General features: G+C 36.9%; 16 protein-coding genes and 1 pseudogene across 27 annotated transcripts; 14 read left to right on the forward strand and 3 right to left on the reverse strand.

Moving 5' to 3' along the window:
- Positions 1 to 7,155: 7,155 nt before the first annotated feature.
- Positions 7,156 to 88,589, forward strand: ece2b (endothelin converting enzyme 2b). 5 transcript variants are annotated; one of them, XM_049467322.1, is made up of 20 exons: positions 7,156 to 7,264; positions 7,347 to 7,517; positions 47,197 to 47,283; positions 51,198 to 51,342; positions 52,598 to 52,813; positions 61,522 to 61,646; positions 64,061 to 64,207; positions 65,411 to 65,473; positions 69,097 to 69,285; positions 76,252 to 76,394; positions 78,419 to 78,533; positions 78,709 to 78,819; positions 80,446 to 80,544; positions 80,644 to 80,721; positions 80,827 to 80,930; positions 81,958 to 82,068; positions 82,213 to 82,280; positions 82,940 to 83,130; positions 83,692 to 83,787; positions 84,457 to 88,589. In XM_049467322.1, the coding sequence occupies exons 2-20, from the start codon at positions 7,485 to 7,487 to the stop codon at positions 84,631 to 84,633; spliced, it is 2,298 nt and encodes a 765-aa protein (XP_049323279.1). In that variant the 5' UTR covers positions 7,156 to 7,264; positions 7,347 to 7,484; the 3' UTR covers positions 84,634 to 88,589. The 5 variants fall into 5 exon arrangements, with proteins under 5 accessions (XP_049323279.1, XP_007236815.2, XP_007236816.2 ...); XM_007236753.4 differs by having other exon boundaries at positions 7,350 to 7,517; XM_007236754.4 differs by lacking the exons at positions 7,156 to 7,264; positions 7,347 to 7,517 and adding an exon at positions 21,758 to 22,827.
- On the forward strand, positions 25,845 to 28,961 carry LOC125782637 (E3 SUMO-protein ligase ZBED1-like). The gene is made up of 2 exons (XM_049467331.1): positions 25,845 to 27,643; positions 27,766 to 28,961. The coding sequence occupies exons 1-2, from the start codon at positions 26,402 to 26,404 to the stop codon at positions 28,300 to 28,302; spliced, it is 1,779 nt and encodes a 592-aa protein (XP_049323288.1). The 5' UTR covers positions 25,845 to 26,401; the 3' UTR covers positions 28,303 to 28,961.
- A 524-nt stretch (positions 88,590 to 89,113) lies between the features above and the next one.
- Positions 89,114 to 106,684, reverse strand: si:ch1073-280e3.1 (complement factor B). The gene is made up of 19 exons (XM_007236756.4): positions 106,578 to 106,684; positions 105,176 to 105,397; positions 104,620 to 104,856; positions 103,853 to 104,038; positions 102,999 to 103,172; positions 101,635 to 101,733; positions 99,435 to 99,568; positions 98,402 to 98,540; positions 98,171 to 98,302; positions 97,547 to 97,651; positions 95,967 to 96,104; positions 95,168 to 95,277; positions 94,935 to 95,055; positions 93,806 to 93,953; positions 92,664 to 92,740; positions 92,032 to 92,123; positions 91,792 to 91,924; positions 91,649 to 91,698; positions 89,114 to 89,442 (listed from the first exon to the last, which is right to left on the reverse strand). The coding sequence occupies exons 1-19, from the start codon at positions 106,633 to 106,635 to the stop codon at positions 89,281 to 89,283; spliced, it is 2,517 nt and encodes an 838-aa protein (XP_007236818.3). The 5' UTR covers positions 106,636 to 106,684; the 3' UTR covers positions 89,114 to 89,280.
- A 414-nt stretch (positions 106,685 to 107,098) lies between these two features.
- On the forward strand, positions 107,099 to 119,567 carry LOC103032406 (membrane frizzled-related protein). 5 transcript variants are annotated; one of them, XM_049467328.1, is made up of 13 exons: positions 107,099 to 107,577; positions 107,683 to 107,788; positions 108,541 to 108,681; positions 109,207 to 109,365; positions 110,015 to 110,234; positions 110,484 to 110,614; positions 111,257 to 111,382; positions 111,471 to 111,547; positions 112,016 to 112,164; positions 112,373 to 112,503; positions 117,110 to 117,220; positions 117,919 to 118,046; positions 119,158 to 119,567. In XM_049467328.1, the coding sequence occupies exons 1-13, from the start codon at positions 107,533 to 107,535 to the stop codon at positions 119,380 to 119,382; spliced, it is 1,749 nt and encodes a 582-aa protein (XP_049323285.1). In that variant the 5' UTR covers positions 107,099 to 107,532; the 3' UTR covers positions 119,383 to 119,567. The 5 variants fall into 5 exon arrangements, with proteins under 5 accessions (XP_049323285.1, XP_049323283.1, XP_049323282.1 ...); XM_049467326.1 differs by having other exon boundaries at positions 107,100 to 107,577; positions 108,547 to 108,681; positions 117,074 to 117,220; XM_049467325.1 differs by having other exon boundaries at positions 107,101 to 107,577; positions 117,074 to 117,220.
- LOC111194254 (26S proteasome non-ATPase regulatory subunit 11B-like) lies at positions 113,191 to 116,497 on the forward strand (annotated as a pseudogene).
- Positions 119,568 to 120,268: 701 nt separating the features above from the next.
- nudt8 (nudix (nucleoside diphosphate linked moiety X)-type motif 8) lies at positions 120,269 to 126,531 on the reverse strand. Of its 2 annotated transcripts, none has more exons than XM_022675523.2 (5): positions 126,503 to 126,531; positions 122,200 to 123,051; positions 121,339 to 121,471; positions 120,864 to 120,941; positions 120,269 to 120,774 (listed from the first exon to the last, which is right to left on the reverse strand). In XM_022675523.2, the coding sequence occupies exons 1-5, from the start codon at positions 126,514 to 126,516 to the stop codon at positions 120,589 to 120,591; spliced, it is 1,263 nt and encodes a 420-aa protein (XP_022531244.2). In that variant the 5' UTR covers positions 126,517 to 126,531; the 3' UTR covers positions 120,269 to 120,588. The 2 variants fall into 2 exon arrangements, with proteins under 2 accessions (XP_022531244.2, XP_015457795.3); XM_015602309.3 differs by lacking the exon at positions 126,503 to 126,531 and adding an exon at positions 124,668 to 124,744.
- On the forward strand, positions 126,180 to 132,822 carry ftr86 (finTRIM family, member 86). Of its 2 annotated transcripts, none has more exons than XM_007236760.4 (10): positions 126,180 to 126,961; positions 127,103 to 127,198; positions 127,677 to 127,910; positions 128,024 to 128,183; positions 128,399 to 128,482; positions 129,669 to 129,764; positions 130,469 to 130,585; positions 130,675 to 130,743; positions 131,500 to 131,702; positions 132,345 to 132,822. In XM_007236760.4, exons 1-10 carry the CDS (start codon positions 126,407 to 126,409, stop codon positions 132,678 to 132,680), a joined length of 1,950 nt encoding a protein of 649 aa, XP_007236822.3. In that variant the 5' UTR covers positions 126,180 to 126,406; the 3' UTR covers positions 132,681 to 132,822. The 2 variants fall into 2 exon arrangements, with proteins under 2 accessions (XP_007236822.3, XP_007236823.3); XM_007236761.4 differs by having other exon boundaries at positions 130,678 to 130,743.
- Positions 132,823 to 135,198: 2,376 nt separating this feature from the next.
- cbln20 (cerebellin 20) lies at positions 135,199 to 137,298 on the forward strand. Its single transcript, XM_007236762.4, has 4 exons — positions 135,199 to 135,293; positions 135,492 to 135,596; positions 136,200 to 136,340; positions 136,572 to 137,298. The coding sequence occupies exons 1-4, from the start codon at positions 135,287 to 135,289 to the stop codon at positions 136,997 to 136,999; spliced, it is 681 nt and encodes a 226-aa protein (XP_007236824.2). The 5' UTR covers positions 135,199 to 135,286; the 3' UTR covers positions 137,000 to 137,298.
- Positions 137,299 to 139,835: 2,537 nt separating this feature from the next.
- cbln18 (cerebellin 18) lies at positions 139,836 to 144,791 on the forward strand. The gene is made up of 5 exons (XM_007236764.4): positions 139,836 to 139,943; positions 140,519 to 140,652; positions 142,275 to 142,454; positions 143,108 to 143,239; positions 144,096 to 144,791. The coding sequence occupies exons 2-5, from the start codon at positions 140,550 to 140,552 to the stop codon at positions 144,398 to 144,400; spliced, it is 720 nt and encodes a 239-aa protein (XP_007236826.2). The 5' UTR covers positions 139,836 to 139,943; positions 140,519 to 140,549; the 3' UTR covers positions 144,401 to 144,791.
- An 849-nt stretch (positions 144,792 to 145,640) lies between these two features.
- LOC125782640 (uncharacterized) lies at positions 145,641 to 149,712 on the reverse strand. Its single transcript, XM_049467338.1, has 5 exons — positions 149,608 to 149,712; positions 147,933 to 148,090; positions 147,733 to 147,834; positions 147,118 to 147,243; positions 145,641 to 145,878 (listed from the first exon to the last, which is right to left on the reverse strand). Exons 2-5 carry the CDS (start codon positions 148,086 to 148,088, stop codon positions 145,732 to 145,734), a joined length of 531 nt encoding a protein of 176 aa, XP_049323295.1. The 5' UTR covers positions 148,089 to 148,090; positions 149,608 to 149,712; the 3' UTR covers positions 145,641 to 145,731.
- Positions 149,713 to 151,117: 1,405 nt separating this feature from the next.
- On the forward strand, positions 151,118 to 168,419 carry ano7 (anoctamin 7). The gene is made up of 24 exons (XM_007236766.4): positions 151,118 to 151,602; positions 153,343 to 153,493; positions 153,692 to 153,740; positions 155,021 to 155,163; positions 155,643 to 155,750; positions 155,901 to 156,037; positions 157,358 to 157,415; positions 157,894 to 158,004; positions 158,502 to 158,667; positions 159,181 to 159,271; positions 159,359 to 159,455; positions 159,735 to 159,878; positions 160,807 to 160,944; positions 161,053 to 161,151; positions 161,810 to 161,912; positions 162,004 to 162,115; positions 162,405 to 162,459; positions 162,971 to 163,068; positions 163,293 to 163,438; positions 164,444 to 164,649; positions 165,636 to 165,775; positions 165,963 to 166,053; positions 166,809 to 166,928; positions 167,875 to 168,419. Exons 2-24 carry the CDS (start codon positions 153,398 to 153,400, stop codon positions 168,019 to 168,021), a joined length of 2,655 nt encoding a protein of 884 aa, XP_007236828.2. The 5' UTR covers positions 151,118 to 151,602; positions 153,343 to 153,397; the 3' UTR covers positions 168,022 to 168,419.
- A 1,005-nt stretch (positions 168,420 to 169,424) lies between these two features.
- rnf168 (ring finger protein 168) lies at positions 169,425 to 177,003 on the forward strand. The gene is made up of 7 exons (XM_049467332.1): positions 169,425 to 169,526; positions 171,639 to 172,060; positions 172,550 to 172,620; positions 172,734 to 172,904; positions 173,669 to 173,763; positions 174,676 to 174,748; positions 175,452 to 177,003. Exons 2-7 carry the CDS (start codon positions 171,712 to 171,714, stop codon positions 176,106 to 176,108), a joined length of 1,416 nt encoding a protein of 471 aa, XP_049323289.1. The 5' UTR covers positions 169,425 to 169,526; positions 171,639 to 171,711; the 3' UTR covers positions 176,109 to 177,003.
- Positions 177,004 to 182,846: 5,843 nt separating this feature from the next.
- On the forward strand, positions 182,847 to 189,748 carry LOC103031763 (transmembrane 4 L6 family member 1). The gene is made up of 5 exons (XM_049467337.1): positions 182,847 to 183,056; positions 184,100 to 184,168; positions 185,555 to 185,709; positions 187,135 to 187,327; positions 188,743 to 189,748. The coding sequence occupies exons 1-5, from the start codon at positions 182,880 to 182,882 to the stop codon at positions 188,755 to 188,757; spliced, it is 609 nt and encodes a 202-aa protein (XP_049323294.1). The 5' UTR covers positions 182,847 to 182,879; the 3' UTR covers positions 188,758 to 189,748.
- Positions 189,749 to 195,000: 5,252 nt separating this feature from the next.
- On the forward strand, positions 195,001 to 209,714 carry LOC103022923 (P2Y purinoceptor 14). The gene is made up of 2 exons (XM_007236768.4): positions 195,001 to 195,631; positions 207,572 to 209,714. The coding sequence occupies exon 2, from the start codon at positions 207,574 to 207,576 to the stop codon at positions 208,624 to 208,626; it is 1,053 nt and encodes a 350-aa protein (XP_007236830.2). The 5' UTR covers positions 195,001 to 195,631; positions 207,572 to 207,573; the 3' UTR covers positions 208,627 to 209,714.
- Positions 209,715 to 218,798: 9,084 nt separating this feature from the next.
- Positions 218,799 to 226,860, forward strand: LOC103023233 (P2Y purinoceptor 14). The gene is made up of 3 exons (XM_022675591.2): positions 218,799 to 219,026; positions 222,080 to 222,480; positions 226,127 to 226,860. Exons 1-3 carry the CDS (start codon positions 218,946 to 218,948, stop codon positions 226,812 to 226,814), a joined length of 1,170 nt encoding a protein of 389 aa, XP_022531312.2. The 5' UTR covers positions 218,799 to 218,945; the 3' UTR covers positions 226,815 to 226,860.
- A 5,294-nt stretch (positions 226,861 to 232,154) lies between these two features.
- On the forward strand, positions 232,155 to 237,054 carry gpr171 (G protein-coupled receptor 171). Its single transcript, XM_007236770.4, has 2 exons — positions 232,155 to 232,558; positions 235,504 to 237,054. The coding sequence occupies exon 2, from the start codon at positions 235,759 to 235,761 to the stop codon at positions 236,755 to 236,757; it is 999 nt and encodes a 332-aa protein (XP_007236832.2). The 5' UTR covers positions 232,155 to 232,558; positions 235,504 to 235,758; the 3' UTR covers positions 236,758 to 237,054.
- Positions 237,055 to 245,185: 8,131 nt separating this feature from the next.
- On the forward strand, positions 245,186 to 253,422 carry clrn1 (clarin 1). 2 transcript variants are annotated; one of them, XM_007236771.4, is made up of 3 exons: positions 245,186 to 245,722; positions 248,058 to 248,237; positions 251,404 to 253,422. In XM_007236771.4, the coding sequence occupies exons 1-3, from the start codon at positions 245,470 to 245,472 to the stop codon at positions 251,667 to 251,669; spliced, it is 699 nt and encodes a 232-aa protein (XP_007236833.1). In that variant the 5' UTR covers positions 245,186 to 245,469; the 3' UTR covers positions 251,670 to 253,422. The 2 variants fall into 2 exon arrangements, with proteins under 2 accessions (XP_007236833.1, XP_007236834.1); XM_007236772.4 differs by having other exon boundaries at positions 248,124 to 248,237.
- Positions 253,423 to 260,287: the final 6,865 nt, after the last annotated feature.

Here is a 260,287-nt window from a genome sequence, read left to right on the forward strand (position 1 = left end):
CATTGCTTTACACAATGTTGTGCCAAGCTGGCTGAGGTTCAGTCTTTGTCTATGCCCATTTTGAAAAAGATGGTGTACACTTTTGGTTCCCCTGTGTGTCCTTTGCGTTAAATAACTTGTTTTCCATTTGACAGATTGATTAATTGGACCATACACTATTTTTTCAAATGGCCTTAAACTGAATCTCAGCCAGCTTGGCACAACATTCAGTAACAGCATCAGCATCTTAAAGAAACTTTCAGTTAATATATATTTTTTTGTAAATCAATGCTGGGTTTAGCCTTCTAAATCTTAAACATCAAAAGCAAGAAACATTAAATAGCCTTTTATTTTATCCGTTAACACAGATACATGTACAGCATGCATAATGAATCAACTTACACAAGTAAAGGGAAAAGGAGAGGAAAAGAAGTGATAACAAACAGAAGTTCCCTAACTGGAGTTCAAACAAACTGGAGTACCGTTTTTTTGCACTATAAGGCGCACTTAAAATCGATAAATTTTTCTAAAAAATTGTCAGTGCACCTTTTAATCCAGGGCATTTTATGTATGAATTTACCAGTCAGGTTGTAAGGAGCAGTAAAAGCACGCTGCTGAAGTGCATCATTATACAGGAGTTTCAGTTTAGTTCTCCAGCACAGGAGCTGGAGTAGCATTAACCGCTTAACGCTATTTCCCATTCAGAGGTGAGCCTTAGTGCTGGAGATATTTGTAAATCTAAACATACTGTACATAAACAACAGCACTTTACTTACCCAAATAAACAGTTTTCAGAAGAGAAATCTGTGTAGATTAACACCCTGCGCTCGTTTGGCTTTTAAAAAAAAAAACTAATGAAGAGAAGTGAGAAGAGTGACTGAAGGATGTATTGTGGAAGTGTAGTATCTAGCTTAATGCACCTTATGCAACTCATACTTACGCACCTTATACAACTTACTCCTAACAGCCATTCGTAATATTTTCATTATTCATTCCCCCATATTATGATTATATCCTAGCATAACAAAAGTCTAATGTGATGGAACATTTCCTTTTTTTTCAGTCATTTATAACTGGTAACTGACCACAAGATAATGGGACCCACATGTGAGTCTGGGTTCCTCCTCAGGCTTCTTTCTCCAGCTTTTACTACGTCTTTCCCTTCCACTGTCACAGTCCAGACCATAAAATCACTGAATTAATTCAGGATTAGTTGGATCATGAGAATTTTAATTTTAATTTTAAATGCTTTAACTTTGCAAAAATGTGGAGGTGTGGAAAAAAAAACTCAAGGCAAGCTATGGAAATATTATTAGACTATTATACAGATGCAAAAATGCATTTGCCATTTTGACTAAAAAAATAAAACACATGAATGTCCTGTCCTCCAACAACAACAGCAGCAGCAGCACAGCTCACGGCAGTGGACTCATCAGTGCAAGTGATTCACACACTTGGTGACATTCTGCTAAATTCTAAGACATACCATAGCCATCTTCTTTGGTTTTGACTCATTTGTGGATTCTGGATTCTTGTTAATTCTCATTAACCACAATCCCAGCTTAAGGATGGATGTTTTTAAAGGCTTGACTGTGCTCTTGGCTTCACTTGTAAAACATACTGTGAGCATTGTATGCCACTATGCTTCCTAAATCTTTTCATATAGAAAAAATAAGGACTATACACATGCTTGTTTTGACCTTAGCGTTGTGAATGAAGCTGTAAGTCTCGCTGCCATGTGTTACGAATCTCAGTGTGACATTCAACGACTCTCCTAGATTTTCCAAACTGACGCTCTTACAGAAGGGTTGTAATCAGGCCTCACAATCTGGTAAGCAGAAGTATCAATGCTACATGTACCACAAGGCAAGTTTACAGAAAAAGGAAAACACCTTCTGAACACAATGTAAAGACTGCCAGATTTACATTATATAAACTGAAAAATGGCAAAATAACTGTTGACTGTGTCTGATAGCAATAGTATGTTACTACAGATTTGAGGTTGGGACTATAGTAATATAAGGCCCTTTCTACATCTAAAAGAACATCTGGAAAAATGTTTAAACCAGATTTCTGTTCCATTGTTTTGGTACATTCACTTGATATACCTATGTATCCTGTCATCATTATCTACATGGGCCACATCTCCCTGTACTTTTACAACGATTGATTTGTAGACCATGGTGCATCTGATGGTACTGTGTTGTCAATTCAGAAGGTTGCCTCCCCCATCCCCCCTAACAATAACTGTACAGATTTATTTGGTTGCCACTTTACAAGATTTAGTTTTTTTTGGTCCATACAAAACACTCAAAAAGGATCCTTAAATGTGTTTCCATAAATACAGTTTTAGTCCAGGTTAAACCAGACTGTTCTTTACACACAGTGCTATTAATAATTGCATTTGCATGCAGACCAAAACAAATCCACTGAGTTCCTTGAGAGTAGGTGGTGTGGGTATGGTCCCACACAAACTCCCAAAGCATTTAATTTTTTAATTTTATAAGAACATGATCTGGCCATGGTTAAATCCAAACTCTCTGATGTTCTCTGCAAGTTTGAGCTAAATGGCTGCCATAGCCGGGTTGCTGGTACTGAACACAGGTCGTCTCCATTGTTTCTTCATGTTTTACTGTACATAATTATGACCTTCTTCCTGTGTTTACTATCTTGCTTCAGCCAGGTCTGACCAATAAGCAAAGAGAATGTTTGTTTTTCTTCTGTATAAAAAGAAAATAAACCAAGTGGATATTGCTCTGATTCAACTGATTAACTGATTCAAACGAGACCAAATAAAAAGTGTGAGAAATGTTTAGAATGTTTCTAAATCCTGGATCTGGAGTACCTCTGCACTGACTGATTGATTAGAGTGTTGGCTTTGTGCTAATTGATGAAATGTTGAGTTGAATCAAATGTCTTGGACTTGGAAACACTGATCTTCTTTAATGACAAATTGGTCATGATCCATAACCCAGACATCTTGATTTACAGCATGTTACAACCTGGTCTAGGGTCAGGTTGTAAATGTGACACTAAATGAAATTGGGCTCAGTTCCCAAACTCTCTCCCAGCCCAAACACTAGATCCTAAAATTTGAATAAACCAAGATGAGGGAGAAGGGAGAAGCCCTGAAAATATATCTTGGGTCAGGCAATTATGGTACTGTACACTGCAAAAAACAAGAAACAAAATACAGCAGCAGCAAATAAAAGCAAAGAAACATTATGGCTAAGGCTCATAACAAGCATTAGAGTGTCATTTCAAATTCTTACTCTAAAACAGTCAAGAAATACATTTTCTATAAACCTTTATTTCAGGTATAATCTGTTATTTTTGTGCCTCACACTAAACACGGAAGCAATGCTTTCTTTGATTGATACTCCTGCTCCTGTCCACTATCTGTGAGTCATTAAAGGATGTCCTAGAACTCTACCACCAAGTGTTCAAGCTCAATCACACTTCCCTTCAACCTGACCATTACAGCATGTGACGTGTCTGTGGTTAAAGCTATTCTTGTGGTGCTGAAACCAGCAGCGTTCACTAATGGTCTCTGCTGGGGATCAAAAAAGCAATGAAAAGTATTGACTGCATGGGAATGGTAAAAACAGACCAACAGGCTTTTAGAGCATTTAGTTTCATGCTGGGTTCCTTAAAATCAACAGTATAAGTGCTGTTCTTAACCTTAGCAGGCCCCTGTCTGTGCATGCCAGGTACATCGAGCCCCAACAGCTGCTCATCAATCATTTAAGACAATTTAGAACTTCATATTATATGATTTAAGTAAGTTCAAGGGGAATCACTTGCCGGATTGCCAGGATTTGAGTTCAGATCAGGTTGTAAATGACAGTGGAACTGGGTGAACTCTCTCTTTTTAGTTGGGAGGAGGGCTTATTTCTATATAGCCCTATACAGCCTTGATATTTGCCAACAATTTATTTTGTGGGTTGATCAGCAAATACAAATTCTACACGCCAAGCCTGAGTGTCACGACTCCAGTTTGAACCTAGGCCAACACCGTTTGTCGAATGTAATACAGCAGTTGGCCCATGCTGCATGTGCCAACACCCCGGTTGCTGAGTATAATATGGGAATCAGCCCAAGCTGCTTTTGCCATCTCTCTAATTGTCAACTATAAACCGCATTCGGCCCAATTCCAGCCGGCTGATGCTGAGTCTTAGTCGATGCTTCCATACAACAGCCTTCTGACTTTTCAGTTTGGTCCAAACCAAAATAGCAGGTGTGAAAATTGCAACCACAGCCCAGATCAAATTAAACATGGTCTGGGTCTTTTGCAGAAATAAAATTATTCTGAGGTTAATATGTTACACTTATTCTTTTGTGTGACATTGGCAAACACCTGGAAAGGCAATTCTGTACTGACACCATAACAGATCCAGATAATTAGCCAATTAACTAGCTCTATCTATGATGAAAGTAAAGTGTTCAATCATGAAACCACTAAAATGTACAGGGAGATTCTTGATGACCTACTCGTCTAGCATATCTGAAAAAGCTGATTCAAATTCCACCCTCCTGACATGCTCACATATAGCACAAACATTTTCTGAATGATAGATATTCGCCTTTGGATAAACAATAACCATAAATCCATTCTATGAATAAATTATTGAGTAATTTCCTTGGTAATGAATTTAGTACCATGCAGGAGGGTTCTCAGAGAAATTCTGACATCATTTCTGAATGAGGGCCCAGAACTTTTACACAACACGTCATCTGGTGTAACTACTTGAGCGATTCCAAGTCCAGTCAGTATGTCCTTCTCTTGGATGAAAGCCAACTGATGGAGACTAATCTCGCTTCTGGTGCAGGGCCAGCTCTCCAGCCTGCTGCAGACGCTTGTAGTGGATGCAGAAGCTGGGTGGGGACCTATGCTGCGGAGATAGGTGGTGTCAGTATTTACGTAGAGATATGGAGAGCAAGAGAGAGAACAGAGAGAAGAGAGAGAGAGAGAGCCTTGACTAAGTGTTACATAACAGAACATGGAAGATATAGAAATGAACAGTTCTCCAGTTAATAAATATCTAATTCACAGCTATATTATACTAAGACTAATTATGTGTCAGAAGAAAATTAAAATAGTTGCACAGCATTGCTGTTGCTATTGTATTTCATTAGGTTGATATAATCAGTTGGCTGCTAGGGGGGTTGCTAAGATATAGCTCAGTTGTTACAGCTGGTTGTGGTGCCCATGCTGGTTGTTATCAAGTTACTAAGTTGTTTCTTGGTGGTTGCTAAGTTGTTGCAGATGACAATTATAATATTTCAGATGGTTAAGGTGGTTTCTATGGTGTTACATAAATGTTTATTAATGGTTGGTATGATCTTTTAAGTGGTTGTTATGGTATTGCTAAGAAGGTGTGATGGTGTTTCTTGATTGTTGCTATGGTATACCAGGTGGTTGCTAAGGTGTTGCAGGTAATTATAATATTTCAGATGGTTAATAAGGTGCCTCAGGTGGTTGCTATGGTGTTACATACATGTTTATTAATGGTTGATATGGTCTTTCAAGTGGTTGTTACCGTATTGCAAGGAAGGTGTGATGGTGTTTGTAGGTGGTTGCTATGGTATATCTGGTGGTTGCTAAGGAGTTTCTAGGTGGTTGCTATAGTGGTTGTTTATTTAGGTGGTTGCTCTTAGGTGGTTACTGGGTACACTTGGTATGCTAAGGTAGGTAGACTAATATGATATGACATGCACTTGCTAAGGTGTTACAGGAGGTTGCTGGGATAGTATTTATGGTGGTTCATGTGATTGCTAAGCTGTTCTAGGTGACTGGTTTAGTATGTCAGTTGGTTGCTCTGATATTGCAGGTGGTTGCTGTGGTGGTTGCAATGGTATTATTATAAGTGTTTGCTGTGGTACCAAATGTGGTAGGATGCTGTTGCTAGTGTATTTATACTGTGATGACAGATGACATTAGAAGGGAGCCAAAATCTTTTATTATTGGTCAACTGCACATTTGATCATAAAGTTGTGTATATAAGCCTGAATCAAACAATCTACATGTAACTATGTTAAAGGGAACATATTATGCAAAACTCACTTTTTGCATGTTCTTGTATTTCCACTTCTACTGAAAGGGGGCCTTAACTGCACTTGTAAAATGATGATTTTTTAAATCACCTTCAAATAATGAGTTTTGTGCTTCTACGGCAGTAAAGCACGAACTAGCTTGTTGGTGTTTTGCCATTAGGCACACTAAGGTGTGGTAAGTGCTCAGTGTAAACATGTACTGGCCAGCAACAGCTTATTTGCATAAAAGTGACAAAGCTCTTAAACGGTATATTCGGGAAGTGGTTGAAATTGGCAAGACTTGAGCTGGTAAGAGCTCTTTAAGTGAGAGTGATTTTGTGCAAAGAACGTCATGAACATGTTTTGTATACCCTATAGACCTATTCTAACTTGTGTGAAAAAAAATAAAAGACCACTTTAGTTTCTGAGTCAGTTTTTTCTGATTTTGCAATTAATAAATATATGTTTGAAAAAAATAAACATAGTTGTTTTATTCTATGAACTACGGACAACAATTCTCCCAAATTCCAAATAAAAATATTGTCATTTAGTGCATTTATTTGCTGAAAATGGGAAATGGCTTAATTAACAAAAAAGATTCAGAGCTTTCAGACCTCAAATGATGCAAAGAAAACTAATATCATATTCTGAAATCAGTATTTGGTGGAATAACCCTGGTTTTTAATTACAGTTTTTAAATACACCTTGGCATGTCCTCCTCCACCAGTCTTACACACTACTTTGGATAACATTATGCCACTCCTGGTGCAAAAAATCAAGCAGTTCAGCTTTGTTTTATGGCTTGTAATCGTTCAGAGGTTTTCAATTTGGTAAAATTCAAGAAGCTCTTTATTGTTTTTGCAGAGCTGTATGTCCTCTTTAACTTTTTAAAAACTATATGATCTACAGCTGATCTACCTGATGCATGCAACCTTTGATACTTTTACAGTTACTGCATTGTGAAGGGGAGGGGTACAAACAAAAGAGAGAGAGAGAGAGAGATAGACCAAGCCAGGGGAAGGCAAAGGGAGAGTGCTGTGTGTGTGTGAGAGAAGAGAGAGAGAGAGAGAGAGAGAGAGAGAGAGAGAGAGAGAGAGAGAAAGAGAGAGAGAGAGATGGGCGGGGGGAGGAGGAGAGGGTGATCTCCCACAGTCATCGGCGCATGTTGCTAAACAGCGCTCGCGGTCGGAGTGGGAGAACTGCGTGTTTGACCATCATGCCCGTCGCCTTCTAAACAGCGTCTGGAGATCAGGTAAACATCACTCCTCCTTCCGTCTGTCCCTCTGTCTGTCTGTCGTCCAGCAGGCTTTAACTGCCGGTCTTGTGTGGTTCAGCAGCAGTGGTGGTGGTGCTGGTGGTGGAGTTGTGGTGAAGGCATGGCTTAGCCCCCCGACCCCTGAAGTCCCCACGCAGAGGTGGAGTGAGTGAGCAGCTCGCCGCCCTGCCTCTTCCCCCGGCTCGCGCTCTGCACGATGAGCCTGGCGCTGCAGGATCTGCGGAACAACGTGAGTGCTCGTTGCTGCTTCTCCTCCTGCAGCTCTCTCTCTCTTTCGCTCTCTCTCTCTCTCCCTCTCTCTCTGTCAGCTATCTGTCGCCCATCTTGGCGTGTCTGAGTCTGAGCTCGAGCGGGGAAAGGGCAGCAGGCGGCGTGACATCAGGGCTGGATGATGGCAGTGACCTTCTCCGCTCGAGCTCTCGAGGCGGATTCCCGGCGTTTCTGGCAGATCTGGCTACTGCTAAAGCTAGGTTAAGTGCGCGGCGCGAGCCTGCGTGTTGCTCGCAGAGCTCGCGCGACCGGCTGTGCACGGTTTCGACACGCGCTGTACGGGGAGCATCAAAACGCTCACTTTAGAGAATGCACGCGCGCTGTAATATGCTGTTACGATTTACGATTTTACGATCATAAAGAGATGCATGCTGCACACATACATACATCATACAAAGTATGAAGATCTTTAGTAAACATACATATAAAGGTTTTCCAAAGAATCCTGTGAGCAAAGGACAACATTGAATACACCTAAATTAGTTTTGGTTGCATTAACTTACATCTTTTATGATTGATGACGGAAAAAAAATATAAAAAAAACAAGTATTTAACATTTCCTCTATGCACTGGTTAATGTTGACATTCTGACATTGAATCAACAACGTTAATTTTCAAGCTTTAAGGTTTTGAATAGTTATAATAGAGGCTCTGAATCTACTCACTATAATGCTTATAGGTGAAAGGTGCTTCCCACAAATAATAATATTAATAATTATTATTTAAATATCCCTTCCTGCACTGCAAGAAAAATATCATGGCTGTTCAATAAAAAACAAATATCTCCAGAATAGCAACTTTACATGAGAGAGGAAAAAAACCTTCTAAACTTTAAATGGAAGTCAATGAAAAAGTAGTTTATATTACGTCATTTTAAAGTATTTCTATTGGTTCGTTCATCAAGAAATTTTGGCACAGTGTAAGGGACAGTTTGTCTGATCAAATTATGGAGTAAACAAAAAATCAACAAAATGGAGATACTTGTTTTTCATTGGACAGCGACTGGTCTTGAGCTGGATTATTTTTAACAGGAGCATAAACAAAACACACACACAATGTTCCATGCATTTCAGAAAAGATTCCAGAACATACAAAATGTAAAAAAGGGGTTCAAAATAATAAACAGTAAAAGTATTTTAGTAATACACAAACACTATTCCTAACATTTCAGAAAAGAATGTCTTTTTTATTTATCATAAGAAAACATGTTGGAAACCTACCTGCAAGAAAAAAGGGGTTCCAAGTAAAACATCTTTTTAATACATACATATACTGTCCATAACATTTCTTTAGTAAATGCCTGTTGTCATAAGGCAATAATGTCTTACCTACTGGATACAACGTATAAAGAAATAAAGTGGATGTTCAAAATAATAAATATTTAAGTAATGCATACATAGTTTTTTTTATAGCTTCTTATAATAAGAAATAAAAAATACACTTTGCACTCTATATAAATACTCTGTATAAATACATTTGAACAAAAAAATGGGATAATATATTTTCCATTGAAACATACCCACATGCTGTTCATATTATACAGGTTTCAATATATACGTATGTGTCTATAGTGTGTATGCACAGAACATAAATAAAATTAGAAGTCCTACTCCATGCTTGGCAAGCTTTTTCCATTCGTCCTCCTTCACTGTCAGCTTTACTCTGCTGTTGTCAAGCCGCTTAGGAAAGACAAGCCCACTGTGTCTCCCCTGAGGACCACGTTTTAGCAGGATTGTAACTCAGTGAAGACCCACACAGACTTGTTGCTCACTGGGAACAGTCCGAGACACACTGTTCCTCCCCCCTCTCACGCTCTGAGGGGCAGCAGAGGAACACGGGCTCTCACTCAGCCTCGGAGCCTCGCTGCAGTGCGTGCGTGTATCTCGTTATTCATGCAGAGAAAAGCGTGACTCCTATTGGCGGGTTCCTGCACACACGTAGCGTCTCGACGTGGAAAGTAATTGGCCGTGCACGGTTTCCACGGCGACCAGGAGGGTCACAGAGATGTCTGAGCCACTGTTAACATGATATGCCGATGGCCAAAAGTATTGGGACACTGGATTATTCACAGTTTTTTTTCCAAAATTAATGGTATTAGGAAGAATTAATTCTACTTTAATTGGAGTAACTGTTACTGTTACTACTCAAGGGTAGGCTTTCTACTAGATTTTGGAGCATTGCTGTGAGGAGCATTTGATTGCATTCAGCCTCATCCCCAACTCCCCAACTCAGGTTTGGATTGAGCACCATCCTTCCAGAGAATAAAGTTCCACTGATCCACAGCTCAATGTCAATTGTCTCAACTAGACTGAGCATTTGCACATCCACAACTTAAAGCCATTAAAAGACATTCATTAGAAGCAGCGACACAAAGTTGGACTGCCTCCTTAACCATGCTCCTGTCAAAAAGCTACTTGGTTCTTTTCAGGTTTGGTTCATGTTATCATTTATACAAAGGAAAGCTTTAGCCAGACAACATTCACTAACATTGCATTGAGTGTTGTTTTATTTGAATGGTTTGTATAGAAGTCAGTTAAAGATAGTACATATATAGAAGAATATTCTGTGTCTAGTTGAACACATTGTTGTTCATAATGGGGCAAAAAATAATTCCCTTTTTATTGCACTCCTATATTAATATTTTACTTTATAAATGATCTGAAGGCACTGGACTTGGGATCTGCTTACATTATTACGTACGCACGGTTGTTCATTAAGCATCAGTGGTCTGATGTAAATAAGCACACGAAAGACAGTTTTATTGGTCTATTTGTTTTTAGTTTGTCCTAAATTGTATAGATTTGCCCTAAATAAACATCCTTATCTTAATCAAAGTTAATCTTGTCAGGGCCAACATTGATTTGTGCCTACAATCGAGGTCCATGTTTGTCCATGTCTTGAGCTGATGTGATGTGGCTTGAAATTTACATGTAAATTTAGGGACATTTAAGGTAATTAATTTTTCTTTTAGAATATACCAGAATGCATAATTATATTCACAACAAAAGTAATGTTAGGGCATTTTTAGCATATATGTCTTTTAACTCCTTTATTTTCTATACTTCCTTACACTTATGGAGTGCCTGTTTCTCATAAAAAGCTTGACTGTAAAAATAAGGATGTCACAGAACTGTGTGCTGTGCCGAAACAGCCAGGCAGGCTTAAAGGAACAGTTTTTATTTCTTCTCTCAATTTCTTGGAATTATAATGGATTTTATGCCGGCTTGTCTAACCCTCAAACTTAATAATGTCCTCCATAATTTCTAGTCAGTCCTTGGATAAAGGTTCATATTTGTAAGAGGGCTCTAATGTACGTGTCTCATCCATGTGAGTTTGTGGGCCGCATAACCAGACGAGCAAATTCAATTTGTTGGAATTAGCCAAGGTATGCCATGTTATGCAATGACTCGGAACGTGTGGAATTTATAGGATCAGTTGAAAAACAGTGTAGTCTGTACTTTTTATTGTTAGATGGGTGAACCTGTCTTAAAGCTCACTCTTTCAGTTATGTTTAGAAGTGTAAGGATTTTTGAACAGGGTCAGATTTTGGTGCGGCATCTGAGTGAAGCTTCACATCAGTGAATCTATGTGGGCTTGTTAATTTAGCATTTGTTTACCAGGTATGACAGATAATGAAGGTCATAAACTTCACATTATCTTAAGGCCCAATGCACCAAATGTGTTGCTGCTTCTATGTGGACATTAGAGTTGGCCGGTATCCCCTTTTTCGCACTATTATCACTATTATCTCAAAATATAATGGAGGTAGGGCTGCAACTAATGATTATTTTGTTAGTCGACTAATCTGATGATTATTTTTTGAGATTAGTCAATTATTCAACGATTATTTCTAAATAATATTATCTCTAAAACAATAGAAACAACTGAACATGAGATTAAAAGGCCTTTAAATGTCTAGATGATGCTTAAACGTGGAAAGCACTAACATTTAATGAGAAAATATGTAATCTGTTGTGTTTAGATACTTATAGAGACACAGACTAAGTTGGATGTAAACTGTGTGACTGAGCCTTTTACGCATATCCCACTTCGCTTCTGTCCCCATCACTTTGTGTAATGCGATACTGTTACTAATTAATGATTGGTTGACAATGAAATTTGTAGTTGACAAGTTTACATAATAGACATTGTTGATTATGTCGAATAATCATTGCGATACTAAATGGAGGTATATGTTGTTATTGTGGGCAAGAAGTAGCGTAAGTTGCGCAGATAGTACATATGGTCCTTTGTTGTCACGTGGCTTCTCTTCAACCTCATCCTGTGTTATTTTAAAAACTAAAAAACATCAATCAAATATAAAGTTAGGTTTTCTCACAAGGTGACAAACTAAAACAAACTGGACACTGTCAATAATTAACAATAAATAAATAAGTTGGTAACGAATGCAGATAAACTGCTTCAAATCAGGAGAGATGCTGGTTAGCATTAGCTTTGTTAGCAGGATAACAATCTGTTCCTCACAGAGCAGTCAAACAGGCTAACTAAAAGTCCAATAAAGTGTCACAAACTTTTAGATGAGTATGTTTTAGCTCAAATAACTAGTGTTAGGCAGGCAGAATGCTGAATTTAGAAGTTTTTTTAATATGTAGCCCACTCCCTACGTTTGTTTTCCTAGCTAGCTCAGCTACAGATGCTCTGATTATCAAACAGCCCAATGCAGCTGCAGCTGTTGACTAACTGCTGAGCTAACAACACAAGTTTAGATAAGAAATGAGAGTGAAGATGAGTGGCTGGTTTTGGGAATAACAGAAAGACTAAATGTGGTATGTTGTTCTGCCATGCTTGTGCTTGGCTTAGATAAAATAGCTAGCAGGCTAAACACCACAGTGCAGACCATCCAGGGGACCAGTTTGTGTTTGCTGATAAGGTGTTTAGCAGTGATTAGCATTAGCTTTGTTAGCAGGATAACAATCTGCTCTCCACAGAGCAGTCAAATGGGCTAACTGAAAGTCCCTTAAAGTCGTATAAACTTTTAGATGTGGTATGTTGTTCTGCCATGCTTGTACTTGTAGCCAGTTACCTATTAAATTTTGTTAATTGTCACTCCAGGTATGATTCTACTGTTTTAACCCACTGTGGCATGGTGTTGCCCTCAGGCTGCAAACCACTTTTATTTTTTATATGCGAAAATATGATATGAAAGCCTAAACTTCTAAAACAGGTATTTTTGATTTGGGGTAATAAAATCACAAGGCAGTTATGCAGTGGTTCTTATTTTTTTTTATTGATATAACAGGGACCCATTAACCTTCAAAAATGGGCTGCTTTTAATTCTCAACAAATAAAAATATAATTCTATAGACTCCTGTTATGTTACGGGTCAAATTGATCCGTTTTAAAGTCTAGAGATCTAGGAAAACTAGTTAAAAGTATTTTTCAGTATATAACTTCTTCTGCTTGCCTTAATTAGTGTAATCAACATATCATATAAAAATCTCACATATTTGCAACCACCCCCTGCAAAAATAAAAACTAAAAAAAACTAAAACAAAATTGCAATGTTATGTTTGAATGTTATGTAAAACTATAGTGTTGGTCTTTTAAAAGTTTATTTTATGAAAAACAAATGAATTATCCTAATCAAACCATTATCTGTTAGAGGTAAGGAACACCATTGCACTAAATATTGATAGAATAATTAGCAGTGGAGTTAGTAATTAAATATTCACACTGTTTTTTAGGATTTTTCTTTTTTTTTTAGACATCTTTAGGATAATTAAACATGTGCCTGGTCAAACAGACTCAGGGACACCACTGCTGTTCCTGACAAATGAACATAACAAGAGGATTAACAGTTCAATCCATTTTTTTGTAGTATTTTTAAACTATAGAACTAAACACATCTTGGCTCATCAGCTGCTGTGAGAATGTTTTTGAAAGTTGTGTTAATTCAGTTTGAACCCTCATGTTTACTTTGAGATCCCAGGTATTGTCCTGTAAAGACTGATCGATTTGAATCCATAGAATGTTCTTCCATTATTTTCTGCATCAACACCCTGAATTGGCTCTTTTAACCACAGTGACAGAGAGAGTGTGTGACTGGCCTCAGACCTGCAGCGCTGCTTGGGTGTGGTGGTGTGGGAAAGAGTGCTGTTGGAGCTCTCTGGAGGTGGAGTGCTCTCTCTCTCCTCGACCCCTGCTTGACCCTGGAGGGCTGCTCAGGGCTTGGGAGGGCTGGTGCATCCTGCCTAAGGGTGTGTGAGTGCAGGGAGATGGCCACGCTTTCCTGTGTGTGTGTATGCGTGTGTGTTTGCGTGCATATGTGCATGCATGCGTAAATGTGTGCAGGGGCCAGTCTAGGTCAGCGAGCTCACAGGCTACCTTCACACTTGAGTTCTTCAGTGAGTCACCAAGGACGTTATGGTAGAACGTGGAGACGGACAATCGAGTATTTCGCTGTGCAGAAGCGCTGCAGATTTTCATTCTTTGGTTTATGTGTTACCATACACTCCTGTTTATGCAAGAGTGAAACATACTTACAGCTAATTTGGGTTTCATCACTTTGGATGTGAGACATAACGTGTTAATGATGGCATCACTGATGGATGATGTGTTTTGCGTCACTTGAAAGGTGCTGTTGGCATCCAGTTTCATGGTGTCTGCGGATCTTTAAAAGTCATGCATTCTTAAATCTCTCAAATATCTTAAAAAATGCCACAGATACCACAATTTTGGTTTTATTTATGTGCAATTTCCATATTTTTGTGCAAGCTAAATTACTGTTTTAACATCAGAATAAGTTAAACAGAACCTACAGAATTATTCCTTAAAATGAGGGATGGTAAGTCTATGTGTGTTTCAGGGTTTTCCCCACACAATATTGGTTAGTCAAGCTGCTTGTTGACGTTGTGTGCGCGGGCTGGTGGTTGGTGGGGGGTTGCGTGGTGTTGCAGACAACTCACAATTTCTTGTTTATTAAAGGGCCAGGGGGCAGTTTTGGTCAAGGCAGCAGCCTTGCCTAGTTAGCGCTGTGGGAAACTCAGCGTTAATTAGCTAGCTGTTTGCTCTCAGGCAGCAGCCACAGTGCTGTGGGTTTTGGGAAGTTCTATGAAAAATCTTCTATCGCAACTACTTAGAAAAAAAAGCTTTGCCACTACCAATTTTAAAGGTGTTCTGGTGTATGAACACTGTTGCAAAACCCCAGTTTAGTAATACTAACCAATGAGTAGAAGAAATGTTCCTCACAATGTTTTCTGAATTTGTGTTTGTTCATCCGCTCACGTACGGTGAAGACAAAGCAACATACACTGCCAGGTTCCTTATATCATTGAACTCCTTATTGAGTACATCAAAATGGAGGCATTTAAGACAAATATACTTTAAGACAAATCTACGAAATTATAAAAACCACACAACTGGATCTACATGTTCCTTATGAACATTGAAATGTGAGTTTTAGTTTAGTAGGCTTAGATTCTTACTATGAAATATTAATAATTTGATTCTTCTATTTTAAATAATATCCTTCTACCTTCGTCATTCATAATCCCTTTGACAAAATTGATGGTGAGGTAAAAAAACAAATGCACGAAGTCCCAACAATTCTTACATTTAAATCCCCAATACCTGCAGATACCCTGCAGTTAGCCACTACACAGTCTATAAATTCTGCACCATTAGGGACTACATTTAAACAATGTCTCTGTTTCCATGGGAACAATTTACAGTGAGACTACTATCATGTACTCTATTAAAGACAGCCTTGTTGTTCTATTAGGATTTTGTACTTAGATCTAAAACTTGATTTGTGGCATTACAAATAGATAATCTGATCTGATAATTCATAATTATGTACATTTTATTCACTTTAGCCTGGTAATGTAAGTGTAGCCTTTGTGTCCAAGATAGATTTGATCCCAATCTCAACTGGCCCTTTGTTAGACAAATGCACTGTTAGGGTACAGAATTTGTAACATTTAGTGTACTATGTACAGTGTATAAAGACATTGACCATTCATATAGGATCCAAACTCAACTTAGCTTTCCATTGTGAGAGCAAGATGGACACTCAACAGTGGTAGCTGTGTAGTGAACAAAATAAATAAAATTCCAGAATTTCAATCTAAATATTCTCAATAACCTTTCTGGGTTAGTATACATTTTGTGTGCCACTGTATTTTCTGAATTGTGAGGGTGTTCGGGAAGATTAGAGTTGAAAAAAGGTATATTGCTATAAGTGTCCTCCTGAAAAGGAACACGGAGAACCTCCAGGGCTTATATTTTCCAGCTAAAATCCAGCTATACCTGCCATTATCTATTCACAATGGCACTGCTTCAACATGTCATCTAGTCACTCCTTAATATAACATTTTTAAAGCCTGAATGCTAATCTGCTACGACTTTAGTCTTTTTCAAACCTAATGTCTATCACCATCATCTGTAGTGTACAGCTGTTTACCACTGAAAATAATGACATGTTTACCTGAACTCCATAAAAGAACACTAATCCCTTTGACTCAAAGCACACATATAATAGAAGCTATTGTGCAGATCTTTCTGTTATTCTCTTTACGTAATACACTACATCTGGGTCGTAAGTTGTAGTCCTGAAGGGTTAATATCTAGCTTGGTTTGTTTGTTTCTGACCTCAAATTCCCCATATGTACCTGGTAAATATTTTATAAGTTGAAGCAGGCATGTTGAAGCAGGGAAATCACTAGGGTAGGGCAGCAAGTAACGATTATTTTGATAATCAGTTAATCTGTCAATTATTTTTAGATTAATTGGATAAAAAGGGAAAAGGGCTAAACCTGATTTCTAGCATTTTATTTATCGTATCTTTCGCACTATAGGGCGCAGTTAAAATCCTTTACTTTCCCCAAAAAACGTCAGTGCGCCTTTATGTATGAAATTTATCAGTCAGGTTGTAAGGAGCAGTAAAGCTACACCACTAAGTACAGAGTTATACAGGCAATTAATATCGCCCGGGCTAACCGGAGCACTCAGGGTTTCTCAGTGTAGCCAGTCGAGCGTCATTAGCCGCTAGCAGTTAGCCCCTAATGCTAATGCTCCAGCCTTAGTGCTAAAGAAATTTGGTAATCTAAGCTTAGTGTAAATAAACAGAATTGCTTTACTCACTCAAATAAACAGTTTTCAGAAGAGAAATCTGAGTAGATTTGCATCCAGTCCTCTTTCGGCTTTTTATTACAGTTTTGATTACTTAGCTTAGCTTTACTTAACTTAGTTATCTACCATTTTAATATTTTAACAGTTACAAAATTTGTTAGAAAAAAATAACAGTATGTTGCTTTATTTACAGTCTCAAACTATTTCACAATATATTAAATCACACCCCCTGTATCATGCTATGTATCTCGCCAAAACTCTGCCCAAGAAATCACTAAATTATGCTGGACAGCAGTCCTCCAGAGCCAGGACTGAGGAAGCCCTGAACACAGAGTCCAACTCCAACAACACTTCAACACTCTTGCCACCCAACCCTGCCCAGGCCTTCAATAATGCACCAACCAGAGAGACTGAATGATTTATGTATGCACAGAACAGAAGTCAAGGAACAGGGTATGTTAAACATGTATGCACACACACACACACTGTTACACAATCTTTGTTTCCAGTGCTTGTTTGGCTTACAGAGTGAGAAAAATCTGGGTAAAAGTTATAATAGTGAATTATTTTCTAAATGGAGTTGTGCTTAAACAAACTGTCAATGTCTTAAAAAATATTATCTTTCATCAGAAAATAGTGTTAAACTATTTATACCATAATTGTATTGCATTTTATTGGTCCATTCATCATGAAATGTCAATACAATGTAAAAGGGAAAATTTCGTCTGAAATCAAGGGTAATATAAAAAGGTTATCGTTATTTTGTTGGAGTAACTGTCTCTACTGTCCAAGAAATACTTTCTACTAGATTTTGGAGCCTTGCTTTAAGGATTTGATTGCATTCAAGCAATGAATAGAGCACCATCATTCCAGAGAACACAGTTAGTTCCACTGCTCCACAGCTTAGAGCTCAGGGATTTATACCCCTGTACCCACAGCTTGCATTAGGAAGCATAATAATTCCAGGTAATTTATGTTTATCTGCTCCGGTGTATCAAATTCTACTGGCAGTGTTACTTTACAGGGACTAAACAAGCTAAAGTCCAAAATGCTTTAATTAAAAGTCTTTCATTAAATGTCTACAAACATTTGAACACATAGTGAGCAGTGTTTTTGCATGACAGCGACTAGGAGCTTTGTTACTGCCATTTGTTTTGCTTTTTCCCCTCTCATCTAGTAGACAGGACCATTTTTCACCTCTCCTTCCCTCCGCAGCACTCCATCTCTCACTTTTCCCCAGTCAATTCTTTCTTCAATATGTTTGGACACCTTGCTACATTAGGGTCTGGTGTTCCTTTTAGCATCTTTTGGATGTTTAGCATTCTGCCAACTCTGCACTGCAGCAGAGAGAGAGCAAGAGAGTGACTGAGACTGACCGAGGGTAAGAGAGGGAGGGAGAGAAAGTAAGAGAGAGAGAGAGAGTATACCCTCTGCTCCCTTTCCTTTCTGTTCTGGTAGGGAAACAGGCAAGCAGAGAACACGTGCCACACACACACACACGCATACTCAGTGTGGATCAAGGATACATGCAATGATTGTGAAAATACACATACACACACACACATGCACATACATATGCTCTTAAAGGGCCCATTTCCTTAAATAAATTAGTTATTGTTAGTTTTGGTTACTGCTCCTTTAGGATAAAATAATACTACAGTTTTTTTGTGCACTATAAGGTGCACTGGATTATAAGGCGCATTATAAGAGACACTTTAAGGAACTTCTAATTCAGCAGGTCTCGTTGCTGGGTAGTTGTGTGTGTGTGTGTGTGGGGGGGGGGGGTTGCTAACTAAGTTAAGTAAAGCTAAGTAAACAGAACTTTAATTAAAAAAATAGTTTATTTTAAAGTTAAACGAGCGCTGGATGTTTATCTACACAGATTTCTCCTGAAAACTGTTCATTTGGGTGAGTAAAGTGCTTCCATTTATTTACAGTAAGCTTAGATTACCAAATCTTCAGCACTAAGGCTGGAGCATTAGCATTAGCGGCTAACCGCACTAGGAGTGATAGCTGGGGTTAGGAGCTACAGGCCAATGATACTCCCCTCTGAAAGGGGAAATAGCAAGCACGGTTAGCAGGTAATGCTAATGCTAATTCAGCAGTGCTGGCCGGGGCTAGGAGCAGGCTACAGGCTGATAATACTCCCCTCTAAATGAGGAAATAATGGTTAGCGGCTATTGCTAATGCTACTCCAGCCCTGGTCTTGGAGAACTAAACTGAAACTCCTGAATAACACTGCAATTTGGTGGAGTGGATTTACTGCTCCTTACAACCTGACTGAAAATTCATACATGCATTGGATTAAAAGACGCACTGATGATTTTTTTGGAAATTAGAAGAAAACTTTACAAACAAAGGATGCTCTTCTCATAAGTATACAAAGGATTCTTCATTTTAAAAACAACCTTCTATGGCGTAGCATCCGAGAAATGCAATCTACCTTGGCTGGAGACTACAATTTGAAATGCAGCTTGTAGAGGGGATTTTTAGCACTGGCTTTAATGGATTTCCACAACTATGAGTGGACCCTAGTTTGACATCCAGCAATTAAACCAGGAATGCAGGGAAAATAATATATGGATCATATGCTTTGCCCTTAGGTCATTATCCAGTATCGATACATAAACAATAATCTTTTCCATCTCTAACTAATATGACACCTAAGTGTAAGTCTATAAGTTATTTAATAAGAACCCCTAGGTTTAAATGTGTGTAGAAGTTGTTTAAAACGTCTTCAGCAGTTTCCCTGAGAATAATCAGGTGTTAACATGTAAACACTATACTCCCTCATCTGAGGCAGTTCCTAGAACAGTACATCTACGAAAAAACCCATTTAGGAGCCTTTAAACAAACATAACTGCTCTCAGAATGAGGGAGTGTTTGCTCTTCTAAAAGCGTGTTCAGTATTAATGGCCCTGTCTCTATTCAGTCTCTGATCAATGCATTGTCGACGGTTCCCTTGTTGTGCACGTGTGTGTGTGTGTGTGTGTGTGAGAGAGAATAAAAGAGAGAGGGAGGTAGCAGAAGGTGAAACAAGGACTCATTTCTGCTGTTTTTAGGATATTCACGAGAGACGTGTGTATGTGTTTGTATAATTCATACGCACAGAATCCTCCATGGCATCGTTCATATTTTTTATGAGAAGAGCAAAAAAGAGAGCGAGTGAGAGAGAGAGAGATGTAAAAGAGAATAAATTGGTAAAACTAATCACACCCTGATGATCATTCCCTAATGATCTCATCATCAGTGCAGAAAAACAGCTGAACCTGTACACACCCGCAGTGCTTTAATCTGCTTTTATTTTGCCTTTAAAGACACTCTCACTCATCTGTCCTGCGCTCAGCTATATTTTTTTCCTCCTCTTTCTTCCTTCCTTCCCTCTCTCTTCCATCAGTTCCTCCCTCCTTCCTTTCTCTAGCCATGTGAGCAGAGCCTGGTAACCTTGGTGCTCAAAGAGTGACATCATTCTGCCTGTCTCTGTTCTATGTCTCTCTCTCTGTCTCTCTCTCTGTCTATCTCTCTGTTTCTCTCATTCTCGCACTCCCTGTTTTCTCTCTCCCTCTTTCTCTTGGGTCTGTGCACCCTTCTCTGATCTTCTCCCTCTCTCTTTCTGAATTAAATATATTTTAATGTCAGAATTTTCTCTCTATCTAAATTTGCTCTTCTTCCAGAGTCCAAAGTACTTTGTCAGGGTGGTCTCTATAGCTAGGCTGCGCCAACTGAGACTAAGGTCTATAGGCAGGCAATGCTGGCTGAGTCTGTACCTCATCAGGGTGGTCTTTATTGCCAGGCAGCGCTGACTGAGTCTGTACATCATTAAGGTGGTCTCTAAATATAGACAACACCTGAGTACTTCGTCAGGGTGATCTTTATAGCCAGGCTGTGCCAACTGAGACTGAGATCTCTATAGCCAGGCTGTGCCAGTCTGAGTCTGTACATCATAAGGGTGATCTCCATAGCCAGTCTGTACATACGGGAAACAAATGCCATTGCAATGTTTTTTTTTTCAACTATATATCATGATATTAAACAGTGTAGCCTCACCCCCACCCATGCGCTGTCCTCCGTCAGACACCCTGACCAACCAAGAGCTGAGTTAGCATTTTAGAGTCAGCCGAGCACTTAAAACCCGAGGAAAACAGCAAAACAACAATCAATAATCTGCCCTTTAATCAAGCATTTAAATGGCCATTTAAAAGGTAAATAAGAGTGTTTTTTCTGGGGTTAAAAGTGGGATTTTAGCTGTAACTGGAAATATCTGCGCAAAATTGTGCCAAACAGAGGTGCACAACTTTCGACAGGCTGTCAGCGGCTGTGTTAACAAGCACCTGCCCAGCCATGTGTAGGCCATGCGGTTACCTCGCGTTTATGCCCGCTCCCTGAATTTGTTCCTTGTCAGGGTGGTCTCTATGATTAAGCTGGATCAAATTAATAACAATGGTCTTTCTCAGGGTGGTCTGCTTATTCAGGCTGAGTCTGTATTCCATTAGGTTTGTATATAATGCCAGACTGTGCTCAGAAAATCTGTGCCTTTTGTCAGGGTGGTCTTTAGACTGTTTAGGCTATTTCTATAACCGGGCTATGCAGACTGAGTTTGTGCTGCATCAGTGGTCTCCACAGCTAGCCTGTGCTGAGTGAGTTTGTACCATGTCAGGGTCGTCTCTATTGTCAGACTGTGCTGACTAAGTCTCTGCCTTGTCAGGGTGGTCTCTATAACAATTTTCTCCCTTTCGTTCAGTTCTCGCACTGTTTTGTCCCCTTCTCTCTCTCTCTCTCTCTTTCTCTCTCTTGCACTCCCCTCTCAGAGTGAAGCAGAAACATTATCAGGAGAAAAAAAGGAGCAGTGTACTGACACATGAGATGAGTGTTAACACAGAGCTGTAAACACAGAGCTGTTGTGCTCGTCTGAGTACAACAGTGCGCGTGTGTGTGTTTATGCATGTGTATGTGTGGGGGTATGGATATAGTGAGTGTAGATGTAAAGCTGACCCCACTGCATTGGGCCAGTGTTACTTATGTAATGTTTACATAACAAAAGAGGCGCGCTTGGGCGGGCTTTTATTTGGTGGGCCTGTTGGTTTACAGGCACAGAGTGCTCGTGTGAAGTGCATCCGAGTGGCTAACTGCATCAGGACACATTGGCCTGTCAGCGGTGAGCAGAATGGCCCTTTGTACCACAACAGTGCGGCGGTCTGTTTGCCACGGCCCCCTGCTGGCGACAGGGCGCTACTGCTCTCGGCGCGGGCCGGCTGAATGGAGTCTTTATGAATGGTTGAGGCCGAGGGTGATTGTGAAAGACGCTTACTGTCCGGGAAGCATGTATTTATGTGCTGTGGAATACGCAACGATTTCTCTGAGATCATTTTAAAAGAGACTGGTGGTATATGGACACACGCACAGACGCACACACAGGCTCATACACCACGCTTGTTCTCTATACCTCTTGGCAGCTAAGGAGAGATGGGCGGCTCCTTCTTTTGGAACTTTCTGTTCTTTATTATCATAATGCTCTCTGAGTGGAGCTTGCCAGCAATAGTCAACCTCTCTCGTCCCCTATCCCCCCTCTCTTTCTCTCTCTCTTTCCCTCCTCTTCTTGGATCGAGATGTCCTGCTTGTACTTTTCCTCTGTCAAATTTCACAGCAGTTTCTCCACTCTCCCTCTGTCTCCCTTCCACTTCTTATCTCTCGCTCCCTTCCATTCTCATTAGTTTGTTCTACTCTATGATCAATGTGATCCCCCTGATCCTCACAGTCTTGTAACCTCTCTCTGTCTTTATCTGTCTGTCTGTCTGTCTCTCTCTCTCTCCCCTCCCTTCTCTCTAACTTGTTCTTACCCATGATCCCCCTTTCCTCACTGCCCCTGTTCAGCCACATTCTCGCTCTCTGATTTTCTCTGTCCGTCTCTCTCTCTTCTTTATACTTCTCATACTATTTGTTTGTTCTCACCCTCTCTTACATTCTTCCTCTTCCCCCTGCCTTCCCTCCCTCTCTCTCTCTCTCTCTCTCTCTCTCTCTCTCTCCCTCTCCCTCCCTTGCTGCTCGCTCGCTCGCTCACTCCCTCCTCTCCGTGGCTGGATGTTTACCATCTCTCTCTGACCACCAGCAGAAATACTCAGCGGCAGTGAGCAGTGTAGACTCGCGGCTCTATAATGCGCAGGGATCTCTCACTGGGTAAGGTAGGTTCCCGCTGCCGCTCTCTCTCTCTCTCTCTCTCTCTCTCTCTCTCTCTCTGTCTCTCTTTCTTTCTCTGCATGTTGTCGTTCAGGAGAGGAAGCGTTGCGTTTGCATGTTTGGCGTTCGTGGCACTACAGTTGACAGCTGCAGTGATCCCCCCTCCCCTTTTCTTACAGAACCAGGCATTTGCAGAGTGTCTGGGGTCCGTGGTGGGTTGCCCAGGCTCTAGGACTCTAGCAGGAGCATCAAGAACACTGTGTTTCAATGCACTGAAAAAAGAACATGGGTGGGATTGCAGCAGGGAGGTCTTCCTAAAAGTTTAAAAAAAGCTGGGTAATTCAAGGCCAACACAAGACCGGACCAATAGCATTGCGCCTTGCCTCTCTCCAAAGGCTTTGCTTTTGGCTGCATTTTATAGCAAACTGAGAAAGGAACTCTTTGCGGATACCCCCATGTTCTCTGCATGTTTTCTGCAGCAGTTAAAACCTCCAGATATGTGCGGCCCAGTTTTAAACAACAGCAAGGTTGTTGAGTGTGTGTGTGTGTACAGTAGTGTGTGTGTGTGTGTGTGAGAGTTATGTAGTGGGTCTGATTGTAGGGGCGAGGAGAGAGGTCATGAATTGAAGAAAAGAGGAAAAGGAGATTGCTGAACCCCGACTTCCTTTTTGTGTCACCACTGAGCGCTCAGGCCAGCACTTTTCTCTCTGCCTTTACACTCTGTTATACTCCCTGGCTGTCCTCCTGCTTTCTTTTCCTTCTTTCTGTTTTCTTTTAATATTAGGAGAAAAAGTGCAGCTCCCACTTAATTAAACTTTTTATTTACTTTAAAAGGCTATATTGTAAATTTTTCTAGGAGAAAGGGTATTCGGTTTTTTATAGGGCTGCTCAATATACAGCTCTGAAAAAAATAAGAGACCACTTCAGTTTCTGAATCAGTTTCTCTGACTCTATTTATAGGTATATGTTTAAGTAAAATGAACATTATTGTTTTATTCTATAAACTACGGACAACATTTCTCACAAATTCCAAATAAAATGCAGAGCTTTCAGACCCCAAATAATGCAAAGAAAACAAGTTCAAATTCATACAGTTTTAAGAGTTTAAAAATCAATATTTAGTGGAATAACCCTGGTTTTTAATCACATTTCTTAAGCATCTTGCCATGTTCTCCTCCACCAGTCTTACACGCTGCTTTTAAACAACTATGCCACTACTGCTGCAAATAATCAAGCAGTTCAGCTTGGTTTGATGGCTTTTAAATTTGGTAAAACCAAAGAAACTTATTATTTTAAGTGGTCTCTTATTTTTTTCCAGAGCTGTATAGTTGAGTGCAGTGAATCAAACTAATAATTGTAAATATATAATTGGCACTGTTTTCATGTTTTATAATGTAACTACTGGAGGCAGCTTATATGCTCACAATATATTAGGGGTGTCACGATTCTCTAAATCCTCGATTCGATTTCATTTTCGATTTGAGGGTCACGATTCGATTCGATTCGATTCTCGATTTTCTTGTTTTTTTTCTTGTTATTATTTTATGCCTCATAAAATTTAAATAATATATTTATTATTATTATTATTATTATAAATATTATTATTATTATTTATTAAGATATATATGGTAATGCCATCTAGTGACTTTTTTTGGTAGCAACAGTGTGCACTATTAAAACAAGCAGTTTATCAGAGCTGTGTGTGGATGGCTGGTGAAACTGCTCATTACATGAAGCTGCAGTTCTTCATCCAACCACTAGCAGCAGCAGCACAAGCCCCGCTCTCTTCACTCAGTCACTACTTCAGTACAGCCCAGCCACGGGCTACAGAGCTCAGCCAGTCCGTTTTAACTGTTTCTGTAAACAAATAAAGGTTTTAACCCCACTAATCGGATAATACAGCTCACTACAGTTCATCTTTCAGCCCAAGCAGCTAACAGCAGCACGTTAGAACAGCCGACACGGAGTCACTGCTCGGATTACATTATAAACAGGTCAGTTAGCGCGCTGCTAACCTCAGGATGTTTATAACTACGGAGTTTAGTGGACACACCACGGCCGCCAGGTAAGTCTTTTAAAGGCTACTGAAGACTATTAAAGGCTATTAGAGGTTATTGAAAGCATTATTGGGGGGCAGAAATCAGTACAGGCTGGTTAGATAAGTGATGTGGTGAAACCAAGGGCGTAGGAGCGGGCTTGATATTGGGGGGGACACATTTGCCAATATGAACCCAAGCCCACGCAATAGTTTCCTAGAACAACATTTGTGGAAATTACTTTTAATTAAAAGTAAATTATTATTATTATAAGGTGATTTTACAACCTAAACATGTTACTCCACATTACAGTTACTGTTGTTAGAAAAATTATGCATGCAATGTCTGAATTATATACATATGACAAAAATGATCAGTTATCACCTAATATTTAAAATAATATTGTCAATTCTGTCGTATATTTACATTTTCTCCTGCACTCTTATTTTTTTTCTACTGAGAGCTCTTCTTAAGATGGTGTCCTTTTATGTAAAAGAATGTAACTTTACGTTTCATAGAGAGTTTTATAAACGTCAGGATAAGTGGTCTTACTGTGAACTACAAATGAACAGAAGTCACGTTACAGCAGTGTTTCTCAACCCAGTTCTTACATATTCTACTGCATATTAACACTGTTCTGCATATTCTAGCTCTCTCTCTGGTGGATATACATGATTAATTTAGGCTCCATAGGGGGCTAAAGGATTCTAACAGGTAAACTCTGTGACTGTTTATTAGCTGATCAGCTGGATCAGGTGGAAAACACTAGTTTAGGGCAGTGATCGGGGTTAAGTAACTGCTTTAAACTACCAACTTAAAGTACTGTACTAAGTTCTGGCTATCCTCTACATCCAGCTTCTAGATAACTAGTTAGCTAAATTAATTTTCGTTCATTATAGCTAAGTCCTGTAATCCTAAATGAATAAACAGTTTGAAAATGAAAGTGATTAGCTGATCAGGTACAGGGAAACATTACATATATAGTTTATTTTTTTTCTTTATGCCTGACTCCCAATCTAGCTCATTCCAAAGATAAACTAACTCACTCTCACAGCTGCAGTTTATTAATCACAGTGGGTTTAAACTGTGTGCTGATGTGTATTTTAACTAGCTATCATAAACATATCATCACAGTTTACGTGGTTAGCCTATCGTTACCTTTTTTTATTTTAGTAAAATCTCCGTATATCCATCTCTGTTTTAAAATCAGCTGAAGCTGCTGCATCCCGATCCCGCTGCTAAATCTCACAGCGAGGGGACGGGGCTTCCCCAACAGGAAACTGCCTCTGCTCCGCGCGCCGCAGCAAGCAGATTGGCTGTTTGTACTGAGAGGCGGGACTTAATACCTGAACCAGCTCCGTGATTGGTCCGGTCTAGGGATGCAAATGATTAATCGACTTTAGATTAATTGTCGATCAAGAGTTTGCTCGAACAAAATGTATTAATCACGATTAACCGCTAGAGGGCGCTGCTGTAGTAACTTGAACAGAGCGTGAGAACGAGAGGTGAACACGTCTCGCGAGAGACTGGGGTTGAAAACAAAATGAAGCGGGCGAAAAGAAGTGCGGTGTGGGACCATTTCAACATTGTTAATTTAGGCAAAGAAGTCAAATGTTCTCTGTGTAATGCGGTATTAAAATACAACAGTTCTACTAGCTCACTCAGTTATCATTTGAACACCGTGCATGCAGCTCTCTTGCATGGCACCAGTGCACCTGGTCAACCTAAAATCACAGCTACACTGGGAAGGCGAGCGTGTGATGAGAGAAGGGCAGAGGGCATAACAGAGAGGATATGCAGCATGATCGAGAGAGATTTGATGCCAATCAACACAGTTGACGGTGCAGGATTTCAGGATCTCATTGCGTTCCTAGAGCCAGGCTACAATACCCCTTCGAGGCCATCAATAACCTCCCGCCTCGAAGCTCGCTACGAAAAAAAGAAGGGTGAGCTAAAAACAAAGCTAGCTACTACTACTGCTGTAGCCCTGACAACAGATTGTTGGACGGCTCTAACAACAGAAAGTTACATTACCGTGACGTGCCACTACACTGACGAGAACTGGCAGCTAAAATCTGCAGTCCTGGTTACGACGAACATGTCGGATAGACACACCGCTGACAATTTAGCTGACAAGCTCAATGATGTTGTGGAGACTTGGGGACTCTCCAGTCGCGTTACAGCGTGTGTTCACGACAACGCTAGAAACATTGTCCAAGCAAACAACCCCACACGAGTCAGCTGGAAATCAGTTGCATGTTTTGCACACACGCTAAATCTCGCAGTCAATGATGGCTTTGCTGCTGCTGGGATAAGCAGAGCAATAGTGGCAGCGGGAAGGTTGGTGAAACATTTCCACCACAGCACAATCGCAGCCAAAGCCCTGGAAGAAAAGCAACAGCAAATGTCGCTTCCACCGCATCGCCTCATTCAATCCTGTAAAACCAGGTGGAACTCTGTCTTTGACATGTTTCAGCGCCTAGTCGAACAGCGGTGGGCCGTGTCAGCCGTGTTATCAGACCGGTCCGTGACAAAACTGGCAGATGCGAGGACGCTGGAGTTGAGAGACGACTACTGGCAGCTAATGGAAGATATGGCACCCGTGTTGGGAACCCTGAAGTGTGCAACTACGGTGATGTCTGCCGAGTCGGAGGTGTCAATCTCAAACACTTACCCCATCACCTTCAGTCTAATAAACAATCACCTCGGCGCTGCAGACGGAGACAGCCAAAAAGTCGCAGAGTTCAAGGAAAGAGTGCGAGATTCGCTGGGCGAGCGCATGAAGGTATGCATCCATTAATTATTAAAACTATCTATATTCAATAATAATAATAATAATAATAATAACAATAATAATAATGATAAAAAATATATAATGACGCAAACACCTGAATCTATTTTCAACAGATTAAGTCAGATAACCTCGACTCATCCACCCCTATGGTCGCAACTATGCTTGACCCTCGCCACAAACACCTGGGATTTCTACCTCCAGCTACCAGGAGGTCAGCTCATTCCAAACTGCTTGAACTGGCTACAGCTGAACGCGACAGCGTCACAGCAACAGGTGCCGCCGCCGCTGGAGACGACGTGAACACTGTCCAGACAGCAGCGCCTCAGCTACATGGGTCTACATCTGCTATGAGTTTACTCCTGGGTGAAACCTATTCCAATGCCCACAAAGGTGGCGTGGAGAGCGAAGTGGACATGTACTTAAAGGACCCTCCTGCACTTCTTGAGCAGAACCCCACATGCTGGTGGAAAGTGAATGAAGGGAGGTTTCCGACGCTGGCAAAACTAGCAAAACAGTATTTGTGTACGCCAGGCACATCAGTCCCATCTGAGCGTGTATTTTCAGCAGCTGGCCTAACTGTAAATAGACTGCGCACACGCCTTACCCCTGACCACGTTAACATGCTCATTTTCTTGAACAAAAATATATAGGTCCAGTTGTGATATGAGCTGTATAGCCATTTGTCACATTTCAGACACGAAAGGGTAACATGATTTGATCATTACTTTATTTGCTTGTTCTGGTTTGAGGCCCTGTAATGTTTTATGTTGTGTCCAGGGACCCTGTGAACATTTCATTCTATTTTGCTGTAACCCTATACAAATTAAGGCAGAAAATGTTGTGAATGATTCAGTTGAGGATTGTTGAGGATTTCCTAATTAATAGCCTAGATGCAGTTTCTTCATAATCTATAGGCTCAATAATATTCTGTTTGGCTGTCTATTTAATTTCTTCTATTCTTTTTTTTTTAATATGTCTAATGTTTCAAATGCAAGAACTGAGCCAGTCCTTAATTTATTTCTTTTTTTTTTTAATTAAAGAATGTATTTTGTTATACCATAAAAAAAACGTCTGCTTTCTTTTCCTAATGCATAATTACTTGAGGAATATATAATATAATATAATACAATATAATTATCATAATATAATATGCACTTTTTGAACTCAGTGTTTTAACTATTTAGCTGATATTTTTAAAGCCCCTATTGAAACACTGAAATTCAGGTGAAAAACGCCGCTTATCAATTAATCGAAAGTCGATCGATAAGATCAATCAACTAATGATTAATGAATTAATCGATAATTTGCATCCCTAGTCCGGTCTGTCTCCTCATTAATAATACAGCTGATCTGAGCGAACTGATGTCATTTTTGGGGGGGACAAATCCAACTGTTTCTAATATTGGGTGGGACATGTCCCACCCATCCCCCCCGGTTCCTACGCCTATGGGTGAAACTGTGACTAGCGCTGTCACAGTGATGTTTATTAACGTCATTAAAACAGATTTTGTCAGGTATTGTCTTATAAATATTTACACATAACTTATATCTCTCCTGAAAAGCTTTTATTTTAGTCAGAAACACGCTTGTGTTTACTTTATCTGAGAGAAAGATGTTTTTTAATTCAATGGAAAGCAACAGGTGTAGTCAATTATAAGTTTAAGATTTTTAATCCACCTCACTGTGATCTATAGTCAGTGTTCTCAAGTCACACTGACACACGCATTTCAGCGAGTTCACACGCTCTCACCTGCGCGCACCCACCCCTCCGTTAGATACAGATACAAAACCTGCGCGCCCAACCCCCGTCCCCCCTCCCCCGTTGGACAGATAAAAACAGTGATCACACTCCCGCCGACTGCGCTCATGCAGTGCCTATCTCTATTTAAATGAATAGGATGCGCTGTGTTGGTGCCGCGCCATTTGCGTAGCGCGCTGCGCTATTTGCCTAGCGCGCGCGGGAGGGATCGTCGATCCTCTTTTTGACTTCGATACTCGAGACCGTGACCTCATTTCGATTCGATTTCGATAAAATATCGAGATCGTGACACCCCTACAATATATTATTAATGACCTGCTGGATTATTAACTTCTGGTGAAATCTAGTTTAATATAAAACCTATGCGATGTACATATAGGTTGTTGGGCCGATACATAGTGAGGTAGGTAGATATGATAGTGAGGTTTGTATGTAGCGAGTGAGGTAGGTAGTAGGGATGTGACGAGATCTCGCAAGATTAAAACGTGACAATATTTCTCGTCAAGCTTAAACCTGTCTCGCAGTGTGGACTTTTTAAGTGGGATCTGGCAACACAGTAGCGATAGCAGCGAGTGTGGTGGCTGAGCAGTAGGAGCAGCTCTCAGCAGAAGAGGAAAATTCAGGCATTTGCATAGAAGATGCTTCTGCTACTTTTCCAGTGGAAACAATAAACGGTAACAGAGTGACCAACAAGACACAAACCATATGTAAATACTGTAAGTAAATCGCACACGTGACTGTTTCATAGGCAGTTGTACTAATCCCTTAGCTCTGTACTGTATTTAAAAAAAATGTTCTGTCTCTGTTTGCACTTCAAGCATAGTCTAAATATGACTGGTTATGGTTATGGATAGTTAAATTACAAGAGATTTAGGAGAAAAAACACAAACCATAGGTTTAATATGACTGGTTGTGGTTTGCCTAGAAAGTTTTATTTTTATTTCTATTTCTTATAGAATCAATGTGTGAGAGAAAACAGTCTGTTACGTTTGCGTAATATGATTTTGTCAAATAAAACTCTAGTTTTCAAGCCATTTTATATTTAAAATTTTCTTTAAAATTTTCTTTTTAAATCTCGTCTCGTTCTCTTGAACCCAGTATCGTGTCTCGTCTCGTCTCGTCTCGTGATATTAGTGTCTCGTCACAGATGGTAAGGGATAATAAGGTGGGTTGGTATTTAGATTGTTAGGTAGATAGGTGAGTCGATGGTGAGGTAGATTGTATGGTAGGTAAGTATGTAAGGCTGTTTGGTAGGTAGTGAGGTAGGTAGGAGATGATGAGTTAGATAGTGAGGTGGGAACGTATGTAGGTTCCTGGGGAGGTAGGTAGATGAAAAGGTAGATAGAAAGGAAGGTAGGTAATTAGGTATGTAATGTAGTTTGTTAGGTAGGTCAGTGATAGTGAGGTAGATAATTAGGGAAGTAAGTAGTGTAGGGTAAAGTTCACAACGTTCGTAGACATTGTGGGTGGAGTACATGTACATAAGTGCTTCTGATATCATGCTGCATAAGCTTAAGTTAAGCATACTTGCGAGCTTAACTCGCAAGTAGACAAAGTGAGAGTGCTCATCTCAGCTCTCACAATCAGGCAGTGATGTAGGTCTGTTCAGAAGCTTTGGCCTAATTAAGCACCCATGTTGTCAGCCAATTTCGGAGATATTTCCCAGCCTGCTGTTGGCCCACTAGAGCAGATGGATGAACGTAAGAGAAAGGGAGGGAGGGAAAGAGGCAGGGAGAGAGAGGTCGCCTGTACAATAGAGGAACTTCCACTCCCATTATCTAAAGATGAGGGAAGGTCATAACTTCTGGTACATCCTTTCAAGATGGCACTATGTGTGTGTGTGTGTGTGTGTGTGTGTGGGAAAAGTTGGAGCTCTGTAAAACCAAGGCTGTTTAGCAGGCAGTGATGAGAAGCTGGCTGTAAAGAGCTGCTCATTTCCTCTCTGGAGTGTGTGCAGGGCTTATGTGTTTGGAAGTGTACTTAGGAAGTAAAGGAGAATTATGCGAGCCCTTTGAGGGAACTTTTAGTGAATGTCCACTTGAGAAGGTGCAGAGATGTATGTGTGTGCGTGTGTGTGTGATTATTTTGTACTTGGACTTCGCCCATGACTCCTGGCGTCGCAGCGTCTAAGCACCTTCACTGGAGGGACTGAGGCTATGGGCAGTTCAGCAGCATTTTATTGAGATGGACAAATTATATTTATGCCAGAAGGGATTTAAATAAATTAAGGAAATAGTAACCATATTTGCAAAGTTTATAGTAGCTTTAGTTTTGAAAAACTCAAAAACTTTAAGAAATTGCTCACAGAATTACTTAATTTGCTCCTAGGTTATTAAATTGACTAAACTCTGACAGGATTGGCATATATGTTAACAAGCTATACTTCATTAAAACGTTTTTAAAAAGTTCACATTACCTGGCTATTCTTGAAAAATACCAAGTAAGGATATGTTTTAGCTGAAAAACAGGTTTAAAGGTTTAAAAGTTAGCTTTGTGCTCCTACGCTGCTCCTAGCCTAGTTAAGCATAGTATTTCCCTGAAACAACTGAAAAAATTTAACTCCCATTCATATTTTAGCCTAGTATATCTAGAAACATGACTTGTTTTTGTTGGTTTTAGTACTAGTAATGCTTGAATAATATAGTATAGTATAAAATATAGGATTAATAGAGATTATTAAGTTTTTAATAAGTTGCTTCAGCTCTTCTCTGCTGATTACCTAGACAAAACAAAGTGCTCTAATGCTGTATTCCATTTTCACTCTGATTCCAAGTAGAAATTCCAAGTTGAACACCCCACAAGTTGCATTTCTCACTTTAAAAGGTGGGAGAGCTTTAACCAGTGGTAACATTATGCATCAACAGTACTAAATGCAGCAGTATTCTACAGTTTACTAGCACTTTTATCTATTTATGTCCTACTATATAATTTTTACTGGCAATACTTTCAAGTTTCTATCTGTCTGGATGTGCAAAATACTGTGAAATGCAGGTATCTGCTAACACTAACCATGCTTACCTGGAACAATGCTATTAATAATACCCAGGAACATGAAAAGTGGAATGTTACTTGTTTGGATTTGGCATAAAACACCAGCAATAATTATCAAACCAGTTGTGGTTAACCTTAAAGTTTTTAGTAACCTTTAGCTAACTGCCTTTTATTAACTTTTTAGTATGTTATGTTTAATTGTTTATTCGGAACATCATTCTCAGAACTTAAGTTTAGTTCCCAATGTAATTTTACTCAGTATAGAAAATTCATTCATTCATTGTTACATTTTGAAACGACAAATATGTTTACATTAGGTAAACTATTGATTAATTGAATGTTTTACAGCTTGTGGAAGCATTTCATGAATTATTAATTGACATGTTCGTCTCACAGGTTGTCCCTTATGTCGTAACAAGATGCTACAAATCTTATTACCCTGTATGGCGGCTTTCTTTGATACTGTGATACAAATTTGCTAGTAGAATATATTTCAAATCAAAGCACACTTTTTCAGGTTCTTTCTCATTCTCTGTCATCCTCACTGTCTCCTAATTGTCTCCTTATATTGTTCAGTATTCTAGTGATCCTGTGCCTGCAGTCTAAAAGCCAACTTTGGGGCAGCATTTTTTGCACTGGTTGCTTTTTTTTTTCTTTAATCCTATGAAGGCTTATCTGTGTGTGCGGAGGCTGTAGGGCTGCATAGGTGTTTTTGGGGGGAGCTGGAGTTCAGGGTATTTATTTACTCGGGGGCAGAGGTTGGGCTATGCCAGTCTGCCCCTACCATACGGCTTCCTTTTAAAAACACTTCTCAGGAAACCACTTCAAACAATTGCACTCTGCGCAGAGAAAGTTCCGTACCACTCCTGGAACTTGGGAAAACCTCTCCCTTCCCCTTGAAAGGCAAGGCTGTTCCACTCTCTTTCAATATCCTTCTTCAATCTGTCTCTTTAGAAACCACTTTATACACTATACACACTCTACATAAAGTAGCACTAAAAATATAAATAATATAAATATTGTCTGTATTTTTAAATCAAATAGGTCATACTAAAATGCATTATTGTATATTACTAGAAATGCAGACATTGTGTAATTTTAATTGTATTAAATTGTGTACTCATACCACAAACACTGCATGTACAAAAGTAATGGAACACTTGATCATTGTGAAACCACTATTTTAAAGAGAGTTTATCTTGCTTTTGTTGGAGTATCCTTCTCTACTTTACATGAAAGTAGCATTGCTGCAAGGATTTGATTGCATTTAATTTAGCGACAAGAGCATTAATGAGGTCAGGATGTTGAGTAATCACCCACCCACCTCATTCCCTACTCCCCAGCTTATCCCAAACATACTGGATGGAACATCATAATTCCAGAGAATACAGTTCTACTGGTCCACAGCTTAATTTTCAAAGGCCTTAAACCCCTGTATGAAATACAGTGTCAATAGAGATTTGTGTTCATCTGCTTCAGAGAGTCCTATACTATTACAGGTACTTCTCTGCAGTGATTAGACAAGCTGTGTGTGCATTTGCACATTGGTTTCAGCAATAGGTGCAACTTAAAGTAGCTGAATTCATTCATTAGAAGTGGTGTCTTGCCTCAAAAGGTCTAGCAATAATTGCAGGTTTTGTTTGGGATCAAATCAGATGATGTCTGGTTGGGTTTGAGTATGAAGGGCTTTTGGTAGGCGTTTCAATCTTTCTTAAGTTGTGAAGAGACACACTGCCTTAACTGCTGCCGTGATGATCTGGGGAGCCATCATATACTACACTTAGTCATCCCTAGTAGTGATATGTACATTTAAGAGACACTTACAGCACTAACAGCAATATATGCAGAACATCTTGTGGCCACATTTGTTGCCTCTAACAGCCAGGTCTTCCCACGAGTGTTCATTGGCCTGCCTGTTTGCCAGCATTTATTGCCAATCAAGCATTTGTGGAATGAGCTAGGACACCAGCTTTGGCGTGTGCAGGATCCACAGGCCCAGCTGCAACATCTGTGGGTAAATGTTCTGCAGAATGCCCTATTAAAGCTGCCAGTAGGGCACTAGAGCCTTAAAGTTTTCCTCAGTAAAATATCCCATATCCCTTAGTTGTAACATTGTTTTCTCTTACTTGTGGACTGGTGAGACAAAAGTGGAACATTTTGGGTGGCATACATAACATGGTGGTGGTAGCATAATGGTCTGTGGCTGCTTGGCTGCTTCAGGACCTGGACAGCTTGCTGTCATTGATGGAACCCTGAATTTTGCTCTCTACCAGAAAAAGTCTACCAAAAAAAGAGAATGTCAGGCTATTAGTTTGTGACCTGAAGCTGAAACGACTTGGGTTTTGCAGCAGGACAATGATCTAAAGCACGCCAGGTAGTCCACTTGTTAATGGCTAAAAAAAATGTATTATGTGTTTGGCATGGCCATGTCAAACTCTGAGATGCTGGGGCATGACCTTAAACAGGCCGATCATGCTTGAAAACCCTTAAACAATTCTGCAAAGAGGAAGGACAAAATTCCTCCACAGAGATGTGAAAGACTCATTGCCAGTTATCACAAACGCTTGATTGCAGTTATTAGGTTTAGGGGCAAATACTTTTCACATTGTTCCAGGTTGGTTTGAATAGATTTTTCTCCTTTTCTTGCAGGGCTTATACATATCCTTCCTCAGCAAATAAATGGTGCTGTTACCTGGACTTGCAGCAGAAACACACTTTAAAAATTCCTGTGAGTGTATTGGGTGGGGGGTGGGCTTTGCGCTTGAAGTAATTCCTCTCTTTGATCCGCAAGCAGCGAATTTCGAAATGATCCATCCATGGCTCTAAATGTGCTTCGGCGGATCTTGAAGGGCCTTTGCTGTTCCTTCTCGTTTCTCCCAGCCCCTGCTGACGTGTGCTCATTGACGTCAAAGCCTCAAATGGGCCTTTATGAATTATAATTGCGGCTCATTACAGACCCACATGTGCTGGGAAGTGTTCACTCTCCGTCTCCGTCTCTCTCTCTCTCACTCTCTCACTGTTATTAACTCAGGATCGCTCGCAGTCCTCCAGTTCTCTCCGTCTGTTTATTGTTTATGCTTCTCTGACGCAGTTGTAAGTCTTGCGGTTGCCCCTTTCCCGTAATGGGGGTGCATGCTTTCTCCCAATTGTTGCCGCACTGGTGACCCCGTGGAACCTTCCCGCAGTCATCACCCCCCCACCCCCAACCCCACCCCCCCACCCTCCCACCCTCATAGGTCTGTCAACAGCTGTTAGTCCAGCCTCTCGTCCATCAGGCAGCCTGTGAAAAGACGCAAAACACATTGCTTTAATTTGCGACAGCCCGGCTCACGTGACTGGGATGGCGAGGAGGGGGGGGTGTTAGGGGTGCTCTTTTGTTGCTGTGGCAACCACTGGGAGCCCGCTCAGTGAAAGCAGACGAGAGAAGAGAGTGAGCAAGAGTGCGCTACAGGACACCTCTGCTCTTTTCAGCAGCAGCTTGCAGATCTCACTGTGTGTGTGTAGTCTGTAAAGGGGGCACAGTATACTGTGTGTTTGCAGTCTGTTGTTTTATTCCGATATGAAATCAGTTCTGGTCAAGCCAGTTAAGCTGGATGACCACAATATTGATTGAGTTTGATGGTTTAGCTGGTCTAACAAACATGATTAACCCGACCAATTTAGACCGCTAATTTGACAAAGCTTGACCAAGCTAGTTGGCCACTATGACCATCATCACCAAGCAGATTGACCGGCATCACCAAGCTGGTTGACCAGCATCAATAAACTGGTCAACCACTATAACCAGCATCAATCACCAAGTTGGTTATCTAGAATGACAATTCTGAGCAACAAGACCTAGTTGGTTGACCTACATGACTAGCAAGACATGCACTGTATGGTCAAGAGCTATTTAACCAGCTAGCTTAACAGGGATAGCTTTCTCCTAGATGATCAGATTTTCAACCACCTTGACCTTGACAGTCAAAGAACAGCTAAGACCATCTGAGAAGCTGCTCATGAGCTGGATTCTCCAGCAGGGACAAATAGACAAGAAGTAAAGCTTAAAATTACTTTTCCTGATGTTGGCATTTGGAAGATAAAGGTTATTTCTTTCCAGCATCAGTATCATACATATACAAATACAGATGAGCCACAACATTATGGTGCACATAAGATGTGAAGGCCTTGTTTGATTTCGTTTGATTTAGCAGAACAGAAATGTCAGTTTTCATAGGATGTGGGAGAAATGGTCAGATGTGAAGACCAGAGCAATATTGGCAAGAGTGAAGATGACCTGGTTAGAGCTTCTCTGAAAAGGAAGGCTTGTGGACGACCCCTGGTCAGCAGTGATAGATACTTATTGACCGTAGTCAATACAGAAAGACAAACCACAATCAGCAACAAGATATTGAGCGTCCAAAGCTGATCAGTGCTCCTGAACAGAAGGGCTACTGTATTGCAAACCACATCAGTGTTTTGGGATGGTTATGGGAGGAATATGTCACAACACATTGTGGTTCTATGAAATCCCAGACCAGACAGAGTGTCCATGTCATTGTCTTTACCTCTGTTCAGCGCTTAGGGACCTAAAACAGCCTTGGAGCAGTGTGTGGAGGTGTTAACCTGTGGGAACTTTCTGGAACAAGACGTCTGATCCATGGCGGCTCCTCAGGGCTTTATAGGACTTAAGGGATCTGCTGCTAACATCTTGGTGCCAAATACCACAAAACACCTTCAGAGGTCTTGCAGAGTGATCTGTTTTACACTCTGATTAACACATGGATGACCAACAGCAGCATATCATGCATAATGTTTTGGCTAATCAATGTGCATGTGTGTGTACGTGTACATTATTGCTTTGAATTTACACTGACAATGCCACAAATATCATGGATGGGACAGGAACTAGTATTGTATCATGTCCTTGTACTTGAAAACCATGAAGATGGTCAAGATCCTCGCCATGTGGAAATAGAGACGTTTAAAAATTCTATAACCCTTCTGGACCATCCTGTCTTTAGAATCTAACATTGCAATAATAAATAAATGTTACTTATCTATTCTTAATTCTCCAGTTCCGTCTCTATTCTTGAGCAATGAAACAAAAATAAATCTTTTATAATCTAAAAATTAGCTTCAGTTCTTTAAAAAAACCTATCATGCATTAGAGATGCCATGAGCCAAAACATTATGATGCACAAAAGATGTCAAGGTCTTTGATTTAGTTTAAGTGGAACAGAACAGACAATTTTTATAATCATGTTGTGTATTTAAATTGTCTTCTTTTTTAATCCACAAAAATTAAAATTTGCTCTTTTAATTGAATCACTTCACATAAGAAGAGTTCATTTATTTCATTCATTTACTAATATTTAATCCAGTACATCCGACCCGTTTCTACAGTGCATGTACTGTTTTCGCTGTTAGTGGTAGTAGTGATGGTGTGTGTATGTGTGTATCTTAGTTTGTGTATGTGTGAGTGCAACAGAGAGCAATGGGTGGAGCTAATGCCTGGCTCCACCTATCTAAAACACACTCCACAGTGTGTCCATAGTTTAAAGAGATACAGGGATGGAAGGAGGTCAGTGAGTGGCTGAGGAAACTGAGCTGAGATCAGATGAACCATGTCTGAATTGAATCTTACCACAAATTCTGAGAAAAAGTCTGAAGATGCAGCAGATGCAACCCTGGAGTTTCACCAGAGATACAGCCCAGTTCAGGTACCTGCTGCTTTTTTTCCTGACTTCTAATGAGTTTCCAGAGATAGCTTGATGTCCTGAGTGGGAAAGGTTGGCAGCAGTCGTGCTGATGTGCATCTTTTTCATGGGTTGGTACACAGCTTCTGAGAGGAGGAGGAGGAGGAGGAGGTTTCAGCTGTTGATTTTCTGTGCATACTTGACAACGTGCTGTAGTCCGCCCTTCAAGCAAGCAGTTATGGAGCCAAATATATCTCTGCTCGTCTTAGCCTTCGTCTCTCTCTCTCTCTCTCTCTCTCTCCCTCTCTCCCTCTCGGTTAACAAACAGGCATAGAAACACGCACACTTACTAATACATGAACTCGTAAAAATAGAGAGAGTGCTGGGAGGGCACTCAGTCCCAGAGTCTGGCTGTGACTGTAAATCAACTCTGCAGCTACTTATGCTAGCATTAGGTCACTTCTGCATGAGCTCTGCTCTTTTCATTCTGAGACCATGAGGTCAGGCACTGTGAGAGAGTCGTGTCTGTGTGTGTGTGTGTGAGTGTGTGTGTGTGTCTAGGACAGAATAATCATGTCTTCTCATCTCTATTCACACTTACTAAAGCCTATCATAAGTCTGCTCCAAAAGGCTATTGGCCCGGCCGCCAGAAACAGCAGCTTTTAAAGATCTCCTGAGTCCATATTCGGAAGTATAACTGGGAGAGCATGTTCTCTGGAATTGTGGTACCTCATCCAATAGTTTTGGATGATTCAAGGAGTTTAGAATGAGGTGGGAGAATGCACAATAAAATAAGTATTATTAAATCAACTGCAGAAGACATTGTGCCATTGCTGCAAAGAGAAGTAACGAGACCAATGGAACTAGCCAGGTACTAAGCTGAAATCGACATCAAGTGGACATCAAGAAGACCCAGAACAGACAGCTGTGAGGCTACAGTGAGCTGAAGAAAATACATAAATAAAAAAGAAAGAAAAAAAATGTGTTTTATTCTAAGGTAAAATAACAAAGTTGTAAATAGGCTTGTAAAACTGCATCTGCTACAGTTTACTACAACGACAATTGCAGGCTGTACTCACATGACATAACTGGAGACTGGAGGTAGAGCGAGGTAGAGATTAACAGTGAACCCTCACACACACCAAAATACTTCTTAGCCTGGGTAAAATATTACATTTTTGGGCTCCACACCAATATCAGAATATCAGAGAGCATTATCGCACCTCTCACTTTTTGTTGCCCATATCGTGCAACCTTACCTTTAATGTAGAAAATAATACAAATAAAATACAAATAATAAAATGTGTGTCAAGTAGGGGTGTGCCACATCGTATTATACACAATAATAATGATAATATATTGAAATATCGTGATATTATTTTAGACCACCTTCAAGACCAACTTTTTTGCAGAAAGAACATTCAAACTTTTCTTATTTCCCAATAAATATCTTCTAGACAGATTGCATCATTTATTTTACTTTAATCCTGGACATATGGAGTGCATTATTAGTATCATGACATGTTGAATCATTTACTTCTTTTACAATCTGCTGAAATTAGGGGTGAGCTATATCATATTATATCATACATTATGCAATAATATTGGCAAATAAAATGTAATATTATACATTTTATTGCAGAAACGTATTTTTGAAATAACTTTTTTTGTCGTATCTCCAATAATACGGTTACTATACAGCACAAAATTACCTTATCGCCATTCCCCGGCTGTCCAGACTTGATCATGAAGATTCACTTCATTTAATATCATAAAATAAATGTTGTTTTTTTTGGTTACCCCTTAGTTTGGTGAATAATCGTATTAACTATATAGCTATATAGATGTAGATAGTGCCAAAATAACTTATAGCTTGACTTAGAATCATAACTCTAGTGCAAAACAAAAAAAAAGCCTAATTAAATACTTTATTCGTGTTCTGATGGATGGACTAACATTTGGGGTGAAATTGGGTGTAATTTTGCATAAATATTTTTTTGGAAATTGGTTATTTTCTCAAACAGCAACGTTGTGATGATAATGCAGAATGCAGTAGCTGAAGGGTGGTCTGTAAGTGAGAGAATGAGTGAGTGAGAAGGTCAGAGAGAGGAGTAGATGGGAGACACAAGAGGGCTGCTAATGCGAAGGCTTTGGTCTGCTGCTTTTTTGACCTTTGACGAGGTAATTCAGCGAATGTGAGTGGGAGTTTCAGAGAATATCTTTCGGCTGAAATATTTACAAAACAGGAACTGATTATTGAGTCGCGCAAGCTTTCTCTTGAGAGAGCGAGAGAGCAGGCGGGAGGGATCAGAACAGAAACAGAATGAATGAGGAAAGAGGGAAAGAAATAAACAAAGATAAAGAGGTGCAGAGGGAGAGTCAAAATGCAAGGAAATGCGTCAGAGAGAGAGAGAGAGACGGAGAGCGAGAGTAAATTGCTTTTGCCTTTTTTTTACAGAGTATGGTCTAGCAGTTGTTAGTGAATTCTGCAGCTTCTCTTCTCTGAAAAGTAGTCAATACTCAATATGTGCCAGGCCTGGGGCCTACTACCATTGTGTTGTGTGGTGTTGGCTGTCCGGGTAGACTGGGATCTGTCTACAGCTTGCACAATTAACTCTCTGTTGCTATCTCTCTCTCTCTCTCTCTCTCTCTCTCTCTCTCTCTCTCTCTCTCTCTCTCTCTCACACACACACTCTATCTCTTTCTCTCTCTCTCTTACTCTGTTTTGTAGTTTACAATGTCCCTGTGTTCAAGAGCCTCCATAGAGACTGGCCAGGAGGAGTGTCATTGTCTTTTGAGGAAGTTTGCTTTATCTCTTCTGCTTTAGAGCCACCGCCACTCCTCTTTTCACCCCTTCAGCCCACTTCAGTATATATTTTCTGGGTCATGCTACTGAAAGGTGCCAGCCCCCCCTCTGTTTTCAGTACTACTTTGTTTGATCCATCCACACAGCATGCAAAAGGGTGTCAAAAGGGTATAAGTGGCCATTTCCTCACTCCACACTTTTTTAATCTCTAGGTGTTTTTCATTTACTTCGTACACTACGTACTGGTGTGTGTGAAGGGTGAGTATGATGTGATTCTGGCATTATGTTCGGTTTGTGTTGTAGGTTGAGTTTGTTTAGCCTTTGTTTTTCAGATCATGGTGATCATCTGTATGCTTCCTGTTCCTGCGATGCATCATATTTAGCCAAATGATCTAGCTAGAAACTAGCTTTAGTTTGACCTCCAAAGACAAAATTCAAGCTTTTAAATATTTGCAGCACAAGAGAGGCCATCATCTGTAAATACTCTTGGACTGGAGTGTGTATTAGATCATGTTGGCCATCAAGAGGCATCCTATTGAAGTTTTGAAACTGCTATTTTTAAAGCAGAAAAAGCTGAATCTTCTTAATTTTTCTAGCTGGAAAATCTTGACTACCAATGGCTGCAGTTTGTTTACTAATCATTGATCATGGTGGCCATCTGTAGGTGTTCTGTTAAAGATTTAAAGCTAAAAATGCTGAATTATCTTAAGAATACTAGCTTTGGCTTGACTAGCTCTACTGCCTACTACAAAACATTACGTTTAAAACCTCCAGAATGTAGGAGACTGTAAACACTCTTGGACTGGAGTGTGTATTATATTTTGGTCATCCATAGGCATTGTATTTAGGATGTGAAGATTTTAAATGCAGAATTATTTTAAAGATACTAGCTTTAACTTGAGTAGCTTAACATTCAATGACAAATTTACAGCATAAAAGAGGCGACCATATTTTCTAGCCATCATAGTAAACACTCTTGGACTGGCGTGTGTAGTAGATCATGGTGGCCATCCTTTTGGCATTGTTTTGAAGCTGAAAATACAGAATTATCTTAAAGATTATTAAATTGAGCTTCAGTACCATGACTGTCTAAGATGAATTCCAAGCTTTTAAAGATTAACAGCTTAGGAGAGGACATTTGTAAACTCTCTTGGACTGGAGTGTGTATTTGATTATGGTGACCATCCATAGGCATTTTAATGAAGCTAAAATGGCAAAATTATATAAAAATACTTGCTTTAGTTAGACTAGCTTGACTGCCATAGGCAAAACCCATGCATGTTTTTTTTTTATTATGGTAGCCATTCATAGGCAACTGTTGAAGATTAATGCATTGTGTTAAAGCTAGAAAAGTTGAATTCTCAGAAAGATACAAGCTTTAACTTGATTAGTTTCGACTGCCTAAAATGAGACCCAAGCTTTTAAACGTTTACTGTATACAAGAGGCCATCATCTTTGCTATGCCTCAAATGTAAACACTCTTGAACTGGAGTATGCATTAGATCAGTGATAAGTGATTCGAGTGCTCCTCCTTTGCTGTGGTGAAACTGTGACTAGCGCTGTCACAGTGATGTTTATTAACGTCATTAAAACAGATTTAGTCAGCTATTGTCGTATAAATATTTACACAGAACTTATATCTCTTCTAAAAAGCGTTTATTTTGGTCAGTAACACTCTTCGTAACACAAAAGGCATACCGGTCTTTCGCCTTGAAGCACAGCCGTCCATCTGCATCAGCTTCTCTTTTTCTGGACATTATGGGATAAACATTTGTATGTCTCAGTTACACCCGCGAAGTTACGCCTTCCCTCCGGCAGGGTTTCCACATCAATGACTACACTGCCGTGTAGTGGCAGTAAGCCGTAACTTCGCGGGTAATACAATCGACAAGCATTGTGGGAAATGTAGTTTTTGATCAAAGAACGCTTTTTACGTATTTATTATAGACACTAAGATCTTACAAGCTCTCGCGGGCCACATAAAAGGACGTGGCGGGCCACATTTGGCCCGCGGGCCTTGTGTTTGACACATGTGCATTAGATCATGGTGGCCATCCATAGGCATCCTAATGAGGCTAAAAGAGCTGAATTATCCCATAGATACTAGCTTCAGCTTTTGCAGCTTGACTGCCTAAGATGAGACTCAAGCATTTAAACATCCACGGTGAAGGAGTCAACAATCATTTTTGCTAGCCATCATCTGTAAACACTCTTGAACTCTTGGTGACCATCTCTCAGCATTCTATTGAAGCTAAAAAAAGCTGAATTATCAGAAAGATACTAGCTTTAGTTTGATTATCTTGACCGCGTTAGACAAACCCCAGGCTTTTAAACATCCACAGTGGAGCACAGGCCATCATCTTTGCTAGGCATCATCTGTAAACACTCTTGGACTGAAGGAACACACACCCTCACATACAGAGTTATACAAAGTCCCTAATGGAAGAACTTTTCTGTAAGTAAGGAATGCTTTTAACAGCGGATGCTATGTGAAGGCATTGTGCTAGAGAGAGAGAGAGAGACAGAGAGAGAGAGAGAGAGAACAGTCTTAAAGAAAGAACAGTGGAGGTATGTGTGGGAGAGCGTGTGTGTGTGTGTGCTTTAACTGTAATAAACTGTAATGGCTTTCTGGTTTCTTCTCTGCTCTGGTCTATGTTTAGTCTGCCAAGCCTTGGCTGGGCTGAGGAGAATAGAGGCATTGGTGATTTCTGCATTCTCTAGACTCTGATAAAAGACGCTATGACACTGAGTCTGCACAATTTCTGCCCTCAGGAGCAGATTAGACACTTCAGCTATGTGTGTGGGGGTGTATGTTTGTGTGAGAAATGATGAAGGAGTAATATCAAATGTTTCCATTCTCAGTCCAAACCCTCTGTCTCTGCATTGAACTAGGCTGAGAATAGGACTCATTGTCTTTCATTTTACTTGCTCATTTAACATTCATGAATATTTTTATATTCTCCATTTCTGCCTGTTTAAATGTACAGTATGATAATATATAAACAAGGCAATTATCAGCAGATACTTTCAGACCAGTTACTGTTGACAGTGCTGGACTGCTGCTGTTAACAGCAGCGAGACCTGCTGAATTAGAAGTTGCTTATAGTGTCTCTTAAAATAAAATAACCCTTATGTGTGAAAAAAGACCAAAAAAATAATATGTTCACTCATAGTGCACCTTATAATACGGCACGCCTCTTAGTGTGAAAAATACGATACAAGAGTAAATGCCAATATTTAACAGCAACAGTCTAGCACTATGAGTGAATATATTATTTTTTTGGTCTTTTTTCACACATAAGGGTTATTTTATTTTAAGAGACACTATAAGCAACTACTAATTCAGCAGGTCTTGCTGCCGGGTGGTGGTGGGGGGAGGTAGCTAACTAAGTTGAGTAAAGCTAAGCTAAGTAAATAAAACTGTAATAAAAAAAGACTTTCTTTTAAGTCAAACGAGTGCTGGATGTTAATCTACACAGATTTCTCTCCTGAAAACTGTTTATTTGGGTGAGTAAATAAAACCGCTTCCGTTTATTTACAGCAGGGGTGTCAAACTAATTTTGGCCGAGGGCCACATTGGCATATTGGCTGTCCTCTGAGGGCCAGATGTAACTTATAAATGTAATAAAATGTAATCAAATGTAATATAAAATGAATGTAATTACTCCTTAATGTTAAATAACTCTCAATATATTATTTATTCAATCAAATATTACAGTTGCATGGGGAAAAAAAATTTTGCTTGTTGCTCTATTAACATAAATCCTTTTAATTTGTCATGTTATGAAATCCAAAAACTCCATCAATCAAGAACCAAACTAGTCAAGTGAATAGAAATGACATAAAATACAAGTTATATTAACTTTGATCAAAACGTTTGATACTGAAATAAGGCTTAATAAATATAAAATAAAAAATTGTGAGCTGTTAAGAACACAGCTTAAGATGACAGATTTAGCAGTTCCTCATCCAACCACTAGTCGGAGCTGCAGTAGCAGCACAAGCCCGCAGTCTTTACTGAGTCAGAGCTACAGCCCAGCCACGGGCTACAGAGCTCAGCTGAGCCAGTCTGGAGCGTTTTTACAGTTTTTAAAGTTCTTGTGTATAGGAAATAAAAATGCTAACCCCACTAACCGGATAATACAGCTCTCTACAGTTCATCTTTCAGCCCAAGCAGCTAACAGCAGCAGTTCAGAGCCACGGAGTTACTGCTCGGATTACATTATAAACAGGTCAGTTAGCACGCTGCTAACCTCATGATGTTTATAACTACGGAGTTTAGTGGACACACCGCGGCTGCAAGGTTAGACTGTTGAAGGCTCCTGAAGACTATTAAAGTCTATTGGAGGTTATTGAAAGGGTTATTGGGGCAGAAATCAGTAAAGGCTGGTTAGATAAGTGATTCGAGTGCTCCTCCTTTGCTGTGGTGAAACTGTGACTAGCGCTGTCACAGTGATGTTTATTAACGACATTAAAACAGATTTAGTCAGCTATTGTCGTATAAATATTTACACAGAACTTATATCTCTTCTAAAAAGCGTTTATTTTGGTCAGTAACACTCTTCGTAACACAAAAGGCATACCGGTCTTTCGCCTTGAAGCACAGCCGTCCATCTGCATCAGCTTCTCTTTTTCTGGACATTATGGGATAAACATTTGTATGTCTCAGTTACACCCGCGAAGTTACGCCTTCCCTCCGGCAGGGTTTCCACATCAATGACTACACTGCCGTGTAGTGGCAGTAAGCCGTAACTTCGCGGGTAATACAATCGACAAGCATTGTGGGAAATGTAGTTTTTGATCAAAGAACGCTTTTTACGTATTTATTATAGACACTAAGATCTTACAAGCTCTCGCGGGCCACATAAAAGGACGTGGCGGGCCACATTTGGCCCGCGGGCCTTGTGTTTGACACATGTGATTTACAGTAAGCTCAGATTCCCAATTTTTTTAGGCAGTAAGGCTGGGGCATTAGCATTAGCGGCCAACCATTAGCGGCCAACCATAATGCTAATGCTAATCCAGCACTTCTAGCCAGGGTTAACAGCAGGCTACAGGTTGATAATACTCACCTCTGAACGGGAAAAAGCTCCTTACAACCTGACTGGTAGAATTCATACGTAAGGCACACCAGATATAATGCGCACTGATGTTTTTTTTTTTTTTTATTCCCCAGAAATGTTTTTTTTTTAAATACCAATCCAGGTGGTTTTAGTCTCAATTTCTGCATTTTATTACTGCTCATGTATTGATATAGTTAGTAGAAAGTAGTTTGGCCCTTTTCTATTGAAGTTACCTTGGTGTTGGTTATCTAAGAAAAAAAGGCTAACAATCCTCTACAGCCCAAAACTTTGTTAAATTCAGCAAATAAACATTGCACTCTTCATAATATGATCAGATGTAGTCAGATTTCAGCAGTCTGATTTTTCAGTTGTACATGTAAACAGCAAACTCCTGTTTCTTAGATTTCTTCTTAGGGTCCAGAAATTAAATTTCAAATCTTAAGAACCTGAGCTGGATTTTTATCTCCATAATCAGATTTTTAAGCACATGTACATGTATATTAACTACTGATAAACTTGCTTTACGTCTGCAGGTCTTAGATTGCATCTTTTGAACAGTTCATACTTGCTGTGAATGAACTGGTTAATATAACATGATGGACAACGGGCAACTGCTTTATGATTTGTAAATGAAATGTGCCATAAAATATGCAGACTTTCTCTTTATAGCGTACAAAATACACCCAGAATACGCACAAAATATTCAGTGGATTCATTACTCAAAGATCTAAAGCTAAATCAGCAAAAAAGCAAAATCCTCACAGACATTTCTCTTTGCTAGATTTAGATGTCACTGTATTTAGATGTCATGTATCACTTGCAAGCACAATTTGTTCTGCTGGAAAAAAACAAGTATACTGCCTACTGTGTTTATTTTGGTATTGTGTCTTGCAGGTGTATTGCATTCATTTCTGAAGATGTGAACAGCTTATATTTACATTACTCCTACAGCATTTAGCAGACGCTCCTTTGCAGATTGGCTTATGTTTGATGGAATCATGTTACCCAGGCAGAGAGTGTAGTGTAGTGTAGTGTTCTTGCCCAGCTAGATAATAAAAGTATGGTTCAGTCTGTTCTAATACCGACTATGCAGCCCCAAGAGCTTTTAGAAGGATGTCTTTTCTGAATTTGGAGTTTTAAATAATTTAAAATCCACCTATATATCTTGCACAAAAAGTTCAGTATAGTGCTGAAAAACAAATTTTTGTATGTTATAATAATTGCTCTTCTCTTCCTTCTGTCTTCAGATGTCCAACTACAAGCGTGCAACTTTTGAGGAGGAGGAGGGGACAGATGTTCCAGCCGATGGAGCCATTTCTCCCGACAGTGTGGAGGTCAGTGGGTGGTTATGAGTTGGAGTTCATCTATCTAGATGAAATCCTCTTGATTTCCCATTCACTGGTGAAGGCTTGTATTGTATTGCTATTAAAAATTTAACACAGCCAGAACCAAGGCAGGGACTTCATTGGGGACTTCAGTAATGACTCACTGGACTGATACATTGCCTCGCCAGTACTGTACGTTCTTGCCTGTGTGGGTGTATAAATCACCGCTACTATGTATGGTACCATCATGTGTTCACTATGTCACAAGGTTACTGTTGACTCAGGATTAATTTCCACTTCTGCAAATGATTAGATTCAGCGTCATAAATAACGCTGTGTAAAAGGCAACACGTTATTCATCAGGAAAGCAGAAACAGTTGTGAGCAGAAACCACATACTACACAACGTGTTCCTGAATTGTTTCTCAGAAATCCATGTGAATTATTGTTACTGTTGTCTGGAGCTGTTCTTCCTGTTTATCAGCTCATTAAAGCCTTTACTGCATGAGCTAATGATCACCCTTCTATTTTACACCCCAATTAAACAAAGAGAGTTAAACCATTTAAGTACTTCTGCAAAATGAACTGATTAAGGATGTAAACAAAATTATTCAACATGCTTTAACTGTAGTGCTGATCTAGAGAGATAGATATATAAATCAGTGGACAGTGGAACTGTATTCTCCATTCAGTTCTTCTGGGATGAGTTGGAAAGTTTGGAGAGATTAGGTGTGTTGGTGATTTTCCAACATCCTGATCTCTTACAGTACAGTATACAGTACTAGTGATTTGATTGCATTCAGCTATGCCCCTATCACTAGCATTGTAAGCCTGTTGAGAGCATCGGCTAAAAGCAATGTATTTCGGGATGCTGGGGGTGAGTGGAGGTGGGTTATCAGACAAAAGTTCGTACTCTCGTAACATGTTTCACTACACCACAAGTCCATTTGACAAAGGTTTTTTTTTTGTTCATTCAGTGAAACAAAACATGGTGTCAGATTGACTAAATTATTAAATATGCCGCTTTATTACTGCACATGGTTGCGCTAATTAAATAAATAGAAAACCTGCAGTGAAGAATATTGATTGTCAAATTCTGTGAAACCGACACAGATAAATGCTTAATTCCTGGTATTTGCCTATTTAGGTGATTTTTATTTAATTTTATCCTTCTCAGTAACACACATGCTGTTAAACATATCGTAAAGAATTGTCTTGTGATGTACAGCTCTAGAAAAAAATAAGAGACCACTTAAAAATGATTTTCTTTGATTTTATCAAAAAATTGAAAACCTCTGGAATATAATCAGGAGAAATATTGATGATCACAAGCCATCAAACCAATTTTAACTGCTTGAATTTTGGCACCAGGAGTGGCATAAAGTTATCCAAAAGCAGTGTGTAAGACTGGTGGAGGAGAACATGCCAAAATGCATGAAAACTGTAACTTCCACCAAATATTGATTTCTGAACTCTTAAAACGTTATGAATTTGAACTTGTTTTCTTTGCATTATTTGAGGTCTGAAAGCTCTGCATCTTTTTTTGTGATTTCAGCCATTTCTCATTTTCTGCAAATAAATGTTGCCTCTTAATTTTTTTCCAGAGCTGTAGGTATTATTGCAGAATCAGTATCTTAATATCGTTGTTCTCATAAGAAGCTTTGTCCTTTCCACCCCTAGTGTCCACACACATTTAGACATGCAGTGTATAGTGTATTACAGCCCGACAAAGTTCAACTGCCTAATGATCATCTGGATGTAAGTAACCAGCACCAACAGCGCAGAAAAGCGAACTCAGCAGCACTTAAAACTAACTTTCATTAAAAGATGGGTTTGCGTGAGCCCTCTTACGGTGATGTAGTTCTACAGAGCGCTTTACTTGCATGTGTGCTGCTGACGCTTCCTGACTCAGCGCCAACTGCTAATGAAACCCTGTGGGCAAAGCTGGAGCTACAGTAAGTGTGAGTGAGACAGGAGGAGAGAATAGTGGAGGGGGGCGGGAAAAGCATTTAAGTATTAAGCATTTAAGCGTGGCGTATATTTTACAGCTAACTACAGTTTATTGAGGTAGCTGTCATAGGGGATTGAATTAGGTGGTATTGGAGGACTGACAGCCCCCCTGGAGTTTGCAGCTAAATTGGGGTGTGGAGAGGCTTAGTGAGAGCTAGGTTTGCATTGCAGGGTGCAGGAAAAGAGGTGTGACAGTCTAGAATTAATATTTATCTCATAGTTGCTTATGGAAAGGATTTGCCAGTCTGATTTGCTTTGGATTTGCATATCCATATCAGTGGTGCATAAAGCATTATAGTCCAAAACGAAACAAAGCTAAGCAAAAATGATGGCTCTGTGCCAATGTAAGTGAGGTAATCAAACCAAACATCCAATAATTAGGTCTGGGGGAAAAAAAACTCACCCTCTACTGAACTTAATTATAGCGATAATTAGGCACATGATGGCTTCTCAGCTGTGCTTTTATATCACCACTCTGTGTTACTGCCATGTATATTGTGTAGCGACCACCCGCCGCTATAAAGTTTTGCAACCGCTGCTTCAGAATTTTATGAAACATCATGAAAAATCAATTGCAACTATTCATAAAGCTTTTAATTTAAACCAGTGGATGAAGGAGAGTAGGAATGAGAGAAATATGGAATAAACTTTTTTTTATCTGATATTAAGTTCGTATTTAGCTAGGTTTACAGTTTAAAACAACATTCATAATGTAACCTAAAGCCTGTCACATACTGCCCCCAGAACCATGCATCAAAACACACACTCCAGGCAGAGTTTAAGCCAGACTTTTGCAAGACTTTTAAAGTGGGAGCATGTTATGAACAGAATGAACATATTACACTACACAACTGTTTTTTTTTTGTTTTTTTGTTTTTTGTTTTTTTGCAGAACTTTATAGAATAATATAGAAAATCATAGAGTAACCATACACAACTGGGCATGATGCACTATACCACCAGATTCCGGAGTTTAATGCAGTAATTGTTTTGTGCTGAAGCAAACAAAAAAGATATTTAAAAAAGTTGTGGAAGTTGTGGGTTGGAAGATGTGGTCAGCATGGTCTCTACACATTACATAAAGAGCTGGAGGGAAGCAAAATACTTAGCAGCCATAAATGGTGCGCCAGTAGCGGCTCCACAACGTTATATGACAGAACACAAAAGTAGAATACTGTTTAAAAAAAAACAAAACAAAAGTAAAAACTTTTTAGGGTCCATTTTCATTGGCTGCTGATGGAGTCGGTTTAGACTTGAGATAGTGAAGAGTTTACCCTACCAAATTTCACCTAAAATCAAGTTGAAAAAATCTAACATGTTTGATTTTCTGAGCCTGAAGTTGGATGAGATTTTGAGGCTAAAAATCTGATGAGCATCTGGGGACAAAGAAATTTGAATAATTTATATCTGACACCACCAGTAAAGACAAATGGGGCCATCTTTTAACAACATTCCAGCCTCATCCACTTGCTTAACAATAAATAAACAATGTACCCAGCTTGGAAAGGACAGCACGGACCCTGCTTAAGAACAGCTCTGAAGCTGAGGCCTATGGGTTTATCTGCACATAGGTGCAAAATTTCACATCTTCATTTTATATTTGCACTTTGTCAGGGTTTGCGTCATGACTTCATGCGCTGAATGTACATTAGGCAAATGACACACTTAACAATTATACACTATGAGGAAGGAACAGAACACTCCAAAGCTTATGTCCAGAGTCTACTCTGTAGAAACTTTATAACATACATCAGGAGTGTCCTGTTTCAGCAGTAAAGGACTGGTGAAAAGGGCTGATTCTTTTTTTTTGCTGGTTGTATTAAATGTCTTTACAGCTTTCTCAAATTAAACACTTTGAGTGTAATTAGCTTTGTTTACTGAAACCGTTGTCTTAATGTACATGTTTGTATTTCAGGTGGGGTTCCGGAAAGGTGGTATCCAGTTTTTTGGTCCGTTGGGCCGGAGGACTCAGTTGGAGGTGGTTCTAGCTGGTCTGCTCTTGGCCTCTCTGCTGGCACTGTTTGGCTGTGCAGTCACGCTAGGTGTCCGTTATAACAGAGGCAAGTATTCTAAATGCACACCTTCTCACCTGAAGGATACAGTCCTTCAAAGTACACTAGATAAAATGTGCATGAATATGTTTGTAGTAGAAGTAAATATGTAGATGTGTTTGAGTGTAGTGATTTGAGTATATAAGATGCCATCTTCAGTTGCTTGTGGCTGTTTTAACAGCAATGTTGACAGTAGGGGTGTGCCATATCCCATCGTATGCGATAATATCATCAACATTTTTGAATATCGTGAACGATAACCCCTAATTATCACATCAGGGTACTACTTTTGTGGCTGTTTTAAGCAAAAGAAATATTCACACTGTTCTCATTTCCTATTAAATATTTACTAGAGACAGATTATATCTGTTCAGTATCACTTATTTTACTTTAATCCTGGCTATATGGAGATATTTGGAATGTATTTTTATTAGTAGTATCATGACATTCTAAATCACTAAATCTGTTACAAATCTGCTAAAATTCTTGTTTCTTTTTTAAATATCTTAGTTAGAGGTGTGCAATATCATATTGTATGCAATAATAAAATGTAAGTTTTTTGTTGCAGTAGTGTAGTTTTAATTTTTTTGTCATATCACCAAAAGTATCATTATTGTGATAATACCGTGAAATATCGTGATATTATTTTATGGCCCACCCCTAGTTGACGGTGAGCTAATGTTTGTTTGTATTTGTACCTCAACTTCATTTTTAAAATGTTTATTTCAAGTTTTTCCATCAACTTATCAAGTCAATTTAATGAACATTCCAAAAACTATATATAAAGTGATGAGCCAAAACATTACGACTCAAAAATAATGCAACAGTCTGTTCTCATATTAAAAGTGTTGGATGCAGGAAAGACGACGACGACGACGATGATGATGATAGTGTGAAGACCTCCTGACTTTTCAAAGGGCCAGATTGTTATGGTTAGGACATTGAACAAGTTTGTGGGGGCTCCTTGTCAGCTTTGGTGGGTAGCTATTGACTGGGTCTAAGGAGGGACCTATATAAAACTAACAAAATTACGTTTGTGGCTTTCCAAGTGGATGGAACTGACAGGAAGGCTACTGGGGCACAATTGTGGCATAAATAGTGCCCATGCTACCCCCCTGTCCTCTTAAAAAAATTAATAAATAAAATAAAGTCTACAGTTGGCATATTACTCAGGTGGTCCTAATGTCTTGGCTCGTTGGTGCATGTGTGGATGAATTTTATTTAAAAAGTCTATGGTAATAATGCTCTCATTCCTCTCCCAAAGATCCATCACGTAGCCTGTGTCTGACGGAGGCCTGTGTGACTGTGGCCAGTAAGATTGTGGAGTCACTGGACCGTACCGTTGACCCCTGTCAAGATTTCTACCAGTATGCGTGCGGAGGCTGGATCCGCAAAAATCCTCTTCCTGACGGGCGGTCGCGCTGGAGCACCTTCAATAGCATCTGGGACCAGAACCAGGCTGTGCTTAAACATCTATTGGGTAAGGGCTAGTCATATTTTAGTCATATAATGAATAACACGCATATTTATACACTTCTCATACAATAATTCTCACATGCTTACAGTTCTCTATGCTGGTGCTTCTGAAAAACAAACAAGTTTTTCCAGTTGTGCTGAAGCCATTAGTATGTGATGGTCAGGAAGTGCTATAATGTGGACTTTAACCCACCATTATAGGACAGGCATTACACATGCATTTCTGGACAAGCTGGGAGATAAATGCAACATAATGTTGTTATAAGAGGTGGAACCTTCCAGTTCAGTTTAGTTTAGTTTTTTGTTATTTGTTTTTTTGTACAATGATTGTAGACTTAGATTCATAGTTTACTTCTCGTTTCTCATTGTGTTCCTCAAAGACTATAAAAGGAACACTTCTGAAATCAAAATGCTTTTCTATTTCTCTACTGAGGGTAATAATAATTCAGTAGCTATCTTGTCTTATCTTGTAAATAGAATCTCATTTGGCCTCATGTGTGCACATATTTATGTGCACATAAATATTTATATTCACTTTAGTCTGGAATTAAGGCGGTCATACTCAATTAAACTCCATTATGTGATTAAGAAATTCATTTATTTAAAATGTACCTTTTTGATGAGTGTTTGGAGAGTAATTTTAGGTTTGAATAATAATGAAGCATATTTGATACTCTCACATTTGTCTCTCATCCCATAAGAAACAGAGCCTGGTGTTTACACACCAGTATCTCACAACAGTGAGTACACCATTCACATTTTTGTAAATATGTTATAATATCTTTTTACGGCATAACACTGAAGATGTGATACTTTTAAACAATGCACCTAAGTAGTCAGTGTACAGCTTGTGTAACCTTGTGTATACATATGCTGTGCTCTCAAAATAACACACACTAAACATACAGCCATTAATACTTTAACTTTTGGCAACAAAAGTGAGAATACTTGTAAAAAGTGAAAGTGAAAATGGCTGAGTTATTTCATGTTATGTTAAATTTGGTGTTTTATTCTGTTTAAAAATGTGAGGGAAAATAGTGTAGCTCTGAAAAGGCCTACATAAAGAAATTATTACAAATTTAGATCAGTTTTTGTTAATGTTGTCTACTGTCTGCTGCAGGTTCAGTATAGAAAGTCATTTTTATCGTCTGTTAAATAAATTCTTAATACAAACCATGAAGTATTTAAAATAAATATTTTTTTTATTTTGAACATGTGAGTATGGTCACAATCCTATTACTCAGAATAGTGTGACAGTTCTCTTTACATTCAGTAGAGCTTCTCACATTACCTCACACAACCTTTCCCCTCTCCTCCTCTTTCTGCTTCACTGAGAACAATGACTCTCTGCACCTGCGCCTCAGCTCTTTCAACCTTCCTCATCTACCCATCACTCTCCGTCTGAGCTTTTCTACACTCTTCACTCTCCTTTTGTTTGCCGTTCTGTCAAAGTCACTCTATCCTTTTATTCCTACTCTGCTCGACAAGGGTAGTTCAATGTTAAGCTCTTTGGAGAGACTTTATATATTTTTTGCTAATGTTTCTGAGACTGGATGTGTGGGTGAAGTCAAAATAAATAAAACGGGAATTAAATCGAGAGTAACAGAACTCTTCATTCATATTTAATTAACTTTTTTTATCTTTTTATCCACTGCGGTGTTCGTCTTCACCTGTTAAGAATTTTTGGAACACAAAAATTTCAATGTTTGTGGACACCTCTAACGAATGCATTCATAATGCTGTTCATACACTACAAGACTTTGGAAAAGACTTTTAATAGACTAAAGTCTGACACCCTCTCATATCTAAAGACAAGTCAGACTTTAAGTCACAGACTTCTTACTCACAGGCTAAGATTTTGCAAAGACTGGGGATCACTAACTGCAAGACTGTAACTAGATTCTTTCTGAAATTATTTCCCATCATGCTTCTGGTGGAGTTTACATGCAGTACATTATACATATTAAATTACAAATAATGTCTATATCAGTACTGTAATCTATCAGGGACTCACAACTTTGGTCCTCATCAACACTATTTTTCTGCCACACTGGTAGTTCTTAATATTTTTTAAAATAGAATACTTTTTGTGTTCAACTCTGCCTATAAGCTATTCCCCCTTTTTTGCTACAAACTTGTTTAGCAAAGAATCAGTTTCACTGCTATACATTTAACTTTGTTTTAGATAGAATTAATGCAGTAAAGAACATTGTTCTTGCAAAATGTGTATTTATTTAACTTGTTAATTAAAAATAACACTGCACAATAAGACAAAGTAGTATTAACTGCAAAATTTGTTCTTTTTTAAATCTGCGGCTTCCGGTAGCTCTCCTATTGGTTGTTGACATTGTTCTCGTCACTATTTGCGTGAGCCAAGTCTCAAGACTTACGATAATATTAAACACTGTTGTCACAGGTCACAGTATTGCTAATAAATAGGACTCTTTGGAGCAGGTAAACACACGCATGTTGACACCAAGCTTAATGCCAGTTGTGTTCAAGTAGAGGGGTATAAAGCCCTCCCAGCATTGAGCTCTGGAGCAATAGAAGAACTGTGTTCTCTTGAATGGTGGCGCTCCATACTATATTTATGGCATTAATTGGGAATGAGATGATGGGGAATGATGGGGATCATCCAACATCCAACAAAACAGGTTGAACTCAGGATGTAGTTTTTTTATTTTTGGTGTAAAGCGAATTTGCTAGGTCAGTAGGAAGAGCATGTTCTGGCCAGTGGCCACAGAGGAATTGCACAGAATAAAAAGAACCAACATAAATATGCTGCCCCGAGGCTACGCACACTTCTGAAATACCTCTACTTTATGTTTACATGGTAACAGATTTTGCGAGAAGCAGCCCACATATACAGAACAACCGGTCCAACAGCCTAAGTGACGTAAGGTCTTCTATAGGTCATTATTACTATTACTATTAGCATCTAATCCAGCATGGCTTTGATGAACACTTGAGGAAAAATGCTAATCTTCGAAGATGAAAACTTTAAAATGTCAATTTTAACTTGGAATTTATACAATTACAGAAATGAATGCATTTCCCTGCACCTTATAATCCATCTGATGATTCAAGTAGTCCTGAAAACAGCATACCTGTACAGTATGGTTTAAAAAAACAGTAATCAGAGCTCGATTGTAGCTCTGTTATCATATTTCTCAGCATAGCACCAGCAAGCAGTGCTTAAAGGAGAAATACAGTGTGAAATGGACTTTGGGTGTAGTGAAACATGATAACGAGTATGAACATTTGTTGAATAGCCCACCTATGCATAAATGCTAAAAAAAAAAAAATATCTCGTGCATTTCCACAGAATCAATGCTGCACTCTTTTCCCCTCTCCTACCTATTCGCTTGTGCTTGTGTCTTAATTTAAAGATACCAGCGCCTCGAGGGTTTTTTCAAATAAACTTCCTATGCACTTTTGAAGTTCTCAGTGCCCCGTTTTAAATGTCAGGGTCTTTAAAAAAAAATCCACCAATGAAGTGTGGAGCTACTTTGAGTTTGTTAATGATAAAAAATAGCAATTTCAAGCATGTTGGGAGTATAGACTATAAAAGCACTGTATTTCGGAAGTGCGGGTAAATGAAGGTGTGATTATTCAACAAAAGCTCATACTCGTTATGTTTCACCACACCTCAAATTCATTTTATACCAGATTTCTCCTTTAACACATGACCTCCTTGCTAATGTATTTTTTAGGTGGCAGCTTACTATGTTAAAAAAACCTAATCATTGTCGAACCTTTTGTAAACTTTATGTAACGTTTTCCCTGTTTTCAGTATCTTATTACCCAAGTTCATGTAAACAAGTTGATTGGATTATTGTCAGTCTCCAATGTTCTGCAGTAATCAGATTAAGAAGTGCATGTAAACACACTCGCTGTAAAGACCATGATATTTTTCCATTAAAAAAAATAAAGGCTCTTAATTAGTTATTTGCTTTTTATTAATATAGATTAGTCAATCTTTTGTAATTTCTCACTTCCATCTCATTTCTAAAAAATGTTCTGCTATGACTTTCCACATGGAAGTTTTTTATTACCAGCTTTTACTGTAAACATATATAGAGCATATTCTAAAAATAATGTATAGTGCAATTACTTTGGATGTGCATTGTGACTTTTTTTTTTTAAGGATATCCACCATTCTGAGTGAAGCTAAATGCTCCAATAAACAGTAAATGGGTTGGGGTGGTATTCCCTCAGCACCTGCCATCTAAAGCTCCAGCAAAAGACCCAGCACTGCCTCCAGCTAAATGAGGGAGAACGGGTACGGAGCGGGGCTTGAGTTGGTGTATTTTTAGACTGAAATATGGTTAGAATATGGAATTGGGATGTGTGTGTGGGTGGAGAAGGAGGGGGAAGAGGCGCTGGGATGGGGGTTGAAAGAGAATGTGAGAAGGTAAGGCAGGAGGATGGGAGAAGGCGAGACAGTGTTTTGAGAAAGTGCTGTGTGTACTTTGTGCTTACCCCGAGCCAATGAGGCATAAGGAGGTTTAGTGCTGATGCGCAGGTCGATTGTCTTCTATTGCCCAACAAACACAAAACAAAAGACGAGCAAATATTGGAAAATGCAGAAAGCGTGGTGTTGAATTGCACTCAGCTTGTGGGGCACAGTGCCAAACCACCCTCTATTTAACACACACACACACACACACTCTGCTCTGCTCTCCGGCTTGTCTTCAGCAGAGCGTACCTGCTGACCAGTAATTGGACTGCCACTGTGCATCTGTGCATTTTTACGGAAATATTCCTGTCTTCTTAATGTGATTACGGCAGACGAGTGTGGAAAAAGATGGGAACTGAAAGGAACAGCTGCTACTGGCCCCTTGCACTTATTGATTCATAAGCACATGAATTAGCACTGGTTGTAATTTATGAAAACACACACAAACAAACACACACACACACAGGCTAATAGCAATAGAACGTGAATTTTGTGTCTGCAATTTTGCAATATTTTTATTTTAACATTCATGCACTGTGTAACAATATATTTTCTGTGGTTTACTCTAAGTTTAAAAAGAGTGTGAGTGGGAACCAGTGTTAACCCTTCCAGACCCTGCATTACAATAGTCGGCATGTGCTTTTCTTTTTTATGTTGTATTAGACATAATGCTACTTAAAGCTTAATGTCCATAAGAATAGAACATTTAAATAGCCAATTAAAAATGTACAGTAGCTTATCCTCGCCCACTGCATCTGATTAAAAAAAAAACAGCAACTCAGACATTAGGGCATGGCAGCACTAGAGCCAGCAAGGCAAATTAAGAGTTATTTTTTTTTATAATTTTATGTGATTTATGTGATCTTTCTTTTGTGTGCATTGCACACAGAAAACAGCATTCTTATATATTTTTCACTGGAACATAATTTAGGTCTGAAAGGTCTGAATTTCAATAATGAAAACTATGACCAAATATATCCGGTGATGACCAATTTTTCTTTACGAAAGTGAGACAAAAGCTACTTAACAATTAATATTTAAAAACGAAAGCTATGACAATTTATTACACTTTTGTTCCGATTTCCGGAGGCAGGTTATGTACATAACTAGCTCTGTTAGCAAGGTTAGTTAAGGTTTGCCTGATTTGTATATTTTTTCGCGTTGTTTAATGTTAGATGGATAGATGGATAGATCACTAACTCACTCTATTTATTTATTTGTTTTATTTATTGATTGATTTATTTATCCCAAAGGAAATTTAAGCATCCAGCAGCAACAATACAATAAGAAACATATGTAAACATAAATTAAAACACAGAACAATAAAAAAATATATAATAATTTTAAGGGATCTGTGTAGTCCATGATCATTAGCTAAGTTGTTTCAGATATATTGGCCACAAACTCCTCAGAAACTGGAGCAGTGAGATACAATTCATACAGCCTTAGTAACCATAGTAATTTTTAACATAAAAATGCAAGTAAAATATGCTTAAAATAATACAAAATCTTGGGTAATTTTTGGCAACATTTTGAGGGCTTAAAAGAACAGAATTCTGGTAATGACCCTTACATACTGTAAGATAATTTTTCTTTTTCTCAGTTCAAAGGGAGCACTGTCATGACTATAGCTCTTAGCAGAGAAGGCACAGAGGTGCTGCTGACAGGGGCTTACACTATTTCTCACTGGAATGAGGTTAGCGCTGACACTGATGCGCTTTTTCCCCTTTTTTATAGCACAGGGTGCTAGCGAGATTGACGCCAGGAGCTAACGGTCTCTGCTCTCGTCCTGCTGAGTTGATGATGTAGTGGTGTCTGGGTTCTGTCACTGCAGAGTGGCGCCTGTCTAGGGCGCATTAAAAGACAGGTGGCAGGACCGTTCGTTTGTTTTCTCCACACAGGGAACAAGCCTGTTAGGAAGCAATCAGCGCAGAAAGCTGCTAGCAAAAAGCTAGCCATAACACTGCAGGAGAACAGCAAGCAGTCCCATGACCCTTTGCCCTGACCTCAGGGTTTGGTGCTTTGATTCTCTGTCATGCCGTCATGCTAGTTTACCTCAGGGACGAGCCCTACTGGACCCTACTGGGCCTCAGACCCCAATTTGCCCTTTAGCTCCATGACATAAACCGCAAGTCAAGTTCTTTCTTTTCTTTTTCCCTTTTTTGTACAGTTTCTCAGGCTGAATGTTTCTGACAGCAAGCATTCAAGCGAGCTTAAGCCAGTTTCGTCGACCAGTGTGAATCTCCAGAAAGCCTGTTAGTGCATCCAGTGTAGCGGTGTTGGTAGAAACAAGCCAGGCTCTCTCAGACAGTTCAGTTCTGTTCTGTTTGAACCCCTATACTCTCTACCATACTGTCTCAGAAGTGTATGGGGCTGTTACTCTTAAACACTATCCAGTAATCCATTACAAATAAATAATTATTGTTTTACTAGGTACAGTGGGGTCACTTTACTTGACAGGAAGTGTAATCTCACCACTCTTCACTTCTGCATTACTCTAAACACACATGAAACAGTACTAACCAAAAACTAGAAGGGAAAACGTACCAGTCCTTGCAGTACTGTATTTTGAACGTAGCATCAATTCATAGTAACCATCATTTAAATGGCATGCCACTCTGCTTGATATTACTGTAAAGAGGACATAGCAAGTTTAACTGATTTAATGAAAGAAGTCAGACTAAGCATTATACATACTCTACTAAAATCCTGTGGAGTTGTACACCTTAATCGGATCTTATTTAATTTGGAGTATCACTTGAATAATTATAAAACAACAAAGCTGATTGTGATTGTGAATGCAATTGCATTGTGTACGTTCACATGCACTCGATCATCCAAACCCTTGCTTGTAGATGTGGATGCTACATGTTACAAGATTTTTTTTTTTTTTTTTTTTATCCTATTTCAGATTTTTATTTATAGTGCTGTCATTTGATAAAAATCAAAATAATTACTTTATCTGTTGATTTTAGATTAAAAAATAAATAATAAATCCAGGTTCTCAAATATGTCTTAAAGAGTAACGTTAACTACACTCCATGCCGGCCCTGCTTAAAAATTCTTAAAACGAGCTGCAAATATTAACACAATTTAGATATTTGACCATATTTTAATTAAAAGTTTGTTTAGTAAAGTCCAAATGAAATAAAACATGGATGTTCTTTATTTATATATAAATCTTTATACATATTTTTATTTACATTTTCTGCCCTGGGGCTTTTATTGTGAAATAAAAAATGGTGGATTAGCCTATCAGCTAACTGATGATGCTAACGGATATCTAGCGCCACTAGCTGTTTTCTGAGGTGAATTATTGGCTTATTTTTTGATAACAGAGCGATAACACTGCTGGTTACATTAGTTCATTATGTGGTTTGATATGATGTGTATTATGGCTTTAGTTCACTCGAGTCTTTAGATTTATACCTCAGAACACCAGAATGCATCTAATGGCTTAGTGCTAGCTAACAGCAGATATCAGCAGTGAGGAAATGGAGGTTGTAAGCTTAGATGCTAACTGTTTTCTAAGAGGAATTTATCTCTGATTTTTTATATTAGAATGATGTTACTGTGCTGGTTAGATATGGTAAGTTCTGCTGTTTGATATTATCAAATCAAATCAAATTTATTTGTATAGCGCTTTTTACAACGGGTGTTGGCACACCTGTTGAGTAATGTATGATGTCTGTACATTACTCTTGTCTCCAGTTATGAAGATTAGAACCAGCACCAGGCTACAGTACATTTATTAATTAACTAACTAACTTCTGTGTTTATTTTGTGTTTATTTTTTTAAATTTTCTTTAGATAACTTTTATTCATCAATTCAGCGATTCAAAGTCTTGTGTTTTCTGCATCGTGGAAATTATAGGGCTCTACTGAACCAATAGAAATGCTCTGAAATTACTTTACTCCTTCCGTTGATGGTTAAGAAATATTTTGGTTCTTTTGGTTGATTTTTAAAAATATTTTTGACTGCAATGATACTAAAATACTAAACTGAATTAAAACATATAGTTATTTGATCAAATTTTACATATTTATTACTAAGCTAACTACTTACCTATACTATTTACTTGTTTCCCTGCAGCTTCTAAAGACACCACATATAGACAGTACTTATAGACATATCGACAGTACTTATAGACATATAGACAGACAGTTCCCTTTGTGTTTTGAGCTTTTGTATTACTTGATTGGTTCAAATTATGTATTTACTAATTCTTTATTGTCTTGTTTTCTGCTTTTAGAAAATGGCACCTTTAACTCGAGCAGTGAAGCGGAGAAGAAAGCTCAGTTCTACTACTTGTCCTGTCTAAATGAGCAACGTATTGAAGAGTTGGGTGCCCAACCACTTGTTGATCTTATTGCTAAGGTAAGATCCTGTACATAGCCACTTTAATGTGTGGATAACGATCAATACACAGTCTGCTTTGCTGAATTAAGCTGGTTCAGGTGGATGACTAGTTTAGTTCTTGACCAGCAAAGGGTCTGGTTTGTTTAAAGTTGTTGGTTGACCTGCAAATTCAAGCTGGTGGACAATCATGACCATGCTTGTCAAACAACATGACCATAATCACCAAGCTGGTTGACAAATATGACTAGCATGCCCAAACTGGTTGACCAAAATGACACGGAATCAAAAACTGCATATACTGAGCTTGTTGAGGACTGGTTTAACAGCTAGCTTTCCAGCACTGGATTTGTTTACCAAGGACCACCAGCTTTTTAACCATTAAAGACCAAATTTTAGCAAAACCTGCTTTATCAAAAAAAACCAGAACATGATAACAACGACAAGTTTAATCCTTATTAATATTAATCTGAAGTTCTTATGCTGCCCTATTAATTTGCAGCAGTCTTATACCTTGACCCATGTTTGATCCAGCAGGCTATATGAAGTAATTAACTTCATGTAGAAATGGGTAATATTAATGAAACCTGCCTCTAAATTCAGCCACAAGCTTTGCAGTTACGACATGCATCCTCTTAAAAAGTTGGGAAGAATCAAGGCTTTAAAGCAGGTTTTTAAATGAATGTTCAGAGCCACTGTATCACGTGAGGTGCCTCCAGACTTTTACATGACAGATTTTAGTTTAGCACTCTCTGAAACTGCTCCTCTCCAGAGATTAGTAGCATTGCTTGTGGAAAAAAGGAACAGCAGTGTCAAACAGCAGTCTGTGTGGCTAATTTAAAGCCGTCCCCACACACGTGGCTGTCCTGGTGGAGAGGAGCGATTGTATAGAGGGAAGAGAGTGATTGGGACGGTTGCTGATGGGCTGTGTCTGAAACAGACTTCTCCCCTTCATTCTGCTTGCTGAGGTTGTTACTGTGATTGAATGGGCTTGGCTGTCTCTGGATTCAGCTCGTATTCTCTGAGGGGAGACGTACTTAATTGAGTTTGATGTCTAACAACAGCTCTAACTTGATTGCATTCCTGTTTCACCATGTGTAGAGGAGGGTGATTTGCTTGCCATCTATTCCCCCCTTCTCTCTTAGGTAAAGCATTGCATCTTAAAGTGATTGAACACCTTTAGTGCAGGCATACACACATCAAAGAGTTTGAAGGAGTAGGATATATTTTTTTCTTTTTTTCGGTCATACGCTAAAGCTATGTTCACAGCAGGTAAAAGTGGCCCAAATCCGAACTTTTTCAGGAAAAAGGAGTAATAATTTGAGTTGAAAGGCAGACTCTATGTTTAAAAATGAAGCTCTCTAACTATTCTATTTTCTAAACACTAGTAATCACCATCTTTTCAAGCACTGACAGCTGGATTCATGACAATCATCACAAATGTCTAATTACAGTGCTCCATCACTCAGACGTACGGTTCACACTGATTACACATGTGGGCCACTTACAAACATGATTGTGAACAATCAAGGCAGAAATATCAGATCTGAGCTACAAAATATAGCAAGCGGTACTATTGTTAATGTAGCCCAACCTTTCAGTTCCTGTAGAACGGCAGCAGTGTATGGTATGTTTGAGGACTGAATAGCTCACAGGGTTGTTCCCAGCATGCTTAGCGGTAACCCCTTTTCATTGTTGGTTATTTAGGAAGGTTTTATGCTTATTTTTGGTCAGGGTGAGTGTGATTTTAGTTTTGTTGTAGTGGTTCTGATAGTGAATCATTATTCACCCTCCTGAGTTTGGGGTTCAGGGTGGACAAGAGTCTGCCCACTACTGGTGCCACCATATTAGAATAATAAAGTTGTTAGCGAGATTAGGCCGTGCCTTGTTATACCAACCCCTGTTGACTCTACAACACTGTTTGTTTGTTAAAGGAGAATACTGTCTAATGCTGTCTAAAACAGCAGGATTAGATATTGCTGCATTAACCTGAGAAGGAAGCTTCTTAGTGTGTGAGACAGTCTACACAAGATGCCATATAGGCCACTTAAAAATAACACATGGGCACCTTTTAACAAACCCTGAAATATCATCTTGTCAATCGTGTAACAACCCACTAACTATAAAACACATCCTCATCGACTGTCCAGCCCATAACCATATAAGAAAATGTTACTATCAAGAACAGAACATAAATGACCTTTTTGGGAAAAACCCACCAGGGAAGATTTTAAAGTTTTTATCAGATCTTAATCTTAAACATCAAAGCTGACACACATGTAGAGGCTTATGTAATATTTGAATCAACTGTACTATATCTACGCATTTAAAACCAAGTATATGCCACAAATAGCCAAATTTGTTCTGGAGTGGCAATAAAACCCCAACAACCAACCAACCAATCTTAGTGTGTGTGTGTGTATGTCTTCTTTCAGACAGGGGGCTGGAACATCACCGAAACCTGGGATAAGGATAACTTCATGGATGTTCTGAAGACAGTGTCAGGCCCTTATAGAGCTCAGCCCTTCTTCACTGTCGGGGTCAGCGTGGACCCCAAAAACTCCAACAGTAACGTCATTCAGGTACACATTTGATCAAAATCTAAAAATGTTGTTGCTGTGATGGTAAAACCATGTATGCTTGAGAAGCTAACTTGAATGTACAGTGCCCTCTAAAAGTATTGGAACAGTGGGGTCAATTCCATTTTTCTTCTGTAAACTGAAAACATTTAATTTTGACATTAAAAGATTAATATAAGACAAAAGATCACGATTTCAGCTTTTTCCATGTATTTACATCTGGATCTGATGCACAGTTCCGAAGATAGAACCTGTCTGAAAGTATTGCAAAAGTATTGGAACAGATAAACTTAAAGTAAATTAAAGTGAATAAGATTTAATATTTAATGTTATTGCAAATCCTTCGTTTGCAGACATAAGACTGTAAATTCTTCCTTGTCTCAAAGTCAGAGAAGTATAAATTGGCCTTAAGGCACCAGGTGTAATTAAATGTTACACATTAAATGTAAAAAATACACCTCAAAATTGCATGATTTTGTTGGAAATGGTTTATATATACATCTCTGGAAAAGAATAAGGGGCCACTTAAAAATAAGTTTCTTTGATTTTACCAAATTGAAAACCTCAAGGGGAAGATGGATGATCACAAACCATCCAACCAATCTGAACTGCTTGAATTTTTGCACCAGGAGTGGCATACATTTAGCCAAAAGCAGTGTGTAAGACTGGTGGAGGAGAATATGATAGGATGCATGAAAACTGTGATTAAAAACCAGGGTTATTCCTCCAAATATTGATTTCTGATCTCTTAAAACATTACGAATATTAACTTGTTTTCTTCAGACCTTTATTTGAGGTCTGAAAGCTCTGCATCTTTTTTGGTATGTTAGCCATTTCTCATTTTCTGCAAATAAATGCTGTCTGTAGTTTATAGAATAAACTGAAGTGGTCTCTTATTTTTTCCAGAGCTGTATATAAAAGCAACAGTATTAAATTATTTAACTATGAAGTATTTAAGTATGAAGCTATTGCTGAGCTAAAGGATGACAAATGAACAGTGGTATTAAAATAAGTATTAGTATAGTATTAGTTTGGTCCTGCAGGACTGGAGTGTTTGAACCTCATAATAGATGATATCTGTGTTTTTAATATCTGCATTCGGTCAGATGGTCTAGAATGTGTGCTGTGCTGAGTTGCGTGCTTGTTTGCCGAGTGAATACTGGATGCTTAACGCTCCTATTTCTTGTGTTTGCTCACCGTTTCCAGGTGGACCAATCCGGACTCTTCCTTCCCTCTCGGGATTATTACCTCAATAAGACTAATGAGAAGGTAGGCTCCTCTGCGCTCCGGATATAACATGCCTGATTTACCTCATTAGGCCACCATCAAGACCTTCATTAGGGCATGCTGTAAAAAGCAGACGGTCTCTCCGGGAGTAATGTGTGCCCTGCAGCAGAGAAATTTTGTCATCGTTCTTTGTGCTGTTAACACGTGTTGCCCTGCAAAGGCAATAAACACTAATTGCACTGTAGAATATAAAGATGACAAATCTGTGTACTTGGAGACAGATATTATAATAGCCTTTTTGCTATTGTTATGACTCAAAATACTGCAAAATAATAGAAATATAAAGGTTTCTGCTTGAATTGTACATTCGAGGCAAGAACTATATAGGATATTAATACATAATACATGCAGGATCCCTTTAATCTATCTATAATGTGTTTAACTGATAAAAAAGAAACATACCTACTGTCTTACTTGTACTTTTTTCAGAGATGATAAGACACTATTGGCCTTTGTTGGGGGGAAAGCTGTCTTGCTGTCTTTTTAGATACTTAACAAATGTGTTTGGACAGTTTAAAGCCTGTGCTACAATAAAATAGTATAAAAAATGTCATAAGCCTCTCAGAATTTGCTCTGAAAAGTTTGTAGTTTATGTTCTGATGTAAATTTCCAATGTTTTAGTTCAGTGTTCTATTAGGTCAGCTTCCTGACTCAGCTGTATTTGTGTTGTAGCAGATGTAAAGCTAAAGGGAACTGCATGCTGTAAATTTCCATTTTGCATGTTCAGGACAGATGCGTGGGTTGACTCAAAACAGCTGGCCGTAGCAGCTTAGCGTTTCAGGTCATATGGCTTTGGGTATGTTTGTGTACACTGTGTTAAATGCGTGTTCTGATCAAGCCTGTGCTGTATATGAAAAATGAATGAACTGTGTATATTAATTAGCTAAGACAAGATTGGTCAAGTCAGGAGGATTTTACCATTCCACAAGTACACAATGCAACAAAAATAAGGACTAAACAGTACAATATAGGCAACAAACTGCAGACATGCAACAAATTGTGCAACCGAGAATTAAAACACTACAATACAAATACATCAGACATGAGACAGTTTAACAGACAGGACTGTGCAGTACAGAACTGTACAGTCTAAAGGTGCGCAGTGAGGATGAGGTTGCAAAGATGGGTAACATACTGTAACATATACAGCTCTGGAAAAAAATTTAAAGACCACTTCAGTTTCTGAATAATTTTCTCTGATTTTGCTATTTATAGGTATATAATTGAGTAAAATTAACATTGTTGTTTTGTTCTTTAAACGACAGACAACATTTCTCTTAAATTCCAAAAAAAATATTTTCATTCAGAGCATTTAGAGCATTTTCATGCATCTTGGCATGTTCTTCTCCACCAGTCTTACACACTGCTTTTGAATAACTTTATGCCACCCCTGATGCAAAAATTCAAACAGTTCGGCCTGGTTTGATAGATTGTAATCATCTACCTTCCTCTTGATTATAATCCAGAGGTTTTCAATTTGGTAAAATCTAAGAAACGCATTATGTTTAAGTGGTCTCTTATTTTCTTTCCAGAGCTGTAGCTCCAACTGATCCAACATTTGTCTAGACATGAGCTTTACATTTTTCCTGAATTAAAAAAAAGAAGCTGTCCCAAAAATGGAGTTACTGGATATCACTGCCATGCTTTTTGTGTTATATTGCTGAGGTAATGTTGCCTGAACTTGAGAACTCAATATTACAATTTAAACTCCTCAAACATGTGATCTGTCCAATAATAACCACATAATCAGACAAATTACCCTTTTTACTGTTCTAAATTTGGCTTATGTGCCCCCTATAGGTTAAAATCAGCTCTTCTTTGTCCGTAAATTGTCCCATTTGATATGGGGTCAGTATTACTATTACATAGTTATAGATGACCTTCTAAATGGTGACACTCCTATTGTTGGCTGCAACGTCATTGAAAGCAGAAAAGTCTCTGATTAATTGGCTCTATTCTATGCAGTTATCTCATCACGAAGCCCGCCTTCACACGCTTGTCATCAGCAGAGATAACAAGTCTGACAAAGCCCCCCTAATGGGCATTTTTTAAATATGCTGAGATAGCGGGAGACCCGGTGATATTGAAGAGGGGATGGAGGGGGTGTGCTCTCTAATACATTAATGTCTTTGTAGTCGAACTGAGCCCCAGGGAGTTAAGTGGAATGAGACCGGGGTTCTCGGTTACCTTTTTTATATTCACAGCACTTAAAATAAAAAGATGCGTCAAATGGTCAGTTGAAAAGTGCCATAGAATAACCTATTATAAGTTCTATTTGCTCACTGTGTTTGTACTAGAGATGTGTGAGTGTGAAAAACCTTTTAAAGTAGCTTATGCTTTGAGCCGTTACTGAAAGACAAGCATTTGCTTTACACATGCATTTCTGAACAAGCTGATTGATGCAGAACTGACAGTTAAAGAGAAAGAAGCTGATGCTGTGAACTGATGCAGAATTTACACAAATATGACACTGTTTACACAGCATTACACAGTTCTCTCCAGTGTCCTTACATAGTCCAGTTAGCATTGTGCTAAACCAGGGTACCACTGATACAGACGCAGTTCTTTCCAATAAAGTAATCAGTGGAGCATCACAATGATGATAATTTTGAAGATGTAATTCTTTACAAGAACTGCTGCATATTAATGCTTTAAATGTCTATTTAAATGTTTATTTTTAGGTTCTTTATCAGTTTTAAGGTTCTTAATGGAAACCAACAGCTCTGGAAAAAATGAATAGACGATTTCAGTTCCTAAATAAGTTTCTGTGATTTTGCGATTTATGGGTATATGTTTGAGTAAAATTAAAATGATTTTATTCTATAACATATAGACAACATTTCTCCCAAATTTCAAATACAAATATTGTCATTTAGAGCATTTATTTGCAGAAAATGAGAAATGGCTGAAATAGCAAAAAAGATGCAGAGCCTTCAAATCTTAAACAGTGCAAAGAAAACAAGTTAAAATTCATAAAGTTTTAAAAGTTCAGAAATCAGTATTTGGTGAAATAACCTTGGCTTTTAATCACAGTTTTCATGCATCTTGGCATGTTCTCCTCCACCAGTCTTACACACTGCTTTTGGATAATTTATGCCACTCCTGGTGCAAAGATTCAAGCAGTTCAGCTTGGTTTGATTGTTTGTGATCATCCATCTTACTCTTTATTATATTCCAGAGGTTTTCAAATTGGTAACATTTAAGAAACTCATCATTTTTAAGTGGTCTCTTATTTTTTTCCAGAGCTGTATATTTCCAAATCTAATAAAATTCAATGAAACCTCTCACAGAAGAAAACATGCAGTAAAACCTTGCTTCAGTGGAGCCGTTCCAGGTAGTTCTGTAGCTCACAAGCAAAAAGTATTGCCAACAATCTGTCGTCCACACTGTGTAAGATGACGTGGCAGCCCAGCTATTGCTGACCGCTCTCTCCAGGTGGATTTTCTGTGTTTAGTAATCGTTGGAACATGAACAGTATAAAGAAAGTGAAATAAACCAAATTACTGCACTATGATGTGATTTTATTATCTGATATTCTGTGTGAACTGTTACATCACAGCCTCACAGCACAGAGTTTCCCTCATGCTGACTGTGTGTGTGTTCAGGTATTAAAGGCCTATCTGGATTACATGGTGGAGCTGGGCTTGTTGCTGGGGGGAGATAAGAACTCCACTCAGAATCAGATGCAGCAGATTCTGGACTTTGAGACGGCGCTGGCCAACATCACAGTGCCTCAGGACGAGCGCAGAGACGAGGAGAAAATCTACCACAAAATCACCATCGCAGAGCTGCAGGTGAGTGTGTGCGAGTGTGTGTGTGTGTGTGAGTGAGTGTGTGACTAGGGGGGATGGGTTTATGTAACATAGTGGTGTCTTTGCATAGATTTCAGTGTTCAGCACTAATAAAAGAAGCAGAAATATTCACACACACACTCACTCTCTCTTTTCATGTTCTTTCTGTTTTTTTTTTATTTCTTTCATTCTCTTCTTTTTCTTCTCTTTCTTATTCCCTCTTGCCCTTTCTTTTCTTCGCTTGCCCCTCTAGTTCTTAGTTATTTATTCTTCAGTATTTTTAATAAAAAATCTTTTTTTCTTTCTTTCATGCTTTTCTTTAATCTTTGCCTTTCACCTTTTCTTTTTTGCATGCTCTTTCTTCCTTGTTTGTTTTGTATTAGCTTTCTTCCACATTTCATCATTTTCATTTTACTACCCTTTATTTATTTCATTGTCACCTTTTTCTTTGTTTTTTCTTCTTTCCTTTTTATTGTTTTGATCCTTCACCTTCTTAACTTATTATTATTGGATCTCATATTTTCTATCCTTTCTCTTTTCCTTTTTCATTTTTCAGCACTATACAGTCTCTAAAAGATTGTTTTTCTTTAATTTTCTGTTAGTTCTTTTTACTTTACTCCTGTCTCATCTTTTATTTTTGTTTTCTTCTCTTTCCTTTTTCTACTCTGAATTTTTTTTGTTTCTTTCTTTCACCATTATTTTTGTTTTTTCTGTTTTTCTGTTTTTCTGTTTTTTTCTGTTTTTCTTTTCTATTCTTTATTTCTTTCTTTTTTCACTCTTTTCTCTCTCCCCTCTTTTTACTTTACTCCTGTCTAATTTTTTTTGTTTTCTTCTCTTTCCTTTTTCTACCCTTTTTTTGTTTCTTTCTTTTCATCTTCATTTTTGTTTCTTTTATATTCTTTCTTTCTTTCTTTCTTTCTTTTTTCACTCTTTTCTCTCTCTCTCCCTCTCTCTCATAAGAAGACCCGCTCTGGTCCTCTTGCTATTCTCTGTGTGTGTTCCCTGCGTCTCCTCAGGGAGAGTCCGCATTGTTGGCTTCGTCCTCCTTAATCTACCTTCTTTATCATTTCATTATTTGTAGGGATCTTCTCCTCCTCTTAAGCTGCTGCCAGCTCTCTTTTGTTTTGTCAAGGCCTATGATTGCTATGGCAACTGTTGCTAAGTAACATCTTTTTTTACGGAGAGGTGGATAAAGCGAGTGAGTTAGATTGAGTGAGAAAGGGAGGTAGAATCCGAGAAAGCTGCTTGCTGGCTAGTTTTGAAAATATATGTAAATATATTTTGAATAATTTTAACCAGGCAGCATTGTGGGCATGGCAAAAAGCCACCTTATACATCAAAAAAAACTGTATAAACTGTACATTCCTCTATAATGGTAATAATGTGTTGATTTAGAGTAAACCTACAAAGAAGTATTGTTACATAAAATATAGTGTTTATATAAAACTTAAACAACTATGCTGCAACACAAAAGGCACATTTATATTATTATTTATCTGCATCTGTAACAGTAGCAGTAGCTTTAAGGATAATATATAAGTATTATAAATTCACACTGATCTAGACCCAGAGTGAACTGCCCCTCAGAGTCAGACCAGCTTCTCCAGATTGCAGCTGGGCTGCTGAGGGGTTTGGACTGAACTCGGGTCTTTTTCCAGTCCAGGCTTCCTGCTAAGCACTTAGTACAGACATTTTTCCAAATGTTGTTCTTCCCAATGTGTTTTTCTTTTCAGTGTTTTGTTTACTGCTGACTTTCCACAAGATTAAAGACCACTGAGGATTTAATAAATATAGAAAATGTGTTTATAAAAGAAAATAATACATTTGCATTAAATAAACACAACAGGGCTAAACATTTATTTAAAGACTTAATTAATTCATTTAATTCATGTTTTTTTTTTTTTTTTTTTTTTTTTTTTTTCGGTTTTAGATGCCAAAAATGGTAAAAAGCAAACTATTGTTCTTTTTCAATTTATTTTAAAGGGAATCAAAACTTGTATGAAACCAATTTAAATACAAATGTTTACTTTGACATTTTTGTAAGAAAATTAAGCAGTACTGAACAAGATGCAGAAATAACCTCCTTATATTTCAGTTAAGGGAAAGTGCAAATTATGAACATAGCTGCCAAATAAAAGAGCTCCTACAAGTTTATTGACAATCACAAAAAAGCCTATTCACTGTTTAAAGCATGAGGGATGCCCACTGACAGGTTATTATGTGCTATTCATAATAAAAAGTAATAAAAACAGGAACGTTCAACACATCTTTAGAAATGTAATATATTGTATTGCTCTCTATTCTGTCTGCCAAATTATTCAGCAATTTCTATTCTGGAAGAAAATCTACTTTATAATTATCACTTATAATACATTTTCATCAAGTCCCGGCTGCTTTTTCAACAAGGTGTAATGTACTGTAGCATGGCTAATCAGGTTATTTACATTTGAGTTTTAAAGCAGCATTAAAGGCACATTAAAACAGGCCATTTAATTCCAAGACATTAAAAGAGGTAGGAGAATGGTTATGTAGAAATTAATATGTAAGTGTTTTTTAAGCAGCTTGAGAAGACAAATGAGTGAGTTAAATATTTTACTCTTAAAAGCATACACTCTACGTCTAAGTGTTTTATAATAAATGCATTTAGCTTATTTTGGACGCACACACACACTAGATATCCTGCCAATAGAATAGGACTCTCTGGAGCAGATAACATTAACACAAGGGGTATAAGGTATTGGGATATTTTGTTTTGATTTTCAAAACACTTTATTGATTTTTTTTTTTCTCCTGGGATAATTTTCTCTTTTATGGGGGGGTCCTATGTGATTTTTATTCCTGTCCGGAATGACCATGTATGTGTTTTTCTCAGACATCCTCTGAGAAAATACTAGGCTGAATTCCCTACTGTTTTTCCACTAAACTCCATGGTCTACTAGTCATTTTAGTCCTGTCCAGACTGACATCTCTGAGTTTCGTCACCTCGCGTTTAATAAATAGTTATTTGTCCACTACCACACACCGTAATTACACTTTGGGCGTGAGTTTCCACAGAGAACTACATAAACACAACAGTGAGTGGAAATGAAGGAGCTACTAAACGAAACAAAAATAAAATTCTGGTCCTCCTGTTTTTTCAATTGCAGTCTGGATGCAAGAGTTTTATCTCGGAGTAGAAGTGTGAAATATTTCTCACAGACGTCCCCCTGAGAAACAAATCACATCTGGATAGGGCTTTAGTCTACATGTAAAGTTTGGTGTCAACAAAAACTTTTACTTTTACTATTTAAGCACAATCTTTGCTGAATGCAGACAAATCCTCACAGCAATGGGGGAAATCATTCCCTGCAGTAACAGTAGAGACAGTTACTCCATTAAAAGCAGGATAGCTTGTTTTATACCATTGATTTAAATGAATGAATGATCAGGTGTCCCAATACTTTTGTCCATATAGTTTATTTCTCGTACTTCCAGCTCTTAATGCAATGTTGAGCCCCATCACCGATTCAGAGTAGAACTTTTTAAGGGATTTATATATATATATATATATATATATATATATATATATATATATATATATATATATATATATATATATATATATTTTTTTTTTTTTTACTTTTTGTAATTTCCTCTGCTTGAACTCAAATGAAGCCTTCCGGCACTTGTGCCACCTCTGAGATGTACAACATTTATATCCTGAAGTCTGTAAGTCTTCATTCCTTCACACAGCCCTGCTTTACTTCTTTTTTCTTTTTCTTTTTTTTTTTCTTTTTTTACTCTTCACACGCTGTGGTGGCATGCATTTCTTATTACTTCACATATTACCTGAACAGAAGCTAGAGCCCTCAGGCTTTTTAACTTTATTAAGACAATAACCTTCTGCTACTGTGGTCTACTGGAAATGACGACCGTTTACCCCTCATCTCATCTTCTCCTCTTCCCACACTCCCACAGCATGGGTGAGGGCTGTGGATAGGGGCTTTAGTGTGTGTATGAGTGTTGGCCATGGTGGCTTGAGTGCAGTACACCCCAAGGGCTGGGCAGCTGGAATTGCGTCTGGATCTCTGGAATGCAGAGTTGCTGGCGAGTGTGTCTGATTCTTTGTGGGTTTGTGTTTCGGAGAGAGTCTGAATGCACATCGTGTTCTTTTATCCATCACTCCAAACTTCCTAGTAAAATAGCAAACTTACAGAAGTTAAGGATAAAAATAGGGGCTGATTTGCAACTGATATATGGGTATATTATTTATATATATATATATATATATATATATATATATATATATATATAGAAGTATCACAATATTATGTTTTGTGGTACTGTTTTGATTCACAAAGACAGTAATGATTTTTACTTAATAACTATACAGTCATCACAATTAGTTATTATAACTATAAATTAAGAGAGTGAATTTTGGTACTAAAGGACAATACTTCTATTTTTAATATAAAAATTGTGCTTTTGTTTTTGCCAAATGATTGATTAATCAATATCGATGATGGAAATTGTCATTAGTTATTGGATTAATTCTCAAAAACATATTAACATTTTTAATTAATAGTTTATATACAAAGTTTAGTTTATATAACCATGATACATTTTGTGTTGACTACTAGTTAGCTGTGTTTTTCACTAGATGGCCGTCTTCAAATCCCACTGTTCTGACTGCATAAAAAGTAAATTTTTCTTTTAATCAGATACATTGGAAAAATAGTTGCACCCTGAAAGAAGGGTGTGATTGCGGTGCTGTGTAGAAGAATGATAAATTACCAGGAATAATAATAATGATTTAAATATTTTAGACTGATAGACTAGAGAGGTTCTTAATGATGTCCTCAATAATCCTTCCCATGCAGCTCCAATATTTTCATGCAGTTCAATGCAGGACCTCCTTAAAGCATTGATACTGGCACTGAACTCTGTACAGAAGTAGGACTCATCACTAAAGATCTACTGCCATTCTGAGTCACTCCATAACAGTATGAACCAACTACTCTCCAAGATTCATTCCTGTAGGTTGATCCCTTCTGGGTGCAACTATTTGTTTTGACGATAAGTGTGTATAAATGTATTTTTTGAACTACAATGATTTTCCTGATATTTAATTTTAAAAATTGCTTGCAGTAGTATCAAAATATATCACAATATATTTTATGCAACAAATGTTTTGTTTTGCCTATCTTATTGGCAGGTTCTTTCCACTACACAGCCCTGTTATGTAACAGAATATACTCTTCTGTTATGCTTCTTTTGAAGAACTACATAATGCAGAGAGAGAGAGTTACACTAGTTAAAGATTTGTCCTTGAAGCTTAGTTCCAGGCCAGAAACCATTTAAAAACCTGTATTTTTAAGAAGGTTCTAGCCAGAGCTGTAATCATACAAGACTACAAGTCATACAAGACTAAATAGCTGCATAGAATATTCATGTGTTTTGCTTTCAGCAGTATTAGTAGGAGAGTGCTTTCTGACTGTGCAGCTCATCCCGAGTCTGGGGAGTGTTCCACTCAGCCAGCAAACAGCTGAGTCTCCCAAGGCCATGGTAATGGGGTTCATGACCCCTTCATGGGCTGTTCTGCATGTCAGATGTTCCATCCAGCTGCAGGCTGGAGAGTTAAACGGTGACGCGACTCGTCTGGCAATTACAAAATTCTTTCTAGCGCGGCTAATAAAAAATGTAAACTATTGTGGACCAGTTAGGAAGACTTTATTTGCATAATCTGAAGTGACACGATGCTAGGACGACACTGCTGTAGAGTTGTGCAACAGCTAATCAAGATTATTAAAAAGAAAATGGTTGTTTGTTTTTTAGACTGAATTTTTTTCAAGTTGATCAATAAAGTTATTTTCTCAAAAAATCAAGTAATTAAAAAATTATTAATGGGCAAATGATCAATTATGGAAATAATCACTAGTTGTAACTTTACTAATATAATTGTCTTGTATATATTTAGCTTGAAAATAGTTTTGACAAACTAACATTGATTTTCTTTTCTCCAATTAATTCAGTAATCGTAATCATAAGGGAGCAAATGGGGGAAAAAAATAATCACTAGTTGTAACTAGTAGTATTGTCTTGTTTAATGTGAAAATTAATGGCAGACTAATAATTGTATTTTCCTGAATAATCAAATAGTTGTAATCTTAATGGATCATGATAAAGTTAAATAACCCTTTTTAATCCCACAGCAGGAATTTTGCAATGGGACAGAAATGTCAGAAAATATACAAATAATATATAAAATCTACCGGAAAAATTAGACCCCTTAAAATTATGAGTTTCTTTGATTTTACAAAAAAAAACTCACAAGCCATCAAACCAAGCTGAACTGCTTGACTTTTTTTTTTGCACCAGGAGTGGCATAATGTTATCCAAAAGCAGTGTGTAAGACTGCTGGAGGAGAACATGCCAAGAACACGCATGAAAACTGTGATTAAAAACCAGGGTTATTCCACCAAATATTGATTTCTGAACTCTTAAAACTTTTATAAATATGAACTTCTTTCTTTTGCATTATTTTAGGTCTGAAAGCTCTGCTTCTTTTTGGTTATTTCAGCTATTTCTCATTTTCTGTAAATAAATGCTCCAAATGACAATATTTTTATTTGGAATTTGGGAGAAATGTTTGTAGTTTATAGAATAAAACAACTATGCTAATTTTACTCAAACATATACCTATAAATAGCAAAATCGGAGAAACTGATTCTTGTATATATTCAAGAAATACAAGAGAATATAATACTAATGAAAACATATAAATCTAGAAAAACTAGAAAAAACATGGTTCCACAGTATGACAGTATGACGAGTGATATTGCACATTGGTTGATAGTAAATAAGTGGCAATATTATTAAATAATAAATACATGGTGATTGTAATCAGACTGTGTGAATAATGGATTATTGGATTATTGTAATGAAAATGATTAATCCTCTGAGTGAATGTTTCTGTGGATTCTTCTGCAGACCCTGGCTCCTGCTGTGGAGTGGCTGGACTACCTGTCCTCTGTGCTTTCACCCCTGGAGCTGAACGATACAGAGCCGGTGGTGGTTTACGCCAAGGAGTACCTACAGCAGGTCTCAGAGCTCATCAACAAGACTGACCGCAAGTACGTCTGTCTCCATGGTTACAGGCAGGGCTGACTGGGTATTTCCCCAATGCTCAGAGGTTTTTAACATGTTAAGTGACTGTATTTAATGCTCTCAGGCTGTGCTGGTTTTGCCCAGAGGAGCACACAGTGGCTGGAGAGGTGCAGAGTGCTTCAGGGTTATTCTCTGCTCTGTTGATCCCTGGGCTTGATTTGAGGAAGATGGAATACAAGGGAATGCTTTAAGCCAAAAGTCATGGGATAGCAGTGTGTAAATTGAACAAGATACTTTATGCCAAAGAATGGGAATGTCACATCTATAAGTGTGAAGTATTGTGTGTACTGGGAATGCAAAATATTATAAAAGGCATTACCACCCTCAGTGGACAGCACAGTGGGTGGTATTGATTGACTGACTGTGACCGACTGTGGCTTACATCCATATTCAATCCAGGGGAAACTGCATATCGTCGCTGTCCAATGAAAAACACTTATCTCCATTTTTGTCAATTTTTAGTTTACTACATAATTTGAACAGACAAACTGTCCCTTACACTGTGAACGGACCAATAGAAACTCTTCAAAATGACCTGAAATAAACTCTTTTTACATTGACTTCCATTAAAAGTTTACAAGGTTTTTCTCTCTCCTGTTTGCTGTTTTGGAGATAAGCGTTTTTCATTGGACAGCGACGATATACATCACACAGCACAGGGCAGGGTTGTTTAGCTTCCATGGGGTAAAAGCAAGCAAGCAAGTTATTGCACATAATACTAGTTCCTGTCCCATGACCTTTGGCATGTCTACATAAATATAGAAATGTCAAATGTATCACTATGCACATTTAATTACATTACAATATTGCTTTGCTACAATACAGTTCCATCTCAATATGAAACATTGTTTAATAAAGAACAAGTGAAGAGATACCATAATATGTACCTTATATATTCATATAATACTGTGGGGAAACAGCCTATGCCTACTTTCTTTCTAATTTATCCATGTCAATACTGTGAAATGCAGATCGCCAAACAAAATGTAAGAAAAGGATACCCTCATCAAACAGGAGACATATTGTGTAAAAAGTGTTTTTCATTGTTCTTCAAGCAACAAAATAAACCCAATTTAATTCAGCTGATTGAACACAGCTGGCAGCCCTGCTGAATGTGGATGTGCTTATATTGCGGTTTACCATCAGAGGGAAGGAGTTTTTACAAGCACACACTAGATCATGATTACCATGCATACAGCACTTTAACATTCATGCACATGATATAGCAATACCTTGATCTTTTTTATTTATTGTAAATATCTAATGAAATTGTTGCTCTTTGTTTTTGTTTTATCCCCTACTCCAAATGTTATGGATCAACTTACTTCCACCTTTTAATATAAACACCATGTAAGATCTAATATCGAGCATCATGGCAACATTGCTGCAAATTTTAAATGAGCTTTTAACTAATTGCAGTGTCTTTTGACTTTTGCGCTTTAAGCATTTTGACCAGTAGGCCTGGCACGATAACTACTTTTTTAGGATGATGCTTTTTCACAGAAATAATTGTGATAACAATATTATCATTTTAAGAACATTTGATGCCACTGATATCAAATAGTCTAACATGATAATATATTACATTTAAAAAAAAAGTAAATTACACACCTGTAATGCAAAATTAACTTTTAATTAATAATAGTTTTTTTTTCCTCTTTATTGACATTATGTGCCATGTCAGTGTACTAAGGGTTTATTTTAGGTAATTTTGGAGAATTTCCATTGGTCTATGCATTAAGAAAGGGTTTTTATGTTAAAATGATGTAGTAAACTAAAAATCGACAAAAATGGAGATATCTATTATGTAATCCAATTTTTTTTGCAGTACCGGTATATTTCAGACCAGCTTTTATATATGTTACATTATTGGTTTAGTATATAAATTGCTAGATGTATTTCAGCAGCAGCAGTTATGTAGCAGTCAGTACCTTGGCCTAAAAGAATACTTCCTAATTTCATTCTTTCTGTCTCTCCCTCTCTCCCACAGTCTGCTGAACAACTACATGATCTGGAATTTGGTGCAGAAGGGAGCATCTAGTCTTGACCAGCGATTCGAGAACGCTCAGGATAAATTACTGGAGAGTCTTTATGGCACCAAGAAGGTGAGCACACACTGTCCTTTTTTTTATTGTGTGTGAGGAGTCTTCAGCTTTTTAAATGCATTTACTCATTATACTGTATATTATTTAATCCTGACAGTCTTTACTAAAATGTCTGTTTCTCTTTCTCTCTGTATGTGTGTGTGTGTGTTGTTTTTCCACCTCTGTTTGTGTGTAGTCGTGTACTCCGCGCTGGCAGACGTGTATTGGGAACACAGACGATACGCTGGGTTTTGCTTTAGGAGCACTCTTTGTTAATGCCACCTTTGACAAACACAGCAAAGAGATAGTGAGTTTCAAAGTGATCCGAATGCAGCTCAGTATTCTTTTATCTTTAACATTTTAACTCCTCCTATTAAGATGTCATTTCTCACACTATGTTACAAATTATTTTCATTATTTTTCTCATTGTCTCACATGACTCGTGGCTGCCTCTGTGTGGTCACAGTGGGAACTACAATGTTGTCACTGTTAGACTTTCTTGTTACTTATTTTTAGAAAGGATATCAGCCCTTTTATTAAAAAACAATGATCAATGGAACAGTAGTATTACATCAATGCAGAATTCAACACTTTAACACAACACTAACATTTTAAAATGTTTTTTTTTTTGTCTGTAAAGTAACATTTTGGCGACTCAACTTTTTGATCTTCATATTTTACATTTGTCCTAATGTCCTTCATTATATATATTATTGTTTATCGTTTGAGGATGTAAGGCTTGGATGCAGCTGTTCGTCCATTGAAACTCATTCCATTAAGCTCTCAACACTCTACAGACCTTCAAACTTCATGTGGCCTTCAGATGAGTTCAAGAATAGTAGTGACTGACAGAAAGTTTGCTATATCTGCGCGCTTTGTACCTCAGCATCTGCTCTGACCCCGCTGTGTTGTTTTACATTGACTGACATGGAGCTGATTTTGTTCCAGGTTGTTATCACACTACTTGTTGACTGTGAAATATTTACCATATTTTTTGCACTATAATGCACATCGTATTATAAGGTGCACTACCAATAAATACCTATTTTTTTTACATAAGGCACGATGAATTTTAAAGCGACAATATATTTTTAAGGGACATTATAATGAACATCTAATTCAGCTGGTCTCACCACTGGGTGGTGGTGGTGGGGGTAGCTAACTAAGTTAAGTAAAGCTAAGCTAAGTAAACAGAACTAATAAAAAAATACTTATTTTAAAGTCAAACGAATGCTGGATGTTAATCTACACAGATTTTTTCCTGAAAAGCTGTTTAATTGAGTGAGTGATGTGATTCCGTTTTTTAAAGTAAGTTTAGATCCCTGAATTTCTCTGGCACGAAGGCTGTAGCATTAGCATTAGCGGCTAACCGCTAGCGCTCCACTGAGGAACCCGGAGTATTTTGGTAAGCCAAGGTGATTTTAGCTAGCACTTCAGCAGAGTGGCTTTACAGCTCCTTACAACCTGACTGGTATTTTTTTTTGGAAAAATAAAGGATTTTAAGTGTGCCTTGTAGTGCAAAAAATACGGATATAGTGAGGAACTGTACTTGTTGCACAGGGGCTGCATCCTATCATGGCACCTGAGCTCCTAAGAGTGACCCATTCTTTCACTAATGTTTGTAGAAGCAGTCTGCATGCCTAGCTGCTTGGTTTTATACATCTGTGGCTGTGGAAGTGATTGGAATCTGAGTTCAGTGATTTGGATGGGAGCAAATACTTTTGGCATTATAGTTACACAGTATATTTGGACAGTATAGACTGAGAGGTACATTTTTGTTTTACAATCACTAACTAGTGTATTAAGCTCTGTTTATTAAAATTAAATGTTCGAGTTTTACAGATCAGTTTTGTTGATCATATTCTGATGCTGGATAAGCACACACAACTCTTAAGTTTAAAAAATATTCACAAGACTTATTCTGTGCATGCAGGCTGAAGGCATGATCAACGAGATCCGAACTGCCTTTCAAGACGCACTGGATCATCTAAACTGGATGGATGATCAGACACGAAAGGCTGCCAAGGAAAAGGTGGGAGAGCATGCATTAGCAGCCGAAACATAACAGCTAAAATGTGATCTTTAATAAATTATTTTAACACAATTTCAATCTCTGACTTTTTCTGTTAAGGCTGATGATATTTATGACATGATCGGTTACCCAGACTTCATCCTGGACCCCAAGGAGCTTGATGATGTTTATGATGGGGTGGGTGAATATATATGTTGCTTTTTTTTTTTTTTTTTACTAATGATTCAGTTATGTGAAAGGTATTAAAGATTTGTAGTGACTGTAGATTCTCTGTGCTTCCAGTATGATGTGTCCGAGGATAACTTCTTCCAGAACATGCTCAACTTCTACAACTTTTCAGCACGGGTGATGGCAGACCAGCTCCGCAAACCCCCAAATAAAGACCAGTGAGTATAAAGACCTTTGTTTACAGTGTAATTTAAATTTTGCTTAGTAAGTGCTCTTTACTTTTATATAATTATTATACGTTGTAATTTAACCCTCCTGTTATGTTACGGGTCAAATAGACCCATTTTAAAGTTTAAAGATTTAGGAAAAATAGTTGAGTCTTTTTTCGGTATGAAACCTATTCTGCTTGCCTTAATTAGTGTAATCTACATAATATGAAAAGGGTTCATCTCACATATTTGCAACCACCCCCTGCAAAAACTAAAACTAAAACAATGTTATGTTTCTCAATGTTATGCTTTTATGTTATGTAAAACTATTGTGTTTTATATTTTGGTCTTTTAAAAGTAATAAAGTAGTGAAAAAAAATGTTGAACATGTATTTTTTTTTTTTAATTAATCCTCTTAATTACATCCTTACCTGTTAGAGGTAAAAAAACAGCATTCCACTAAAGTTAGTAATGAAATATTCACACTGCTTGTTAGGATTTGTTTTGTTTCAGACATCTTTTGTATAATAAAACATGCAACAGATCAGATTGACCTGGGAGCACCATTGCTGTTCCTGACAAATGATCATAACATATTGATGAAACATGTATAAAATAATTTAGTAAACAAAAAGTGTTTACCCAGTATATGTTGGATTCTTCAAAGTAGCCATCCTTTTCTTTGATGACTGCTTCGTGCACACTCTTGGCAATCTCTCAGTCAGATTCATGAGGTAGTCCCCTGGAATGGTTTTACAGCAGTCTTGAATGAGTTCCCAGAGATGAAATGAGCACTTGTAGGCTGCTTTATCTTTGTCATTTTAATGTCATGTCTTCAATATTAATTTATATTAATATTAACTGAAATTTACATTTGAAAATAAAATCGAAAAGCGAATTGAATGAGAAGATATGTGAATATGTCCAAACTTTTAATTGGTACTGTGTGAGCAAACAACATAGTTTATACCAGAAATGTTAAAGAGTGTAAGTCCTGCCTAATTTTTTGTGTTTTCTGTCTCCGTTAACTCTACAGATGGAGCATGACTCCCCCCACAGTAAATGCATACTACATGCCCACCAAGAATGGCATCGTCTTTCCAGCTGGAATCCTGCAGGCTCCCTTCTATGCCCGGGATCATCCAAAGTGAGTTTATTTCTACGCTTTTATTTTTGTTCTTTCTTATGTTGGTAGTTTTTATATCCAGCTATATTAATTATATTATTCCTCTGCAAGATAAAACATGCCTGTGATAATGAAGTGTCTGTATGTATGATTTGTGTTTTACAGAGCACTGAATTTTGGAGGCATTGGTGTGGTCATGGGGCATGAGCTTACTCACGCTTTTGATGATCAGGGTGAGTAAATGTGTATGGGATATGATGCACTTCATTTAGGGCTGCAATTTATAATGTACAATAAATATACCCAGATCTTGTCTGGAGTGGTTCCACTTTCTGGTGTAAAACTTCTAATCTAATCTAATGCTGTGTTTGGGTGCTGAGTGGAACATAGTATGTACCCCAAATGGTTAACTAGAAAGAACTACTTAACTCTGTTAAGGTTTTTATCAGAAGATTAACCGACAAGTTAAATATCTCAAAACAATTTCATGGCTTCTGTAGAATATCTAAAAAAAAATGACTAATATTTCACAGTGTTTGTGGACGACTCAATGTGAAGAATTAATATTAGTCCAAGGTGTTAGAGTGAAATTACTTAAAACGTGTTATTAAGAACTGAGATACAATGTAAAAAGCTTGCAGTATGGTTTACATCATCTTTACTTGTGTATCATCTATAATTCTGAGTTTTCTCCTTATAAATACAGTGGTTTGGGCACATATGATCATTTTTATGATTTTTCTTTATAAATAATTAATTGTTTGGATCAGCAGTTTGTTTAAAGAATTTTTGCACACTTTCTGTAAATCCTATAAACTTCATTTCACTTCTCAAATATCAAATCTCAAATATATTTTGTACCTTGTTTCTAATAATCCTTCTTTCCTTGCAGGTAGAGAGTATGATAAAACTGGGAATCTCAGACCTTGGTGGCAGAACTCTTCAGTGGATGCCTTTAAAAATCGAACAGAATGCATGGTGGACCAATACACTCAGTACACCATCAATGGAGAACACATCAATGGAAAACAAACCTTGGGAGAGAACATTGCTGACAATGGAGGCCTGAAAGCTGCCTATCATGCAAGTTTTTTTTTTTTTAACAGTTTTGTATAGAAATCACACATTTAAGGATTTTACTGAATATTTTTTTAGTATACAGTATGTCATTTATATTAGCAGTTTTGTATTTGTAATCTAAACGAACATAAGTGTTTTGCCATATTTACAGCCATATTTATTACATTTTCACTAGTGTTACTCAAAAACCTTGTCTCCAAGATGTCAACTTTTAAATGAGAAGAAAATAGTCTTGAAGGAAAAATCCGGTGTGAAATGGACTTGAGGTATAGAGAACATATTAATATAGCCCACCTATTCTCTATCTCTATTTTTACACCAGTATCAGGCTCAAAGTAGCTCCAGACTTCATTGGTTGAATTCTGAAGGACCTGACATTTAAACCAAGGCACTAAAAACCTTTATTGGAAGTCAGAGTGAAACAATTTTGGAGTATTTCTTTTGACCTTTCCATCATAAAATGTTAAAACAATGTAAAGAACTGTGATTAAAAACTGTAAAAATTGGGAAACAATAATGTTTTATTTTATTTTAATTAATTTTGGACTGATTGTGTGATTGCAGGCATACAGGTCATGGGTGAAAACAAACGGAGAGGAGAAAAGTCTCCCAGCAGTCAATCTTACCAATGACCAGCTCTTCTTTGTAGGGTTTGCACAGGTAACTCAGCTTTGATCACCAGCATTAAATAATATTTTCACACATCAACTCACAAAATGATCTTAAGATTCGATTAACTCAATATAGTAAGGTTCAGTAAACATTTGTTTGTAATAATAACTGCGTAAAACATTTGCGCTGAGTTATGTATTTCATTAGCGTTTAATGTTGTTTATGTAGTTTGAAGGATCAGAATTCAAGTTTGTCCTAATTCAAGTTTACATCAGCAATTTCAGCCTCTCTTTAGTAGTGGTTTAAGGAAATATATTTTATTTTACAAAAATGTTAATTTAGTGTTCAAATCCAGAGTGTTAGATAGCAGTGTTGTGCTTTGTGTCAATTTCCATTGTTCTGATTACATAAAAACTAACAACCATGTTTTTTCAACTTATTTATACTATGAAATAGGTGTGGATGATATGGCCAAACATTATATTTTTTTCATTTCTATTGATATAATTCAGATATCAAAACTGCTGAAACAAAAAGTTTTGAAAAATGAATGACAGATGCTGTAAATGTGTAGAATGCAGAAATAATGAAAAAAATAAAACACTGAAATTACGGTGTGCCCTTGAATTGTAGTTATGAAAGGCAAGGTCCCACTTCTTGATATCTTACAAAGCTATAAACGCCACATCAACCACTTGTTCCTCTCCCTCTCCTCAGGTCTGGTGTTCAGTACGAACCCCGGAGAGTGCTCACGAGGGTCTAATGACCGACCCTCACAGCCCACCCAAATACCGTGTTATTGGCACGCTGTCCAACTCCCCTGACTTCTCCCAGCATTTCAACTGTCCGCTGGGCTCCCCTATGAACTCAGGCCATCGCTGTGAGGTGTGGTAAGGCCAGGAGCGCGGAGGCGAGCCAGGGGGCGGCCGGCTTCTCTTTGCTTTGACCAGTCAGAGCTGAAAGGATGGACTGTGCCCTTCTACCAAGCACTGGACTTTTTTTTTCTTTTCTTCTTCTTCCTTTTTCTTCACAGAACATGAAAGGCTGCAGGACCTGAAGTGGATCTGAACAGGTTGGTCCAAAGGCTGGAGAATACACAGGGAGTGTTTTAGCTTTTATTATGTCCAGCCTTTAGAACAGGCAACTGATCTCTCACTTTCCTTCTGCACCTCCACAGAAGCCCACACTGGGCTGTCTCATTTCTTTTTTTTTTTTTTTTTTTTGCTGCACTTGAACTTCTGGGTGGTACAGTGAGGACAAGGATAAATCCCTATCCCTTTCCCTTTGCTTTTGTTTTTTTGTGTGTATGTGTGCTTCACGCCCTGTTTACAGCAATCCAGCAATCCTGGACAGGCCTCATTCCCCAGGACATAAAAAAAAAAAAGAAAGAAAAAAAGTGATATCTAAGGGATGCCTCTCCTTGTCTTTGACTTCACATGAAATGTTTGGTTCCCTCTGTGACCTCACAGGAAGTGCCATACTCTCTTAGTGACCTCACAGGAAGCGTCACAATATGGAAATGCAACGCTGAGCTCGGTCCGTGAGCCCACAGGAAGGAAGGGTAATGAGGATTAAAGCATTGCGTTCTCTCTCCGCTACACCCCACCCCCCACTCTGTGTTGTAATCTCACCAAAAAGCTGCAGCATGGTAGGTGGTTCATGACGAGGACAGCCATCCAACCTGTGTATATTGACATTAGCATATTATTAATATTATTTTGACAAAGTTGAAATTACATGGTTATTTTAAACTGCTTTTGCCAAAGAATGTTCAGTTGGCTTTGGTTAAGTTCATGTTCATCCACTGTGTTCTGTTGCATTTTGTAAAATCACTCTGCTTTAGCCTACTTACACACTGGTCAGGAGGTGTCTGTTGTTATTCCCTGCAATGTTTAACTGGTGTGTGTGTGTGTATGAAAGGACTGATGTACGTCTCATTTTGTGCTGAACTTTCTATGACGTCTAGTCTGCTGAAATGATTTAAAGACATTTTATTCATTTATATATATTTTTTTGAAAACCACTAGGAGATGAGATGTGTTCTTTCTCCTGTCTTTTTCTCAGTCATGTCATGTGATTAAACCTGCTCATTCCACACTTAGACTAAGGCCCCGTTCACAAGTATCCGGATATTTTTTTATAATGTTTTGTCCTCCTGTTCCTGGGAAAACACCATTTTGGGTTTTGAAAACTGTTGAGGGGGGAATTTTTTTTTAATGAAATCACAAAAACTAAACAAAATGTGTTCATGTTTCTGGCTTAATCTCAAATCCTTACTCCCTATTTAGTGAACTACACAATGTATAAAACTACACCATCCACACGCAGATAGCACTAGATTTCAGATTCATTTCAACATATAAATACATAAAAGTAAATATGCTTCTATTAAAAATATTTAACACTGCTGGAGTTATAAACTCTTTTTATGACTTGTGTAGTACACTACAGAGGGAATAATGTGCAGTTTGTGATTTTAAATATCTGGATACGTGTGGATGTAGCCTGATGGTAATTCAGTTACACTTACTAGCTTTGAACATTTCAGGATAATGCGATAAATATAAATGGAGGGTATTGCAAATCTGCTGCTGAACACAAGCTACTTTTATTGCCAGTTGAAGTGTTCAGTCTAGCTAGCCTAGTCACACTATCACACTATGAGGGGTTGGTTATTTCACTGTGTTATTGAGTCATTTGATATTGTTTTTTAAGCCATGAATGACACCAGCAAGTACAGTTTGCAATTTTAGATGTCTAAAATATAATTTTACATAGCAACTGATTATATTGTTTATATTCGAAAGTTTTTTTTTATGACCTCTAGTTACACATCAACCCAGCTAGCCAGATAGTAAGCTTAAATTGGTCTGCTGGCTCCACGGACTGTTCGTCCACTGACTGACTGGCATGGCTGGTCCACCCACAGACCACCCAAATAAGTTTTTAATGCATTTCACACAAGATGTCACTAGTCACTAATCTTCAGATTTTAAATGCCTAGAAACTTTTATTTTGGAAAATAAACTAAAGATACTAAATACTACAACAACTAAGAAGAAAATAACGACTGGCTGGGTCACCAATTGCACGTATATACTAATTTTATTAGTGTGGATTTGGCAGGTTAGTACAAAAATATTACTAAAAAAATATGAAGCATAGTTACTGCAGGTTTTGCTGTCCCTGTTTTTTTTCCCCAGTGACTCCCTTTCCTTTACGCACTGTATTTAAGGATAGAAGTGAAATTTAGTTAATAATGGCAACCACCCTGCTAATTTTTTTTTTAAAAAGCCCTTGAATTGTTTGACCAGTTCTGGGTATGATTTAATGATCTTTGATAACATTTTTTGAGTCGAGTATATAGTATAGATAAAGTGTTAAGTAGTACACAATTAAGACACAGCTTAGGTCTGAAATACCGGTAACCATATTTTGTTAAAATTGTTGTTGCTGGAACTGAAAATCAACCTAACAAATAAATGATAACTAAGAAATGAATGTGGATAGCCAGCTGTGCTAGGGATGTATCTACATATAAACTACACAAGTTTTTTTTTTGGAGTAAAAATTGAGTTATGACTTGGTATTGCTGGTGTTATTTTAGGCTAAAACAGCTTGCTGTTGTTTTGAGTGATCACTGTCTGTTTAGCACATTACACACATTGTGACTAAATGCATCTATTAAGCTATGTTAACATTAATTCAAGTTATTCTTGGGTCCTTCCATAATTTTTTGCATTTTATTACATGTACGGAATCTGACAAATATGGAATCATTCCATTCTACAGAAGGTTTCAGGCCTCTGCTCCGTCTGCCTTAAAATGCACTTCTGTTGGATCCAGTAGAGATAATCTTCATTGGTTAGCTGTCTGAAAATGCTAACGTCTCAATACATGCTTACATTGCTGCTGTTTTTTCCCTGAGACTGATTGGCCTCCTGTTGTAACGTCTGTATCACCGGGCTAGTCTTTTGTAATGTTGCACCTCCATTGCTTAGTTTGCTTCATAAAACCTAAACTTAAGCAAGATAATCTAAACCTGCCTGCTCAGTCCGTCCCTTCGCTAACTATCTCTCTCTTGTGAATTTTATTTTCACTAGGAGAAAAAGAGAGAGAAAATTTTGTGGCTGTGTGGAGGCATTAGCGAAGTATGTGTACATTACTCTATTTAAAAATGGAAACTTTAAGAGTTTGTTTGTTTAAAGGCCAAATAGACAGACAGATAGTGCCATAAAATGTTCGACATGCTTACCACTAGTTTTATTTTAACTACCAGTCTAAACTGATTTTCAATAAATGTTTTTTGTTGCTGGCCAGTCAAAATCCAGCTTTGTTGTTTTTCCACACAGTGAGAAAGTAGCTTCAGTATTATGCGTTTTTTTTTTTTTTTTTTTTTGGTGGAACATGGGTGGAAAAGCTCTCAAATCAAAAAGGGGTTAAAAAGTTCAGGCCTGGTAAGCCTGATGCAGAACGTGTCAATAAAGTGTTCTTCAGCAGTTTCTGTCCAAGGATGGCAACTGTATAAGTGGGATTTTGTTCTCATCTTCCCTGTATTGTTTGTTTGTTTGTTTGTTTTTTGTCTGTACTTTAAGATGATGTAATGTTCTAGCCTTATTTAATTCACAAAGTGTACATTTCTTTGATCGATGGTCTGTTTTTTGTTTGTTTTTTGTAATGATGGCAGTGAAGGTTACACTGAGAGCTTTTGAATTTGTAAGACAAAAGGACGTTCCCTGTTATCGAATCAATCAGTATCTGTCTGAGGACGCTCTGCCCAGCCTATAGTGCAACATTCCGCCTAGAAAAGTATAAACTGAATCTGAAATAAAAGTATATATTATAAAACACTTCTCTATGTGTGGTTATGTATGTGCTGCTCTTGCCTTGTCAAATGGAAGCTAAAGAACACTGCACTGACCTGTAAAATATGTGTGAGGTATCTGGTAGAATTAATCACGTCCACACTCAGTGCAAGAGTTGTTCTTGTGTTCACACAGACAGTTCTATTCAGATGCTGCTAATCATGATCGTTCACAGGAGACACGGGATACTGTGGATGAAGAAATATTAAAATGTTGACTTCAGAACTTCAGAAATGGAATGTCCCATACATTTTGCACCCTCAATCAGGCCTCTCTCAAAAATTAGGTAATGCTAGTCGTCTTGCCATGAGCAGGATGACCAATGTTCATCCTTACTCACAAGATAACCCCTCATATCTTACATAAGGGAAGAGCTTGGGAGTGTCCTTACCTGTATAAAATATTTAAGGAAGCCCTGTCTTTCCATAGGCTCCTACAGAAATAAATGTATTGCAAAGAAACTAATATTGGAAATAGAGAATATTGTAAATACATGCTAGAAACGCCTCATATATTAGATATTTTATTCAAAAATGCTTTAAAAATCAACACAAATTTAAACAGTGTAGACACAAACAGTCAGTTCTTATACAGTCTTTGATTTAATATATTAATACCAGAGCAGGTTTTAATCATATATATTAACACATGTAGAACTTATGTAACCAGTTCAGTTTTACATGGGCAGGAATTCCAGTTCCTTGTCCAGGTGCTCTTTAAGCCAGGGCATAATGGAGAACAAACTGATGTGGAAGTCTCTAGCATCTTCAGGTGAATCACGAATTGACTTGGTTTTGGAATCACAAATTTCCTCAGTGCCCCAGCTCACGATTCCCACCTACAGAAGAACAGCAAGCATTAGACTGATGCACTCCAAAGCAGGATGGTAAAGGTAAAACTGTGAAGGTTCCTGAACAGTTCTTGGCTTGGAAGTGAGGTTCGGGACCCTACCACAAATCTTTTACTAGAAATGGTTCCTCTATGGAATCACTCCCCAAAAAAAAAGTTTAGAAATTCTATATGCAGGGTGTACCTCCTAATTTAAAGTTGTTGAAGCTCTCAGAACGAAATCAGAAGGAGTTTTAAGGCAATACTTACATCCAGTCTTACAAAACACCTGCATGTTTTAATCTGAATAAATCAGAGTCTGTTCTCACTTTTGTGGCTTCTTCACACACAATGTCCCTCTGCTGGCTTCAGGTAGGATTGCACATGCACCAATCATGTGCTCAGGTGTGTTGAGGCTAAAGGCCCTGTCCCACTGCGATTGCGTCTAAATATCCACTAAAGTACGTCCAAATTTATCAGAAAACACTGCGTCCACTGAGTGAACGCGCTGCGTCCAAAATATAGACGCGCTGCGTCAAAAATATAGACGCACTGCGTCCAAATTACGTCCATATTCCGTCTAAATTGAAGTTGGACGCCAACTTCCAAATTTGTACGTCGACTTCCAACTATATATGGTTGTTTTTTCTAGTGAATCATCATTTCTTCTTGAGCTACAAGAGAGAGCACATCTATTCTCTTCTACACAACCATGGACCACAGATTCCTTGCAGTGATGGTGCAGCAGCAGAACATACTCCTCCATGTGCTGGACCAGACCGGGAGGAGGATGAGGCGGCAGCAGGAGAGGACTGTATGGGTCAGGCCTTGGATTGTACGCCGGGTGGAGTTTGGACTGTATGACCGGCTGATGGTAAAGCGATGGATGCCAGAAAAATATTTTTATGGACGTCGACGTCCACCTGTACGTGCCGTCCAAATATCCACTAAAATACGCCCGTACTGCGTCTAAATATCCACTAAATTACGTCCATATTAGTCGCTGCCTATTCCGAAAATTTTGGGAGGTACCAAAACCACTTTTGCATCTAAAGTGGACGGCAACGTCTAAACTACGTCCACTTGGACGGTGCCGTCCAAATATCCACTAAACTACGTCCAGATTGCGTCTAAATATCCACTAAATATCCACTAAACTGCGTCCACTGAAATTTGGACGTACTTTAGTGGATATTTAGACGCAATCGCAGTGGGACAGGGCCTTAAGCTTTGCCCCTCAGCTGAGGCTCATTATAAAGACACAGCTGTAGCTCTTCAGAGCACTGATGTTGAAGACTCTTTTGTATGTCTGTTAAGTCTGTGTTTAGAATTTGAGTTCTGAGCATTTCTATTTCGGTTCGTTATGCCAGGTTCACACTACACAACTTTTTAAGTCTTCAGTCATTGTGCTGTAATTCTGAGTCCTTCAATTGCTGAGACTTTAACACTAAATGACTGATTAGCGACAAAGGGTCACAAACTACACAATTTCTCACTTGGAAAATCGCCGACTCACCTGGCTGCTCTCCAGAAACACGTTTCTTCTGGCATGCTTTCTTATTTGTTTTAGTAAAATACATTATTCTACTTTCTAAAATTAAAGAAATATTCAGAACAAGTAGTTCATAAATATTTTTAATTTAAAGTTTTTAGCTTTTAGCTCCATTCACCCCCATTCATAGAGGACTTGCTCACGGGCTCCCTCTACAGTTTAACAGTCATTTCATGATATAACAGTGGGAATGGCAGGGTGGTCAGACTCTTCATAAACAGCTCTGGTGTGTTTTGGACCCGTGGTTCTCTTTCTGTGATCCCATTGGCTGTATGTAGTCACTGCTCCTGACTTCTAGTCACCGACTGAGCCAGATTTTAAACATGTTGAATATCTGCCGGGCTTCTGCGACTTGTCAGTGATCAGTCAGCGACGGCTCGGCGAGCGTCTTTCAGTAGTTCACACTACGCGACAGCGCAAGCTCCGAGTGATCCCCGACTTCCCTCCGAGGAGAATTTTTGTCGGCAATCAGCGAAAAACTGTCAGCGACCAAAAAACTAGTCCAAAATCATGTAGTGTGAACCTGGCATTACTAAGAATAAAATATACATCTACATAAAGATGTTGTTACCTTTTTCCTTTTGGCTTATGCCTCGCTCTCCTATAATTCACTAATAATCACACTAATCTCAATTAAAGGGTTTCGAGATTTCAGATCACTTACTTGGAAATAACGCATGCCTTTACGAAGAAAGAGTGCGCCTCCGGAATCACCTGTTGAGGACCAGAACAAATCATTAGTACCTGGTTAAGTGGTGGGGATGTGTGTCCATATTTGTGAGTATGTGTTATCTTTTTTAAAAAAACCTTTGCAGGTTATATCATCCTTGTGCGTTTCTGATCCTCCTGAGCAAAAGAACCTATTGGTAATGATGTCAGTCAGAGTCACCAGCTTGTTTGATTCCAGGGGTGGTTTGTACTTCTCAATGCAGTTCTTTCTCTATAAACACAGAAGTGGACGTGCTGATGGAGTGATAGAATACTCTTACAAACCAAAATCTTACTACTGTTCATATTTTTATCGTTAGATTACTGTGAGTACTTCACCTTTTCCTCAGTCTGGATGTGAGTCTGCCTGCGGGATTTTCCTTGTCTGATGAAGTATGCTTGTGTCTCCTTCAGATCGATTAGGAAAGTTTCTGCTCAAACACAAACACCAGCATCCACATGTTCCCATAAAATACACTATACACATTGTAGTCATTTGTCGTTATTTTAAAAAAGCATGACTACGGCTATACAGCTCTGGGAAAAAAAAGAGACCACTTAATTTTTTTTACAGGAATATAATCAAGGGGAAGATGGATAATCACAAGCCATCAAACCAAGCTGAACTGCTTGAATTTCTGCAACAGGATTGGCAACGTTATCCAAAAGCAGTGTGTAAGACTGGTGGAGGAGAACATACCAAGATGCATGAAAACTGTGATTACAAACCAGGGTTATTAGACCAAATATCGATTTTTAAACTCCTATAACTTTATTAGTATGAACTTGTTTTCTTTGCATTATTTGTTTTTATCTGAAATTTGGGAGCAATGTTGTCTGTAGTTTATAGAATAAAACAACAATGTTGATTTTACTCAAACATATACCTATAAATAGCAAAATCAGAGAAACTGATTCAAAAACTGAAGTGGTCTCTAAATTTGTTCCAGAGCTGTATCTCATAAACTTACCATGCCTCCTGCAGGTGGAGTCAGGACTCAGTTTGAGAGCTCGATTTGAAGCTTTAGTACATGGCAAACAGATGGGCCTGATAGAGACATTATGGAAATTAATAAGAACTTTTTTTGTGAGAATGATATTAAAGTTATTAAAGACTCCTATAAAATATTGTTTTCATACATGCTTTAGGATTGCACAGAACCTAATACAAATGAATTGCATTCAAGCATTTAGCTACTTTAAACAAGCATCATGCAGAAGCAGAATTGGCTTTTATTTGTCTTGGGCTCCCCCTACAGTGTGGTAGTACAATTAGCATTTTAGTTGAAAGATACATAATCTCAGAAAGCAAAAGTAGCATGCAGATTAACAAGGTGGGGTAACATCAGTTTTTACACTATACCTGTCAAGTTTTGGATTTAAAAATAAAAAAAGAGACATTTTCTGTCGCCCACTTCAAGAAGTCCCACCAGCCCAGCCCAGCCCAGAGGTTCAGTATCATAATATCAAGATGTAGTATGTAGTAAGTAATACTATATTCATTTTAATATTAAATATATTTATATATAGTATTTTTATTTTAATACAAGAAAATTAACAGGACAAATACTAATACAGGAGGACGGTGGGAAATAGAGGTAAAATATGGTAGTTTCCCAGGCAAAACAAAATACTTGACAGGTGTGTTTTAAACAAATATGACAATTCTTGCAATTGTTGCATATTATGTAAGTAAAATATTGGTTAATCTTTTTTTTAAGTTGGTACCCCTAATTTTTTTCTGAGCTGGATTACTTGATTTTAGTTGATGGCAGATACAGTAAGTATTGCTGTTTGCTATGATGTAAGTATCATTTAGGTCATACGTTTGTAAGTTACTCCAATCTTGAATTATTGATACCTAATCCAGCTAATTTTGTTAATATCAAAACCAATATCTGAACCTAACATTAAATTGGTGCATCACTACTGAAAAAGAGAGACCTGCTATTCCAACAAAGTAGGATAAATTCATTTTAAAACCCTATTTCAGAAGAAATGATGATTAAGCAGGGTCTACCAATATTTGTCCACATAGTGCATTTTAAAATATATATATTTTAACAACAGAAATATTAATATTAATATTTGGTTTTCTTTTTAATTATCTTACCTTGTTGCAGGAGTCAACTTAATTTTACTGCTCACTTTAATCAGTGCAACATCGTAGTCATAAAACTCACTGATGTTCTTATCCTTAAGGCCTGTAACATTGAACCTTGGGTGAAGGATTACTAATGAGGCAACTGATTTCCCTTTACCTAGAAGACAAGAAAGGTTACTTGTGATTTGACATCATATCAATAACTTTAGCCACAGTTTGCAGTGATCTTGGCTAAAATCAGTAGGATCCTTGTTCTATCCAGATAATCTAATTGGAGAACTGTCAGCCTTTTTTTTTTAGGTTAAAACGTTAGATTTTTTTGTAGGAAAGACAAAAGTGTGCTGGTTTATTGTGAGCTCAACTTACAAAGCATTGTAATAAAATATGGCATGATACTGATATTAGAAAAAGAAAATTGACATACCGGTAGTCTAAAATAATTGCACACAGTCTGAACCCAAGATAATTCATGTTTATTCTGGTTAACTTAATTTATTTTGTTAATTAACATCCATTCCTGCATTTCAGGCCTGCAAAACATTGCAAACAAGTTGGGATGATGAAGGATTTACCTATTTAAAATGTTTGCCATTCTTTCTCACAACATTGAAAAATATTTTGACACTGAGGATACCAAGTCTTATTTGATACCATTTAACACGTCATTGTTGTCATAATTCTCCACACATTTTTTATTGTGACAGGTCAGGACTGCAGACAAGACAGTCCATTACCGATATCCTCTTCTTTTGCAGCCATGCCTTTTTTTAATATGTGCAGCATGTGGTTTTGCATTGTCTTGATGACAATTGCATTAACTTTTCTGCAAAGGATGTTGTCTAAAACATATGTTACTTTAAGGTCTCAATACAACTGTTCAGTATTTATGCTGCATCACAGAAGTGCACTGATACAACCACAAACCCTGGATTTTGGACCCTTTCCAATTTTTTGGGATTGTTGAGCATAAAAAATAAAAAATATCTTGGATTCATTCTGCTGCAATGGCATACAAGTGAAAAAACGTAAGAAATTTTGTTTTTCATTATTATGCATTTTTAAATGTAAAGCATTTAAAATAATTAACACAGCCGAGAATGTGTGATGTCAAGCAAATGTTAAAAAAAATAATTCAGACCATGTTTAATTTCTACGTTCTTTGGGTTTACAGGTTCCGGATTATTTAGTTTAATCAGACAGTGAGCAGCTGTGATCACCCAGTTCTCGGTCAGAATGGCGCCCTGGCATGGTTTTGTTTTCTAATTGAGCAGAAAAACAAAAAACAAAAAAGGTCAGAACTTTACAACGTTCTTGTCAGATTCCAGCTTGATCAAAACGACTGTTTTAAGCTCTTTAGCTGTGTGCACTTACCCAAGTAATAGTGACATGCCAAGGCCTGGTATTAGTTTCATGAGACTGCTCTTCACCCTCTTTATAAACAAGCTCTTTAGCAACTCCACACTTGATAACAGCAGTGTCATCTGGTCAAGACGATAAAGAAACAAAAGGTTTTGAGGTTGCGAAAATGTACATTTGATAAACACAGTTGACCTAGATTTGGTGACTTTGCTCTGTTTCAAAGATACATTTTGATTTATTAATACTATTTTAATTACTGTGATATGTTATCATGACTGAATGGACAGCTTACAATTTATCTTTGGCAAGTATGGAGATGATATGATAAATATTGACTTGACTTGACTTGCCTTTTACTAAGTAAAATGAATATAATTAATTGCTGAACATGCAGCAAGTACTTTGAGTTCCTTGAAAACAAAACAGCATGTACGTTGTGATTTCTTTGGTTACTTTCCTTAAATGGTTATCCTAAGATCAAGTAGACAGAGAAAATAACTAAATGAATAATTGAAATATCTAAACTATTAAAAAACATATTTTAAAATTTAACTCCTTAAAAAAATAATTCAGCTAAACCAGGAAGCACTGAAGAAACATCAAAAACTCATCCCCCACCAAGAAAACTATATAAAACAATGTCAGCATTCCTCTACATTTGTATTAATGTGTTCATTCAGATGAAATAGTGAAAAATGTATTGTTATAAAATGTAGACAACAAAATGCATATTGTATTAATGTCTTGTATTTTTTAGTTCTATCACTGACAAGAAATGCTGAGAACATCTGAAAGTGTGATGGTTACTCACTAATCATTTTGTTGAAAACCTCTCCAAGGTCAGAATACTGGCTCAGCACAAACAGATGTCTCTCTTTGGTTTTAACAGAGGCAATGTTTTTCAGTTCTTTCCTCTTTACGTTTTCTCCAATCCCGAACACATACACATCTACAAAAAATCAAACAGATTTGATATGAAAACACAGATTAGATGAATGCATAACTTGATGAATGCCAAAATGCATGACTTGTTGGTATAACATTTATTTTAGTTCATGCTTTCACAAAAGTTGCTTAATATACTGACTCAGCATTGCCATCAGGTCCTTTGCTGAAAATCAGGGCCTGTTTACACCTTGCACTAACAAAATGTTCTTAGTAATGGTGTCAATAAAGAAAAAAAAATAATAAAAATAAATAATCACAATAGAATTCTCTAGTCAGTCACAGGTAATCACACTTTTACTTCTTTAAGACTAAGCTTTTGATAATGGGTATTTAAATATAAATAAAATAATCAGTGTTAAAAAAACTCTTAAATTTGTATTATTGGTACCAATCCCTTAAAATCAACTGTAATAATCACAACAATATTCTGCAGCTAAATCATGGAAAAAATGCAGGTACTTAACTGTATTTTTGGGAAGGGGATAAAATAATGATGTAGTGTGATTTAAACTTGTTAGACTAGATCCTTTTTTTACTGCATATTATTATTTTAGGGTAGATTTAATACTTTTTTGCTAGACTATTGTAGCTGAGAAATTTAATGGAGAAAATAAACGCTAGTGTAACTCCATATTTAACTTTTAACAGCTTGAAAACAAAAACCGTGGCATCAGCTGTGTGTGTTTGTTTGTGTGTGCATGACCACATGAGTGTGAGAGAGAGAGAGAGAGAGAGAGAGAGAGAGAGAGAGAGAGAGAGAGAGAGAGAGAGAGAGAGAGAGAGAAAGAGAGCAAGAAAGGCCCAATCCCATTTCACCCCCAACCCCTTGTTTTCAAATGCAACCCTTCCCCTTAGAACAGAGTTACAAGGTGAAGGGGTGAAATCTGTTCCCAAAGAATTGGGACAACCCTTCAAGCACCCGATAGGTCATCAGCAGCGCTACAGTTCAGTGACCTAGCTGCTGGTTGACTAGTTAACATTTTTTATCTTTTTAAAGAAGTAAAATTACAGCTTGAAACTCACTGCAGCGCTGCATTGAGGTGTAATAGGAGGAATAGCGGTCCTCTTGTGTCTGTGCCGGAGCTCCTCTGAGCTCAAACCAGACTCTGTAAGTTTTCCAAGGCGGCCGCGACCAACGCTCGCGAGAACTGCGACCTGCTTTCCGACCTTTAGTTCTAACAGTTCTACAAGGACTACTGGTTCATTCTTTACAAACTAACATACAGACACTCTGGCAGAAGCTGGAAAGAGACCGAATATGTCTGTGAAAGCCAGAAAACGAGAAAGAGAAACTAATCCGCCTGAAACATTTATTACACTCTGCAACTGTAGAGAAAGTGGGGAGATGGTGCAGAAATTAATTATTATTATCATCCAAAGTTGAAAGAAACAAACTATTTTAAATGTTACATTTTCTTTGCAATGAATTATCACAAAACTAACCAAGTAGTTCCTCTGCTGTGTTATCTTGCAGATCAGTTTTATAGCCCAGGAGATCCCGGATCAGGTCCAGAACATATTTGGAGTTTCCTCCCATGTTGGAGAAACCTAAAAGGTGATAATGATAATAATTGTAATAATAATTAAGAAATAAAAATAGGAAGAAGAAGGTTCAAAATGTGAAAACAATATTACAATAAGTAATACAGAGCAACCCAGCTAACAGAGAATGTTTTAAGAACGTTTCTATGAAGATTAGCCTGTAACGGTATAGAAATAATGTTTCAAGAACGTTCTCAAAATGTGTGAAATAATAAAGGTTTTCATCAAGTTATTACAGCATTTCTCACTTAACATTCCCAGCTAGATAAATACTAACATTAAAATTAACATTTACAAAACAAAACATTAAAATACTGACACACTGATGTTGCAGTGACATTACCAATACATTTTAACAACTTTTAAAGGTTTTTAACCTTTAAAAACATCCAGAAATCTTTTGATCGAACGTTACCTATAACATTCAGAAAATGTTCTGCTAACCAACAATAGTTTGCAGGAGTAACAGTAACAGTTACTGTGAGTACTGTGAGTGAATAAAAGTAGAAAGAAGAAAGTTTTTACCATCAGTCTCAATGATAATGACGTTCTGAGTCTCGTTGAAGTGACTGCCTTTCTGGGCTTTAACCAAGCCGAGTCTTTCATACACGGAGTAGAGGGCTTTATAAAGATTAGTGCCAGTTTTTGTCCCATGTTCTGTATAAAAAGCCAAACATGTCAAACACAGTGTAGAAATGACTGTAAAGTTCACAAAGCTCACAAAAATACCGTACAGAAGCTGCATAAGCTACATACGTTTGTGACTGAACTCCAGTAGCCTCTCCACAACAAAGTCCCCATCGCTACTCCTGGGGTCCATGATGGTTACAATTTCGTGAGGCTCACTGGCATAGGAAATTACATGAAACTTAATTTCCACTTCATAACTGTCCAACTGCAAAAAAAAAGGGTACAATAGTGGTAGCCCACTAATCATTATTATTATTATGAATAATAATTAGACATTGCCATTAATAGAAATTTTCAAATTTCTAAATTAAAAAGTTTTTAAAGAAAAAATATATATGAAGAATTTTGTAAGAATTTTGAGAAAAACAAACAAACAAAAAATACATACAAATTAGTACTGTCGAGCGATTTTACTTTAATCACACTAAAAAAGAATTTTGAACTCCCTGTAACAGGTGCTGTAAATAGATTATATCTCTTACAACACTAGAATAATTGTATTGATACACATTTATCCTCCTATATAAAAATAAAACAATATTAAGAAGATGGTCACACATGCCAGATGTTATTTACAAATAAAATAAAATAGTCCAAATAAAATAAAATTATACTATACATCCTTTCTTTAATATGATCTGGCCTGGGGACTTTTGTAATGACGTCCAAAGTGGAGGATTAGGCATAATAGCATAATTGCGGACAATCGGCAATGTATTATTTGTTCTTAAATCACAACTAATAAAAAGACATATTAACCTGCTTATATTTTACTTAATGTGAAATATTAAAACCACTGCCATGAGAGTGTTCTTTACAGGCATCTCGACAGAAGCACAAGTCTATGTACTGGCATTCCCTCATAACCCCTTTTTAAAATATTATATCATTTGCAAATATGAAGACATTAACAATAAATACATATCCTCTTACGTGAGGGTATTTACGTAGTGTGATTACATAGCAAGTAATTCTGAAATTGACTTATTTTACAATACGTATTATTGAGTCAGGTGTACTATTATTGTTTTATCGCTAATAGTACTCATAAACTATGCTGACAAAAAAAATCTATATTGTATTGTAAATCGATACAAACCTTGCGTATTAGATTAGCAGTGGCCTCCTTTGCCTTGCTAAATTCTTTTTCTGAAATGCTTCCTGAAGTGTCAATTAGAATAAAAATGTTGAGACGCCCTATTGCAATGTTCACGGTTCTCCCATAGTCTGGATCTAGACAAAAGAAAAAACAAGCAAATGCATTTAATAAAAGCGTTCTCACATGTTGAAAAATGTTCTGGGTTTCTGGATTAAAATACTGATCTTAGTATTTCTGGTTCTTTTTCAATAGAAATGATTATTGTACTATAATTTGTTTTTTTGGATTTACAGTTTATTATTAGGTTTATTATCAGGTTATTTTGCATTTTCTTTCAGTTTCTTAAACAGAATACACCTCCAGTTCTTTGTCCATTATCTACCATTGCAAAAATCACCATCGACGGCCATTACTTTAGCCTTCTTCTTCAAGATGTGACTATCTTCATGTGACAGTTTAGCTCTGGACTTTTACCTTTACAATAAGTCCAGAAAATGTGTTGACAAATCAAACTCAAGCTAGTTTTGCGTGGTCTCTAAGCTCGTCTTGATGGTCAAGGTGAATAAAATCCTGGTCATCCAGTCAAATATATATACTATAATGCAAAGCAAGCTTATTAAGTAATTTTAACCAACATGGTGCAAATTATATTTGAATATGATCAAGTTTGGACATACTGGTTTCCTAGTTTGGTCAGGATGATAAGTTTGAGCTGGCCAAGCTGTTTTTAATCCAGCAGGAAAAGCAAATCACATTCGTTTCAAATCTGGGCCAACACAACTTACCTGGGTTGCATCACAAATCCATACAAGTTACTAATAGTAATTATTTTTTGAGTATTAAGTATGTAGAATAGATAAAAGTGTAAATATTAAATTTACTAACCGGTTGGTTTTTAAGTGTGGTTTTGATATGCACTATTATCCTACAACAGAATGTGAAGTGGAAAGGCAAGAGCTACTCATGTCTGTAACAGTATTATAATATTACAGTATTTTTTAGGAAAAAAAATCAATTTTACAAAACTGTAAAGCATTTTTAAGTTGTGAGACAGCATGTACTTTATGACATGACACATTTACACAATAGCAACAAAACATGAAATTAACCTAAAAGAATAAATCATAAATTATTATAACAGACACATAAAATAATTATTAAAAACAAATCAACAATAACAAACTGGTGGTAATAAAAAAAATAATTAGGTCACTTTATTAGTGGGGGTCAAGATTTATGGAACTTTTAGATTTCATTAATTTTAGGGACTTGATATACAGTTTTCTTTAAAACTTTAAATTCTTTAAAAGAATTTCTTTATAGTAGCATTTAAAGATGGATGGAGTTTTAAATAAATGTAGACTTATGGATGACAAAATGTGGCCAAGTTCAGCAATTTTGATCAATAGGTCCACCTTTGGATCTTTTATTATTACATCAAAAACAATATTATAATCTATCATAGTGAATTCCACGATGTTGTTGTTTAACTAATCTATGATGCAAGTGCATCAGAGGTGGCTTCTGAATAACTACATAGGGACATGTTACTACAAAACATCCTGTTAGTACAAAACATTTTAGTACATTAATATTTTAAAGAGTATTAACTTGTCAAACCCATATCATTTGTCATAAGGATGAAGTCATTAATTGAAATTCAAACTTATTCTGTTAACCAGTTACTTATTAAAGGAAGAAAACTAATTACAACATAAAACAACTTAACACAATAACTTGTGCGTTCTATCAAAAATAAATTAAATACTCTTTCATGTCAGCTTTTTTCAGCCTATTTTATCTAGACAGCCAGCTAATAAAGAGAATAAATAGAATACTAACAAGCTTAGGCTACCCAACCAGAGATCTTTTACAGAGGAGGAAACCCAAATGAAAAAGTCTACTGTGTTTGTAAAACACTAGAGAGCGCTCCCAAATGATTTAAAAATGAATAGGTTCATATGAAGAATTTGAGAAAAATCACAGGTTATGAATATTTTTTTTAATACTGAAATGTTTAGAATTAATTAGACACTATTTTAAATTAATATTAAAATGTTTTGCTTTATTAACCACAATTCATTGAGGACTCATTTGCAGACTCACTGATAAAATGGGGGAAATAGGAAATGGATAGGCTCTCCAAATGGGGTATTATTTGTTAGCCATTTTTTAAAGTGTATTTGTGATGTGTATTTACCTTGCTTTTTGTGGTCAGGGGATGAAACTTCCATCACAGCAGAGAGAGAGCTGCTCAAAGCTTGAGCCACAGTTGCTGGTAGATCAAATGTGTGCTGAGCTAAGGAGACAAAACTCTTAATTAATTACTGGATACTGTTTCTCTGTTTATACTGTTTTACTCTTTATACTACTGTAATCACATAAAGCAAATCATCTAAATAACACGTTATATGCTATATTGCAGCCTTACCTAACATAAATCACTTGATTTATGAACAAAATATTGTAGTGGAAAGTGGGGTAAGATGAGCCAGTGGGTAAGTAACACTGTGACTTGTATCTGGGAAACTGTACATAATTTCTATAATGTAACTCTACATTTACAGTAGTTCTGTAGCATTTTCCTTTTTCAGTGCAGTATGCAGTATTAGGAATATTTTTTAAACAAAAACTTTTAAAAAGGTGTTTTAATTCTTATTAATTATATATAGGATTTAATAACCATGTTTATTTTGTTATTTAACTGTAACTTTGTTTCGCTACATTTCTACATTCACAAAGGTATTTAAACAAAATAACTCTGAAGCACATTTCAGAGTAAAAAAAGTTAGAATAAGACTTATTAATATACAGCTCTGGAAGAAAATAAGAGACCACTAAATTATGAGTTTCTTTGATTTAACCAAATTGAAAACCTCTGGAATATAATCAAGAGGAAGATGCATGATCACAAGCCATCAAACCAAGCTGAATTGCTTTAATTTTTGCAACAGGAGTGGCAATAAAGTTATCGAAAAGCAGTGTGTAAGACTGGTGGAGGAGAACATGCCAAGATGCATAAAACTGTTATTAAAAACCAGGGTTATTTCACCAAATATTGGTTTCTGAACTCTTCTGAAACTTTATAATTGTGAACTTGTTTTCTTTGCATTATTTGAGGTCTGAAAGCTCTGCATCTTTTTGTTATATCAGCCATTTCTCATTTTCTGCAAATAAATGCTTTAAAAGACAATATTTTTATTTGAAATTTGGGAGAAAGCTTGTCTGTAGTTTATAAAAAAAACAACAACAATGTTCATCAGAATAATCTTTCTGGCTATATAGAGTAAGTTCTGCTGTTTGATATGATGTGTGTATTTTATTTGTGCGTTACTCTGACCTTATGTGTGCCAAATATGTGTCTGTTGTTAAACCACATGGAGACTTTCAGTGTCACAGACCTTTTTTTCTGGTTGAATGACTGGTCGCACTGGCGTGATCTTAATTAATATTTGGTGCACTTTAGAGCCCTGACTATTTATAATGGTACTGTTTTAAAATGTATACAAACTGGAAGTTTACACATTCTTTTTAAACCTGAAAAACATTGTTGAGCTGGCTTACCCTGGCAGCGTGGATCTGTTCCACTCCATTCTCTTACTGGTAGACACTCTCTTACCTCAGACCCCAAAAGATCCAGGTCTGACTGGCAGCGGTAAGTCACCTTATCTCCAGTGCGAAAGCGATCGCCAGAGCGCATGCTCCCAGGTGGAGCACCAGGATTTCTGCAGTCATCACCTACAGAAGGAAAGGAGCTATTCGAAAAATTATGTCCACATATTTATTTACAATAACACAGTTTCCACTAATTTCTACTAAATTCCACCATTGCATTTTATTTCTCATTTTTTATCCCCCTTTTCTCTCCAATTTACAAGGCCAATTACCCAACCTACTCATTAGGACTTCCCTCATGACTAGTGATGCCTCAACACCAGGAGAGTGAAGATTAGCACGTGCCTTCTCCGACACGTCAGCATTGCTGAGTAGCCACCTCAGATACATCAGTTCACAGATGCCTTGCGCTGAGCAACATCACTCACTTTGAAGTGATGTGTGGAGGGAGTGCCATCTACCCACTAATAGAGGGCAAAGCCAACTGTGCTTTCTCGGGGCTCCAGCAGCTGATGGCAAGCTACATGAATGGGATTCGAACCAGCGATCTCCCAATCATAGTGGCAGCGCTTTAGTCCGCTGGACCACTCGGAGTCCGATTCCACCATTTTTAAGCTTTATTTTGCAGCAAATAACTAATTCTCTGTAGAGATGTTGTGGTGTAAAGGCACCATGATACGAGAATTATTACACCCTACGCATGTGTGTGTGTTCTTCTCTGCTTTTATCATATGTTGGCCATACGCTTGACATCTCTGCTCTACACTGAAACACTGGCTCCAAAATCAATTACGGATACTAACTTTGGTCCTCACACACTGGCATGGTACCGGTCCAATGGCCCCATTCAGTGCAGTTCCTCAGGGCTGAGCCAAGGAGGGCATATCCCTCCTTACAAGAAAATGTCTGGGTTTCTCCCACACCAAACCATTGTTTCCTGGGCCGGAACTCCCCATAGTCCAGCTGTAGCTGTCCTGGACAAAGCATCTCTGAAAAGAGAAAGTAGACAGACATTTTTACATAACTAAAAATGAATATAAGTAAATATACACAAAGACAAATTATTTTAGGCTGTAAATACTAAAAATCTGTGTTTGTATAAACACCCCCTCTAGACCACACTTGTCATGGTTGGTCACATGGCTGGTTAAAACATATATCTAGCCCCAAAACCAAATGACCAATTGATTATTAATAAACAACACACACAAACAGTATATGGGCATAAAGCTATTAGTCATGTAATCAAGTGTCTGGATACTTTTTTTAATAAATCATCATGATCTATGGCAGAGGTCACCAACCCAGCTCCTGGACAGGTACCTTCCAGTATAACATCATGATCTTGTTTGCATCACCATATGAAAGATCAATTAGATTAGGCAGCATAATAAGATTATCAGCATTAGGCAAAATGCTAAAAGAACCATTTTGGGTTTCATAAAGAACCATGTCTGTAATAGAGTCAGTATGAGAATAAAGAACCTTTCATTTATTTTTCCATTTGTAGCATCTTTATTTTTAGGAGCCTGCACCCAGTTTTTAACAGGAAACATATTTCAAAGCTTACTTTTGCATGTGGCAGTGGACACTCCTTTGCCAGAGGGTAGCACCAAGGCTGACCACTCCCCGTTGGAGTTACAAACTCTCCTCCTGAATGGATAAGGGTACTGTCCAGACTCACAGTCATATGTCAGCACACTTCCCTCCAGACCTCCGTTGGAGTAAGATACCCTGCCACCCTTTATGGTCTCATCCACCGAGCAGTTCTTCTGGGGCTCCTCGTAATCACCGTAATCAATATCCTCTAAAATAAGCCATAAAAACAGACTGGAGGCCATAATGCTTTGGCAGTAGACTCCAAATTTATTTATATATATATATATATATATATATATATATATATATATATATATATATATATATATATATATATATATATATATATATATATATATATATACACGTGTATATATATATATATATATATATATATATATATATATATATATATATATATATATATATATATATATATATATACACACGTATATATACATACAGTTAGTATTATGACTATATTGTAAAACATATAGTAATGTTTGCATATTTCAGTTTGGTCTCACCTTCACATTTTGGTGTGGATGTTTTGGGTTCCCATGTTCCTTTTGAGCTGCAGACTTTTTTGGACACTGGGTAAGGCTTATATCCATCCTTACAGAGGTAAGTTACCTCACTCCCAACAGCACCTCCTTTTGAGTAGTTCACTGTACCTTTACGAATGATTTCTGTTAAACTGCAGTTTTTATGCTCCTTTGGCTCGTCATAGTAGTCATAGTAGTCATCTCCTGTACATATTGAAAACAGCCGAATGTTAAGATGATTTACTGAGTGTTAACTGTTATATGATATATACAAAAAAGATTTGTTTAATTTAAAGCAGCACTGTGAAGAATAAGTACATATTGATCTTGGGCTCCTCCTACCGTGAAAATTGCACTTTGAGTCACCACTTAAATAAGAACATGGTTACCAATTTTTTTAGGACTTTTAAGAGATATAGAACAAACATTGAAAGTGAAAGAACATGTGGACTGAGGATTAATAATACAGGCTATTATGCAAATATGTGGTTACCCAATTCTGAACTGTTGCCCAGTTCTCCAAAGATACAAAGTGCAGTTAGCAGCACAGCAAGCCCGAAGGTGCAAGAATAAAGAAATTATTATCCCGTTTACTAGACAGTGGAGAACAAACATCATTTTGAAATGACAGATACAAATTTTGGCTGAAACTGAACCTAAACGAACAATTTTTTTTTGGCTGAAGTTCAGATACTAAATACCAACAGGTTTTTAAAAATAATACTGTTTTCACCACTGAATAAATTAAACAGCCTAAATGTAATCGTTTACTAAATACTACTAAACTACTAGCTACCGCAGCAGTGCATTTAGTCATAAACTACCTCAACAGTGCCACTAAAGTCACAAGTGAGAAAAATTTACTAGAGCTGTTAATATTAACACAGTAACATCTACACTTAATCTGGAAAAAAAAAATCATTCATAGTTTGTAGTGTTTGTAAAAATAGATTTTTCATTTTGTCCTGGCTATTACACAGATCTCCATTAATCTCTGAGAAGTACTGTCAACTGTCTTTACTCCAACAGGCAATCTGATGCCTGTTTTTTTGTTACAGGGTGGGGCATACACAGATGTCATGATGAGCTTTATGAGTGAACTCTTGTTCATATTTCACCGGTGACTGGTCACCACTTTTATAACACCTTCTTTTAATAAAAAAACTAAACTAAAAGAACTTTTTAACATTTAGTAAACAGAATAAAAAGTATGATAGTAACTTAAAATCTAATTATTATAGTCTATTATTTTATTGTTGTTGTACAAAAAGACAAACAATGTCCAATTTTTTTTTAACAAACCAAACAGAACAACTAATATATGACATGCTACATAAGCGTTCTTTTTTTTATATTTAAAATACTGTATTATTGCAGCACTTACCTTTAACAATAGTAATGCACAAAGCAAAACCTAAAAGAAATGCAGCTGTAAATTCCATTGCTAACAACTGAAACTGTGCAGAGCCCTCAAATCTCAGCTGTAAAGAGTATTGAAGACTTGGATAGTAGTGTATTTGATTAGTGATTACCCATTAACTTACCTAAACAAGAATGAGATTGAGCAACGGTATTATGGGAAATGTACCAAAAACTGAAACTATAAACAATAGCATAGAAAAAAAAAAGAAATAATAGTAAGAAATGCAAAAATCAGCTTTGGCTGATTTCTACTCCAACAGCCAAGCAATAATGGCTTTCAAATGGTGATACATCAGATGACACTTGATTGCAAAAAAAAAAAAAAAAAAAAAAAAAAAAAAAAGTGTCTCGTATGAAGCTCTAAATTTGCGTGTGTGATTAAGAGAGAGATAAAAAGCTTAGAGGATCATTAGGGGGAATTTAACCCTACTCCACCACCCCTACTCCCCTGCCTGCTTAGTCCTCTCAGCTGACTTGGCTTTGTAAGGAATTGAGAGGAGGGTTCTTTACTCCTTTTATTGTAACCTACTCACCCACACCAAAACAGGACCCGGCAGAGCAGACCAGCCAACCTAAACTGATACAATTTACTTATTTATAATTTCAAGAGAAATAAGGACTAATCGAAGGGAACAAGGCCCAATTACTGGAATTTAAACTGAATATGCCTAAACTGAAGATGGGGTTTGTGTTTTTTTTTTGTCGTTTGAAAATGTGATCTTCTAACATGTGTAACTGTGCTTAGTGTGACTCCATCATGGTGAGTAGTCGAATAACCAACTGGACACTGCACTGTACTGCTTTTTTAATATGTGTAGCCTAGCCTACAGACAGTCCACTGGTGCAAAACGATGCCATTCTCTGCTGTGAATAAATGTAGTCACAAGTAATGTCAGAAGTTTTCTCAGAATGTAAGAATGGCAGAGCCTGAGATGTCCAGAGATGACTGTGAATTATATAAGGTAAAGAAAAAAAAAAAACACTTTACTTTCGGTTTGATATTCACCTGCAGAGTCCTAGGCCTTGTTAAGACTAAACACTGTTATCTTTACCTTTGATCTCCACAGAACGTGTTTTGCAATCCAGCATTTGAGCCAGAAACTGACCATGTTGAAATCCAAGATTCATTTAAAGTTGCTATTTCTTCAGAACCTATAAAGAGGCCTGCAGCAAGTATGAGCACAGTATACACACTCACACATGTATATATTATTTTAAAACATTTAAATGTGTGAATGTGTTTTATTACTGAAATAGATGTAGGTAAACATGATTACCTATTAAAAAGTCCCCATAACTTGTATTGTAATTAAGCTGATATTTTGTGAAATATGCCAAGTTTGGAAAATTATTTTCAGAATTCTCTTAAATGACCCCAGTCAACATGTGGATTTTGGCATTTTTCCACTACACTATTACACTTGACTTTTTTTTTTGCTTTTTCATTAGACAAATTTGAGAGCAGATGCTTTGCTGCATCTATATAAACCATTACTGAAAATACATCACACCACAACCCAAAAAAGCCTAAAAGCAAGGATAAAGAAACACAAATCAATCATTTTTTTAAATAATGTATTGTTTTAACTGGCATGATAAAAACTTAATGTAAATGGTGGTAAAAAAAAAAAAAAAAAAAAAAAAAAGATATATATTTTTTTACTTTTGTTGTTATATGACATATTTAAGCACTAAGGATTATGAAGGGTATTTATTTGCAAATGAGTGAATGTTTATGCACAATTTTTTACATTTCATAATTACGGTACATGGTTTTTGTTTCATTTAACTCCCTCTTACTTTTATTTTTTTAACAGAACAGCCACAAAATAATCCCACACTTTTAATGTTGACCCTTTGAAGAGATAACTAGTATCATAATATAATTGGTTCTTAAATATTTCTCTTTCTTGCTGGTTGTGGAGATGCAGGATACAGCAGCATACTGAGTGTGTGTGTGGTGCGTCTGAGGGGTCTGTGGTGTAGCTGGGGGACGCTGGTAGTGTCTGCAGCTGTGCTGGTGTTGCTGGCTGTCCTGAGTCTTACTCTAGCTCTTGTTCTTACACGTGAGTGAGCAGTACACCCATTACACCAGTAAATCACTTCACTGTTAAATATATTAACACTGCTCATAAGATTTGAAAGGTGCTAGGCACCAGTTATCCCTTCCCACTGTACTTTGTTTTCAGTGATGTAAGCATTTGAGGATGAAGTGTTTATTAAGGGGGAAACCTTCTAATGTTTTATTATTTAGTTCTAATTCAAAAAGAAATTTACAAAAACTAGACCAAAAGTGTTTGTCTAAAATATATATTTTTAAAATATACATAAACTAATTGCATCTTGGAACTGCAACAATTGAATTGAAATGAAATTAAAAATGTGATTTATGAGTGCAAGATTACAAGAATAATTAAAGCACATTTTCAGTCTTTAGTGTACATTCGGTATATTTGTTTTTTCTTTTATTTCTTTTTATTAATTTCAATGTTAGCAGCACTTCCAAATATAATCAAATATAAGAACTTCCTCTAATTCTGCATATGTGGCCAGCAGCCTCACTGCCTCAGTGTTAATGCTTGTTTTCTCAGAGTTAAATGAAGACTCCTCTGAAGAGGAAGTACTTTCTCCCCTGGACTTGTGGAGTGGTGTCACAGGTCCACCCAGTCTTGCCCCGAATCCCACCATTCCTCATCCTGCAATGAGCTCTGTGGCCCCACAGCTTGAGCAAGAGGCCACTACTTATAGAAGTAAGCTTCTGGACAACAGACATTATGTGCTGAATGTTTATATGGTTGTATTAAGAGGACGTTTTGCCTGTATTTTACATTTAATCATTTGGTTGCATATACTGTAAGGTTTCTTTCTAATATTTATTTCACACTAACCATATTTGTTCTAGCAATGCTGAACAGTAAAATAGGGCACCACCACTCCACACTGTCAGTTAAACTTTCTCTTTGACATAGATCTGTTTATTTGAGAGTTTTCTTGGACTTCCGGATTTTGCTCTGGTATTTTCAGTTTCCTTTAAGTGTAATTTCCTAATTACATTAGAACACTTTGGTATTTTTTATGGCATTTTTTTGCTTTGTAGACATCGGTTATTCTTGATCTGTCTAATCATTCTTAATAAGCAAGTAAGACATAGCAAGTTAATTAAGGTCATTTTGTTATTTGTGTTTTACATGTACAAGAATGGAATTGTTGTGATGTGAATATCCACATTGAATGGCATGTTTGGAGTTGCTGAGCCTGTAGTGGGCTGGTCTAGAAAAAAGTCCAGTGATAAACTTATTTCCCAGTCAAGCCTTGTTTACCAAGTGTAGACACAAGGTAGTTCTACCCATTGCATAGACTGACCGTCTGAAATGTAACATACCTTTTTTCTTCTTACAGAATGTGGTGGTGTCTTGACAGATTCAGAGGGTTCTATCAGCTCTCCTAACCACCCCGGTCCATACCCTCCTGACTCCATGTGTGTGTGGGTAATCAGGGTGTCTCCTCCCTCTCTAGTCCAGCTCCATATCTCCTCCCTGGCTGTCGAGGGACCGTCCCCATGCCTCTTTGACTGGGTTGAGATCAGAGAAGAAAGAGAGCAGACCACCACAGTTAGCAGGTTGAAATTTTAATAATATTATTCATAGTACTATTTAACAAAGGGTTCACCAATTTAAACAATGGCTTGTAAATAATAGTTTAAGAACAAAGTGTGATGTTATATTTATTCATCAGTCAGTATATTTATCTGCATAAATTTAAGTTAAAATATTCATTCTCTAAATACTTCTCATTATAAAATTGAGGTCAGAGATTCACAACCCTTATCCTCACACTTTCAAAATAATATCATATAACGCTTTCCAAGGTTCTGTGGCAATGTGGCTCCACCCACTGTGAACACCAATAGCAGCACTGTATGGCTGTCATTCCGGTCTGACAGCAGTATTGGGGGCAACGGCTTCATTGCGCAATACCATGCTATCCTTCCATGGCAAAGTAAGTTCATTTTACATCAGTACTGATAAACAGTATGAAAACTGGTGATTTTACAGCCCAAGTGAACCAGTTCTTGTAATCTTGTGTCAAATGAACTGACATGCCATGTGTCATGGGACAGGAACTACTACGCACTGACCTGTGGGATATTTATGTGGTGTCTCCTGCATCTTTTAGAGTCATTGGTCTGTTTGCATGGAAAAATTTAGCCAGACACTGCCAGTAGCGATCATTACCACCCACTTCACTGTCCACTGTGAATGCTAATGCCTTCTATGACATATTCCTGGTAAACATTTGACACCGTGATCGAGGTTTGGACTCTTGACAATTCATGACACCTTGCTACGGATACACTGGCCAGTGTTTAACTTCACTTACAAAATAACACCTCACAACTTATACAGGTGTTAGTGTTCCAAAGCCGTCCCCTGGTAAAACACTTTATGAACAGCTTATATACTGCAATCCTGTGACTTTGGCATGTCAGTGTTGATTAATCAGTGAATGAAATGTACTGTTATTAGCTCTGATATCGGAAAACATAAGTAAAAAAAAGTAAAAAAAGAAGTTGACAACTGATGCTTGTTTTTGTGACAATCCTTAATATGTACTATGTGTGTTGGTGGTGTTTCCTGACAGAAAGCTGCTCCAGAGAGGAGTTCATGTGTGACAGTGGTCGCTGCCTGCTGCCTGTGTCTGTTTGTGACAGTCAGCCAAACTGCCAGGACCACACAGATGAAGCTAACTGCAGCCATAAACACAAGGGTATAAACACTAACTACCTCGTCTACAGTATCTGTGAATGAATGTTTTGTAACTGATTGTTTTTTTTTACTTCTGTATTACTGCACAGAGTGTGGAGGCCAAAAGAAAGGACCAAGTGGTTCACTGTCTAGTCCAAATCACCCAAAACCTTATCCTCACCAGCAGGTAAATTACTATTTTTTACTATGTATGTGATTGTGTGTGTGTGTGTGTGTGTGTTACATATATGATTTTTAACTGACTGACCTTCATTTCTTATCACTAACTGTACCTCTTCACAACTTTAAAACTGATGCTCTGAAACATTTTAAGAGACACAATAAGAGGCAAGATTTTGACAAGTTCAACATAGCTGTTAACTGAAAGCCAATCCAGGTGACTACCTCAAAAACTTACTGAAAATGCCAAGATGTGCAAAGCTGTCATCTATGCAAGAGGTGACGAGTTTAAAGAAATGTAATAATTCCATTATAAAAAAAACAAGAAAAGTATTATTTGTTTTTTAGTTAAGCTTAGGACAGTTATTCTGTAAGCAGTAGTTAAACCGACGAACATTTAAGACGTTTATTCATGAAAATCCCTGATTAATCTATATGTATTTGTCCTTCTCTTCTCTTGGTTAAACTGTCTCAGCTGTGTACGTGGCGTATATCTGCTGAAGAAGGTCATGTTATCAGACTGAGGTTTCAGAACTTCAGTCTGGAGACTCAGGATGTTTGTGAGTTTGACTATGTGGAGGTGCACGACAGCGCCAACACCGGAGATGGAAGGGTGCTCGGCAGGTGAGAATGACTTTTTAAAGTAGAAATTACTTTTATCTCTTATTACCTTATCAAATATTCTGTTAATAAGAAAAAAATAAAGAAAGAATTATTTTAAGTGCTTTTATTAAAGACGAACAGACGAACAGAGAAAAATGTCTACATCCTTCCACATTTCAAAATCAACAAATTTTCCCCAAACAAATTCAGTACATCTCTGTTCATTTAGGTTCTGTGGCTCAGGTCTCCCACCTGACCTGACCTCTTCTGGGCCAGTTATGACTGTGGTGTTTGTGGCAGATGAAGGTGTGGCTGACAGTGGCTTTTATGCTTCTTACCAGGTCATCTCTCTCTCAGAAAGTGAGTATTGTATGGATTTTGCATAGAGCATATTCTCTATTCATAAGTACAGGACACGTTTGCACTTTTCAATAGAGAAAAAAAATACACTGTGTGATATACTATATGGGCAAATTTTTGGGACATCTGGTCACTGTTTTTTTTTTCCTCCAAAATATAGGGAATTGTTGCTTTTATTGGATAGCATTGCTTTTAAGATTTGATTGCATTCACTGACAGGAGCTTTATATATCACTTTATATACCCCCATCCTTATATATCCTAATCATTTTTGAGTTAGTTTAATCTTTATCAGGTTAAATGTTCCCAAATTTCTGTGGTATTTAAGTTACAATAACTTAATTTACCAAGTTGTAGAGCAGTTAGATTTAACCTTGTTCTAATTCAAAATATTGCATTAGTTCAACTACTACTCAAATATACTTTTGACAGTGTAGCAGGCACTCTAAAAAGTAATTCTGATGGCAATACTTACCCTATTGTAAGATAAAAATATATACGTTTTTTAAGATTTTTATTTTCAGTTGTAGTGACATTGAAGTGTGTTTCAAAACACTTTCCTATCCAACCCAGACTTATAATATTCCATTAAACACTAAAATACAAAAGTCATTTTCTGGCAACATAATTATCTGTATTGGACAACTTAATTTTCCCATCCATCTAAATTGTCCCACCATCTTGGGCATGTTGGAGATCTTTCTAGAGAAGTAGAAAGGCTTCAACAGGCACCAGTTTTAAGTATGTGAGAGATGAATACTGACATTGTTTGACTTTATTAAGACAACTTCAGCAAAACCTACATTATAGGGTTGAGAAGGTTGAGAAAATATATTACATGAGCAAATCAACAAGATTAATAAATACATTTTTGGTAATGATAGGCTACACTTTATAAACAAAACTTAAAATTGTTCCTCTTAAGGTGATTTTAAGTCAGCTGAACAAGAAATATTGAATTGCATAAACTACAGCAAACTAGCTGCCTCAACTAACATTATTAAGTTTCTTGTTAAAAGTTGAGCAATTCTGCAGGGGTTTTCACCTAAATTGAATTCACCATACTTATACAATTCTTTTTTCGATCAATGTAATTGTACAAGAAGTTAAAACAACTCAGAAAGTCTATCCCAAACCGTCCGTTGATTTTGTTTTGTTGACCCACGGCATTGTTTTTTTTACTGGAGTGTAGTAGCACTGTGAGTGAGAGAAAAAATATAACTTGTTGCTAACGTTGGCTGCTGGTCAAGCGACCGCATTTAAGGTGGAAGGAAAAACTAAGGCTAACTTGTTTGCTAAACGGTGACCCAGTACTTTAGATAATTAATTTAAAGCTTGGTTCCCATTATCGTAGTGTTTTATTATTTACTTAGGAAATTAATAAAATGAGTTATCTTGATTTGGAACTACTAGTCAAGCGGCCACATTTAAGTTGGAATTTAAGGTGGAAGTGGAAACTCGGGAGAAACGCTAATGCTAACTTGTTCACTAAACGTTAGTGGGGTATAAATTTACTAAGAATGAGACATGTCTTGTTTTTAACACTCCAGCAGGCTGTAAAAACAGAACTTACTACGAGCTAGTAGTGAACACGGCTCCAGCACGTCTTCTCCTCAGGTGCTCCTCCTGCAGTGATGTGTTTGTTGCCCTGCGGGATCACCTGTGCACGTTTTGCAGCGTCACGCTGTTCTCTAAAGACGTTAATGTGAAGTGCTCTCATATTTTGAGAAGGGTAATGCTGCAGGCCGGAGCCCCGGTGGGCGTGGCTAAAGGGCGGAACATGTGTCAATCATTTTCGACTGCAGCCAATCAGATACTACACTTTCGTTGTCAATCACTTTTTATTAAGCCAATCCTCAGACAGAACAAGCTGTCCATCATTTTTTACTGCAGGCAATCACCTTAACAGATCTGTCAAAAGAAGGCGGAAACTGCGGTGCTACCGGTTAAACGTAGCGCGATTTAAACTTCTGAACAGTGGTGAAGCTAAATGTGTATAAGTATTTTACAAAATACTATATTAACAGTTTAAACACATTTATGTGATACTGTAGTTAGTCCTGCCTATATGCCGCTCTTAAACAGAAGTAACTGAATGAAAACGTTAGAAAATCAAAGATTAAAATACTCGTTTTTCTGGAATGGCACTTTCGTGATTTTTTTACTTTATTGCAGTAATTGCATTAAATCGTGTGTGTGTGTATATAGCTTTTCTAACGTTTTCATTCAGTTAATTCTGTTTAAGAGCGGCATAAAGGCAGGACTAACTACAATAGCACATAAATGTGTTTAAACTGTTAATATAGTATTTTGTAAAATACTTATTATACACATTCAGCTTTACCGCTGTTCAGAAGTTTAAATCGCGCTACGTTTAACCGGTAGCAAAGCAGTTTCCGCCTTCTTTTGACAGATCTGTTAAGGTGATTGGCTGCAGTAAAAAAGGATGGACAGCTTGGTCTCTCTGAGGATTGGCTTAATAAAAAGTGATTGACAACGAAAGTGTAATATCTGATTGGCTGCAGTCGAAAATGATTGCCACATGCTCCGCCCTTTAGCCACGCCCACTGGGGCTTCGGCCTGCAGCATTACATAGATTTTTAAGGAATTGGGTCACTCTACTGGTGCTAACCGGGGTTTCCAGGTTAGTTTGGCGCTTGTTGAATCGCAGCGGTGCTGTTTGTTGACAGGGGGAGGGGATACGGGGCGGCGCTCGTGACTCACTGTAGACTAGAGGTGGGCGATACTGGGAATTTTGATATCGATCCGATACCAAGTAAATGCTGGGCCAGTATTACAGATATCGATACACTCAATAGTCAGATGAGATGTTCAGCAGGATGATAAAGGAGTTGTGTGTGTCAAAGAACAGACCATCCTAGAAGTTGGCACACTGTTGGCCAACACGGAGCAAGCAGCAGGGCTTAGAGGGCTCCTAAAGTTTGTTAGGCCTTTCCTGATATCCATAAGCAAGGCCAAGGCAGCCTGACTGTGCTCACTCTACTGGATCTCATTTTTGATATGAAAGCAGCCACAGGCCAGGAGATAAAGCTGTGTCTGGAGTGCATTGAGTGGGCCAAAGCTGAGGACATTTCTGACAAAATAAGCTGAGGGCATATTTTGACACCAGTAGGTTCAAGGAGGCCTTGCAGTTGGATCACTGCCAGTTACTGCAAGAGTAGAAGAAGTTGGATAAAAAAGCTTTACTTGTGGAGGTTCAACTGCTTGAAAGTAAAACCTATCATGCATTTAGGTAAGGCCAGAGCTGCCCTTACCTCTGCCAGGACCATAGCCAATGCCATCTACTGTCCTCCCAAACTTCAGACAGCATTGGACATGCAATCAGACATTATCCATGCAGCTGAAAGAAAGGACTGGAAGACTGTCTATTTCTGCTTCTTTGAGGCATTTGAGGTATATGACTTCATTGACAGCCCGGGGCCAGCAATGCTCTGAAATAAATGCTTCGCTGCAAGATCATGCTCAACTTGCCTGAAGAAGTACAAGCCTGGATCAGTGGCAAACTGGCCTTACTATATGCTGGGGGACAGACGGATGCACTGAAGTGTGTAGCACAAGCAAACAAGAACAGATCATTAGCAAACTTTCAAAAGGCACTGACGGAGTACACAAAAGAACTGAGGAACGACCCCCATCATCATCACACACTTGGCAAATCTCTATGACAACCTGCTGGAGCAGAACCTAATCCGTGTCATTGAGCCCTTCTCTAGAGTACAGATAACCCACACATCAGGGCTCATCAAACTGTCAAAGGGTGACGTTGAGAGAACATTGTCATAAAAGATCCTAGACAAGAAGTTTTTATAGCATTCTGATCATCTTTGAGGAGCCTCTTGTAGACAAGACTTACGAGGCTGCTATCAAAACCATACAGAACATGAGCAAAGTTGTGTATTCAGTGTCATCAGCCAGTATGGCCATCAGAGAATATTGTACAACTACAATAAAATCTTAAAGTAAAAAAAAGTGGGTCATAAGTAAACTTAAAAAACCTCCCTGACCATTCAGCTTCCAGTTCCTTAAAAACTCTGCAGTCAATTGCTTTTATGGACTGATCAATTTTGCTGGTGTAAAACAACTGTGCTGAACAAGCAATGATATCGGTTAATGGTGCCTTTAAGACACTAGGTGGTGTTGAGTCAGTGTTCAATTCTCCATCTCTAATACACTGAAACAATAATTTCTGTCACCAGAATTTGATGAATGATTCGAGGTCAGAATTTCAACACTAACCAATGCTTGTGAAACAATGTTATATAAAGGTTGTTTAAAGGTTGTTTTTACATTATCAATATAAAAAATGTAATGCAACCAAAAAATACAAGTTATTTACTGTTTTTGGCTATCAGGGTATTTACGTGTATCAGTCAAACCACTATGAATTACTTAATTCTTTCTGATTGAGTTATGCACAAAATGTACTATAATTCCTATTTTCCAAGCCTTCATCTCTCTAATTGTTCCTGTGGTTAGATGGTTATGGTAACTCTGCCTGAAAGCCAGCATGAGTTCAATGTCACTCTCTGTTCTGCCTTCCTATGTTAAGGAACCTGCAGTCCTGATCAGTTTGCCTGTGCCACAGGAGAGTGTCTCCATCAGGATTGGCTATGTGATGGGTGGAATGACTGTGCAGATGGTGCAGATGAGCAAAACTGCAATAACTCCACCTACCCTCCATTCAGTAAGAAATACAGTATGCAGCAAAATACCATTCATGTGTATTACAGTAATTTAAAAACAGAAAGTTTTTAAAAAGAAAGTTATGGTGTGTATTAAGAACCTTAAAATGCTTGTTATTAATGTTATTAATAGAGCAAGTGCCAATAAGGTAATTTTCATCTGTTTTAGAGAATCATATTTTATTGACAATAACACTGCTCCACAGGAACTAGTTGTGTGCTTGTGTGTGCAATTAGTAGCTGAATATCTTAAAAAGGGTGGCATTTGAACATATTAAGAGCTCTGAAAAAACCTCTGGAATATTTAAGAGGAAGCTGGATGATCACAAGCCATCAAACCAAGCTGAACTGCTTGAATTTTTGTACCAGGAGTGGAATAAAGTTATCCAAAAGCAGTGTGTAAGACTGGCGGAGGAGAGAACATGCTAAGATGCATGAAAACTGTGATTAAAAACCAGGGTTATTCCACCAAATATTGATCTGCATTTCTTGTTTTCTGCAAATAGATGCAAATAGATGTCCATAGTTTATAGAATAAAACAACAATGTTCATTTTACTCAAACATATACTTAAAAATAGCAAAATCAGAGAAACTGTTTTTTTTCCAGAGCTGTATATATAGTGTATATATCCACATTAGTATTTTTCTCCTAGTAAAATAACACATTTATACATAAATACATAGTAAACAAAATGTCTTTTCTTTTACAGCTTCATCCTGTGAGCCCATTGAGGTGGAGATGTGCCAGGGTCTGAGCTATAACCTCACCTCTTTCCCCAACATTTGGCTCACCATTGCTGATCAGAGAGAGGCTGCCGAAATGCTGCACCAGTATAAAGTATGGAACTACAGTATCCAGAACAAAGCTTTCCAGTTTGTGTTTAGTGTGCTTATCTGTATGTATATTTGCTGTCCACTTTACACACTTAGAGCACAGCACTACTGTCAGCTAAACCTTTCCAGCAGAAACATTGAAGTGCATGTTGAAGAACAGAGCAGAAGGGATAGATATATAAAAGGCTTTTTGCTAGATCAGTGCATGCCATTAGCTTCTGATTGTTGGGGTAAAGACTAAACAGAAGGAAGAGAACTTTTTGGTCTAAAGTTCAGGCATCTTCAGCTTGTGACAAAAAGCCAGTCCCTTCTCTCCCATAAAGTGAGAAAGTAAGGGAGAAAAAGATTAAAAAGATAACGGAGTTAAAAGGGAACAGACAGGGTGGTGGAGGGTTGTAAAGACTTATTGTAAAAACATACGCAAAGTAGAGATGTTATTTATAGGATTTTAGATAAAAAGGAGGGGCATCAGTCTTCAGTTGTTCCTTCAAAGTTTTATTTTCAAATCACCACATACAGCTCTGGAAAAAATAAGAGACCATTTTAGTTTCTAAATCATTTTCAGAAAATGAGAAATGGCTGAAATAACAAAAAATATGCAGAGCTTTCAGACCTCAAATAACGCAAAGGAAACAAGTTCATATTCATAAAGTTTTAAGGGGTCCTGAAATCCATATTTGGTGGCGATACCCTGGTTTTTAATCACAGTTTTCTTGCATCTTGGCTTGTTCTCCTCCACCAGTCTTACACACTGCTTTTGAATAACTTTATACCACTCCTGGTGCAAAAACTCAAGTAGATCAGCTTGGTTTGATGGCTTGTGATCATCCATCTTCTTCTTGATTATATTCCAGAGGTTTTCAGTTTGGTAAAATCAAAGAAACTAATTTTTAGGTGATTTCTTTTTTTTCCTGAGCTGTATATTCCTGAGACAAAGAAAAAAAATATTTAGTGATTGAAACAAATACGATTGAAAGATGATATTACAGATTTTTTAATTAAGTCATTGTAAAAAGATTGTATTCCATATCACCGTGGAGCATTTCTGCAGGTCATAAAAGCTAAAAATGGAGATACTGGATACTTAACAAATAAAATCTGTGCCTTCTTCCTAGGTGCTGATGGAGCTGGCGTGTTTTGAACCCCTGAGGAAGCTGGTGTGTACCATGTTCTTACCACAGTGCAGCCTGCGAGGGGGCGTACTGCAGCCGTGCAGATCCGTTTGCTCAGCAGCAGAGCAGCAGTGTAGCCGAGTGCTGGAACTCTTCAGTCTGACCTGGCCTTTTAACTGCCACCTGCTGCCGGACTCCCTCGACCCCATGGAATGCTCCCTCCCTTAACATATATACAGCTCAAAGTGTTTCACTGTGAACCAAGACTTACAACACTTTAAGGTCGGTCTTTGCTGGTTGGAGTACCTTGCGGACTGGACTACTATTTGGACTTGTGACAGTTTTCCTGAGTTGTTCCTGTTTAAATGTGGTATTAAAAAGTGTACTTATCAGTATGCTGGACCTGTTTTAAACATAGTCTTTTTTGTTTTTTTGTTTTTATCCCATGAGAGTTCAAATCAGTTCTAAATAATTTAACATAATTCAAAATGGAATCAAATTAATTTATATATTTTCTATTGTGATAAGGAAGGAAGATGAATGTAAGTATTATTATTGGGGTTAAAAAATTAAAATCCAGATGTAACATAAATGACACAATAATTTAATGACTTCAATTTTAATAATGTATTATTTTTCTAGAAATCAGTGGAAAGTAAAATATTAAAAGGGTTGGAACAAGCAAAAATACACTTTTAAAAGGAGCTGTTTTTTTCTTCAGCTCCAACACAGCACACTTCCAAGCTGTGTGCCATTTCTTTTGTGCCAAAAAGCAAGAGCCCTTATGGTTAACAGCCTAAGACTATAGCTCCCTTCACTTCTCTAAGTCATAGTATTTGCATCTCGTGATCACTGAAAACAATTCCATTACCATTTGCCTTGTTTACTCTAGTCAGCTAATGTCACCAATTGGCACTAAAAATGTTGCTCAATCAGGATTTTCCACATATGACCTCATACCTCAGGAATTCAAACTTGATGGACCACACAATTGTTTGTAGGTTAATCATATAGTACTATATTTAGTAAATATGCAATGAATGCAATCTTTTATCTTTTTACCAGTTTATTATTTTATCTGGGGTAGTGGAATAAAAATAAATTGATGCATCTGTGTTTGTTTCCAAACAATTGAAACAAATTCTTTTGTTTTTATTGCCATTCATATTATTACCATGAAACATTCATTCATTAAACAGAAGGGAACCTGTGCTATGCTTTCATATGTTCCTTTAGCACAGGAACACAAATTTAATTTATTTGATAGACTATTGATTATCAGATAACAAACATGATGTGAAGTCTTAGTCCTGATTCTTCTTCTCGTTATGAGGGGTCGTGAACCCAGCATCAAGGGTACAAAAAAAACACACACAAAGGCAAAACTCATTCACAGCACAGACTTGATTGTTGTTTAATCAGGATGTGGAGCTGCTAAACCGGCGTAATGAGTTTGAGTGTGTGATCCAAGGCTACTGCCGTCAGGCCCCAGATTTTGTACTTAGAGTTGTGAAACACAGGAAGAGTATAGACGTGACGGTCATTGTTGCGGAAATTAGTGTAGCCCTGGTTCTGTGGGTTGCATAAATGAGCTACAGTCAGGGTAAAGATCTCCTCAACCTTTGGGACACAGAAAAAGACAAGTTAAGCACAACAAGCAAACAGATTTTTCCCCAATGTATAAGAATTTAAACCACACAGTAATGTACCTCGGTTGGGTTGGGACGAAATGTTAGAGCCTCCACTGGTCCAAGATTAGCTAGCACCGGAGCGATCATCATTCCTGACTAAAAGACAAACAAAAATAGACGTGTATATGAAAATCTCTATTGAAAATTACAGGAAATGTCTGGTACTGTCTGATAACAATAAGTATCATTTTATACATTCAGTACAAACAAAAACAAATCCATAAATGTTGTGTCTTTCAAAAACAGTAACACCCTGAATTTGTAATAATCATGTAACAAATTTTTTTTTTTTTAAATAAAGTAATGTAACAACAAAAATCTACCACAAAACTAAAGTGCGGCATGTTTAGGGCAAGTATATAAACTGCAAACATAAACAATTAAAAGTAAATACAGATAGTTAATTGCAAAACAAATACAAAATATGGAGTTTTTTTATTGTGTAAAAAATCTCACAATTTCATGTGATACTATATGGCACACCTCTACTCACCATATCATGCAGGGGCTTCAGCACCCCCCACACTACATTTTCTGTCACAGTAATCCCCAGTTCCTCCTTGGCTTCCCGCAGTGCAGTGTCTATAACATTCCTGTCAGAAGGGTCTTGCTTTCCCCCTGCAAAACTGCATAAAGAAAACTACATATTTGGCAGCTGGAGAAATATTTTCATTTTAATGTGAATGCCCTATTTAAACAAGCTAAAATAAGCCAAAATATACACATTTCAAAGCTGCTAACCAGTTACAAAAGCTTTTGTTTGTTGCTTGCTAGAAATCTACTTAATAGAACACGCTATCTTTCAGTCTAAAAACTGCAGCATGTGTGATGATTACCATGAAAAATAGTTTTGACATTTCAGAGACCTTAGGAAAAAACATAAACCTGTTCACAACAGAAGTCATAGTTGTAGTTAAATTCCTTCAGTAAACAGTTGTACAATTTACATTTCTCAAAAACACTTTTATTATTCTTATATCCGTCAGAGATAGGACTAGTTTTTTTATTTCATTCAAAATTAAAAGTCCAGTTAAGCCTGGAGCCCTTCCAACAAATTCTCAAATTGAAAACAATTTCCTATTCACAAAGTAATTAGAAAACATTATACCAGGTATAATAAATATCTATTAAAAAAAAACAAAAAAAGTTTTCAATAGTTAATTGGTTATAGGACCAGATCCAGGCCAGATGGCATCTAGATCCGCATCTGGGCTGTGGACTCCCTAGTAGTGACCTCTGTCTTAATGTTTCACTAACACAGTTGTGTGGGTGTAGTTTTCACAGGTTCTGCCTTATTATTAAAAGTACTGGATCATACTTTTAATAATCAACAGCAGCTGTCATCGAAAGGTACCTGACGTCTCCTTTGTGTCTTCCACGCAGTTTACTCGATCTCAGAGTAAAGAGAAAGGAAGGTTCTCCCCGTACTGTACATAGAGACACCAGCACAGCCGCCCTGTTCTTCTCCTTTTCTTTCTCATACAGTGCAGAGTTGGATTTCAGGCGATTTCTACAGCGGCTCTCATTTTCAGCTGACAGACAGTCTCCAAGAGTGGCCTGGTGCGGAACACTGTGGTGCAAACCACAGGTCTGGGTTGTTATAAGTCCACAATGGCTACATGTTGCTGGGGTTGTAGTCCAGAGACTTCTGCTGAACACATATGGCCTACTGATACTGCCATTGATGTTTATCACAGTGTGGTATACCTGACTGTTAATACTGGTGTGTATGTGCGTTCTCCTCTCATGCACTGAACTTCTGTGCTTGCTTTTTTGCTTTTCAAGTAGAAGGCACTTGTTAGGAACAGAGTCCCTAAACATGAAATGTTCTGATAAAGTGGTTTCAGAAGAGTAGTGCTGGGTGGCATTTCCAGAACAATGTGCTAAGATGTCAGTAGTGACATCGTCTAGCAGCCCTCCCCGGTGAGTCACATTCTGGTAAGGGTCTAAAGGTGTGATGGAGCAGCTTATGTTAACAGGGCAAAGTGATGTGTGAAAAATGTGATTACTGTTCTGTGGCTCTGAAGTATGAGGTTCCTCTTGATCTCCTTTTTCTCTGCTAACATTGTCAACCTGCTGTAAGTGTGAGGTACTGCACAATGTCCTTTTGAAAGTTGACTTTTGTGAGTCTTTGACTGTCTTAAGCAGTGATCGATGAGTCCCAAGGAGGCATGCTGAAGTCAGAATCTGAGGACTTCTAAACATCCTGCAATAAAAAGAAAACAAAATGATACATACTAAGAAAAATAATAATTCCAAACTATTAGAAAGGTATACCATATGCATACGAAAAATATGTTTAGTTTAACATACAGAACGGTAGCTGAATGTACACACAAACAGCTACATAAAGAAGAATATATATATATATATATATATATATATATATATATATATATATATATATATATATATATATATATATATATATATATATATTGTTTATTACCTTGTCGAATTGTGTTCCCTTTAAACAGAGCTCTATACATAGAGCTGGATTTTTACATCTAGGAAATGGTGAATAGGGAACTGTTTGGACACGGAACAGGTCATGTTCTGGAGACCTACTATCGTGCAGTTTCAGATCATCTCAACCCAAGTTATAAATGGCTTGAAAATTGGGAGATGTGGCAAAGGTATAGCTTGAACAACACTCTATAAAACAAGGAGCTACAAATGCCATAGTAAAATATTTTTTGGAAAATAGGTATATTAAAAAGTATAAAGAAGCCTACAGTACAGTAAAATCTTTCTCTCTCACACACACACACACACACAAACACAAAAGTGTTTTTTTTTTCTGTGGCACCACTTAAGCTACCCCATGGTACTAAAAGCATATTCTGGTTAGTGGAACCCCAGAACTGAACTTAAACAACAACTTATCTAGCTAGAACAAAGCATTCCAAGGAAGTGGAGTCTTTTAGTATCTTTTTTTACTACAGGAATTTTGGGGCAACTATAAATATCACTGATTTTAAAAGAAACAGGCCTCGGGATACGGATGGGAGTGTTTTCCAGCCTTTCTTTTTCCAGAAGAGGAACCTAAATTTTGATAACCAGAAAAACATGGATATGTTGACACAACTGATGTATTGATCTATTGCCACAATGTTGTTTGTGTACTTGGTGCCCTCTATATGCGGTCTTAACGCTAAAATGTGGATTAAGTCAATTCTTTAGAAAGATATCTGTCTTTAATATGAGGGCTGTGAAAACCTACCTAAAGAGCCGATGAAAAGAGAACAATCCCAGGACTTCTAATCTCTAATTGTTCTAATCTCTAATTACTCCATGGGTAAATTGTCAGCTTATATTAAGTTATAACTCAACGCTAGTTAGCTATACTTAATAATGAGTTGTAAAAAACCTTTTGAGAAAACGTAAACAGTATTTTTTTTTTGTTTACTTGGGTCTGTGAGAGTCAGCGAGCCATGATAATGTTTTTACAGTTTTATATTCTTTCAGAGAAACATGTAAACTAGCTACTACACAGATACCGTCGTTTTACCTTTCCAACACTTTATAAACACATCACTGTAATGTTAATGTGAACGATATCAGTTACACAATCACTCTTTAGCCCAGTCTGAACAGAAACATTAGCATTAGCATAACAGCACCGCTAACAGCACCTAGCTTAGGTTAGCTAGTGGACCAACCATCGATACAAACCTAACGACCCTTTATAAGTAAACGATAAATTCGTCAATTTACTGATTAAAACCCAGAGCTGAACTTCACACCGAAACACACAGCTCAGCTTAGAGTTTAAACACCTCCAAATTAAAGTACTGTGAACAGTTTCCCTCAGTCACTCACCTTGAACAGGACTGACGTCCAGCGAGCTATTCCGGCTGCTGCCTAGGGTTGCCAGATACATCTGTACCGTGCCCCATCTATGGGGGATTTTAGATATTAGAACCACGAGTAAAAGAATTGGGACTAATTTTGGACGATTTAGTGTCCCAGAAATAATAGATATAAACGATATTATTGACATAAAGAACATGTCTTGATAAAACATAATATATAACATATAATGGAACATAACATGTGTAGTTAAATATTCCTTTACAAAAAAATAAAAAATAAAAACAATTAGGCTATCGTCCTTTACTCTCTGAATTACTGGTGGACAGTCAGCTCACCTAACCTACAAATTAAAGATATTTTAACTATTATGCAAAAAAAGATGTTTTCTCCAAAATGTGAACTTTACCTGAGAAGGAAAAATAATAAATAAATAAATATAAGATAATGTTTTAACTAAAAAAGAGCTAAATGTTGTTGTTGTGTTACAGCTAAAATATTCAGCCCAAAAACACCTCAATCAATTGCCCTAAAAAATATTCCATGAAATAGTTCTATTTTAGACTGAACAGCCCTGATCACTGCATGGTTTCCAGGCCATGCCTTGTGAATCCAATATCCTACAAGTTTACATATTCATCTCCAGCCCAACACATATCAAAAGAGTTCTTTACACTCAGACCACTTTTACTTTTACAAAAGCAGTTACTCTATGGCACCCCTTAAAATACCCTTTTATTATTTAGTGTTTTTAGGCTTTAAAAGTGTATGCATATAACATGGAATACAATACGTTTAAATATTGTAAATAAATAAAGCATGAATAAAAAACAAACAAACAAGCCAGACATATCAGCTAATTCATGTTAATGGTTTTGCTAAGTAAAAACAATGGGCAATATTTTTTTTCACAGAGTAACAATAATAAAATTATTATTAATAATAAGAGATAATAAATAATGACAGAAAATAAGTAATGACTGAAAAGGTCTTATCTGAAACTGCTGGTTAAATCCATGTACTTTAAAAGTAAAAACAATAGCTACTTATTGTGACAGCACCAACTACTAAGCTGTGAAGCTGCCAGAAAGCCTTAAATGTGGGCAAACTGTAGCTAGTGCTAGCTAAGTTGTTTGTTTAAATTAGCCTAGCTTAGCTTCATGGGTGTCAGCTAGCTAGTTAAAGAATAATTCACAAATCTTGTAGTGTTTTTGGAAATGTGTAGATGAACACCATTAGCTATTTAAAAAAAAAAGTTTATTTAAGCTTTAGTAATTCTGAGCACTTGTTTACTGTGACTTCATGGTGGAATTTCCAATGTCTGCCACCATATTGCCTCAGGACTTTCCCTCTAAAAATGTTCCACTTACACCAAAAATAGAAAGAAAGAAAAAAAGCTAACACGCTTAGTCACTCAGAGATTTGAAAGATGGCGTCTGTATCTTTATATCGTCACACAACTATGTGAAGTATATGGATTAGCTAACTTACTAGCTACAATGTTCTGCCCAAAGAGAGCAGAACCTGTCTGTCTGGCTGCTTTGAATTCTTAACAGCCAACATCATTTTAAGTGCAGCTGAAACTGGGGGTTTTGCCACCTCATTGCTGTGAATCAGATGGAAAGTTCTACAGGACCTGTTTTACCAGTCTTTAGCTCCACCTATCCCAGCTTTTAAAAGTAAGTGAGTTTTCAAAACTTATACCGTCTCCAGGGACTCCAGGGAATTTACCTACTCCTACTCCAGCCATGGCCACATCCAGCTGCCATCAAGAGGAGTTTTCCTGCCCTGTATGTTTGGAAATACTGAATGACCCTGCTACGATTCCTTGTGGTCATACTTACTGCATGAAATGCATCCAGAAGCACTGGGATAAATCTGCTGCCAAAGGTATCTACTCCTGTCCACAGTGCAGGCAGGTCTTCAAACCCAGGCCCGTTCTGGGCAGGAATAACATGCTGATGGAAGCTATGAAGAAACTGAGAGTGCAGGAGCAGGAAAGGCCTCCTGCTTGTACTTCTGACGCTCCATCAGGTGCTTCAGGATCTACATCCACAGATCCTTCTCCTCAACCAGCATGTCCCAGGCCTGATGGAGCTGAAGAAGCTTTAGAAGGTGTTCCAGCTCAGGCGGGATTATATCCTCAGCTGCCTTCTACCTCCCTCAATTTGTGTCCAGTACATCAGCAGGTCCTTGAGCTGTACTGCTGCGATGATAAAGAGAGTGTGTGTGATGAGTGTAGCCTCCTGGGACATAAGGGTCATCGAGTGGTCCTTCCAGATGAGGAAAAACAGGAGAAACAGGTTTAATTCTAGACAGTCTGTCTTATTTAGTTAACTCAATTAACTACTTAAATAGAACATGTTTAGAATATTTTATTAAAAGTTGATTGTTGTTTTGTTTAACTTATTTATTTGTGTGTTTGTGTTGTCCTTGGGGAGCAGCAAGAGCTGGGACAGAAGAAGGAAATGATAGAAAAAAATATGCAAACCAGAGTGAAGGTCATTCAGATGCTACCACAGGTTTTTCAAGCTCACAAGGTAAGTCTCTATAACTACAGTGATCAATATGTAAAAACAAATCAACCACTAGCCTAATGCTAGTTTGTAAAAGTGTCGGCTAAATGCTGTAAATGTTTAATTATGGAAGAAAAGTGTCCTTGAGAATTCTGGGCTAGAAACTGGGACAAAATAGTATGTGGATTAGCACTGCAGAGATATGTATTGTTGAGATAATTTAACACAGCCTCATCAGCAGCAGTTTAAAAAGAGGCGGTGGCTGAGTTCACATGTATCAGAGGAGGCATGTGTTAGGTTTCACCCTCCTGGTGTTGGGGCATCAACAGTGATAGGGGGAGTCCTAATGAGTGGATTGGGTAATTAGCTGTGTACATTGGGAGAAAATGTGATAAAAATTAGAAATAAAAATATTTAATTGTTTGATTTTTTTCTTTATTTTTCTTCATTAGTTATTTTATCCACAGCACAGTTCAACAGTTTCTCCTTTCTTTTGCTCTAGAATGTTGTCCAGGGTCTGCAGAGGGACAGCATGGGACTGTTTGCTGATGTACTGAAGACAGTAGAGTTAATGAACTCCCAGGTCATGGAACTCTTTCAAACCTATGAAGCCTCTTCTTTCAATCACATAGAGGCCCACCGCTTTAGGCTGCATCAAGAGATCAGCAAACTAAACAAACAACAAGAGGAACTGAACAGCTTAGCCAACACTCAGGACTCCATTCAATTCCTGAATGTAAGTTGGAACTGTGTAACTGCAAGTTACTTACCATATTTATATTGGTAGCTACATGCTCTTAAGTGTTATAAATACTGCATTTTTCTCACTTTTTGTGTTCTCTGTTGCAGGCATTTCTTGCAATATCTGGTGCTGACCAGCTTGGAAATGCAGAGCTGGAGATTTCCCCTCCAGAAGCAGTGGATGTTTGGATCAGATCAGCTCTTGGTGTTTTCCAAGAGGAGTTGAATGACCTTTGTAAACGTAGCCTTGCCAATGTCTTCAGATGTGGTGAGGCTATTTGCAACTACACAGGACTCAATTGCCATAATTATGCTAAAACACCAGAACATGTTTAGATATTCTACATAGATCGAGATATCTCAAAATATATACATGTACATATTTTTCGTTTTAACATTTTCAAATACCATAGTAAGGATTGTGAATGTCAGACTTGTGAGTAGTAGCACCTTCTGACAGTGCCCCCACCCCTCTTCCTATAGTGAATGATGCAGGAGCAATGGCACCAGCAGTCAGACAGGCAGGCCCTGCTCCAAGTATCTTGCTGGCTGCTTCACAAACACCAGGTGAGCAAACAAAATAAGGGGCTGTTAAATTCTGATTGCTTACTTGTTTGTTCTGCACCTGTTTTCTATGTTCTCAATGGATTTCTCATTGTTATGCGTTGGTCAGCACTCATCTGTCTACACAGCAATTTAAAGGCAAAATTAATAAAAAAACAAATGCATGTCGTGTTACAGCGTATGATAAATACGATTTTAATATAAAAAAAAATATTTAACAAACAGACTTAAAATTAAAATAGTTAAATAATTTTAAAAAAAGAAAATGAATAAAACCAAACAAAAAGAATACAGTTAAGCTGCAAGTTTTTTTATATATTTTATGTTTATTGTTTATGTTTGCATTTTTAAATGCACTAAATATTCTGTACTTTAGTTTTGTTGTATGTATTTTGTTAAATTTACATTACATTACTTACATTACTTATTTTGTAAATGGTTTTGTTGTAGTAGTATTTTTATGAATTTAATAAATACTTTTTAGTGTTTTTGGGCGGCACGGTGGCACAGTGGGTAGCACTTCCGCCTCACAGCAAGACGGCCTGGGTTCGATTCCCGGCTGGGACGACCCGGGTCTTTCTGTGTGGAGTTTGCACGTTCTCCCCGTGTCTGCGTGGGTTTCCTCCGGGTGCTCCGGTTTCCTCCCACAGTCCAAAGACGGCACGTTAGGCTGATTGGAAACAAATTGCCCCCTGGGTGTGAGTGTGTGAGTGAATGTGTCTGTTTGTCTGTCTGTGTCTGTCTGCCCTGCGATGGACTGGCGGCCTGTCCAGGGTGTATCCTGCCTTCCGCCCGATGCTGGCTGGGATAGGCTCCAGCACCCCCCCGCGACCCTTAATGGATAAAGCGGTTGATAATGACTTGACTTGACTTGACTTTTTAGTGTTTTTGTTTGTGTTTATTCTTAGTATTGCTAAGAATATCACCATTGCAACAAACGTTGAAATATTGTGACATTACTTTAGAAAGGTATTGCCCATCCCTAGGGGTGTTTCTAACTGTGTATGCCTTTATTGCGCCTAAAACACCATATCTCATTGTATCTAATTGCCTTTTATTTCATTTCTTTGCTTGTATCTGTATGATTGTGTTGAGGTTTATAGATATTCCACATATGAATATTTTTTTTTGTTATTTAACCAGGCAATGTCATAAATGTGATTTAATAACACCTCCTCCCTTCCTATAGTAAATGATGCAGGAGCAATCGCACCAGCAGCCAGTATTCAGAGAGCAGAAGCAGGCCCAGTACCAAGCACCTTACAAATTGGCTCACAAATAACAGGTGAGCAAACAAAATAAGGGGCTGTTAAATCAAGATTGCTTACTTGTTTGTTCTGCACCTGTTTTCTATGTGGTCTCACTGGATTATTCATTACTGTTCATTTGCTGTGTTACTGTCTACTGTCTGACTGATCTGTATACACAGCAATATTATGGCAAGGGGCTTAATAAATGCATGTCAATCATGTAATTTTAGGCTAATACACTAAGGGGCTAAGTCTAGTCTTGGACTACACAGTATTTTAGAACATTTGCTATGACCATTACTTTGTATTCAATCATAATAATTCATCATCACTTAGACTTATCCTATAGGTACAGGTTGGAGTTCCAGCATTGTAGAGAAGTACGTTTACTGGTTTATTATTAGTTCACAGCCCAGTGCTGCAGGGCTTTAAACTGCTCTGTATAATGAAAGGCACTGGGCATGTTGACATTAGACTCATACATGGCTGTTCAAGGGTGTCCCTTCATACTGGCAATACATTTATTAATGAAAATTAATCTCAAAATTACGTTGTGCATACAGAACTAAATGCTTGTGTCAGTAACGGGTTCACAGTAAAGTAGCTGAACTCACTCATTAAAAAGGAGTGTCTGAACACATTTGTACTAAATTGTGTATGTGAACTCTAAGAGAATGACATAGAAAGAAACTGACCATCATCAGAGCATTTCTTCAAGTTGCATTTGCTTCCTCTTTAGCTCCTCAACAGACACCTGCATCGAGCAACACTGACACTAAAGCTAAAGACACAACACCTCATTCCTCAACACCTCAGCCTCCTCCAGCTGCTGCTGCTGCTGCTGCTGCAAAGCCAGGTAAATATGCAAAATATACAAGTTAGATTTCAATTCAATGGTTTCTAAATTTGATATACTTTAAATGAGTTGGATTTCTCTTGTCTTAGCAGTGAAGGTAGCAGCCGCCTTCAGTGAAGAAAACCCAGCACCTAAAACCAGGGATGAAATGATTAAATGTAAGTGCATATTTTTTAAGACTTGATATTGCTATGATATTATTGATTTTGCCTGAGAATAGGAACCAGGAAGGTCAAGCGGGCCAGTATGTTGGAAAAGTTTTAGTACACTTATAGAAGTTCCCTTTAGATTGTAAGATGTTGTATTTAGGCTATATCCACCCTGACATAGAACAAATAGATAAATAATTGCTGGCTGCTAAAAGAACAGCTCTGACAAGAAAATGGATGCAACAAGAAGGACAAAAATTAGATGACTGGATAAACATAACTAAGGAGATTTATCTAATAGAAAAGATAACATTCTCAGAAAATATGAGAATGGATTCATTTAAAAAACACTGGAAGAAATGGACAAAGTATTTATTAGAAATCAGACCAAATGACTTATACATAGAAGTATAAGAAATATACATATAAGGAACTATTTTGGGATGTAATTTGAGCTAATGATGTAACCCTAATTTGTTTAAGGTAATAGAAAGATTGGATACATTCTTTTATTGTATAAATATATTATTTATATTTATTTTCTTCTTTGACTACTGCGCTGGGTATTCTGGAATGCAAATGTATTCCCTGGATGTATATAGTTTTGTTAAGGATGCTCAATAATTATAGGCAGTGTTAAAAAAGCTTAATAAGAAACTCTATGTTTTTTTTTTCTGTAATGCCTTTATAAACAGAAAAAATAGTGGATTTGCTTATATATAAACATTTTTAAGGGCTGATGTAAAGAGTGACATTTTCTTTCAGACCGCTTTGAGCCCACACTGGATCCCAACAGTGCTTATCGTCATATCCGTTTGTCTGATGGGGATCGCAAGGCCACTCTCCGTGCTGAGAATCAGAACTACCCAGAGCACGCTGATCGCTTCCTCTTCTGGAGGCAGGTGATGTGTCGGGAACCTATGGCAGGCAGCCCTTACTACTGGGAGGTGGAATGGACAGGACAGAAGGTAGCACCAAACTAATTCATTATAAGCCAGTGCCTCATTCACTGATAACTTCATACTGATTATATTAAATTTGTTACAAAAAATGTTTTTTGTAAATTTTTCGCACTATTAGGCACACTTAAAATTGATCTAAATATGGTCAGTGTGTGTTTTAATCCAGTGCGCTTTATGTTTGAATTTTACCAGTCAGGTTGTAAGGAGCAGTAAAGCCACTCCACTGAAGTGCAGAGTTATAGTTTAGTTCTATAGTTCAGATCTCCAGCACTGAGACTCGACACTGAAGCAGTACTAGCATTAGCTGCTAACCGCGCTAAGAGTATTATCAGCCTGTATCCTGCTGCTAACCACGGCTAGCACTGCTGGAGCAGCATTAGCAATAACTGCACTAGTTATTTTGCCGTTATAATGCGAAAAATATGGTGTATATACACAATGACTGAATAATGAGGATTGCTGTTACTGCAGACAGTCTACAGTAGAGTTACCGGAGTGTGATTTGTAATAATGCCAGCATAGCTTTCTCAATAGTCTCTGCTTAGCTCAGTTTAGATCCACTGGAAACACTGGAATATTATTAAATCTTCTGCTAAACACATTTACTAATTTTAATTACTAATACATCTTGCTTGGCTTCCTCCTCAGGTCACCATTGGTGTGGCATATAAAGAAATGCCGCGCTCCCCGTCGGACGACAGCTCCAGACTGGGCCACAATGAGCAGTCCTGGACCCTGTACTGGTCAGGCACTGCCTTCTCTCTGTGGCATGCTGGGAAGGAAACCACACTGGCTGCTCCTAAAAGCCGTAAGATTGGAGTCTATCTAGACCAGCAGGCAGGCTTGCTGGCCTTCTACAGGGTCTCTCACAACCAGGCCCACCTGATCTGCTGTGTAGAAACGGAATTCAGTGCAGCTGTCTACCCCAGCTTCCGCTTCTGGTCTGGGGTGGGATCCACCTTCACTGTTTGCCAGCTAGAATAAAGGTTGCAGGAAACTGAAGACAGGCTATTCTAACACTTCTAATGTCTGTATTTTTCCCATTTTTATTTTAAATATGTAAATTATTTTGTTTGTTTTTTTGTTTATTTTCTCAGACTTTTCAATAAAACATATTAGTAAATGACATGTGAGTGAAAGATCTAAACTGTTTCATGTAGCCACTAGAGGGTGATGTAGGCACACAACTCAGAAGGAGATGTGTGAACAAAAAGTGAGTCTACATTAGTGCACATTTGGCGTGCAGCTCTAAAATTGTAAAAGCAAACTTATGACAACAAACCTCCCTGCTAAAACATCCAGTTCATTACCAATTTTCATGGTAGCTGGTTTCAGATGGTCTAAGCTGGTCTTTGATGGTCAATGAAGTTGGTAGACCAGCTAAACCATTAAGCTAAAAACATATTTAATAAAATTACAAACTGTGCAGGGTCCAGTTTCCCAAAATCCTCTTAGCATTAAGAATATTTTACATGGAAAGAGAGAGTGCTCAGTGTAAAGAGTGCTCCCTCAATCATCTAGGAATCATCTTAGTGCAAAGAACCTTTTGGCCAACCCACCCCAGGTAATTAGAACAGCTGTATTTTTTTATTTGTGCCTATTTTGTTACAGTTAAACTCTACAGTACATCTTGTTACAAAATAACTAGTTTCTGACCTAATGAACTTAGCATCCACACCCTGGCATTGAATATCTATTTCGTATATTAACTACCTAAAGTTTGCAATGTGTTCCACACCATTTGTTTAAAAAAGAAAAGAAAAGAAAGTATAAGCATTTCAACTTCTAATTAATTACTATTAATCAAAATCTATTGTGATAGATGTGTTTTTTTTTAATCAATTGAAAATTCTATTTTAATCACTGTTAATACATTCCATTAAAATGGAAATGGAAATGTCTCTTTGTTACTCAATACCCAAAGAGTTTAGCTGTAAGGAATAGTAAACATTTCCCTGGGTCTATATAATATTTTATTCTTCATAAACATTCTAAACAGTTTTTAGTCAAATTAATATTAAATGATTTAATATTTAGTATAACATTTAGATAATTTAATATTTAGATCATAGTATGCAGGTTTAATATAAACAATAGTGCAAATGCGTCAAATTAGTTATTTTCTATTTACATTACAAGCAGAAAATATTTTATTCTACAAAAATGATTAAAAATGTTTGCCCTTCTTCAGTGGGTGAACACAACAAAGCAGGGAATTATTATCTTTTTAAATAATCTTTAAGAAAAGAAAAAAAATAAAATCCTATCACGGTAACATAAACAGAACAAACAACAAAACCTCTTCCCTCATGACTTTTCTGCTTGGTTTACAGGAACTAAAATGCATCAGATATCCTGTTCATTGGTGTCTCATTTCATTTTTCCTTCCTTTATGTACGCACACTTGGGCTCTGGCCTACATTTCCACAGTGTTCTTCCTCTCTGGCCTCTAGTCTTATCACAGTTGAAAATCATCAAGACGGCCTAAATTGCAAATGACACCTGAATTGATATTTTGTATATATGGAGAAGTGGGTTTTCATTGTAAATTCTAAGAATGAAATCTGTCTAATCGAATACTAACTAAATAATCAACTATTAAATCTACATATGATAAATTATATTGCCTGAAGCACATCTGAAGAAAAAACAGTCCATAGTAAAAGAGTAAAGAGCAGTGTTATATGTAGGGCTTAAATCTTGCCCTTATAACCTGTTCATGTACATTTCAATATAACAGATGATAAAACAATGTATTTGTAAAACAACATATTGAATGTTCCACAAAGGCCTTAAAACCTAGTTCAGATTTACCAGGGAGGATTGGTAAAAAAAAAAAAAACATTGCAAAGCCAGTATTGAACTGGTTATTGTTGTTGCTACAGAACATTATATTCTAATCCTAATGCATTTCTGTGGATATTATACAAGTTTTCAGCTTGTGTCAGCAATCAGTGCACCTGAATTTACTTATTTAGGTTAACCCATTACAATTGTTTAATGGAAAAGAGGTAGACATTTATTGTGTTAGCAGTTTGTCAAATTCAGGAATCAGAAAACACCTAATCCTAGAATACTCCGGTGTTGCACTACTTTTCCCAAGAAAAATGACATGGTTAGATGACAAGTTCCTAACACACAGAAATTTTCATTTAAAGGGCAATCCATTGAAAGGTTCTTCAAGGGAACAAACACAGCACTGTTATGAAGACTGGTTATAGAGCTACTATATTAAAGAGTGTCACATTCATCTTCAAGTGGTCCTCAACCAGCGTCAAAGTGTATTCTGATGCTTTGTTCTTAGCACTGAAGCCACTAAACGGGTCCCGGTTGAATGCTGATCTGAGCGTTTCTGGGTGTATCTGTTAGTAGGATTGCTCCATGGGAGTAACACAATGTGTTTCAGATTCTAGACAATACATGTCCTATTTATCGCTTATCATCACTGGGACAAAGCCACAAAGCTTCTGCCTATTCTCTTACCTAGAGAGAAACAGGAGGTGGAGTTGGCCAAGCCTTTATAGCCAAGTCTTCTCAAGCTGGGTCCATTCACTTCAATATCAGCAGTCAGAGGATATCTGCACAGAAGAATGAGAGGTAAGATGGAGCAACCACTGTTAAATGTTGAGAAAAACAGGCTAATTTTGTGTGTAAGATGGTGAGACGCATGATCTAACATCAGATGTATCATCTGTGCTAGTTTTCAGTACATTTATCACCATCTTTATTTACTGTATATTTTTTGTGACAATTAGTTTTTGCTTGATTCTCATTGTGTTCTCTTTCCTAACCCAGGCATTGTGTTTCTGTGTCTGCTGGGATGCTCCCTTGCACAAAACGTATCATATTCTTGGAATGGCCCAGGACCCACCCCCAAGCCTGACCCCAACACTGACAATGGTGAACTGAAAGATGATAAAATTATTAAATAAGGGAAAACTTTATTTTAAAGCTTTATTTAAGATTCACTATGTGGACAAAAGTATTGGGACACATATACAGTACACCTGCAGGAGCTTTTATGATAACCCATTCTTAATTCATAGGCATTAGTTTGTAGTTGCTCCCCCTGTACCCTTTATAACAGCTTTAACAATGGGTTTGAAACTCAGCAGTAGATTGTTGGTTTTTGTGCACTATTCATTCTGCTTAGCACTTAAAGATCCTGCTTTGTAACTATGCGCTGTTGTATGGTTGCCGTGGTTTCTAAATGTATCCACTTTTCAATAACACAACTCACAGTTTATCATGAGTGCTCACATTTCATCAAATGACTGTTGTAATGGTGGTACCCAGTGAGATCTTTAGAACCAACCATTCTTTAACAAGTGTTTGTGAAGGCAAACTACATGGCTACTTTTTATACCTGTGGCAATGGGCCTAAAACAAAAAACGGAAATACTTCATACTGCGTATCTTATAATGTACAGACTTAGCTTTTTAGTATTTAATACCATGAAAGATTTTCTATTTAAGGCTGACGGTATGACTTTTTATTCGCAGCTTGTTTGACCGACTCAGCGACCTGCGGCTGCTGTCTGATGCAGAAACAGATGTGGAAGTTGGAGACGTTTTTCAACATGAGTCTAAATGAGCTGCAGAAGGGTCTGGAGAGAGCTCAGGGTGCCCTGAACACCATTCGCAGTAAGCAAACTTTCTTTCTGAAGTTTCATAATCTCTGTGATTGGCATCTCTCTGAAAAGCCAGTTACTGTATTACTGTTAAGCCTTAAATCCTGTAATGACTAATGACAGAGAACAAGGTTAGCAAATAACATGTCAATAAAAAGTCTATGATTTGTTAGCCTTGTTAGGGCTGCTGGTTGATGGTGTCAACGCTCTTCAGTTTCTCAACACTCCCTCTCTTTGTGCTCAGCTAGCCGCAGTGCCTTCTCGGTGGCTCTGACTGACACTCGTCGGTGTGTGGGTCCAAACCGTGATGACGTGGTGGTGAAATACCAGAGTGTCTTCATTAACTTGGGTGATGGCTACAACGCCGCCACAGGGGTCTTCACTGTCCCTCGCTCCGGGGTCTACGCCCTGGCCCTGACTGTCTACAGCGATGCAGGGGCCGCCGGGGCCCTCCTGGCTGCCTGCGGTCGCATACGGAGGAACGGACGTCAGATTGCGTCACTCAGCGAGATGAACACGCAGGATCAGGAGGACAGTGCCACCGTGGTCCTGGCATTGCAGCTGCAGGCCGGCGACAAGGTGGACGTTATTCTGCCTGCCCCCTGCTACCTGTGTGATGACAACAGCCACTACAACACCTTCAGTGGCTTCCTGCTCTACGCTACAGATTAAAACTTAGCTCTCATGCAGATAGAAGGTTGAGGTCTGTTTTGTGAACATGTGTCTGCTCTTTCCTCCACCACACTGTGTTTAGTTATTTGTGTGTTGTCAAATAGGTCCTCGTGACCGTTCAGAATCAGGGCAACGTATTTGTGCTCTTCTCCTCCAGTGATAGCCCCGTGTACAGTAAGACTTGTGTGGATGTCTAACAGATTTGTTTGTCATTAGCTGTCATGATTGCCCTTATATTAATGTATGATTATGGACATGTTAAACACGACAAGAAAACCTAAATAAACAACAGAACCATATGAATTTTGTATGGAATAATTGTGTTGTGGATGATATGATGATATATAATGGTTTGAAATACATAACTGGCTAAAAGACAAAGAGAACACAAAGTGACAACTCTAAAACAAAGAAAATAAAAATAATAGTTTAGTAATGGGACTAATAAATATTAATTAACAATAAATAAAAAGTAAAATACTAATAAAAAAAACAATGATGTGAAAACAAAATAATGCTGATCTTTATTTTAAGGGATACAGTGCACAGTACAAAAGATGCAACCGCAAACCATAAAAAATGTGACTTAAAAAACTCTTTCTATTTCTAACAATTACTACGGTATGAACCCAAGAAACTTCATGTTTTAAATATTTTATGTCCTGTCAACTTTATTTCATTTCTCAATAAAGAACTATTTCTGCATTTTAAGTTTGCAACACACGCCAAAGGAAGTTGGGACAGGGCAATTTAGGGCCAATAATTATATGAAAATAAAGAAATAAATAAAATACATAAATAATGATGTGATTTCAAAAAGGTGATTGTATTAAAAACGTGGTACAAATGCAGTACCCACAAATTTTTAAAATGTTAAATAAAAAAGGTTCCACAAAACCTCTCCCTCTACAGTACATAAGATCATTAAACCAAGTAAATAAATACGGTTAGAAAGGTCAGTGTGTAAACAAAAAACATAATTTTAAAAACCTAATAAAAGCATGTGGGTATAGGATTACATTGGTAAATTTTTGCTAAGCACTAAAATGTGGAGTTACTACATTCACAAAACAGAAGCATTATATTAACCATGTCCAGAAATTACCAACAAGTTACATAAAGGGCTTGGAGGTATCTCTTTTTTTTTTTTTTAGAAGAAGAAATGAACAATATGTGCTGCTCTGGACAGTTATCAGCATCAAGTCTAAATCCAGAGTCCGTCATGGTATGGAGCACATGCTGCACATATTTCCCAGTTATGGCTGAGGTAGAAGACAGTACTCATGAAGAGCATTAACAAAAAAAAAGATTATTTTATTATTTTTTGTATTATTTTTGGAGTAGTTTTCAGCAATTGTGAATTACAAGCAATAGGGTTATTCTTTTTTATTTTTAATTTGTATACCATTTTCTCTCCCAATTACCCACTCATTAGGACTCCCCCTATCACTAGTGATGCCCCATAGGGTTATTGTGTGGCTCATTTTTGGTTATATCATGAGCTCAAATGTATCTTGATTATGAGGTATATCAATACTAGAGTTAATTACTGAGCAATTTCTAAGATCATCTGCTAAATTACATAATTGTAAATGTAAATAGGTTATAGGTGTGGTTCTGACCTGTCCTCAATACAGAAAATAAACAAAAAAGGTAACAATGACAGCCCCATACTGATGCAAACATAAGAGGTGTTTGCATGAAGAATGAGACACAATAACACCTGAAAAACTTAAAATCACTTAAAATTCCTGGTATTGCAATGTGTATACACTGATAAATGCAGGACTGAAATGCCATATCTACCTCTTTACAACACAACTGATGCTCTCAAAGAAATTCAAGCTCATAAAAAGTTCAGCACAGCTGTTAACTGAAAGCCATTCCAGGTGATTACAACATAAAGCTGACTGTCATCTAAGAGGTGTTACTTTGAATAATCTAAAATAGAAAACATATTCTAGTTTGTTTAACACTTTTTTGTTTATTAAATAATTGTATATGTTTTTGTTCATAGTGTGGATGGCTTCAGTATTAATTTACCATGCAGAAAAATAGTAAATAATAAAAAAAATCCCTAGATTTTCATATTCTTCATTGTTGCTATAGTGTAGTGAGAAGCATTGCTGTAATCCAACTGTTACACTACAGTTCAAACCCCTGCCTGGGTAAGAATGCCACACTAAAGCATACCAATAAGAGTCCTTGGAAAATGATTCTACACGTATAAAATTATTTAAATCTGTACATCTTTTTGAATAAGAGCCTCTGAAAATTGGCCCTCAGTTTTAGAAAGCTCTGGGTAGCTGTTTGTGCTATTTATCTTAAATTATGCTTCAGTTCAACATCCCTTTAAAAGGAAGTCACCGGACCTTTCAACACAAGAATCACTTGCTCTCCGTGGACTCATTCTGTATACACAGCTACAGCAGATCCCCAGGTCAGGCCCACACCCTCGTCAGAGATCAGACTATGAAACCAAATCCAGAAGAGGCTCCACTCACTGATCCACAGATAGATCTAATCTGTGTGTCAGCAATAAAAGCTAAACCCCAGGAAACGCTCAAATAACCACTCAACAATAGCAGGCATCAAAACACACCCAGCATTTACGCTGGTTTAGAAACAGAATACTGGTATCCTGATAAAAACATATTATATTTGATGAAAACAACAACAGGACAATCACGCTAAATGTGTTCTGCTGTGTCTCGCAGGCCTCCACGGGGCAGATGAGAGACACTGGAAGGGGCGGGAAGATTCATCCGTCCTATTTTCCCCTCTCACTCTATGGTTCTCACCAGCTTAAACAAAGGCTGGACAAATCTGCCATTAAAGGCCCTGAAAGCATAAGACAGGGTTCATTTCCAGTCAGATAAAACCTCAAAGACGGTCCTGCAGTAGTGTCCTCAGTTCATCTGCTCCAACTGCTCTCCAAACCACAGTGAGTATAAGAATAAAACCAATAAAACTATTAAGATACATTTGAATGTTTACATATCTACATAGGATGAACATCGGAATGAATATGTAGAATTTAATGACTGTGGGATACAAAATGATGGATGTAGCTTTTCAATATTTGTCTCACATAAATAAACACATATTTAAATGCATGTAAAGAAATATATTTTGATTATTTAGTTATTTTTTTATTAAATAGAGTTAACAGTACATTTCATAGCTGCTGCTTTACTTTAGTTAGTGTGATATTTATTGATTATTTGTTTTTATATCTGGCAGGGTAAAAGGGGCAGTGTGCAATAGTGCAATTATTCATTTACATTTATACTTACACTATACTACACTATTTAACCTAGAACAATACACTACTTTTTAAGTAAGTATGTAACTGTTAAAGCAGCATGATTTCTTCAGAAATCATGACTAATGACTGACATATTTGTTTTTCTGTTTATGTACAAAAAAAAACAATTATTAAAATGAATAATAAAAAATATATATCATTAAAACACATAAAAAACATATAATATAATAGTGTATGGTCTTTATATATAGAGAGAGAGATTCGTCTGTCCATAACTCAGAGATGAAGACAGCTGCAGTAGCTGTACTGGGCCTGCTGGGAGCACTATGTCTATGCTCAAGGACAGAGGCAACTACTGCCTGGGATGTTTTACGCAATTCTGCAGGTAAGACGTTACGCTTATGGATATACATAACAACATGGTTTATACATAACCATAACAGACAGGCTTTATATACATATTAAGTGATGTTCAGTAAATAAATTAACAGTAATTAAAAAGTGGAACCCATGAACGCAAGTTAACAGTGTTAACAAACTAAAAATATAAGGGCTATGTTTAAAATGCAGGTAAATCTGATTTGTTACTTTAATCAGATCTGTTTTTTGCAAGTAATCAGATTGGGTTTGGCTGTACAGTCATTAACAGTAATTAAAAAGTGGAACCCATGACTGCAAGTTAACAGTGTTAACAAACTAAAAATATAAGGGCTATGTTTAAAATGCAAGTAAATCTGATTTGTTACTTTAAACAGATCTGTTTTTTGCAAGTAATCAGATTGGGTTTGGGTGTACAGTCATCTCAAACCTATCTGCATGGCTTACTGGGGTAATGAACAAGGCAACTAAAAATGTGCTGCTTTTTTCGGATGCCTGCACATGTATCCCTGTCACTCTTGATTTAATTTGCTGGTTGTTTGCTGCTTTGAAAATGAAGCAAAAGACAAATCTGATATTAGTATCCATCTGTACCTGTATAATTATAATTACATTTCAATCCACCTCTAAATGTGGATTTGATTTAATTACCAAAAACATATGTAATGTGTTTTTTGCTGCCCAGACTATAAAAAAAAGACTAACACAATATAGCTACATCAAAAAACGCGTTTGGACTGGCATTCAAAACTTAGCCTTGTACATAAAGTGTCTCTTTTTCTTCATTATTGTGACAATTCATCTATTGTCAGCTGTGCAGGTCTTCATTTGCCTACCAGTCCGAAAGATTACAGAGAGATAACTGTAACTAATTACTAAGCTTAACAATGTACGTGTTCCTCTTAATAATAATCCAACTATTGATTTTAGTAATCTTAATGTTTGGCCATTTTTTTTTACTGTTTTATTTTTCTTTCTTAGTTTTTAATTGCCTTCTTGACTTTTAGTGAAAAAACTCCTGGTTTGTCTTGTTAAACAAAAACAAACATAATCCAAATGTTTCGTATACCTGCACTAAGTATAAGTAAAACTAAATAAATATATTCTAAGAAATGTAAAATTATGCAGAGTACAGAAGCAAAAATATGGTTTATTCTAAATATTATGGAAGGCACTGCAGAACTACCAACATATTTGAATATATTATAGAACTGTTATAATCTGTTTTCTTAGTTATTTTACCATAGTTGTTCTAATACAACTAAAATATGAATAATCATTTTTTAAAGGTGACAAATGACTGTATATATTACTAATGATGGAAAGGAGTGAAACCCTAAATTTACACTATTTTACTGAGCTAAACTAGGTCCACACAGATAAGATCAAATATATCAGAATTTACTATGTATAAGTATGAGAATTGGCAGAGAGAACTGAGATACAATGCAGATAACATACCCCCATATGGGGCCTCCATGGGCACTGCAAGGAGGACCCAGAACATTTTGCCCCTTCCACTCATATGAGCCCCACATGAGCATTGAAAAGAAAACTGAAAAGAAAACCAGAGTCTATCCCTACCTTTATCTTTAACGTTTACGCTTTACTCTGCTTGTTCTCTTTCAGCAAACTTTACAGGGATTCTGCCCTGCGGTGGCTGGAACTGTGACTGTGAGTTCAGGAATCCGAAAGGCTGCTGCTGTGTGGCTTCACAGTTGTCCCAGCTGGAGGAGGCCACCTTTATGCGCATGGTGGGCTTATGGACAAACCTGACCGGTCTCACCGGACAAATTGATGAAATCATAGGTAACTTGTTCGCCACCTTAGTAATCTGCACACTCGCTTCTAAATATGCAGACTCTTGAGGATTACTCAAGAAACTGGACAACTGGATAAATAGATAAATAGATAGCTTTACAGTATAGCCACATACCGTATATAGTGCTTTAAACCTCTCTAACTGCTAAATCTAGTCACCTGCTGCTGCATACAAGACATTCTCCTCTTGGTTTGGGGTTCTGCTATAGCCCTGAAAGGGAAGATAAAATAAATTAGAAGACTCAAACATGATATTTTCTCCATGTGTGTAAGAACGAAATTACTAAAACAGGTTTTAATACATGTATCACACAGAAACAGCCATAAAAACAAACTAATAGGTCCTTATATTGCTCAGGTTTACACTTTTGTGATATAAATTGTACTTAATACAGTACAGTACAATACAGTATAAGTTGTGAGAAAAACTGGCAAGATCTCACCTTACTATTTAGTAGAATTAATTACTTTTCTAATTATGTACAAGAAACATTAATGAATTACTTTTGCAGTAGAAATACTTTTGTGCACTTGTGCTGTACTAAATGACTTTTAACTCTTTATACTGAATAACTAACTTTTTTGAAACTACCATTTTTATACTCACCTTTATATTTTACTTATGTCCTTTTCTCTACCAGATGGACGTAACATAGCATTTACTGCTACACTGACACCAACGCCTGGCTGTTTTGGGCCTTTCACAAGAAACGTGTCCATTCCATACCAGAACATTACGCTCAACCAAGGCTATGGGTATAATGGTGCATTAGGTGAGAAGAAGGCTCTCTTAAAACACACTCTTTCATACAGTTTATTGTACTATATAATAAAATTGCCACAATTGTTTGTGTTAATGCCTTCTCTGATGTGTTCCCAGTACACTAGTGAAATTGTAGTTAAAACAATGATGGGTAGATCAAGGAAACACTTTATTATTACCTATAGAGGCAGGCATTCTTAAAGAAGCTAAATGATAACTTTAGAGTGCCTCACATAGATGCTAATATATTGCACTGTAGATAGTCATGCACACACATTTTTATTAATATATTACTTTAAACATTTTAGAAAATTTTAATTATATGATGAATATCACTAGGTATTTAACTGGTAATCAATGTGGACAATTGAATTTTCTTGTGGAATGGGGAATGAATGTGGAACCCATGTTCTAGAACAATGGTAACTGTTCTATAGCATCCACTCATCTTCATCCCAAAAGTATTGGATAACTTTCAAAAGGGTTAAAAAAAGATTTTGCTCTATAAAATAAATACATTCATGAATAAGTGTTTCTAATCTTCAACTAACTCACCTATTATAAAACAATGATATTTACATTAATTTAGTTATTTATTAATAACTATGTTATTTATGAGATTTTATTCAATATTTTATCATAAATAAACTTAATCTACCTTTTAAACTCCACCACTAGTATTTCGCTCTGTAAAGACTAAATTATGTTAGGAACTTGGGGCCAAACTTTGTCAAATTATTAATTGGTGTTAAAAAAAGTTGCACAAAAGCATCCAGATTGTGTTCATAAACAATATAACTGTTCCACATTACACTCATTCCTTCAAAGTAAGACTAACCTGATATTTTTTTCCTGCTCTTGCACAGGTGCTTTCACAGCTCCTCGCCCCGGTGTTTACTCCTTCAGCTACACTGTGTACTCCAACATGGGGCCGGCACGTGAGCGCATCTACTATAAGACTCAGCTGGTGAAGGATGGCCAGGTGATCGCCTCCTCCTGGGAGGACAACCGTGAAGACTCTGAGGACAGCTCCACACAGTCTGTGCTGCTGCCGCTCAGACAAGGCAACCAGGTGTACATGGAGTTGGTGTCAGGCAGGTATCTGTGTGCGGACACTCAGAACTACAACACCTTCAGCGGATACCTGGTCTACCCCCTCCTTGAAATGTGAGACAGATCATCAGAAGAAAACACTTTTTTTATTCACAGCCCGTGAAAAATAGAGTTAAAGAATTGGCCTACAACTGGCCCAATATTGTTAATAGATTACTTGAACCAACATGGTGCAGGACGACACATTAAGTACATTCAGTTATGTGGACAAGTTGATATGATATGGTAACTTGTTCATTTTCATACTCAACAACTGAATGTATATTAAAACAATATTTTTCAATCTTTTCAATACACAGAATTAACAAAAATATCAAAGTACTAGTGTCTAATCTGTAATCTGTCTCATGTTTCCTGATGGATTTTATTCATAAATCTAGGAAAGACTAAATTCCATGTATTGTAAAAACATCTTCTAATGTTGATATTAAAGATTGCCATTGCACCAAGTTTTAATTATGAGTGTCATTTAACGTAATATTAAAGCTCTATATCTGTTTTATTCAGCCTTATAACATCTACACTAGATAATAAAAGACAAATAAAAGTTTAAATAAATAAAAAAAACTGTGATTTTTATCATTTTAAGTTGCCAATTAAGAGGTTTCACAATTTCAAACATTTTCAAACAAAGAAAAGGAAAATGTACTTATTCTCCATTTTCATTCAAATTTAGGCTTTCAAATCTAAAAATCTTTGTGTCCCATGACTTTTACCATTTCCCACGCTAAAGAATGCTGCACTGAACTGTAGGATGTTGAATGTGGATTATATTTCTGTCACAAGTTGCTCGTCTGTTTGAATAGACAATTGTACCAGGATTCTGGTAGTCATGATCATCAGCACCCACTGTACTGTCAACTGTGAGAGGTAATGCCTCCTATGATGTATTCCACAGTAGAGGTGACACTGGATTGAGGAATGTTAAATACCCACACAACTTTAGAAACGGAAATGTCCCATCCACCTGATATCCACTTATATCAGGCTTTGCCCACACTCCCTCAAAAAGGAATGAGTATGCTGCCAAAGGTTCATTACATTACAATGTAAACAGGTGTGACCATTCTCAAGCTGTTCCCTAAAGAAAAACTTATGAATCGTTCACATACTGCTATCCCATGACTTTCGGCATTTGTGTTACACAAATGTTGAACTGATTTGAATGCATAAAAGCATAGGGCTTTTTTTTTAGTAGTGGTCTGAGATTTTGGACCCCACTGTGTGTGGAAGTGTAGCAGCCTTGTTGATGTTGGAGGTTATGAAAAATATGTAATATAACAGACAATAGAGAGGTGTAAAAAAATAATAAAGTTTATTGTCAGTAATCAGATTGTTCTCAAAATTCCATCAGTTTTAACAGCCGGCAAGAAACCTGCATCGATAAGCCTAGTGTCCATTCTTCTGGTCTTTTGCAAGCAACAGGTCCATGTATGCGCCCTCAATCAGGTCCTCGTTCTTTACTCCCAAATCCTGCATCAGCTGGTTGGCTATGGCAACTCCTTCCTCAGTGCTCTGGTTTTCTTTCATTACTACCTGCATGAAGTAAAGGAGCAGGGCATATAGATGTTGGATTCAGCTAGTAGCAAAGTATTTTAGTTTCATGCTTAAATAAAGCTTAATCAAAACTAAATTTTACTCAGTTACATTAACGTGATATTTTAAGATAAACACCTAAAGCTCAGGGAGGCACACCTTCAGTCCTGGTGGGCTCCAGCAAAGTCTAGAAGCTGGTCTCCTCAAAAACATCTGATTAAATCTGACAATTACCTGAATAGTGAAACTATTAAAGTTTGCAGGAGACCAGACCTCCAGGACTGAATTTGTTCACCACCTAAACTTGCTCAAATTTAGTAATGAAGTGAAAGTTTTGAAAGTAATGAAAGTGAATTAGTAATGAAAGTGAAAGATAAAATTGAACAAACTCTATATTTTAGCTAATTTAGATTCAAATTTAGTTATCAGACAGGTCATCTTAAAGGAGAAAACTGGTGTGAAATGGATTTGGGTTGTAGTGAAACATGAGAACGAGTACAAACTTTTGTCGAATAACCCACTTCCATTCGCCCCAGCATTCCAAAATACAGCTCTTTTAGCTGATGCTCCTAACAATGTGATGCCTCGTTTAAAATGACTTTGAGATTATTAATGCTGTAAAAATAGTAATGTTTCACTACCTTGTAAGTGTGTTAGCTAAAAGTGCTGTATTACAGAATTTTGGGGGTGAGCACAGGTGGCCTCTTTGACAAAAGTTCGTACTTATGTTTTACTAAACTCCAAGACCATTACACACATTTCTCCTTTAAAGAGCTAAAGGTGGACAACAAAAAAAATCTTAAGCTTCTCACTTAATAATGAAACACACAATAAACTGGTGTAATGGTTTAGGGCACACTGGGTTCAATCCCAGTTGGTGCAAGCATAACTGGTATTCCAAAATAAAATCTTATGGACAAATTTAGAAATGAAGCCTCCCATCCATCTGATATCCACCATCAGGCCTCACTCAGACTCTGGTAATTCATGTTGCCTTGCCCTGAGCACACTGGGCAGCGTAAAATCTCCCTTATACACGAACACCTCACAACTTATACAGGTCTGGAAATTCCCAAGCTGTCTCCTAAGGTAATACTTCATAATAAAAAGTTTATATACTGGTATCTTATGCCCTTTGACATGTCACTGTACTGTATATGCAAATGGAATTTTTACAGATAAGAGTTCTAACCCCCAATTCCACATTGCTGTAAAACTGCAGACACTATTCAGATATACCTCAAGCTCCATTAAGTTTCCCAGGCCTTCCACAGTGTCCACATGCACCCTCGTCTGTCCCACCATATAGAGCCGTCTCTCCTTCTTTACCTCACCAACTTGTCCCAGAGCATCTGTCAGGACCTTCTGCACAGAGAGCAAAAGCACAGGACATAGCATCAAAGTCCAGGGATAAAAAATACATTAAATTGTTTTTTTTGCTATGGTATACATTACAATAAAAATACAAGTTTACCAAATAAGAATGGTCCAGCATGTCTTATTATTAATAATGCACTCTGTGTTTCCAGGATTTATGTGAACTACATAATATTAATATATAATATTGGGCAGAATTAATCTCTCCAAGTTATTGTCTCATTATCATTAAAAAACTAACCAAGTCTTTAAGAACTCAGCTAAGCCCAAGTTACAATATCTATTCTAAAAGCCATTCGGTACAATGTAGACTATACATTGTACCCAATGTTTACTGTCTATCTAACCTGTTTTGCATAATGAAGGCCTGATTATTTGATAAGGTTCTGCTATAGGTTGCTGCTATAATACTTCGTACTAGACTAGTTGGATTGTATCACAGTCAAATTAGAGAAAAATTGGTCTTTGTTCACTTACTCTCAGTCCGTCAGGATCATCTGTGGCAGTGATGGAGTAGTTGGAAAGTTTGGGTCCATCCATGTCTGGTCTTTCATAGAATATCAGCTGTCCACTTCCATTCTAACAGAGGGAGGAATTGCATATACTTCTATTAGATTAAACAGATCTACTGAGTGTATAGTAAATGAGACTTGTTTTGCGCAAATGTTTAGACTCACTTTAAAATCCCTCAGTTTGAGACGGCCCTTGCTCACAGTGAAGAAAGTGTCCTGTTGCTTGATGATGGTTCCCTCTGACCCACTTATCTCCTTTGCACGCTGAGTCAGAGTATCATGATCATACACCTGGGCTTTTATCTCTACGTTGGATGGCATTTCTGCGAAACAGAGTCATTTTATTATTTTATATTCTCCTAAACACTAAGGTGCCTGTAGGACATCTTTGGAGTGACGCCATAGCAGAACCATTTTTCAAAAAATCTAACATTTTAATAATGGGGTATGTACAGTATGTACATAATGTTGTGTAAAATGTACTAATTACTCCCTCGTCCACATAAGACAATGCAAACACAATAAGAATAAAGTCATTTGTTTTCTTAAAGTGATAAAAAGTGAACAATAGATTTACATGCTGTTGCATTAAGAACAAATCCTTCTATCTTTAAAAGCATAATTCTGGTACAAGTAAAAACAAATCTACTAACTTGTAATGAAAACCAAAAGAACAAAATATCTAACCTAAACAGATCCCAATGTATGTTTTTCTTCAAATTATGTTAAAAGGAACATAAAAATAGATATACAATGTTTTTACAATAGTAGCAATGTAGGCTGTGTCCTTTTCAGCCTACAGTATTTTGGCTCCACCTGTTCACACTGAAGGTATAAGGAGTGTTTTGGCTTGGACTGCTTATTAATCAATCAATCAATACTGGATTATATTATACAATTATAGGCCCTTTTTGCTCTCTTCGTCTCTCTCTCTCTCTCACACTGATTTTACTTATATAGAAAGCAAAAACACTATTTCATAATGTTACTTTTTTATAATAATATACTAAAACACAGAACTATATGATACTATATTCATACCCAGTTCAAACACATATCAGCTACAACTAGATAACGCCTACTCACTCTCATCCTACACGCTGCTTATGCCCCTCCCACTCGTACAGCTAACTCCGCCCACTCGTTGAAATCCTCCTACATGCTGCATGTAAGCCCCTCCCACTCGGTGGTACCCTCCGACTTGCTGCGTAAGCTGCAGAGCAGAGTTGCCAAGTTGGCGCTTTTTCCGCCAAACTGGGCTTGTTTGAAAATCCTATCGCGGGTGAAAATTCAGGGGTCACTTGTCAACACACTCACTTTATGACACTCCCACTAATCCAACCTGTAGAGACTCAGGCCTTCAAAATAGGGCAGCCAATCAGAAAAGAGAGCACCTAAAAATGTAGGAGCCTTTACTGTAACCTGCTTAGAAAACTGCACTTTAATTTACCTTAAAATATGTATTGAAGTGGCTGTGTAACGATTATTTAACACTATTAAACAGATAAACCCACAGAATCTTTAGAGAGAAATAATAATATTAAAAAAAAACAATAATATTTAAAGTAAAAACAAGCATTCTGTCTTTGTTGACGACTCATTACAGCATCAGTACACCGTTATCATAGACACTGAATATCACCCAAATACAACCGAAGGAAATGAGAATAAGCGCTGCATCATTCAGAGTTACTGTAATCCGCTCTGTATTAATGTTAGCTGGTTCGCTCTGTTTTATGTTACCTGCTCCGCTAACCCGGGATAAAACAGACCCTGAATCTGTTCATCTACAGACTCTAATGTGCTGCAGGGAAGGAGCAGGTGAGCAGACATGAGTTACCTGCAGCAGATTCACACAACCACGCTAACCGGTCTCAGCTCCCAGCACCTGCAGACACAGCTCACAACACGAGGGGATTGGCGCGCTTCTGGACTTGGCGTCTTCCCCTTCAAAATAAAAGCCCCAAACTAGTCTCACAGATCAGAACAAGTCTATGCATGTCTCTCCGCATCATGAACAGAACAATAGAAAGTCTGCTAAGTTACATAGAGTGCAATATTTTACTTGCCCTTCAATGTAATATATTTTTCCCCTGTAAAGTTGTAATTTTGGAAGATTTGTATCCCAAGTATTTGGAGTACAAATTGTGGCACAGTGGCTTAGTGCTTTTTGCCTGACTGGCCTGGGCTCTGTGGTTCAAGTCCCTATCTGGGAGTGAGAGTAACAGCACTTTAAATTGCCCAAAAAGGTGTATTGTGTGCAGAGGTTCTACCTATCCCGCAAGGATATGGAGTTTCTAGCATGTAAATAAGGGCTCCCTAATAATAAACTCCCACAAATTATAAACTAGGTTTTGGAGATTTAGCAATCAAAATGTGCATGATTGGCTGCTGCTTTTCACTGGTGTGCATGTAAATGAGTGCTGTGTTTAAATGGTTGTGTGTAAAACATTATTAAGTGCCCTTGGGTGTATATAAAGGCACTAGATTTAGGTAAATGCTATATAAATGTCAAATTGCATTGTTTTCACCAAAATTTAAAAAATATAATTAGTCCACAGGACCTATTTCCAGAATTCATTAGTTCATCTATATGTTTCTTTGAAAGGTTAAAGTTAGTGGTAAGACAACAGAAGGTTTTAGCAAATGTCCCAATAATTTATCTAATAAAGGGTAATTTTAATTTCTGGTTACGCTTTAAAGGAAATAATATTTTGCTGGTCTTGCTGCACAGTAAACAGTATGGGCCCCTTCACTTTCAGAGTCTACAAACAGTGATTCAACATAGTTAAACATAGTTAACAACGCAAACGTGAGCTGTGTTCTAAGCACTGCTGCAGGGCTGCAGTTGTCTTATACTACCAATGTGGTTTTCCATGCACTTTCCCATTTATAGACACAATGATTTGTCCTCTATGTCCCCTTTGAGTACTGAGTGTTTTACTTGCCACAAAGCAGTTTGTACTTCAGTTTGTTCATCAGGGCAGCGCATTTGCAGAGTGTTGGCCGGGTGTTGGCATATGTATTTGGGTACCCGCATTGAGTATGTTTTGTGGCTTATGGTACCCAAAACTTTGTATGGTGCTCCTTATCTTATCCTGAACTCAATTGCAAAGATTGTACAACATACTAACAAATATACTTGACTTGCTTAAAGTGTCTCAGAATGTCTTTTGGATATCAAGTAATTTACTACTCACCTGTTTACAATAATCTAATTTGAACCATAGGTGCCCAACTAAATTGCATGCCATTGTATTTAGCCCCAGTCCTGGCAGGCCAGCACAATTTTGTAATTTGCTTGTTAAGACACACCTGTTTCAGTGTGCCTGTTAATTGGCATGATAAGTACTACTGTCGCCTGCATTCTCTAAACCTAGAACACATTTTTGTCCAGATAATATGTATGTGTTTTATATGTGAATGTGTGTGACTGTGGCACTGTGAGACTCCTCCTTCAAATCAAACAGGGTTCATTACAAACTCTCCCCTTCCTTTACTCATCGTGTACTTTCCCTCCCTCCTTCTCTCTCCCTCCTTATCTTTTCTAAAGGGAAGTGTTACACTGAGCAGTGTATCCTGCAGGAGAGAGAGCAAGAGAGAAAGAGAGAGAGGGAGCACGAAAGAGAGAGAGAGAGAGAGAGAGAGAGAGAGAGAGAGAGAGAGAGAGAGAGAGAGAGAGAGAGAGAGAGGAAGGGTTAGAGTGCCTTTGGAGTCTCCAGAACTATAAGACCTTGGATATTAAAAGATGCAGCCCTGGGAGTGAAATTTAATAGTGGAGGAACATCCAGAGTCTGACATGCTGAGGTGAAGAAAGGAGCACATCAACAAACAGGTGAGCAGAAATCAAAGATATTTATATTTTTTATATACTATTTTGTTTTGGGATTTAAAAGGAGACATGCAATAAGGTGTGTGAGTCCTTGAGTTTCTCTGGCCACTGGGATCTAGTAGATACATAGTCAAAACATAACTCTACAAATACAGTCAGAGACTGAGTGAGAGTGTGAGTGTGTAAGTGAGTGAATGAGTGAGTAAGTGAGAGAGTTGTTTAATTTTCCTATCTGTGTATGAAAAAGGCTCCAGAGTGACTCTTGTTCTGCGAGCCTGGCATCCCTCACTGGAGAATAATGTGCGCACACCACAGTGTCACATGATAAGAAACTGCACACAAGTTATTTGAATAGATCAAAATGATTGAAATCAAGGAAACCATCTAGCTGTAAGTAAATGGACATTTTGTATTTGAACCAGCAGCAAACATAGTAGCTGGCTGATGAATGACCAGGATTGCAAACAATTTGACCCCTTAAAGTAAGTCTGATGGGCAAAATGTCTTTGTGTGCATCATAGAGGTATGTCTAGCAGTCCCTGATCTCTCACCATGGGTACACTACTTGAAAGTAGTCTCTAAGAGCCTTTTTAAAAAACAGTGAGGAAATCGTTTTTTGCTATCTTATGGCAAGAGTCTAATCAGACCACTTCTTTAATCATATTTTCCTGAGACAAACGGCATGCTGAGTTTTTTCAGCAATCCTTTTTTGTGTTAATGAGTGTAGTTAGTTAGAACTTTCTTCGATTTGGAACATATTCTTGGTCTTTTTCTTAGGTGTTTTCTTGTTCTTGTGCTTCATTTACTTGCTTATTCTCTCCAGTTTCCTACAGCAGAAACATGAAGCTTGTCTGTTATGTGGAATGTTGCATTCATAACAAAAATACTTTCATAGTACAGAAACTGTGTTTAAGGTGAATCATAATAACTGACAGTCATTATGAAATTCACAGTCCTAGGTCTGCTATGCTACCACTGTTGGGCTCTTGGACAAACTCTTAAACCTGCCTGCTCCAGGGCATCTGTAGAATGGCTGAGCCTGTGCTCTCACCCTGCCCTGTGCTCTAACCCTGGCTTTTTCACACATCTGAGATAAGTGAAAGCCTTATGGGGCAGTGGTGGCGCAGTGGTTACAGAGCTAGTTTATCAATAACAGGGTTGTTGGCCTGGACAGGACTGCTTTGGGCATGTGTGCTCACTGTACACTATGTAAATGTGTTGTGTGCTCACATGTGTGTTCACTGCACAGAGAGTTTAAACATATTAAATTATATTTTATGTTCATGTTTAGATAAGTTTTGATAAATGGGATTTTAAACCAGAAGGTTGCTGATTTAATCCCAGGAAGACAGGACACCCCCTCCCCCCAAAAACATACCCCAGAACCCCAGATAAGAGCAAATCAAATAGAGAGACAAATAGATAAAGAGAGGGAGAGAGAGGTAGAAATATATGAAGAGAGAGAGAGAGAGAGGGTGAGTCGTGTCTGTGGGAGTTTCCTCTGTTTAGGGAATAATGTTTGCTCAGTGGTTCCTACAGGGATTTATTTATATTTGTTGTGTGAGACACTGTCACTAATTAGGCTATTTGGTTGGAGGTGTTGACTCACCTGCTACTGTACAGACTGCACTCATGGCCTTTATCGTCCCACTGGTCTTTATAATGATAGAATCTGTCAGTGATCATGAATGCAGCTGAGATATGGGTATTTAAAGTGATTGCTTCTTCTTGATGTGTTTACAGGGAGCTGTCAGAGCTCTTGAGATCAGAGTTGAAGTGAAAGAGAGCTTGAGGGACTATGATGAAGAAGAAGGGTGGAATTGAGGACAGCGCCACACTGATCACTCTGTCAGAGCTCCATGACCCCAACTACGGAACCATTGACGGAAGTGGAGTAAGTGTGTGTGTTATTACTTAGAAACGATTAATTCCCAAAATATGTCATTTTTAAAAAATGGGACAATTAAATACATTCAATAATTACTGTATTAAAATGCATTTTTTCTTCCACCTCATTGCATGATTTTTTGTTTACATAATTATATGTACTAATACACTATGTATTCATTATAATGTGTTGATATTGCTACAGGCTCCTCAGAAGGATAGAAATGTGTTCAGTGATGGTGTCACACGCATTGGTGAGTATCATATGATTAAATCATATATTTTTAATTCCATTGCACACAAATTCAAATATGACACAATAATGAACAGCCAGGCTTATTCACTGAATGAATTAACTAAATTAGTGAAAACAAACACTTTTTGTGTGTGTATGTGATGTGATGTTCTGCAAAATAACCCTAACCCTAATCCCAATGTAAACATCACTCTAACTTTTACCCTAATATACTAGAACTCTAACCCTAAACCCCATATTCACTTTATAGAACTATATTTGTTATAAAAACATATTAATACTTCTATGGCACATCAGTCACTTGTCATTGTACCTTGCACTGTTAATTTTTTAATGACCGTTAGCAACATCTACTGCACTGCTTTATTTACAGATATTTTCTATTGTTCTGTATTTTAATTTATGTTTGAATATGTTTCTTATTGTATTGTTTTGTTGCTGCTGGATGCCTAAATTTCCTTTAGGACAAATAAAGTGTCTGTCTGACATAATCCTCAACCAACCCTATATAACCCAAACTCGAACCCAACATAAGCTAATACTTACCCTATACCTAGCCTGAGCCCTAATGTAACCGTAGGCCTAACCATAACCCAACATTAGCCCTAAATCTCACCCATACCTATACACTTATTTAAAAAAAAATACTTGTGTCTTTAAGGATTCTTTTCTACTTTCTGATGGATTTATTTCCCTAGTTTGCAAATATCCTGTTCTAATCTGCTTGCATCAAATTTATAAAAATAGTACTAGATGATGGAGTTGTTAAATGGGCACATTCAGTACAGTGTGTACTCAGATATGACTCATTTCCTCTTCATTAGTGGTCTCTCTGTCAACAAGTTTTACTAATGAACACGTTATCTTAGCAGCAGACCCTTTTCCCCATCATATGAATAGGCCACCGCTAACTACAGTCTCCACAGTTGCCACATTTACATAAGTGGGTACACAAATACTGTAAATGTCTTTACATTTAGTGTAAAACCATCCCAGAGAAGCAGAGGCTGTTACTGCAGATGGCATAGGAGGAGTTAATTGTAACAGTAGGAGGTCCCAGTTGTGACAGTTGCTAAAGCATCTACTACCGTAAATACAAACAATGTAAGTTAGCAAATCAATTATATCAAATTCAATGTTGTTTGAACCAGACAAATGAAAAAAAAGAAATTAATTGCATATTTTGTACATGGTAAATATATAGTTTGCATTTTTTTATTTGTATATATCATAACACAAGATGCATTACAACTTTTTATTATTATGTATGTTTATTAGATTTTGTATTAGTATGGGATGAGCCTGTGACTCCTTTGAAGGCTTCGGAACCGGAGGACAAGACATCCACCCAGGCTACTCACAGGAAGTGGAGGGAAGAATTCCTGTCTAAACTACAAACTGCTGGACTCCAACAGGAGCAGGTTGGTCAAATATAATATATATAGAATATAATCAGATTAAAGATGTCATATATAACTAATATATATCTTATATATCACTTGTCTATATAATCACAGATAATTTCATACACTTACACTGTGATGCAATGTTATAGCTGTGCATTTCTTTCTGTGGGTCAGTAACCCTACTTTACTGCTTATCTTTAAAATTAAAATTGTTTATGTCCATATCAGTGTTGTGCGATACTGGAGAATTTAACATTTATATTGTTATTGAAAAAGCAAAAGTAGAATTTATGTAAAGCATCTAATAGTGGGCAACCTTTCAGCTTGTAAAATGTGTGTGAAAAGAGTGTTCTTTAGTGGTAGCTTAAAGCCCACATTACACTTCACAACTGTAGGGGGAGACCTGGAGCAAGATTTTTTTTTTTTTTTTTACATAATGCTCACTTAATATTTTACATAATGCTGCTCCAACATGATGCTGCTATTTTTCTCAGAAAGAAGTTGTGCAGAGCAAGACAAAGACGACCTACGTGCTCCTGAGCGCCCCCTGGAATATACTGTGTTATTATGCTGAAGAGATCAGCCTTCGTGTTCCACTACAGGTCAATAACAAGGAGAAACTTTACAGAACATGTGCTCAAACAACACTATAGTACTGAAATATAGTACAATTGTAATCAACTTTTAAGAAACTTTTAGGATATAAAACCTGTCTAAAGGTATTGCTTTTGTCTGCTGAATCTGCACTCCAGGTTGAGACGAATGAAGATTCCAATTGGTCAGAGAAAATCCTGCATAAGTTACACATCCCCAACATCCTCGCCCAACAAGTTCCCAACCCTCCACCAGACTACTACACCTGCCAGTTCCACACCAAAAAGCTGGAGAGGTGCAGTTTCCTCTGTTACTTTTAACAGCTTTTTTTGCATTTTGACTATATAGACTGCTTATAACAAAACTGCCTTGCCAAATTATTAACGGTGGACAGTTACATGCTAGTTTAGCTTGGTCATTTACATAATTGTTCATGAAATTGTTTTCTTTGCAGGGTTTGCTAAGCAGAGACAGATATTTTTAGACGTAGTCTCTCATCAGGTTAGCTAGTTTGTGAGCTAACTCCACCCAGCACTCCTATCTTTGTGTGTTGTGTGTGAAAATGGGTTAGCTTTGCTGTAAATAGCTGTAAATAAGGTTAAATAGCCTGTTAGATTGCTATGTTAGCATAGCTAGCTCAGTGTTATCTACTTTATGTTAAGTGTCTACGGCAGTAGTTACTTCATACTGTATTTATTTTTAATATGATATGACCAAAAACATTTAATATAAACTCACCAGTTATTCTTACTGAAATGTCCAAGAAATGTGGCAGAATAAGGTGGAAAGCATTTGGCTACTAGCTAGCAAAAATGCTAAACGGTTGTGGCTACGTCGAGTTACCTCAAAAGCATTTGGCTACTTATCTCGCTAACAAAACTGCAATTCCAGGTTAAATACATCCAGCAACTTCTGTATTCATAAATTGAATTAGTTTATTAATATTTGGCTTGCATGCTAGGTAATTTGGTCATATTTGTTTTAAAGTGTTTCAGCACCAGGAAGCACAACATTTAACACCATCGCCCTGCAACTTTGCACAGTGAGCTCAAAAGAAAGACATATATGAGCAAAACTAACTTAACCATTTGGAAATTAGCTGGTAAATTAACGCTAGCTAATTAGCTAGCCAGCAAGTTTTGGATTCTTTATCAACACATTTCTACATTTCTACTTTTACAAAGTTTGTATACACATTATTATTTCATGACACATCAATGTTTAATTGGTTTCTAATGATGGTGCTTCATCCTGAATTCAAATAAGTTTATAATGTAAACTATATGTTCAGTAAATATAATTTTTTTTAGAAATAGCCTCAAAATATTTTGTGCATCTTTAATAAAAGCCAGAATCAGTTTTTACAGTGTAGTGGGGAAGTAGTTAACCCAATGATTGAACACATGTCCCAATGTTTATTGTATGTATTTTGAGATATTAACAGGATTTAGTGGTATTATAGTGTAAATAGACAACAGAAAGATGTAAGTTGCATGGAAGTCACTGTTCACACACCGCAGTGTTGACACAGAGTACATTTGTCACTACCAACTCCTCAAAAGTAAACACACACTCCTACTTACACATATTATCACACCCTTGTTTCTGCTTGCAGGTTTCTTGACCACGAAAATAAGGACACTTTTTTCAAGACCACGCAGAGGCATCAGATTGTGAGTTTGGATGTTTTAAAGTATTTGAAATGGCCTAAAAACAATTAGCAGGACCTAATTCATACAGTTTGAGGACAAATTGTATTTACTAGTTAACCATCTGGTATATACAACCTTTAATAAACACTTGAATCCAGCTTAAGCCAGTGTGCCTAGAGGCTAATAATTAACTGGCTATAATATGTGTGATCTGAAACTTCAGACCCCAAACATAGTCATGGTTGTGGGCCGCTGTGATAGATAGATAAGTAAACCTTATTTTGAAAAGAATACACATTCTCATAAGGGTCACCATAATGTACCCTATTTTTTACTATGTTTCTTTCTTTGTAAAAAATGTGCTATATATTTTTTATAGATAGCACATAGATAATGTTGATTAACATAGCAGTATTTAAATTATGTTTATTGTTGTACGTAAATAATTAATGGTGAAATGACTTTTTGACAAAAAACTGCTATACTTTCTGTGCCACAGCTTTATGAAATATTATCTAGGACACCATACGGTGCAATGAAGCGGGGAGAGGTTGGAATAGCCCGGCTGATCACTGAGGGAGCGTTTACTGCTGCTTATCCTTTACATGAGGTAAAAGTCTATTTTTTATTTTTAAGAACTTCAGGCAAAATTATTGAAAAAATATGCCTCATATCTATGTGCTTTGAAATGCACACAATTCCCTTAGAATCTGGAAAATTTAAACTATAACCCATATATATTAACATGCCAAAGGCCATGAAACAAAAAGTATTATCATGACCCGTGTTTTTTTCTTTGTCACAACTTCGGAATGAATTGCTTCATCCATCTACCATAATTCATGTTACCTTGCCACAGGCATGCTGCTTAGTATCTAAGTAACTTAAATTGCAAGATAACACCTCACAACATATACAAATATGGGTTTTCCCAAGCCACCCCCTTGTGGTATCACTTCATGAATCATTTACATACTGCTATCCTACAAATTAAACTGATATTCCTTTGGCACGTCAGTATAGTTCATAGTATTATTTGTTTTAGTTGTGTTGGTTCACTTACTAACTACCTGCTAACTCCTTTACTTTCTTTATTTCCTTTGTAAGGGTCCATATCATATGCCCAGAGGTCCGGCTGGTCCTGAATCTCTTAGCACACGGCAGATCCTGTATCAGTACTGGGCACGCTGGGCCTGCTGGAAGAAGTACCAGCCTCTGCACCACATCCGCGAGTACTTTGGTGAAAAGGTGGCCCTCTACTTTGCCTGGTTGGGTATGTATTGACCTTATTGACTCTTGTTTGAATCTTATTTTTTCCGTTGCCAAGAGAGCAATATGCCTGAAATTAATGTGAACAACCTGAACTAACCTGAACAACCTCACTTCCAGACCACCACTCCCATTGGCGTATAAATTTACATGCACTACAGCTATTTAAAGATGCAGGTGCAAGGCATGAAAATAGACTGTTGATAGGCTGTAAGATAGCAATAAGCATTGTGACATGTCTTGTGCTGGGTATTAGATAGCACCTACACTGTTTATGTAGCAATTATGTTCATTCACCACTGGCTTATTTGCTGTGTACACTTGGTATAAGGGGGAAATATTGCTGATAAGATCTTAAGTCAGATCATTGGTTTGCGTATGAAATTATGCCTATCTACAAAAACTATGCAAATAGTATTAGACAAGTTTTATCCCACCCGATTCAACCTTTACCTTTTGTTGCCTGTATCCGTAATCATCATAAGCGCTTCCACTCTCTCTTTCTTATTTTCTGCAGGGTTCTACACTGGGTGGTTACTTCCTGCTGCAGTCGTGGGATTTTTCCTTTCTTTATTTGGAATCTGGTTAATGGTCACAGATGTGCCAGCGTAAGTGATTTTGACATCTTCTGGTTTAAAAAAACAAACTGTCATTCTATTAATGACCCTTGACCTTTCTTTCTGACCTCTCTCTAGGCAGGAAGTTTGCCATAATGGTGAGAACATTGTCATGTGTCCACTATGTGACATCTGTAGCTACTGGAACCTCTCCAGCATCTGCACCACTTTCAGAGTAAGCTTACTGGCTGTTCAAAATAGGTGTGGGTGATGTCGCACAAATATTACATCATGAACCACAATATACTGGATATTTTAATGCCACAGTAAAGTAAGTAAGTGCCACATAAAACATATGGTTATTCAAACTACAAATACTTTTTTATTGTGACAGAGATTATCACAGTAACAACAGTATATCATCACACTGGCCACACCTAATCAGTTATTAATATATAATTTCAGCTGGCTTCCATATGCTGTTGGCATAACGTTGTCTATTACTGGTCTGCAGGTTGGTTTATTGTTTGACAATGGAGGGACTGTCTTCTTCAGTATTTTCATGTCTTTATGGGCGGTCACCTTTCTGGAGCACTGGAAGCGTACCTGTGCTGTGCTGAGCCACAGATGGGACTGCTCTGAGTTTGAGGAGAGTGAGGTAAGAAGAGATCAGGTGAAAGGTCCTTCAACCAGGCAAACAACCATTTAAACATTTAGCTGGTTCTTTGGGGTTCCATATTTCCGGGTAAGATTAACTGAAGAACCCTTTTTTATGAGCGTGTGCATTACTCTGCTCTGCAAACATCTCTGAAGTTAACTCATGACTATTCAGTTCTGTAGAAAAGACAAAGGGTGCCAGTGTAGTCTGTCAGTATCTAGCAACCCTTATCTAGCAAGTCTGTTGACTTAGGCAGGAAGCCTTAGTATTACAGGTACTATTACAGTAGCTTTGTCTATATTGTCTTGTTGACATACATTAGAGCTAGAACATGGTACACTGAACATTTGTGCAATTAAATATTTGATTACTTGAGACAAATTTATTAGAACCCTCTGTCAGCCCTTGCTCGATAATTTATTCCTTGCCATGAGCACACTGGCTAGTGTTCAACCTCACTTATAAGATAACACCTTACAGCTTATATAGGTGTGGGAATTCTCAAGCAATGTAACACTTTTTGATCAATGTACATGCTGCTATCCCATGACTTTTGGCCTTTTAGTGTATATGGCATGACTACTGTATTTTTCGTACTATACGGCGCACTGGATTATAAGGCGCACTGTCAATAAATATCTATTTTCTGGTCTATGTTTATACATAAGGCACAATGGATTAATATATGAATAGCATAGTTCTAGCTATTTTAAAGAAATAACAACAACAAGTGAGACCAAATGGCTGAATCCATAGATTTCCTTGGGGTCCCTGAGCCACAGTGTCATTAAAAGATTTAAAAGAGGCAGGATTAGTCGACAGGACTACAGTTTCAAGGGTTTTTATCAACAGACTGATTTATGTCATAAATATTTGTACCATCTCACAATGCAGTAGACATGTACAGTACACATCTGTGTATTTCTAGGAAAGGCCAAGGCCAGAGTTTGCCGCCATGGCACCCACAACCATCCGCAATCCAGTGACAGGAGCTGAGGAGCCCCATTTCCCTGAAACCAGTCGCTTCAGACGCATTATAACTGGTAACATGGTCATCATCATCATGGTAAAGCTCAATATGACTTGGAATTGAACTTCCTCATCTTATTCTTATGGTAAATGGAATGTCACATTTACAGTATGTGTGTTTTAAGACTGCGCTTTATCTCTGCAGGTTGCTGTTGTTTTGATATTTCTGATTGCAATTATCCTTTACCGGAGCATCCTGAGCATCATCATCTACAAATCTCATAACGCCTTCTTTATATTCTCTGTAAGTTTATTTATATTTATTCATTTATAACGAAACTTGCAGCAGGAAAGTGCCAGTTTTGTCTTGTTAACGTTGACCAACAGTGTGTGGAGGAACTGTGGTTAGTGTCAGGATTACTGGTTTGTTGTCATGTGTTACATGTCCAGAAGGACAATTTCGTACAGTGCCAGATCATCTTTGACAGCTCAAGATTAGGTTTACAGGAAATCTACAAAACTCTGTAAATATTCAAGCTGTGTGGGATTGATTATCCATGCCGAGTCACCTGGCATGGATATGTGTTATACATGCATTTCACACTACTTCTGTATGTGCAGCTTAATAAAAATGACCAAAAACTGCCAAAATCAGTCTTTTTAATAATGTATTGTTCCTTGTAACCTATATATTCTCTCCTACTAGCATTATATTCTGCCATTAAACTACATTAAACATCACTGATTATACAGTTAATTCAACCTAATTTTTCATGGTTAGTTTGTGCACAGTTGGTAATCAGTTTAGTACTAAGAATTTATTAATATTAAGGTGTGAATAATGACCCTAACAATAAGAATAACTGCAGTTTAGGGTAGTAATCATCTAGCATACTTTGTTATTGCATGTATGCAGTGTTTTTTCCCTCAGTTCATCCCTGTATGTTGTGTGTCTTTCACAGGCTGGCAGGATAGCAAGTCTGACTGGTTCTGTGCTGAATCTTGTGGTGATTCTGCTGCTGTCTAAAGTCTACACATATCTAGCACAAATCCTGACCCGCTGGGGTGAGAAAGCACAGCATCCTACTTACTATATTTTAGATGTGTTTTTTAATAGTGCAGAGCCAACGTTACTTCTTTACTTTACGACCAACAGAAATGCACCGCACTCAAACAAAATATGAAGATGCCTTCACCCTTAAGGTGTTTATCTTCCAGTTCGTCAACTTCTACTCTTCTCCTGTGTACATAGCTTTTTTCAAAGGCAGGTGGGTAATCTTAAAACATATTATATATTTTTTACAGGCTGGCTTATTTTTCTAATTAAATACTTTTTATTTAACACTGCATTTCCCATGATGTTTGTCTTTATTCTTGACATTTTTTATGGTAATTCTGTGGTTCTATATACTGTCTCAATAATGGTGGGTTCCTCTTTTTCCTGGATTACACAGATTCTTAAGATCTTAGCTCTGAGACAATGGCTGTGATTCTAAATGAGATTTAAACAAATTCAGTACATGTAAAACTGATACATATTGTATTTAATGCTTTAAGGTTCGTTGGATACCCTGGAAATTACTACAAACTTTTTGGGATTCGAAATGAGGATGTGAGTGTGTATATAGATGACTAAATTATCTGTATGTCTATCTGTATAATGCAGTGTTTCTCTAGTCTGATCTTGGAGGCACCCTATCCTGCACATTTTAGTTGTTTCCCTTCCTATGCCATCCTTTTTTCAAGCAATTTTACCATCACAGGCAAAATTATGCCAATGGAATAAAATCATGTGAGTTTTGCTAGATTTGCTGTGCACTTATCATCTTGATAGTTAAGGATGAAGAGTCCTTTTCTTATCTTGTCTTATGATAAAAAACAGAAATCAGTTGTTAATTTAATTAGGGTTGTGGCCATATTTTGTGTTAGATCTTATTCATATAAAAGAATGTAATTTTTTCTAGTGTATGTTTGGTATTAAACACACTCGTTTAACTCTGAAAGTGCTGTTAATGAGCTGATTATTTGAATCAGGTGTGCAGGACAGGGGGCCTCCAGATAATAATCACTTGTAACAGAAGAAGTGTGCAACAGTCTTTTTGTAATTTTATAATTTCATTTAGTGTGGTGCTTCAGGATGTCTTATTGAGCTTGCCCAAGAGTTGTTGGTCATAATGGTGGGCAAACAAGTCATCAACAATGTTCAAGAATTTGTTCTTCCGTGAGTCATTCATTTATTTATTTATTTTATTTTTTACATCCTTATGTGTTTTACTTCTTTTTGTCATTAGTATACTGTTGGGTAGTTATTGAAATTAGGTTAAGATTAATAATTACCCTAATAATAGGAATATCTGCATATCATCAAATAATTTTTTTAAACATTTTCCATTATTTTGTTTTTAAAAAATGTCCTAAATCTGTTCCTCCCTTCATTCTCCGTAGTAAGATAAAGGCATGGTGGAACAAGAGGAAACTTCACCCGACTCAGAGAGAGAACGGGGCAAACATCACAGAGAATGTGGCACCCTGGGAAACAGACTATGAGTTGTTGATGTGTGAAGGCCTGTTTAGTGAATATCTGGAAATGGGTTAGTCCTTGAATCTTTTTCTACACTACACTTTATACTTGTTTGAAAGGTTTGTGGTTTTGTCCAAGGTTTCTCAGGGGCTTCATAATCAAAATTAGTTAGAACTACTATTTTTGCTAGATACAGTTCTGAAAAAAAAAAAAGAGACCACTTTAGTTTCTGAATCAGTTTCTCTGATTTTGCTATTTATAGGTATATATTTAAGTAAAATTAACATAATAAACTACAGACAACATTTCTCCCAAATTCCAAAAATATTGTCAGTTAGAGCATTTATTTACAGAAAATGAGAAATGGCTGAAATAACAAAAAAGTTTTAAGAGTTTAGAAATCAATATTTGGTGGAATAACCCTGGTTTGTAATCACAGTTTTCATGCATGTTCTCCTCCTCCAGTTGTACACACTGCTTTTGGATAACTTTATCCCACTCCTGATGCAACATTCAAGCAGTTCAGCTTGGTTTGATGGCTTGTGATCATCCATCTTCCTCTTGATTATATTCCTGAGATTTTCAATTTGGTCAAATCAAAGAAACTCATCATTTTTAAGTGGTCTCTTATTTTTTTCCAGAGCTGAGTGTGCGATGCTGAAGCTATTGCATAAGAGTGAGTAGAAATGGACGTCTCAGGCACTGTTACCTAATTTGATAGATTTATCTTCACTCTGCGTCATCGGCCTCGCAACAAAAGGAGGTCAGTTAGATGACCTCATCATTTATCATGAGGAGTAGTTATGATGATAGGCCACTCAAATTACCCCCAGTATTCTCATACACATTAGTATATCACATGTTTTATTAAATCTAAAGAGCTTAATGTAACATTAATTAGCCAGTTCTTTTTCTGGCTTGTCTGAGGCAGTGGAGAGCTTGTTCACTGAAGCATTGAGGAATAATCTGAATATTCTCCTGGAGTTGGATTTGTTCTCAACTGTATTTGACGTAACACTGTCATATTACTGAATCTGCCTTTTTCTAATTCTCCCTGACTCTTTCTCTTTTGCAGTCCTGCAGTTTGGGTTCATTACAATCTTTGTGGCAGCCTGTCCCCTGGCACCATTCTTTGCCCTGGTGAATAACTGGGTGGAGATACGTCTGGACTCACAGAAATTTGTTTGTGAATACCGCAGGCCTGTAGCAGAGCGAGCCCAGGACATTGGAATATGGTTCACCATTCTACAGGTCATCACCTATCTGGCTGTGATCAGCAATGTAAGCATTCCTTCTTCATAGTATATTTAAATTTCCACAATGAACCGTGTGCATTAATGAGATGTGTGTGCAGTAGTTTAGTTAAAAAAGGCTTACAATTTCTTAAATCCATTACCCAATGGTCTTAAAAATGCCACAGACAGTAAATAAAATGTACAGGGTAAAGGGTTAACACACTTTTTAACCCAATTTTATGACTTTTCCATGCCTTCAAGCCAAATTGTCATGACCATACAATTTTTAAAACATCAATGCAGACATGGACAATAAACCCAAAAATAAACTAAAACTATAATTAAAATTAGGCATAAAATCTCAAATGAATCCGACACACAATCTTCAAAAATAAAATGTGTGTCAGATCCTGAGAGCTCCATTGTTTAGGGCTAAATGACTGAACTAATTCTGTGCTGATGTATTTGTTAGCTCAAAAAACATTTTCTCCATTGATAAATGGAGACATAAAAAATTGTAGAGCAAATTTTCATGACTTTTTTTATTACTTTCTGGGTAATCAAAACGTATCCAAGTCTGGGAATTGCTATTTTCAAATTCTATGACTTTCCGAACCCTGATTTTTTTTTTTTTTCAAGTCAGCTTGCATATTAATATATTTTAGGTACATTAATAACTGTAGTGTAGATGGTATTGTAGGCATGGAGGAAACTGTAGGCATGGGGGGAAAAATAACCACATTTTTGCATTGGATCTAATTTTAGAGAACAAACACGGGAGAGCTTGGCAATGACCACACCTGTATAAGTTGTCAGGTGTTATCTTGATTTGTGGGTTGTAGTATAAATCATTCTTGCTTTTTCTATAAAGCTATTCCAGTTGTTTGAAGTTTTTCATGAAAAGTATGGATAGAGTTCTTCTAAATCAATTTGTTTTGTCTGTGAAAACTGTAAACATAATCAGTAAAGCATCTAATGAGAGGTTAATGTGGCACTTGTTTAACCCTGCTGAACTTCCTCTTCCTTTGCTAGGCTTTCTTGATTGCATTCACGTCTGATTTCCTGCCGCGCCTCTACTACCGCTATACCACTGAGGGAAGCCTGCGAGGCTACATGGATTTTACCCTCTCTGTTGCCCCCAACAACTTTACCCAGAGTCATATGCAGTGCAGGTAAAGAAAAAATATGTCTGTGGAGGAGGTTTTATGTCGTCTGATATTTTATTTACAATTATTAACTTTAGCAACTTCTAAAACAAGAAATAGTTTGACAATCTAAAAGAAAACTGTGAGTGTTATGGTTTTTTAAGCTGATGTTAACAGTGATTAGTATTCTAAAGTGTATGATTTTTATTTTCAGGTATCGAGGCTTCAGAGATGATAAAGGACATCACACTCCTGAGTACTATAACCTGCTGGCTATTCGATTAGGTTTCGTCATTATATTTGAGGTAGTCTCACTTGTGCATCACTAAAATATCTATAAAAAAAACTGAGGTCGGTACATATACCGTTTTATGTGAGTAAGTAGGCCTATTTATACAGTGTAAGAACGTGAGCATGAGCTCTTTTCTCAGACCCTCTGCCAAGCCAAACATTGGACACTGTATGGCTCTAGAAACCACTATGAGCTTATCAATCCATGGAAAAATACAATATTAGTGGTAAGCAAAAGCAAATTAATAAATAAAATAACTACAGCAAACAACCTCTACTACCTACCCCCTTCTCCAACAATATGTGCTTAATTAAATGAAACAAAGCTAGCAATCTAACAGAGTGTAAAGTGGAAGTCCCTGGTTCTACTTAGCAGTCCTACACTTTTCTGCTTCTCTATTGTTTTGTACAGAGCTCCTCTGGTGGCCAATCATGGATTTGCACTTAAAGAAACAGACTAAACACAAGAAACAGCACAAGCAGGTGCACAAAAGGAATTATTGCCAGCGTTTTAACACATACTTTGTTAAACATAATTAGGATAGTTGTGCTGACATCTATAGAGAACATATTTATTCATGTGTTAGAGTCTGGATATGTGTGCATATAATTGTAAAATATTGCAATCCCACATCCCTTTTTTTGTTAGGAAAGGAAATAAATTACATATGGCTATATATTCCTCAATTTGCATGTTATTGCTTAGAACTAACCTCTCGAATATAAAATAATATCTTTTATTCATACTTTGGTCATCGTTATGTTTCAGCATGTGGTTTTCTTGATTGGTCGCATGATTGATTGGATGGTTCCAGACATTCCAGAGGAAGTGGAGATAAAGATCAAGAGAGAGCAGTACATGGCTAAAAAAGCTTTGGCTGAAAACCAGGTAATATTACACAGGCTGGAATTTTGCATATTACGAAATCAAGGAAATGTATGTTTGTTTAACAGAGTGTTTGTTTAACCCTTTCATGCATAGAGGTCACTATGATGTACAGCTGTTTAAATGTTTTTTTCTCTATATATGCTTGCAATTTTGGGCACTGCTGCATATTGTCCACTCTAGTGGAGGCTATTGCATCATCCTATACAAAAAAAATCCATTGGTTGGTCATTATGCCGACAGACAGGGAGAAACACCAAACACCATTGCTATTCCTGTTTCTCTTTAAATTTTATAAAATTATACCATTGCAGGTAAAAAAAAAAAATAATTATAAAAAATCAAATAACATCTATGGTGACATATTATGTAAAGATTTGGATTTTTTAATTTTGAACTGCTTGGAACTTGGAATTATATTTAATCAAATATTGATTACTGAACTCTTCATTTGTTATTACCGCCATTTCTCATTTTCTGCCAAGAAATACTTTAATTTTTTTGGGGAATTTGGGAGAAATGTTGTCAGTGTTAAATATTCCTTTATCGAATAAAGATAGAATATAATTTTTTTTCAAACCTTGTTTTACATCCCTAAGGATGTATAAAACACTTCGTAATCCTGACTGAGTTTATTATAATTCATGCATGAGAGGGTTAATGTTACTAATTTAACCTCAGTGTTGTTGGTTAACACTGATAAATCTGTAGTTGTAATGTGTATGAATGCAGAGTTATGTTATCTCATTGCACACACTATATATATTTATTTATTAATTATTTTGTTCCATCTCTTTTGAATTTATTATAATAAACTATGCAATAAAAAATAGACTTGCAGTTCAGACTAACTTAAATTAAAAGCTGATGTCATTTGTTTTGACAAAGTTAAACAGTTCTGAGAACGTAAAAGTTTCCTTACATGTTGTTAATTCCTGTTCCTGTATAGTCCTTAGAAGAAGTGCTTCTGAATGAGACGCCACGGCCTAACTCTGAGCTACGACACAGAGGAAGATCTGCAGCTTCATCTCGTGACACTGACTCTCCTCCTCCCAGTTTGACTCCCGTACCTGAGGACACATCAGAACCAGTATAAGAAGTTATCCTATTCAAAAACACATAACTGGCCAACTGGACAACACAAGCACATGCAGGCACATCCTCAGTGATCAGGACTGAACTCAACCGAGTCAAATAAGTTCAGATAAAAATGTTTCTTAAATATTTTTGTATTTCATTGCAGGACTTACTTTTCATTTTGGAAGAAAGAAGATATATTGTAAATATAACATTTTAAAATGAGATATGGACACACTCAACAGCCTTGTGTTTTTTTTAAATGAAAATGCAAATAAGGACAGAAGAACTGCAAGTGGGGCACAGGGCAGATGTTAAATGCTTCATCATCCCGACATCATCAATATACTGTATATAAGACACTTTTCTGTAAACGAAGCTGAAAAGCTTCAAATAAACAGCAGTGTTTCAAAAATGTATGCTGTTTTGAGTCGTGAAGCAAGACCTTTAAAAGACGAATCATTTACAGATGTCACATTTGCACCACTGCTACACTGGCTTCTAATCATTTTTAATGTTTTACCTCTAAAAAAAAGAAAGAAAAACGAGTGAAAGAGAAGAAAAAAAATCACAAAAAAGTCTAGGCCATTTTTAAGTGTTTTTCAAGCTCCATTTATCATGGAAACAGAGTTATGTTTATAGTTTTATATAAGTTTTTTAAATATAAGTGTACATGTGTATTATTAAAAAATAAATATTATAATGTTATAAATATTATAATTATAATATAATAAATAAAATCTAATTTACTTGGTTGCATGCAGTGATTAGGCCTAACATTCTCAGCATAAACAAATATATCACATGAACAAATGTATTGCTCCACAGCCATGGTTTATTAGCAAAAGAGTGTATTCTGCATTTGTTGGAGTAACTGTCTCTACTGCCACAAGAATGCTTTCTAATCAATTTTGGATCATTATTCTGATGATTTGATGGCAATCACTGACAAAAGCATAGAGTCCTAGTAATTTTTTTGCGTATTTCATTTTCCGGCTGGACTTGGCACAGTGCCCACACTGCCAAAAGTACAAAAAAAACTGGATGTGTAATTTTATATTAAAAATTCCGTAATTTCCCATTCAAATGAATAGAAATAGGCAGGGTTAAAATTTGTACTGCAGCCAGCCACCAGAAGGCGTAAGAGTCGTAGTAGCTTTACGCTGTTGTCCTGTTCATGCTTAAATACAGTCTATGGTTTTCATTGGCTGTAAGCCATAATCATCAACAATAAAAAAAATAAACGCTTATAATAAATCACTCCTTGTGTAATACATCTATATAATATAAGAGTTTCCTATTTTGAATTGAATTATTGTAAATAAACTTTCCAATTATATGTAATGTATATATACATTTATATACATATGTAATGTTTATACACATATACATCTTATAACTCTTATTTTGAAATCGTGCTCCTCGCCGTGTGGTGTAGGTTGTGCGCATGTGTGTTTGTTGAACGTGAGGTAGGAGCTGCTGGTTGATTTTTCCCGGTTTTTCGGGCTGCGGCCTCTGTCTCTGGTACTGCGCTAATTTTATTATTCTGATCCGTATTGGGTTTGTCATGTGGTGTATGCTCTAGTTTATGGAGAATTGAGTGGTTTAATTCGCTTTTCGGGTAATAGCTGGAGTAGTCTGGGCTTTGTTTTGGATTAAAGTGTGGATAGTTAGCTAGCGTTAGCTACGTTGTCTTAGCTAACCGCTGTCGGCGCTTAGAAACCCACTGTTCGGAGGTCTGTTGTGATTTGGTAGCCGGACCCAACTTGTAACTTGTAAACTGTTCAACAAAGATTAAAAACTAGCTAACCTATCTGATGAGACATTTAACTGTGATAATTATTAGTTTGACAGTTTGCATGGTTCTAAAATGTCTGTAAAATATAATAATATGTAAGTTTAAGTTAAGCTAGCTAAATAGCTTTGCTAACCTAATAGCTTAGCTAGCTAACCTAACTAACCTATAAAGCTATGTCAGATCTTAGAATAACAAACCTAGTTAACGTGCTAGCTAGCTAGTTATAATATTATAATATTATAGTTACTAACCGATTAGTTTTAACGTAGTAGTTAAAACATCAGTTTAGTTTATATAAAAAGCAATAACATATCATTAGCTAGGTTATCTGTTATTTGCTGGGTCTGTCTTACTTTTTATTTGGGCTTTGGTAAGATAGCTAGCTAGTTTACGTTTAAAGTACTGTTTTGGGTCTTAGAGCGTATTTGTCCCCGTTGGTCTAATTTCAGGTAAGAACATACAGTAAAGATACTATAAAAAAACTATGTCAAGAATTGCGTGGTGTTCCTATTATATATCGTAGCACTAATAATATATCAAAACGTTTTAACGTGTATTGTTGCTAAGTAAAGTATTACATATAATCTGATATAAAAAAAACAAGGGCACCTAGACCTATTTAGCTACTGTCACCGTGCTCCATATGATCTCATGTGTTTTGACTGGGTTAGCTAAGCATCAGTTGGACTCCTGCTTTTTACCACTGGTGTACTTTTTATATTAAGTGTTTGCTTATTAACTAGTTAATTTAGACAGTTTACACAATGTTGTCTTTTGTTACGTTGAGTAGTGTTGTCCACAAAGCTGTTTAACTAGATTACTTGTTATTTGGGAGGCACTAAATAATTGGCAGCCGGATTATTTAGAAAATGCAATTATTATGTCTGTATAAGAGAAATAATTTCTCAGCACCTATAGGAACTCCTTTAACCTTCTAGGTCCTGGACATTCCATTTTGGGTTGTCTAGACCACAACACTAAATTTTGCTCTACAAGGGCCTGGTGTCCTTAAGATGCCATTATTCTGTCACCTAATGGTAGCAGAAGAGTTTATCACGTTACCGTTTGATGTTCAAAGGGGCACAATTGTTGTTTATACTTTTGTTTTGCCCTCAGGCAAAAAAAAAAATACTGCTATGTTCAGGCACAAAATAAATGTTTTGCACATTATTACTAATTGTGACTTCCTTTTGTTCTATCAAAATATAAAATCAAAGTCCTCATATGTGGACAGAATTTTTCTTGGAAACTACATGTAAAATGTATTTTTTTGTTTTATACTAGTCAGGTGCCAATTAGCCCAAATGGCAAAAAGAAATAAAAAAATGCATGCCATGCCATGGGTCTTAGGAGGTTAAGACAGTTGAAGAACCAATTCAGGTTTCACCTCAAGAAGCCAACTGAGGGGATAAGAGATTAATGCCAAGATTGGACAAAGTTGGAATTAAAACAAAATGTGCTATTTTGAAGAATCTAAAGTATAAAACATATTTTGACTTTTTAAACACTTATTTTGTTTACTTCATAATTGCATATGCAGCCTTTCATAGGTTTGTAGTCTTCAATATTAACCTACAATGAAGAAAAAAAAACATTAAAAGAGAAGTGTTTTTTTTTTAACTGTGACTGTTTTATTTATGTATATATATATAAAAAGTAAATTTTGTAATACACAGATAAAATTAGGCTACTCAATTTGCACAGTAATAGGGTGTTTTAGTGTTCAATTGAATGAAAACCTGCAAAAAAGACAAACTTTATTCAGTATGTGGACTTTAGTGCAAAATTTACCAAAAAAGAAAAAGAAATCAATAATTGCTTCTCTGCCATCGCAACAGGTTCCTGTCCTGGAGACCCTCAGAGGAGTCTACTCTAGATCCCCTGGAGTGAGAGAGGTAGAACGGCGGCAGGATGCCACCAGTGTCAGAGGTGGAGCCGAAGCCCAAGCTGGTGCAGGGGGGCTCTGGACAGCTCACTCGGGCAGACTGCTTATGCCCCATCTGTCTAGAGATCTTCCTGGAGCCTGTCACTCTGCCATGCGAGCATACCTTTTGCAAACCTTGCTTTCTGGAAACGGTGGATAAGGCCAACATGTGCTGTCCGCTGTGCCGGAAGCGAGTGTCCACTTGGGCCAGGCTTAATACTAGAAAAAAGACTCTGGTTAATGTGGAGCTTTGGAAACGTATCCAAAAGGCCTTCCCTGTACAGTGCCAGCGCAGATTAAATGGGGTTGAGGAGGAGCAGGAGGAGGAAGTTGACAGTATGTGCAGTATTTGCTTCCTGTTTCTAATTACCTTCTAAAATAATGTAATGACACTGGGGTATGGAGTTTTTCCTCCTTATTTTGATATTTTATTTCCAGTGCTTTAAGGTATTAATGGTGTAATGCATCACATAACTCATAGTTAGGATATTTTTTTTGGATTAGCAAAAAAAGAAAAAAGGGACACACACAGTAATAATAAATTAGTAAATAGTAGCTTTCCGTTTGAAGTATTTTTCGCTGCTGTTTCATTTACATTGTTTTTCCCTTTCATTATGTTACACATTTAAAGTTCATAATCAAGTATGTAATTTTGAGATTGACATGCAAACTGTAAAACTGAATTTCCCACTGGTATACTAACTTTATAATAATTATCTGTGGTGTTTTAGACCAGGGTTTTAAGCTGTATTGATTACATTCAGATAAATGAATTTTTTTTTAAATTCTAATGGTGTATACATCCTTATTTTTCTCTTCTTACAGTGTTGATTCCAAAACCCAAGGTAAGTGAACCAGGCGAACTCAGACAAGAGTATGAGGACCAAGTTAGCAAGGTGAGTAAAATTTATTTTTTCTTCAAAGAATAATTATGATGAACAATGATGACAGCAGAGCTTTTAAAGCATCCTTAGTAACATACTTTCATTTTGTTATTTTTACGATACAGCTTATGGCAGAGAAGCAAGCCATGGAGGAGGCAGAGAGGAGGGCAAGTGAGGAATACATCCAGCGGCTCCTGGCTGAAGAAGAGGAGCGAATAGCTGAGGAGAGGAGGATGCAGGAAAACAGGCAGCTGGAGGAGGATGAGCAACTGGCTAGATTGCTCAGTGAAGAGCTGGTTAGTGTAACAGTCTAGCACACATGTTGCGTTTGTATTCAGTGTGTTTTTTTATAAAGTAAATCCTATTTTGGTTGTAAAAAAAAAATACAAATAAATGTTATAAAAGAATTTCCAGAATGTCTTGCATTAGAAGCGTTCATCAAATAGTGAGGCAGAAAATTATTCTACAAGCATGTAATATTTTTCTTACAAATAATGACATACTTATTATTATTGTTGTTCCCATCATATTGGAAATATTAAAGCGACAGTTTATAAGTTTTCAGTGAGAATGTGTAATTTCACAGAGCATGCCAAAAGTACTTTAAAAACATGCACTGTGCTGAAAGCTCTATTCTAAATGTATTAATCTGGTAATTTTTGCAAGGTTTAGGAGCACCATGGACCTACGGGACACCGTTTTTTAAAAAACTAAATGTGGTTTTGCAAGAATGATAGCAGAAGCATATTGGTATATATATATATATATATATATATATATATATATATATATATATATATATATATATATATATATATATATATATTTTTTTTTTTTTATCATGGTTTGCCCTCCTCTCCCCATATAGCAACACTACTATGCATTTAATAGAGCAAATCTTAGAGACTGCAGCTGTAATTAATAATTTCAAATCTGCATTTTTATTATGAAAATGAAATAAAATTAATTTAATTGTCAACACAACTTACCTGTGTACCTGTGTGAATGATAATGCACCTCTGTTTTGTAACACTTTGTCTCCATCTTTCTGATTGTGCAGAATTCCACACCAGTTTTGGAATCTCACACAAATGTCAAACCTAATGATGCTACTTCAGCCAAGAAAAAGAAACCCAGTGTTGGACACATTGAGAAGTGAGTTATTGTTCACCCCACCATATTGATCTACCTGTTATTTGTTTATTTATTTATTTATTTTTGATAGAATCTATCCTGATGAACCAAAGCAGTATAAACCCTCAAACAAAGTGACCAGACTATCCGGTCTGATCCAAACTGACAGAAAGGCTTCGGATCACAGTTTTAATGATGCTCATTGTTGGAGAAACATGTCACAACACAGTGCAGTACTGCTGCAATAGGAGTATTTCAGTTGATATAATGTATAAACTTTGTTTATGAGTGCCCTGCTTAACTGTGGGATGTGGGTATTGTTAGTATGTGGAGAGACAATAGCATATTAGACTGGGGATTATAATGTTTTGGTTCATTGGTATGTATAGTATACACACACAGCTCTGGAACAAAATAAGAGACCACTCAAAATGATGAGTTTCTTTGATTTTACCTAATTGAAAACCTCTGGAATAAAATCAAGAGGAAGATGGATGATCACAAGCCATCAAACCAAACTGAACTGCTTGAATTCTTGCACCAGGAGTGGCATAGTTATCCAAAAGCAGTCTGGTGGAGGAGAACATTCCAAGATGCATGAAAACAGGTTTATTCCACCGAATATTGATTTCTGAACTTTATGAATATGAATGTTTTTTTTTTTTTGTTTTTTTGCATTATTTGAGGTCTGAAAGCTCTGCGTCTTTTTGTTATTTCAGACATTTCTCATTTTCTGCAGATAAATGCTCAAAATGACAATACTTGGAATTTGGGAGAAATGTCCGTAGTTAATAGAATAAATCAAAAATGTTAATTTTACTCAAACATATACCTATAAATAGAGAGATGTAAATATTTGTATTTGCTTTTATGTTTTGTTCTATAAAGGAAATGCGTTTAGAATGATAAAGGAATGCTTTTGTGATTCCCTAGGTTTCTGTGCCCAGTGCCTTTTCGACAGACAAGTGCTGAAACCAGTCCGACATCCACCCTTTCTGCCAATAAGGTGCGTATTTTTTTATGTCACTTTTTTTTTTCTGTGCCAAAAATAAATTAGAATTAAATGCTGGGGGTTATTTATACCTTAAAGTAGTGTGTCTAGCTCCTGGTCAATTTATTAACACAATCTTTCAGATTGTCTGCATCGTGTTAAAGAACAGAAACTACTACAATACATATAGGACAGTCCATCAAGATATGAAATGTGTCTAAAAGGTTCAGTAACAAACAGCCCTTTCATTTTAAAGGATTAAGAAATTGGAAAAATGTTAGTATTAAAAAGAATTAAAATTATTTTTGGAACATAAAGCCACACAAATGTAATTAGAGCTAAAATAATCTGAAATGCACAAAAACAGTTAGAACATGCAGGGTTCGTACAGTAATGAAAAACCTGGAAAAGTAATGAAATTTGAAATAGCAATTTCCAAGCCTGGATAAGTTTTGTGTTTCAGTTTATCGGTGGAGAAAATCTGTTTTGAGCTACAAATACATCAATCAGCTCAGAGTTAATTCAGTAATTTTTATTGGAAATTTATTGGTTAAAAAGTGTATGAACCTTAAACATGGGCCTTTTTCTGTTTGTCAATTTTATTGGTTTAATATAGTAAAAAATAGCAATGTTTAACTGTGTAATTGCAGACTGTAATCAATATGTACCTTCCTCTTACCTTTTTATTTTATTTATCTCACTGTCTTTTCATTTTTAGGAAAACATTTTATCCTCACCGACAACACTGTGGCCTTGCCCTAAGAACCCTCCCTCCAGCAATGAAATGCCTGGTTTAGACTACTTTGGGATGCCTTCTACCTCAAAATTTGGTCAAGACAGTTCTGAACAGCTTTCAGCTAACAGAGTAAATATCTCCTCTAAGAGGAAGACTTTGGACACGGACCTGGCTGCTGAGGATGCTTACTTTAATAAGAGGCCTTGCGGCTCTGTACGGCCTGAACCATCTCCAAAGGAGGATATTCTGCAGGAACTAGCCCTGCAGGAGGAAATACTGCTGAGCCGCTGGCAGCAGGAAGAGGAGGACAGACGACTGGCTCAGCAGCTTCAGCGAGAGCTGGACCGGGAGAGCACTGTGGACCGCAGGAAGGGCTCTGCTGACGGTTATCTACTGAGGGAGAAAACCAGTCCTTCTTCCACCAGCACAAGCCCAGGTGAGGAGAGGGGCAATACCAGTGACTCTGTAAAAACTAAAGCAGGAAGTGTGAAGAAGTCATCCAGAGCCCATCAAGAGGGAAAAACTACAAAGAAAAGCCACGTCTGCACACAGTCGTCACCCTCCACACCCTCTAGTTCAGTTCAGAGGGGTGCAAAGCAGACCACCCTCACTGACATGTTTCCTAACATGGGCAGCTGACCTTAAAGTTTGTATACTTCAAAATTTCTAAACTTTAAATCTGTTCATTTTCAGTTATTGCCTTTTCTTGTTTAACGACAGCAAATGATAGTATATAGAGAATGAAAGAAAAGATTGTGACAAACAGTCCTTTTACTGTTGTCTAGCATATTAGCAATGAAAGGTTCCGGTTGCGTATTTGGAGTGGTTAAAAGTGTTAATTTCTGGAAGAAAAAAAAAAAAGAAAGCAAATAATATTTTTTTATGCATGTTTCTAATTTGTGGTAGACCTCGGAAGTTGTTTTATGAATAAAACTATCATCAAAAAGTTTCCTTTTTTATTTTGTCACATTATGCTATTGTTTTTTTTTTTAAACATTTTTACATCATTTAAATCTGGCGATTGTTTGTTGGGTGAAGAATTCATGATTCCACCAATCAAAATGTAGCAAAATTTAATTGACTTCTTTTTAAAGCTAAAAAGTGTGACCTTTTGTTTTGTGTTACATTTATCAGACATGCTTGCAAGTGTTTTTAAAGGATATTGTGACCAGGTTATGGTAGATGTAAAGAAATATATGCACGCCATGTTCGCTCACAGATTTGATTTTGGACGCACATTAGAAAAACATCTATTGTGACCATCTAAGTTAATTCATACTGTCATGAAGCAATGCATTAAAACATGACATTGTTTGCATGAGTATTGTTCGTATTCCTAAAGTGCATGTGTTTGCCAATTTATTTATTTTTTGGAACTTTAGTTTTTAATCTTGCAGAAAGATGGTGCCCATCAACACACAGTACACAGATTTGGTGCCTCATCAAAAGATTACTGTAGTTTTCTAGTATTTTAGCTAAAAACGTGTAACTTAACTTAAATTGTTTACATCAAATAAAAAACACTAATTGGAAACCTATTGTAATATAACTTGTGTTCATTGATTCTGGTAGATAGATGGATAATTTTAAACCCTATTTATGCTTATGATGCTTTATAATTCAGTTCATACTATTTTCTAGCACTATACATGGAAATACATAAATCACTGAATATAGTTACATATGAATATTATATAATGTCATTCATATAAACTTCTTGCTGTTCATAAGACAACATTGCTGGTATGTTGTCTTAAAACTCTTTAGACACCACTAGATAGTGCTTAACTTATGCTAACAGCATGTGTGCGATGCGGGGTTATGTTTACTTTCCTCCCTTTATAGTTAATCAGTCATTAAATGCTTCTTAAGCACACCATATTATGTTATTTGGGTTACAGAACACTGCCTTTACTGAAATTATACCTATTACAATAGAACACTATAAATACTTGGATTTATAGGCACCCATCAAGTTAAGTTAAGAGTTGGTATTCATATTGTTTTTGAAGAGAAAAAAGTGGTATCAGATTTTTGGAGATTAACCTATTGAATAAACAACAGGAATCAGGTGAGCTGCTGGTTGTTTAGAATGAAAACCTGCAGCCCCACCGACCCAATGTGAACAGGTTTGATATAGTCTGCTTTAAAGGAATAAACCCATTAGGGAGAGTCCTGTTCAATTCTGTCAATTCATTTTAAATCCAGAGTTCCTTATATGGGCATGACACTGACTACAGAGTGATGAGACAACTTCAGAGGTATTTCTTCCTCAAAATCGCTCTTGTGATTACTACAGACATGTCTTGCATTATGAGAAACGCACTTTAGCATTTTTAGACAACAAGTCTAGACTAATAATAAATGCAGAACAATCTGATCGGAAGGCCAAAAGATGATTTCTACATTGATCTGAAATGACTGAAAGCAAACAGAACAATTCTATTCTGAAGTATGCCCTCTAATTGTGTACTCTAGTATAGCAGTATAAAAATACCGCAATGACTCGTGCATGTGCATGTGATGAAAGACTTGGAGCTTTAATAGTTTGTTGGGCTCATTGCCTCATGAGAAGCACACAGTGATTGACTCATCACTCACTGCAGCCCACTAAAACACAGCAGGGTAACTATTACTAGCGTTATTTGTTAAAGATCCACACTGCTGACCACAAGTACCGATCACAACAGTTCAATCCACACCACAACTGACGCTGCTGCAGGAAGTGACGTTGTATTGTGTTTTTTTCATATCAAGAGCATGTGACTCATGACTTAACCAGCAAAACTATTGTGATTGGTGTTTTAATGGGAACACACCAATAAAATACCAAATTTCAATTTATTTCCAGCAAGCATTTGTGCATGAAGAATAGAAAAGTGTCAGTCACATTTTGCTGTGTGTATCGGACAGAATTAGGAGATCAATAATTGTATTTCGAATTTCTACAGTTAATAAAACGTACCAGGATATATTGCTGATTGCTTACATGGACATCCTATGTCTTTAAAAGTAAAGAACATATTTTCCTTTTTACTATTTTGCAGATACAATAGCAGAGTTGCTATTTTGGAGATACAATCATGTAATAGCCCTATGTTATTTCACAAAGGGTGAAATCCCCGACTTTTGACATTGATGTGATGCCAGAAAAGGATTCATTGCATTGCATTCTAGCATAAATACATTATTCATCTGTAAAACAGTGTTGCTGGTGGTATCATGGTTTGGACCTGTTTTGCTACATTTTTGTTTTTGCTGGAAAAGGCAAAAAAATTATGATACTAGCACATCCTGAGAGAATTTAAATATCTAAATGACCATCTGTCAGTGAGCTGAATTTCAAGAGAAGAGAGTCATGCAGCAAGAAAATTACCCTATTTTCTACCCAGTTCATGGGAGGAAAACAACCAAAATAACAGAGGTAAAGCTAGAACATGCTATAGTTTCTTCACTTAATTGTTTACATTAAGATTTCTCTCTCTCTCTCTCTCTCTCTCTCTCTCTCTCCTTTTCATGCTTTCCTTTATGTCATTATGTTGCCCTTGTTCTAATTGTTGTAATTAAAGATTTATTTTATTGTCGAATTGTACACGTTTAGCTGCCATGTTGACGTAACATCCAAGGCAACACCCACTTTTTTGTTTTTTGGCTTCCGTGGTAATAAAATAGCCCCCCCAAAAAAAACGCACCCTATCACCCCTAAATGTTCACCTGCAACTGGATATTCAAACAAGCCCAATTTGTGAGAAAAACTGCGGACCTTGCAACTATGACTATGCTACAACTGTGTGTGCTCACTTCAATATCTGGACAGGCAACTCCTTACAACATGGCATCTATGATTTCCTGGGCCAAACTGGGGTGGTTAGCATTTCTCTGTAGCTGAAAGTAAAAGAATCTGAATCCACAGATTCACAAGACACTTTAATGCCCACAGATTCAAACCAACACTTCCTGTTTCCCTTAAATGTATTTGCATAAGTTGTGCTTTTAGTAGTTTAATCACAATCGCTCACATTGAATGTAAGATAAAGCTGCAGTCAAGACTTGTGTCCATCAAACCCAATAAGCCATAATAACAAAACATGTAGCTGTGTGAAACCAGACTGTATGAACAGTAATAATTAATATGTTAAAATATTTTTTAAGGACGAGTGTTTGATGGGGGATTTGCCTGGATGTGATGTCTGTGTCAGACCAATAGGAGGAAGGATGATGTTGGCAGTGTGTGACCGGTAAGCACTATGGTTCCTCATCCTGAGGTACTCACACAGTCCAGCAGAGAGGAATACCACAGCTGATCTTTTCTTCACCTCCCAACATACAGATCCTTCTATCCCTTCAGAACAGGTAAGGAATCATATTTCTTTCTGCTTATACCCTGTTTTCTTGTGTGCTTGTGCAATTAAAACAGGAATTGTATGAAATGAAGCTGTCACATGCATGAAGATTATCACATATATAAATTTACAAAACAGACCAGAATCCGTCTGTCTGGACCTCATTAATGAGAGACAGCCTGAGGATTAATAAGGGGTTCTATGAAAGCCAATAAATGGAAGGCACCATCAACTTATGATTAAACTGATGAAATATTTGTAGGAGCAGATGGTATAGAAGCACTGTAATCTGTTTATCTGTTTAATTAACCCCATGTTGTGTTTTACTGGTGGAAGCTGACCCATGTTTAACCATGTTTAAAAATCCAATCTATCTCTAAGCTCTAGTTATAGAATAATTATTCTAATCAATATTTGGTTTAATTGAAGATTTCACAGCTTACAGATAATGTTTTACTTGATAATAATACACAGTTCATTAAAAAAATTAACTCCAAAAGAATTGAAAAAAATGTGTTTTTGGCTTTGATAAATCAAGTATAAAAAAAAGAAAATTAGTTTTTGGTATAAGTTGGTCTAATATTCGTACCCTTTAAAGGCTCTACTCCATACCTGTCAAGTTTTGGACTTAAAAATAAGGGATTTTTTCCGCCGCCCCAACAGCCCAAACGAGGGAAATATATATATATATATATATATATATATATATATATATATATATATATTTTTTTTTTTTTTCCCCTCGTTTGGGCTGTTGGGGCGGCGGAAAAAATCCCTTATTTTTAAGTCCAAAACTTGACAGGTATGCCGTATAAATGATGATTTGAAATTGAAGGGTGCACAAATTTACAAAAAGGACATGGATCAGATATATTCCATAAGTAAATAATAGTCCTAAGGGGCCTACACAATTAATAATCTTTCATTAATACTTCTTTCTATCGTTCAGTCCACTCCTGATCAGTTCAGTTAATTTCAGCCCTCTCCACATTTTCTCTCTCTCCAGCTCAACCATCTCTTCTACCCCTTCTAAATAATACATTACATTACATTATAATACATTACCACAATACTTGAGATTTAAACAAATTCTAACAAACCCTAAAACTAGCCCTGAACTAATAGAGTTTGGAAATGATAGTTATTGGCTGATCAGACACATCAGGGCAGGGCATTTTATATATATATATATATATATATATATATATATATATATATATATATATATATATATATATATATGTAGATTTTTCTCAAACCCTGAATATCTATCTAGCTAATTCTAAAGTTAAGCTAACTGAGTCACAAGCTGTATTTTATTAAACACACAGTGGGTTTAATTTATGTTTTGATTCAGAGAAGAGTCTTTTTAACCAGCTATCAGAAACAATCTTATCACAGTTTACATGGTTAATTACCTTTCTTTTAGAAAAATCTCCGTATATCCAGATTAGTTTTAACGACAGCTGCTCCGACTAGCTGCCTGAACTCACAGCGAGGGGAGGGGCGGGGCTTCCCGCACACTAAACTGCGCTCCGCAAAACCAGCTAGCTGATTGGCTGTTTCTCCTGAAAGGCGGGACTTTCTCCTTGAACCGGCACCACGATTGGTTAAGAGACACACAGCGGTCAGTGCATTGTCGCCTGTGGCCTATATATTTTTTATTTAGTATAATACGGGAAATTTACGGGAAAATACTAATACGGGAGGACGGCGGGAAAGAGGAGTAAAATACGGTAGTTTCCCGGCCAAAACGGGAGACTTGACAGGTATGCTCTACTCTAAAATTGTGTTAAATGACCAGAACAACAAGTGTGTAATATTCAGAACCCATCAAAAGTTTGGAAACACCTTAAATTCAGTGGTTTTTCATTATTCTAAAATGTTCTGCATTGTAGATTCATACTAAAGTCATCTAAACTGTGAAGAAAACATATGGAATTATATATTAAGTAAGTGTTAAACAAATCTGAGTATGTTTTTTATTTAAGACTATTTAAAGTAGGCACGTCTTGCTTAGATGACAGCTTTGCACATCTTTAAATTTCCTTTTCAGCTTTTTGTCAATTATAAAAATGGAATGGCTTTCAGTTAACAGCTGTGCTGTACTTACCAAGAGTTAATTACTCACACTTTTAATGTGTTTGAGAGCATCAGTTGTGTTTTAAAGAGGTAGAGTTGGTATACAGTGAATAGTGAATATTTGAGTAATGTTCTTATAACTTCCATATTATAGCAAGAACTACTCAACTAAGTATAAAAATATATACTTTTAGGAATAAAGGCTGGGCAATATGAAATAAATTAACAACTTTGAAAGTATCCTCAAATGCAGTCGCAAAGACAATCAAAATTGTTATGATGAAACTGGCACTCATCAGAACCATCCCAGGAGCGGAAGACCAAGAGTTACCTCTGTTGCACAGGATAAGTTAACAGCACTCCAGATAAGATGCCACCTTAATGCTTCACATAGTATGTTGTCTTGTTTAACACTTTTACAATTTACTAAACATAATGAATTTACTAAACTCGTAATGTGTTCCTTCATAATCTGGATGACTTCAGTGTTCATTTTCAATGTAAAAAAAAAAAACACTGAATGAGAAACGTAAACAGGTTTTAAAATACATAATATAAACATATACAGGTAAGTAATTTTCTAATAGCATGGTCTTTATATGGCACATGTATATTTAAAAAAAAACTTTTAAACAAGTCACATTGCCCCCTAGCACAACAGGAGAGTTAAAAGGTTAAAGCTTGTAATCCATTAGATGCTTCCAAATCAGTTGTTTACACCTGATATAGATAATAAGAGAGGAGTTACTCCTGATTTATTCTAGTTGCAGAATTGTTTACAGCTCTACTCTTATAAGGATGGATTGTCTTCACATTAAACAGTTGTGCTTACAGTCTACTGTCCTGCTCTGTTTGGATAGTTGTTTATAATAGTGTCTTTTGCAGTCTGTTTCTTTACACTCTGTGTCTGTATTTATGCTGTATGATGACTCTGTATGATTGTGTGTGTGTGTGTGTGTGTGTTCAGGTTCTCTGCAGAGTACAGATGTATTCCATCCCCTTTGCGAGGTGTCTGGGAATATCCATGATTCCTCTGGTAGTTCTGAGCACTATAGCCAGTCTGCTGCTGCTTTTCCCCAGCATGCAGCACCGCTACCTGGCTGAAGGTCACATAACCCCAGAGGCTCGGTACTGCACGGGGATATGGCTCTCTGGATTTGTGGTGTGTACTATTTTTTTTAAATAATTGTCATCATGTTCATTATCATACTATCACGGTCATAAGTAACCTTGTATCACATTTTATTAAATAACAAATTAACAAATTATCCACATTTATTTTTTATATATCATTGTTTTTGCACAACATCTATGATATATAACCCGTACCAATAAGTCTCATATCTCCAAAAAGCTAACTGTGCAGAAGAAGGGGAAAACAGCTGAATTTTAAATTTGGAGCCAATGTAAAATTTCTGTTATGTAAGACATATTCCAATTTTTGGAGCATTTCTATTGGTCCATTTATTATGAAAGCACAAATGGTGGCATATACAGCTCAGTTTCTGAATCAGTTTCTCAGATTTTGCAAATAATAGGTATATGTTTGAGTAAAATGAACATTGTAGTTTTATTCTTTACAGACTACAGACAACATTTCTCCCAATTACCAAAAAAAGAAATATTGTCATTTAGCGCATTTATTTGCATAAATGGGAATGGCTTAAATTACAAAAAAGATGCAGAGCTTTCAGACAAGTTCATAATTATAAAGTTTTAAGAGTTCAGAAATCAATATTTGGTGGAATAACCCTGTTTTTTAATCACTCCTTGGCATGTTCTCCTCCACCAGTCTTACAGGCTGCTTTTAGATAACTTTATGCCACTACTGGTGCAGTTCAGCTTTGTTTGATGGCTTGTGATCATCCATCTTCTACTCAACTAGATGAGTGAACTTCCAGTAAAAAGGAAACTGAACTTCAGGCTCAAGGGCAGTTTGCATTTTCTTTATAGTTATCTTAATCTTGGTTCCTTAAACCGAACATGATTCTCGTAATCAACATCCCTTTCGAACCTCTGATGTGGCCAAATATGGACAAGCAAGAATTCTGCCTTTCACATTATCATAACACCACACTCGTCTGTTCAATGTTTTTTTTAATTCAGCGGTTTATCAGCATGACCTCTGTCATGAGGATGTTCCGTCTTTTGGTTGTTGCTGATGTTCTCTCACACCAGATTCTGTCTGTCTGTGTGTTTTGTCAGGTGCTTGTGGCTGCTCGAGGCTTTGCATCACGCTATATGAAAGAAGGACACTGTCTATTCAGAGCTGATGTGAGTGTGAGAGTACTTTTGTTTTTTAGATTATGATTTCATTTCAAACATCATTTACAACTCAAACAACAACAAAACTACACTATAGTAGATTTTTTTACACAATAGTATGGCAAAGTATACAAATAATACAGATAATACACACTCTAAAGCCACCCTCTTTAGCATGATTTAAACACACAAACTTTTCACTCAAAATTTCTTGATAAATGGACGCATAGAAACTCTTCAAAATGACATGAAATTAACCATTTTTTACATTGAATTCCATGAAAAAAATTTTCTCTCTCCTGTAAAGTTGTTGTTTTGGAGATATAACACAATATAACATAATATAACATAACTATAATATTAAGATACAGTTACTGCTAGTGTTAAGAGTGCTATAGTAAAAATTGTTGAGTAAAAGTTATGATTAATTGTTATTTATAACATTGGTTATTATGGTAATTTTTATTAGCATTTATAAGAGGTGTCAATTAACCTTACTTACCTATGAAATTTTGGTTATATATACTTTCCTGTAGCATTTATTTTTAAGACAAATTTTTACTTTACATTTTCATACATTTATCAAAATGTTCTAATCCTTACATTTTTAAAATAGCCTTGTTACCCCTGTTCAGCTTGTTTTATTCTGGTTTCTCATCATTCAAAAAAAAAAAACCCATCCAGATAAATTTCTTCATCCGGATAGAGTGAATCTGATTGTGGTTGGATGAGAAGTATAAATATATACCTTTCTGACTGGTTTATACGATCTATTGCACCTGCACCTTAAGTCAAACTCCAGCAAGGACATAGCAGGCGTACAGCTCTGGAAAAAAATTAAGAGAGCACTTCAGTTTCTGAATCAGTTTCTCTGATTTTTCTATTTATAGGTATATGTTTGAGTAAAATGAACATTGTTGTTTTATTATATAAACTACTGATAACATTTCTCTCAAATTCCAAATAAAAATATTGTCATTTAGAGCATTTGTTTGCAGAAAATGAGAAATGGCTGAAATAAAACAAATATATAGAGCTTTCAGACCTTTACATTACAATTTTTTCTTTACATTACTTATACTTTAAGTAGTTTTAAGTCGTTTTTACTTCTACAGAAGAATTTTGTAAATAGTAGAATCTATACTTTACCCTGAGTAATAAATGTTAATACTTTTACACCTTATTTAGTACATAATTCACTCTCACACACACACAAAAAAAAACTTTTTAAAGTTTCATTGGAAGTCAGTGTCATTTTGAAGCTTTATTATCTTATTATCTTGACATAATCCTGACATAATATAAAAAACAACATTCAGAGTCACATTATGTCAAAATGTTCACTTAATATGCTGTCTGGATAAAAATTCCTGACTCCACACTTTTTTTTCGCAGATGATGTGTCGGCTAGCGTACACGTGTGTGGCTGTGTTTGCTACTGGCTTCTGTTTTCTGTTTAATACTAGTGGACTAACCAAGGGACCTCTGTGTCTGTACAATGGAACCAATGGTCAAGAGTGGGGCAGACCTCTGCAACGTGAGAATACAGAGTAAGAAGAGTCACATGTTCAGCTTTTTTGTGTCTGAAATTTAAATGTCTGCTGCTTGTATTTGAGATCATTTGAGTGATTTGAATGGATTTAGATCTTACATTAAATATTAAGAAAATAGGAAATCCCCAACAACAGTCTGGGAATGAAACACATGAGGCAACAACTTCAGACATCCCCTGAGCTGCCAAGACACAGGAACACTTCCTATTCTGGTGTTATGACGAGTAGTATGATCAGGCATGTGAGCGTGACAGAGATATGACCTGTGAGTGTGTCACAGACGTGCAATTTTTCAAAAAGTGCCCAGAAAACCTGCTTTTCAAGCCCAGTTTCTTCTGAAATCAAGAGTATTAAAAAGGAGTTTGTCCCAAGTTGCTACAGTAATCTGTAGGATTGCTTTATATAAGATATTGAAGCATTACAGTGAGGATGTTGGACGTTAATACCCCTATATTCAATGTTTTGCATTCAGCATGGTGATCATTAGGGGTGAAATTGATCTGTACAATTGAGTATCACAGTCATTTGTTTTGCAATATTGTATCAATTCTCATTGTTCTCAGTTTTCTTCTCTGAAACATCTCACTTTATTGACTTGTCAGTCTAGATTATACCTTGATAGTGTAGAAATTCGGTAACACTTTTTAGTGTCATCTATATAAGACTCTATAAACATACTAATAACACATTATAATGCATTCATAATACATTGTAAACATAGCTATACATAATTTGTACAACCCATCATAGCCATATTTATTATGCATCATGAACTGTGGTCATAATGCATTAATATAGCTGTGTTTATAACACGTTATACATCAATACCAATAAATTCAGTCCCAGCTTGCAGAATACATTACGACTAAACAAGCTTCCAAATTCCAAATAAACAAAGCCTGGATAATGCTCTAATTATATTTTTAATAACTAATTAGTTGTATTTGTCTTGAATATAATATGTTAGAGTCATTTATAATGTATTATAACAGGTCTTTGTGCGCTCCAAGTAAAGTGGTAGACATTCATTGCGGGACTAGAATGTTGATTATAGATACTGTATATACTATTTTAACATACATAGTATAAGCACAGCTTACCATGACCATAATGCATAATAAACATGGCTACAATGGGCTATGCATTTTTATAAATATTTATAACCATGTTTATAATGCCTTATTAATGCATTATAATATGTTACTATATCTTCATTCCTATGCATGCATTTCTTTAGCACTAGAGTCCAGAACGTCTGTTTCAAGGAATAATAACTACAAAAACGTAGCAAAAAATGCAATGTACAATGTACACCAGTAACACACACATTTAGAATCAACACTTTCACCAACATTTGTTATCATTGATCACTAAGTGCTAAATAAATGTGTGTATGTTTTTGTGTGTTTGCTTTTATTCCAGAGAGATCAGTTATTTGTATGTGCCTGAGCGCTGGGCGTCTGCCTGTATTGAACCTCATGGCATTGTGATGTGGAACATGGTGCTCTTCTCTATGATCATGACGACTAGTGGACTCCAGGCTTTCATCTGCACTGTGCAGATCCTACACGCTATAGTGGCCGTGATTATGGGGCCTGGCTTTCGTAAGAACCAGGTAAGTGAGTTAATACTACTTATTTGGGTTCTGTTAATAATAGGACATAAAGATAGGTGAGGAGTGGTGTTAAAGTGTTCCATGTAAAAGTTCTAGGAAGAATGTAAAGGTTTAAAACTGTTCTGTTCCTTTAAAAGGAATTAAAATGTTAAATATGCAGCAAGATTTTCAGCTCTTTGCCATCATTTTTACAGTTTATACACTGTATTGTAAGTTGAAAACAGGTTGTTACTGTTCACCAACAAAATGTTTAAAAACTATGAAAAACTTTCTTTTATATTGTGCATTAGGTCGTTAGGTAAAGCTAAACCTACAATCATCATTACTCAAAAACTTATATTTTCTTATAGACTAAATGATATAAACATGAATCCACTATCGGCAAAGGAGAAAGAGTAATCTTGCTCCTACCTTGCCAGTGACCAGAAGATAGCAGCTTTCAATGATAGTTAAATTATTAAAAATATTTAAGCAGCATAAGGAGACACATCTGATAATGACAAAGTCTGAAAAAGACATTTAAAGGAGATCTCCAGTATAAAACTGACTGGTGTAGTAAAACATGATAGAGTACTATTTAAAACGAGGCATTTATAACCTATAAAAGTTATAAAAAAAATTATAAAAGTGTAGAAGAAGCTTATTAAAATCCACTGTTTACAACCCATAGTGTTAGCTAATCTCCGGGCGCCGCCATCCTAAGGTAAAGGTAAAGATGGTGGCAGCTGTAGATTAGGATACACTATGGGTTGTAAACAATATCTTTTAATAAGCTTCTTGTGCACTTTTAAAGTTATTAATGCCCTGTTTTAAATGTCAGGGCTCTATGGATTCTACCAATGAGGTGTGGAGCTACTTTGAGCCTGGATAACGGTTAAAAACGATTTATCTGCAGGGGAAAAATATGCCCCATATCATTTATTCTAAAGCATGTTCGGAGTAACTGAAAAAATTACTGGATTTCGGAAAGCTGCAGGAGAACGAAGGTGGGCTATTCTCCTTTAATTACAGGCAGGGTTGCACAGAAATATGAAAAAATACTGTTTAACTGTTGCTTTAGTGCCCTACGTCTCAGCACACAGTTATACTGTGAATTAAGTGTTGTTTTTCACAGTATTACCATATTTAACCAAACACAGTATTTTACTGTTATAAAATGGCTGTATTTTGAGGCAATTTTACAATGTAAGCGAAGGTTCTTTAAATCATACATATATTCTTAACAATTACATTATCTCTACAGTGAATCTCTTTTAAAATATTAATTTAGGAACACAAAATAATACATATAGAATTGTCAACTTGTTTTCAAATCACCCATATAAAGGGCTGTTTGGTAGCTGCAGTGGGTAAAGAGTGATGAGCACAGTTAATGTAAAAGTACCATTAAACAGAGTATCATGTTTTTTTCATAGGTGGTTCCTGCTTAAAGAAACTGGAGGAGAAGTTTGTTTCAGCAAAAGTTCAGTGTTAATTGTGTTTAAAGGGCTCGTGCTATTTATGACGATGCTTTAGTTCCTGCTTGAAGCATTTGATAGAGAGACGAAGATGAGACGAAGGCCTGTCTTGCTGCGCCAGGTTTGGTCACTAGTGCTTTATTTTGCACAAACTACTGTACTACATACTATTGCGATGAGTGAATTTCCAATAGGAGTGTACAGATTTGACATGTTTAATATGCTAGTTTTGGATGCAGAGAGATAAAGGTAGGATTTCTATATTTTTGAGTGAAATGCAATTTATGTAGCTTCCAAAATAAATCATATATAAGAATTTAAAATTTTAATGTAGTCTGCACTGAACCACAAGTAAATAGCCTAAGGCAACATTTCTTAATCCTGGACCTGGAGGTACCCTGCCTTGCCCATTTTAGTGGTTTACCTGCTTTCCCACACCCCCTGCAACTCTGAAAAGGCTTGTAAATGAGAAATATACATTTGGTAAAACTGGTAACACTTCCTATGAATCCTGCATTCTTAATGCATTATAAATTAATTTATAATGCATAATATGGCATACATAATACTATATAATAATGTACATATAACCATCATAAACTTGTACAATAACTAATATCATACAGGAGAGAGACATAACCTTTTTAACTTCCAATGGAAGTCAATGTAAAAAGAATTTATTTCAGATAATTTAGAAGAATTTCTATTGGTCCTTTTATCAAGAAATTTTGAAGGATTATTTGTTGATTTAAATTTTGTAGTAAACTAAAATCAACAAAAATTGAGATAATTTTTTCATACGTTTTTTTATTGGACATTGACGGTATGTACTTACAGTGACATACATAGAATTCTATAAAGTACAAGGACATGACTTTATAAAGAGTGGGATCATAAGGACTTTTTAATTTATGATAAAAAAACACAAAAAATATTAATTTAATTCATTCATGAAGACGTGTACATTATAATGTGCTATGTACTGTAATGTCACTATAAGTACACATAAGTTATTATACAAGTTTATGATTTTTAAAATGTTTTGCATGTTGCCATAAGAACTGAGGAATAAGTTATTATACTGTCTTATGATAGTTATTATAAGCCTTCATGTTTGATATGTAATGTTTTATAAACACATGATTCATAGGAAATCTTATCAGAACATTTTAACAGTTTGTTTTTCTTCAAATATGACTGATAGTAAGATGAGTCCTGAACTGGGTAAAATGACTCACCACCCAAAAAAGAAGAAAACCTATTTTAAGATCTTTAGCAAGGCTCAATCTGGCTCTGGAAAAATGGGAAAAAGAAATCCTACTTCCTCAGTGTTAAGTGTTAAATTTAACATTTTACTAACCTAGTGCACTAGAGGTCACTGTACACCCTTATTATTTAACAGTGAGAGACTTTCTCATTTACATTTTGTACTGTATGAACAGTACATGTTACATGTCTAATAGTTGCCAACTTTTATTACAACTTCTAATAAATTCGATTTGGGCTTAGACAGGATTTACCATACAATGTTAAATAATTCCTATTTCCTTACACATATGCTGAAATGCAGAGCTATGAGATATCATTTTGCTAAAACTAAATCAAAATGAAACAAAACTGAATTTTACCTTGGTCAGCACTAAAACAAGTTAAGAAGGGGGTTTCATTTACTAATGAAATTAAATTGTAAAGGACGTGTATGTAAAGTTTTAAGCTTTAAGTTTACAACTCTTTACCTTAGCTATGAATTAAGACGAGTCTTGAACTGGGTAAAATGACTCACCACCTAAATAAGAAAACCTATTATTAAGATGTTGAGCAAGGCTAAATCTGGCTCTGGGAAAATGGCTAATAATATCCTACTTCCTCACGAGTTAAATTTAACATTTTACTAATCTAGTTCACTAGAGGTCACTGTAGCTACAGCATTACTTATTAACGCCCAATACAACCTCAGTCAGGGACACTCTCCATGAGGGGTGTGCCATATCGTATTGTATGCAATAATATCGCCAACATTTTTGAATATCATGAACGATTTGATACCCTGAAATATCGTGCAATATCACCCACCCCTAATTATTGCTGTTATTAGCAAAATAAAAATTCACACTGTTCTTTTTCTCACTATATATCTACTAGATACTATACTAGATACTATATATCTACTAGATGATCTACTGGATCATTGACTTCTGTTACAAATCTGATAAAAATTTTTTTATATCTCAGTTAGTGGTGTGTCATATCATATTGTATGCAATACTAGAATTTAAGTTTATAGTAGTGTTATCGCAAAAATACCATGCAAAATTGAGATATTATTTTTAGCAGTCATAATTTCATCATTATTATCATTATCTCATCGTCAGTCAACATTATTCAGGCAGCAGGAAACATGAATACAGTAATAGTCAGTCTGTGAATTTTACTTATTTTATTTTCTCTGTTTTAATCTCTTATTCTTTTTTGTTATGGTTTTAAATTTGACTGAATCCAATTTTCCGTTACAGGTTTGTACAGTAGCTACAGCATATTAAGCTAATGCAATGCTAACTGAGGTTTTACCATTATGTATTATCATTATTCAGTCATGTGCAATATACTTCCATTCTGTATTATGTGCAATTATATCTAATTACCTTATTGCTTACAGTTATTTATAATGTACAACATGTTTTCTGTATTTAATATGAAATACAATAAAAGTGAAACGAAATATAGTTTCATAGTTTTTCTTTTTATAGTTTTTTTCTGGTTTAAAAACAGAAAAAGATATACACAAACTGGATCTTTTACTAAACTGCTGACAGTCTAAGGCTTCAGAGAGGTTAGTATGGCCTTTAGAATGAGGTGACTCCCTCAGGGAGGACTTGTCAGGATGCAGTTCATAAATTTAGTCTGTTTGATTTGTCTTTTCTACTTCCTCACTTATTTTAGATTGTTTTCCCTAAGGACATCCGTGTGATGTTTCTCCTTTCCTTCCCTGCCTTTCATCCAGAGAAACTGCCTTGTTTTATTTGTCTCATTTATTGGCAAATAACACTGCTTCTTTTAATTAATCATATCTAAAACAAGTAACAATATCTGACAGAAATTTAAAATGTTTTTTTATGCTTGTTGCTATGTCATTTTATATATTTAGCTATTATATAAGAAAATGTTCTTTTACAAAAATTACAAACTAAAGATTGCTGTTTGCATGCATGTTCAGAACAACCTAAAGCAAAGCTGGTAGAAAGTATCTCTAACCAAGGTAAAGCTGTTATTTATTTATTATTTGCACCAGTTTTATGGTCTTGATTTTAAGAGAAATCAAGTAGATAATTACCTGATTTCACTATCTCTAGCAGGTGTGAATGTATTTACCGTGTTTAAAGTAGCAGTTCCTGATATTTTTTCTTATAAATTAAAAGCAGTTGTATTCCTCAAACACACAGAATTTCACACAGCTGTTTTCATTTGTGTTCAGTGCATTAGCCTGTTTTAAATGTAATCTTTCACATGCTCTGTGCAATTACACTTTCTAACCAGAGAGGTCTCTAAATCCCAAAAACCTACAGACTGACACTTTAAATGTTGTAAAGAGTATTTTCTATGATTATGCAACTTCTTACTAAAAAAGATAATAAAACAGGTACTATAAAATACGGTGCTACCAAGAGACGAAGAGAGAAACAGATAGAGAACAAAGAAAGAGAGTGACAGAGGGAGAGAGAGAGAGGGAGAGAGAGAGAAAGAGAGAAGCTTGGGGTCATCACAGTCATGGGAAAAAAACAGACAGAAAGTAGATGTTGTAATGTGAGCTGGATACTGTCCAGAAGACGAAGTGGAGTGGTCACTGATTCAAAGAGGGTAAATTGAAAGCAGAGATGTGCTGAGTAATCATAACATGTCAAAAAAGTGTTGCAATGACATAAAGGTTATGGATATTATTGCTGGCTTGTCAGGCTTATGAAAGTGACCCCTGGTTTATGATGTCATGTCGGACCAACTGGGATCATCAAAAACTTTGTTGGAAATAAACACTGTGGCCACTGTGGTTGATTGGCTCGGTGGTTAGAGCACCAGGTTATTGAAAACATGGCTGTTGGGCCCCTAAGCCAGACCCTCAATTCTCACCCACTGCAATATGCAATATATATATATTTTTATTTTGATTATCTTTCCGTTTTCTTTTATTAAATTAGTCAAGATAACAGAGAATGAAGAAGTGGCACCTTTAAACTTCTGATCCGAGAATTGCACCTGGCCACCATTTTAATAGCAATACATTTCTCAAGTTTTTCAATTGCTAAAGTTTAAATATTATACACATACATACTCATCATACTCATCCATGCTGCTATAGAAAAAATGACTAAGGCATTTCTGAATTTCATGATGCTGCTATTCCCTTCTCTACTATGTAAACTATGTATATTGGGCCTACACATCTTTGTTATCTATTCTATTATTTATTTAATATTTATTATAATTTTTTGGGTGGAACTGGATTGTGAGATCACACCGTCAACTGGGTTAAAGGTTTTTGAGTCATTTTAGAGGCATATCTATTAGTCAGCAAGAGGCATTACCCAGAGGTAGCCCCCCCACCCCGTGAGACTTTTTCTTAAGTACAGCAGGGGAAGCATTTTCACACCCTCTTGTAGCACGACAAAATGTCTAATGAGACCACATCTGTGGTTATTTATTCATATCTGCCTAAATCATAACTGAATGACGTGTTTCGCAGCAATTTGGGTGCATTATTTTGTTGTTAATGAGTGTACAACAACTGGGAAACTTCTGAATCAGCAGCATTGGTTGTGAATCTTAGAAACCGCAAGCTCAGCACAGCCCACAGAGAGCCACAAGTCATCTCTATGTTATTTTTTATTATTTGTGTGTTTTGTTTATGCTTTTACTTTCTGCCCCATGGGTACAAACAGGAAAGAGATGTCTTAGTAAGGCTTTTACAGATGCCTAAAAACAATGTAAAAGTTGTACAGTTGAGTAATTTTTTTTAAACAATATAAAGCAATTATTTTAACCCTGTTCTAAAATACAGGGTTTTTAGCAATACCATAGTAAACCAACCAACTACATATTAGTTGCTCTGTGGTGGTTCTGTGGGGTCCTGACTTGAAGAACAGGCTGAAAGGAGGATACTAAAATACTGTTTTTTCACATTATAAGGCACATTTAAAATCCTTTAATTTTCCACAAAAACCGTCAGGGTGCCTTATAATCTGATGTATGATTTCCAGAATTTCACAGGAGTTTCAGAGAAGTTTCTCTAGGCTAGCGCAGTATTAGCATTAGCTGCTAACCGCAGCGTTAGCTCTTTCCCCAATCAGTGGTGAGTATATCAAACTGTAGTCTGCATGTTTACCGTGTTAAACAAGCTACGTGGGACAAACCATTAGCTGATAGCACACTGGGTTACCGAAACACTCAGGGTTCCTCAGTGTAGTGCTGTCTGGCTGCATTTACTAGCAGTTGGCACTGCTAACTCCAGCTAGCACTGCTGCTAACCGTGTTTAGCGCTGTTGCTAAAAGTGATGTTAAAAATATTGGAATTCTAAGCTTACCTTAAATAAACTTAAGTGCTTTACTCACCCAAATAAACAGTTTTAAGGTGAGACATCTGTGAAGACATTCAGTGCAAGAAAATGTTTTTTTTTTTTAGAATTGCAGTTTTGTTTACTTAGGTGCCCCCAGCAGCGAGACCTGCCAAAAGGTTTTTATGACTAAGATGAAGCTTAGATGGTTGATAAAGCTTCACACTGAGCGCTGACTCATCGGCGAACAAATATTAATAAGCTCTGTTGCTATTTAAAAAACAGAGGCAGAAGGTGTGAAAACAGACTATTGGCGGGGTGTAAACTAGCAGTAAGCATTGTGACACGCCTTGTACAGGGTGTAGATAGGGTCCTAAATGTAAAGATCTCTCCACCGGCACTCAAGTGGCCACTGAAACTAACTGAGGATGCTGTATTAATAATTAAACAAGTGAAATTAAACAATGAGAGCTTGAGTAGAATATCGTTAAATGCTTTGTCATCTACTTTATGGTTTGTTGCTTTTTTTAAAACGTGCTCAAGTCCACACAGTGCAACTGATCAGCCTCAATGAGGTGAATATAGTTGGTAATGGAACATTTTTGAAGGAGCACACCTTTTTTGAAGCACTTTTGCACTTGCTGTCTCAAAAGGAAAACAAGTTTCATAATAAGCTGCATCAGATGTTCATGATAACAGGGCACGCGACTTGTGTTGAAATCAGTAGTCAGATGGTGCATTAGTGGGAGGAAATATGCTGAACGTGCCTGACAGGCACAACTTCCCATTCTAATTCTGCTTCCAGTGAACCTCCTCCCCCTCCTATGCACACCCCTACTGAGCTCTGCAGGGGAGATGAGGAGAGAAAAAGAAAAAAAGAGAGAGAGAAAGAGAGAGAGAGCACGCACTAGAGGGAATAGTTATAAAGTAAGTGAAGATGACAGAAAACACAGCGGAGCAGCTGGCGTGAGAGAGAGAGGCCAGTGTGTTTATGTTGCTCTGTTGGACTGAAATCCTCACACCAGGGATTTTGGAGGAGGAAGGAGAACTATAACACAGAGCTCACAGACTGTTCCTGTGTGTCCACATCTATGCAAACATCATCATGTTCAGGGCTGTGAACTACCAACCCACAAGACAGAAGTCACAGCTGCCCTCCTGTCCTACAGCATCCTGTCTTTTACATCCTTCTGTCAGAGAACTGCCAATTTCTTAACCTGTCTCATCATTCTCACCTACAGTCTCCTAACTAAGCTTCAGGGCACAGTCCTGATCCTCTGATCCACTCATCTACTGCTCTCAAGGTTAGTACTGCTTTCTGATCACTCAACATTATGTTCTTTATAAGAATATTAAACATGCAGCACTGTATTTATAAATTACAATTTGTAAATTACAATTGTAAAGCTCCTTATCTGTACAGCACATGTTTTCTTTGCTCAGTGATATGCTAGTAGTATTAGAATAACTGCAAATAACATTTCTACAAAATGTAGTGACTTTACATCACTGTGTTCATTAAAACACCTAAAAAAGCTCCCTCTTAAATCAGGTGAGCTGCTGATAGAATTGAAAAATAATATACACACTAAATGTAGGTATCCAGGAGAAACTAAAATTAACTTTGTTCTTATTACTTTTTTTTTTTACTGTATTTAAATGTATTCATCTGTTCTAACAATATGTGGTGGTTGGGCCAAAAAAACACTCTTATTGCTGAGATACAGTAATTTTTTTTTGTAATGTGCTTAGTTGCCTAAAACCTTTGCACAGTTCTGTATTTCTTTATCAATGCACCATTGATTCATTGATTCACTGTGCTGGTAGAAACTGGCACTAGCATGGTTTGGTCCGAACTTCTTGGTTTATTTGATCCTCAAGATTATATTTTGCATATGAAACTACAGATGATTGAATTTTGTTCTCAAAAACAAACCATCATAAAGCCATGCCAGAGCAAAGCAATGCATTAAAATTATTAACTGATTTAATATTAAATAAGAAATTCATGATTATTTTTAATTTATTTACAAATGTTTTCCTACATTGTAACATTAATCTGGAATATGAAGAAACACAAAATAAATCATGTAGTAACTTATCAAACCAAAATACTCCGTGAAACATTTAAGTGTTCTTATCTAAGGTGTTTTTAACTTGCGGTTTCTGAGGCTGGTAACTCTGATACTCTGATACTTAACTCTGATAAGTTCTTGAAATGTTTTGGATTGACTGACCTTCATTTATTAAAGTAAAAATTTAGAGTTAATATAGAGTTATTCACTGTATAACTGATGCTCTCATTCACATTAAGAGGCAAGAAATGCAAGTAATTAACTCTTGACAAGTTCAGGACAGCTGTTAACTAATAAAACATTGCAGGTGACTCTACCTCATAAAGCTCACTGAGAAAATATCAAGATGTGCAAAACTGTCATCTAAGAAAGAGGTGCTACTTTGAAGAATCTAAAATATAAATTATATTTTAGTTTGTTTAACAGTGTGTTGTTTGCTAAATAATTCCATGTTTTTCTTCATAGTTTGGATGATTTTACTATTAATTTACAATGCAGAGCTTTTTAAAATAAAAAAACTAAAAAAACTTTTGACCGGTACTGTATGACTTGTAATAAAGTCTTATACTTTAAGCAAAAAATGACTCTATATATCACTAAAAAGGTGTTTAAATACTTATACAATATTGGATCCCTTTGTGACAAAAGGATCCTATTTAGAAGATTTTACAACACAAAATCAGAAAAATGCAAATAAAATACAAATGCAGTTTCTTTGGAAATTCACCTTGGATTTTTTTCCAGCCGATATTATGAACAAAAGCTAAATATATATATATATATATATATATATATATATATATATATATATATATATATATATATATATTATTTTATTTTTTTTACTGCCAGCAACACATTCTAAAACAAAATTGGACTGTAGTCTTAGTTTGGTATAAAAGCAGTTAGAAAAGATACTTTCGGAGTGTTATCAGCAGCTAATGTGAGGGTAGTGTTAGTGCCGTCTGCAAAAAACAAAACAAAAAAACAAACGACAGCATTAATGTGGAATAGTACAATGAGGTATTAAAGCAACATATGCTGCCTTTAAGAAGACATCTTTTTCAGGGACATCCATGTAATTTTCAAAAGGACAGTGCAAAACCACATGGCAGAGATCTATTTGTCAGTCTATCTATCCCAATGTTTTATCAGTCTACACAGTCTAAAGGCACAGGAACACACTCTGAAGAGAAAGCAGAACTGACACTTCAGTCATTTCAGATGTGGTCTTGCCTTTCCTGTCTACTCTTGTGTTTCTGTGTCTTGAGGCTATTTGTTGACACAGCAATAAGGTTTAGATGTTTATAGCACTGGGTGGTCAGAGTGGCCCTGCTGTCTGTGTTGTTGTCTGTATTGTATTCATTTCCTCACAACGGCTCCGAAGCTCTGCGGTGTTTGGTAAAAGTATAAAGCAGTGCTTGCGAAGTCTGGCCTTTACTTTTTGCCTGTGATTCAGCATTGAGTCGACTGAATTACTAGTGTGAAAATGCAGTTTCTCACACTTTTCTTTAGCTGTTAATTCTCGCTACAGATAGGATCAACATTCCTTAGAATAATTCTTTTCTAACTCCTTTAAAGAGGACATATTATATCTCTTTTTACACACGTTATAAAAGGGTACAATTCTTTACACCAAATCACTCTGAGAAAGAGATCTCACCAGCTTTAGTTTTGCCAGTTTCAGTCCATTTCAGACTGAGCCATTTAAGGGCTCAGTCACCTTTATGCAAATATGCTATTGCTGGCCATGCCTTACTCAGACAAAGTCTGCTGGCTAATCCTGTTGTGTAGCATCTCAGTGAGGTTTTCAACCAGCAGCGCAAAATGATCTAGTGCACGGGTGTGAAATTCAGCCCCACGGGCCCACAGTATTATTATATTTGGCCCGCGAGACTATATCAAATGTGTATTACAGCTGGCCTGCCAGTATATAGTGCATGCACAGCAAATACTACAAATCCCAGAATGCTTTGTTAGTGCGATAGTGCGTGTCAGTCGAGATCGCCAAGTGCACCCCTTCTTTTCTGTTGACAATCATTAGAATTACTGCTACCAGTCATCAAGGACAAAAGTGGCTAAGAGAAAGATGGAAAACAGGAGCTTTCAAGACAGGTGGGAGGCAAATTATCTGTTCACGACTGTAAAGGACAGATCTGTTTGTTTTGTTTGCTAATCCACCGTGGCTGTAATTAAATAATATAACATAAGAAGACACTATGAAACGAAACACTGTGACAAGTAAAAGGACCTGTACATAAAGCACAAGGTCTAGAACAGGGGTATTTAATTAGAATTCAGTTTGGTCCACTCAGAGAAAATGTCACGAGGCTAAGGTCCGGACCGTCGCCAATGTTAACTTGTGTAATAATTCAGTATTTTATTCTGTTTACTGAAGAAGCCTATAGTAGTTCTGTCTGTTTTATCAACAACTGAAAGACAAAACAAATTACACATTCTAGGATATTTCAAAAATATTTATTGTTTTAAATAGACCTGTCACAATAATTACATTATCAACCTATCATAAAATAAATGGAAACACCCTCAATAATTTAACATATCGACTCTAATAATGTGAATCTGTATGTTCACTTTGTTTCAAAATGCTATATTTATTCTATTTGATTTTATTTATATTAGATTTAGGCCAGGCTGCCATAATAATAATTACATGAATGATAAATCGTACAATATATGGAGAAATGTTTTCTGAACCAAACAGTAGTTTTATTTTATTTAATATTATTACTGTATCAGACTTTATTATGTTGTGGGTAAAACTGATGGGTGGAGTTGTTTTGGGAGTAAAGAGAGAGAAAGAGCACACCTGTGAGCGAGGGAGTTTTTTTTCTTGCTGAGGAGTTCTGATCAGGTGGAGTAAAGTGCTCTATTTTGCACTCTTGTCCCAGTAAAGCTTACTGCGCTGTAAAGCACGTAAACCATAAAGACAATAAACGTTCCGCCGCTTTAAATGAACACGGTCAGAATTAAATTCTTCTCAGTAGTTTATCGGACCGCGGTCAGCCTATTAGTGACCCCTGGTCTAGAAGGTAGAAGAGATATAAAATAGTCTGTTTTCACAGCAGACTATGTTCCCAAAAGCAAATGTTTTTGATTATTTGAGTTTGGCCCACAACTTCATCCCAGTTTTTAATTTTGGCCCACCGTGAATTTGAGTTTGACACCCCTGATCTACGTGGGTGGGGCTCTGGTGGGGTTTGACGGGTAAGGGGTGATGCCAGGGTGGTTCTATGCAGGTTTCGTTTCCTTGTTGCTTTGTCACAATAATTGATTCCTAACACCAAACCTTTTTTTAGTTAATTCACAGAAAACACATGGATTTTTTTTTTAGCTTGAAGTGTTTTTAGTGGCAATCGAGACCCAAGTGGAAATACAAAAACACACAAAAAGTAATTTAGCATATTATGTCCCGTCTAATAAAGATTTAAATTGACACTGACAGTATTGAAAATGAAGCCTCTCTAAATGTGTGTGGCTTAGAGGTTAACAAACAACTGAGAAAACCCACAACCTACACTGCCTAGTGCATGTTTAGAGGAAAATGCTGCAGTGGTTAATGATGTTGATTCCTTCGAACTGACTGTTTCATTAAAGCAAGCCACCTACAAGTTTAAGTGTGACTGAGTTTGAGCTTGAGTGAGTGAACAGTTGATGAAAGTATATTATGAGAAAATGTATCACTGTTTTAAAAGAAAGTAACTGATCCACTGGTTATCATTGAAAACAGAGATATTTCTCCCTCCGTTTTTGAAAATAAAAGACGAAAACGCTTGCATAAGTAGCTAGCCCTGTAAGGTGCGATTAATCCTTAAAAAGAGACATCAGACATCATAAGAACTAAAGAGTCAGGTTGGCAAATGTTCAACACCTCAGATATAATGACTCTTGTGTTCTTCTAACTATAAACTATACAGGAAATAAGTCAGCAGTGTGGTTCCACTACATGGGAAACAACATAAAGCTGTATGGTACTCAACCACAAAATATTATTTCTCAAAGTGTGGGCATAGATGTGAGCTGTTTCCTGTACTGTGTTTTTCTGCTTAAAAAAACTCATAACCACAGCAGACACTCATGACCCAGTGTACTCTCAAATACAGTATATCTCAAAATGTCTACCCACTGTAGAAACCAAAGGGGCACTACAGGACACTCACTTGTTGAGGGCTTGAATTGCCCAAGATTTTAAGAAGGAAAAGATGAACTTATGCAGAACTTATTGCTGCTGCAGTGCATGGAAACAGACTCTGTATGTAGTACACTTATTCACAATAGAGACAATAAGGCCCAATCCCATTTCACCCCTTGGCCATACAACTTACCCCTACCCCTTGTTGTCGAGTGTAACAGTGTTTAGAGTGTAACAGAGTTACAAGGGGAAGGGGTGAAATCCTCCCCATAAGAATTGGGACAACCCTTCAAGCACCTGATACGTCATCAGGAGCGCTAACAATTCACAGAAAACACATGGATTTTTTTTTTTTTTTAGCTTGGAGTGTTTATAGTGGCAATCGAGACCCAAGTGGAAATACAAAAACACACAAAAAGTAATTTAGCATATTATGTCCCCTCTAACAAAGATTTGAATTGACACTGACAGTATTGAAAATGAAGCCTCTCTAAATGTGTGTGGCTTAGAGGTTAACAAACAACTGAGAAAACCCACAACCTACACTGCCTAGTGCATGTTTAGAGGAAAATGCTGCAGTGGTTAATGATGTGGTGTTTGATTCCTTCGAACTGACTGTTTCATTAAATCAAGCCACCTACAAGTTTAAGTGTGACTGAGTTTGAGCTTGAGTGAGTGAACAATTCAATTCAATTCAATTTTATTTATATAGCGCTTTTTACAACAAAGGTTGTCACAAAGCCGCTTTACAGGAAAAACAGGTCCACGCCTCTTATGAGCAGCACCACACAGATGCCAATTTTATGGTGACACAGTGGCAAGGAAAAACTCCCTTTAAGAGGAAGAAACCTTGGAAGGAACCAAGACTCAGTCCGAGGAACCCATCCTACTCGGGTTGACCCGCTCAGTACAAACAAACAACAAACAAATAACAGAACAAAAACAGTACAGAGAATTAATGTGAACTATGGCTAATATAACAGGTACTAATTTATGAATATAAGAATGTGATGGGCACAAACTATAGAGCTATGGCTAATACAGAAACAGATACTGAGTGTGTTAATGTTAATCAGTGCAGGGCTGCAGAGCCAGAGAACAACACAGCGGGCAGTGGAGAGCCAGGCTGGGAACATCAGGAACAGGGCATCTCCATACATGTAAAAGAGATAGATAGAGAAAACAGAAAGGAAAGGGAGAGAAAAAAAAGCAGAAGTTAGAAGAGTTGTGAAATAATTCGGATGAGTAGAAGGACAGGGCTGATTCCTGAAAGCTGGAACCACAGACGGACATATCCAGGAAGACCGGCCGGCCAGGCGTCTCAGCACATGTGAGAAAGACAGAGAGAGAGAACAGAGAGAGGAGGGAAGAAAAAGGGGTTAGAATGGTACAGTTCATGAAAGTATATTATGAGAAAATGTATCACTGTTTTAAAAGAAAGTAACTGATCCACTGGTTATCATTGAAAACAGAGATATTTCTCCCTCCGTTTTTGAAAATAAAAGACGAAAACGCTTGCATAAGTAGCTAGCCCTGTAAGGTGCGATAAATCCTTAAAAAGAGACATCAGACATCATAAGAACTAAAGAGTCAGGTTGGCAAATGTTCAACACCTCAGATATAATGACTCTTGTGTTCTTCTAACTATAAACTATACAGGAAATAAGTCAGCAGTGTGGTTCCACTACATGGGAAACAACATAAAGCTCCATGGTACTCAACCACAAAATATTATTTCTCAAAGTGTGTGCATAGATGTGAGCTGTTTCCTGTACTGTGTTTTTCTGCTTAAAAAAACTCTTCGGCCACAACTTACATCTGGCCCCAATAGCATAACCACAGCAGACACTCATGACCCAGTGTACTCTCAAATATATCAATATATCTCAAAATGTCTACCCACTGTAGAAACCAAAGGTGCACTACAGGACACTCACTTGTTGGGGGCTTGAATTGCCCAAGATTTTAAGAAGGAAAAGATGAACTTATGCAGAACTTATTGCTGCTGCAGTGCATGGAAACAGACTCTGTATGTAGTACACTTATTCACAATAGAGACAATAAGGCCCAATCCCATTTCACCCCTTGGCCATACAACTTACCCCTACCCCTTGTTGTCGAGTGTAACAGTGTTTTGAGTGTAACAGAGTTACAAGGGGAAGGGGTGAAATCCTCCCCATAAGAATTGGGACAACCCTTCAAGCACCTGATACGTCATCAGGAGCGCTAAAGTTCAGTAAGTTAGCTGCTGTTTAACCAGTTATCTTTAGGGCTTTATTGTATGTCTTCAAAAAGGGGGGGAGAAACTAATTATTATTGTCCATTTCTTAATTTCTCTGTGAAGGGGAGCTGAAATTAGCTTGGATAAGCTTTTATTTTATGGTATTCTTCCATAAATGCTGCAGCCCCTGCCATCTATTGCACCATTTAGAGTGGAACGGGAAAGTTAGCTTGCTAGCTACTGAGACAAACTACTAGCGATGTTTGTTATGCTTGTATTGAAGAATTTGGCTACACATTAGACTATGGTAATATAGTGCTAATCGTCACTTTTAACAAGGAAAATATTGAAATTTTTGGGTTTCTTTCTGCACGTGCAAAATAGAGGGGTAGGGGTAAGTGGTAGGGCCAAGGGGTGAAATGGGACTGGGCCATTAGCACCAAGAAAGTTGGTGTCCCATCTAAATTCTAATCTGGTGAAGTGTTACATTCTGGTGAGCATTATCCTGCTGAAAAGAACTAAAGCGCTCACTACAAGGCCTCTGCACCTAAACCCCAATTATTGGAGGATCCACAAACCTGGAACCTGAATTTGGTTTAATAAATAATAAAAAAGAAGATACTGTTTCAGTCCGTATCATTCCAATTTTCTCATTCATAACAGCACTTCAAAAGAAGGCAACAGTGGCTGGCTGGCTGACAATGGGTCTAGATGACAGGCAAGTCAATAAAATCACTATCTTGCTTCTCTTAGTTCAGTGATGCACCCCCTCAAAAAACCTGTCAACTGGGCAAATTGTTTTGAATAGAGGTTACGTGAAGTAATCAACTCTCATCAAGAGGTACACTACCCAAACATAATGTCTAAGCACTTTTACACCATCATGTGGCAAGTCCCACATCTAAGAGTTTATTCTGCCTGAGACATAACTGAGCAGGCCTAGTTTTGTCGATTTTTTTGTCAATGAATGTTTTTAATGAATGCCATCTAAACATTTTTCTGTTTAATTTCAGCAGATAAACTGTTTATACTGTTAATACCTTCCACTCAGAAGGTCGCTTCTCTATACTTCAGGCCATGGCTGACTCAGAGTTTTTAAAAGCTTTGAAAAAGTGTACTTGAGTAATATTTATCTGAATTCACCAACTAACAACCCCTTTCACAAAAAATATGTAAACAACTGGTTCTACTTTTTTTAACCTACTGATATTATGCATTTGAACGATAAGATATAAATAAGATAAGATAAATCAATCTACAGAAGTATGCAGATTGTGTCCTCATTTTCTCTCAGGATACCAGACAGACAGTTAAGATATTTATAATTTTCCCATCAAATCTGGATAGTGTAAGATCTGATGTGCAGAATCTGCACTGTCAAATAGTCTGTCATGATGAACTTCAGAGGTCCAGAAGAGGATCACAGCTGTTCTCTCTGTAAACTAACTGACACTGACAAATCTAAAAAATAACTTTATAACCCCCATGTTTTTCAGAACGACTCATTTTTATGTGACACTTTAAGCTTGTGTAATGCACTTATCTACCTCCAGTTTCCTTCCAGCATAGATGCTGCTGATAGATTGCACAATTACATGCGTTACAAATAGATGCTGTATATAAAAAAAGCTATATTAGTGTATGGCTAGCACAAATAAATTATTTTGCTGCAGTTTTGCTTCCATTAGAAAAACATGCAACCTTTAGACGTGCTTTAATGCTGCCAGTCAGCAGAAACTGGACGTGTGGATGTGCCCAGTTTCACTTCCACTGCACAGTTTTGTCTGAAGGGGCAAAGGAAGGAACTAGCCGGACTATCTCACCTAAAAAAATCACCAAATAAGGTGAGGCTCTCAGTCCCAGCTCTTAAATTCTGTACGCACAAGCTGACAGTGCTTACCAAACTACTTTCTTAGGATGTTTTATTCCATTTCGTGAGTGTTGAGTTGAGCTTCTGTCGTGGGGAGGAGAGAACTTAAATCAGTGCTGTAAATCGTGTACTCTCTAGGTTTACAACCACACTCTACTCCATCCATTAATTTAAAAGGAACCACCATAAGTCTATATCTGAGCAGGTATACAAGAACTGGGTGGTGAAGCAACAGAATAATGGTATATTATTGTATGTGATGTGCTGATATGGGTGTATCAGGCACAGCAGTGCTGCTGGAGTTCCTAAACACTTACTGGCCACTGGGCACTTTATTAGACACATCTTTACAGTCATTCAGCCCAGACTACACAAAACAACAACAACAACAATATACAGCTCTGGAAAAAAAATAATAGACCACTTAAAATGATGAGTTTCTTTGATTTTACCAAATTGAAAACATCTGGAATATAATCAAGAGGAAGATGGATTATCACAAGCCATCAAACCAAACTGAACTGCTTGCATTTTTGCGCCAGGAGTGCAGGCTTAAAGTTATTCAATAGCAGTGTGTAAGACTGGTGGAGGAGAACATGAAAAGATGCAGAAAACTGTGCTTAAAAAACAGGGATATTCCACCAAATATTGATATCTGAACTTTTAAAACTTTATGAATATGAACTTGTTTTCTTTGCATTATTTGAGGTCTGAAAGCTCTGACTCTTTTTTGTAATTCCAGCCATTCTCATTTTTCTGCAAATAAATGCTTTAAATTACAATATTTTTATTCAGTTTTTATTTATGTAAAACAACAAACATACTCAAACATATACTTATAAATAGCAAAATCAGAGAAACTGATTCAGAAACTGAAGTGGTCTCTTATTTTTTTCCATAGCTGTATAAATCTAAATATAAGTGATACTAAATAAAAGGCAAAAACACTGAGAAGTGTAGTGCATCCTCCTATGGAAGGATTTTACTCTGAAACGCTTAATTGAGCATGCATTCCATATGTTGAGAAAACGTAACAAGTCTCAAACAAGTAACAAGGCCTCAAACAAGCAAGAGCTGAAGGTGCACTACAGTCTTGGTAAAGCAAGATTACGTCTTTCAATCACACACTTTTGGTTAACATTGCATGCAAGAGGTATGCATGAGTACTAAACGTGAATAATACGTTGTTGAAATGATTGGGGTTACTGTGTACACAGATGCCAAGTAATAAAGCACAAATAGTTTGTTACGATACTAGGATATTAGTAGAATTTTTTTTTGTTATCTACACTTTACTGGAGTAATTATTTTTCTTCTACTCCTTACATTTTCACACAACTATCTGAACTTTCTACTCCTTACATTGAAAAAATAGCCATGTTACTCCTATTTCATTCCAGCTTCTCATCGTTCAAAAAAAAACCCTATCCAGAAAAATCTCTCCATCCAGTGAATTTGGTGGGTTGGATGAGAACTATAAACATATACCATTCCCACTCCCTGTTGGTTTATACAATTATCCATTGATTATCCATCACATCTGCACTCACAGTGCCTGCACTCCAGCAAGAACATAGCAGATGTATGTAGCCTACACTCTAAAAAACAGAGGTACGATATGAGTACTTTTTTGTACTCGAAGGTACATTCTTTATAATTGTCCCCTCAAAGGTACAATATTAGTCTTTACAGGGTCAGATTTGTTCCCTCTGAAGTACAAAGTAATTTCTAACAGCAATAAGTACAAATTTGTACCATTTAACCAGCCAAAGGGTACATTCAGTATTCTGCATCACTGTACTAATCAACAATATATATTTTAATTGCACATTTTTTATTTGAAAGCCAGACAATTTTGTATCATCAAGTTTTTGAGCCATTTTTAGTTGATGACAATGTTTATAATCTTTATAATCTATACTGGCACAAAAACCATGGGTACAAAAAAGTACTTTCACTGAAAGGTACTTTTTTGAACCTTAATATAAGGTACAGCCCCAGCGACAAGCTTTGTACTCTTTTAAGTACAAATCTGTACTTATATTTCTTAGAGTGTAGTATGAAGATGACCTGTGCAGAGATTTAAGGGAACTCAAGCAAAATGTCACAACTGAGCTTCTTTATTATATTTACATTGTATTAGAATGCATTCATTTTCAATGGGCATATGTGCAGCTGAAACAGTTAGCCTGGTGCATCCCAATTTTTTTAACATTAACATTTTAATATACAATTTTAGTCATTATGGCTTTTAGAAAAATGTGTTTTGTAGAGAGGGGTGAGGGGTAGTGCACTATAGGACCCTATGGTGTGGCCCATGTTTTAATAGCATTTTTCCCTTTACATTACTTTTACTTTTATACTTTAAGTAGTTTTGAAACCAGTACTCCTAAATTTATACTTGAGTAAAGTAAATTTGAGTTGATACTTTAACATACTTTAACCATTGTAAACCATAGAATCTATACTTATACATGAGTAATGAATGTGAATACCTTTCACAATTTTGTTTGTGTAATGTTTAAATGTTTGCAGACATCTTGAATGCATTTAACTATATTAAGATGCATCCGTTGTTGCAACTTCCTGGCCTCATTAATGCTTTTGTTGCGGACTGCAATCAATTCCTCACAGCAATACTCCCAAATTTAGTAGAAAGACTTCCCTGGACAGAAGAGGCAATTACTTCAACACATTTTATTTAATACCCTTGATTTAGGAATAAACAATGAAACATTTGTCCAACTGTGTGGACCATCTTACTCATTGCTGTCAAATGGTTTGATGAAGAAGTCTATTTTTTACTTAAAAAAATGAATATTAAAATACTGGAATATTCTGTTTTTTTTTTATTAATTACATATTGTAATAATACATTTCTACCATTGCATCACATGATTCATTTGGATTGCTGTTGTTTTTCAGATATGAACTACAGCAATGCTACCCCTCCCTCTGGCTGTGGAAGCCAATCAGCTGGCAACAGGACAGACTTCAGCAGCGCATTCACGCACCAGGTCCTTCCCGTGCTTTACGCTCTCATCTGCGCAAGCGGCCTGGTTTTGAATAGCCTGGCTGCATGGATCTTCTTCCGGGTGCCCAGCACTTCTGGCCTGGTGGTCTACCTGAAGAACATGGTGGTGGCTGATCTCCTGATGCTACTCTCCTTCCCATGGCGTGTGGCTAACGATCTGGGCTATGGTGGCTGGCGAATGAAGGTGGTGGTGTGTCGCTACACGGCTGTACTTTTCTACCTCAGCATGTATACGGGCATTGCTTTCATGAGCCTCATTAGTTTGGAGCGCTATGTTAAAATCGTCCGTGGCTCCTCTTCCTCCTCATCCTCGTCTCGCTTTTGCTCTTCCTCCGCCTCATCGCTCTTGCAGCGAGTACCAGTGGCCAGAATTCTGGCCTTCGTGGTTTGGGCCTTGCTGCTGGTCTGCATGCTGCCCAACACCCTATTGACTAATCGTCCGGCAGCTGAGGGCTGCTCGTGCGTGGAACTCAAGAGTTCATTGGGCCGTCGCTGGCATGAAGTCTCCGCCCACCTCATCGTGGCCATCTTCTGGTTGACCCTTGCGCTAATGGCATTCTGTTACACCTCCATCGCTCGCCACGTGTACCGATCCTACAAAAGAGTGAACCGAGACGGCAGTGAGGCCAGCCGCAAGTCCAACCGCAGCATCTTCAGCCTGCTGGCAGTGTTTTTCCTGTGCTTCGTGCCCTACCACGTGTGCCGCGTGCCCTACACGCTAAGTCAGCGGCAAGGCTTCAAGCTTAGCCCCTACACTCGCTTCCAGCTCTTTCAGGCCAAAGAGGCCACACTTTTCCTGTCAGCCCTCAACGTGTGTCTAGACCCTGTCATTTACTTCCTCATGTGCAGGTCATTCCGAGAGTTACTGCTGCGTAGGCTGTCTACTGCAGAGGTCGAGAACAGGAGGCCCTCTGTAACCAATGGACTCAGTGTCAGTAACTTGTAGAAGACTACGTAATGCGATAGCTCTTATGAAGTTGTACACTTCAAAACCAAAACAGTGGCGAAAATATCTATTAAAACTGCATCATAATCTGTACTAACAGTAAGAAAATGTTCAAATGAAAACACGAGCACAACTGGTCATATTCTCTAATGGCACTCTCTACCCACGTCACTCCCAAAGGTGATGCTGCACAGCACAGGCGTCTGTTAACTGATGTATCGGAACCAATACATCACTGCCTTTTCAGTGGCTGGCCGAAGATTTCTTCCTCTTACTCTGAGGGAGTTTTTCTGTGCCACAGTTGCCACTACCACCTTGCCACTGTTGTCACTATCACTGTGGTGCTTACTCATACGAGATTTGGACCTGTATCTCTGTAAAGCAGCTTCATGACAACATTTGTTGCAAAAAGAGCTATACAATTACATATTAATTGAATTGAACTGAATTGCTAGTGATATGGGTAGTCCAGCTCAGTGGGTGGGGTAATCAGCCTAGCAAAATAGGGCAAAAATTTGGCTAAAAAAAAAATGCGAAGGAACCACAACGATTTCCCTTTTTCATGCATTGTTAATAATAACAAGTGTACTTTGTCATTGGAGCTTATTTGCTGTAATTGTAATTGGGGGAAACTTGTAGTGACAGTGATTTGTGTGCATTTACTAAACAACACTGAGATTTCATTTAAAAATTCCTGTATACCAAAATGGACAATGGAAATTAAAAGCCTTAGCAGTGCAATGGATTTGTAACAACATATTCTGTTAAATACAGATTTTTTGCCACTGTTTTGTAGGTGTGAAAGCCAGTAGGTTTAAAATATATTTTATTGTTAATAATTATTTTTTTTAATAAAATATTTTAACCAATCGATCATATTGTCTTCATAAGTTAAAACAGTGGGTGGAGGGCACACTCATGTATCTACTGAAAAAAAGCACACAAGACAAAATATATCAGGTCTAGATATGTCCAGTTTAAGACAATTGCATGTGCAGTTGTTTAGGGTTTTCAGGTTTAATGCTTTTTATTTTTTGGTTGGCCACCAACCTGTTTCATTCAGAACATGAAAACAGACTTATAACAAGTCTTAAAATTATTTTTTGATCCTAGTTTGGAATTTTTTACATGCAATACATTTTGTGCGAACCTAGTGTGTTTGATAGCATGTGAAAACCTTTAAGAACAGGTTTAGAAGCATATCGAAAATATTAATGTGTACATGTATTGATCTTTTGTAGAGTTCTACAAAATATCTAGTTTCAGTTTTCTCTAGTTCTGAGGAATTGAAAATACTGGAGATACCTCCATTCCAATATCAAAATCAGAGTAAATCCCCTAAATGAAGGTAAAATATATGCTAATATCTGTTATATGTGCTAAATAAAACAATTGAATTTGTAATGTTTCAAATTCATATGCCTTAGTTGGATTTGTCACTATAAATAATCCTATTAGATTTCCATTGGTGCACTTTCAGCAATGGGTAATGTCAGTGTTTTTCCTATTTATGTCTTCATTTTCTTAAAATCTCCAGATTAAGAAAGATGTTGTCTTAAAATCAGCATATGTTGCCAACTTAGCGACTTTGTCGCTATATTTAGCGACTTTTCAGACCCTCTAGCGACTTTCATTGTAAAAAAAGCGACTAGCGACAAATCTAGCGAGTTTTTGTGGTGTTATTGGAGACTTTTGGCGACTCTGAGATGAACACGGGCTCTTCAGTTACTGTCCTCCGCGCTGCAGCGGGCGCTGCCGTGAGTCCCGCCCCACACCACTCACAGTGCAGACCCACACTCTCTCACACTCAGAGCACACACACACCGCTCCACGAACACATTGTAAATTAATTGCGCGTGCCCACAGCCGCCGCTGACTGACCCCGCTCTGTATTTACAGAGCAGAAGTATAAATATTAATGTGTCTTCAGTGTGACACGAAAAGAAATCCCTTTATTTAACTCACACAGTCTCATTCACTCACCTCATTCACCACATAGCCTGTCACTCACCTCCTCCACAGTGTCTGCCTCTTTATAAAAAGCTAAATATCTATTGAACCATTGAACAAGTTGTCTATGATAGGTTTAAAAATAAAGAAAACTTAAGAAAACGTAAAAAAAATAAAAATAAAACAAAACAAAGCTACATACAAAGCTAAAAAAATTAATAAATAAAAAAAGGCTAAATATCTATTGAACCATTGAACAATTTGTCTATGATATGTTTAAAAATAAAGAAAACTTAAAAATGTAAAAAAAATAAAAATAAAACAAACAAAAAAATAAATAAATAAAAAAAAAACATAGAATAACAGTTCCAGCTGCTCTTTTAATAACATTTAAGAACATGGCAAAAAAATAATTTATGTAATTCACGTAAAAATGAAGTTAATGTAAAAAAAAGTGACGTCCTATTTGTAACATTTCTAACATATTTATTGTGTTTTTTACTCACTTTTTTCTCTCCCACAACCCTAATCCTTTACAGCTTCAAAAACATGTATTATGCAAATTAGGCGATGACGTCATTTAGCGACTTCTGGCGACTTTTAGGACAGCCAATAGCTACTTTCCTTACTGAGGAGTTGGCAACACTGTGTTGCTCTAAGATGTTAACTGCTATCTTGTGCTCGAAGTGCATTCACTACGGGCATACACCCACACTTGTTACACAAGGACATGCAGCAGTGCACCGACCCAGCTTTGAACAATTAGTTCAGTTTACTAAAAAGTGCTGTGACGTTAAAATACCAAGCTGCCAAAATCAGAGCGAACCAGGCTCCTAAAGGAATAGCAAGTGACACACAGATTATTTTATTACAATTTATTACAATTAGTATATGCATTTTGCGTGTTTTGAGCCACACAAGGCGTACTTTTCCAGTCGTTACGATAGCAAAGATACACAAACAGGCCCTAAATCAAGCTAACTATAATGGGGCCAATATCATTGCGAAACATGATAAATTGATATCCTAAATTAGTTTCAAATCCTTCAAGGTTTTTCGCCACTTGACTTGGCTTCTCTCATTTTTTTGCAGGTAAGTAGTTTGAGTAATGCAATTTGAGTTAGCTGTTATTGACAATATTATCAAAGACTGATATTTGGATAATAATGATACAAATACGATAAAGACTATACTGATGTCAGCTCTAAACGGACAGAAATTAAGGGGAGAAAATAAGAGAGACGAAAAAGGCAAAGGGCAGTACTGCTGTGTGTGCTAGTTTCAGTGCCACTTTGCAAAACTATCTACACAGACAGAAAAAGCCAAACTAAGATAAGCTTGACACTATCTTAAAAAAACACAATCGACAAAAGATTGGCTCGTCAAGTTGCTGATCTCTGAAACAGCTTGTTTTACCAAGACTTTTCAAATCACTAAAGAACAATTAGAAGCTTAGACTATTACTGTTTAACAGGAAAGGTTTTATTAAATCAAAACAACAATTGTGATATAAAGTCATGTTATGTACTTGAGTAAAATATGTCAACGGATTTGTACTATTCAGATTCTTTTTTATTATAGTACTGTAAAATTGTCTTCTATTATAGTATTGTCTATATTATAGATTTTTGAGAAAAGGAATATACTCTTAAGTTATTAATATTTAGTGAGTGAATTCTTTTTTGTATTATTTTAATGCTGTCATGTTAATGGCAGCAAATGTGTTGCTTTGATGTTTTTGAGATTCATAATTTTCTTTTGGAAAGAAAAAAAAGCAGTCAGAAGTAGTGTATTTGGCTTTTTTTTAATAAATTCTTTAACTCAGATCAATATTCCACAGACGTATTAATCCTTTTATTTCTATGCACAGATTGAGCCTTCTCTTATCTACAACACCACATTCATCAGTGCAGAAGCAAGTGTGGTAGTGTTTGTGATACCCTAAAATACCCTCCAGGTTTAATGTGTCACCCACAGTGTTTTATATTACACAGTTCAGATACAATCAGACACAGCAGACACAACACTTCAGTGTCACTGCTGAAAAGGAGAGAAGACTACCAACCATAAATATTTAGTCAATAGCGTCCTGTGGACAGCGTCCTGTGACCACTGATGAAGGACTAGATGTTGACCAACACAAACTACGCAACAACAGATGAGTTCTGTCTCTGACTTTTCATCTACAAGATGGAGCACATAGATAGGAATGTCTAAACAATAAGTAAGACTGTGTTTAAAAACTCCAGCAGCACTGCTGTATGTGATCCACTTGTACCAGCACAACATGTACTAATACACCACTACGAAGTCAATATCACTGCAGTGCTGAGAATGACCCATCCTCCAAATAACAGCTGCTTTGTAGCGGTCAAGTGGGGGCCTGACCGTTAAAGACAAGGGTAAAAGGAGGATATTAAAGTGTCAGGGAAACAGAACTTTAGGACTATTGTCTGTACTTATAGCATTGACATTGATAATTGGGAAGCAGAATAATTATATTGCAAAGTTCATTAAAACAACTTTTAAAACACACATACATTTCACAAAGTAAATAAGTTAATTGTAAAGAAATAAAAATAAATAAATAATTAGACATATCAAGGTTAATATCATTATATAAGTAAAAAATTATTGGGGGGAAAAAAGCAATATGTATATGTATATGTACTCAAAGCTTGGAATATTGTCCTTGAACCAAAAGTTTCCACATCAATAAAATTACCCGTCTTGCCAACAGACTCACAAAAGCTACGAAATCAGAGCGATGTTTTGGAATGAGCAAGCCAGATGGCAGGACACTAAATACTGCTGTAACAGGGTTAGGATCAAACTGCATCTCCAGGACCTCAGATAATGTTGAGATGTCAGTCCAGAACATGAACAATAATTGGCATAGCCAGAGCATGTGTATTAGGGAGACAGGATCCTGGAGGCAGCGATCACATAATGGGTCCGTATCCGGGGTAAATTTAGTTAGGTCTGGCTTTAGTCCAACACACTCAATAAAATAGTTTACACTGAATCAGTAGAATATTTGTAATAAACTGAAGCCAATTTTTACTCATTATATATATATTTTTTGTTTTTGTTGTTTCTTCTGATGGAAGTTCAGCTCTAGATGTTACAATACTGCCATCTTGTGTCCCTGTTGATAACTGCTCGTGTAGTCTCATAGGCAGTTCAGTCACAGTTCAGTACAATACCACAAAGGACAAGTATATCGTTGCTGTCCAATGAAAAACACTTATCTCCAAAACAGCAACTTTACAGGAGAAAGAAAAAACCTTGTAACGTTCAATGTCAAAAGTCAATGTAAAAAGAGTTTATTTCAGGTCATTTTGAAGTATTTCTATTGGTCCCTTCATCAAGAAATTTTGGCACAGTGTAAGGGGCAGTTTCTCAGTTCAAATTATGTAGTAAACTGAAAATCGACAAAAATAGAGATAAGTGTTTTTCATAGAAGAGCAACAGTAGTTACCTAATATGATAAAACCATTATGCCTCTTCCAGGATCTTAGCTGTAGAAAAAGATGTTCACACAACTCAATTGTTGTGTTTTGAATAAAAAAATGATCAAAATAAATCACAAAAGATCATTTTCTTCAATTTTGAGTATTTTAATAAACTTTTGTACTCCCTTTTAATATACCAGTCATTAGAAATTTAAGTTTAAGCACATGATCATAAACCAGATGAACACTGTTCCTCTCCCACACCATTTACATGCATGTGTGTACAGCATGTTTGTGGTGCTTGTGGATGGAGGAGAATACAGGCTAGAAACAAGAGGTCTTTAAGAGGAGGTTAGTTTTAGAAGATTATCTTGGTCTGCAGTTTTTCCAGACTATTCAAAGACAAAGAAAAATAATATATACAGTTGGAATTTAGCTTCTTGTTTTAACTCTATGGAGTGAGCACACACTTACTAGTGTTTAGATTCTCTGCCTAAGCCCAAAACCAAGCCTAACCTGATGCCCAACCCAAATGCACACACACAATGATACAGTGAGAACACATTACAGGAGCAGTGGGCAGATATGTCACCTGCACTTTTTTAAAAGGCAGTTTTTATCATCTAAAAACAATGTTACGCTTTTTAAATGGAAACAGGCCAAGCAGTAGGACAACACTCAAAGCCTGTTTCTGTTTAGCCCATCCACAAGCTCATCGTTTGGCTTTGTTGTTTCTTGCTTACGTTTGATTGGCCCAACAGCTGCTTGTAAATAATGCCTGGACTTATTTGGCCAGGAGTCTGTGTTCATCTGCCACTGTAAGCTGTTAACAGCTCCCTCCTACTTGCAGTCACTCCAAGCTTAGGTTCCCTCCTGGATGTTGTGTGCCTCCAGTGAACGTCGCTTAACTTTGCCAAAAAATTCACACAAAGCAATCCAGACTGTTCTCATACAGAGTTCCCCAGTGGTGGAACAAACTACCTTCCACTACCAGAACAGGAGAATCTCTCACTATCTTTAAGAAACTCCTGAAGATAGAGCTCTTCAAAGAGCACTTACTCTCTCCTAACACCTCTAACAAGCTAAGAACTTCTAACCTCATTTCCTTCTTCTCCTCCTTACCTCCTCTATCCCACTATTTCCCTTTGGCCTCCTTTAGGCCCTGTTAAGAAACATTTTTGCCTTGAACCTCTACGTCCTCTATTGCTAAATTTACATCATTATTTGTTGCTTTGGATAAAAGTGTCCGCTAAATGCTAATGAAGTGTAATGTAACATAGTGGGTTCTGCATGGGTCAGGTTTTAATATCAGAGTTTTCATTTACATTAACATTTGAATCTGTGTACGTGTGTGTGTGTGTGTGTGTATGTGCGTGTGTATTTGTGTTTGGTAACTAGGCACTGACAGGTGGCAGGATGCAACTGTTAACAAAACACCAACAATAAAAACCTCGGATTACAAATGTAATTTTATACATTCGCATATTATGTTACACATAATACATTTTCCTTTCATATCTATAGCTGTACTATGTACTATACCAAATTATCCACTATTCATAAACAAAGTTTATCTTTTGCAGACTTGTGTCTGAAATTACGGTCTATGATAACTTCGTGTTTTAAAGCCTCCAGGCTGCAGTCTCATACATATTTTGAACTTGATAATTTTTTGAGGTGTAGGGTGGATATCATGGCACTGTATAAACACATCAAAATCAAAATTTTATGCATGCACTAAGCCACGGTGCTGCCTGAATTTGAATGCTTGTATTATTATGGATTTTAACTTGACACAAATAGTGTCAGGGTTGTGAGCAGGTGTCAGGGTTGTCTTGTTTTAATGAGCTTCTAGAAAAGGCCGGGAAGCAGAAAAAGCATTTCACTGCCTCATGTCTCCATTTAGCCTATATTAACCTGCTTGTCTCTGCTTGCCTTTTATATCCTTGTGTCCTACAGCCAGAGTAAACATCATATGCAAAATGATGAACAAATGGAAAACTATGCACAAAATCTAGTGTGCAGTGTGCAGCTTCCGTAAACAGTATTTACCAGTTAGCTTCCTGTAGAACAACACAGACAGCACTGATGACTATTTATCTGCCTCTTGTTCAGAATGCAGCTCAGCCATAGCAGTATTCAAATAAATCATTTACAGCCTAAGACATGATAGTTTTATATTTATCACTATTTATTATATGTTAGTTTATTTCCCTGATGTTTAATTTAATATGCTTTCATGCTTTCTCAAAACTCATTTCTAAACAGCTTAATATTGTATCTGTTCATAAGAACATTGAACATACTAATATAAAACATTCTGAAACTCTTCTTGACACCACATACATGTACTTCATTAAGTATTAAGTACAGTATGTCACTGTAAGTATTGTATTTAAACTTAAGCTTACTGCAGTCATGAACTGCCGTTTTTCAGTTAGTAGGTAGTAGGGCTCAGTGTGGCTCAGTTCTGGTAGTATCAGAGGTCAAAGAGCTATATTTAGAATATTTAGTTTAATGATATTTAGCTTGGAGGTTTCAAGTGAATGATTAAGCACTCTTTGTTAAGTTGCTCAGACTAAATCCCATTAATGTAAATGTAGAACAGTCTGACAAGGCTCCATAGTAAGATTAGCACAAACCTGTGTGAAACGTTTAAGGGAACTTGTGGTTGAAAATGGAGGCCATTGCACTGTGCCTCTTTAAGACTAGGACCGTATTTTAGTATCTATAGGCGAACCATCAACTACGCAGCTTAATTTAGGGCATGTGAGTGTGACTTTGCTATCATAACAACAGGAAAAGTATGCCTTGCGTGTTTCAAAATGTGCAAAGGTCATGTTCTAAATCTAGTTAATCAAGGGCTTGTTTTGGGTGTAATGTATAATAAACCAATCAACCAAACATATGCATATACATACATATGTTTATTTATCTCTTTCAAACATCAAAATATCAAATCAAATATGTTCCCAAAATAAACAATATTTCTCATCAACTGAACGAATAATTAAAATTAATAATTTATTAATTAAAATTAATATTTCTTATTTATGATTTGCGATTCAGGATCGCCGTGACCCCGACTGTTCTGGGAGAAGATCAGAGGATTAAAGATTGGATTATTTACACCACAGCCTACACCACGTGTCAAACACAAGGCCCGCGAGAGCTTGTAAAATCTTAGTGTCTATAATAAATAGGTCAGAAGCGTTCTTTGACCAAAAACTACATTTCCCACAATGCTTGTCGATTGTATTACCCGCGAAGTTACGGCTTACTGCCACTACACGGCAGTGTAGTCATTGATGTGGAAACCCTGCCGGAGGGAAGGTGTAACTTCGCGGGTGGAAATGAGACATATAAATGTTTATCCCATAATGTCCAGAAAAAGAGAAGTTGATGCAGACGGACGGCTGTGCTTCAAGGCGAAAGACCGGTATGCCCTTTGTGTTACGAAGAGTGTTACTGACCAAAATAATCGCTTTTTAGGAGAGATATAAGTAATTTGTAAATATTTATAAGACAATAGCTGACAAAATCTGTTTTAATGACGTTAATAAACATCACTGTGACAGCGCTAGTCGCAATTTCACCGCAGCAAAGGACGAAGACGTGAATCACTTATCTAACCAGCCTTTACTGATTTCTTCCCCCAATAACCCTTTCAATAACCTCCAATAGCCTTTAATAGTCTTCAGTAGCCTTCAACAGTCTAACCTTGCAGCCGTGGTGTGTCCACTAAACTCCGTAGTTATAAACATCATGAGGTTAGCAGCGCGCTAACTAACCTGTTTATAATGTAATCCCAGCAGTGCCTCCGTGACGGCTGCTCTAAACTGCTGCTGTTAGCTGCTTGTGCTGAAAGATGAGCTGTAGAGAGCTGTATTATCCGGTTAGTGGGGTTAAAACCTTTATTTCATACACAGAAGAACTTAAAAATGTTAAAAACGCTCCAGACTGGCTCAGCTGAGCTCTGTAGCCCGTGGCTGGGCTGCAGCTCTGATTAAGTAAAGACTGCGGGCTTGTGCTGCTGCTGCTGCAGCTCCGACTAGTGGTTGGATGAGGAACTGCTAAATATGAGGAAATGCTAAATCTGTCACATGTTCTTAACAGCTCACAATTTTTGATTTTATATTTATTAAGCCTTATTTCAGTATCAAACGTTTTGATCAAAGTTAATATAACTTGTATTTTATGTAATTTGTATTCACTTAAATAGTTTGGTTCTTGTTTGATGGAGTTTTTGGATTTCATAACATGACAAATTAAAAGGATTTATGTTAATAGAGCAACAAGCAAACATTTTTTCCATGCAACTGTAATATTTGATTGAATAAATAATATATTGAGAGTTATTTAACATTAAGGTTAACATTAACATTTGGTTACATTTTCTTACATTTATAAGTTACATCTGGCCCTCAGAGGACAGCCAATATGCCAATGTGGATCTCGGCCAAAATGAGTTTGACACCCCTGGCCTACACCCTCAGGAAGAGATAATTGGTCTCACATTTGTCCCAATTATCTTGTGTATAGTGTGGGCTAGACATAACAACGGTATAAGTGGGAGTTCTAACTCTTTTCATTTGGTTTCTACTTTGCATGGGTGTTGTTATCAGAATGTATGCTAGGAGGACACAGTGAGAATGTTCTTTGGAAATTAGAAGCACAGGAAAACACTGCCCTGTATGACTTCCTATTTATTGACCATTAAGGAACCATGTATAAAGAAAAGGTAAACAATTCTATTACTCAACAGCTTCCAGTTTTGACTTGCAAATGAAACATGAGACCTGAGAACTGCGCACCGCATGAAAATTTACCACACTACGGACTGCCCTATCAGAGCGTCGCCCTCAGACGCATTTTTCTCCACAAACCCACCACTACACCCACCTCCTTCCTTGTATGAATGCACAGAAGGAAGTAGAGGAGAGCAGTGCACTTCAAGACCTGAGCATCGCTGCGTACTCCAGTAACTGTGCAGGGGTAAGTCAAACCAGTACACTCCTGCTGCAGAGCATTAAACTCTTTTACATTATTAATACAAGGGACACTTTTATGTAGCCAATTCATTGCTGGATTGTGAGACCCCAGGGGACCACCTTGTCCTTTTTGGGACCACCTTGTCCTTTTTAGAGTGTTGCCTTTAAAGTTTAAAGTTATACAGAAGTAAGAGTCATACTAAAAGTGTCCTTTTTGATATAGTGATAACTGATAACCAGGCTGAGCAAAGATTTCAGCTGTCTAAAGCATGAGTCAATTATCTCTGATTAGATTCTGCATTTTCTATGTATTGTTTAGAGATTGTACATTTATTTCTTGTAGATAGATTTTGTTTATGTATATATATTCTTGCACTCTTTGTATTTAGAGATACAAATATTTACAGTTGATGTATAGTATATACAGCTCTGGAAAAAATAAGAGACCACTTAAAAATTTATGAGTTTCTTTGATTTTACCAAATTGAAAACCTCTGGAATATAATCAAGAGGAAGATGGATGATCACAAGCCATCAAACCAAGCCGAACTGCACCAGAAGTGGCATACAGTTATCCAAAAGAAGTGTGCAAGACTGGTGGAGGAGGACATGTTAAGAAAACTGTGAATAAAACCCAGGATTATTCCACCAAATATTGATTTTGTGGACTCTTAAAACGTATTAATATTAGAGCAAATAAATGCTCTATAGTTAAAAATCATGCTGTGCCCGTACTCTTTCATTTTTTTTTTACCACTTTTTATAATGTTTTTATTACTTTGCTGTTTTGTGCTGATACTGGGTTCTTAATTTCCTCCAGGATCAATAAAATCTAAAATACTCAAGTATTTTAGTTCTAGTAGTATGATATGCTATGATTATTACTATTATTTGCTCTTTATATTTACTTATAATGTATTTTAGGTGTGCTTACTGACAGTTGTATTTGGTAGCCCTTAGTTTTATATGTTGTTTTACTGCTTCCTAGTTTTACTTTTATCTATCATTGATATGATTGCATTTGTCTTGTTGTATACTTATTTTATTTAAAAATAGATTATTACCGCTAATCCCTTCTAGTGCTCAGCTTCTTTGTAAATAAGCCTTATGCTCATTGTTTTACGAGTGTAATTAAAGGTTGAATGGTTGGTTGATTAATTAATCAAATCCTTCTGTAATATTTTGCATTTATATACCTAATGTGAATTTGATCTAAATTGTGAAAAATATCAACTTTGTATTAGTTGGTTACCTGTAAAAGAGCTAAAATAGGTCAAAATAGGTCATTTTAACCTAAAAAATCTTGAAAAAATATGAAAAATGAAACATAAAAACCCCAACATTTGAAAAGCACCAAATCAATAAATTCATAAATGTAGCTTCCAATGTTCTTAAAAAAGACACTGTAATACTTACATATACAGTACGTAGATTATGTAAGGGCATTCAGTGAAAATCCGGTTCCTCATTTGTCATCACTGTGGAGATACATGTTTTTTTACAGGACAGTGACAATATGGCCAGTTCTGCTTCTGAATGCAAACAGGCAATTTACCAACAAAACATATAAAACAATTCTTCTTAAAGAAGCTTAAAATCTATATTATCAAGTTTCATTTCTTCCTTATACTACTATACTACTATAAAACTTTAGTTATGTTTAGACATGTATAAAGTACAAGAGACCCAGACTTGTGTAGAAGTTGAAGTGTCCTTTAATCACCACACTTAGAAGTAATAAAATATTCATAATTTTTTGCTCTTAAGTATAGTATAGTTAAGTTGCAAGTAGTGTATAGTAAAATGTGCTACTCAAGCACTGAAAGTAAAAGTACAGTACTGTATTAGTGTAGTTATTACAGAAAGCAGTAGAAAGTTCTCAGAGTGAAAAGCAGAATGGGAGCAGTGTGTTTTTACACTGATGAGCCACAGCTTCATCCAACCCGACAGTGCAGAGCATCCACCACTCTGGCTTTAGTGATAATGTGAGTTTGGAATGATTCATAACATTTTTATCATTTTAATGAGTAACGGTGCAGCACATAAAAATGTATTGGATTAAAAGTATGACACTCATCCAAAATATGTAGAAGTAAAAGTGGAAGCAGGATAAAAAATAATACTATAGTAGATACAGTAAAGTTTGTAGTAAAAGGAAAACTCACAAAGTTCTTATTTACTATTAAATATCTACAAGAAGCAGATTCCATCTGTCCAGGATGTTTTATTTTACTTCAATCCTGGATATATGGAGTGCATTATTAGTATAATAATGATGAAACATATTAATATTCAGCTCTGGAAAAAAATAAGAGACCACTTAAAAATAATTTTACAAAATTAAAAACCTCTGGAATATAATCAGGAGGAAGATGGATGATCACAAGCCATCAAACCAAGCTGAACTGCTTGAATTTTTGCACCAGGAGTGGCATAAATTTATCCAAAAGCAGTGTGTAAGACCGGTGGAGAAGAACATGTCAAGATGCATGAAAACTGTTTAGAAACCAGGTTTATTTCACCAAATATTGATTTCTGAATTTTTAAAACTCTTAAAACTTTATGAATATGAACTTGTTTTTTTGCAATATTGGAGGTCTGAAAGCTCTGCATCTTTTTGTTATTTCAACAATTTCTGATATTCTGCAAATCGATGCTCTAAATGGCAATTTAAAATGGTATTTTTATTTGGAATTTGGGAGAAATGTTGTCTGTAGTTTATAGAATAAAACAACAACGTTCACTTTACTCAAACACATACCTATAAATAGCAAAATCAGAGAAACTGATTCAGAAACTAAAATGGTCTCTTATTTTTCTTTCCAGAGCTGTATATGGTATTCTATAATATAATCAAATAAACTTTATTATTTAATAAGTTACAGTAGTGTATTCTTGAACCTTTTTGTTATTATTCAGTGTGCTGTAATTTCATCAAGAATATTATTATCACAAATATACTCTGAAATGTCATGATATTATTTTAGGGCCATATCATCCACTCCTGTTTACTCTGATTTCTGATTTTACTCTGTATTTTTTTTTTCATGCATGCAGCCCACAATGGCAGCCACCAGCCTGACCACTGCTTTCACTGCCACATCCACCTCTAACATGACAAACTCAACATCGCTCTCATGTGAGATGAATCAGGTGCCGTCCCATCCGTTATTTATATCTGCCTACTGCTTAGTCAGTCTGATCAGTCTGGCAATGAACACCATCACGATGCGAGTGTATTTCTGCACTTCCCGACGACTCCAGTCCAGTGTCACCATCTACCTGAAGAACCTGGCTGCTGCCGACTTCTTCATCTGCCTCTGTCTGCCTCTACGCATCGCCAAATACGCCAGCAAGTCTCTAACGATGCGGAATATTTACTGCAACTTCGGGGCCACGGCTTTCTATCTCAACATGTACGCCAGCATTCTCTTCATGGACTATATTGCTGTGAACAGGTATGGAAAAAGGAAATGATTTGTGAAAATGTTTGCCCTAAATCATGGTTTGTGGCTTGTCAAATATAGGTCAAGCTGAAGTCACATGTCTGAGAAAATTGCTGTGTGATTTTTATTCATCACATTACCCTTATTATTTTTGTAATAATTAATTAAATTCCTGAATGTATGTATTCTTCATTATTATAGACTATTTGGTATGGGCTATCTACTATACAACTGTAACTGTTGGTCACGTGGTCAGTGTAGATGTACCTGACAGTAAATTTCCTGTTAAAAAGCAAAAAAATACACTGATATGCAAAAGGTCATGTGACAGGAAGAATGCTTCGCTGACCTACAGGATATGAGTGGAGAATAAGAGTCAGAACAGGAGCTTGTCTGTATGAACATTAACACCCACTGTGCCGCCCACTGTGTGTGGTAATGCCTTCTATATAAGAACGATGAGGAATGAATGATAAATGTCACACACAAAAATCCCATCCATCTAAAACCATCTGCTATTCGGCCTCAAGCTCAAACTCCTATAATAACTCTGTATAATTACAGTGGCTAATGTGCAACCCCCCTCACAAGAAAGCACCTCACAAATTACAGGTGTGGGTGTTATTAAGCCATCCCCTCAGCATTGTAGATGATTATCTACTCTATAATGTCTATAAAGTCATATATTAAGACGTGTATATATTTTTAGACGTGGATTGAGTGGAGAAGTGCTGTGGAGGATGTTAGGGCACATTCATTTCTTGGAATTTTATAAAATACGATATATTAAATAAATAAATAAAAAAAAATCTGATATAACTCTAAATAAAAGTTTTCTCACTAAGATTTCTTAAAGTGTCTTAAAATGTCTTAATTGTGATTTTTTTTCAAGTAAAAATCACAGATTTTTTTGGCTTAACTTTTGACACAAGTTATAGTTCACAGAAAACAATCTAGAGTGTTCTCCTACCTAGTTCCTCAATTGTGGAGCAAACTACCTTCCACTACCAGAACTAATGCATCCCTTTCTACCTATAAGAAACTCCCAAAGACAGAGCTCTTTAAAGAGCACTCACTCTCCTAACACCTCTAACAAACTAACTACTTCTAACCTCATTTCCTTCTTCCCCTTCTTCACTCCTCTATCCCACTCTTTCCACTATTCCCTGGCCTCCTTTAGATGCTGTTAAAAATGTTTTGTTCGTTGGACTTCTATGTCCTATATTGCTAATGTATGTCATTATTTGTAAGTCGTTTTGGATAAAAGAGTCTGCCAAATACAATGTAATGTAATATAATGTGACAAGTATCAGAATACTTAATATACAGTACCACAGCTACTCCTACTATGGTCTCGTTCCGCCGAAATCTTCGAGATCTCCCAGCAGACCAGTACTCCTCGCTGGTGACTGACAATATGCCTCCATTAGGCTCATTTTCATCACTCAATGTTAATAATGCCACTGATACTCTTTGCTCCACATTAAGCTCCTGTTTGGACAACCTCTGTCCTCTTACATCTCGAGCCATTAAACCAAGCAAACCGCAGCCATGGCTCAAAAATGACACGCTCAGGGAACTACGCTCCAAACTCAGAGCTGCTGAAAGAAAATGGCAAAAAAAGCAAAACCAGACAGACCTAAAAAACTACCAACTGCTCCTGGCTTCTTTTTCAGCCAGCCTCACTGCTGCTAAAGCTGAATTCTATCACAAAAAAATCAGCTCCCTCACAGAATCCCGGAAACTATTGCTACATTCAAAACACTACTCAACCCTCCACCTCCTCCTCAGGCTACCTGCCTTACGGCTGAAGCTCTTGCCTCATTCTTTACTGGGAAAGTGGCAGCTATCAGCAGACAGTTTACTGATGCGACATGTAGCAGTCCTACATCATGCTCTGCTGCCCGGTATCCCTCTACCGAAGGCGTCGCTTTCTCCTCGTTCGCTCCTCTCACTGAGAACGAGACACTGGCTCTCCTAACGCGTAGCCGTCCTACTACGTGTCCACTTGACCCGATTCCTTCAGACCTTCTGCAAACCATTGCACCTGCAATCATTCCGGCTATTACTCACACGATCAATGCCTCTTTAACATCTGGTGTGTTCCCGACTGCTTTTAAACAAGCACAGGTCACACCACTGCTTAAAAAGCCTTCTCTCAACCCCGCCCAGGTTGATAACTACAGACCGGTCTCACTACTGCCTTTTCTTTCTAAAACATTAGAAAGAGCAGCTCTCAATCAAGTCTCTGGCTTCCTCACCCAAAATGACCTCCTGGACCAGAACCAATCTGGTTTCAAGAAAGGGCACTCTACTGAGACGGCTCTGTTGTCTGTGACAGAAGCGTTAAAAACTGCTAGAGCTGCAGGACAGTCCTCAGTGCTCATTCTGCTGATTGGGTTTCCTGTGTGTGATTTCACAAATGTAACCCATGTGTGAAGAAATCTGAATAAGGTGTGGTGTAATCTTGCTTAAATAAAGGCCTGATTCTATTGAATTAAAATAAACAAAATTACAATCATTTAGCATTTATAGATGGTCTAGCAAGTCCTGAGGATCCCCCATTGATCAGCACATTAAAATAAAAAATAGAAGAAGACTAAAGATACTGCACATATAGTTCTGCTGCTTAGTCATCATTGAAAAAATACATTAACAATACAAAAACAAATTTCTCATCTTGCCAGAGTGATAGTCATTGTTACATTATATATCACATTGATATTGTTTATTCACTAATTATTTTAATTAGATTTTTTTGTTGCAGCGCATCTGGTCATGCTTTGTATCCCCAGTTCTGCTTTTGAAGATTGTTTGGGTCTATTTTGACCTTCATACAGAAACTGAGTATTGAGTATTAGTCATTAATGTGCATAAGCTATTTAAAATGCAAATTATGTTTTGCTTGTTACTTAGGTGACATAAAAAATATTGCATCTTTAAAAAATGATAACACTTTAAGACTTTAATCACAGTTAGTGCCTTTGTTTTAATGACTCTAATGGCCATGTATCGCATATTTGTTTCTTTGTTCATTTGTTCATATCTTTGTTGGCTATCTTTAGCCTTCTTATGATCATGCAGCTGTGGCCAGTTTCTAACCACAGACCACCAGCTGCTTGAGATGATATTTCTGGTTGGTATGTTCTAGTCTGCTCAGTCTGTTCTCAGCCCAGGCTGCTTATTACATGTGTAGCACATCAAATATGATCAGCAGCGGTCAAAGTGGTTTCTTTCATTACTTAAATAGAGAGGTCAGACTGACCTTCAAAACTATCAAATTAACCAATACAAAACAATAAACCAGTAATTCTCTCTTTTTAAATTGGCGACTCTACTAGTGGAGTGGTGAATAATGCTTTAACAACAAAAGTACCACAACAAAATTTTACATATTAAATCCCCTAAATAACCCCAACCAAAGAGAAAGCACAGCCACAGAGAATGCTGGGATCCCCTTCTAAGATCTTAAGCACTCCTACACTTGGCAATTGGTAGAGATGGCACATTTAGGTAGATTGATATTTCAGTTCAACACCTTTTTTAAAAAGCTAAAGTGACTCAGATGTGCCCTACCAAACATTTGAGCATAAGATAATACATTTCCTAGGGTTTATAAACTGAATTATTAAGTCAACCACTGTGTTTCCTTCTTTAGGTATCTGAAGATTGTCCATCCGTTGGAGACGCACCCTCTGCAGACCCCCCGCGCTGCACGTAACATCTCCATCGTGACATGGGTTTGCATGTCGACAATGGCATGCATATTCCTCTTCCTTTCGACATCTTGGAGTGTTGAATCACAGCGTTTGACTGCCCTTGGCTGTGATGCTATATCTAGCCCCAAACTCTCTTTACTTCACAAGATAACTCACAGCATTTCTGCTACAATCTTCATCTTCGTTCTGGTCTCATTGGTATTCTTTTACTGCGGAACTGTGCGAAGTCTCAGACAAACCGAACAAGGCCAGGGCAGGCCGTGCAACCCTAAGCTCAGGAAGTCCAAGCGCAACATGCTGGTGCTTGTGGTTGTTTTTTGTGTGTGCTTTGTACCTTATCACTTGGTGAGACTGCCATATGTTTTCCTGAAGCCCCTGAAGAACTGCTCAACAGCTCATGCATTCTACACTGTGAAGGAACTTACAGTACTGCTATCAGTGCTCAATGCCTGCCTGGACCCACTGATATATTTCTTTTTCTGTAAGGCCTTTAGAGCACAGTTGAGCCTCCGAAAATACCAAGCCACATCTAGCTGGCAATTGACTGAAGCTCCAGGAGAAACGAGGAAAACAAGCAACGAAGATAGTAAAGGGTTTTCTACACCAAGACGTCAAAGTGTGTTTTAAATTGAGCCAGTGTCTTACTGATCCACAGGGTAAAATATGATGTATTTTTTTTAATCAGCAGTTGAGGAGCTGAATTCCAGAGAAGTCCAACAGACACAGATCGACCACTGATACTCAAGTCAAGCAAGTTACTCAAGTTTATTTATATACGCTATAAACTGGTACCTGTTCAGACCTGCTCTCTCCTAAGGTGAAGCTGGCAAAACGTCACCTTCAGTGACTGAATTACCTTCAGAGCTGCTTCAGTGCTTTCCTAAGGAAATTTTATTATTCTATATTCTATAAGCTGAGAGAATAAGACTATATCAAAGTATACAACAATATAGTCACATGCAACAGGGACAACAATATGGAGATTGATTGTGATGTGTTGCAACAGCTGATGGTATAGGAATGCCAACACCTGCATAAGTTGTAAAGTGTTATCTGGTGAATGAAGCTAAATTTTAAAATTCCTCCATCCACATTGTCACAAGTTTACCAGGAATTAATCACAGAAGGCATTACCCCTTACAGTGGACAGTGCAGTGGGTGGTAATGATTGTGACCAGTGGTGTCTGGTTTGAATTGTTCATGTAAACAGACAAGCGATTTGACCAAAATAACATCCACATTCGGTACAGGAGACCCCACATGCATATCCCACCGGTCAGTGCAGCATTCTTTAACTTTCAAAGGGACAAGGCAAAAATTATGGCACAGTAAAGTAGTTGCTGTCTGGTATGTCAGTGTACATTGTGCTCACATTCTACTACTGTTTTCATTCAAAAGCGAGGATTTGGTCGTTTAATGTATTTTGTAATGTATTTTAATTACAAGGATATAGAAAGTATAACTACATGGACAAATCTTCCTATGATGTTGAAAATTTCATGTAACACAAAGAAATGGATTATCTTGTTTCAAAAAAATACATATATTCCTAATAAATTAAGTTTTTGTTTGTTTATGAATTTTAAATATAGATCTTTACTGGGTGTTAGAACTGAACTTTATGCGAAATTTAGAAAACAAACACAAAATAATAATATTAATATATATTTGAATATAGTAATATAAAAAATAGTAACCATAATATTATTCCACATAGTACATTCAACCGCCACTAATCTGCATCCTTGCACCCACAGTGTCGTTAATGTATTTATTCATATTTGCCACAGTAATGTTCTTTGATATTTATTCTACTGATGTTGCTGTTTATAGGTATATGTTTCAGTAAAATGAACATTGTTGTTTTATTCTATAAACTACTGACAACCTTTCTCCCGAATTCCAATTAAAAATATTGTCATTTAGAGCATTTATTTGCAGAAAATGAGAAATGGCTGAAATAACAAAAAAGATGCAGAGCTTTCAGACGCAAAGAAAACAAGTTCATATTCATAAAGTTTTAAGAGTTCAGAAATCAATATTTGGTGGAATAACCCTGTTTTTATTTACAGTTTTTATGCATCTGGGCATGTTCTCCTCCACCAGTCTTACAAACTGCTTTTGGATAACTTTATGCCACTACTGGTGCACCTCTGGTTAGATGCTAACTGCATTTTTTTGGGTTTGTACCTGTACTCCACCAAATGACAATAACATTTAATCTAATCTGATTTTTTAAAAATAAAAATAAAAATGAAGAAAATAATAAAAAACAGTATCAGTCAAAAGTTTGGACACACCTTATATTCTATGTTTTTTCATTATTTCAAAATGTTCTGCATTGTAAATTAATACTAGTCATCCAAACTATAAAGAAAAAACAAATGGAATTATTAAGTAGCCAAAAACATGTGAAACAAACCAGAATATGTTTTAAATTTTAGATTAGGAACCTCTTGCTTAGATGACAGACTTGCACTTCTGGATTTTCTCAGTCAGCTTTATGAGGTCGAGTCACCTGGAATGGCTTTCAGGTAACAGCTGTGTTGTACACTGAATAGCCCTAAATAGCCCTATTTGAGTAATGTTCTAATTGATTTTATGACAAGAAATACTCAACAAAGTAAAAAAAAAATACTTTAAGAAATTAAGGTCAGTCAATCTGTACAGTCGCAAAAAACATCTCAAATGTTACGATAAACCTGGCTGTCATCAGGTCACCCCAGGAAAGGAAGAGCAAGAATTACCTCTCTTGCACAGGATAAGTTCATCAAAGTTACCAGCCTCAGAAACTGCAAGTTAACCCCAGACTCCCAAAACCCCCCAAATCTTTTAATTTCCCCAAAAATCGTCAGTGCACCTTTTAATCAAGTGCAGTAGCAGTAAAACCACTCCACTGAAGTACAGCATTATACAGGAGTTTCAGTTTAGTTCTACGGACTGGAGTAGCATTAGCATTAGCCGCTAACCACTGTAGCCTGCTCCTAACCCTTGTTTGCAATGCTGGAGCGGTTAGCTCCTAATGCTAATGAAATTCGGTAATCTAAGCTTACTTTAAATAAACAAAATCACTTTACTCACCCAAATAAACAGATTTCAAATCTGTGAAAAATCTGTGTAGATTAACATACAGAGCTCATTTTACTTTAAAAGAAAGTTTTTTATTAAAGTTTTGTTTACTTAGCTTAGCTTTACTTAACTTAGTTAGCTACCCCCCCCACCACCACCCAGCGGTGAGATTTGCTGAATTAGAAATTCCTTATAGTGTCTCTTAAAATGTGCCTTATAATCTTGTGCACCTTGTATATGAAAATAGATCCAAAAATAGATGTTTTTTGATAGAGTGCATTATAATATGGTGTGATGATTCCCTAACTGTTCCTGAATAGTCTGGATGACTTCACCATTATTTTACAACAATATAACATTAACAACAAAAAAAAAAAAACATTTAATGACAGTGAATAAGAAAGGTTTGACCAAACTGACTGGTACTGTATATAATACAATCTTAACAATAAAATGCAAGTACAAGGTTTACGTTTGGGACTGTGTTAAAGGTTGTAACTTTAACTATAATATAGTAAAGAAAATCATGCTTACCTTTAAAAAGTCAACCAAAAACACCAACACATGTGGAGTGATTTACTGGTTGCTGACTTCCTTTATGAATAAGAACCTAACTCTGCAACATATGCACCAGGTTTAAAAGTGTTCAAGTGAAACAGACCAATATCCTTTGGAGTGGAACATTTTTTGTCACAATTTTTAGGACACTTAGAGTTTCTCCAAAAAAAAAATGTTCAAGAAGTGCAAATTTTGAATTCATACTTTTTACAAATGATGTCCAAAAGCAGCTTTACAAAAATGTGGTGCCACGGTGTTCACACAGCTCAAAAAGAACCTACAGCCATGGATTTGTCACAGTTGTTGTTAAAGGGGAATTCATAGCTGTCTTCTTCAAATGGATTAATAGGGGTTCATAGAGGGCACTGATGAACACTCTTTAGAATGGCCTAATGAGAAATGGAACACCCTACAGCACTCTGTCCCTGTAGATACATATTTATAAAGACTACAGGACCCTAAGTGTGCCATTTGGAACTGGGGTGAAAAGATTATTAAAAAAAGACATAGTGACCTCTAGTGGATTTTTTGTCCTGACATACCTCTCCCATTGTGCAGTAGCACAACCAAGGTAAGTTAATTTCAGCACCTTCTTCGAAAAGATATAGAGACTCAAAATGTTCTCTAAATAAAACATTGAGTAATATATTACATTTTAAAGAATAAGTATCAAAATTACTTACACCATTTATTCTATAGGGACAATTTTAGCCCAGCAATTTAAACCTTCAGAACATCCTTATAGTTATATTTAACAAAGTTTATGTGTCAGCTATTTGTGCTTTTTATGTAAAACACTCAGTAGTTATTTACAAGTACTGTGTTAATAGGTTTGAGCTTAAAGGAAAAGGAAGTGGTTGAAGATTATAAACTGTATGTAATAGTGACCTCAGAATTATTCAACATAAATGTGTATCAAATACTGATATTTATTATGGTTTGTACACCTTACACAGCCTGTGGTTAAACTGTCCCATCAAAAAACACTGGAGCATACAAAATGTGTACAGTGCTTGACCAAATAATAACGATATTTCAATATTTGATTGGACTACCTTTAGCTTTGATTATGGCATGCATTCGCTGTGGCATCATTTCCACAAGCTTCTGCAATGTTACAACATTTATTTCTCTCCAGAGTTGCATTAATTTTTGCATTGATTATTGGGGAAATGGAGCACTATGCATAGTCTTCTCCAGCACATCCCAAAGATTGCTTAGTTAAATCCAGGTGGTGAGCCTCTTTTGGCCAGGCAGTGTATATTGTATTGTTTTCATTAAATTAGAAAAAATAATTTACACATTTCTATTTTTATTTTAAAAATATATACATCAATCTATTTAAACATGTCCAAGAATTCCCTGTATACCCTGTCATCTTGGAATAACTCCGCCCCTTTAAGAATGCAAACTTTGTCATTAAGGACGTCACAACCTAATTTATTTTCAGGGATGGAAGACACTTCCTACATGTTCAGCAATTAATAATATTAATTTAACTTAATATTTATTACATTTTGTCTGCATACTTAGTTAATGTGAAGCTTAAGCTGTTGTGGTAGAAGATTAAAGTTATTCAAATATTTAAAAAAAAGTATCTTTGAAACACAAGATCAGCTTGAACAATTCAACAAGGTCCAACAAAACCAGGGGTGGATTTTTACTGTTTGGACCTGGACTACCCACCTCTGTGTGTAACTATAGGTTTACATAGGATCTCCGGTGGATTTTGTGTATTAAAGAGACTCTAAGACCAGGAGGTCAGTGGCTGAACTGCACTTAGAAGGGCATTACACATGTTTTAAAGTAACATATGACATTGCAAAGACTGTTGTTAGTGTAAAAAATTCTTTATTTGAAAACAATATGTTTGCATGTCTTATGAATATTCATGAGCAAGACCCGACATCCTATACCCCACCCCGCTGACTCCTCCACTAAACTAAAGCAGTGGTACAGCGGATCACTTTCTTTTTCCACTAAAAATAGCTCACATGGCATTCATTCATATTAGAGACCAGAACTACACCCTTTAAAATGAATGAAAATACTATGAATTGAGTCATTTTACTGAAGGTTTTGAGGGTTTGGACAAGATGTTAAACCATGGAACACTGGAGATAATAGGAAGGTTAAAAGTGTCTTGTTTGATTTTGTTTCATTTTCAAGAAGATTTCACTCATTGTAAAATAAAAAATATTCCTATAACTGACAGCGGCTTCCGTGCAGACTATGATGACATTCAGGGTTTGAGAGGAAATAAGCCAATGACTAAGGTGTTTTCCCCCGACAGTGCTGCACAACAACTTCCTCAATTTCAGCTTTATCACAGCAACTTCCTCTCTTAATCAGCCGCAGCCTGGAGCTCCTGTCCAACAGAGGTGGCTTTATCCCTGCTCACACGAAACAGTGAAGCATAGGACGAGACAGTCTCTCTGTACTAGAACAGAGAGCATCAGGTTTGCATGCTTAGTTTTTAAAGAAGTGAGTGACATGTGGTTTGTGGTTTGCCTTTTGATAGAGAGTCTGGAAAGTTTCATTTTCCGCAACGTCACAGCATCGCATGAGGGGAGAAGTGTCTGACGTCTTTTGTAAGTTTGTAGAATGTAATTAGAGTCGGGCTTAACGAGGAGTGAAGAGTTACAACAGGGTCTGTAGAACGGTAACGGCATCAGGCCCATGCTGGTTGGTTTGGTGGAGAGGAAGATTATGTGCTAATGAACTGATGAACAGAAGAATATGCGGTAAGTGTGAGAAGCATGTGTGTTCCTTCCTGCTTGATGGTTTATAGAACTTACTGTGAACTCAATAGCCGCGTTGAAATTTCAAGATCTCCTTTCTGGGTTTAGCTTCTGAAAGAAATCATTGTCTTAAAGGGTACATTGATGTTGTGTTGAACTCTGAGGTGGTATTTAAGAGTGATTAAGGAAGTAAAACTTTCTTAAAGGAACAAAATCCTCTTTTAAATACAGATAAATTGTTAAAAATTATGACATATACGTTGTGTATGTTACTTCTCCTATATATGTACTCCCTTGAACTTTTAATAAAACATTAGTTTAATAAACATTAATTGTCATTTTTCTGTTATTTAAAGTGTCAAAATAAGAAGGTAGAAGTAACTAATGTCACTGATACAGTATGCTTAAGGTATTTTTATACTTTATATCACTTTTATGTGACTTAAAAGACAAAACAACTCTGATAAGTGCAGTTAAGAGATAATTGAGACATTATAAAACAAAAGTATGTGCTATTTCTATTCGTAAGGCACCGCTAGTTTGTCTGAATGATCATTTAATCTAAAGTTTTTTTTTAATAAGTGCATGTGCACACAACCTTCTTAATGCTCATTCCTTTTCTAATAAAAAAATAATTTGTCAAAAACTATATTATACTGTCAACGTTACAGCACTGCATAACAATACACTTACTTAAGTTACTGTTATATACAGCATATGTATTTTTTTTTTACCTTATTTTCATATCCACAAGGAAGTAAAAGTAGGGCATTGGGCAACCACGTAATCTCATATTAGCTAAAGGTTTTGTGTTTTTTTTTTTTTAACACAGTATTTTCTGTATACTTTCAGTACCTCACACCACACTTCTAAAGGTGGCACAAGGATTCCACCACTAGAATCACTTTTGGTTCCCTAAAAAAAACCTTTAACTGGATAAAAACATTATTTTGAGGGCGCATCCACAGGATAATTATAACCACAGCACACAATCCATGCCTGTTTTCGGACACTGGCCTTGAATTTAGCTGGAACCACAAGCTGCAGCCTGTCAGAGAGATAAAATATTCAGATTACAAAATCAGAGAGATAAGGACTTCGCAGGAAGTCTAATCATGAGCAGCCCATTTACAACTCACAAACACGAACAGGAGGTCATTACAACATGACTGTAGATGCTAGTCTACACTTTTTTAAAGACTGTAGGCACTATATGGACAAATAGTGTTTTTTTTTCGCAGTTACTCTACATATCTTTAAGAAGCAAAGTCAAAATGTAGATATACAAATTTACACCAACATGCCAAAGGTTATGGGATAGCAATATGTAAATTCATCATGAGACTGAACACTACAGTGTTATTATAGTGTTACTGCAATATTACTTTATGCTAAAGACAGAAAACAGCAGTTCTTGTTTTGACTGTAGTTGGGGTTTCTGCTCCTCTAGTCTGTCACTGACATTTCTCACCACCAGGAACAAAGAAGTATCAGTACTCATACATCAGACAGTCACGAGACTTGTAAATCGAGACTTATAGGTCTGTATGTCTATTTTTTATTATTGAAGCACCTACCTACTTTAAAATGTGCCAAAAGTATGTTAACAGAATTTCTGAGGATAATGAAACCTTATTTGCATTATCCAATGGATTTTCAGCTATATCCCTCTACCCTTATGTTAGGTCTAATAGTAAATGTAAACCTGTCCTTAATTAAAACACAAAAGCTAAACCTGAATCTAACCCTTCTATCAAAATAATGTGTAGCGTGATGATGCTAGATGATGACAAGATGATGCTAGTCGATGATAAGATGATGCTAGTTTGTTAATTACTTTTGGTTCACTAAAATATGAATCAAAGTGTAAAAGAGCTGTCATTTATTTAAAGTTCATACTAAAACATATTCAAATATCCTGGTATTTGCTGTATATTTAAATCCTTCGATACCACTCAGTAGGTAAGATTTGAGACCGTTGGACCTAAAACAGGTTTCTAATAAAGTCATTTAAACGGACATTTATGTAAATTACAATTTATTCTATTCACAGTACATACCGCTTTAATTAAGATAATTAGCCAGTTATATGTAAATGTTAAATTTCAATGTCCAATGTGTTTTGACGCAAGCATGCACACACAAACACATTGACACACTGTACGCATCAATCATGATCTTGTTGAGTTGATTTACAGTGATTTCAATTGATTTCAAACTCAATGTGAGAGATGAGAGATAAGAGAGAGGAAAGAGATAAAGAAAGATAAAAACAATTGTGTCACTTTCTCTCTGCACATGGCACCAAGAAGTAGATGCATAAAAGAGAGACGAAGGAGTGGTCTTAGGAGGATGAGGGTCTGATAGTACCATGCAGCTATAGCCCTAAAATAATTGATATCTATCTATTTTCTGTCTCTAGTAGATATATAATGGGAAATGAGAACAATTTTTTTGTGCTAAAAACAGCAAAAAATTAGCACCTGATGTGATAATTAGGGGAGGGAGGTATGGTACAATATTTCAGGGTATAATATTGTTTACAATATTCAAAAATGTTGGTGATATTATTGCGTACAATACGATATGGTACACCCCAAGTCCCAGGTGACTCGTTACAAAGAGTCAAAAACAGAATGTTTGTTTTTCAATTCTTTACTTTTTTTAGAGTCACTGCACTAGTTATCAATTTATTTTATACTGTAGTTTTAATGTCTTCACTCTTATTGTAAAGAAGGTGAGAAAATTAGATCCACATTCTTGACTTTTGATGGGTTATGTTTGTGCTGGAGTAATCTAGAAACAACTGCATACTTACGGTTTGCTTTGTTTTAGTTTTTTAGACATTTTAACATAGATCAAATATTAGATTTACTGAAGGAAAATAAATTATACGTCACTTGTAAATACAAAATTTGATATATTCTTTCTTTATTCTGTATTTGCAGTTGTTCCTTCCTGGCTGGTCAGCTGAGCACTGACGTGTGAGCACATACAGAACATGCTGTGAAGCATCAGCGCTTCCTCTGAAGTCTATATTTACGCACATGAGAAATACTGTACTTCTGCCTCACTGTAAATAAATAAGACATTGAACAAGAACGAAACTGTAGAACTTCAGTCTTCAAGGCCTTGCCGGGGTCTTCGTGTTGGAATCTACGGAGCTCTTAGTGGATGGAACTGCAGCCAACAGCTTTGCAAAGATGGTCAACCAGACTACAACAACCCCCACTGACAATTGTGTTGTCAATGACAAAATGATGTACTTTCCTCCATTCTACATCATAATCTTCCTAATAGGCCTAATTGGCAGCCTGGTGGCAGCCTGGGCCTTCATGTATAGTAAGAACCTGAAGAAGTGCATGAATGTTTACCTCCTCAACCTTCTCACCTCCGACTTCCTGCTCACACTGGCTCTACCAGTCAAGATTGCCAAAGACCTGGGGGTGAATTCTCAGAGATTCACCATTTTCCATTGCCAAGTCAGCTCACCCCTCATCTACATCAACATGTACGCCTCCATTATATTCCTAGCCTTTGTCAGCGTCCATCGTTACCTTCAGATCACCCACAGCTCCAAGCTGTTCCGTCTGCAGGAGGTGGGCTTCGCTGCAGTGATGTCGGCTGTGGTTTGGCTGCTGGTGCTCTTCATCAACGTGCCCAATATGGCCATTCCGATCAAGGATAAGATTCCAGACACTCCTAATCTAACCTGCGCTAATTTAAAGGGGCAGATTGGACAGCACTGGCACACACTGTCGGCCTTCTTAGGCATGGCGATCTTCCTGAACGCCACGGTGGCTGTGCTCCTGTCTAACGGTCTGGTGCTGAAGCAGTTATGGGGCAGACGTAGAGGAGACGCCAAGGAGCAGGCCAGTGCGCACAAAGCCACTGTCAACATAGCTATGGTAACTGTGGCCTACATGGTGTGCTTTGTGCCGTATCATGCAGTGCGAATGCCATACACTTTTACCCAGAATAAGGTGATCACTGACTGCGTTCTTCGCAAGCACCTTTTCCTAGCCAAGGAGTCCACTCTGCTTCTGGCCATCCTCAGCCTGTGCTTCGACCCGGTGCTCTACTTTTTTTTCTCACGTTCGTTCAGAAACCAGATCACTCAGGTTTTCTCCAAAAGGTCCATACCAGACACAAACGTCACATCTGACCCAGATCATGAACTACAGCTGCAGCCTGTGGCCTGAACATGCAGCAGAGAGCTTGACACACAGTCTAGCATATCTACACAGGAAGCCACATGTCTCATATATTCTTGGTACTGTGTTTTATGATGTGGTGGGCTGATGTCATTCAAGCATCACACTGTCTGGATCAAAGAGAACATTCATGATCAAGAGATATAAAAAGAGTCAAAGAGACAACCATGCAGTATTGTGCAACCTGAATGTTTCTTTCCAAGCTTCAGGGATAGTTAAACAAGAATGAAGACAATGAAGTGTATTTACCTTTATCATGCACTGGAAATGATAACCCCCCCCCCCCTCCCCCCCCCCCAAAAAAATTGAAACACTTTTGAACACATTTGAAAGGTACCTACAGAACCAGACAAAAGACTTTGTGTAGAAGTATTTAGTGCTTCCTAACACATCTATAAGCACTGAACGATGTATTTATAAAGCAATACTTAACATGTATGACTAGTTTATGCCAGTCCTCACATAATATCATTTTAGAAATGTTTTATGAAGTTTAGAGCTGTTTTATAAGTGTGGACACTCTGTTTATATTTATTTAAAATTCATTTTAATCCATTCAATACATATGCGTATAGTATACGCCGTATAGTGTACTGCAACCTCTCTTAAATCATATCTAATAGGTTTTGACCTTTTCTCGGTAGTTGTGTTCCATACCATAGAGGGGGGATGGAATGGGTTCCATGCATAGTATCTCTTATATCATTACAATGACATAAAACCATTATGTCATCTTAAATATGATATCAAACATACAAATATGCATATCCATACAATCAGTCGTATGCCAGGGTGTGAATCCTTGAATAAACTATTCACCAATAAACATATGTGTTGCTTTAAAAATATGTATTTCAATACTTCTGAATGTGAAGCCGATATGTAGGTACCCTCCATATAAAGTGAAATTTATTGTTCAATCCATTCAAAATTATTGCGCAGCCAAAATATGTGTTGTGACTGGGAACAAAGGTGTGCTTCTGTTACAGCCCACCTTAATCCCATATTTATCTCTTGGTTACCATATGAGCAGCGCATACAAATTAGTGGTAAACTGCATATAATAATAATAATAATAATAATAATAATAATAATAATAATAATAATAATAATAATAATAATTCAACAAACCTAATAACTGAATACAATTTGCAATTTTTAAACCAGTTACAAGTGATTAAGGTGCACTGTGTGATCATTAAGATATTAGGAATCACTATCATAAGTTTCATAAGTGTTTCCAAATTTCCAAAGTACATTCAATTTGGTTGCAGATATATCTATACAATAATTTGCATATTTGTAGGTCCTGTGTTCATTTATATGTGTTAGTTAATTAGAAAAAAACTAAGAATTAGCTTTTTTTAATGGTATACAGTATCACTGTATATACTAAGAAGACAACAGACTAAAAGAACGACAAATCTCTATTTTATTTAAGAATGATATAAAACTGATGATAAAATAATATCCACAATGATTTAAAAGCAATGTCACACCTCAGAGCCCATTGACTGACAGAAAATGATTTTAAATAGATACATATAAATGTTCATTATTGTAGTACTTACCAAAATACTTGAAAAAATATATTTCTGTTTTTTTTTTTTAAATATAACTTTGTAATATTTAAATATGTAATTTACTGTTCTGCTATTGATGTTACTGTTTACTGTTGTTATGCAAATACAAGTAAAGTAAAAATAAAATAAAAGAAACAACTTATTTAAGAAATTGTTCCAAATATTTTAAAAGTAATGCATGAGAAGCTACACTCTACCTACCTCTACACAGCGGCATGAACACAATGGCATATCACAGCTATTATGGGCCTCAGTGCAAATAAAAAAAAGAAAACGAATGTAACCCCCACCATGTAAAATGTCTTAATAAAAATGAATGAAATTTGCTTGTCTGATTATTATTGCTATTATTATTATCTCATACAAGCTGATGGTCTTGAAAATGTACCAGTCTGCTGAACAGCATCTAACCTGTGCATCATATTAAGCCAGTATATATACCAAGCCAAACAACGAAGGTTATGTGGATTCCAGAGAACCTTCATTGTTACTGTGGTACTCTGAATATGAGGGTGATAACACATTACATTCACCAGTTTTTAAACAACACTGTTAGTGTTAAATTAACACTGCGAGTGTAAAATTTAACTAACAGTGATTTAACACTAACAGTGTTAATTTAACACTCGCTGTTAGTGCTGTCTGCTGTGATGTGCTGTTAAAAGCTAAATGGTGAATGTAAGGAACTGGACCGTCCTAAGATCTGCAACCCCCCCCAAAAAAACCCTCAAAAAAAAAGAAAAACAGAAAAAGTTGGGGTAGTATGAAAAATGCTAATTTAAAAAAGCACAGTTTTTGATTTGTTTTTGATTTCATTGCAGATGGTATGAAAATAAAGATTTTTTAGTTTAATCTTGTGAACTTAATTTCATTTGTTATTATAAATCCATTATAAATGCATTTCAGGTCTGCAACACATTGCTAGTGGGTAAAGCATTTCCCATTTTGTAATGCTGCCATATTTTTCTTCCTGAAAAATCTTCTTAAGGTGTTCAATAGTGTGGGGTTGTCATTGCATTTTCCATTTCAACGTTTTCCAATTTCATTTTCTACTGCGGAAGGACCGGTTTTGCACTGCCTTCTGTATCTGCAGTAGGCTGAAAAAAAGTGAAATGCATATTATTTATTTAGCGTTTTTAAACTAAAGTTGAGACTATTCTGGAGAATGCCTGCTATCCCTACCTACTGCCAAAGCTCTTTTCTTTAAATATAGCCTTTAATAAATTATAAAACCTCTCTTATTGCACAACTTTATTTTGTATTTAATTTTAGTTTTTTTTTTTAATAAAAAATAAGAGCTACATAGAAATATGAGCTATATGAGAGTGTACATTCACAGTTTACATTTCACTGCTACAGGCTGTATTACCTACCTCAGGGGGGAAATAACAGTACATGGTGCATTCTGTAAGTTGCACAACTGTCTATTCAAAATAAATAAACAAAAGAAACCCCAGCCTTTTATTTACGCACACCACACAGAAATCATGCTAAACAGTGGGTTTTATACCGCAATGTGAACCAAACCGTGCATTCTGATGTTTACTGTTACATCCAAAATGTGAAAAAACAAATAAAATTAAGATGAAAAGATAAAACAAAAAAGATATGAAATAGCTTAGGTTCACACTGTCTGAAATATAACATGTTAACATTGTTCATACTGTTACCATTTTTCCTGATTTGAGGTTGTAGACCAACATAATCTTGTTACATAGAGAAACATAAGCTTTTTCTGAAGACATGTGAAAGTAAGACTAACAGTTAATCAGTTTGGCTGCTTAGAATAAAAAAAAGACTGATGTTATCGGCACCCTGAGAGAACAGACCCAAAAACAGACAATACAGGAAACAGTATGGTTTATGGTTAGCGGTATATCCTGTGCATTTGGTTTCTTTTACATGTCTTACTTTTTCAGATCTGCATTTAAGTCTTGAGAATTGTGTAACACACGGCATCTGCTCTTATTTTAACCCTTGTTTTGATAGATTCTCTATGATTATGATTTATCCTCTCATCTCTTCATTATTTCCAGTAAATAGCACTAAGGAGAAACACGTGGGCAGCCCAAAAAAACAGAAAGTGATCTAATCAAAGACTCAGTGAGTCACTCTTTTGTCTGACTTAGATTTTAAGTTAACACCTACTGATTACTTCTAGACATAGTCAATAAAAATCCACAGTTATTTCATGGACTTTCCCTGAACTTGTTTATTTTTGTTGTTTTCATTTTAATGAAAACATGCTTTGAAAGCTCTGGTGTTACAGTAAGCTAAATCAATGCTGTTAGTAACGCAGTTATCAAATGTTTTACAATATTACTTTTTTTTTATTGAATTATAAAATAGATGGTAAATCATTTCAGGTACTTTTTAGCCCAACGTTTGATTAAGGATATACTGCAACCAGTGGCCCTAACTTACACTTAGTAAATCATGTGACTATAATACACCAATGAAAAATCTGGTTTTCTGCACCATTCAGCATTAGAATTGCCCAAGTGATGTAACTTAAGGCTACCACTAGATAGGTCAAGATATATCAACTTGTTTGCAAATATTTACATTTATTTATTTATTTAAGTTTTGGAGAGCTATTGCTACAATTTTACAGTTTTTTTTGGTTTCTTTATCTATTATAAGCTCTAAGCTTTTTCAGCAAAATGCTAGCAAAATTAGCTAGCTTGATAGCTGCATTCAATATTCAGGCTGTTAAACACGTTTTGTAACATTATTAAATGTTTGTTTGGTCATTCGCTACAACTGAAGAAAAGGGTCATTATTGTTTCTTGAAAAGTAAAATTGTATTCTTAACATAGAAAAGTACATACTTTTTCAAATTAAAATATGTACTTAACTACATACTAAATTTACTATTTTGGAACAACATATGGCATATGGCAAGTACATTTCAAGTGTAAGTAAGCTATATTTAAACACAAAATAAAAGCATTAAATTGTACTTTTGAGTGCTTTTTTGTACAACTTCTGCAAACTTAAGTAGATTTAAGTATGTATTTTAAACAACGTTTTAAATGCACTTGAAGTATATTGTAATGATAATGTGCGTATTGATGTGCATATTGTGTACATCTTAATGCTACTGGAAAAAAAATAAACTAAAGTGCACTTTAGTTACTAAACTAAAGAGCAGTTTTCATTACAACTATATATATTTTCTATAAGAACAATGTATAATTTAAAGCATATTGTTTAAAAATATATCTATTAAAATACAGAGAAAGTATATTTAATGTGTATTTTTTGATAAAGTATATTAAATTAAAATGCACTTCTAGTATTCTTTACCTTATTTGAGCATACTTTTAATATTCTTAAGTATACTTCCTTTTCACAAGGGGTAATTTAACTATGATTGATGTTACCATACGTTTAGTGGCTTATTAGTTATCTAGTAAATAGTACCTAGTTACATCTTGCTACGCAGGCTAAATTGTTTATCATTTATTGTTCCTGGTAACATTTATCTTTCTTCTGAATAGCAGTGCAATCCAACACTTCTTTCTGGACAGTCAAGTGAGTATATATAGTCAAATAAGTGATTGCATAAATAAACACTGCCTTTAAAGTGTCTGGTCTAATTCAACTACTATTCTAATAGTAGTCTCACAAATAGTGAAGTGAAGATCACCTAAATGCAGTGCATGAAGTGCGTGTAAAGTGATCGTATGAAAAAATATTTGGAAAGTCTTGTCACTGGTTAATCAGAATTTCTGGCAACAAATACTCCATGAAGATAAAAGAAAACTACATGCAACATTTAAAATAACCACAACTCTTTGCGTTGTATGTGCACAAATGTTGGTAAAAAGGGGCCAGAAAGGATACATCAGTTGTGTCTTGGGCGCTTTCACACCTGCCTTGTTTGGTCCGGACTTTCGGACTTTTCAGTTTGGTTCGAACCAAAGTAGCAGGTGTGAATGCGGCCGCGAACCACTGTCCAGACCAAAGGACCAGATTTTGGTCCGACCAAAAGAGGGGGTCTTGGTCCGGATCTTCTGAACCATGGTCCGGTTCGCCTGCAGTGTGAAAGCGCCTTTCTGGATGATTCGAACTTTCGGACCAATTACAGGAAGCTGAGCAGGCGTTCCTCAACAACGGCAGCAGAAGAAGAAAAATAACCAACTACTACTGACTGCAGCCTGCGGGAAGGCGGAGTTGGACGTCCAGCGCGTCCGGTCCCACCCACTTTGTCCACGCCACGCCTGGTCAGTCTCGCAAGTTTGTAGTGTACAGTATACACAGTATTTAAGCCGGACGACGCGGCACATTATATTTAAAGTCCGCCCTGTACATTGTTTACTTCCGTTCAGAGGCGGAGCTAAGACATGATGCTGACAAAGTGGGCGGGACTGGACGGCATGACGCTAACAAAGTGGTCGGTGCTGGACGCACTGGACTGCAGGCTGCAGTCAGTACCCTCTTAAAATAACCGGAAAAGCAGGAAAAATGAGCCGTGGATACAGCTGCTTCAGGACAAGCACGTTCGTTTGGCGGATTTAAACTAACTTAGCGTACTGTGCCTGAAGTTACTGCTGCTGGTATAAAAACCACAATAGCAGCACTACTATGGAGACGAAATGAACCTGTTCATTCATTTTATCCTTATACTGGAAAGGCTTTCCACCAAATTAACCACCCGCTGAATTGTCAACACGCCAACGTCAGATGCATGTTCTTCTAAAACAAATCAGCGTCAAGTTAAGGAAAACGCAACGATACATAAGTGACGATGAAAGGATGTAGGAGTATCAAACAAAGGTCTTTGGTGCGCTCCGTAAACTGCAGTGTGAAAACAAAAATAAGCGGACAAAATATATACAATGTAGCAAACACATGAACCTTGGTTCGGACCACGGTCCGGACTTTCAGGTGTGAAAGCACCCTTAGAAATAGCTTTCTGAACATCAGCTGTATTTCTTGGCTGCACATGAATGATCCTTTTTTTTTTTTGGAACAGCCTTCTATGATGTAGTGGCCTCAAAAAGCAGCCTACCTTGGCTGCAACCCAGGCTTTGGGTTACAATCAATAACTGGGATGCTTATTTATTAAAATCCTCAGCAGATAAAAAAAAATAAAGTTGAGAAAGGTCAGTAGTCAGTAGCCATCATCATGCGATTAGATTTTGAGATAAAAGTTATAAACATAAAGTTTGCCACTACATAGGTAAAATCCCTCTCTGAGTCATGTGTACTAAATGTTATACACATCAGCAGATGGGCTGGAGCCTAATTCATTCAGCACATTATCTTGACATTTATGATCCCCGAGTCCTCTAACTAGTGCATAAGTCAGCATGTTTATAAAGGTCACAGAGTCTGATCATTTTTTCCCACGCACATTACTATAAAACGTCCTTCATGTAAACTAGAAAACAAGCCAACCATCACACAGGACACAGACACAAGAAAGCCAATCACAGCATATGTTGAGCCTGCCTGTCAGCCAGTTATAACAAAGCTCCATACACGCAGCATCTTTAAGTCAGACTTGGAACAGGAAGGCTGAATATCTCCAGCCAATCAGCATGAAAAGTGTTAGGAGGCTACAAACAAAACATAATTCAAAATACTAGCCAATGACAGTAAAAAGATAATGAGACATGAGATTCTACACATATGACAGGCCAAATGGTCATATATTTACATTGTATTCAGGCCCAAAAGTGTTTATGAGATCAGGATTATGGATAATCACTACCTCACCTCATCCAAAAAGTATTGGATGAAGCATCAACATTCCAGAGAACATAGTTCCACTGCTACAAAGAGATCAATGCATGGGGGATTTATATTGCTCAAGCCCATGCTTGCCAATAGACATGGAGCCGGTTCATATTTATCTGCTTTTGATAGTCCTTTTCTACTGGCAATTAAGAAACTAGACAAGCCGTGAGTGCACAAGAGCAAAAGCTCCTAAAGTTATACTTTCATATCAGTTTCATCAATGTCCTGTGGATGGAAGCGTACAGTAGCCCCATACAATTACTTTGTCCTCAAAATACTGCTACTTTTATTCTCTTTTTTCTTTTAATTTTAAAACTGAAATATTACAACTTTATAGTATGACTTTATTTTCTAAATATTACGACTTTATTCACAAAATATTATGCTTTTACTAACTAAAGTTTTACGACTTTAGTTAGAAAATGTTAGAACTTTATTTTTTAAATCAACTGTTTATATTGTTTGACAGTGGTCCCGTCTTATTTTTGAAACCACAAATAGTTTAATGAGCTTTGTGAACACAAAATATCGTGATTTATTGAAGTACATTAATTGAACGCTTTTTCAGTACAAACAATAGACAATTTGTCTATTTTATAACTGCAGCTAAAACGGAAAATGACTAGCCTACCATAGAAATGCTGCCTTCAAGTCATGCTGGAAATATTGTATTTATGAGATGAGCGTATTTACAAGTGGGAAACTCGGATTTTTAGATTGGGGGCGTGTCAGTAACAAAAGGACAATACATGTGTTACATTTATTTAAATTGCTCCATAAATTCAATTAATTGGTGCAGACGGCTCGTATTGTAAACTGCTTACACTTCTGTTATTGCTACAACGCTTAAACATAGCAGTACGTGAAAAAATTTAAAAGTCTAGGATGATTCAGGTTCTAATGGGAAAAAACTCCCTCACCTAATGCGTGTCTTATTAAATCCATATCCATAATTGGCTAATAACCAATCACAGCGCTAGACGCAAGATGCCAATTAATTTCAGCCAATCAGAGAGCAGGACACCGCACGTGCCTGATAACGGGTGTGAAATAAACACAGACCGGTGAGCCGGTGGTAACCTGGAGACGGGGAGCGGGGAAATTGAGAAACTGAGCCGGGGCGCTGTAACTTTACCCGTGGAGGACATGATGCACCGCGGCCCGTATCGGTAAACAGCCAGCAGTGTGATCCGTGTATTATAGTCGCTTTATTTTATACAGGCTGCTGCAGTGTGTACTGAGGGCATGAGGGCCTGTGTGTTATGGACAGATAGATAGTAGCTGTAGAGACAGGAGCTAGTGTGTGTGTGTGTGGGATGCGGTGTGTGTGAGCCGGTTTCCTGCTCGTTCCGACCGGGTGAAGATCATCATGCCCAGCCTGCAGAAGAAGGTGGTGTTCTCGGTCGGTGGAGCGCTGAGCTTCGCCGCTGTGCTGCTGGTGGCGGCGGCCATGGGGACCCGCTGGTGGGTGCAGGCCAGCGTGCTGTGCCAAACCGGCGCCCAGCTGGTGAACGCCACGGGCTCAGAGCTGCACAAATTCATGGGCACGGTGAGCTACGGGCTTTTCCACGGTCAGAGGCTGAAACAGTGCGGTCTGGGGGGAAGACCACTCTCCTTCTCATGTGAGTACAGCAGAGAAAAGGCCAAAAGTCCGAATGTAGACCCTGTAGACCCCCTTTCAGTGAATGCTACTTTCAGCGTGTCTAGTAGTCGCTGTTGTGAAATTAGACCATTAGCAATATAATAGGACCTATTGGCACCATGCCAGGCCTAATGCCAGGTGTGGGCCGGAGGGTTATAACCTCCCCAAGTATTGAGATGTGGAGCAGTAGAACTGTGTTGTTGTATGATGGTGCTCCACCACCCCCATGCTTTACTTTTTATTTTAAAGGAAACTTTATTTAATTAGTAGCAAACATACATTTGTCGGAGTCTAACATATACAGCACACATTTACATTAACTACATTAATTATAAACACACTTACAAATTAAAAATGTTCCATAAGTCAGTATCCTTGAAGAGTGTTTAAAGTTCTCAGTCTCTAAAGTTTTAATTTGTTTAAAAACTATTTAGCTGGAAAAAATATTGGTCGATAGTCATCCTGCATCTTGTGTTCCACAGTTTAGATTTTACAACATTTAAAAGCCCCCAGAAAGAATTGTGTTTTATTATTGTCAATATTTTTATCAAATATACCACCCCCAAGCTTCTCAGATTATGTTCATAAACAGCAACTATGCTACTTTAAGTTGCAACCACTGCTTGTTGCACAGATGGGCCTTATGCCCATTGCCCAGTGCCAGGTGTAGGCCAGAGGAGTTGATTCGGGGAGTGGAGGCTGGATGAGGTGGGGCTAATGCAAGCAGTTCCTCAGAGTGGAGACAGTTGCGCCTACAAAAGCAGGAGAAACTCTGTTTTAATATCCTTGATTTAAAAGAGAAAATAAATAAGCGAGTGTCCCAATAGCTTTATTAGTGCATGGCACACTAGTGAAAGCATCTTTGTTGTATTTTTTATTCTCAGATGCCACTTGCATTAGCTACATTTATTCAACAGTCCAAACCCCTCGCAAAAATGACACGTGTAAGGGGGGAGGGGCTAACAGCTCACATTATACATTCATAGCTTTTTTATGTCTTCACATTACTTCAGTCTCTGTCTCTGTGGTGGAGAGATGGCTCTTGTGGGAATAACACTCACACTCACACACACACACACACACACACACTCCAGCTCAGAATTTATGAAGTGCAATGAAACGAATCAATTTGGGACCCAATGGGTTGCTTTTTTTTAATGAGATGCGCAGGATGCGCTCCAAAGCTCTGTAGGCCTCTCTTAGACCTCCCACTCCAGTGTGTCAACAGGAACGTGTGATGTGATAACAGAGCATTCTTCTCTAATGAGCTCTGGATTTGACCCAAACAGGAGTTTACGCTCCACAAAGCTGAGGCTCCTACTGTAGCTCCAGAGAGCTGGCCATGCAGAGGAGCTGCTTTCATGAAAAAAATAAGTTTTAAGTAAACCACAGTTCTATACAATTGATCAAAGATGTTACTATACCTAATCTTATCACTTATAACACCTGTGAGAATGTGCTAATGTCCTGGGCTAGAATGTTTTATGTATATCTGCATTTTAGTCACATCTATAAGCTAATGTTATATTTCTCCATAATGCTTATATTCAGGTGAATTCCGTTCTATTTTGTACATTTTATAACTGTGAACAAAGGACTGGATATTTTTTTCCTTTTTAAACACTCACATCTGGAGACAAGGATGTTTAAGACTTATCATTAATCTACAGTTATTATCATATGATGAAGACCAAGGCCTGTCTCATCGCACTCACTTTGCTAAAAAACACACTTACCTGACAGTATTTTTGCTACATCCATTCACATTTTTACTTTTTTTTGTTTTTGTTGCTTAAATTATTTGTTAGCAAATTATGTGTAAAATGAATTACTAATGAAAAAACATACATTATATCAAATGCTGATTATTTAAATGGCTTCATTTATATACTCCACATTGAACAGTATGCTACATAATTAAATCAAAGGCTCATTTAAATTAAAGGTACATTTCTGATTGGATATTTTATTTGTAAATTTTGGAAATGTATTTTGCTGTTTGTGTGCTCACTACTTTGTGTGTTTGGAACTCCTCCGCTCCCACTCAGTGATGACTCACAGACACCACTACACATCCTGACCAATCACATGTGGCTTTAACAGGAACTATCGAGTGTTCATTTCAAAGAGCCAGTTCTAAGAGCCGGAGGCAAACAGGCAATTGAGGGAAAATTATGTAGGATAGAATTTCCTGATTTTTTTCGAAGGGGTTAATTTGGTTAAATGTTCACCCCTACCTACAGTGATTGATATAGATATAGGTGTGGCTTATCGTAATATTTAAATGCTTATGTTCCTTTTTTTCCTGCATATAGTTTTTCCTGACCTGGTGGACGTGATGCCGTCTAGTCTTCATGTAAGCGTGATATTCTTCTGTGCAGTGCTCATCGTCTTCTCTTCTGTATGCTGTGCCTTCTTCATGTTCAATGCCTTTGGCAATCCATATGAAACCCTGCATGGACCACTTGGCCTGTACTTGTGGAACATGATCAGCTGTAAGTCAGCATATGCACATACACACACATATATGAAAACCGATACTGTACTTAGCCAAAAACGGCAAAAAAGCTCTAATGGTGGCCGAACAATGACTTACAATTAGCTATTTTAGGTCATATTGCATTGTTTCCTCTAGAATTTTTTTCTTCAGTGGCTACACTTGAACTGTATTCAAAAAAGGAAAAAGTAAAAATCAAAGTTTTCTAAAAAAAGACAGGAGAGCTTCCTATAGCCACAGGGCTGTGTGTAGACTATACTTAAGAACTCAAGTCTCCAGTCTACTTGGTGAATAATCCAGCTCAGAAAAACAGTTGGGTAACAAACAAACGAGTAAAAACACTCAAGTCCAGACAAGGACAGCTGCTTTGTCCTTTAGCATTGTGATTTGAACGTGACTGTTGACAATCACAGATATGCAGCTTCAACTGCTGAAGCACTGTATTGTACATACTGTTGTTATGTCTGCTGGGAAAGACCAAAATTCAGAGTTTAATAAATATTTGAAAAGCAAGACAAGAAGTACATTTAGGCTACATTTTTTTCATTGCATCACTAATAATAATAAACAATTAAATGAATAGACACCTGTGTGTTGATTCTCTATTATCTCTTGTTCAATAATTTTCAGACCACCTGAGCCTCACCACAACCTCTTAGCCCCACAGGAACACATTATCCCTGAGCGTTCTCTTTTGTAGCTCTGCAATGTGAATTTGAGCCTGTTCAACAAACAGAAAATTGTTTTTGTGTAACTCTTAGGAGAAGGTTTGGATTAGCTTGCATAATAAATAAATAAAGGCATGGAAATAAATGTACTCGGGCCAACTGGTCAGCTCATCTCTAGTGTCGGATTTCTCTGTGTGTTAACATACTGATTAGGGGTGTCACGATTCTCTAAATCCTCGATTCGATTTCATTTTCGATTTGAGGGTCACGATTCGATTCGATTCTCGATTTTCTTGTTTTTTTTTCTTGTTATTATTTTATGCCTCATAAAATTTAAATAATATATTTATTATTATTATTATTATTATAAATATTATTATTATTATTATTTATTAAGATATATATGGTAATGCCATCTAGTGACTTTTTTTGGTAGCAACAGTGTGCACTATTAAAACAAGCAGTTTATCAGAGCTGTGTGTGGATGGCTGGTGAAACTGCTCATTACATGAAGCTGCAGTTCTTCATCCAACCACTAGCAGCAGCAGCACAAGCCCCGCTCTCTTCACTCAGTCACTACTTCAGTACAGCCCAGCCACGGGCTACAGAGCTCAGCCAGTCCGTTTTTACTGTTTCTGTAAACAAATAAAGGTTTTAACCCCACTAACCGGATAATACAGCTCACTACAGTTCATCTTTCAGCCCAAGCAGCTAACAGCAGCAGGTTAGAACAGCCGACACGGAGTCACTGCTCGGATTACATTATAAACATGTCAGTTAGCGCACTGCTAACCTCAGGATGTTTATAACTATGGAGTTTAGTGGACACACCACGGCCGCCAGGTAAGTCTTTTAAAGGCTACTGAAGACTATTAAAGGCTATTAGAGGTTATTGAAAGCATTATTGGGGGGCAGAAATCAGTACAGGCTGGTTAGATAAGTGATGTTTATTAACGTCATTAAAACAGATTTTGTCAGGTATTGTCTTATAAATATTTACACATAACTTATATCTCTCCTGAAAAGCTTTTATTTTAGTCAGAAACACGCTTGTGTTTACTTTATCTGAGAGAAAGATGTTTTTTTAATTCAATGGAAAGCAACAGGTGTAGTCAATTATAAGTTTAAGATTTTTAATCCACCTCACTGTGATCTATAGTCAGTGTTCTCAAGTCACACTGACACACGCATTTCAGCGAGTTCACACGCTCTCACCTGCGCGCACCCACCCCTCCGTTAGATACAGATACAAAACCTGCGCGCCCAACCCCCGCCCCCCCTCCCCCGTTGGACAGATAAAAACAGTGATCACATTCCCGCCGACTGCGCTCATGCAGTGGCTCTCTATTTAAATGAATAGGATGCGCTGTGTTGGTGCCGCGCCATTTGCGTAGCGCGCTGCGCTATTTGCGTAGCGCGCTGCGCTATTTGCGTAGCGCGCGCGGGAGGGATCGTCGATCCTCTTTTTGACTTCGATACTCGAGATCGTGACCTCATTTCGATTCGATTTCGATAAAATATCGAGATCGTGACACCCCTAATACTGATGGACAGTACCATTTTAATGGCCAGTTTGACCTGTCAATGTAATTGCTCTCATTAAGACGCAGAGCAAGAATTAAGACTGTATTATTTACAGAGGTCTGGAGTGCAGCCTTTGGGTCATGGTGGCAAATATAGGGACAGAGGTAACACATTGTAGAAGTGCTTAATATAGTTATGGCACTGTATAATATACTACTGTAACACATTTAGAGTTAATTTTCTAGACAGGCACTAAGCCTAGTCCTGAACTAACTGTTCTATTCAAAATGCTGTGTAGTCCAGGACTAGCCTTAATTCCTGTTCAGGAAACCAAGAGACCAGAATTTTTTATCTCAGAATCTGTGCACAAGAAGTGTTCTTTGGCCTATAAATGTCTGAGGTGAATACTATCTAACATATTAAAAGGAAATTTTGCTCAATAATCAATTTCCCTGGGCCCTATATATACCCCAAAAAGTAGTCAATCAATGTCTGTGTTTTCTTCCTTAGTTTTGCTAAATGAATAGAGCTTCATGTCTCACAAGTTCACACTGTGAAAACCACAGTGTGAAATGAACACACGTATCTCACACTATGCAAAATAGCTTAAGTAGTTACAATCACAACAATCATTGTGTTATAAAAATTGGCAAAAGTACATTAAAGGTCTGCAGCCTTTTTTTTGGCTGCTTAGAAATTATTTGTGCCACATTTAGAGGCACAAAACAACACACCCCTTAGTGACAACCCAGAAAAACAGACTTCTTTGGCTGTGGTCCTGGCAAGAAATATGAAATAGCTTGCTTATATGTGTGTTTTTAAAGCAAAAGTCTGTAAAATTTAGGAAATTAGATACCTCCCTGGTGAGAATCTGTAATTACACAGAGCATGTAGAAGAGTACTTTTAATGCATGTTAATGTAAATTAGTTGTGTTTTTGAGTATACTGTTTTAAGCTAATCCTCTTGTGCAGGTCTGTGCAGCTGTATGGTCTTAATCCTCTACGCAGCAGAGGTCAAACTGCATCGTCTGTCTGAGATCATCGCTAACTACAAAGAGGGCAACTTTGTCTACAAGACAAGCAGCGAGAAGTTCGACCGCTCCTTCTGGTTCATATTCCTTGTCTTCCTTATTCACTGCCTTAACATCCTCCTGATCCGCCTGTCGGGGGTCCAGTTTCCTTTCCAGGGGGCCAAAGAGTCGGACGCCACCACGGGTGCAGCAGATCTCATGTACTGACCAGTCCTATTGTTCACCAGCTCTGCCACCCGGACGCGACACTCTATCGTGGCTATTAGCCCTCCTCAATAGGAGTCTTGCATCTTGCAGCATCCGTTGTTGTGGTTTGTTTACCGATGAATAGGCGAGGCACATCTGAGCCTGCTAAGCTGCATCCTTTCACTTTCAGAAGAGGCACAGGCCGCAGAGATAGCGTGCTGGCTGGGTCTGTGAGAGATAATTTGTAGCTATCTCTCTGCAGGGAGGCTAGTGGAGGCACCCAGTCTTTCAGCCAGAACTCTGATTGCGTATTCTGTTCATTGCCAACGCAATTAAGACTGAGGACTTTAAATGAATTGTTGAAATGTAGAAATGTTTTAGTCAGATCTGTTTCTCCTGTAAGGAAACTACACTACATACTAAAAGGGCTTAAAATGGTTCTTTAAGTGATGCTACAGAAAAAAAACTCCTTTGGGTACATAAAGAAACATGCTTGAAATAGAGAGAGAGAATAAAAAGAATACATTCTAAGATCCTTGAAGAACCATTACTTGATGTGAAGGTTGTTTGTAAATTAATATTTAATATTTTTCTTCATACCATGACTTGCCACGGGACAGGAAATATTGTGTATTGTGTCCTATACATTTTCCATGTCCCTACAAAATGATGCACTGACCTGTATGATATTTGCATGGGGTCTTCTGCATTGAGTTGCTTGTCTGTTTGTTCCAAACCATTCACAAGAAAACACCTAAATACTTATACAGGTGTGGGCATTTCCAACCCATCCCCTAAGGTAGCACATGCTATTCAGTATAACTTTCGTCATGTCTGTACCCATTTTTATGTCAGCCACTGTTCTCAAATATGGACCTTAAATCCAGTTTTCAGTATGTCCTGGAAGTGAAGTGAAAAGTTAAAGGAACCAATAATCACGAAGTCAAAAGTCTGTATTGATGGTTGAGGTTTGGAGACTGGTGCTCTGTAACATTCCTCATAGAACCATCTAATAGAAGCATATTTATTTTTCCGAGTGTATATTCTTATTCATAGTGTGTATATAGATATTCTGGAACACTATGTTTAATTGGATTTTTTTAACTATTAATCTTGGGTATATTCTTGTTTAGACACCCAACCACAAAGTGCCAAGGATCATGACTGTTATGAATATCAAATGTACTTCAAATCATGAATGCTGAATTAATTTTAATGACTTTGTACCCAACTGAATAAGATATTTAGTAATAAACATTTTAACTATTTTAAGAATTATATAATTCTTAGATGTGATCAAGTAAAAAAATGTAAAATAGTTAAATAGTTGATTGAGGCGTAACTGTGGTTTTGTAAAAGAAAAGCATGGTCACTGTATTTTGTGTTAGTTTTCTGCAACTGGCCTACCAGATGCATCTTCATGATGGATGTAATTAGATATTAATTGTACTTAGAGATTTTGTAATTAGATGTAAATGTGTTTTTGATTTAGTTTATGTCGTAACTAATTCCATCTATTTCACTCTATACCATTTACAACGCACAAGTAATCACAAGTAATTTTTGCAAAATTTAAAATGGAACTGAATTTATGCATTGTTGGGATGCACTGTATGTTATGGGAAGAGTAATCTGTGAACAGATTTGATGAACATGTATTAACTTGAGTAAGTGTTTTGAGATTTTTAGACATCTATTTTAGACAGGTGCCTTACTTTGAAAGCACACGTGACCTAAATCTGTGATTTTCAAATAAAATTACACCTTTTCTGTATGTACTGACCATGTCATCTGTACTTATTTGTGTGTACTTATTTAGGTTAGTTCATATATACAAATTGTATGAAATATTTTAACAAATACTTTGTCTTTATATCCACAATACAATGTAAATAAGCAAATAATGGTGCACTGATACTCTATAATCATTCATGTTTTTAAATTACCTTAAAACAAAGAATCACAGAAATAATTGGACTTTAGCATCTCTCAGAGAACTTTCATCATTAATATTCTTTACATTTCTTGCTATGTGGAAGACATTTTTGTCCAGTATCTTCCAAATTCAATCACATTACGGTTACAATTACTCAATTTAAATATCCTTTATGTAAAACATGCTTTTTTCTTCATAACAGTCAAGTAATGTTATAGTAAATGTTATGGAGTGCTAATGCCAAAGACAAAACTGCTTCCTATACACACTACTTGTCACATGCCATGACACAGCATTGGCAGTAATCTGACTGGCAGTCAATTAGTAATACTTTACAATAAGGGTACACCAAGTACTTACGACAGTAATAAACACTGTTAAAAGGTTAAATGTTTTAACTAATTATTAATTGACTCTAGTTAAGACATTATTACACATTACTGAGTTTTAAAGTTTAAGAATGTTGTAAATAATAATAAACTGAGACATTGGTTAAAATGTAATGATTAGTAATGTCTTAACTAGTGTCAATAAGTAGATAATACATTCTGTTGTAAGTACTGTTAATTAATGTACCCTTATTGAAAAAAAAATACCACTGAATTTAAAAATATAAATTGTTTTTTAAAACTACTACTACATACTACTACTCATAATACTACTAAGTTGTTTTATTTTTGGTGCCTTCACGTATAAAGGGATATAAGGGATTTTGTTATTTATTGGAAGAGCCTAACTGTTTCACTGTTTCAAACAGTAGCTTTTTTAAATAAAGGTCATCTAATAGAGCTACTGCACTTAAAACCACTTTAAATGAAGTACTCCACCCACAAGCAGAGGACAGGAGTCTGACACTGAATAAGGTTTGTCAGCACATCCTCTTCCCTCCTGAATATTTAGGGGTCTGTATATATAAACAGGATATTGCTCAGGTTTGTTGAGAGGCTGGGATATTGATGGACAGATTCAAAGAACAGTCATCTAAGCTCACATCTCATCAGCTGTTGCATCAGCCTCCAAATAATCAACAAGGAGAACACAAGGTAGGCTTCTAAAACTTACAGTATTCTGGTATATTAAAACATTGTTTTTACATCTGAATATTTAACTGTTTTACATGTTTAATTTTAATTTTATAAAGGTAATGTTCAGCAGATGAATGTTTAGTATAAATATCCACGAAGCAGAAACAGCTGGTTAATGTTTAGGTAATCAGTTATTGGATTAAAGTCAGCACTTCTTAATTTAAGTCATCTTAGAACAAGAAATGTAAATTACTTTCTATACTATTCGAGATGTTTCTAAACCTGATGGAAACTGTATAATCTGAACTGATCTAAAAATTAACTCATAATTGTTTCAGCTTTATTGGGTGTCAGGCAATTACATTAAAATTATATGCATAAAAGATGCTGTTCCAGTTAATTACAGGACTTTTATCTTAAATGTTTTTCTTTTTCTCTTATTATTTAAGATAGCAGCTTTTCATCATCCTCCTTTTACTTGTTAACATAATGTACAGTATGGTAAAAATATTCTATATGGGTTGTAAGTGAGTGATAATGTGCTGGTAAAATCACTTTAAAGAACCCTCTTTCTTGGTGTTCCAAGTGTTTTATGATTGTTGTGAAGACTAAAGGCATCTCTATATACAGCTGTGTTTCCTAATCCTGGACCTGATGCTGCCCTTGTCTGCACATTTACAAAAATGTTCCTGCTTTAACTGAAAGGAAAACTCTGAAATAGCTTGTTAATGAACTGATTAGTTAAACCATGTGCTAGGGAGCAGGAAAAGCACTAAGGGGCAATTATCCCAGACGGGAATTAAGCTTTTCTTTTCCAAGAAAAAAAAAAAACGATGTTAAAAATGTAAGGGATGCAGTCTGTTCAGACAGGATTCAGAGAGAGAAAAGCAGTCAGTCATGTTTGAAGTTTAGTTTTCCTATTGTATTACAGAAAGAACTAGAAAAAATGTCTAGTGAGGGGAGATTTGTTTATTTTATTTTTGTATTGTTTTTTCCTTTTCTACCTTAAAAAAAGATTTATTTTTCTAATGTTAGGGCAAACTTTGTTTTGTTACTGTCCTATTGTTTCTAAACAAAAATGTTGAGTGTGATAAAGTATTTTGTTGTCACCTACGATGTTTGGTGAAATTCTATCCTAGCTCTTTTGGATCTTTTGGATCTATGAAAGTATAATAAAAAGTACCGGTATCGATTCACTTGGTATCGGATCGATACTAAAATTCCCGGTATCGCCAACCTCTAGTGTCGGGTCACTTTGGCAGGAGTTCTACTGGCCACGTCACACGTCTTTACGTACTTACGTCACATGTACGGCCTCTGAAGAGAAGGGTAATGCTGCAGAGCGGAGCACCAGTGGGCGTGGCTTAAGGGCGGAGCATGTGTCAATCATTTTCGACTGCAGCCAATCAGATACTACACTTTCGTTGTCAATCACTTTTTATTAAGCCAATCCTCAGACAGACTTAGCTGTCATTTTTTACTGCAGCCAATCACCTTAACAGATCTGTCAAAAGAAGGCGGAAACTGCGTTGCTACCGGTTAAACGTAGCGCGATTTAAGCTTCTGAACAGCGATGAAGCTGAATGTGTATAAGTATTTTACAAAATACTATATTAACAGTTTAAAAACATTTATGTGCTATTGTAGTTAGTCCTGCCTATATGCCGCTCTTAAACAGAAGTAACTTAATGAAAACGTTAGAAAAGCCCTGACTTTAGATATTTTTAAATCAAAGATTAAAATACTCGTTTTTCTGGAATGGCACTTTCGTGTTTTTTAATCGTGTGTGTGTATATATATACACACACACACACACACACATACACAATTTTATGCAATTACTGCAATGAAGTAAAAAAAAAAACACGAAAGTGCCATTCCAGAAAAACGAGTATTTTAATCTTTGATTTATATACACACGTGTATATATATATAATAATATGATAAATGCAAATAATATAAATAGCTACAGTCTAACTGACCATCTATTTACATCTAATGCTAGTTTTTTATCAGCTGCTTAGTGAAGGCAACTGTTTATTATCCTCACATGATTGCTTATAAAAGAATGCCTTCAAACTGCATTTTTTATTTATATTTATTTTCTAGCTAACTGCTTGTTGGATGTAATTGCGCTCTATACTGTGACAGTATTTCATCTAAAATGTATAAAATATGCTTTACAACATACAATACTATTTAACACTGCTATTTATTTACATTAACCTGCATTACAAACGCTTCTACCCTAAACTACAAATCACAATATGTATCTGAATTAAAAATATTTTAAACTAATATAGAGTATTTACACTGACAAAACTGACAACCGTATATAACAACTCTCTTATACCTCTGAAGACATTTTCCTCTGACTGAGCTCTCTCTGGGTGAACTTATCCGCTCTGAAAAAAGACCGCATCACATCCCCCATTTAAAAAGATTCTTCCACATGCTTAGTGCAATTACACATTCTCACCAGAGAGGGCCCCCAATCCCCCAATCCTAAAACTTACGGACATCGGCTTTAGGTCAGGAGAACTAATATTATCAAGTAGAGTAAACTTACCGGCCAGTACAACTCAATCAAATGAGTTCAGAGAACTTCAACCTGAAAACTTAAAAAGGCTTGTTGAGCGAATGAAAAAAATGTTATTTTAACCAACATTTAGTCTATGCTTTTTCCACAGTGTTGGTTCACACAGCTTTCCTATAGACCCCTGGCACCATATATTTGCATATTGGGTGTGGCCTTTTCCTTACTTACCATCTTTGTGTTTGTCTGTTGCCCAAAGCTACCTTATTCTAGACATGCATTTGTGTAATGTATGTGTTAATAGCCAGTTCTCAATGTTTTAAGCTGTAAGTGCAAGTTACTTTTATTCAGTGTGGACCTGAAAAAACTTTGTCTCCAAAAATTTTCGGACCCTAAAAAACTTCTTCAACAAAAAAAGTTTGAGACCTGAAAAAGTTTGTTTTCAAAAAAAAATTTGGACCCAGAAAAACTTCGTCACCAAAAAAATTTGGGACCCAAAAAAACTTCATCTTCAAAATCTTTTTTGGACCCGAAAAAAGTTCATCACCATAAAAATTTGGGACCCGAAAAAAACTTAGTCTCCGAAACATTTTGGGACCCGAAACATTTTGGGACCCGAAAAGTTTTCATCACCAAAAAAATTTGGGACCCAAACAAACTTCGTCACCAAAAAAATTTGGGACCTGAAAAATTTTCGTCACCAAAAAAGTTTGGGACGCAAAAAAAACTTTGTCTCCAAAAATTTTCGAACCTGAAAAAAGTTCATCACCAAAAAAATTTGGGACCCGAAAAAACTCACTCTCCAAAATTTTTTTCGGACCCGAAAAATTTTAGTCAGCAAAAAAATATGGGACCCAAAATAGTTTGTCACCAAAAAAATTTGGAACACAAAAAAACTTCATCTCCAAAATTTTTTTGGAACCCGAAAAAGTTTGTCACCCGAAAAATTTCGTCACCAAAAAAATTTGGGACCCAAAAAAAAACCATGTCTCTAAAAAATTTTTGGACCCGAAAAATTTACGCCACCAAAAAAATTTGGGACCCGAAAAAACTTTGTCTCGAAAATCTTTTTTGGACCCGAAAAATTTCATCACCAAAAAAAAAATTTGGGACCCGAAAAATTTTCGTCACCAAAAACATTTGGGAGACAAAAAAACTTCATATCCAAAACTTTTTGGACCTGAAAAAAGTTTGTCACCAAAAAAATTTGGGACCCGAAAAAACTTCGTCTCCAAAATTTTTTTGACATCAAAAAAGTTCGTCATCAAAAAAATTTGGGACCCGAAAAATTTTCGGCACCAAAAAAATTTGGGACCTGAAAAAACTTTGTCTCCAAAATTGTTTTTGGACCCGAAAAAGTTCATCACCAAAAAAATATGGGACCCGAAAAATTTTCGGCACCAAAAAAATTTGGGACCCAAAAAAAAAACTTTGTCTCTAAAAAATTTTTGGACCCGAAAAATTTACGTCACCAAATAAATTTGGGACCCGAAAAAACTTCGTCTCAAAAATCTTTTTTGGACCCGAAAATTTCATCACCAAAAAAACAATTTGGGACCCAAAAAATTTTCGTCACCAGAAAAATTTGGGAGACAAAAAACCTTCATATCCAAAACTTTTTGGACCTGAAAAAAATTTGTCACCAAAAAAATTTGGGACCCGAAAAAACTTCGTCTCCAAAATTTTTTTGACATCAAAAATTTTCGTCTCCAAAAAAATTTGGGACCCGAAAAATTTTCATCACCAAAAAAAGTTTCGTCACCAAAAAAATGTGGGACCCAAAAAAGTTCGTCACCAAAAAAATTTGGGACCTGAAAAAACTTTGTCTCCAAAATTGTTTTTGGACCGGAAAAAAAAAAAATATATATGGGACCCGAAAAATTTTCGTCACCAAAAGAATTTGGGACACAAAAAAAATTAGTATCCAAAAATTTTCGGACCTGAAAAAATTTCTTCACCAAAATAAAATTCGTCACCAAAAAAATTTGGGACCCGTAAAAACTTTGTCTCCAAAAATTTTCGTCACCAAAAAAATTTGGGACCTGAAAAATTTACGCCACCCAAAACATTAAGGACACAAAAAAACTTTGTCTCCAAAAATTTTCGGACCCCAAAAAATTTGGGACCCGAACAAACTTAGTCACGATATATATATATATATTTTTTTTAATTTAAAGAAATTATAATTGCCAATGTATTACCAAGGTTTATTGTGTAGTTTCAATGTTCTATGGCCATTTTCTTCATAACATGCTATTAAGCATAAAACATTCTAGCAGCAGCTAGCTAACTGTCCTGAATTAGTTTTTATTCTATTTCTCCCTTACACCTTAAATGCTACAGTTTTTGCTTTCTGTTGCATTATATAAGATGGAACGGAGAAATAGAATAAAAACTAATTTCAGGTCCCTATCACAGATGATTTAAGGCATGAACAATAATAACTAACCAATTGCTGCACTACCTGCCCCCTTTTTAAAGACATTCAATGCTTCAAAGTTAACTATTTAGCTACATAGCTAACTAACCAGCAGCTAATGCTAGTTTACTGACTCCACTGCTAACTATATAGCAATCTGCACCAGGGCTTAAAGGGTTGTCCCTTTTTTTTAGGGGAAAGAAAACAAAGGGTAGGGGTACAATTAGAAAAGAAGAGAAAAAAAAAAAATATATATATATATTACTGAAAAACATTGATATAACCTACCGACTACAGTTGCAATTCTACATTGTTTCTGGAGAAACAGTAGCAGTTCATTTTCTAATATTTTTCACATGTTAATTCAGCCCAAACTGAACCCAGTGGTTAGTTCTCTGGTGTCTTTAATTTTACACTCATACTGTACACTAATCTGTGAAACCTGTATAAATGGGGTTTATGGTGAAAAGTCTCCCTCTAGTGTTCCTCTGTGGTCACTGCTTTGAAGGGACGCAGAGAAGCGTGATAATTTTGCTTGGCCCCAGTACATGACAAAACCAAACAAATTTATTAATTTATTTGATATGTATAAATATATATAAATTATTTTTAAATTAGTCATGCATATTTAGTGTTTGAAAAAAAAATGATTAAAATAAATACAGTAAATAGCAAAATATATACAAAATAGGTCAGTGTAACGATTATTAATTACATTTTCTG

Source organism: Astyanax mexicanus, chromosome 18, assembly GCF_023375975.1.
Source record: "Astyanax mexicanus isolate ESR-SI-001 chromosome 18, AstMex3_surface, whole genome shotgun sequence".
NCBI classification, from domain to species: Eukaryota; Metazoa; Chordata; class Actinopteri; order Characiformes; family Acestrorhamphidae; genus Astyanax; species Astyanax mexicanus.

Coding starts and splice junctions, on each gene's coding strand:
- LOC125782637 (XM_049467331.1), top strand. CDS start 26,402: ATGAAGCGGGCGAAAAGAAGTGCGGTGTGGGACCATTTCAACATTGTT. Junction 27,644..27,765: donor CGCTGGGCGAGCGCATGAAG/GTATGCATCCAT, acceptor TATTTTCAACAG/ATTAAGTCAGATAACCTCGA.
- ece2b (XM_007236752.4), top strand. CDS start 38,009: ATGTCTGAATTGAATCTTACCACAAATTCTGAGAAAAAGTCTGAAGAT. Junction 52,814..61,521: donor TGTGCTTAAACATCTATTGG/GTAAGGGCTAGT, acceptor TTCTGCTTTTAG/AAAATGGCACCTTTAACTCG. Junction 82,069..82,212: donor TATGCCCGGGATCATCCAAA/GTGAGTTTATTT, acceptor TGTGTTTTACAG/AGCACTGAATTTTGGAGGCA.
- LOC103031763 (XM_049467337.1), top strand. CDS start 182,880: ATGTATTCCATCCCCTTTGCGAGGTGTCTGGGAATATCCATGATTCCT. Junction 183,057..184,099: donor TATGGCTCTCTGGATTTGTG/GTGTGTACTATT, acceptor GTGTTTTGTCAG/GTGCTTGTGGCTGCTCGAGG. Junction 184,169..185,554: donor ACTGTCTATTCAGAGCTGAT/GTGAGTGTGAGA, acceptor TTTTTTTCGCAG/ATGATGTGTCGGCTAGCGTA.
- LOC103022923 (XM_007236768.4), top strand. CDS start 207,574: ATGAACTACAGCAATGCTACCCCTCCCTCTGGCTGTGGAAGCCAATCA.
- cbln18 (XM_007236764.4), top strand. CDS start 140,550: ATGAAGACAGCTGCAGTAGCTGTACTGGGCCTGCTGGGAGCACTATGT. Junction 140,653..142,274: donor TGTTTTACGCAATTCTGCAG/GTAAGACGTTAC, acceptor GTTCTCTTTCAG/CAAACTTTACAGGGATTCTG. Junction 142,455..143,107: donor ACAAATTGATGAAATCATAG/GTAACTTGTTCG, acceptor TTTCTCTACCAG/ATGGACGTAACATAGCATTT.
- rnf168 (XM_049467332.1), top strand. CDS start 171,712: ATGCCACCAGTGTCAGAGGTGGAGCCGAAGCCCAAGCTGGTGCAGGGG. Junction 173,764..174,675: donor AGTGTTGGACACATTGAGAA/GTGAGTTATTGT, acceptor GTGATTCCCTAG/GTTTCTGTGCCCAGTGCCTT. Junction 174,749..175,451: donor CCACCCTTTCTGCCAATAAG/GTGCGTATTTTT, acceptor TTTCATTTTTAG/GAAAACATTTTATCCTCACC.
- si:ch1073-280e3.1 (XM_007236756.4), bottom strand. CDS start 106,635: ATGGAATTTACAGCTGCATTTCTTTTAGGTTTTGCTTTGTGCATTACT. Junction 98,303..98,401: donor ACTGGAGTTCAGTCACAAAC/GTATGTAGCTTA, acceptor CTTTTTATACAG/AACATGGGACAAAAACTGGC. Junction 89,443..91,648: donor AAGGCATGCGTTATTTCCAA/GTAAGTGATCTG, acceptor GTTCTTCTGTAG/GTGGGAATCGTGAGCTGGGG.
- LOC103032406 (XM_049467325.1), top strand. CDS start 107,533: ATGGCAGAGCCTGAGATGTCCAGAGATGACTGTGAATTATATAAG. Junction 109,366..110,014: donor AGAGGCCACTACTTATAGAA/GTAAGCTTCTGG, acceptor TTCTTCTTACAG/AATGTGGTGGTGTCTTGACA. Junction 111,548..112,015: donor AACCTTATCCTCACCAGCAG/GTAAATTACTAT, acceptor AAACTGTCTCAG/CTGTGTACGTGGCGTATATC.
- LOC125782640 (XM_049467338.1), bottom strand. CDS start 148,088: ATGCCATCCAACGTAGAGATAAAAGCCCAGGTGTATGATCATGATACT. Junction 147,835..147,932: donor TCAAACTGAGGGATTTTAAA/GTGAGTCTAAAC, acceptor TCCCTCTGTTAG/AATGGAAGTGGACAGCTGAT. Junction 147,244..147,732: donor ATGATCCTGACGGACTGAGA/GTAAGTGAACAA, acceptor CTCTCTGTGCAG/AAGGTCCTGACAGATGCTCT.
- gpr171 (XM_007236770.4), top strand. CDS start 235,759: ATGGTCAACCAGACTACAACAACCCCCACTGACAATTGTGTTGTCAAT.
- clrn1 (XM_007236771.4), top strand. CDS start 245,470: ATGCCCAGCCTGCAGAAGAAGGTGGTGTTCTCGGTCGGTGGAGCGCTG. Junction 245,723..248,057: donor AAGACCACTCTCCTTCTCAT/GTGAGTACAGCA, acceptor TCCTGCATATAG/TTTTTCCTGACCTGGTGGAC. Junction 248,238..251,403: donor CTTGTGGAACATGATCAGCT/GTAAGTCAGCAT, acceptor CCTCTTGTGCAG/GTCTGTGCAGCTGTATGGTC.
- nudt8 (XM_022675523.2), bottom strand. Junction 121,472..122,199: donor AGACACAAAGGAGACGTCAG/GTACCTTTCGAT, acceptor TTCTTTATGCAG/TTTTGCAGGGGGAAAGCAAG. Junction 120,942..121,338: donor TGAAGCCCCTGCATGATATG/GTGAGTAGAGGT, acceptor TTTGTCTTTTAG/TCAGGAATGATGATCGCTCC.
- ftr86 (XM_007236760.4), top strand. CDS start 126,407: ATGGCCACATCCAGCTGCCATCAAGAGGAGTTTTCCTGCCCTGTATGT. Junction 128,483..129,668: donor GGCTGCTTCACAAACACCAG/GTGAGCAAACAA, acceptor CCCTTCCTATAG/TAAATGATGCAGGAGCAATC. Junction 130,586..130,674: donor TGCTGCTGCTGCAAAGCCAG/GTAAATATGCAA, acceptor CTCTTGTCTTAG/CAGTGAAGGTAGCAGCCGCC.
- ano7 (XM_007236766.4), top strand. CDS start 153,398: ATGATGAAGAAGAAGGGTGGAATTGAGGACAGCGCCACACTGATCACT. Junction 159,456..159,734: donor GCATCTGCACCACTTTCAGA/GTAAGCTTACTG, acceptor ACTGGTCTGCAG/GTTGGTTTATTGTTTGACAA. Junction 162,460..162,970: donor TTGGGATTCGAAATGAGGAT/GTGAGTGTGTAT, acceptor AATTTCATTTAG/TGTGGTGCTTCAGGATGTCT.
- LOC103023233 (XM_022675591.2), top strand. CDS start 218,946: ATGAATGCACAGAAGGAAGTAGAGGAGAGCAGTGCACTTCAAGACCTG. Junction 219,027..222,079: donor ACTCCAGTAACTGTGCAGGG/GTAAGTCAAACC, acceptor TCATGCATGCAG/CCCACAATGGCAGCCACCAG. Junction 222,481..226,126: donor GACTATATTGCTGTGAACAG/GTATGGAAAAAG, acceptor TTCCTTCTTTAG/GTATCTGAAGATTGTCCATC.
- cbln20 (XM_007236762.4), top strand. Junction 135,597..136,199: donor TGACCCCAACACTGACAATG/GTGAACTGAAAG, acceptor TTTTATTCGCAG/CTTGTTTGACCGACTCAGCG. Junction 136,341..136,571: donor TGCCCTGAACACCATTCGCA/GTAAGCAAACTT, acceptor CTTTGTGCTCAG/CTAGCCGCAGTGCCTTCTCG.